This window comes from Lepus europaeus, chromosome 1 (assembly GCF_033115175.1).
Source record: "Lepus europaeus isolate LE1 chromosome 1, mLepTim1.pri, whole genome shotgun sequence".
Taxonomy (NCBI): Eukaryota; Metazoa; Chordata; class Mammalia; order Lagomorpha; family Leporidae; genus Lepus; species Lepus europaeus.
The window spans coordinates 162,366,577-162,644,419 of record NC_084827.1 but is presented as its reverse complement, the minus strand read 5'-3'; the positions used below and the strand labels follow the sequence as shown (position 1 = coordinate 162,644,419).

General features: G+C 57.6%; 3 protein-coding genes across 11 annotated transcripts; 1 reads left to right on the top strand and 2 right to left on the bottom strand.

The window, feature by feature from the left end:
• Nucleotides 1-21,874: 21,874 nt before the first annotated feature.
• Nucleotides 21,875-22,951, bottom strand: LOC133767468 (C-X-C chemokine receptor type 2). Its single transcript, XM_062201875.1, has one exon. It carries the CDS (start codon nucleotides 22,949-22,951, stop codon nucleotides 21,875-21,877), a length of 1,077 nt encoding a protein of 358 aa, XP_062057859.1.
• An 18,815-nt stretch (nucleotides 22,952-41,766) lies between these two features.
• RUFY4 (RUN and FYVE domain containing 4) lies at nucleotides 41,767-58,914 on the bottom strand. The gene is made up of 11 exons (XM_062201865.1): nucleotides 58,869-58,914; nucleotides 58,322-58,428; nucleotides 56,858-56,983; nucleotides 56,488-56,594; nucleotides 56,039-56,182; nucleotides 55,541-55,610; nucleotides 54,024-54,542; nucleotides 53,286-53,392; nucleotides 47,136-47,282; nucleotides 42,253-42,363; nucleotides 41,767-42,033 (listed from the first exon to the last, which is right to left on the bottom strand). Exons 1-11 carry the CDS (start codon nucleotides 58,912-58,914, stop codon nucleotides 41,931-41,933), a joined length of 1,587 nt encoding a protein of 528 aa, XP_062057849.1. The 3' UTR covers nucleotides 41,767-41,930.
• A 24,187-nt stretch (nucleotides 58,915-83,101) lies between these two features.
• Nucleotides 83,102-274,354, top strand: TNS1 (tensin 1). 9 transcript variants are annotated; one of them, XM_062191480.1, is made up of 33 exons: nucleotides 83,102-83,177; nucleotides 101,088-101,202; nucleotides 111,033-111,070; nucleotides 165,432-165,473; nucleotides 178,247-178,288; nucleotides 179,052-179,099; nucleotides 183,983-184,032; nucleotides 185,904-186,075; nucleotides 188,138-188,188; nucleotides 189,079-189,201; nucleotides 190,152-190,216; nucleotides 191,534-191,617; nucleotides 194,076-194,188; nucleotides 194,635-194,695; nucleotides 194,896-194,971; nucleotides 195,434-195,563; nucleotides 198,637-198,702; nucleotides 199,716-199,832; nucleotides 230,307-231,863; nucleotides 241,861-242,057; nucleotides 243,009-243,084; nucleotides 248,327-248,419; nucleotides 256,217-256,415; nucleotides 258,184-259,175; nucleotides 260,948-261,034; nucleotides 261,893-262,024; nucleotides 262,341-262,433; nucleotides 263,149-263,226; nucleotides 265,368-265,439; nucleotides 265,682-265,850; nucleotides 266,955-267,023; nucleotides 267,383-267,415; nucleotides 270,286-274,354. In XM_062191480.1, exons 8-33 carry the CDS (start codon nucleotides 185,908-185,910, stop codon nucleotides 270,428-270,430), a joined length of 5,046 nt encoding a protein of 1,681 aa, XP_062047464.1. In that variant the 5' UTR covers nucleotides 83,102-83,177; nucleotides 101,088-101,202; nucleotides 111,033-111,070; nucleotides 165,432-165,473; nucleotides 178,247-178,288; nucleotides 179,052-179,099; nucleotides 183,983-184,032; nucleotides 185,904-185,907; the 3' UTR covers nucleotides 270,431-274,354. The 9 variants fall into 9 exon arrangements, with proteins under 9 accessions (XP_062047464.1, XP_062047483.1, XP_062047501.1 ...); XM_062191489.1 differs by lacking the exon at nucleotides 83,102-83,177 and adding an exon at nucleotides 88,962-89,005; XM_062191509.1 differs by lacking the exon at nucleotides 83,102-83,177 and adding an exon at nucleotides 89,953-90,054.
• The last annotated feature ends 3,489 nt before the right edge of the window (nucleotides 274,355-277,843 follow it).

Genomic DNA, 277,843 nt, shown 5'->3' with positions numbered 1-277,843 from the left:
GGGCTGGGCCAGGCTGAAGTTAGGAGCCAGGAACTCCATCTGGGTCTCTCACATGGGTGGCAGGGCCCAAGCGCTTGGGCCATCCTCCACTGCTTTCCCAGGTGCATTAGCAGGGAGCTGAATCTGAAGTGGTGCAGCCGGGGACGCACACCATGCCCACGATGCCCAAACACCAGCCCCCTGACTCCTGGGATGCTGAGCAAGTAACTTAACTTCTCTCAACCTCTGTCTCCTTCGAGGGATGGTGGTATAGCGTCAAGGTTCGAGGACACGTGTTCCAGGCTCTTGGGCGAGACTCGAGCCTTCCTGAATGGCAGACTCTGATTACTGCAGCAGAGAAGTTTTGGAAAGGTGAGTCAGTCAAGGGGTGGAGGCAAACCTTCTTGCAAAGGCAATGCTGGCTCATGACATCACTGGGCCGGGGAGCCAACTTGTGTTGGGACACGCTCATATGTCCAAAGGCACTGGGCTGCTTTGAGATAAAGAGACAGAAGCGGAAGGGGATTAGGGGTCTTCCCTCATGTTCCTGCTCCATCCGTTTTTCCCTCTCCTCCTGGGTCACTCCCATGTGCACGGAAGCCTGGTCTAACAGCTCCCACCTCACAATCCCTGCCCTTGACCCCGTGCGGCATCAGGTGTGGTCCCGTTTCACGCAGCCGCTAAGGTCTGAGTCCCACTGCTCAGAGGTGCTTCAAGCCCCGGAATGGAGGTGAGTGACATCTAGCAGAGACGTGGAAGCCTGGCATTCCTGGAAGGGGTGAAAGGTCGAAGGCCCTTTGGGGATGAGCTCATCCCTAGCCCATCTCTAGAGTAAAGCACTCAGCCTGAAGAGCAGATGACTTGGGGCTGGGGTGGGGCAGGGGAAGTGTGGTGCTGTCTGAGAGCAGCCCTGGCCTGGGCACTGTTGCCTGAGTGGTAGGGAGATGGGGCTGGGGTAAGAGAGGGAAAAAACTGAGTAATTAAAAGTAATTGTTTATGGGCGCGTGCTGTGGCATAGTGGGTTAAGCTGCCTCCTGGGACACCGGAATCCCATATGGGCATTGGATTGACTGCTGGCTGCTCCCACTTCCTACCCAGCTCCCTGCTAATGGCCTGGGAAAAGCAGCAGAACGTGGTCCAAGAGTTTGGGCCCCTGACACCCACGTGGGAGACCGGATGAAGCTGCTGGCTCCTGGCTTCGGTCTGGCCTAGCCGTGGCTGTTGAGGCCATCTGGGGAGTGAATCAGCAGATGTAAGATCTTCCTTTCTCTGTAACTCTGACTTTCAAATAAATAAATAACTCCTAAGATAGATAGAGCTGGGGCCGGCACTGTGGCGTGGTGGGTAAAGCTGCCGCCTGCCGTGCCAGCATCCCATATGGTGGCTGGTTTGGGTCCCAGAAGCTCCACTTCCAATCTAGCTCTCTGCTACGGCCTAGGAGAGCAGTGGAAGATGTCCCAAGTCCTTGGGCCCTGCACCTACCTGGGAGATTCGGAAGAGCCTCTGGGCTCCTGGCTTAGGATCCGCCCAGTTCTTGCCATTGTGGCCATCTAGAGAGTGAACCAGCAGATGGAAGACCCTTCTCTCTCTCTCTCTGCCTCAGCTTCTGTAACTCTGCCTTTCAAATAAATAAATAAATCTTAAAAAAACGAAAAAAAGATAGAGCTCCCATTTGCTGGTTCCCTCCCCACCTGTCCACAGTGACTGGGCTGGACCCAAAGCCCAGACCCAGGAACTCATCCAAGCCTCCCACCTGGGTGGCAGGGACCCAGTGATGTGAACCATCCCTGCTGCCTCCCAGGATCTGGGGTCAGGAGCCAGAGCTGGGGATGGAACCCAGGCCTTCTGGTGTGGGATGTGGGTGTTTAAACTGCTAGGATAAGAGGCCGCCCCCACAGCTGGGAGATTTCCATGGTGCAAGCAGCATACTCCCTCAGGGGAACCTGAGCTTGTTCCGTTGCAGGTGGCGAGGGCTGGAGGCCCAGGCGGTCCAGGGGGTGCAGCGGGGGCGGGGGCGGGGAGGGGAGAGGATGCCAGCAAGGTTCCAGGAGGTGCTGAGTCACAGACTTGCTCACCGCGTGTTGGAGTACAGACTGTAAACAAGGAACGAACCAAAGCAGAAACAAGGCGTAAAACAGCCCCGGAGGCGGTCACAGTGCTCATTTTTGTTTATTTCCTCCCAACATTAAAAAAAAAAAAAAAAAAAAAAGCTTTAATTTTTCAGAGCCGCTTTTAGCTTCCTTGAAAAATGGAGTTGGAATCTTTGAGCATTTTTCAATCACATCTATTTTTTAAGGCTACCAGGTCGCCATGTCATGGGTCGCTGTGTCTTGGCAGCGCGGGGTAGATTCTTAGCGTTTTCACTTCATAGAATGCAATTTGCATGCTATGACATGTTTCGCTTTTCCTTGCCTGTTGTCTTCTTCCTACTTTGTAATTTTCTCAGACTTCCTTCTGGTCTCTTGTGGTTTCTGTCACTTTCCTCTCTAGCTCCGGACCCGGGGACTCTAGCTCTTTCTCTCCCCTACTTATCTTGCCCCACTTAAGTGAGGCTCTGTGCGGGCGGTCGGGAACAATTTGTCGGGAACAATTTGACTTCTCGCCTACCCCTGTACGCGCTGTCCTCTCCTCGCCCTGCCCGCCCTCGGATGGCCAGGCACAGGTGGCCTTCTGTCCGCTCTGAGCAGGTGGCGTCCCTCGCCCGTGCCTGACCCAGCTGCCCCTCCTCTGCTGTGCTGAACTGTCCCTGCTTTCCTGCCTCTCTCATCCCACTGTGGCGCCCGTCTCCCTGAGTCTCCCAGCGCCTTCCCTGAAGTCTGTGCACACGCCATTTCCAGACAACACTTGCTCTTGGTAGCATTTGATACTATCCATTTCCTAAAAAAAAAAAAAAATGTTGAGCAGCTGTGTGCCTGGCCCTGTTGCATGGCTGAAGGAACGGCAGGTGCAAAATGCTCACAAACCCTTGCCTTCCAAGAGCCTACATTCACATTTCTGTTCTTATTTTTAAAATCAGAGATAATCAGAGCCATCATATGAAAGTGAGGAACTTTGTTACATAGGATATTATGTTGTATAAATATTGGAGAATTCAGATAAGCTAAAAAGGACAACAGATACCGTACCTGGGCTGGGTGTCTGGTCTAGCAGTGAAGATCCCTGTGTATCCCTTGGGCGTGCCCAAGTTTGATTCCTGGGTCCAGCTCTTGACTTCCGCTTCCTGTTAATGCAGACCCTGGGAGGCAGCAGCGATGGCTCAAGTAATTGGATCCCTGCCACCCACATGGGAGACCTGGGTGGAGTTCCCAGTTCCAGACGTCGGTCCTGGCTGTGTGGCAGCTGGGGAGTGAACCAGTGGTTGGAAGTTCTGTCTGTCTGTGTGTCTCTGCCTCATAACCCCGTCCCCCCACTCTGAGACAACTACTGTCAAAAAAACTAGTTGCACATCTTTCTGTACCTTTTTCTCTGTATATAACACTTTTTTTTAAAAAATCAAAGTGAGAATCTGGTATTTTATACCCTGATTTGTTTTTCTTCCCATACAATCTGTTTTATTATAATGCCATATGACATTCCTCAGAAAGTGTGGTGTTCAAAAATTGTCTAAAAGAGGAGAAAAAGGGTTATAAGCAAGACAGCTCAAATTCACAATGGTAGTTGTTGCCTCCAGAATGTCAGTGATGATACTTATTGAAAAAAATGAAGTCAGTGCCTATAAACCCTATTAAGACTGAGCAAATCCACAGTTGATTGTGTCTATCTTTGGCTCCTCAAAATGTCTTCCTTTTATCTTTCTTGGTTGCATACTTCTTTTTTTAAAGATTTATTTATTTATTTGAAAGTTAGCGTTACACAGAGAGAGAACAAGAGGCAGAGAGAGAGGTCTTCCATCTCTTCCATCTGCTGGTTCACTCCCCAGATGACTGCAACAGCTGGAACTTTGCCGATCTGAAGCCAGGACCCAGGAGCTTCTTTTGGATCTCCCACACAGGTGCAGGAGCCCAAGGACTTGAGCCATCTTCCACTACTTTCCCAGGCCATAGCAGAGAGCTGGATTGGAAGTGGAGCAGCCGGGACTTGAACTGGTGCCCATATGGGATGCCAGCACTGCAGGCGGGGGCTTTACCCGCTACACCACAGTGCTGCCCCAGTTGTATTCTTCTATTACCCATCGAGTTAGTCCATTTTCTGTTGCTATAACAGAACACCTGACCTTGAGTGGCTGGTAAGAAAAGAGGTTGATTTAGCTTATAGTTTTGGAGGCTTAAAGTCCAGGATCGGGTGGCTCTATCTGTGAGGTCTCTGGTGAGGGCACTCTGGCTACATCACAACACGGCAGGTGACATCATAGTGGAAATACCGGCACAAGAAGACTCATGATGAGAAGGGAGGAGAGGTTCAGGAGTCTGTCTCACTCTTCCTATAATAACTTTGGTGGGAGTGAACAGATTCCCAAGAATTGCGTGAATCCCTTCTGAAAGCGGGGCTCCCAAGGACCTCAGCACCTGCCACTGGGCCCCACCTCCTAAAGGTCCCATCACCTCAACACCGCCACATCAGGGCCCAAGTTTCCAGCACACAACCCTTTGGGGACACATCTGACCAAACCGTGGCACCATTGTGCTGAAGATGGACTGCGCTGAGGGGCAATGCTTTCCCCTAGTGACCCTCGAAGACACTGGCCCCCTGCTCTGACTCTGCCATAATTGAGAGCAATCCTTGCAACTTTATACCTTCCTTTCACTCTGCTAACGTTGGAGAAGACATACCTACTTACTTCGAATCTTTCTTTGTGCTCATGAATATTCATCTACAGTCTCGTCTACGGCAGCACAGGAGCGCATTGTCTGGATGGACCATATATCATCTCGACACTCTACTCTTATAAACAATGCTGCAGTGAACATCTTGTACCTCAAACTTGTAATAGGAACTAAAACCTCAATCATTTTATTAGAACAAATATGTAGAAGTGGAATCTAGGTGAGAGGCTACACATTCTAGGTTTTGGGCTAGGAGTAGGGGGCTAAGAGCAGGGTTTTCATCAACCCCACTGCCCTGTGGACAATGCAGGGCAAGGTGGTGGCCGAGAGACCAGCAAGGAAGTATTTCAGCCATTCTGGCAGAGAGAGGACGGTGCTGTGGACCAGGGTGATGATGGAGGAGAGGTTGACCAGCAGCAGATCTGCACACCACCAGCTGTATGTGGCTGCGGTTGCTCTTGTGTGCCTCTCTTCCTCCTTCTTCAGCATCTGTCTTCCCGGGGCCCCTGCCGGCTCCTGCATCTTCGGCTTTCTTTGGCAGAGGGTCTCTTTTTCCTCCCTCCTGCCCTTTCTGTTTCCTCCAGTGTCCCTGGGTGGCGTCATCTACTCCACTCCTGCTACCCCGAGGAGGATGAACTCCAAATGTGTGTTCATGAGCTCCTGGAGCTCGACTTCCCAGTGCATGCCTGTTGTGTCCTCACCACGTGTGCAGAGGGGAAGCCGGCCCCTCTTCCCCTGGAGCCTGCCTGCTTTAAGCCACTTGTCTAAGCACAGGTTGAAGAATCCCTTTTTTTTTTAATTCTTTTTTTTTTATTTGACAGGTAGAGTTATAAACAGTGAGAGAGAGACAGAGAGAAAGGTCTTCCTTCCATTGGTTCACTCCCCCAATGGCCACCACGGTCGGCGCTGTGCTGATCCAAAGCCAGGAGCCGGGTGCTTCCTCCTGGTCTCCCATGAGAGTGCAGGGACCCAAGCACCTGGGCCATCTTCCACTGCCCTCCTGGGCCACAGCAGAGAGCTGGACTGAAAGAGAAGCAACTAGGACTAATACCTGGCACCCTAACCAGGACTAGAACCCGGGGTGCTGGCGCCGCAGGCGGAGGATCGGCCAAGTGAACCACGGCGCCGGCCGAAGAATCCCTTTTGCGTCTCTCCCGTTTCTCATTGTCCTATCCCCTGTCCAGCTGGTTCTCCCTAAAGGTCTCTTAAGCTCATATCCTCATCTCCACGCTCACTGTCCTGGCTTTGTCCATTCTCTCACCCTTTCATCTACGGCCGCCTAACTGGAGGCTGCCTTGCACCTCGACCAGCTTTGGGACGCTCACACACCAGCTCAGGGAGGCATCTGATGGCACCACTCCGCTGCCCAAGCTCTCCCAGGGCCATGTCACCTGTGGAATAAAGGCCAAATGTCTCAGCACAGCACCCAAGGTTGAACCCAACCTGTGTGGTTTGACCTTATCTGATGCCCCAGGCTGGTATCTGATGCCTCAGGCTGGTATCTGATGCCTCAGGCTGGTGTGCTGTCTGGTGCCCCAGGCTGGTGTCTGATGCCCCAGGCTGCTGTCTGATGCCCCAGGCTGGTGTTCTGTCCATCTCATCCCTGTGTGTAGCATGGACTTTGCTTTGGTCACTTGGGTTCCTTCAATTTCCCCTACTACATCATGCTGCCTGCTTTAGCCTGGATTTCTTCTTCTCCTTTTTAATGCAAGTCATTCTTTTCAGTATAAAAAAAAGATTTAATTTATTTGAGAGGCAGAGTGACAGAGAAGGGAAGCAGAGTGAGAGATCTTCCCCCTGCTGGTACACTTCCCAAATGTCCAAGCTGAAGCCAGGGGCCAGGAGTTCCATCCTGGTCTTCCACGTTGGTGGCAGGGACGTAAGGACTCTGGCCATCACCTGCTGCCCTCCAGGCACATTAGCAGGTAGCTGGATGGCCAGTGAAGGAGCTGGGGCTGCAAGTAGCTCTCCAACATGGGACAGGGGCATCCCAAGGGGCTGCTTAGCTCCCTGCACCACAGCACGCTCCCCAGTCTGGATTTCTTTGGTTGTAAGTGACCAAAACCTTCTTTGAAGAAGCTGAGGACAAAAGGGAGGTTTAGCAGAAGGATCCAAAGGGGTCTGGTGGATTCCAGGGGTCACGAGATTCCAAGAGAGACCAGAACCAGGGGCAGGCTGCTGGCTCCCTTCCCAGGTTCTCACTCCCTGGGGCCACTGATTCTACATCTCTTTCTTTTTTTGGACAGGCAGAGTGGACAGTGAGAGAGAGAGACAGAGAGAAAGGTCTTCCTTTGCCGTTGGTTCACCCCAAGGCAGGAGCCAGGTGCTTCTCCTGGTCTCCCATGCGGGTGCAGGGCCCAAGCCCTTGGGCCATCCTCCACTGCACTCCCTGGCCACAGCAGAGAGCTGGCCTGGAAGAGGGGCAACCGGGACAGAATCCAGCGCCCCAACTGGGACTAGAACCCGGTGTGCCAGCACCGCTAGGTGGAGGATTAGCCTGTTGAGCCACGGCGCTAGCCTCTACATCTCTTTCATTTAGCATGCCCTTTATGCTCCCCTTTCTAGGCACGACAGCTTCCTCTGCTTTTTTTTTTTTTTTCTTTCTTCTTTCACTTACTGAGTTTACAATTTTTAAAAAAGATTTATTTATTTATTTGAAAAGCAGGGTTACAGAGAGAGAGAGAGAGAGAAAGGAAGAGACAGAGAGAGAGAGAGAGAGAGAGAGAGAGAGAGAGAGGTCTTCCATCCACTGGTTCATTCCCCAAATGGCTGCAACAGCCAGAGCAGGGTTGATCCGAAGCCAGGAGCCAGGAACTTCTTCTAGGTATCCCATGCGGGTGCAGGGGCCCAAACACTTGGGCCATCTTCCACTGCTTTCCCAGGTGCATCAACAGGGAGCTGGATTGGAAGGGGAGCAGCCAGGACTTGAACTGGTGCCCATATGGGATACTGGTGCTGCAGGCAGCTGCTTAACCTGCTACGTCACAGCACTGGCCCCTGTGTTCACAACTGAAAAGCACAGGTAGCAGCTCAGTGTCCAATTTCTGGGAAAGCATCTCTGTTTGGGCCAGCTATGGCTGGGGAGGGAACACCAGGCAGGACAAACACAGCTTGGAGAAGGGAGGTTTGGCTGAAAGCCCCCAAACAATCTCTAAACTTGCTGTGCTGAGACTTTGCACACACTGTTCCCTGTCCCTGGATGCCCTTCCATGCATCTTCATCTGGCTGAATCTAGCCATCCCTCAAGAGGCTCTCCGCAGAGCCTCCCCACATGCTCCCATAAAGCTCTGGCGTGCCTTCTTCCAGCACATCACAGCTGTGTCGTGCGGGGAGATATCCTGTCTGTCTGTCCATCAGATACAAGATCCTGAGAGGCAGACGCAGAACCTGTTCCCCTGCTCTGTGTGGGAGTCAGGGAAGAGCCAGGCCCAGAATGGGGTAGATTCAACGATTTGTTTTGCCTTGGATCGAAAGTGCCACAGCGGGGACTCAAACCAGCACCCATGTGGGATGTGGGCGCTGCAGGGCGGCTTCACCTACTACAACACAGTGCCGGCTCCAGACCCAACTTGTGAGTGAAGGACCTGAAGAGGACGTTGGCGTGCCCCTACCGCATGTCGGGGATTTTCCGGGCAAGATTGAGGCACATGATGGGGAAAGAAAAAAATACCCCGGCTGGCTAATTCCACTGGCCATGTGTTGCTGGCTCTTTATCAGAGTCCCTGGAATATCTACCCTCTTTAAGGGCTGTGCAATTGAAGAGTAGCTTTCTGCAGGTTTACGGGGCTATCCATTGCTTCCTGGGTGAAAACCGGCTAATCTAGCTTATGAGGTATGCAAATAAATGAACAGCTCAAAGTGGAGGAGATGAGATTTTAGAGCAGGTTTTTTTTTTTTTTTTTGACAGGCAGAGTGGACAGTGAGAGAGAGACAGAGAGAAAGGTCTTCCTTTTTGCCGTTGGTTCACCCTCCAATGGCCACCGCGGTAGGCGCGCTGCGGCCGGCGCACCGCGCTGATCCAATGGCAGGAGCCAGGTGCTTCTCCTGGTCTCCCATGGGGTGCAGGGCCCAAGCACTTGGGCCATCCTCCACTGCACTCCCTGGCCACAGCAGAGAGCTGGCCTGGAAGAGGGGCAACCGGGATAGAATCTGGCGCCCTGACCGGGACTAGAACCCGGTGTGCCGGCTCTGCAAGGTGGAGGATTAGCCTAGTGAGCTGCGGCGCCAGCCTAGAGCAGGTTTTAAAATGTCACTGCTTTATATGACAGGCAAGTTGATGATGCCCATTGGGTTTGTATTAACACTACAGCTAGCTGGGCATTTGAACTTTAGGTCAACATTTCTACACATAAAGCTTAACTCCGCTTACTGTATCTGTGAAGCCGGGACAAAGTTAAAGATTTGGGAGTGGGGTTTTGTCCAGATGTTAAGGTGCTGCTTGGAATGTCGCATCCCATATAGGACTGTCTGAGTTCGCGTCTCGGCTCTGCTTTTGCTTCCAGCTTCTTTCAATACTCATTCTGGGAGGCAGCAGGTGATGACTGAAGTACCTGGGTCACTGTGGCCCATGTGACAGTCTGAGATTGAGCTCCAGACTCTTGCCTTCGGCCTGGCCCAGCCCCAGCTGTTGCAGGCATTTCAAGAGTGAAGCAGTAGGGGCCGCAGCGGGTTAAAGTGCCGGCATCCCATATGGGTGCCGGTTCTAGTCCCGGCTGCTCCTCTTCCAACCCAGCTCTCTTCTATGGCCTGGGAAAGTACTGGAGGATGGCCCAAGTTCTTGGGCCCCTGCACCCGTGTGGGAGACCCTGATGAAGCTCCTGGCTCCTGGGTTCGGATTGGCACAGCTCTGGCCGTTGCGGCCATCTGGGGAGTGGACCAGTGGATGGTAGATCTCTTTCTCTCTGTCTCTACCTCTCTCTGTAACTCTGTCTTTCAAATAAATAAAATAATCTTAAAAAATAAAAGAGTGAAGCAGTAGATGAGAGGGCGCTCTCTCTCTGTCTCTGCCTTTCAAATAAATATTTATGGAATCTCATTTCTTTTTTTTTAAATTTTTTTTTTTTTTTTTTACAGGCAGAGTGGATAGTGAGAGAGAGAGAGAGAGAGAGAGAGAGAAAGGTCTTCCTTTTTGCCGTTGGTTCACCCTCAAATGGCCGCTGCGGTTGGTGCATCGTGCTGATCCGAAGCCAGGAGCCAGGTGCTTCTCCTGGTCTCCCATGCGGGTGCAGGGCCCAAGCACTTGGGCCATCCTCCACTGCCTTCCTGGGCCATAGCAGAGAGCTGGCCTGGAAGAGGGGCAACCGGGATAGAATCTGGCGCCCTGACCGGGACTAGAACCCTGTGTGCTGGCGCCGCAAGGTGGAGGATTAGCCTGTTAAGCCACGGCGCCCTCCGGAATCTCATTTCTTTTAAAAATATTAAGGATTTAGAGAAATATTCACAGCTAACACTCATTTTGATTTACCTTGCTCTAAGTGTTGGTCTAAGTATGTTAATTAATTAGCTCATTAGAACTTTTTTTTATAAAGATTTATTTTATTTATATGAAAGAAAGACTTAGAGAGAGAGATAGAGACAGAGACACAGAGAGAGGTCTTCCATCTGCTGGTTCACTCCCCAGATAACTACAACTGCCGGAGCTGAACTGATCCGAAGCCAGGAGCTGGGAGCTTCTTCCAGGCTTCCCACATGGGTGCAGGGGCCCAAGGACCTGGGCCGTTCTCTGCTCCTTTCCCAGATGAATTAGCAGGGAGCTGGATTGGAAGTGGAGCAGCCAGGATTTGAACCGGTGATCATACAGGATGCCGGCACTGCAGGTTGGAGCTTTAACCCCGGCCCCTTAGCTCATTCAATCCAGCATCTGATGATGCTGGTTCTGTAGTCACTCTATTTTCTACAGCAGGAAACTGAGGCAGCGCCAGGGCCCAGGGCCAGCACCCTTGACTTCTCTGCTAGACCACTTCAAGGTACATTTTGGTGTTTTTTTTTCATCCAAATTCTATTTCTTAATTGTTGGTATTTCAACTATGCTTTCCCCATCATGCTTTAGTAGAATTTTTTTCTTTTAACACATCCTTTATGTTTATGTTTTTAGGTAAACAAAAGAAACTTCTCTTGGTGTGTGTAACGCATCTTGCACTGAGCACTGTTGCAAGAAGCTCTCATTCTGCCAATGTTTACCACCAAACCAGCTCCAAATGCCTACCAGCCTGGGGCTGGTGCTATGGCAGAGTGGGTAAAGCTGTGATGCTGGCATCCTGTATGGGCTCCAGTTCAATCCTAGCTGCTCCACTTCTGATCCAACTTCCTGCTAATGGGCTGGGAAAAACAGTGGAAGATGGCTGAAGGACTTGGGCCCCTGCCACTCATGTGGAAGACCCGGAAGAAGCTCCTCCTGGCTTCAGCTTGGCCCAGCCCTGGCTGTGGCAGCCATATGGGGAGTGAACCAGCAGATGGGAGACCTCTATCACTCTGCCTTTCAAATAAATAAATAAATATTTATAAAAACAGAACACAAAAACCCAAACAACAACAACAACAACAAATGTCTATAGAGGGGAGTGAGGGAAGTGTGGTTGTCTTTTTGGAACTGTACCTATGTAATGCATAAAACATGTTCTCTTTATATTAATACAAAATTTTAAAAATCCCAAAGACCTCTTCAGAAATTGCCAAAAAAAAAAAAAAAAAAAAAAAAGTCTACAGGCCTTGCAAGGTGGATAGGAATCCATGAACCAATGAAGGGTTAGGACTGCCCTCGGGTCTCTATTCCTGGGTGGTCTTTCCCACTGAGTTGTTCTCTAGAGGGTTTGCAAGAAAAAGTTCATGGGGGCAATTGTATGAATTGGACTCCCCAGAGAGCTGAAAGGAGGCCTCTTGGCATAGGGAAGAGACGATGAGTGGGGAACCAGGAGCCCAGGATCCAGTACCTTTGGTAGGTGCCCACCTGCCTTGGGCTTCAAGTTGCTCACCTGTGAGAAGGGGAAGTCAGAAGTCACCCGAGAAGCTGATCTTCAAGCTCCCTTCCACTCGGCCATTCTAGATTCAGGGCAAGCAGCTCAGGGCCAGCACTCACACTAGTGGAAAGTGCAGAGTACCACGTTACACACTTAGATCCAGATCTCTTGAATGGCACCTAGTAGCAGGATCTCCCAGGAGTCAGAGGGATGCTCCACAGCCGTGACTCTGCTCCCTGGGAGCTATGATGGCATTGGGACCCCTGGAGCTTTGCAGAAGCTGCCTGGCAGCCGTGTTTCCACATTGTTGGAATTGGGTTAAATCCTTGCATAGAAGCGGAGTTAGCTGTAGGGGTGGGTTTTGGGGGGCAGTGGAGGCATCCGAGTACCTTGGTCAGCAGTGCAGTCTAATGCAGTGCTGGGCATTCAGCAAAGGCCCCTGGGAGTGCTAGCCTGAAATCTAGAGCCCTCGTGGGAACCGAGCTGTTAGCCCTGCCTCTGACTCTGCTTGGCACAGGGCCGGGTTGACGGGAAGCTGGCCCCTCTGGTCATGAGCAGGGGAACACCTCTGACCTCAGACTTCGCAAGTGTCTGTTGAGAAATCGGCGGTGTGGTCGTCTTCTCCGGGAAGGTGTCTCCGAAGTGGCTGGGGGAGGGGCCTGAGTGGGGGCCGAGATCTCTGCCCCGCCTCCCACCCCCACTGCTGCTCTGTCCTGGGCAGATGGAATGATCATGGAAGGCCCCAAGGCAAGGCCACCTTCCTTTTGGCTAGGGTCAGCAAGAGCTAAGGGGCTTGGGACCGGAAGTGGACATGGAGTGGGCTACAGACCCATAGGGCAAGGATCAGTCTCACAGGAAATTCTAGACCCCAGAGAGCCTCCTCCATCTCTGGTTAGGGCAACTCTGCTTCCTCTGTTTCTGGATCTGTGGGTTTTAAACTTGAATGGTGATCAGAGTCATCTGGGTTCCTGGTTCCCAGGATGCACCCTCAGCTCTACAGATTTAGTAGAATGGGGGCCGTTGAGCTGGGTGGTGAGTTGGATATCTCCCATTCATTCCTCTACATCCACTCTCTGCCTTTCTCTCCTGTGCTGGGTGAGGTTGGCCAATATGGACTGCCTCCGTGTTAACAGTTACTACGTGGGGCTGGTGCTGTGGTGCAGTAGGTAATTCTCCATCTGCGGTGCCAGCATCCCATATGGGCACCGGTTCAAGTCCTGGCAGCTCCTCTTTCGATCCAGCTCTCGGCTATGACCTGGAAAAGCAGCAGAAGATGGCCCAAGTCCTTGGGCCCCTGAACCAGTGTGGGAGACCCTGATGAAGCTCCTGGCTCCTGGCTTTGGATCGGTCCAGCTCCTGTTGTGGCCATTTGGGGAGTGAACCAGTGGACAGAAGACCTCTCTCTGTCTCTCTCTCTCTCATTGTCTGTAATTCTATAAATAAATAAAATCTTGAAAGAAAAATTAGCGCACACAGTTTTGTATTGTTTCTGTGTATGTGATCAAGGTAGGATCTTCCCCAAACTGAAGGAGCCCGGGCCTGCCTGTGGGTGGGGCTGCCAGGCCAGCCTGAGAGTCGGCTCCCTGCAGGCAAGGACCCTGTGCTTCGAGGACCGCCTAGATCTGAGACTCTTCCACTCAACAGTGTCGGTCTTCTTTTTTAAACTCCATTTCCTGGTAATGTTGCTCTCTGAAAAATGGCATCTTATCTAATCTGAGTTAAGCAGTAAGCGGGTTTGTTAACAGTAGACCAGAAACCAGCCAGGCAATGTTGGAGGCCTCTGGACAGTGCTTCTACGTGTGCCCTGTGTTTGAAATGGGTCGTTTGCTTAACAGGTAGATTTACGGGCCAGGGTCCTGACAGGAACCAGGGGGCACAGTCCGGCGGGGCAAGGGGCTTGATCAAACTCGGTAGGAGCAGAATAAAGGGACCCTTAACAATGTGGGGGGAGGTCTGGGGACAATGCCCCAGGGCCACTAAGAGCTGGGAACTGTTACCATCCCCAGCAGGCGCAGGGCAGGGTAAGGGAGCCCTTATAGGATCTCAGAGAGAAGGCGACAGGATGGGAGCTGCCACCCTAGCAACCAGCAGGGACAGAGGTGAGGGGCAAGTGCCCTGGTTTGCTGATTTTTCTGCTGGTGTTCTTTCTACATACATTTTTATTGCTTTACTTTCATTTTGTTTGAAAGGCAGAGAGGCAGATGGAGAGAGATCTTCCATCTACTTTTTTTTTTTTTTTTAAGATTTTAATTTATCTCAGAGGTAAAGTTATAGACAGAGAGGAAGTTCTTTCCCAAATGGCTGCAATGGCTGGAGCTGGGCTGATCCAAAGCCAGGATCCAGGAGCTTCTTCTGGGTCTCCCACGTGGGTGCCAGGGCCCTAGGATTTGGCCATCTTCTACTGCTGTCCCAGACCATTAGACCAGAAGTGGAGCAGCAGGGACGTGAACTGATGCCCATATGGGATGCCGGTGCTGCAGGCAGAGGCTTAGCCTACCACCACGACGCCGGCCTCCTACTGTCTTCTTAAAGGCTGCACCTGGTCACTCTTCTTCCCACAGTGGATGATGACATCTTCCTACTTGGCAATTTCTGATCCCCTAACCACAGGACGTAAAATCCTGCACTGGACAGACACCCGGCAGTGCCTCCTCAAAGCGACCCAACTTTGCCCTTTGTCCTCCTGATCACTTTCTCCTGATTTTTTTTCCTTTTATTTCAATGATTAAAACATGTTTATGGTGTGAAGTCATATTGCGGGTTACAGGGAGCGTATTCCAGTTTAGAGGATGCTAAGGTGGTGGTCGCAGGGTGCACCCTCTGGGGTAGGGAGGAGAACCTTGTCAGTGCCTGCAGAAGCCCTCATGCTCCTGGGTGGAGCCCCTCCCTCCCTCTGGCTGCCAGTCAACATTGTTTTCCTTAGCGTTCGCACCCATCTGTGTGGAGGCTTGGTGTTGAGTCAGCTTAGCTAGGCTGGACTCGTGTTTTCCCCAGTGCTCTCCTTTTCATACTTCTGGTCCAGCAGAGCCCTTTTACATGAGAGCCAAATGGTGGAAGGGGAGCAGCAGCTGTGTGTGTGTTCAGTGCCAGCAGGTGAAGCAGCTGCAAGGCGCCAGCCACTACTGCACACTGTTGCTTTGTTGCTGGCTCTTCTTGTTGGTCCAGGCCAATGGCTGGGCCTGCAGGCTCTCCAGTGTGTATCTACCTTAGTGATGGAGGGCACCAGCATCTCCGGCAGGTCATTGCGTACTGAACTTGGCCTAATGCGGGTGTTAGCCTGTCCTCGTAGGTTCCTGCTTGGCCTTGCTATTCCCCACTTATGTCCATCTTTCCTTCCAGGCAGTCTGTCCTGCCAGCTTCAGGTCTCGGCACCGAAAGCAAAGCTAGTAGCCCGGTGCAGTCTGTTGCACCAGCTCACACAGTTGCATAGGGAAAAAACCCTGCCCCAAATCCCTGCTTCTCGGGGTTCTGCTCGGCTTGAACCCTGACTGTTACAGCATCTGTCCTCAACAGAGGGGTCAGTTTATTTTTGAGTTTTGCGTTGGTCTCTTTTACGGTCCCGCCTGCAGTCTGAGCTTGCTCCCGTGGCCAAGCGCAGCTGATCCTTAACCTCTGTTGGGAGGATTGAGACCCCAAACCCTGAGTTCCAGGCACTGATGAGTCCAGGTGTAGAAAAAGTGAACCAAGGATGGGCGTGTAGCCTAGGGGCTGAGATGCCAGTTAAGGTGTCCATGTCTCACAGTGGAGCACCTGGGCTCAATACCTCACTCTCATCCTGACTCCCAGGTTCCTGCTACTGCAGACCCTGGGAGGCAGCCATGATGGCTCAAGTCATTGGGTCCCTGCCACCCACTGGGATATCTAGATTGTGTTCACACTCCTGACTTCAGCCCAGCCCAGTCCTGGCTGTTGCAGGCATTTGGGAGAATGAACCAGTGTGTGGGAGCTCTGCCTGTCTCTCAAACTGATAAAACTTTTTTTTTTTTTAAAGAGAAAATGTAGACTTGTTCTACTCTTGCAAGTGCAATGTTCTGAGCAGGTCATGCATGTCATTTCTCACCTTTCAGCCCAATGCTTTAAATGTCACCACGGGGCGGGGTGGGGTTCACGCAATGAGTCGATTGTGATCTGTCCCCTGGGGGTGCTTCTTAGTCTCCTGCAGAGACTGGGGGTCATGATGGGGAGAGAAGTCATGCACTCAGGGGGAGAGGGTGTAAGAGACAGGTGCTGTTGGTGTTAGCTGAGGAGCACACGTGGCTCAGGAAGCCAGAGGGTTCACACGGAGCAGGTGGATCTAGGCAGAGAGGTGCTGGACGTTGAGACCTTGGGACTCAGGCCTGGAACCCAGGGGGAAGAGAGAAATCGCCACTTCAAAGGCAGGCCCTGGGTTTGCCCTGTCTGGGTGGTAGCTTGCTTAGTAAATGATGTCAAGATTGTTCTTGTGAGAAGGGCAAGTCGGGGCGGGGGGTGGGGGGAGGAGGGAGGAAGGGAGAGAGAGATCGGAAGAGACAGGGATAAATATTAACAGAGTTCACCTACTGCAATTCAGTCTGGCTCATTTCTCCTGGGCTCACCGCGTGCTCTGGTTTTCCTTAGAGAACCGCTGCCCCCAGGCCCTGCTGGAGGAGCAAAGAGCAGAGTCCCGGAACAAGGGTGAGACTGCCTTGGCCTCCTCTCTCTGAGAGCCATCCCCTCGGGAGCCACTTGCTCCATCTGCCTTGCCCAGGCGAGCAGCTCCCAGCCCGCTCTTGGGCAAATACCCGTCTCCCGGGGTCCCTCCTGCTAAATCCCGAGTGTAGCTCAGCGCCTGGTGCAGAATGAGCGTGCAGCCAGGGCTCATGGTTGCTGAATCACTTCTGTTTGCTCAACCCAGAAGGAGAGGCAGGTTCATGGGTTACGGGTGGACATCGCCTGCCCCTCCAGCCCGTGTGCAGGGTTTCACCCCCGCCTCCCTGCCTCCTTGCCATCTCTTTGGCTTGGTGGTCAGATTGTTGCTACCATTAAGGGGATTATTAGGTAACCATGGACGTCCAAACACTCTTGCTTTCTTACTTCTTTTTTGTTTTTAAAAATTTGTGGTTTTGACTTGTTGAATATTAGGATTAGTGGCGATTTTTTTAAGCCTGTGAATATCGAATGGATTAAAGTTATGTCCTTGCAAAAACTAATGAAGAGAGGGGAGGGAGGAGGGGGGTTGGGGGACAGCAGGCGAGTGAGGGAGGTGTGGTTGTCTTCTTGGAACTGTACCTCTGGTGAATGCATGAGCTGTTCTCTTTATATTAATAAAATTCTTTAAAAGTGAAGTTATACTTTCTGGTGAAAAAATAGATTTATTTGAAAGGCCAGAGAGAGAGAGAAAGAGAAAGGTCTCTCTCTCTCTCTCTCTCTCTTTAAGATTTTTATTTATTTATTTGAGAGGTAGAGTTAGAGAGAGAGGTCTTCCATCTGCTGATTCACTCCCCAAATGGCCGTAATGACCAGAACTGGGCTGATCTGAAGCCAGGAGCCAGGAACTTCCTCCAGGTCTCCCATGTGGGTGCAGGGGCCCAGCACTTGGGTCATCTTCCACTGCTTTCCCAGGCCATAGCAGAGAGCTGGATCGGAAGAGGGGCAGCTGGGACACAAAACTGGTGCCGTGAGCTTAGCCTACTACGCCACAGTGCTGGCCAAGAGAAAGATCTTTTATCCCCTGGTTCATTCCCCAAATAGCCACAACAGCCAGGTCTGGGCCAAGCCAAATCCAGGAGCCAGGAACTCATCCAGGTCTCCCACATGGGTAGAAGGGGCTCGGGTCCATCTTCTGTTGCCTTCCCAGGTGCATTAGCATGGAACTGGAAAGGAAGTGGAGCTGCCAGGACTCAAACTGGCACTCTGATGTGGGAGACTCGAAGCACACGTGGCAGCTTCACCCACTGTGCCACAACACTGGCCCCTTTCTTACTTTCTTAGCTGGCTGCTCAGAGCTGGGGCCCCTTGTGAAAAAGACCCTTCAGAGACAAGCCCTACAAACATGAACTTGGTTAAGATAAGCCTCTTTTTTTTTTTTAGATTTATTTATTTGAAAGTCAGAGTTATACAGAGAGAGAGAGAGAGAGAGAGAGAGAGAGGTGTTCCATCCACTGTTTCATTCCCTAATTGGCCACAATGGCTGGAACTGCACCAATCCGAAGAAAGGAGCCAGGAGCTTCTTCCAGGTCTCCAAAGTGGGATCTTGGACCATATTCCACTGCTTTCCAGGCCGTAGCAGAAAGCTGTATTGGAAGTGGAGCTGCCAGGACTCGAACCGGCTCCCATATGGGGTGCCGCATTGCAGGTGGCAGCTCCATCCGCTATGCCACAGCGCAGGCCCCAAGCCTCTTTTTAATATTTGTTTATTTATTTGAAAGAGCTACAGGGGGAGAGAGAGAGAGAGAGAGAGAGATAAAGAGAGATAAAGAGAGAGAGAGAGAGAGAGAGAGAGAATCTTCTATCTGCTGTTTCACTCCTCAACACCAGCCAGGGACAGGTCAAAGCCAGGAGCAGTATCTGAGTGGGTACAGTGGCCCAGGTACTTGGACCATTTCTTCTGCTTTCCCAGAAGCATTATCAGGCAGCTGGATTGGAAGAGAGCAACCAGGACTCAAATTGGCACTCTTACAGGATGCTGGCATCACAGGCGATGACTTAATCCACTGTGCCACCACACAGGCTCCCAGACCTCTGTTTTAATGGTCACTATATCCTAACTCCCTGGGACCACTGGCACTCAATAAATACTGGTGAAGAAATGATCCAAACCTTTTGCTTTCTCTGCATGCCCTATTAGAAATCATGTTTCCAGGGGTGAGCATTTGGCTTAGTGGTTAACATGCCAGTGGGGACACCAGCATTCCATATTGTAGCGCCTGGATCTGAGTCTCCGCTCAGCTTCGGATTCCAGCTTCCTGCTAATGCAGACCTTGGAGGGCAGCAGGTGACGGCCCGCCCAATCACTTGGGTGGCTGCTATCCACATGGGAGACCCAGCTTGGGTTCCAGGCCCCTGGCTTTGGCCCTGCCCTGCCCTGGCCATTGCAGGCATTTGGGAGCTGATGGGAACAATTTTTCTCTCTCTCAAATAAATCATTTTCCCACTGCACTAAGCTCTCTTGTCAAGCCCCAAACAATGGGGTGTGTGCTGTAGGTGGCGAGGACAGAGTAGGGGGACTGACGGCAGGAGCTGCTGCATGAGCCAAGGAGCGCTCTTTGCCTTTGTGCTACCCAGGCCGGCTGGCTGCTGACCACATGCAGTCCTCGGTGCCTTCTCAGTCCTAGCTCTGCTCCTGTCCTGTCTCTGTGGACCCAGTAGCTAGCAAAAGGATTTGCCAGGGACTTCAAAAAGTTCGTGGGCTGATGCATTTCCAAGAGAATGCTCGTGGGAGTCAGTAGTGAGGACTGAAGTGCTTGGGTCCTTGCCACCCCGGTGGGAGATGTGGATCACATCTGGGGCTCCTGGCTTCAGCCTGGCTCAGCCGTGGTTGTTGTGGGCATTTAGGGAGTGAAAAAGGGGTTCAGAGTTGCCTGACTTGGTTCACAGAAGCAGAATCATGAAATATTTGTTTCTCATATCTGGTTTATGTCACATAACATAATGTTTTCAAGGTTCATCCATGATATAAGGCATATTTATTTTTTTCTAAGGCTGATTAAGTTACCATTGTGTATATGTACTGCATTGTGTTTATTTTATTATTATTTTTATTTTTTTTTATTTTGACAGGTAGAGTTATAGACAGTGAGAGAGAGAGAGGGAGAGAGAGAAAGGTCTTCTCCCGTTGGCTCACTCCCCAAATGGCTGCTACGGCTGGCGCTGTGCTGATCTGAAGCCAGGAGCCAGGTGCTTCTCCTGGTCTCCCATGGGGTGCAGGGCCCAAGGACTTGGGCCATCCTCCACTGCCCTGCCGGGCCACAGCAGAGAGCTGGACTGGAAGAGGAACAGCTGGGACTAGAACCCAGCGCCCACATGGGGTGCTGGCGCCGCAGGTGGAGGATTAGCCAAGTGAGCCACGGCGCCAGCCCCCTATTTTATTATTTTTTAATGATTTATTTATTTGGGTATTCATGTGGGTAACAGCCGCCCAAATGCTTGGGCCACCACCTGCTGCCTCCCAGGGTCTGCATTAGCAGGAAGCTGGATTTATTTATTTGAAAGACAGGGTTAGAGAGAGAGAGAGAGAGAGAGAGAGAGAGACAGAGAGAGAGAGAGACAGATAGAGAGATAGAGAGACAGAGAGGGAAAGAGATCTTCCACCTGCTGATTCACTCCCCAAATGGCCACAGTGGCCATGGCTGGGCCAGGTTGAAACCAGGAGCTTCATTTGAGTCTCCCAGGTAGGTGCAGGGGCCCAAGGACTTGGGCCATCTTCTGCTACATTCCTAGGTGCATTAGCAGGGAGCTGGATTGGAAGGGAGCAGCTGGGACTGGAACCTGCACCCACATGGATGCTAGCATCGCAGGCAGTGACTTAACCCGTTATACCACAGCACTGGCACCCACATTGTGCTTATCTATCCATTCACTGATGAACATCTGTCTCTCGATTAAATAAAGTCAATGAAAAGAGAAGTAATCAGAGAATGTGCATTGTCCACGAGCCTTTGGAAGGCTCCTTGTGTTTCTTGGAAAGACCTTCGTCCATGACCTCTGCTCACCCTGGCCCGGCCTCTCTGTACCAGTTTGGATGCTGTTGGCTGGAGGTAATGAAATAAATGCCCAACTAACAGTGGTTGATGCAAAAAAGACATTTAATGATCTCACCTTATAAGAAACGATAGGTAAGTGTTTCCAGCACTGGCTCAGTGATTAAAGTTTTAAAAATTACACTACAAGATTATCATCTTAACCATTTTTAAGTGCACTGCTCTGTGACATTAAGTACTGTCACATCATCGTACAGCTATCGCCGCTGTCCGCCTCCAGAGCTTTGTCACCAATCTGAAATCCTGCGCCCACCGCAGGAGACCTCCGCTCACCCCCGAGCTCTGCTGTTCCACTTCTGTCGCTGTGACTGTTCCAGGCACTGCACAGGAGCAGAATCATAAAATATTTGCTCTTCCTATCTGGTTTATGTCAGATAATAACACTTTCTTTTCTAAAAAGATTTATTTATTTATTTTGACACTCGAGTTACAGAGAGAGAAGAGACAGATACACACAAAGAGAGAGAGAGACATCTTCCATCTGCTGGTTCACTCCCCAGGTGACTGCAATGGCCGGGCTTGGGCCAGGCCAAAGCCAGGAACCTGGAGCTTCCTCTGGGTCTCCCACATGGGTGCAGGGGCCGAAGCACTTGGTCCATCTTCTGCTGTTTTTCCCAGGCCATTAGCAGGGAGCTGGACTGGAAGTGGAGCAGCCGGGACACCAACTGGTGCCATTATGGGATGCTGTTGTCGCAGGAGGTGGTTTTACCCACTTCACCACCACGCCGGCCACACATAATGATGTTTTCAAAGTTCATCTGTGATGTAACGCATGCTCACTCCTTTTTAAGGCTGTTGCGCACATGCGGCACATCGTGTGTACCTGTCTCTTCCCTGATGGACGTCTGGCTTGTTTCTACTTTTTCACTCCTGGGAATATCACTGCCGTGAACACTGCCACGCAAAAGTCTGTTCCAGCCCTTGCTTTCTGCTATTTCATGCACACACCTGCAAGTGGGATTATGGGATCATGTAGTCATTCTGCTCCACGTTTTGAGGCAAATTGCCATGCTCTTGTCCAGAGTGGCCGCACCATCTCACACTTCTACCACCAACACTGTAAGGGTCCCAGTTCCTCCACGTCCTGCTGGCCCTGGCTCGCTCCCTCGCTCGCTCCCTCAGTCCGTTCTCGCTCTCTGCTAACAGCCATCCCCTGGACATGAAGTGGTAGCGCACTGTGGGTTTGATTTGTTCTTCTCAGCAGGGGGTTTTGGGGCCAGTGGTAGAATGAGAAGAGTCCCGTGATTGGCAGAGTAATCATGGGAAGTGGCAGGAGCCGGGTCAGGCTTTCTAAACTGTGCACTGGGCGCCTGCTGAGGAAGTGGGCTCCGCTCCTTCCTATAGCCACAGTGAGGGCTGTGGTGACTCCAGGACCAGGACCAGCCGGTGGATATGAGGCTTGGGATGAGATGTGCAAGGGAGGAAGGAAGCCCGAGAGACTGCAGCCCACATAGGCATCTTAGAGAGTGGTAGAGGTGTTCCCTGAAGACGATGCGACAAAGGAAGGCCTGCTCTCCTTGGCCAGGAACTCTTTGCTGATCAGGCCGTGCGTGGCCAGGATCTTGAGCAGGCCGTAGCGAAACTTTTGGCCAATGAAGGCGTAGATGATGGGGTTGAGGCAGCTGTGCAGGAAGCCCAGAATCTCGGTGGCGTCCAGGGCCCGGTCAATGTCATTGCGACGGTCACACGTCTCCTGTATCACGCGGGTCCTCATGAGGGTGTCTGCGAGCAGGACCAGGTTGTAGGGCAGCCAGCAGAGCAGGAAGATGAGCACGACGGCAAAGATGACCCGCATGGCCCGGTGCTTCTGCCCCATGTGGGCCTTGAACAGCGTGCGCAGGGTGAACCCGTAGCAAAACAGCATGACCAGCAGCGGCAGGATGAAGCCGAAAGTCTGAGGCAGGATCCGCAGCACCATGCGCCATTTCGCGGTGCTGTTCCCCATGTCTTCATAGCAGGTTGGGCTGGAATTGGGTGGGAAGATAGCATTACGGAACAGTAAGATGGGCAGAGACAGGATCAGAGACACTCCCCACATGCTTAAGCATATGAACTTGACCAAGTGGCGCTTCTGGATCATTGTGCGAGTGGCATGGACAATGGCCAGGTAGCGGTCAATACTGATGCAGGCCAGGAGCAGGATTCCGCTGTAGAAGTTGACTTCCTTCACGAGTGAGACCACCTTGCACAGGGGCGTGCCGAAAGTCCAGCCGTGCACCTTGGAGGCGGCCCAGATGGGCAAGGTGGTGGCAAAGAGCAGGTCGGCGATGGCCAGGTTCAGCAGGTAGACATCGGTGACCGAGCAGGTGCTCCGGCTGTACAGGATGACCAGCATCACCAGGGAGTTGCCCAGCAGGCTCAGCAGGAAGACCAGGGCATAGATGATGACCAGAACATAACTGTTGGTTTCCAGAGATTCTGGCTTGCACGGAGCAGAGTCCAGCAGGGTAGGGGGTAGGTCAGTGCTGTAACTGTAATTGCTAAAATCGCCGAAGAAATCTTCATAGCTGTAATTCTCCCAGCTAAACACTTGCATTTCTGAGGTAGTCTTAAATCCTGGAGCAGAGAAGAGAGGTGAGGGTTACTACACAAGAAGAGCTCCCTCAACTCTTGCCCACATACCTGAGAAATGGGGCAGGAGGGAAGTGTCTTTGTGTTGCCTGCGTATTACACGGGAGCGATTTTCACTTCTAACATTTAAGTAGTGGGGTCTCTAAGGTTAAGTGACACATTTAGTGATCCATTGCACATTTTATGAAAAGGCTATATCATTCCCTTCAATGTCAGAGAGAGAGAGCTTCTGAACAATTTCTATGACATTGTCGCAACTTCTCTTTGGATAATCCCTAGAGAACCCTGAATGGTGAGCATCTTTGGATACTGAGGCTGGATTTCGTGTTTAGATACAGACATGCTGTTCAGTTCCTAATCTGGGGTCCAAGCAGGCCATCCAATTGGGTTGTACTTCAAGAAAAAGATCCAGATTTGACTGTAAACCTGAGGGGTGAATCCTTGTCTCCTGCTTTCTGGAAGATAGTTTAAAAGAAGTACCCTGGGGGGAAAAACCAGTTTGTGCTGCGGCAGCAGGAAGTTGCAGTGGGCCCAAGCCAGAAGAAACATCAGCCAGCTGACAGGGACAGAAGGCGGCCTGATGCGGGCCTGTTTGTGTGGTCTGATAAGCAGGTGGCTGGCTGATTCGCCTAGTGTGTGTAAATGGATTACTTTGGGAAACTGGGGCCACTACATTCTGCTGCAGGGGGGTGAGCAGAGAAAGCCAGTGTGCGCCCAGGCTAAGGGGTGGGGCAGCAGGAAGTGTGGTGGCTTTTCCGTCCTGGTGGGGACCTTTCCTGCCCTGCCTACGTGTGCCTTCCTCTCTCCCTGCAGGCTTAGTCCACCCCTGTGGGTTCTGCCCTTGCTACTCCCGTAGCTGAGATTCTGCTTCTGGGTACAGGGGCGGCGACAGCCACTCTGAACTGTTACCCCAGTTTTCCAAAGAATGAAAGCAAGGCAACCCAGCCACCGGATCAGCTTCTTCTTGAAGCACAAACCAGGACCCCACCGTGTCATTTCTTGATATTTCAGTCCTCCCAGGCTCTACCCCACCCTGCGTGGAACCCAGTATGAGAGAAGAGACAGGCGGCGTGGGAGGGAGGAGCCAGTGCTATGGTGCAGTGGGTAAAGCAGCTGCCTGTAACGCCGGCATCCCTTGTGGGCGCCGGTTTGAGTCCCGGCTGCTCTATTTCTGATCCAGCTCCCTGCTAATGTGCCTGGGAAAGCATGCAGAAGATGGCCCAAGTACTTAGGTCCCTGCCACCCAAGTGGGAGCCCAGATGAAGCTCCTGGCTCCTGGCTTCAGCCTGGCTCAGCTCTGGGCCTTCCAGCCACTTGGGAAGTGAATCAGAGGATGGAATCTCCCTCTCTCTCTCTCTAACTTTCAAATAAATAAATAAATAGTAAATCTTATAAAAAAGAGGATGGGCAGTGACACTGTTAATGAAGACGCAGAGAAATCAGAATCTTCCGCGTGTGTGCTGGTTGGAATGTGAAATGGCTCAGCTGCTTCAGAGAATGGCCTAGCAGTTGCCTGAAAGGTAAAAGGTGGGGTCACCATGGGACTCAGCAGTTCTCATCCCAGGGATACAACCGAGAGAACTGAAACTGTATGGCCACAGGGCTGGCATCGTGCTGCAGTGGGTTAAGCCACTGCCTGCGACACTGGCAGCCCATGTGGGAGCATAGGTTTGAGCCCCGGCTGCTCCACTTCCTATCCAGCAGCAGAAGATGGCTTAAGTGCTTGGGCCCTTGACTCACATGGGAGACCCAGATGGAGTTCCTGGCTTCGACCTGGCACAGCCCTGGCCTCTGTGGCCTTCTGGGGAGTGAATCAGTGGATGGAGGATCTCCTTCCCTCTCTCTCTCTATCTCTCTCTTTCTCTCTCTCTGTCACTCTGCCTTTCAAATAAATAAAATAAATCTTAAGAAAAGACTGTGTGGCCGGCGCTGCGACTCACTAGGCTAATCCTCTGCCTGCGGCGCTGGCACACCGGGTTCTAGTCCTGGTCAGGGCGCCGGATTCTGTCCCGGTTGCCTCTCTTCCAGGCCAGCTCTCTGCTGTGGCCCAGGAGTGCAGTGGAGGATGGCCCAAGTATTTGGGCCCTGCACTCCACAGGAGACCAGGAAAAGCACCTGGCTCCTGCCTTCGGATCAGCGCGGTGCGCCGGCCACAGTGTGCAGGCCGTGGCGGCCACTGGAGGGTGAACCAACGGCAAAGGAAGACCTTTCTCTCTGTTTCTCTCTCTCGCTGTCCACTCTGCCTGTCCAAAAAAAAAAAGACTGTGTCTTTACAAAGTTTTTTTTTTTTTTTTAAAGAAAATGTACGTCTGCATAGAAACTTGTATGTGAATGGACAACAACATTCTTCATGACAGTCCCTAAGCAGGAAGAACCCAAATACCCATCCGCCGACGCGTGGATGACCACAGTCAGGTTCGCAGATACCCCGGAATATTACTCAGCCCTAAGAAGGAAGTACTGATACGTGATGCACACAGATGAACCTTGAAACCGACATTCCAAAAGAAAGAAAAGGCTCCATCCTGTGTGATGCCACGCCTGTGAAACAATCAGAACAGGCCAACTGGTAGAGACAGACGGTAGATGAATGGTTGCCAGGGACTGGGGGTGGGGGTGGGAAGAGGAATGTTAACAAGTACAGAGTTTCTTTTTCTGGGTGATGAAAGCATTCTGGAATTAGCGGCAGTGACTATACAACTACTAAAAATCACAGGATTATATACTTTAAATGAGTGGAGTGTAAATTATATCTCAATCAAAAAAAAGATTAACCAAAGAGTGCACAACCTTGCAAAGCAAACATTAAGTATTCCAACAACAACCCAAGGAGCCCTAGGAAGGCTTTCTCTTTAGCAGAGGGTAATCTCAGTTACTGTCAATCATACAGAGCAAAGAAAAAGGTTGAATGGGATTAAGAGAACCTAGAAGCACAATGCCCTTTCCTGTGAGTGATGGACTCGTTAGCATTCCCCTTCCTGGGAAGGGTTTCCTTTCCTACCCTACGTGGCGGTGGCCAGCCAGACTGCCTCCCAGCACCCTGCTGTCACAGATGGAGAAGATTCCATCCGTTGGTGAACCTAGGAAGATGTGATGACCAGGGCGAGGCCCCATCTGGCCAGGAAGATGAGGAGGGAATGGGAGAGGCAGGTGGTACAGCTGGCTTGGCCAGTGTGGTTGGCAGGGCCCGAAAAAAGTCTCCGGCTCTGCAGTCCCATGGCCAAGAGCACTTTGCTCGGAGGCCCAGGGTTCCGTCCAATCGAGTGACGTCACCTCTGACAGCAATTGACCAGAGCTGCTCTTATTTTTTTTTTTTTTTTTTTACAGGTAGAGTGGACAGTGAGAGATAGAGACAGACAGAAAGGTCTTCACCCTCCAATGGCCGCCGTGGCCGGCGCGCTGCGGCCGGCGCACCGCGCTGATCCAAAGCCAGGAGCCAGGTGCTTCTCCTGGTCTCCCATGCGGGTGCAGGGCCCAAGCACTTGGGCCATCCTCCACTGCACTCCCGGGCCACAACAGAGAGCTGGCCTGGAAGAGGGGCAACCGGGACAGAATCCGGCACCCCGACCGGGACTAGAACCCGGTGTGCCAGCGCCGCAGGCAGAGGATTAGCCTGTTGAGCCGTGGCGCTGGCCTTCAGAGCTGCTCTTAAGGGAACAGATGACCTGTGGGGAGCTCCGCCTTTGAGAGTGGGTACAGAACATGGCAGGTGCAGGGAGCAGACAGAACCATGAGTCCCTGAGTGACAGCAGGGAGAAGGCCTGGCTGGGGTAGCTGCAGAAATGGCCCCATCAGAAAAGCCCACAGCAGCAGAGTGGGAGCCACAGGAAGTCCTAATTCTGGATAATCCCGTGTGCAGCTGTGCTGCGAGGGGTGGGGTGGGGTGGAGGCTACAGGTGCATGGGCAAGCATCAAGGAGCAGCTTGATGTGCTACAGGGAGACTGCGAGTTAGGACACAAGGTAATGCACTCAGAAAAGAGAGCCGGGCTGGGGGCAGAGATTTCTGTGGCTGGTGTTTGCTTTTTAATTTGCCAACCCCTAGACAGCTTGGGTTGGTGATTCAAGGGACAAACGAAGGGAAGGGACGGTGACACAGGTGAGGGCTGTGCAGTACCCTGCCTCGCAGGTAACATGACCTCCCTCGTCACTACACACAGGTGCGGATTAGTCCCATTTGCTCATGAGAACGCTGAGACCAATACGGGCTCAGCCAGCAGCCCGTGAGCACAAAAGCCTGGGAGTGGGTCAGCCAGGATTCCAGCGAGATGTCCACGGCTCGACTTGCATTATTTTCTGTGCACAGCCCTCTTTCTCAAAAAAAATAAAGACACCTTGCATAGTGAATACATTTATTCGTAAGCTAAGTGCCCTAGCTATCAGTAAGTCAGCCCACGTGCAGAGTCTGCACCTGCTCTGGTCGCTTCTCCAGAAGTAAAGAAACAAACCTCGCAGGGATGATAAACCAAACGCCCTTGACCCGGATGGCACCTGTGCCCCCTGCCCCCGGTCCCCTTCTCAGTTGCCTGAGTGGGAGCATCCCTGGTTGAGCAGAAATGCTGGCCTTTTTACAACTCAGGGCAGTTAACAGGCTCCACAAGTGGGTGGAATTCTAACAGCTTACCCCAAACTGCTAGGCGCCGGCACAGGGCTTGTTTACCAGGTCCCAAGCGTTTTAGGCAATCTTGTAACAACAACAAATGCAAAACATTTTGATGCAATCCTGGTATTTATAATCGACAGACATTTGCATTTAGGGTGCGTAGGGAGGGAAGAGCCTGCTGTGGCTGGCCCATCCCCAGAGCTGACTCCAGCCAAAGCAAGGGGGCTGGCAGGGCCCAGGGGAGCCCTAGGCCCCAGCTACCCTGAGTGGCTGCTGGAGAGGATTGTGGGAAGGAGACAAAGTCTCCCTTTGGGGTTAAGGAGGCCTAAGGTGAGAGAATGGAGGGACCCAGGAGTGTGGGTGCAGGCCCACAGAAGGGCAAGAGGACTCAGGAGTTCATGCTGGGAAGGGACCAGAGGGGTTTTCCTCCCATTTCACAGATGCAGAAACTGATAGCCAGACAAAGAAAGTGGTTTGCCCAGGACCACATGGCATTCTCTTATCTTTGCCCTGTTTCCCCAGCCCTCCTCCGGCCGCCCCACCCCAGCCCCGCGGCATTGCTGCTTGCTGTTCTGCAGGTCCAGGGGGGTGGGGGTGGGGGGGGTACATGGAGACCGAGTCCGGCAGCATTCCTGCCCGCACTGTGAGCCTATCGTTTCCCTCCTCGGAAATCCTTAAAGCCTTGTGACTGTCCCCTCTGTCCCTTCATACTGTGCCCTCTGGGACCCCCAGCCCCGGGGAGGCCCCCGCCTCCCCACTCCACCATCTGCTCTGACCATGCCCCCTCTTCGGGCATTTTTCCCAGCTTACTTGCCTGGCATTGGATCTGAGGAGCCTAACACTGTAGCAGCCCCCACTGTTGGAGCCAAGATCCCTTGGAGCCAAGACCCCTTCATCTGGAAAGAAAGTCTTTTGTTCAAAGTAAAAATCCCCTGCCCCTGCCCCACCAAGTTCAAATATACTTTTGACAACAGAGTCAAATGACACCAAGAATGTTTTTTGTGACCTTGGCTAGCAGTTACAAATGAAAAGTGAACAGAGGTGGAGCCATGAACACTGATGTCCTGCTCCCTCCTGACCCCTTACCCAGTGGACAGTGCCTCAGTCCCCTCTGCTAGCCCTTGTCAGGCCTCTTGCTCCATGCGTCCCAAGGCCTAGAAAGTTCTCAAAGCCCACAGCAAACTCACTCAGCAGATGACCCCAAGGAAAGAGTCTTTGACGGCAACCGTTTGTCATGTGTTTGTCACCTCTCTCCTCCCCACATTGGGGAAGAAAGCAATGACACCTGGCCAAATGAAAGTTGGCACTTTTTGGGTGAGGAAATGAAGCTTGCAAGAGGTTAAGCAACTTACCTAGGGTGACACAGCTGGACTGGGGTTTTAGAAGTTTTCAGAAACAGTTTGCAGTCTGCTCTCCAACCCTCTGTTCTGCCCACCAGAAACAGAAGCAGGAGCCGAGCCTCAGGTTTCTGCACTGGGCAAGGCAGGGGTGAGGTGGGGGTGCCCCCCCCCCCGCCAGATCCCAAGGCTGTCGAGAGGGGAGCCAGATTTGGCATTGCCCAACCCACCCACTTCTCAGTGTCTGTCAAGGTAAATTCGTTTCGGCAGAGCCCAGGTACGTGGTGGAGTGAAGGAAAAACTGGCGGCTCCACCTGGATCTGCTGTTGATGGCCAGGTGAGCTCGGACAAGTCACGTCCCCCAGGGTGTCCGCACCCTTCTTTGGTGACCGTCCCACCCAGCATGGGAGCTACTAGCCATAAGCAGCCATTTAAATGGCAATTAATGAAAAGAAAGCAAAAAGCCAGGTGCTCAGTCATACCAGCTCCGTATCAGGTGCTCAGTAGCCACAGGTGTCCAGAGGTGCCGCACTGGGTGTGCGGACATAGAAGCTGTCCATGGTGGCCGGAAGGTCCCGAGGCACCACGGTCTAGGTGGTTATCTCTAGCTCTAAGCTTCTGCAGTCCCTCACCCAAGTCGGCTATGGCTGCTGGGTCCCTTCCAGCACACATCTCCCCGGCTGCTGTAAGAATGAGGCTCACTTACCTGCTGTTGCTGCGACAGCCACTGCCTGTGAGCGGGCTGGCCACCGACACCTCCCTGTGACTCAAGGCTCGGTAGCTGTCTGGGCTGTTGGACAGGAAAAAAGTGAAGCAGTCTGGATGGGGAAACTGCTGAGCCAGGCGGCCCTGGGGGAGGTGTTCCCACCCCTCCAGGAACCATGAGGTCTGTCCTGGGACTCTGCACACCGGCCCCCGGGCCTGTGGAGGTTAGCCCTGGGGATGCTCACGCCTTCCTCCCTAACGGCTTCTGGAGGAGCCTGCCAGTCTGATGGAGGAGGTTTTCCGAGTCCACCTTGTGCATCCTGAACCTGCAGTACCTTTTGTAACAAGGAAGAGGCACCCAGCCCCTCCCACACCTCACTGCCCATAGTCTTGTCTGAACTTGGAGACACAGTTCCTTCCTCCCTGCCTTCCTCCCTCCCTCCCTCTCTCTCTCCCTCCCTCCCTTCCAGGACCAGCACAAGGGCTGGCCTTGCTTCTGTCCCTGGGGACCCTTTGTGTATGGAGCGGGGGCTCACTGCCTCGGTCGCCCTTGAGGAGCCTTGCGGCTGTCCCCTCTGTCCCTCAGCTACCTTCCCCTTCCGTCCCTGAACTTGCCAATGTCTTCCTCTGTCCCAGGACGCCCTCAGCTCCCCACTCTGCCAGCTTCTCCTTTTCACAGGCAGGCTAATTTAAAACGTGGTTAACAGTCACTCTCTGCTTTTCTCCCCTCCTGTTCCCTAGTCCACAAATACTGCAACCGGCTTCCTTCCTACAGCGCGGCGGACAGCTGTTGCCAAGTTCACCAGTGACCTCCGGGTTGCTAAACCCAGGATGCAGTCCTCCCAAATAAAACGACTTTAACGTTATAAAAATGGACGTGCACATTGCAAAGGATATAAGCAGCGCAAAAACATAGAAAGTAAAACTGGAAGCTTGCCTTCCTTCTTCTGCACGCTCGTATCTCTCTCTAGCAAAGGGGTCACTGGGGGCAGGCACTGTGGCATAGTAGGTTAAGCCTCTGCCTGCAGTGCTGGCATCCCCCCATATGGGCACCGTTTCAAGTTCCGGCTGCTCTATTTCTGATCCAGCTCCCTGCTAATGGTCTGGGAAAGCAGTAGAAGATGGCCCAAATGCTTGGGTCCCTGTACCCACATGGGAGACTTGGAAGAAACTCCTGGCTTTGGATCACTCCAGCTCTGGCCATTGTGGCCATTTGGGGAGTGAACCAGTGGATGGAAGATCTCTCTCTCTCTCTACCTGTCTATAACTATGCCTCTCAAATTAAAAAAATAAATAAATTAAAAAAAAGAAGAAGAAAAGAGTTCACTGCTGCCGACAGCCTAGTGTGTACGTCTTTCCATGCTTTTCCCCATGCAAACCCAAGCCTACATTTTCCTTCCATTTTTTTTCCTTAGTAAAAAAAGACATTTTGGAAATTTATATTCATTAAATAAAAGTTTAATAATAATAAAAAAAGACATTTTACTGATTACACCGTCCTGCGCTTTGGCAGTGTGTTGTGGCCCTGTTCTTGGTCACTACCCCTGGCTCAATGTTGTTATTTTCAGTGACTCCGTGTGGCCGTATGGTAATTTCTTTGATGGTTATCTCATGCATAAACATGAAGTGCTTATCTGCAGTGTTCTTGGAGTCAGTGTCGGGGAACTCGGACCAGTGCTTCTGTGCCCTCAGGGTTATCTCGCTGGGTGGTGTCTATGGACAGTTCAGTTTTGCTAAGTCGCTCTGCAAAAAGACTGCCAGGCTCCTCTACCGTCATCTGTTCATTGAAGGGCCTGGCATCCTCTGGATGCACCACAAACATCGTAAGTGACCAATTTCCGCCCCATCAGGTAGCAGGAAACAATATCCATTGTCTGCTTTGTTATTTCTTTAACTGTTGGTGAGAATGAGTATCTTTCCCCATAGCTTCCCTGGGGCGCTGGATTTCTGTGTTGTTGATTTGCAGTCACTCTGTCCACAATTTGGGAGTATTGCATTTTTTATTAGTCTCTTTGAATTGTTATTTTATTTTGGTTCAAGTGACATATCATAATTTCTCCAATAGTCTTATACTTAATTTCCAGCTTCCTTAACTCAATTTTATAAATCCAATTCCTTATGGTCAACTGACTTACTGTTACTTTTAATAAATAGGCTATTTTCTTCTTAAAAAGCATTGACATCTTTTAGAATGTAACTTACAAAATTGAAACCTCTTAAAGCATTTTTACTCTTCAAACATTTAACTACATGCATTTTATAATTTTGTTAGAAATTTTGGTAAGATTTACAAATAACTTTTACAGTATATCATCAGTACTACCCAACCCATTGAGGTCCAAATACTTTCCATTATTCATTGGAGCAACTCTGGTATCTTCAGATATATTTCTTTATGTACAGTGATAGAAATAATTCAATGATAATAAATTGGTCATTCTCCCTAGAGTGTGTTATAAAACAAAGCAAAATGTTTTCCATGCACCTATGATAGGATGCTTGTTAATCAATGATCATAAAACATTCAATACAATAACCTCTGTTTATATTACTAATATTATCACTTGTAGCACATTTAAAAATTTATTTTTATCTAAAAGGCATGAAGTAGACAGGCATACAGGTTAAAATTGATTAGGTTTGTGAGCTGGAAGACCACACTTTTGCCATGCCCCTGTGTGACCTCATGCCCTACCTGTTACCCTCACCACGCCCCTGCTATCCCAGGCCACAGCAGAGAGCTGGACTGGAAGAGGAGCAACTGGAACTAGAACCTGGAGTCCATATGGGATGCCGGTGCCACAGGCGGAGGATTAACCAAGTGAGCCACGGCACTGGTCCCGAGTATTACATTTTGAATATTGGTCGATTATATTTTGCTAGCCTGCAATATGTTTTTTTTAAGATGTATTTATTTATTTGAAAGGCAGAGTTACAGAGAAGGAAAGGCAGAGGGAGAGAGTGAGAAAGAGAGAGAGAGAGAGCGAAAGAGAGAGAGAGAGAGAGAGAGATTTTCCATCTGCTGGTTCACTCCCCACATGGTCGCAATGGCCAGGGCTGGGCCAGGCCAAAGCAAGCAGACAGGAGCTTTAACCAGGTCTCCCATGTGGGTGCAGGGGCCCAAGGACTAAAGTGGAGCAGCTGAGATTCAAACTGGCACCCCTATGGGATGCCAGCACTGTAGGAGGTGGAATTACCTGCTATGCTACAGTGCCATCCCCCTTTTTTGTTTTTTAAAGATTTTTTGAAAGGTGGGGGGAGGGATTTCCCATCTGTCGGTTCGCTCCTTAAATGGCTGCAATAGCTAGGTGGAAATAAAGCAGCCAGAAGCTTTTTCCAGGTCTCCCATGCGGGTACAGGGGCCCAAGCACTTGGGACGTTCCCTACTGTTTTCCTGGGCACTTTAGTAGGGAGTTGGATGGGAAGTGGAGCAGCCAGGACTCAAACCAACACCCAATGGAAAGCCAGCGGCTTTATCCACTATGCCACAGCACTGGTTCCCTGCTGTATGCTTTTTAACTTTATGGGGAAAAGGTGATTATTCAAGTCTTTTTAAACCAAGATTTTCTTTAAAAGGATTTATTTATTTACTTGAGAGGCATAGTTACACACAGAGAGAGGGAGAGACAGAGAGAGAGAAAGGTCTTCCAACTGCTGGTTCACTCCCCAAATGGCCACAACGGTTGGAGCTGGGTTGATCCAAAGCCAGGAGCCAGGAGCTTCTTTTGGGTCTCCCATGGGGGTGTAGGGGCCCAAGTACTTGGGCCATCTTCCAGAGGCACATTAGCAGAGAGTTTGATCAGAAATGGAGCAACTGGGACTTGGACTGGTGTCATGGGATGCCAGCGACGCAGAGATTCTTAACCTACTATGCCACAGCACTGGCCCCAAAACAAGATTTTTAAATAAAAAATTTTTAATGGGCATACAAAAATTTTGCAAGTTTATGGAGTGCAATATAATGTTTCAGCATTTGGCAATGTATAGTCAGCAACTGTATTTGTATCTTCAAATATTTAATGATTGTTATGGTGAGAAATCCCAAAATCCCATCTTGTCATTGTTTTTTAAGAGAGAAATAAGGGAGCCGGCGTCGTGGCCTAGTAGTTTAAGCCACCACCTATGACACCAGCATCCCACATGGGAGTTTGTTCGACTCCCAGCTGCTCTGCTTCTAATCCAGCTCCCTGCTAAAGTGCCTGGGAAAGCAGTGGAGGATGGTCCAAGTGCTTGGGCCCCTGCACCCACATGGGAGACACAGATGAAATTCCAGGCTCCTGGCTTCAATCCCACCTGCTTCAATCTTTAAAAAATGACAAATCCTACATAACTTGACAAAAAAAGAAATATGCAGTACATTAGTGTTCTCTATAAGAACTTGCCAGTGCAATAGAAACCCAGAACATATTCCTTTTTTTTAAAAATGTATTTATTTATTTGAAAAGCAGAGTTGGAGACAGGAAGAGAGAGAGAGAGAGAGAGAGAGAGAGAGAGAGAGAGAGAGATCCATCTTCCATCTGCTTGTTCACTCCCCAAATGATGGCAACAGCTGGGCCTGGGCCAGGCTGAAGTCAGGAGCTTCAATCTCCACCCAGGTTTCCCACGTGCACTTGGGCATCTTCCACTGCCTTCCCAGGGGCATTAGCAAGGAGCTGGATGGGACGTGGAACAGCTGGGACTAGGACTTGCACAGGCAGAGGCTTAACCTGCTGCACTACAACGCCCGCCCCGGAACCCCAGAACTTGTTAGTTCTCTGTAGCTGTAATCTGGTTCCTGGTAATCAACCGTTCCCCATCTCTCCCTTGGGGAGAGAGCCTCTGGTAGCCACTGATAGACCTTTAAGCTCTACCTTATCTTGCTTGATCGCTCGATCGAATCCCACAGCTCCATTCTCTCCTACTTCCTCGTTCTTGCTCCATTGCTCAATCCATTCCTGGAGAATAGCTCTTCTCCAGGGCTCTCCCTTGGTCCTCTTCTCGTCTCACTCCTGCTCTCTGCGAGGTGAGACCCTGTCTCCATGGCTTCAGTTCCCACCCAGTGTGTGCAGTGTCTCCCCTATCTGTTGTTCCCAATCAGGTCCTCCCTTAAGCTCCAAATTCTGACACGCAAAGATCACCCAGCCCAGGCCCTGCAGATACTGCAGACCCAGTGTACAGAAAACCCACCGTGGGCCTGGCGTTGTGGTGCGGGGTGTAACTGCTGCCTGTGCTGCCGGCATCCCATACTGGCAAGGGTTTGAGTCCCGGCTGCAGCAGTTCCAATACAGCTCCCCACTAGCGTGTCTGGGAAAGCAGTGGAAGCCAGCCCCAGCAACCGGACCTATCCCATCCACGCGGGAGACCAGGAACCAGGCTCATGGCTCCCTCCTGGCCCAGCCCGGATCACTGCAGTCATTTGAGGAGTGAACCTGAAGATGGAAGATCTCGCGCTCTCTCTCTGTAACTCTGTCTTTCAAATAAATGAAAATAAATCTGAAAAAAAGAAAAAATAATCCAGCCCCCCGTCCTCCCAGGAGTGGGTCCCTGTGCTCTGTCTGAGCCAGACCATGCCTCACGCCGCCTTGCTCTTCCTCCCTGAGCCTCATCCTTGGCGATCTGTGTCTTCCCCGCCATTTGCCCAGGAGTGTTAGGTGACACTTCATCCTCTCTCGCCCAAACGGCGGCGGTGCCTGTGCTGCGGCAGGTGTGGGTTTCGGAGCCGGGCTGTCTGGATGAGGACATTAACATTAACTATAAGCAGCCTGCCGGGTCCCACTCACTAGCTGTGGGGCTGGGGCTGGTGATGCAGTCTCGCTGGGTCTCAGTTCCATTACCTGGAAGATGGGAATCATGGGAAGACCTCCTGCACGGGGCTGTGTGTGGATGGAAAAGTCTGTGTCTACGCAGCCCTTGGGACACTGCTGCTCACCGTTAGCTCCTCCTCCTCGGCCCCGTCAAGCCAACCCCCACTCTGCTTCCAGAATGATCTTCCTAAGCTGAATCTGATCCCCATCTTCTCCTCTTAAAACCCTCCAAAGACCCTTGTTGCCCTCAGATAAAGAAAGTCCTCAACTGTCCTTAGGGGCACCTGTGCTCCTCCACCTGGCTGACCCCGGGCACCACTTCAGGCCATGCCCCAGCCCTGTGACTCCACCCCCTGGCAGCCATTTTCAGGGCCCAGCAGAAGAACTGGTGCCCTCTGAGGATCTTGGTGTGCATCTCCCTTTGTCTTGTGCTGTGGCTTCTTCCTTCCTTCCTTCCTTCCTTCCTTTAAAAGATTTATTTATTTATTTGAAAGTCAGAGTTACACAGAGAGAGAGGAGAGAGAGAGAGAGAGAGAGAGAGAGAGAGAGAGAGAAAGTCTCTGGTTTACTCCCCAACTGGCCGTAATGGCTGGAGCTGAGCCAATCCAAAGTCAGGTGCCAGGAGCCTCCTCTAGGTCTCCCATGCTGGGGTAGGGGCCCAGGGACTTAGGCCATCTTCTATTGCTTTTCCAGGCTATAGCAGGGAGCTGGATCGGAAGTGGAGCAGCCAAGTCTCAAACTGGCACCCATATGGGATGCTGGCACTGCAGGCAGCGGCTTAACCCACTATGCCACAGTGCCGGCCCCTGTGCTGTGATTTCAACATGAGTTAGCTCCTGAACCAGCACAGGCCTTTAACTCCCAAAGTCCTAAGTTACAGGTGCTAAGAGGGTGCAGACTTAACGCAATCCCTGTGTTGGTGGGTGGGGCCTCTTGAGGAGGGTGATTGAGTTGAGTTGTTAGGGTGGAGCCCCCACGATGAAATCCTGGCGGCCTTAGAGACGATGCAGATGTGGCCAGATGTGCAGGCACTCTCACCACATGGGGCTCTGTGTGCCCTGGGAGCTCTGCTTCTTCATCGACATGCCGTCTGCCATGGCCATCTGCAGCCCTTGCCAGAGACCAGCCCATTGGGGCTGCCTGAACTTGGACTTGGACCTCCGAGAGTGAGTGCCTGATAAACCTCTCTTTCCTCCATAAGTAGCTTGTCTGGGGCTTTTCATTGTAGTGCTAAAGCTGACCCCTCCCCCCGGCTCTGGCCAGTTCGTCCTTTCCAGGCAGGAGTAGCCCACGGTGTGTCACCAGCTCCGTGTTTGGCTGCTTCCTGCCCCCACTGTAAGGCTCCCGAGAGCAGGGCTCTTTCTCTCTGCCCGCCCTGCCGAACTGCAGTGTATGGTGTATCACAAGCACTTCACACACCTTTCTGAACACTGAAGAACTGAAAAAGTTGGGGGAAAGTGATGTATCCCACTGACATCTAATTCAAAGAAATTCATAAAGTTTTTTTAAAAAGATTTTTATTTATTTATTTGACAGGTAGAGTTAGAGAGAGAGAGAGAGAGAGACAGAGAGAGACAGAGAGACAGAGAGAAAGGTCTTCCTTCCGTTGGTTCAATCCCCAAATGGCCGCTATGGCAAGCGCTGTGCTGATCTGAAGCCAGGAGCCAGGTGCTTTGTCCTGGTCTCCCATGCGAGTGCAGGGCCCAAGCACTTGGGCCATCCTCCACTACCTTCCCGGGCCACAGCAGAGAGCTGGACTGGAAGAGGAGCAAAGGAGCAAATGGGACTAGAACCCGTTGCCCATACGGGATGCCGGCACTGCAGGCAGAGGATTAACCAAGTAAGCCATGGCGCTGGGCCTGAAATACATGAAGTTTTAAAAAAGATTTATTTATTTATGTGAGAGGTAGAGTGAGAGAGAGAGAGAGAGAGAGAGAGAGAGAGAGAGAGAGAGAGAGGTTTTTCATTTACTGGTTCACTCTCCAAATAGCCACAATAGCTGGAGCTCAGCCAGTCTGAAGCCAACAGCCAGGAGCTTCTTCCAGGTCTCCCAGTTTGATGCAGGGGCCCAAGCATTTGGGCCATACTTTACTGCTTTCGCAGGCCATAAGCAGAGAGTTGGGTTGGAAGAGAAGCCAGGACATGAACCAGTGCCCCTATGGGATGCCGGCACTGCAGGTGGAGGTTTAGCCTGCTACACCACAGCACCGGCCCTGAAATATGTAGCTTTTTTGCCCAAACATCCCAGGACACCTGCAGCCTATGGATGCAAGTGAAAGTCACATGGGTGGCAACAAGCACCCAGCACAGATTCAGGCTCCATGTGCTCCTCTGGGCTTTGAGCCCTGCAAGGTGCTCCCCAGGGAGCTGGGAGTCCCCCAGCGGCATCCCCTCCCTGCTCCTCCGGATGTGTGCCCTAGACTCTCGGCTGAAGGGTGGGAGCCCTGGCAGCACCAGGTTCTGAGGTGCGACTCCCCATTAGAGGGTCCTCAAAGACCACTGAACTTTTTGCGGGTTCCTTGTAGAGCTTTCTGGTTCTCTGTTGGACGGGGCGGTGGGGGGGACTTCAGGGGCAGTGTTGAGCTCGAGTCTGACCCTTGCATTTGCCCTTCCTTTCTCCAAAGAGGAGAAAATGGTCAAGGTCCCTCACTCTCGGTCCCTGATTTCCTGCTAAGGAGTTCTCTTCAAGAGGCACCTGTTCCTCTTTGAAAAGAGGCTTCCAGGGGCTGGCATTGTGGTGTGACGGGTAAAGCTGTTGTCTGCAGCGCCAGCATCCTCTATGGGCACCGGTTCAAGTCCCAGCTGCTCCACTTCCCATCCAGCTCCCTGCTAATGCATCTGGGAAAGCAGCAAAAGATGGCCCAAGTCCTTGGGTCCCTGCCATCCATGTGGGAGACCTGGATGAAGCTCCTCCTGGCTCCTGGCCTCTACCTGGCCCAGCCAAATCCCAGCCATTGTGGCCATTTGGGAAGTGAACCAGCAGATGGAAAATCTTTCTCTCTCTCTTTCTCCTCTCCATCTAACGGTGCCTTTCAAATAAATAAAGATAAATCTTAAAAAATAAAAAAAAAATAAAAAAAGGAAAGAAAAGAGGCTTCGGCTAGCCACCTCCCTGCCCTAGCTCCGATCAGTGTAAGGCCAGGCAGGTCTGACCTCTGTGCCGGCACTGCCTCTGGAAAATTATTCCTTCTGTCCTGAGGAGAGAGTGTGGGCGAGTGTGACCTCCCAGGGGCTCCAGGAAACCCCGTCTCGTCTTTCCACACCTTGTTCACGTGCTGGCGAAGAAGAAGTTCTCCATTCTCCAGGGCAGAACTGCTGTTGTGAAACTCTTGCTCCATGCAAAGGCAATGGGCAGCAACTCTGGGCAGCCTTGACCCTAGAGGCGGCCCCCGGCCCTGGTCGGAGCCACAAGATTGCCCAACTACTGCGGAGCGGCACGTGTAAGGCCGGGCCGGCGGCGGGGAGCAGTGCGCACGCGTGTAAGGGGTGCAGCAGGCCGGGCTTGGCCATGGCCACTCTGTCCCAGACGGGGGACCCAGGCCTTTTCTGAAACAGTGTTCTCAGAAGTGCCACAGCTAGGGGCCCAGGGAATGACCTAGAATCTGTGTCATCTTTCTGGACAGTGCAGAGGAAATGGCCTTATACCACGATCAGTTCACCCACTGTCTGTCGTGAGTGAGCACTGCAGAGAGAGTCCCGAACCTCAGCTGCTAGCTCACGGCCTGGGGGTGATGAGGCCACCAGAGCTGCTGGAGGGAGAGGAAAGAGAGGTCCAAGCCTCGGGCCTTGCCTCCTCTCCTGCCTACCCCGGCCTGAGGCCTGGGAGCCGCTGGCACTCTCCCACGCAGGCAGTGGGAGCGAACAACGCGCGGGCCTGCTTGGGAAGCACAGGGGGTCCTCCGGTTCTGTGTTCCACGTCCTAGGATTCAATCAAGGGTGGGCTGAGAATGCGCAAAAGACCTCGCATCCATTTCTCATTGTTCTCTAAGCACCACCGTGTTAACCGCTTCCGGTGTCACGCCTAACCTAGAGGCGATGCAGAGAGCGTGGGAGGACTCAGTGGGTTACATGCCAGGCAGTCCTGAGCCAGCTCCATGCGGAAATTGGAGGGGTGATCGCAGTTTGACAGTTTTTTTTTCTCTTTTCAAGATTTATTTATTTATTTGAAAGGCAGAGTTACAGAGAGAAGGAGAGACAGAGAGGCAGAGAGAAAGAGAGAGAGAGAAAGAGAGAGAGAGAGAGAGAAAGGTCTTCCATCTGCTGGTTCACTCCCCAATTGGCTGCAATGGCCGGAGCTGTGCGGATCCGAAACCAGGAGCCAGGAGCTTCTTCCAGGTCTCCCATGCAGGTGCAGGGACTCTGGGACTCAGGCCATCTTCTACTGCTTCCCCAGGCCATGGTAGAGAGCTAGATCGGAAGTAGAGCATCTGGGACTCGAACCGGTGCCCATTTAGGATGTCAGCACTGCAGGCAGTGGCATTACCAGCTACACCACAATGCCGGCCCTTGGCAGTTTCTTTACTTAGAAGAAAGTTTTATTCCACATGTAGGACTCCTGTCCTTAATGTGTTGTACTATGAGAATTAACGCTAAAACTAGTCTTCAAACAGTACTTTATACTTTGTGTGTCTGTGTGGGTGCAAACTGTTGAAATCTTTACTTAGTATAGAACTGATCTTCTGTATAAAAAGATAATTAAAAATGAATCTTAATGAAGAATGGGATGGGAGAGGGAGTAGGAGATGGGATGGTTTTTGGGTAGGAGGGTGGTTATGGGGGAAGAACCACTATAATCCAAAAGTTGGACTTTCGAAAATTTTATTTAGTAAATAAAAGTTTTCTATTAGAAAAATTAAAAAAATAAGAGAAAGAAAAAAAGTTTTATTTATTTATATTTACTTGAAAGGTGGGGCCGGGGCAATCTTTCACCTGCTGGTTCACTCCCTACATGCCCACAACAGTCAAGATTGGGCCAGGCCAAAGCCAGAAGCCAGGAACTCCATCTGGGTTTCCCACCTGGGTGACAGAGACCCAAGAAATTGAACCATCACCTGCTACCTCCCAAGGTGCACATCAGCAGGAAGCTGGATGGAGGTGGAGGCGGAGTTTAATCCCAGGCACTCTGATATGGGGTGTTGGGGTCCCAAGCAGCAGCTTAATCCATTGTACCCCAATACCTGCCCCATTGGTTTCCTAAAAGTGAAGTGTGTTGGGGCCAGTGTTGTGGCATAACAGGTTGCAAGCTGTGGCTTGCAACACTGGCCATATGGGCACCGATTTGAGTCCTGGCTGCTCCACTTCTGATCCAGCTCCCTGCCAATGCACCTGTGAAAGCAGCGGAAGACGTCCAAAGTCTTTGGGCCTTTGCATCCCTATGGGAGACCTGGAAGAGGCTCCTGGTTCCTGGCTTCAGTCACTGCAACCATTTGGGAAGTGAAGCAGCAGATGGAAGATCTCTGTCTCTGTCTCTGTCTCTCTCTCTTTGTAACTTTGACTTTCAAAATAAACAAATCTTCAAAAAGAGAAATGAAGCGTGCACCTACACATGACCCATTTTATCCCAGGTATTTCCTCAAGAGAAGTGAAAGTGTGTCTCTAGACAGAGAATTGTGTGCTGATGCTCCTGGGAGCCGTATTTGCAGTACGCCCAAATTAGACACCGCCCAAATGTCCAGCAACAGGTGAGTATATAAACCCATCGTGGAATACTACTTGGCACGGAAAAGGAACTACTGATGGATGAATCTCAGAATCACCATGCTGCTGGAAGACAGCAGAGTGGAGGCTGGATGACTTCACGGAGAGGAGACGCTGGAGAAGGCGCCGCCGCTCCTGGTGACACAAAGCAGATCACTGGTCGCCTGGGTACGGCGGGAGGAACCCCAGGTGGGGTGGTTACCAGGGGGCACAGGGTAGCTCTGGGGCCAAGGGATGTGTTTGTTACTCTGAATGTGGCGATGGCAACATGGCTCATTGCAAAGTTAAAGCTCAGCCAACCGAAAGATTGAAGTGAGGTTTATTGTATGTCAGCCAAACTGCAATAAAGCCGTTGAAAACACAATGCAACACAATGCAACACAAGACAACACAGCACAGACCCTGCAGCGGATTCCAGACAGGAAGCTACCGAAGAGCCCAGGGTTGTGCAGACTTGGGGCTTTCCTGAGCGCTGATGAATGGGCCCCATGGTGGGGGGAAGGAGGGTGAGTTGCTGGGTGATGTCAGGGCTGCCCCGGGTCCTACTCGCACTCATGGGTTTGCTGAGCCCAAAGGGACCTTAGGGATGGAGCCCTGAGGACTGAGGGCCCTGCCCTGCCCAGGTGCCCGGCTCACCGTCTCCGAGCAGCCGGCCTGGCTTCCCCTGCTGCCCCATCGCGGTCTGTCCGTGGAAGGGCTGCCTGAGCATGACAGCTTCCAGAAGGTAGGGCTGGCCAGGTCAGAGGGCTGGGAAGAGCCGCGCAGGGAGCGGCCAGGTGGGGTGGGCAGTGGGGTTGAGGGCCAGCCCTGGCTGGCCTGGGTCAGAGGACTTGGGCTTCCGCTCCCTGGGCGCAGAGTGGGCAGCGGCGCTCTCTCCTCCTGTAATCCGCGGAGCAGGCATGGCAAACCAGGCCTCCACAGAGCCTGCGGGCAGAGGCGGGGGCACCCAGGCGTGTACTGGGGCTCTGTCCACATGAGAAGCCCACCCGCCCATCTCATTCATCCCATCCTCCAGGACCCCATTCCTAGCTGGCCCCTTCCCACAGCTCTCGCTCCTGGCGCTGCTGAGTGCTGGATGCCAGGTCGGGTGAGAGTACTCCCGGCTCCACATGTCCCTCCCTCCCTCCCTCCCTTCCCAGGTACCTGCATGGGTACCGCCGAGACAGGCGGCCAAAGATCTTGCTGCAGCCCACACAGCATCCTGGGGCCACCGCTGACAGGTGCTGGAGCTTCTGCCATAGGTGGTCCTTTTCCCTGATGGGTGGAGGTGGTGGGAGATTCACGCACCACAGAGACAGAAGGTAGCAGGATGCAAAGACCCCAGAGGGAGGGACAGAAAGAGACACAGGGAGACAAAGGGAGGAGAGACAGAGGGTGACAGTCACACAGTGATCCTCACACAGAGATGAAAAGAGAAACAAGGACAGTGAGACAGAAGGCAGAGATACAGAGACAGAGAGAGAAGAGAGAGGAAGTTGGAGAATGGGAGAGGGAGGCAGAGAGACACATAGACAGGTAGATAGAAAAATGTAGAGTGAGAGGGCACAGAGAAAAAGATGCAGCAGGGAGAGAGAGAGAGAGAGAAGAGAGAGAGGGAGAGGGAGAGAGGGAGAGAGAGAGAGAGAAGAGAGAGAGAGAGAGAGAGGGAGAGGGAGAGAGAAGAGGGAGAGGGAGAGGGAGAGGGAGAGAGAGAGAGAGGAGGGAGAGGGAGAGGGGGAGAGAGAGGGAGAGGTAGAGAGGGAGAGGGAGAGGGAGAGAGGCAGTGAGGGCCAGCATTGTGGCACAGTGGATTAAGGCACCCCCTGTGGCACCAGCATCCCACAGGAGCACCCATTCAAGTCCCAGCAGCTCCACTTTGGATCCAGCTTCTTCCCTGCTGAGGTGCTTAGGGAAGTAGCAGAAAATGGCCTGGGTGCCCGGGACCACGTGGGAGACCCAGATGAGTTCCTGGCTCCTGGCTTCTGCCTGGCCTGGCCCCAGCCGTTGCAGCCATTTGGAGAGTGAACCAATGGATGGAAGATCTCTCTTTCACTCTCTCTGTCACTCTGCCTTTCAAATAAATTAATAAATCTTAAAAAAAAAAAGAGGCAGTGAGAGACACACACACAAGATGGGTCATTCTCTCGTCTTTGGGGAAGCTGGGTGGCACCACACACCACGCCCCTGCCCAGCAGAACTGTGCACTGGGTCCAGGACACTGCTCGATCCCACCTGCTCTGAGGAGGGCTCCCCGGTCACAGAAGCCCCTGGGCAGTTCTCGTGCAGGACCCCCTTCTCGCACATGATGCCTTAGCGTCTTGATCAGCTGTTTGTGCCGATTTAGGATCACGCCCTTGCAAATCTGTTCTCATTGTTTTCTAAAGGAGTGTAGGAGTATGTGTTTGAAATTTTCATTGAAGTCATGCATGTACCTGATTTAAAAATCAAATAGTACAGGAAGGTTCTGTCAAGAGGCAAGATCCTCCCAACGTCTTCCTATTTTCAGGGGCAAAGTGTTTCTTGCATCTTTTTGCAAGGCCTCCTTGCTATTGCTTCCATATTTAAGTAATAAGCTCTTGATTATTCAACAGGAAGTTAGTTGAGGATGTGCTTATTCAACAGAGAATATTTCCAGAGAGCACATTCCTTTGCTATCAGAGGACACGGCTTATTCATTGTCATTCTCACGATGCCTCCTTTGTCCTTACGGTATAGTTATAGTGTAGTTAATTGTTTTAGGTCCTTTGTTGATCATCATTATATTTTTACAGAATATACTCACACATTTATTTCTAGTTCTATTAATTATGCGCAGGATCTTACAACTCCCATTTTATATCAGGATGCTGGACCCCTTCCCTTCAGCTGTGGTCATATATTCCCGCAGCATCCCTCATAGCAGCCCTAGCTACACCTGCACGTGACCAGTGCCTACTGTAATGTTTAGTGCACATATAGAACATCTCTGCCTTCACAGAACATTCCACTGGGTTCTCTTCTATACATAATGTGCTAAGCTGGTAACATTCAGTTCAGTTTCTATAATTACAATTGTCTTCCATGCTTTGTCTTTAGCCACCCATGAACAGTATTTACGTATGTGTGTACATGTATATACACACAACCACTGCTTCCCGAAGAGCTAACATGTGCTCTGTAACATTTCTTAGAAGGCTCATGTTTTTCTAGATGTTTCTAATTGCCTTTCTTTGTGCCCTGCATTGACTTTCACACATTATCACCACCCCTGCCCCCCCATTCATCACATCAGGTGTTCTCTTAGACCCTCTCCCTGGAGCCCTTCCCCCAGAGCCCCTCCGACTTCCCCTGCCGTCTAGACTGCGGGATGCCTCTACTTACTGCCCTCTTCTCATCCCGGGGATTCCCTTTCTTCTTTCCTTGGTTAGAATGATGTTTTCCTGAATTCCACATCTTCTCCTTTTTTGGCTTACTTCCTTGTTTCTCTGGAGCACATCCTCAACTAACTTCCTGACAAAGTCTGTGTGGGAGGTGCCTGTTTGGAAACCTGTATTTCCTCCACCACCTTCCCCATTTAATTCTTAGTCTGGAAGGACAGAGATTCCTAGGGCAAAAGCCAGCTTCTAGGCCGGCGCCGTGGCTCAACAGGCTAATCCTCCGCCTTGCGGCACCGGCACACCGGGTTCTAGTCCCGGTCGGGGCACCGATCCTGTCCCGGTTGCCCCTCTTCCAGGCCAGCTCTCTGCTGTGGCCAGGGAGTGCAGTGGAGGATGGCCCAAGTGTTTGGGCTCTGCACCCCATGGGAGACCAGGAGAAGCACCTGGCTCCTGCCATCGGAACAGCGCGGTGCGCCGGCCGCAGCGCGCTACCGCGGCGGCCATTAGAGGGTGAACCAACGGCAAAGGAAGACCTTTCTCTCTGTCTCTCTCTCTCACTGTCCACTCTGCCTGTCAAAAATAAAAAAAAAAAAAAAAAAAAAAAAAAGCCAGCTTCTCTCAGCACTTGAAAAGCCTAACGCCACAGACTCCTAACATGCACTGGGTTCTCCCTCTTTAGTGGGTGGCCTGTCTTGTATATGAGATACGTTAGGGTAATCTCCTTATCTTTGTTTTACTCACATTTCACAATGGTGGAGCTAAGCGTGGGTTTTATTTGTTGTGTTTTGCTTTTCATTTATTGCGCTGCACAGTCAGTGAAACCTTTAAATCTGAACATCTGTGTCCTGCAGAGCTGGGAATTCTCTCATCCTTGTGTGTTGTATTTTATTTGATAATCTCCATTTTATTTTCTGCTCTCTGGGGAGAACGTTTGTCCATTGGAGAGATTACTGGAACTCCCAGACACAACCTTTCTGTCTCTGTTCTTTCAAGTCTCCCATTCTCTGTGCTTTTTAGCTCTACGTTCTGAGAATTTGTCTCATCTTTCCCTCCCAGTCCTTTTTAGTGATCTCTAAAATAATTCAACAATTGTATTTTTCACTTCCAAGTTTTAGATCATTGCTTTTCTCAGCATCTTGTGTCCTGGGATGGATCTTTTAAAATTTGTTTGCCTTTGTCTCTCTCCTTTACTTCTAAACTCTCTCCAAAGGTCAGGGGATCTTAGGTTGCCATTTCAGGCTTAAGAGAGAAGCAGTAAAAGCTGGCTGGAATTCCAACTATCCGTCTGGGATGGCTGACCTGTGGCTTCTGTTTAAGGGGACTGAGCAGGGAGCTGCTGGCCATACCAGATCCCCAAACGCCAGGACAAATTGGTCTTCTCTCTGGGACATCTAAATGTCTCTGCAGAAGGACCTTCGATTGCTTGCTTGGGAGACTGGCCGCTGCCTGCGGCTGCTGTACAGGTGCGGAGGCCGGCGGGAGGCAGGGGGTGTCCACTTTCTCCCTCCTCTGCCTCCTGCCACTGTGCCCTGGGCTCTCTGCTTCCCCAAGCTCTAACCTGAGCTTCATGCAGTGTCTACCGCATCTGTTTTTCAGCTTCCAGAAGTTACCTGACAGCTCTCACCTGTGGTTGGCTCCTCTCCTTTTCTCTAGGTTGTAAGTTTTATTCTTTTATAATCATTTTAATGAGGTCTCAGGAAGAATAGATGAGGTGTGGTCAGAAGTCAACCTTAGCAGCTTCTTCCTTCTCCCTCCCTCCTTCTCTCTCTTTCTTTCCCTCTCCCCTCCCCCTCCCCTTCTCCTCTCCTCTCCCCTCCCCCTCCCCTTCTACTCTGCTTTCCCCTCCCCTCCCCTTCCTTTTCCCCTCCCCTCTCCCTCCCCTCCCCTCTCTCTCCTTCCCTTATCCTCTTCCCTCCCCTCTTCCTTCCTTCCTCTCCCTCCCCCCCATCTCTTCTCTCTCCCTTTAACAGCCACACGCGTGTTTTGTGTTATTTTATCGTTAGCTACGTGGATTCGTGAGTGAATCGTGCTCCTCCCTTCTCGAGAGCTCGGGGCTCCTGGGTGGGGGCAGAGGGGGGGGGGGCTGCAGCCCTCGAGCTCTCCTTTTTCTCACTTTTTTAGCATGTGGGTTTTGTGTAAGAGATTTAGTTCTAGGTGATCGCTCAGCAAACTTCCGATTGTCACATATTCTGGGGACCCCAGTCCCCTGGGCCACAGGAAGGGAGGCCATCTCCCCGGCAGACTACAGGCAGCAGCTCCGGGAGCACAGGGGTGGGCAGCTGACCCAGGCGGGGCCCGCAGGCCCGGGGCTCTGAGGAAGTCCTGTGGGCAGGCAGCTGTAGCCCACGCAATGACCTCTCGGCTAACCCTGGTGTCTTTTTTCTCCTTTCCCAATTCTTTCTCCACCCATGGCTTCCTTTCTGTTCACTTAACCGTAGGAGGTACGTGAGCAGTGGCAGTGAGTTGGGGTGGGGCTGCGCATTACCGTCACAGAGCCCCAGGTAATGTATGCGCTGTGTGTCCTTGGTGACCAGGTCAGCGCCTCTGGCCCTCAGTTTCCTCATTGCAAAGTGGGACTCCAGCAGGAGGTAATAGCTGTTCAGTAGTTGCTAGCGGAGTAGAATTTTCATGCTGTGGCCTGGGCATCCCTTCCCCTCCCTGCTGGCCCCTGGCCCCCGTGCCTGTCCTTACTGAATCAGCTCCAACACCCGCTTCTTCATGGCCCGGACCAGGTCCCGCTGCCCGCCGAGCTCCTCTTCATACAGCGCAGCCCTCCGCCCGGCCTCCTGCGCCTGCTGCTCCAGCTCCGCCTGCAGCCGGCGTCTCTCTTCCTGACTCCTGGGCGCAGAGCGAGACGGTTCTCAGGGAGGAGCCCGGCACTTGGCACGGATGCAGGCTGGGCCTCTGCCTGACCAGGAGCCCCTGCAGATGGACACACACACTCACGTCACACACTCACACTCACACACTGACACATACACACTCACACATACACTCACACACACATCACACACACACACACTCACACATTCACACATACTCACAGATACTCACATCACACACTCACACACTCACACACACTCGCACACTCTCACAATGCTCTCACACCCGCACCTCACATTCACACACACACATCCCACATTCTCACACACACGTACACACTCACATAACTCGCACATGCTCTCACACTCACCCCTTACATTCATACACACATACCCCACATTCTCTCTCACACACACACAACACACACACAACTCAATGCTTTCACACTCACACCTCACATTCACACACACACTCACACAACACACAGTGCTCTCACACCTCACATTCACATACACACACTCACAACTCATACATGCTGTCACACTCACACACATCCCACATTCTCACACACACTCACACACTCACACACATTCACACATACACACTCTCTGCACACACACCCCACATTCACATAACACAACATAACACACACACATAAACCACACACAGATATACAATGAGTAGCACAGTACACACACAACACACAACACACCCAATGCACGTATCACACACCGAACTGTGCATGTGTGTCATCCGACACCTGTGGAAACATTCAGAGAATGTCTCGTTAGAGGAGGCAAGCCGAGATCTCCAGTTTTCCACTTTTCTTTCATTTAAAATGTGTTTAATCCAGCGAGAGCGAGAAATGCGACACACCGTTCACGGGCTCACTCTCCAAATACCTACAACTGCCTGAGCGAAGCCCGAAGCTGGGAGCTGGGAACTCAGTGCAGGTCCCCCAGGTGGGCAGCAGGAACCCGGGACGGGAGCTGTCACAAGTACCTTTCAGGGTCTGCCTTGGCAGGAAGCTGGTGCAGGGAGCAGAGCCAGGAACAGAACCCGGCGCTCCGGCATGGGACACGGCCATCCTCTCCCCCTCCCTGCCCCTCCTTTCCTTCCTCCTTTCCTCCCTCCATCCCTCCTCCCCTCCCTTCTTTCTTTCATATTTCCATTTTGAAATGCACTTTTCCAGAAAGGACTGCTCACCATCACTGCAGCTCCCTAGAGAGGAGGTGGACGCCTGGGAACCGAGGCGACAGGGGCTCTGCCCAGCTGGAAGCAACTGCACGTGGAGGAGGAGCAGTGCAGGATTTGGGCTGATTTCTTGCTTTAAAATATTTTAAAAATTGTGCTTCATTGTCTTTTCAATTAAAAAAAAAAGTAATATTACAAATACGGCTTTCCTCAGTTTGTTTCAGTTCTGGGCTTGGAACCGCCTCGGCTCCATTGTTGCCTATTCTTTTTGTCTTTTGTGGTTTTTCTAGAAGATTCCAAGAAAAGTCCTAGACTGGAACTCAAAAGGCCACAGCCCCAGGTCCCAGCCTGTCATTCAGAGGCTCGGTCAGGAGGGCGCCATGATGGTGGGCAGTGCTGGGGAGGGCCCAGGCTCTCAGCGGGTGCGCGTGCCTGTGTGTGTGTGACACAGACTTGAGCATGTTGGTGGGGAGAGGCTGGGGGGGGGGGGGACTAGACGGTGTGTGGAGAGCCTCATTTCTCAAACAATGCCATTTAGTGTGTGGCAGGAAGACAGCTGGGTGGGCCACGAAATGCAACCAACCACAGCCAGCCACTGACATTCCACGACGGCCAGGCCCTGCGGCCTTAAGAAAGCGTTGGGGTGGTCGGGTGGGGATCTGGGTCGTGTTTTGACTCTTAATGAACCCTTTCGATTAGGGTCTTCCACTTTCTTAGTTTGAAGCCCCACGAGCCAGCCTACTTGCCCAGTGATCCTGAGTCTTTATGTGACCTCTGCAGGGTGTGTGTGTCTGTGTGTGTGTGTGTGTGTGTCTTTGGGCCAGAAGGGAGCACTTATTAAGCACCTACTATGTGCCAGTGGCCGTTTCAGATGCCAGGAAGAGAGCAGCGGCCACAGCCCCCATGTCGCTGGTGGTGTGCTGGGGCACTGGTCAGAGCCAGCGCCAGACCGTTAGGCTCATGGAACTCAGGGTCCTGCTGGGTCAGCGAGGAGCGGAGACAGTTGGGAGAGGGGCTCGGGGGAGGTGCTCAGGCGAAGCAGACCGCAAAGGGACGAGTGCATGCTAGGGGCTGCTGGGTAGAAAGAGCCTGGCTTGTCTGAGGAACTGAAAGATGGCTAGAGACTGTGGGAGGGGCAGAGCAGGAGAGGAGGTGGGGTGGGGTGGGGGTGGGGGTGGGCCGGGCCTGATCTGTCCCCCAGTGGTCCCAGGAGGGGTGTCATGGAAAGCCACTGAAGTGTTTTAATCAGGGAGGGGCAACAGATACTGCTGGTGTAGGAGGGAATGTAGATGGAATGAACATTTATTTAGCACCTACTGTGTGCCAGGCATTGAACCTAGTTCTCTAGCCTTGTTTCACTTAAATTCCACAATATAATGAGGCAGGTCGTATGAGCCTCATTGTGTGATAGACAAATAGAGGCTCAGAGAGGGAGGGACCCTGGCCCTGGGTCACATTGCTTGTTACGTGGCGGGATGAGGAATCTGGACACAGGCCTGTCCAGCTGTAAGCTCTGTTTGACATCCCACACTTTCTTCCACGCAGGACCGTGGTCCCCCGTGACCCCTGGCACAGGTTCCTGGTGGGAGGGGTGAATCCTGGCAGCTCCTGGCGGGCCCAGAGGAGCTCAGTGCTGCTGTGCAGGGGGTGGGGGAGACGCAACGTTTGCCCAGTTCCCAAGCTTAGGCCCGGCCTCATCGCCTTTGCCTGAGCTCTTAGCAGAGGCAGCAGAAGTGCACCTGCTTGGGGAGCGGCCCGCACAGAGCTCCTGAGCTGGAAAGAAGGCCCTTAGGGGCCCCTTGTCTGCTTAGGCAAATCAGGAACCCGCAGTCTAGAGGAGAGGCCACTGCCCCCACCCCCGGGAGGGGGTTGGCACAGTCAGAAAGCTGTGGAGTGGGTATCAGGATCTCAATGCCAAGGCCACTTTCACAGTCCCTGCAGGCCTGGCCTGGGGCCTGCTGTGGTTCACCTCTGGGTCTGGCTTGGGCTCGGTGCATGGTGGCTTCCCCCCACCCCCACCCCCACCCCCACTACGTTCTCCACGCTATGGCCAGAGTGAGCCCCTAAGAACCAAGGTCCGACCAGGAGACTCCAGGTCCAAATTCTGCTCCAGACCCTTGCTCTGGCTGCTCCCTCTGCCTAGAATACCCTTCTGCCCTCTATCCAAGTGGCTGGCTGCTCCCTTCCTCCGGGTCTCCACCTCAGAGAGGCCCTCCCTGACTTATTGCAAACCTGGCTGGTACAGTAGTTTAAGCCCCACCTGTGATGCCTGCATCCCATATGGGCCCCTGTTCAAGTCCCGGCTGCTCCACTTCTGTTCCAGCTCCCTGCTAATGTACCCGGGGGAGCAGTGGAAGATGGCCCAAGTGCTTGGGCCCCTGCACCCATGTGGAAGACCCAGAAGAAGCTCCTGGCTCCTGGCTTTGGATCAGCCCAGCTCCAGCCATCTCTCTTCCTCTGCCTCTCTGTAACTTTGCCTTTCAAATAAATGAGTCCATTTTAGAAAAAAAACACATCACACCCAACAGGAGCCATTCCCTATCCCAGCTTTCTCCTCTCCCCTTCCAGTTTGCTGCGGGCTGGCCATCCGCGTGTTTCACATGCTTGTCAAATCTGCCGACCGCCTGCCTCCCTAGAACGGAAGCTGCACAGGGCAGGCGTTCTGTCTGCAAAACTATTTCCCGTCCACCCAGCAGGCCTGGCTCCGAGTAACTGAATGACAGACACCAGGGCCCCCAGTCACAGGGAGCAGCCTGGCCAGGAAGTCTCCACGGAGCCTCCCTGCTTCTCCCCCCAGCCTGCCTGGATCCCACAGAAGGCTCTTGGGTGGACAGGGCCCCGCGCTCCCTGAGGGCTACATCACTGGAATCTTTGATGACCCAAGTGGCAGGCGCAGCTGAGTGTTCAGTGGGAAGAGCCCCGCAGAGCGTTCCGGGTTGGCTGCAGGGCCCCTGGGCCTCTCTCGTGCAGCTAAGCCATCAGCAGAGTCCCCGGTGATTCAGCCTGACTCACAGCCCCCACCCTGGGCTTCACTGGGGGCCGCACGGAGGACCTCCAGGCTCCACGGCAGGGGCCAGTCATGTGGGAGAGGATCAGAGGCAGGTGGGCCGACTGGGGCACAGACTCTGAGTCAGACCAAGGAGGATCTGTGCACAGCGGGGCCCCTGAGAAAAGCAAATTAGGAGGCAGAGCCTGAGGCATCGAGAAACTAAAGGGGAAAGACAGACAGACAGACAGACAGACAGCAAGCCTGGGGCCCAGGTGATAACGAGAACATGAAGGTGCCGGGTGGTGATTCACTGAGCGAGAGACACAGAGACAGTGGAATCTAGTCAGCCCTCACGTCTCCGCGTTCTGCACGCACGGATTCAACCAACTGCAATCGAAAATGTTCGGAAAAAAATAGTAGCTTGCATACTACACAAGTGCTGATTTCCCCCCTAAGCAATATAGAGGAGCAGCTACGTACATGGCATTTACTTTGTTTTAGATATTATATACGTAACCCCAAGGTGATTTAAAGCATGCCGGGGCGGGCGCTCGGCTTGGCGGGTGTGACGCCGGTTTGGACACCTGCATTCCCTGCTGGAGTCCCAGCTCTGCTCCTGCTTCCAGCTTCCTGCCACTGCACACCCTGGGAGCCAGCGGGTGATGACTCAGGTACCAGGTCCCTGCTGCCCACGTGGGAGACCTGGCCCAAGCTCAGCCACTGGGGGAGTGAATCAGCAGATGTGAGATCTCTGCCCGCCTGCCTATTTGTCTCCCTGCTTCTCAAAATAACTAATAATTAAAAAATGATGTGCATGGGAGGGTGTGCCCAGGGGATAGCAAATACTATGGTGATTTCTTTTTTTTTTTTAATTTTTTTTTTTTTAATTTTTGACAGGCAGAGTGGACAGTGAGAGAGAGAGATAGAGAGAAAGGTCTTCCTTTGCCGTTGGTTCACCCTCCAATGGCCGCTGTGGCCAGCGCACTGCGCTGATCCGAAGCCAGGAGCCAGGTACTTATCCTGGTCTCCCATGAGGTGCAGGGCCCAAGCACTTGGGCCATCCTCCACTGCACTCCCGGGCCACAGCAGAGAGCTGGCCCGGGACAGAATCCGGCACCCTGACCGGGACTAGAACCCGGTATGCCGGTGCCGCTAGGTGGAGGATTAGCCTGTTGAGCCACGGCGCCGGCCATATGGTGATTTCTATAAGAAATGTGAACATCTGCACGGGGCCTGGAACGAGAGAAGCCTGTGCAGGCACTCCTGGTGCTGGCTGAGGGGTAGGAGCTAAGCCATTGGCTCTGCAGCCCCCTGCAGGGTGCAACTCTGCTGCCAGCTGACACTGGTGACCTGCCTCGGGTTCCTCATTTGTAAAATGCGGTTCTCATAGAGCCCATCTCATACGGTGGTTACAAGGAAGCACCCACAGCAGTATCCGGGACACAGTGGCCGCTCAGGAAGCCAGGGCCACGGTCGCGACTGTCGGGAGGGTGGGGGACAGACTGTGCCACAGGAAGCAAGGGGACGGAGACAGAGTAAACGAGGGAGAGAGAACGAGATGGTGCGGGGCCTGGCGGGTAGGGGAGTAACGGGTGGAAAGGACAGAGGAGCAGGGCGGAGAGAAGAAACAGGGGGTAGAAAGGGGAGGTGGGGTGCAGGGGGGAGGGAAGGTGAGAGGGAGGCTGGCGCGGGACCCCTCCTGCGGCTGCTGGGAGCCCCTTGTGATCAAGATCAATGCCCCTCAGGGCTCAGCATCCACAGCTGTGCCCAGCTCGGGGCCTCCAAAGGCCTTGCCGGCGGCCCGGGGAGCATCAGGCAGGCGTTGCCAAGGTTACCTGCAGAGCTGCTCCCGAAGTGCCCGCAGCTCCCCCTCCCGCTCCTTTAGCAGCTGCTCCTGGCACCGGGCCTGCTCCTGGGCTTGTTGGAGTCCGTGTCTGAGGCTCTGGGGGGCGGGAGGAAGACCAGGGGAAACTGAGGGGGGAGCCAGAGACCCCAGGTCCGGGGCTGACTGGCCAGACCTCCCTTGCGGGGAGGGCAGGACTGGTGCAGCGCTGGGAGCTGGGATGCCTGGTTCTGTCCCAGGCCTGGCCTCGGATAAGCCTGAGGCCACCCCTTCTTCCTTCACTGAAGGATGGGGAGTCCGAAGCTCACAGAGCTTGGAGACGCTGCTGGGGAGGGCTTGGTAAGCTCTTGGGCTGCCTTTGGGAGAAGCATCCACAACCAGAACGACTCAGAGGGGTTTGTAACAGTAGGACTTAGACACTGGGAAGATACCTGCAGGGACCATGAATATGGACCTGAGAACAAGTGATTACCCTGAACAACTGTCGGGAAAGGATCTCAAACTCAAGCGCCTACAGGGGCTCAGCAGGGGGTACTGACAGAGTGTGAGGCAATAGGGAGAGGTGGGGACTGCGGTGAACTGAAGAATGCCGGGCTTTGAAAAGGCACCCCCAAATAGTAAGCATGTGCAGGACGACAGAAATTGACCTGTGGGTCCCCAGGCCACCGCTGCAGACTCCCCACTTGTGGGCCACGTGACAGAGGGGAAGGCAGACAGGTACGGAGCTCACCTTGCCCACAGCTTGCAGGGACACCTCTGCTCGCTCCTCCCTCCGGGCCACACTGGTCACTCCTGTTTGCTCTGGCTGCTTCTCCGTGGTGGGGTCTTCCTCTGTTCCCAGGGTCTCCCCGACAACACCAGGCCCTCCCCACTTCTGTCTGCTCTCTGATGTTGCTTCCCGAGTCTCCTGGGTGGCTCTCTGACCCTCCACACCAGGCAGAACCCCTCTATCCTCAGCCTGCCCCCGGCTGCTGGCTGCTGACGTCTCCAGGGAGACCCCTGTCCTTGGGGCTCCCTCCCCCTGCTCCGGCAGAAGTTCCTCTCCCTCTGGCTCCCACGTGCTGTGGGGGCAGCCGAGGCTGCTGGCATCTTCTCTCTTTTCCAAAAAGGGGGAAAGATGCCCATGTTGTTGGGGTCTCAAGGGTCCAGCCAATGGGGCATCCCTGGTGGCATCTCTCAGACAGCTGGTGTGACTGGAGTGTGGCTCCTCCCGTGGGACTCCTTTGGGGTCTCCAGGCGTGTCTGGGATCTGCAGAGAAGCCCCCACGCCTGTCACCCCTCTCAGCACCCACACTCCTGCCTCCTGTGCCCTCCCACTGAGAGCTTTGGCTTCTCATTAGCCCAGGAGCCTGAGTTTCAGCACCCTGGGGATGTAAGCTCCCAGTTGTGACCTTTCCACACCCTCTCCCCCTTGCTTGCAGCCCACCGCCATCTGCCTCCTCCACCTGCGTCTTCCACATTGGCCTGATTCTCCCCGTTCATTCTCAGCCCTGAACTTGACTTCATGTTTCCGTTTTCTCACCTGCAAAGTGGGGATGACACAGCTCGGTTTATAGGGCTGTGGTGAGGGTGCAGACGGATCAACCATCCCCTGCTCCCTGCTCTTGGGTCTTTCTGTTCGTTTCTCTATCATTGCTCTTTGCATGTGTTGCAGGGAGCAGTCTCCCCACACAGACCTTGAACTCCTGCAGGCCAGAGCCTCAGTCTCAGTAGTATCTGTGCCTGGAAGCTGGCGGGGTACAGCGTGGAGCTCGTGGGGGTGGTGATAACTACAGGCAGCCAGGCAAGAGTACGTGGCTGGGGCCTCGCTCTGTGCTGCTCATGAGTTGGCTCAGTTCACACCCATGACCACTCTATGAGGCAGGCCAAGGAACCTGCCCAAAGGCCTGCTTAGAGAGGGGTGGAGCTGGATTTGATCCAGAAAATCTGGTTCTTTAGTCACTCCCCAAACAGAGCCAGACAGACGGCAACCATCCAGCAAGGGGGGGGGGGGCTCAGCAGGGACTGCTTGCAGTCCCCCTCCCCGGTCCCTCCCCCTCCCCGGGGCCCCAGTGCCCCCACAGAAGCTCCCCTACCCCCAACCCCCAGGAACGTGAGCTCTCGGCTCCCCAGTGGCTCCCAGGCCCCTGGTGCACACGGGGGCGTTCCTCTGTCTGTCCTATTGGGCCAGTGCTCCCTGTACACTCAGCCTGGGTCCCAAGCAGTCAGGGGAAGGAGCCACTCAGAGAGAAGACAGAGCAGAGGCACCTCTTTGTGGGAATTCTTGGCCTTCCTGGGTCTTCTTCCCTGGGTCCGATGGGAATTGGAGCAGCGTGATCTGAAAGTGGCAGAGGCAGGAGGACCCTGGGCCCCTCGCCAGTGGTGGGCTAGGTCCGCAGATGGGGTGCACCCCGTCTTTCTAACTGCCCACTCAGCCCACCACCCTCTGGCCCCTCATGCATCCTGTTCTCCATCCTTCCACCTGTCAATCCCTCATCCATGCGTTCCACCCGGCTCCCCACCCTCCATTCATCCTTGCAACTCTCGCTCCAATCGTCCAGCAAATCCCCAGTGACTGTTTGCTGCAGCATCGCGGATGGCAGCAGGTCACATGGTGGAAGCAGAGGACCCGAGCTCCAGAAGCAGAAGGGAGAGAGAGAGACGCAGGTGGGGCTGGAGGCTGGGCGCTTGGGGCTTGCCTGGGCTGCAGGACAGCAGCGGGAGCAGGCAGTGGAAAGAGGCTTCTCCCCATGCTGCACTACTCACTCTGAGAACATGGGCCAGGCCCCATCCAGGTCCGGCCGCTGCAGGTCCAAGTCGAAGGTCACCCCGTTGAGAGCATAGAGAGAGTCCAGGATGTCTTCCTGGAGTTCAGGGCACAGCAGAGGGCTCCGAGGGCCATACCATTCCCTGTGTTAGTGAGGACCGGCACCCTTGACCTTCGACCCGCTGCTACTGCCATCTCCCATCCCCCTCCCCCAGAGTCAGCCTCACTGCACACCATGATGGACTTGCTCCCCGGCAGGGCTGGGGCCCGTATGGAGCAGGAGGCAGCACCGTGATGCTTCCAGGGCTCCCCCTGCCCTGTCTATCCTGATTTCTCTTCCAGATTCCTTCCCATCATCCTCAGCGTTAAGCCACCCGGTCTGGGGTGGAAGAGGACTCTTTCATGAAGGAGGGCACAGGGGCACAGGAAGATGTCCCTGCCCCCCGACCTGGTGAGTTCTGGGCTCAGGAGGCAGAGCTGCAGGGACTCGGCCAGCTGTCCGTGGGCCAGGCAGAAGCGGATGAAGGCACGGCCTTTCCCCAGCGAGCTCTTCAACTGCAGGTGCACGGGGCAAAGGAGGGAGAGGGAGAGGATGAGGGGGCTCTGCCTTTGCGGAGGGAGAAGACGGGAGCAGGGCTTGCAGGCGACGGGAGGAAGGCGAGGCTGTAGGGGCACTGAGAACAGGGCCACAGGAGCTGAGGCCAGCTGGGGCCTCGGGCAGGCCTGTATCCCCCCACCCAGCCATGCCCAGCAGGAGCTGGGTGGTGGTGCCCTGTCATGCTCCTGAAGCCGGCCTTCCTGCCCCTGCCCCTGGATACCTTGTCCTGAGAGCCGACGAAGCAAACAGCCTCCGTGTCACCTCGCTGTCGCCGCAGGGCAGGGCAGAGGAAGTCCCAGTAGTCCTTGCGGGGCCCCAGGAAGCTCTTCTGCTCTTTCTGGTCAAACTGGGACCAAGAAGAGGGGAAAGGGAGTGTGAGGGAGCTTCCCTCTAGAAGCCACCTTGCGTTCCAGCATGCGGAGCTCGCCTGAGCTAGGGGAAGGGGCGAGTGCACACAGGCCCAGCTTCCCGCCCTGCCCTCACTGGGTAACCAGGAGCAAGCTCTCGGCCTGGCTGAGCCTCAGGGTTTTCACCCATTCATCCACGCAGAAACACTTGTTGAGCACTTACTAGGTGTCAAGGCCTGTTCTAAGTTTGGAGAGGGGGAGGTTACAGCAGTGACAAAACTGACCCCCAGGAGTCCAAGGGACAAACTGACCTTATCCCCACCTTGATAGCAGAGACAGAAGGAGCAGACCAAGTGAGTAACACACCAGTGTGTTAGGTAGTGTTGACTGCAGTGGAGAAAACAAAATGGGGAAAAAGCAGAACACGCGGGTGCATATGTGTGTGTACACAGTGTGTTGAAAATGTAGAGTAAGGGCCGGCACTATGGCTCAATGGGTTAAGCTACCACCTGTGGTGCTGGCATCCCATATGGGCATCAGTTCAATTCCTGGCTGCTCTGCTTCCAATCCAGCTCCCTGCTAATGCATGTGGGAAAGCAGCAGAAGACGACTCAAGTGTTTGAGCCCCTGCTAGCCAGGAGACCTGGCTCCTGGCTTCAGCTTGCTCCAGCCCTGACCCTCCTGGACATCTGGAGAGTGAACTAGCAGAGGGAAGGTCTCTCTCTGTCTCTCCTTTTCTCTCTGTAACTCTACTTTTCAAATAAATATTTTTTTAAAAAAAGAAAAATTTAGATTATGGTAGCCAGAGAAAGCCTCTAGACCTGAAGAGTGAGAAAGTGGGTCATGCAAATTTGGGGGGGGGCAACAGGTGCAAAGGCCCTGCGGCAGGCACATGCCTGGTGTATTTGAGGAAGACCCAGGAGGCCAGGGGAGCTGCAGTGCAATAGATGAGGGGCAGTGTGGCAAGGGGTGAAGTTAGAGAAGTAGGAGGGTGTCCATGTGTTGGGGGAAGGTCACCAAGCACCTCCAAGTCTTAGAATGAGGCTTAAATAAGGTGGGTCACAGAAACAGCAAAGACTGTCATATAGTAAGTGTTCAATAAAAGCTACCGCTAGTTATGATTCGGGCTCCACTCTGCAGCATGAAGGCCACCCCACTTCCAGCTGCAAGGACAGCCTGCGGGAGTGAGCTTAGGTGTCAGGAAGGCCTTGTTGCCACGGAGGGAGGTGAGGCGTGCAGTCATGGAGGGAACCAGTGGCCCTTCCCTCTGCACCCGGGACCGCTCTCCTGTTATCTGGGCCTGGGGACGGGGCTGGGGAGGGAGCAGAGGGCCCCACCTGTAGCAGCAGCTCCAGGCAGCCGCAGAGTCTGTGCAGCTCAGCACTGGCATCGGTCACGGGCCCCTGGCCGTCCCCGTAGGCCTGGAGGATGGCAGAGACGGCAGCTGTGGGGAGGAAGACACATGTCAGCCATCAGGCAGCGAGGCCTGTGAGGGAGAAGCTCCCAGAAAACCTCTCAGCACACACTCACCTTAAAAAAAAGATGTATTTACTTATTTGAAAAGCAGATTGAAAGGCAGCGAGAGAGAGAGAGAGAGAGAGAGAGAGAGAGAGGATCTTTCATCCACTGGTTCACTCCCCAAATGGCCACAATAGTCAGAGCTGGGCCAAGCTGAAGCCAGGAACCAGGAGCTTCTTCCAAGTCTCCCATACGGGTGCAGGAGCCCAAGCACTTGGGCTATCTTCCACTACTTTCCCAGGCCACTAGCAGGAGCTGGATCAGAAGTGGAGGGGCCGGGACTCGAACCGGCACTCATAGGGGATGCTGGCACTGCAGGCGGAGGCTTAGCCTACCACACCACAGCGCCAACCTCTACACACTCACCTTTCAGGTCCCTGGTCACCTTGAGGACGCTCCCGTCTTCTGCCATGGGTACCTGGAAACATTAGGATTCCCGCGTCTGCCCAGGAAGGACCCTCTGGGCTCTGTCTCCTTATACAAGGAGGCATCAGGGCCCAGAGGAGGAACGCGACTTATCTAGGGTCACACAGTGAGCTTGCTGGTGGGGTGAAAACCCCAGCTCTTTCTTGGGGCCACCGTGTAAAGAGGATAGTGTGGCCTTCACGGGTGGAGCTGTTGCTGGGAGCCTGGTTTCCTTGGCTCATCCGATGCCCACAGTAACCCTATGAGATTATTAACCTCATTCTACACAGGAGAAACGGGCAAGGCAAGGGTGGCCTTGTAGCTGACGTCACAAGGCTGTAAGGGGCGGAGTCAGAATTGGCAGTCAGGTGTGCGTACCTACAGGGCTGCGATGTCGGCTCTGGGTTGGGGGGTGGGGCTCAGGAGGGTGCTGGACCACCAAGTGCCCTCAGCCTTGGCGCAGCAGGCACCATCTGGAGACACACACTCATTCTTCCCTGGTTCCCAGCTGAGTGGAAAATGTGTGCTCTTTGAACGAGGGAAGCAGAAGTAAAGTGAGGCTCCGTGGCCTGGACGGGGCCCTGGGCTGGGCGCGGAGTGGGGCAGGGGCCTGGCATTAAGCCTGCCCTCCTCCCAGGGGAACCTCAGCTTCGTCCCCTCCTGGGCCTCAGTGGCTGGTGGGCTTCTCCCAAGATCCTGGAGACAGGGAATGAGGTAGGGAGTGGGAAGCCCAGAGTCTGACCCCTAGGCGGCAGCTGCTGGAATTTGGGGTGAGGGGAAGGCGGAGGACATGGGGTGGTGTTGGAGTGCAGGGAGCAGGGGGTGGGAGTCAAGACACCTGGGTCTGTGTCCTGGCCTGGGCACCCGCTCACTGTGTGTCCTTGGCAAGTCTCACTTTTCTTGGGCCTCAGTCTATCTGTAGACCAAGGGGTTGGACCCAGAGTCTGCAGCCCCCTCTAACTCAGAATCCTCAGCTGCAGGGACCCTCTCCTGCCCCCACTCCCTCTCTTCCCTCTCCGGTGCCCCCTCTGCATCTGCTCCTGGCGTCTGCGCCCTTCCCCAGCCATCCCTGAGACCAGCGCTGTCCTTCCACTCACCTGGCAAGCGTGGCAAGCGTGTGAGGCCGGAGCTGGAGCCGTCCTAGTGACTGGCATGTCCCCGCATTTGCTGCCCAGGAGGTGACTCAACTCTGCCCAGAGAGGGCGGGGCAGAGGCTCCTGGGAGGGGACCCAGGCACCAGGGCAGATCTGCGTGAGCGTGTGTGTGTGTGTGTGTGTGTGTGTGTGTGAGAGAGAGAGAGAGGGGGGGGGGGAGGGAGAGAGAGAGAGAGATGTTCCCCAAAGGCAGATCGCCAGGGTCTGTGTAGGCGGCACCGGCACCGGCTCCTCCTCCAAGGTGGCAGCCATGCCTGCAGCTCTGACAGGTTCCTTCCCTTTTTTTTTGACAGGCAGAGTGGATAGTGATCCCTTTTTCATCACTTGCTCTTGAGTTTCTTCCCGCTCACCACCAGGTGGCACAAAGAGGCTGGGGAGCTGCCCCCCTGATGCCTGGGCTGTTCTCCACTGTCACTAGGTGCCAGCGAGTGCAGCTGGGACAGGGAGGACGAGGGTCCCGCCGTGTGCCACCCCCCACCCCCCCATCCACTGCAGCTTGCAGAGGGGTCCCCGGGAACGTAGGTCACCAGTTTCCTTCCTGCGGGCCCGGGGCCCACTCGTGCAGGATCCGCAGTGAACCCCCTAGTGAGCTGCTGCAAGGGGCCAGGGAACAAGGGCGGGTGAGCCGTGGTGCCCCCACTCTGGCTCTGCTCTGTCCTCTTGAGGCTGGGGTGTTTCCCAGCCGGCTCCCCGTTTTCCTAGGATGGGCTACTCCTGGAGCTAGGGCTGAGGACAGAGAGGCGCTGAGCAGGCACCTGCAAGACCCGCACACACGACCTGCGCGTCGACGCCCAAGCCTGGCCCTCCCTGCCTCTGTCCCTGCCTGTCGCCCCTCGCAGAGGCTCCGGCCCAGCTCTGCCGCCCGTGTCCCCGTCTGCCCGTCTCCGACTCTCTCGTTCTCCCCTTATCTGTTCCCCGCCGCTCCCGTCGCACCGTCAGTCTCCTTCTCGCCCCGCTAACCCTGCCCGCGCGCAGCCCGGACCCCGGGGCCCTGCCGCCGCCCCTCCCCGCGGCCCCGGTCTCCCTCCGTCACTGGCTGAGTCCCCGCGCCGGTGTCACCGCCCCTCGCCAGGCCCCCGCACTCCCCAGCTTCCTGGGAGCGCCCGGACTCTGGCAGGGGCCAGGCCGGGGGCGTCGCCGCTCCGCTCCGGGCGTCGCGGGTGCGCTGGGCCGAGTTGTCGCCAAGGCTGGGGGCGGGCCGGCTCCCGGGGCACCCACGTCCCCGCCCCCGGCCCGCCGGACGCCTGGCCCGATGGGCTGCACCGTGAGCTTGGTGTGCTGCGAGGCGCTGGAGCCCGGGCCCCCCGGTGGCCCCCAGTCCTCTGGGAGCCCCGCGGCCCCTGTGCGGGCAGAGCGCGGGGGACCCGGGGCGTCTGTCCGCGCCGAGAGGAGCCGGCCGCAGCTTCAGGTAGAGCGCAGCGGGAGCGGGTGGGGGGAGGACGCCCAGAGTAGAGGAGCCAGGAGCTGGCAGAGCCCTGCTCACCTGAGACAGGTAAGGAGCTGAGCCAGGAAAGTGCGGGTCAGGCTTGGGAAGCAAGCAGCGAGCCCGGGTTGGAGCAGGACCAGGCGAGGGCGCAGCGTTGGTCCTGTGCCCTTGGGAGGAGGGTGGTGTGGGACCTGACCCCTAGACAGGCACTGGCCAGGGGCCGCTGAGGAACCAGCTAGAGTGGGCAGGGCTGGAGTGCGGGGGCCAGGTCTGGAAACCTGTTTCCGGTGAGCTGGTTGGTGGGTGGGGGCGCTGGGGCTGTCCTCCTTGACCTGGTCCTATGGCCAGGAGGGAAGGGGCCTTGGGAACCACGGAGGACCCTCACCCCTGCATTCTGTCTCCTGGGATGCTTGAGTGTGAGCTGGGAGGCAGGTTTTTGTTCTGGAGGAGGGGCCCCGGGGGGCCTGGAATGGGTCTGGACATGGGAATTCCTGGGGGAGAGGAAGGAGCGAGAAGTACCTGGGGGCCACAGGACTGGATAACTGTACTGGGGGCTCCCTGCCCACCTCCCTGTTGGGGGCTGGGAAGGTCGCAGCCTCCACAGGCTTGTTGTCCATGCTGTGGCTGGATCATGCTGGAGGCTTACCTTCGTCCACCTGAGGCTCACAGAGGAGGGCTGGCTCCACCTGCACCGTGTGGCTGCTTCCCAACTCCCTCCTTGGCCCGCTGGGCCACAAGGGTCTGGGTACCAGCACACTTCACACAGCTCGCAGGGAAGTAGAAGTAAAAAGAGTTTATTTGCAGCATTTTCTGAAATCCACACAGAGTGTGTGTGTGTATGTGGGGGGGCGGGCTCTTCAGAAAGTTCATGGGAAAGGCATATCATGAAAAAAGCTACATAGATGTCAATCTTTGTCACCAAAACAAACTTATCTTTTAATTGCACTTTCCCATGAAGTCTGTGTGTGTGTGTGTTTGTGTGCCCAGGCCCGAATGACCTCTCTGCCCTGCGTGACTGGCTGTCTCCCCAGGGCACAGACTGTGGCATGTTTGAGGTTCTATTCCGCAGTGCCAGGTGGGGGAGGGGCACTTGTAACCTGCACGCCCGTCCTTGGCCAGCTCTGGCACCAGCCAGCACCCAGAGGGACAGGGTGAGGGGGGTAGTTGTAGCTTGAGCCCTCTTGGTGGCTGGTGTCCTAGGTGCGATTCTGATGGGGCCGTGGGTATATGGTTTGGGCATCCCAGACTACTGCCACTTAGTCTAGATAATGGGGGTGACCTGGTGGCCCCTCAGAGTCATTGGGATGCCTCCCACTCCTCAGAGCCCCATGAACTGCCCTCTGTCCTGGCAGGTTTGCAGGGCACAGTGGTGGGGGGGGCTGGGGAGAGGCTGCAGCGTCTTTCCCTTATCTGTTCTATCTCAGGTCCTTCTAAGCCACAACATTTGTTCAATCTCAGTTTTCCCTCCGGGAGCTTGAGGTCGTTTCCTGGTACCTGGGGGTTGGTGCAGAGAACCCTGGGAGGGGCGTCAGACCTCCAGGCACCGAGATTTGGTTGCCTGGCTCCTGCCCACTGGCTTGGCAGCACTTCTGCTGGCTCAGGCCATCTAGTTCCTTGTTTGCTCTCCTGCTTCTCCGACCTGCCTGAGCCTTCTTTGCTGTCCAGTGTGAGACCTCAGGACTGTCTCTGTTGACCCCTCTGTGTCCCTGACCCCAGGCCCCTGCAGCCAGCTTCGACATGGCTGAGTGGCTGTTGGGCACGTGGAGGTGTGCAGGACAGGGTGGGCAGTCAGGGCCAAGGTGGAGGCAGGAACCAGGAGCACTGGAAGTGGGTGATCCAGCAGAGGGGAGCAGGAGGGGGAGGGGTGTGTGTGACAGTGGCAGGGACAGGGATGGGGACGGGTGTCTGTCTGCATTTGGATGAGCTGGTTCTGAGTGGCTCTTTGAGAGAGCCTGGCGCTTGCCTGTGACTCACTCCTTCCTTTATCGGCGCAGATAAGCCTCCAGCCCAGTCCACGTGGCCTGGCTCCGGCTCCCGGGGGACGCTGCTGCTGGCAGCAGCGCTCTGGCCTCCCCAGACCCCCATTCACTGTGGTGGGGTGGCTGGGGTCAGAGCAGGGGCAGTGGCCTCTCACCTGGCCCTCACTGCAGGGGCTGATATCAGTCCTTGGAGGGGTGGGGTGGGGTGGGAGATAAACATCTCTTGGGCTCTCATCCCCCTCTGGGAGCCAGGGCTTAGCAGCGCCCCAGGCGTCTGGGCCAGCAGCCAGGGCACTGTCCCCCACCAGTCATGCTGCAGACACCGCCACTCCTGCCACGGCCCCTCGGGCTGCCTCCTGCCTCATTGGCCTGTTGCCCTCTGCCCCGGTCCTGCTGCCCACCTCCCCCTCCCCGAACCCCTGCTGCCCAGACCACACCCCTGGGCTACCTGTCTACCCCGTGCCACTCTCTTCCCTGGCGTGAGTCGGCAGCTCCCTCCTCTCTGCTTGGAGGAGGGCTGGCTGCTGCAATGGATTCTCAGAGTGGAGCTGTGGCCCCTGTGCCTTTAAGGCGGCCTTCTCTGGGTCCCCTGCTTGCCCCGTGCTCTGAGCACTCTTCTGGCCCCATGTGCCAGGCTCAGGAGGAAGGAGGGTGGGGCTTGGCATCCCTCTGGTACATTCCCGCCAAGCCTTCTCTGACCTGGGCGCCAAGGACCTGGAGGGCACCTCTGGGTGCCAGCTTTGCCTCTGCGCTCTGCTGTATCCCAGAACAAGTAGCTGCTTGTCAGGTGGTGGCGGGAGCAGAGGGGAGGACATTCCGGGCTGCTTCTGTCCTGCCCTGTGCCCCTGACGGAAGTTCTGGGTCTGACCTAACTCCGCCTGTGGGTAGAGTTACTGCTGCTTCCTCTCTGGTTGTGTGGAATCGTAGAGCTCTGAGCTGAAAATGTTCTACTTAGTGCTTCTGACCCTTTTGAGATCACAGTGCCTACGGGAATCTGACGAGAGCCACGGATGCTCTTGCTGGGCTATGTGCATGTACACGTGTGCGCACACACACACCATGCGAACATGTCATGCACCCCGTCAAGTCTACCTCCTGCATCTCACAGATGAGCCCACTGAGGCCCAGAGAGGTGGAGTGACTTGCCTAAAGTCGCACAGCAAGTGAGTGGCAGAGTCAGGACCACATCCCAGATGTCCTGTCCTCAGACAAGTGGGGTTCTCGTCCTAGATGCAACTTTCACTTTTCCCAGAAGCTGCTACCGAGTCATCTGTTGAACACTGGCTCAAGCCTTTCTGAGCACTCACTACTATAAGTTAGGCACTGAGCTAGGAGGTGGGCCAGGGCACAAAGCTGAGAGCCCGTTCTTGTTCTCTCAGGGGCAGGGTGGGGGTCAATGGACATCTACCCGGAGAGAGAGGCACCAGGTGGCAAATGGGTCATTGTCTTACTGAGAACTGTACAAGGGAGGAAAAGCAAAGGCTGCCCTGGGGGACGATCCCAGAGGGACTTAGATGAGAAGGTAGGGGCAGTGGCATTCTTGAGAGGAGCAGAGGTGGCAGCTCCCATCTGGAAGGTGGGAACGGCATACAGGGAACAGGTGGAGAAGAGTTGGGAGCCCTCACAGAACTGATAAACGCCTTCCTCTGGCTGCTCGTGGCTCTGCATGAGTCCTCCATGTGTGCTATGTGTGTCTGGGTTGGAAGTGGAGCAAGGCAAAGCCAGGAGAGCTGGGGGAGGTGGCCGCGGTCCTCTGGGTGAAAGGCGATGGTGTTTGGGGGAAGAGGTGGCTGGCAGAGTTTGGGCAGAGAGAGGCCAGGACTGATTCAGGCAGAGGCTTGGGGGTGGGGAGTAGCTCTGTTCATCTACAAATATGGTGGCAAAGAAGAGGACCCCAGGAATGCCTCCACTTCCGCCCAGGGAGGCATTTCACAACAAGAGAGAAGTGTGCACACTATTGTAGCAGCTGAACACACCTGGGACCCATGGACCCAGCGTTCAGGGTCAAGGTAGGAAGACTTCCCCGGCTTCGTCTCCTCCTTTCCAGCATCCCTTCTGCCGACGGTGTTGACCACCCCGCCGTGCACACCGCCCGGCTCTGCCTGTTGGAGGGCGTCTCTGTACACCACACGGCCGCGGCTGGTACTTCTCATACCTGGAGCGCCCTGCGGCCCTCTGCCCTGCCTGCCTTCTGCGCCGCACCTGCCGTGGTGGTGGGTGTCCCTGTGTTGGTGTGTAGTTGTAGATGCTCCCTCTCGTGCCTGTGCGCGGGCTGTGCGTCCTTTCTGGGTGGGGCTGCTGTCACTAGCACCGCTGTGAGCGTTTTCGCCCAGGTCTTTGGTTCGATCGTCTGTTCCAGCGGCCGTTGGGTGTCTGCTTCCCTCCGTTTTGCTGGCTGAGTTGCCCGAGCCTCTGCAGACTGGGAGGACTCGACCTGGGAAGGGAGCACCTTTAGGCCTCTTCATGGAGGGGACGAGAAATCCTCTGGGGAAGGCCAGAAGGTTCTGCCCCTTTGCAGCCATCTTTCTCTTCCTGCCTGCTCTCCTCTGCCGCAGCGAGGGACTTGGGAGAGGAAGAGGCTCTGGGGGCTGCCCTGGAGGGGGGTGGGGGCCAGCTGAGGGCAGGTCTGGCTCCCTGGTAGGGGCAGGCAGGTGTGAGGCTGGGGTTAGGGCCGCTCCCTCTATTTTCTTCCTCTTTCCAGAAGGGCGTGGAGCCAGCCACTGTCTCCTTACTTGATGTATGAACATGTCAAGGGCCGATGCCAAGGGCAGGCATGCTAAGGCAGCCCCCAGAGTGGGAAGTAGAGGCTGCCATGAGCAGAGAGGCCAAGCGGTGGGGCGGCAAGGGGACCCAGGTGGAGCCAAGGGTCTGATCCTCTTGCTGACTGCACCAGCTCTGAGCCTTAAAGTTACTGACATCTGCTCCAGTGCTCATGGCCAGCTCGCCCCACTCACTAGGGAAAGATTAGAGGAACTGGGTGGAGCTCTTCTGGCTTGGAAACAGTGGTCTCCCCTCCTCCTGGGGGCTCCCCCAGGCCTGAGCACTTGTGGTCACGCGGCAGGAGGGCAGGTGTGAGGATGGGAGCTAGCCTGAGACCCATGGGGTCAAGCTCAGGCTCAGTTGGAGGTCACAGGGAGGGTATTCAGGGTTGGACAGTCAACCGATGATGGGTGCTTCAAGGTTTGAAGGGAGGGAGAAGGGGTGGGGGTGCAGTCACTGGAGCCTGCAGCAGGTGGCCTCGGGCCTCTGCCGGGTGCTCTGGGCATTCCTGCTGGGGCCCCCTCAATCCTATTTTGCCCCATTCCTCCTGCCACAGAAGGGAGTCGAGGATGGCACAGCAGGTCCACAGATGCAGTCCCAAGTCTCTGATCCACTCTGCAGTCTGTTCTTCCTCGGGCCCTGGTGCCGAGTTGCCTCTGCTGTCCGTGGAGCTCCTCCACCCCCTTGGGTCTGCTCTCCTGCCGGCTCCTCTGCCTCCCCTTCCCCGCCCCGTCCAGTCCTCCCCTTATCTGCCCTCTTCTACTCTGGGGCCACTCACCTTTCCTCTCTCCCACCTGTCCGCCCTGCTGCCCAGCCACCTTCCCCAGGTGCCTCGGACCACGCTCCTTTTCTCTGTTGTGCCTCAGTCTGTCTTGTGCTGCTGTAGCTGGACGGCGAGGCTGGAGAATCTGTAATGAACAGAAATTTCTATCTCATGGTTCTGGAGGTTGGGAAGTGCAAGATGGAGGGGCTGGCATCTGGGGAGAGAGCAAGAAAGAGAGAGAGGGAGAGAGAGGAGAAGGGGGGCTGAATATTTGATAATGAATTTATTCCCAAGATGCGACATTGACCCATTGATAGGACCCATGCTCCCTCGACCTGCCACCGCTCATGAGGCCCCACACTGGTGATCATGAACTTGGGGGAGCAGCCCCATAGAGGAGGCAGAGTCAAGTGCATCGTCCTGAGACGGGGTACCAAGTGCTCAGACCCTGTGGGAGCTGCCACCTGGCTCTGGGGCAGCCTGGGCTGTACTCACAGAAGTGACATTTTGAAAAGGGTCCTTGAAGATGAGTAGGCGTTCGCACCAGGGCCCTTGACATGTTCGGCACTGAGGAGGCTGGGTTGTCTGAGTCAGGCCCAGAAGCGCACAACACAGCAGGTGCAGTGGTTACACGTGGGGGCTGTGTGGGGCGGGGGGGGGGGGCGGGGGGAGAGGAGGGATCTGGAGCTGGGAAAGGGCCTTGCCCTTGCACTGGACACGAGACTGACTGTGCGTGGGCCCTGGGGAGCCGCTGGCAGGCTCCACCTGGTGAGGGGGTGCTACGTTTTACACCACCTGGCAGGGGGTAGGGAAAGGATGGAGGGTGGGCGTGGATGACTGGAGCCAGCCGATGGGACCTTCTCACATGGCTGGGCCATGTGGGGGTGAGCGTGTGTGTGGTGCCAGCCATAAAGCCCCCCCTTGCCTCTGCCCCCTGGAGCTGGTTCCCCTTCCTTGTCCCTGACTTTCCCTCTCCCGTGCCCCTTGCCCCTCAACACTGTGGCTCCTTCCACCTGCTGCCCAGCCCAGGCGGCCTTCCCGTGGGCCTTGTTGGGACCCTGAGACACAGGCTAGGCCTGTGAGTTGAGGAATGAAGGGGTGAGTGGGGATGGGCTTTGGGGAACAGAGAGGGCTGGGTGCTGCGAGGAGCCTGGTGCAGAGTTCCTGGCTGAGCACCCCGGTTGTCAGGGTAGGTGAGGGTGAGCCAGGGGTGTCTGGCCAAGGTCTACGAGAGTGGGTGGGTGGGAAAGTGCTCTGTGGCCATCTTTTCCTTTCTCTTATGCTTTCTTTGGCCCAACACCCCCAGTGGCTCTTGCCCTGGGGGGTGGCACTGTTTCTTCTTGTACAATCAGGATTCTTTGGGCTCTCTTTTCTGTCTTCTTTCTCTCTGCCAGGAGGGCTGTGTCTCTGACTCTTGTCTCTGTCTCTTTCTGTGTGTCTGTCTTGCCCTGGCCTCAGGAGCCTCGAGTCCTCTTTTCCACCCTCTTGCGGGAGGCAGCGAGGGAGGCACCTGTAGTCTAGGCGAGGCAGGCTGGGCCTTGGGAGTTACACTGAGTTAACTTCTGGGCTTTGCCACCTGAGGGCTGTGCATTGATGAGCTTATTGTGTAACCTCTCTGTGCCTTGGTTTCCTCCACTGCCCCAGGTGCGTTCTGTTCTGTGCGGAGCATACTGATAGCACTTAAGAGAGGATGGCTCTGTTATTGGTATTGAGTGATTGCATTAGTCCAAGTCCACTGAGAAATAGCATGAGAGCAAATGTGCAAAGATTTCATTAGGAGAAATCCTGCATTGAAAGAGAGGAGCCAGGGGCAGGTGTTTGGTGTGGTGGTTAAGTTGCCACTTGGGATGCTGGTATCCCACATACGAGTGCCTGGGTTCAGGTCCTGGCTACTCGGTTTCCAATCCAGCTTACTAGGAATGTGCAACCTGCAAGGCAGCAGGTGATGGCTCAAGTATTTAGGTACCTGCCACCCACAAGGGATACCCGGAAGGAGTTCCAGGCTCCTGGCTTTGGCCTGGCCCAGCCCTGACTGTTGTGGGCATTTGGGGAATGAATCAGTGGATGGAAGATCTCTCTGTCTCTCTCTCTGCCTCTCTCTGTACCTTTCAAAACAAAATTAAAATGATTATTTTTTTTTAAAAAGAAAGAATGGATCTGGGGTGGGCTTTGGAACCCCAGACTGCAAGGAGAGAGGGAGGGAGGGTTGGGGGAAGCACCCTGGGAAGCCCCCGCCCCTGCCCCAGGAGAGTTCAGTAAAGGTGCAGTTGCTGACCAGGAAGTCCTGGGTCTCCCAGGACTTTGGATGGCACTGAACTTGGCCAGCGGTGGAGAGCGGCTGCAGGCAGCCTGGCCTCAACTAACACAGTGGTGGATTCCACAGCTCACAGCTGGGGCCTTTGTCGCTCCTGCTGCCTTGTTCTTGTAGCTGCTTCAGGGCCCTGAGACCTGGGGAGGGCGGGGCCTTAGGCTCAGGTGTTGAGAGGAGTTGGGAGTGACCCAGGCCCAGGCTGCCCTGCTCCCTTTGGGGCCTGGGGCTCCTGGCTGCAGGCTGGCTCCAGCTGTTGAGTGAGTACCCTTGATGGAGAGCCTCTCACCCCAAAGTTCACGCTGCGGGAGGAGGGGCAACCTGGCACCATCCCGACTCTAACCTTGGGTGTCCTCTGGACTGGCTCGGGTTGGCTGGAGCCTGGTGCAGGGAGCTGCCAAGCTGCAGCGCCATTAGGGGAATGAAGTTGGAGCAGGCGCGAATATTTCTGGGCGCTGGGCTGAGGTCATCCGTGGGAGGCCAGAGCAGGCTCAGCCTAGCCAGGCTGTCCCCTGCCGCCACTACCCCCGTTGCTGCAGCAGCCAGCCCATTGCATGAGATGTGTGAAGGGGCACCCAGACGGCCTCTTGAACCCTGGCCACTCAATATGCTAAGCAGGGCTAATTTATTCCCTTGCCTTTTAATGGAACTGCTGCAAAGCCGGCAGGGGGCGGGGCGGGCGACAGGGGACAGTTTCTCTGTGTTTTTCCTGCCTTCTTCTGTGGGACCCCTTGGCTCCCAGGCTGACTTCATGCCTTCTCCGCAGGATTTTGGCTCAGCAGGGAAGCCGTGTGGCCCAAGAGATAGAAAATAGAAACGCGATGAATCCCTCCTCCTTGCTGTCTCGCTGGGGGTCCTGGGCAGACTGCTCAGTGTGTCCTGTCCGAGTGTCAGCGTCCTTCCCTGACTCAGGGAGGCTGGAGCCCACCTCCCCAGGCTGTTGTGAGAGCCAGCTTCCGGTGTGTGCCACACGGCCCTGGTTCCCATCTCCTTTCTGCCATTTGCCACACTCTGCTGGAGTCCTGAGGTCGGCTGGGGATGGAGGAGGGAGGAGGCTGTTCTCGGAGCGCCTCCCTGGGGTCCAGGTTTTGGGGGGTGAGGGATGGGGACAGAGGAGCTCACTGCCTCGTGGCAACAGAACGAGTGAGGGTTTGGGGTGGAAAAGCCCAGAACCAGGGGTCAGGCTGATCTGGTTTCAGATCTGGGCTCTACCACTGACGGAGCTTGGGAGCCTTATCTGCGAAGTGGGAACGCTCAGCACCGGCCTTGCAGGGTTAGGTGTTAAGTAAGATGGCAAAGGTGTACCTTGTTCCTGGCACATAGTAGGTGCTCAGTAGACATCAATTTCCTTCTCTCCATGGCTGGCACTTTTGAGGTCATCTGGTTGACCCCCCCACTTCACTTGGCAAGTGGGGCTGGGAACAGAGGAGAGCCCTGGGCAGGGGGTCTCTGCCTGGGCAGGCAGGTCAGAGGTCAGCTGTGGTAACACATGCCTCATAGGGCGCTTGCAGCAGCCCCACAAGAGCGAGTGACAGGCCTTGCTGCCCTGGGGCACGGATGAGAGGTGGGGCCCAGGCCACGGCTGCTCAGAGTCTCCCTGCTGTCAGGGCGGAGTTGGGATGAGAGCCAGGGCTGGGAGTCCCGGACCTCTGCACCTCACCCATCCTCTTGCTCAGCAGGGCAGGCCCCTCAGCCTGGATCTCTCGGTGGATGAGGGGTCCCTGGGGAGTGAGAGGTCATTGTCCTTCCTTTGGGACCACCACTGCAGCCAGGCCTGGGTCTCCCCTCCCAGCTAGGCCTGAGGCCGGGGGAAGAACAGGGTGGTGGGTGACAATCACCTTCTCTGTGGGCTGGAGGGTGTAAGCCAGTGGCCCCCTCACTTTCCTTGGCTTCAATTGTGTCTGGCAGGTTGGCCCTCTGCCCACCTCCCCCAGGAAGCAACTGCTGGCCCCAGATTTCTCCCCTATTCCTCTGAGAGCCTGAGTCTCGTCCCCCAGCCCCTGCCGCCCCCGCCCCCTGCACTCTCTGGCTGCCTGGGGCTGTGAGAACCGCCCTGACCCTGCATCCCAGACCCACTGCCTGGGCGCCTCTGGCTCCGGGGTCTCCCCTTTCTCCCTCCCCCATTTCTCTCCCCTCTGGGGGCCACCAGCCCTTTGTGAGGCTCTTTGTGTGGATCTGAGCTCCCAAGGCCAGACAAGCGGACAAAGGGACACCCCTCTCCCCTTGCATTGTCCTCTCTCCTCCCAGGAGGCTGTGTGTGTATGTGTGCATGTGTGTGTGTTTTACAGGAAACCTAGGGGCAGGGAGGAGACTTGATGGTACTCAGGGATGCCGGGAGTGGGTGGGGCAGGGGCCGGCCCCCGACTGCAGCCCCACTGGATGCCAGTTGTTGTCACTTCACCACCACCACCACCTCTCCCTGGTTCTGCCCTTCCCTGTCTGTCCTCTCCCTCCCTGACCACCCCCTACACACACGGGCCTGTCCCTCCTGGCATCTGCCCTCCTTGGCACCCAGGAGAGAGCAGGCATGTCCCCATCTCCGCCCCTCAGGGCCAGCTCCAGGGTGGCCCCTGCGTCCTCTGCCCTTCAGTGTTCCAGCCCTACCTGCCTTCTGCCTCTTGGCCCTGGGCCCCCCGTCCTGCCCCTCTGCCCCTACTCTTCAGACCCCCTCCCCCTGTCATGATGTCTCCCAGAGCCTCAACCTCAGTAGTGCTCCCCGTCCCCGGCCAGCCCAATGACCCTACAGTCCAGAATAACCCGAGTTGCTGGCTGCCCGCTGGGCCTGGCTAAAAATAGCCGCAGGCGGGGTGTGCTTTCGGGGCAGGCAGGGGCAGAGGCAGGGTCCAGCCCACAAGGGCCCTCATGGTTCCCCCAGGCAACATGTTCTGCTGGGGCCTTGCTGCCACCCCTCTGTGGGTGCAAGCCTGGAAGGAGGGCTGTGAGCTGCAGCGACTCCTGGGAGGGGACAGGCGGGTGACTCTTGGGCAGCCAGTGAGTGCTGGGGTCAACCCAGGACCCTGCCGGTAAGTGCAAGCCCACCCCAGGTGACTGCAGGCACGGACGCACCAGGCCTCAGCGGCCTCTCTGCTTGCAGGCTGGGTGAAGGTGCAGCTATGCCTGCTCTAGGCTTTGGGCAACGGTTCAATGTCTGGGAGCCCCGACTGTCCGCCTCCTGGGGCTACTCTTTGGCCATCTCTGCTGGGTCTGTGGGCAGCAGGAGTCCAGAGGGACCTTCTAGAGGCTGGCAGAGCCCCGCCCCCTTCAGGCTCAGCCCCTGGCGCCTCTGCCTCCCCATGTCTGGTTGTCCACATGGCAGCTAAGCCCTCCATCAGAGCTTCTGCAGGGGCGGGCCTGGTGACTGCCGGGGCTGCGAGGAGCGGGTGAAGGGGCGGGGATGAGCTGGTGCCATGCATGTGTTCAGTCAGGGCTCCACTGGGGACTTGTGGCTCCCCTGCTTCTGAGCCATGTGCTGTTTCTCTGCGTGTTCTTTTCCTTTAGTAGTCTCTGTTCCTACTTCATGCATGCACGTTCTCCTCTTTGGGGATACGAATGAGTCTTTACCTTGCACCTTCTCACTGCGTTGCACCTGCTGTCCCTTGTCTCATGCACTTTCCTCAAAGGCCTGGGAGGCTGAGTGTCTGCTCATGTAGACGGTGAAGGGCAGAGTCCTGGCCCCTGGGCGCTGGTCGGGCTGCTGTGTGCGGGGAACTGCTGTTGGCATCTCTGGGTCTCTCCTCCTGGGCTTGTGGCTCCCCAGAGAGGTCTGTTGTCTTCTCTGCTCTGGGCAGGATCGGGCCTGGCTGCCAGCCACACTCGCTTCCCTTTCAGTCCCCACTCCCAGCTGTGCCTGGTGTCCCCGAGTCTCCAGCCACATGTGACTCACCTTCTGCGGGGTCAGGGAGGAGACCTGGGCCTGTGAGCACCCCTTTACATCCACCTGTCTTCCTGTCTGGGGTTCACTTTCACCCTCACGCCCAAAGGTCTGAGCCATGGCAGGGGCGGGGGCATCTCTGCTGCGGACCTGCTGCCTCTTGGTCTCCCCCGAACCCCAGCTCAGGGTTTGGCTTTCCCAGACTTGCAGTTACCACGCTGCCATGGCTCCCTGGCTCCCAGCATCTGACTGTTGTCAGGGTCAGCAATCAAAACAGCCAGCAAGCGAGTGGGCAGGCTGGAGGCCCCTTTCCTGGCTGATCGAGGGGGCCGGTGGAGCTCCCGGGGAGGGGCTGGAGGGTTGGGATGGCAGGGAGGGGGGTGCCACGGCTGCTTACACTTTGACAACTGCCCCCTGAACATCTGCTCCTACGGTGATCCTCCCCCCTTTTCCTTCCAGGATTTGTGCTTTAATTAAAAACAAACAAACCCAAACAGCCACTACTGTGAGTAGGGTTTCAAGAGGGCGCCCAGGTACACACATGTGGGCGCCTGGGCTCAGGGCCCCTCACCTGTGAAACAGCTGGGTGGTGTAGAGACTGAGGCTGGGGGACCCAAGCGGAGGCCCCTCCCATTCTCTTCTTCATACACCTGCTGTCTTAGCTGTGGCCTTGAGGATGATAGTGAGGTGTGAAGCCAGCTTGCAAACAGCAGGAGGGCAGGGGGTAGGGTCAGGTGTTAGGAAGCACTTCCCAGTCTGCCAGGCCAGCAGGAACCCTCACTGGTCTGGTCTGGAGATCTGCGGGGAGGCAGAGGGCTGGCTGGGATGACCCCGTGGGCCCTGACTTGACCCCATGATTGCTGATGAACTCTTTTCCCTTTGCCCAGTTCCTGCCTCTTCACATCAACAGAAAGCTGCTGTGTTCTGTGGGGCTTAAGGATCAAGACCTCTGCAGAAGGGAAGAAGTTTGGGGTGGGTGGAGCAAAAGCATGAGGGGATGTAGAGGCCCAGGAAGAGAGCGGTGTGGGGAGAGGTCCCAGGAGGCCTCCAGGGAGCTGGGGGTCCGTGCAGGGGGCCAATTGACAAGGGACTCCCTGCAAGGTTTCCCTGCAGGCACAGGCACTGGGGGCCAGAAAACGGCCAGGAAACTCCTTCAGCAGCTGCTTGCCCTGTCCTGAGGACACCAGCTCTCCTGCTGCCGTTCTTCCCCGGCACTGGTGCCGCCCCAGGCTGCAGAGGCACGTGTTGTCTCAGAGGCACGTGTGTGTGTGCGTGTGTGTGTGGCCTCTTTTGTCCCTAAATACAAAGTGGCCATCCCCTTTCTATCCAAGTTGCAATTAGAGGAACTATAGTGGGGTTCTGTCAGCTCCAGGTGGGCTTCACCCTGTCTCCAGTCTGGCCCCACCTCGCACCCACAGCCTGTTCACCCACAGACGGGCACTGGAGGAAGGGCACAGCCCGGTGCTGGGCACAGCCAGGTCCAGGTGGCAGCAGATGTCTGGATGAGAAGTAGCCTCATCGTCCAGATAAAGCTAAGAGGGCTCTGGGTAGTAGGGAACCGTTCTGGGGCTGGGCTGAGTGAGGTTGGAGATCTGGGGATCGGGGAAGCAGGGGCAACCTGCTTTTCAGCAAAGGTGAGTGAGGACTTCTGATACTGAGATTTTTACACCAAACGATGGGGAACTGAAGACCCCAGTGCCACGTGGGGTTTGGAAGAGGAGTGCGGGGAGCGGTATGGTGAAAACAGAAGCCTCTCTGGCAGTCTGACGCCTCATTGGAAGTTCTGCCTATTGCATAACTTAAGTATTTCTGGCTTTCGTCCTGGCCCATGTGTCTTCAGTGTGCATCCTCCTGCCTGTACCCCTGTTCCACCTCCCCTCTGGCCTGCTCCCAGCACCTCCTAACAAAGCTATTTTGGTTTCGTCTTGCTGGGACACCTGGCTCTTCTTCCTCAGTGTGCACGCCCTGGACAGCGGCGTGAACTGTGTGTTCCAGACAGGGAGCTCTGGCCGCAGGCTCTGGCAGGGAGCGTCTGTCTGGTGGGTGTGGGGTGGGCAGCGTGCAGTGGCAGAGGCACACAGGGCTGTGGGTGAGCTTGCCCAGGATGCCCCTGCAGGCCCCAGGATCTTGAGGCTCCTGGAGGCGTCTGATGAGATGAGTCAGATCTGGGGCCAGGCACGTGCACATCCAGTTTAATCCTTCCAGCCGCCCTGGGAGCGGGAGCCTTGTCTCCCCTTCACACCAAGGCGGCAGAGGCTCCACATAGTAAAGTCACCTTGCTGAGGTCACAGAGCTCACAGGTGTCTGGCCAGGACTGGGGGTCTGTCTCTTTGGGAGGTGAGGATGGGACATGGAAGTGATGCATCTCATACATTTTCTCCTGGCGTGCTTGTAACTGTTCCGAGGGGTAAGAGAGCCAAACACAGCAGAGCCCATTTCCCAGATGCAGACACTGAGGCTCCCAGAGGGGCTCTGCCCCACTTGCCCATCCACAGGGCCTCGCAGGGATGGGGCCGTGTCACAGACCTCCTCTCGGCTCTGCCTGAGGAGGGGATGTGACGGAAGCCAGGCTCAGGGGCATCACAGACAGGGTCTGGGACCTGTGTGGTGGGGAGAAGAGGAAGCCAAATTGTGCCATTGAGGTGGGGGGAGTGGGCGGGAGCCTGGTGGTCCCAGGATGGCCTCCAGCCCTGATTTGAGGAGAGGTGGGGATTTCATTCCCAGCGGATGCAGGGGCTGGCCAGGGTGACTGAGGAGTCGCGTCTCCTGGCTTCTGTGGACTGCGAAGGACTCTGGGTAGACTGGAGGCCCCACAGGAGCTTGTCCCAGATGTGTCCCCCCTGACCCAGCTGGGGCTGGCTCCTAGCAGGGGGTCAAGTGCAGGGAGGCCCTTGGTCCGGGGCACACAGCTCCCTGCCCACAGAGGCTGCAGCTGGGCCCTTGGGTGTAAAGGCTCAGACTCCCTTCTGGGTTGGTCCCACTGGCGGCCTGGATTTGGAGAGGCAGGGCGTCCCGGAGGGCCCTGGCCCTGCTTGCTTCCGGGGTGAGGGGATGAGGCCATGTCTATTTGTTCTGTGCCTCAGTTTCCTGATGGCTGTGTCCTGTGCTTTCTGTCTTCTTTCCTCTCTGGAGGCTGCTCCTGCTCTGCCTCCATGGGCTGCCGCTCTTGACACAGCGGTCAGGACCTGCCACCTTCCTCCCGGTCCCCTCCTCCCTATGCCTCCTGCCTTTGATGTTGCTGCTCTCCTTCCTTCCACCCACAGCCCCGCCCACCTGGGATGGTTCCTGTCGGAGCGGAGCGCCGTTTCCTTCTCTCGTCCTCATGTCAGTCTCTGGTTGCACACAGCACCTGTCTCAGTGACCTGCGCTGGAGAGTCCTGGGGTCCGGCTTGTGGGAGCCCCTCCTCTCCCTGTAGAAGCGACAAACCCGGAAGTGAGCTCTGGGAGGGAGCTCAATGGGATGGCCGTGCTGGAGGCCAGGAGGGGATGAAGGGAGGTGGCCAGGTGGAGAACAGGACAAGCGGATGGATCAGGAGTTGGGTGTGTGTGTGGGAGTGTTGGCGGGAACTGATCAGCTGCCCACGCCGTCTCTGCCTCCAGGTCTCTGGCTGTCTGGCTGTCACTGTCACTCTCTGTGCCCTTCTGTGTCTTCTTGGGTCCTGAGACGAGGAGCTCTGGCCGGCTCTCCTCCTGGGTGCCTCTCACACCCACCACCCGCTGCCCAGCCAGGGGCAGCCGGCCACTGGCTGCTTCCCAAGGAGGCGATGGTAATTGTGTTAACCAGGGCTAATGCACTGGGCTTCCTAGGCCCGCCCTCCCCTGCCCCTCAGCCTCCTTCCTCCCCCCAGCCCTCCCTCTCCATTCATTTGCCTCCCACTCTTAGTTCCATCAGAGTCAATTAGACAGTCCCCGCTCTAATCTCATTGCGGGAGCCTGGGCTTGGACCCAGCCGCCCAGCTCCACATATGCGGAGGCCCTGCAGAGTGCACAGCCTGGGGCCGGGGGTTGACCTGGATGACCTTGGGGCCCCCAGTTCTCCAGCAGAGAGTCCAGTCCTGGGGCTCCCCAGAGGATCAATCGCCACTGTCACCGCAGGCTGGAGGCCCACCCCGCCCCCGCCGTCTATGGTGTCAGCTGCTGGGTGGTGATGGCAGCCACTTGGATAGAGGCCCGGAGGACCACAGCCTGGAGAGCAGCGTGGGTGGGGTGGGGGTGGGGGGCCTGCATAATGAGCTGGTGGGGTCTGAAGGCATTTATTGTGCAGGGGAGAGTGACCAGGAGAGGCAGAGTAAGAGGAAATGGCCTGGAATCTGAGAGGAGAGAAGGGAGGTTAGGTATCAAGAGGGACTTCCTGCCTGTCAGGAATCAGAGACCTGGGTTAGTGGTGGTGGAGGGGAGAGAGACTGTAGGGCTGGCCTCCTCAGGATACCGCTGGGAGGAGGAATATCCCTCCCCTCCCTCCTTCCTCCCCCCACATCCCCCATCCCCACCCCCCTGCTCTTCTGGCTGCAGTGCTATGCTATGGAGCAGCATTGAGCCAGGAACCGAAGGCCTCCTGGCAGCTCCGGCACGGTGGCTGTGCGACCCCTGGCTTCACGCTGGGCCTCAGTGTCCAGTGTAAAACAGGCAGGGGAAGGGGTTGGGCCTCTTGCAGGTTTCCCTGGCATCACTGGTGGATGTTGGGAAGCTGTTTTGGGGCAAAGGAGAGGGGGTCCCGTGTCGGGGGTGGGTAGAGTGGAGGTGCATAAAGACCTCACTGTTGGCCGGCGCCGTGGCTTAACAGGCTAATCCTCCGCCTTGTGGCGCCGGCACACCGGGTTCTAGTCCCGGTTGGGGCGCCGGATTCTATCCCGGTTGCCCCTCTTCCAGGCCAGCTCTCTGTTGTGGCCCGGGAGTGCAGTGGAGGATGGCCCAAGTGCTTGGGCCCTGCACCTGCATGGGAGACCAGGAGAAGCACCTGGCTCCTGGCTTCGGATCAGCGCGGTACGCCGGCTGCAGCTGCCATTGGAGGGTGAACCAACGGCAAAAGGAAGACCTTTCTCTCGGTCTCTCTCTCTCTCACTATCCACTCTGCCTGTTTAAAAAAAAAAAAAAAAAAAAAAGAAAGAAAAAGACCCCACTGTCCTGGCTGCAGCAGCTCGGAGAGCCCCTACTGGCCTGAAATCCAGGCGGTGGGAGAAACCCAGTGGATTGGGAAACAGGAATGGCCCCATCCCCCTTCCTTCCTCTTTTTAAAAATAAGTTTATTTACTCATTTTTATTTATTTGAAAGGGAGAGAGAGAGGTGGGGAGGGGGAGGAAGAGAGAGAGAGAGATAGATTTTCCGTTCCCTGGTTCTCTTCCCAAATGCCCACAGCTAGGGCTGGGCCAGATCAAAGCCAGGAGCCTAGAACTCCACCTGGGTCTCCAGTTGGAGGCTGGAATCTAGCAGAGCCAGGGCTGGAACCCAGGCACTGTGATACGGGATGTAGGCTTCCCAAGTGGGTTTTTTTCTTTTCCCACTGTGCCAAATGCCCATCCCTCTTCCTTCTATTATTCTTGCCACCAGCCAACCTGCCCACCCAGTAACTCACATTCCTGGCCCACACGCCAGGCACCATGCTTGCTGCTGGAGATGCAGCCATGAACGCCTGGCACACCTTCTAGAGCTGGCACTGTGGGAGGGAAGGGGATGGGGCAGTGAAGAGGTGAGCACCTTTACCAACAAGAGACACTGCTAAGTGCTATGAAGAAATGAATATGCCAGTGGCGCTCAGAGACAAAGGGGGCTGGCGGGAGCCGAAGGGCCTGAATGAGTGGTCAGAGGAGGCCTCCTCCCAGGAGCCACTGCCACAGGCGCCCAGATGAGACCGGGGTGGGGGTGGAGGGGGCTGAGCCTTGGCTCTGCAGGAACTCCTGCTCGGTTTGCATGGAGAGAGGGCTCAGGGCTTGGGTGCAAATTCTGTACCTGGTCTATGGCTGGGCAGTTCACCTGTGAGTGAAATCTATTCCTGGTACATGGAGAGGGTGGAGGGAGGTGATTGGCAAAGGGGGACCCTTGGGAAAGCCCCCTAGGGGGCCACAGGAGGGACCACAGTGGCTGGGAGGGCGGGGAAAGTCAGCCTCTCTTGTGAGAAAGGGCAGGTGGGGGTGGGGTGGGGACCTGCTGAGCTGCCCCCTTCTGAGGGAGGAGAAAGGCTGGGAGGGTCCCAGGGGAGCGGCAAGCGGTCTCTGTGCCCCTCTCCCCAGGTGTGAAAGCGAGATCTGGAGCCTCTGATCAGATGCCCGAGTGATGCTTCCCCAACAGGAGCCGCCTTTGTCCCCCTGCAGACGAAGCCAGCCAGGGGCACTGTGGCTCTAAGGGCCTGGGACAGACAGAGGAGGCTCTGTGCCAGCGCTGAGCCAGTCGGGCCCCTCCATGGGCTGTCCCAGCGGGCCCGTGGGCCGCCACCTGCTCTCTTGCTTCCCTACACCTGTGCTGCGGCGTCTGGGAAGTTTCACGTTTTGTTCCCTCCGCTTCTCCGGAGGGGAGCCTCCTGGCCCTGGCTCAGGGAAGAACTAGGGACGAGGGCCCAGAGCAGCCCGCTGTCTGCAGATGTAGCCTCCATCGCTCTGGAACCCGCTCCCTGGCCTGCACTCAGAATCGAAGTGCCTGGGACATTCTTTCTCTTTCTACCCCTGCCAGTCTGGCGGCACGGCCTGCTTGCCCGTGTGGACTCGTAGTAGGGGAGGGGAGGAGGAGCAGGAGGTGGCAGGGCTGGGAGACAGGCCTGTGGGCTATGGCAGGGACAAGCAGGCCCCAGAGGATCAGATAACCCTGCTGGTCACCCAGATGGTGACCAGTGCTTCAGAAGCTCCACTGGGGATGGGTGGGGGTGGTGGCAGGCATTGCGACTCAATGTGTTAAGCCACCACTTGGAAGGCCTGCATTCCAGCTTCCTGCTAATTCGATCCTGGTTGGCTCAAGTGGTTGAGTACCTGCCACCCATGTGGAAGCTCCCGATGGAGCTCAGCCTTCAGGCTTTGGCCTGGCCCAGCTCTTCATGTTGTGGGCATTTGGGGAGCAGATGGAAGATCCGTTGGGCACCCACACAGGGGGCTGTAGAGAGATCTCTACACGGGGTCTGACCCTGCCCAGGTGCACCCAGTCCTCCCCCACTCTGTGCTGTAGCCTCTAACAGGGTGCTGCCATTATCTGAGCATCTGTGTCTGGTCCACTCCCAGCGGCCCTGTGTCCTGTCCCTGATATTCACGGAGGAGATGGGAGGCAGGAGAGGGGTCTGGTCCTGGCCATGGCTGGATGTAGTTTCTGGTGCTTTGAGGGGCTTCAGGCTAAGAGCAGATCTTTGAGGTTTGGTACTTCTCCCCACTTTCTCATACGCTCACATGAGTTTTTGGTAAAACAGGAAGCAAGGAGGGCCCTTGCTAGAATCTTCTAGGGGATTCTGGAGTGGCTTCAGGATCCTGTACTGTTATCCCTAGGATTCTGACCTCTCCCGGAGGGCAGGATTACCTTGACCTTCAGGAGCTGGCACGAAGCTACCTGGGCTGTGGGGGGTAAGGGGTGGGGGAAGCTGGGACACACTCCAGGACATCAGCCTCAGAGGCTTCCCTCCCTGGTCACAGGGTCACAGGTTTTAGACACCTGCTGGGCAGTGGCTGGAAATGAAGGACTCTGCCTCTGAGCCCCTTCCTGGGGATCTCCACATAGGGACAGGTGGGCTCCAGTCTTCACTCACTCGCCCTGCCTCCCCTCTGTGCTGCCCCAGGTGCCGAGAAGACTTCAGATCCTCTTAAGGGCGAGCTGTGGTGCCGTGCCCTCCTGGTCTAGGCAGGGGCACACTTGGGCCGAGCCTATCTGGAGGGCTTCTTCTTTTTTTTATTTTTTATTTTTATTTTGACAGGTAGAGTTATAGACAGTGAGAGAGAGAGACAGAGAGAAAAGCCTTCCGTTGGTTCACCCAAATGGCTTCTACGGCCGGAGCTACGCCGATCTGAAGCCAGGAGCCAGGTGCTTCCTCCTGGTCTCCCATGCAGGTACAGGTGCCCAAGCACTTGGGCCATCCTCCACTGCCTTCCCGGGCCACAGCAGAGAACTGGACTGGAAGAGGAGCAAACAGGATTAGAACCCGGCGCCCATATGGGATGCCAGCGCCGAAGGTGGAGAATTAACCAAGTGAGCCACGGCGCCGGCCCCAGGAGGGCTTCTTCTACTTTCCAAATGCAATTGGTGCTTCTTTCCATTAAATTTGTTCCACGGGCCCCATTTCCTGCTGTCTCAGCTTCACCATTCCCTCTGGGATCAGGATGGGGAGGCTGTGGAGGGTGAAGCCCCTAGCCAAAGGAGGACGGCCCCCTTTGTGGGCCTGGGCGGGGGGCTCAGCAGGGCCCAGCCGTGGATGGGTGGGCTCACTGCAGTGGGGACCTCAAGCTTTCTCTCCACCTGGTTCCCTGGTGCCCCCTCCAGCTTCCCCCTGCAGCTCTGGAGGTGGTAGGGGTGGGGGTGATTGGGGTCTTTCTTGCTGGCAGAGCTCCAATGTCTGTCCGTCCCCATCTCTATCTACACCCCAGTGGGAACCTCTTCTTGCTGCCTGCCCGGTCTCCCCAAAGTGCTGGGCCCCACTGTCTCTTCTGGAGCTGCTGGGGGCTTGGGGCTGGGCTAGAGGCCAGCGTGGGGCAGCTCTCAGGTCCTCAGCTTCTGGGAAGAAGACCCTGGTTGAGGCAGGGAAGGAGGCGCACGAGGAGACAGCGGCACCAGGTCCTGACTTGGTGGTGCCCAGGGCAGGCAGGCCCAGGAGTGCAGGCAGTGGGGATGGTGGAGGAGACACCCCGGCCTGTTGCTGCTGGGAGGCCCAGCTGCAGCTTCTCTCTCTCTCTCTCTCTCTCTCTCTCTCTCTCTCTCTCTCTCTCGGCTCTGCTGGCTGTCCTCCCAGCTGCTCTGCAGCGCTGAACAGGGGCGAGCCTGTTGCTGCTGCCCCTGCGGTTCTCAGTCTCCCTGTGGTCTCCTCCCTCCGCCCCCTCCCCCTTGTCTCTGTCTCTGTCCCACTGTCTCCACAGTCCGGTGCCTTGGCCTCTTCGCTCTTCTCTTCCCTTCTCCTAGTTCTGGGGCCCCCATAGGATGACCCCAAACAGTATTCCTGAGGGAATTCCCATCTTCTGTCCAGTGGAGCAGCGCAGAGGCAGGCACCGGCCATGGCCCGGCGGCTACGAGGGGACAAGGCAGCAGGCGAAAGGCGAGAGGGAAGCGTCGGGATCCCTGAGCGCGAGGGCCCTTCCAACCTGTTGGGGCATCCTTGCTCCCCAAACTGGCTGGAGAGAGCCCAGGGCCCAGGGTGTGGCTAGGTGCGAGGTTGGCGGGGACAGCCGGGGCAGTCGGCGTCCAGTGTCCCCGCGGGCGGCCTCCGTGAGTTAATGCCATTATGTCCTGGGGAGCGCTGTGGGGCTGGGCGTGCGTTCTGGAGGGGCTCGGCGCACACGCACACTGGCACATTGACTGCAGCGCGGAGCACAACGCTGCCTCCACCCGCGCCCCGCCGCTGCTCCGGCTTAGCAGGTGGACGCCGCGCGCCTGGCACCGCCCCCGCGGGACCCGACCCGCCCCTCCGGCGCGGCTCCCCGGGCCTGCGGAGTTGCCGGGGAGCCGCGCCTGCCCCTCTCCAGCTCGCCACTCTAGGGAGGGCGTCCCCTGGCTGAGCGCGCCCGACCGCCGCCCGCCCCCGCGGGGGGATTCCCGGGACCTGGACCGCTGCCCGCGCCGCGCCGCACCGCCGGCCCCCAGCCCCGCTCCGCCCGCGAGAGGGGGCGGGGCCCGCGGCCCGGAGACCCAGCGGGCAGGGTGTTCGCCTTCTTCCTTGCCCGCCTCAAGCCCGCGCCCGGGAGCCGCGGACCCCGGCGTTGCCAGCTTCGCGCCCCGGGAGCGGCTCTCGGGGTCGCCATGACTCGGCTGAGCTGGTGCTTCTCTTGCTTGGTGCGATGGGGCAAGTACCTCTTCTCGTGCCTCCTGCCCCTGCGCTTCTGCTTCCGCCGCCAGGTAACCTTCCCGCGCGTCTGGGCCACCCCGCCCTCCGTCTCTCGGTTCCCAGCCCTAATTAGGGACTCCTCGCCTCTGGGCGGCTGTGAGCCCGGCTCTTAGCAGGGTCTGGGAACTCCTAGGGAGGCCCCCTGCATCGGGGCGGGGGAGGGGAAGACTTAGCCGCCCCTCCCCCAGCGCGCACCCTTGGGCGTCGCGGGCTGGGGTCGGGACCCACGCGGAGCGCGCCGGAGTCTGTGGGAGGGCACTGGAGGGAGCATTTCTGGGAGTTTGACGCGTCTCTCAGATTTCTGTGGGAAGACAATGTGGGTTCCTGGAAATGTCCCCCCCTCCCCGCCCCCATCCCCAGAAGTCCCAGACTGAAGATGGGGAGGTGACAAAATGAGATGGAGCGGGAGCGCCGAGCGGCGAGAGACGGGAGGAAGCGTTTCCCACCTGTCTGGAGAATGCGGGCAGGACCCCCAGGAGGGAGAGGCAGCTGGGTCTGTGGGGGAGGAGGGGCCTGGCGGGTCCCGCAGTGCTGTGATGGGCGTGTCCTGCGTGCGCATCTTTCTCCCTGGGGTCCTCCCAGAGCGAGTCCGGGGTGGGAGTGGGGGTGGGAGCGGGACTCTGGGACGAGAGGGTGGGGGAGGGGGCACTGCCACGGAGAAGGGAACTGGAAACCCTGCCAGTACCTTCAAGTCCTCCCCTGGAGGGGCAGGGAGCACCCTAAGGGCAGGTCCTAGAGCCTACAGGAGCTCCCCCAAGGGAAGGATCCCAGGGAAGGGGCTCCTGGTTCCCCCTCTCCCCCGGGGAAAGAACGTGGCCGTGGGGGGTGCGGCCAGCCTGGTGGGGGGAGGAAGGCCGGCCATGGAGCCAGCCTGCCCAGCTTGCAGCTGTGGCTCTACCACTTGCTGCCTGTGGACCTTGGCAAGTTGCTTAGTTTTCCAACCTGTAAAATGGGGGTGATGGACATGCCTACTTCCCTGAACTGCAGCAAGGGCTAACTGAAGTAATGCACTGAACGGGTTTGACAAGGTACCTGCCCCGTGGACCATCAGGGCTGTTGTCGTTAGTGTCCCTCTCCAGCTGGGATCTGCCTTGGTGCAGAGCTTCAGGTGGGTCAGGGACGGAGAGATTGCTCCTATATCCATGCTTCCCATCCCAGTGCCTGGGAAGAACCCTCCCACTCCGTCCAGAGCTTGAATTTCCAGCTCTTTCTGCCAGGGGCTGCTTCTGAGCCTCAGTTTCCCCCTCTGCCATTCCGCAGTGGGGAAAGGTGCCAGCAAGCTTGGGCTCCCATCACCCGGGGTAGGCTTTGCAGTCTTCCAGCAAAATGCATCGTGCCCAGGGATTGGCTGGGAGGCAGGTACCGCAGCTGCGGGTCGTGCAGGGCTGGCGCCCGGCCGCATTCCAGTGGGCTCTGAGTTCAGATGCTGTGGAGTCCGGAGTTTCCGATTTGGGAAAAGGCAGCCTGCCGTGGGAAATGGCCAGCGACGACCAGGTCAGTTGGACCCCAGGCCACTTAGCAATTCCCACTCCCCCTTTGCTGAGAGGAGGTTGGTGGAACTGGCTCACCGCACTGTCCACCTCCTCCTGGGCCACGGTTTGAGCTGGGGCTGGGGGTGCAGGGTTGGAGGAGCAGCTGCAGCTGCCTCCCTCCAGCCTTTGAGGGCTCTGAGTCAGGCAGGAAATTAGAGTGGGGACGAGATCAAGATCATGGAGTTGAGCTCCGGGAAGGCTCTTAATAAAAATTGTTGGGATCGGGCCCAGACACAGTCCCCACCTAGGGCGCTTGATGGAGGGGAGGGTGGGGTGGGGTGGTCTCTCCTGTGTCAGCAGGGAAAACTGAGGTTCCCTCTCAGGGAGCACTCAGAATTCTGGAATGCAAGGGGTGACCCCAGTCTTGTACTGGAGAGGTGGTGTGCGTGGAGCTGGGCTTCCCCTTGGCCGTGTGGTGCCTGGGTGGGCGTTAGGATGAAGTGCCCCATGCCCTGGCTGGTGTGGCTCATGCCAGGGCTCGGAGAGTGGGGCATGGATGGGACTTGAGCCCCCGCTCACCCACGCTTTCCCTGTACCCCTGTGGACATCCTGCATGGTGACACACAGAGGCTCTGCTAAGGGTCTGAGCAGCCCACAACTCGAAGGCTGAGGATGTCCGTGGATCAGGGCAGAGGGAGGTGGCATAGCTTACCAAAAGCGAGGCCCAAGGGGCAGCAGGGGCCAGACCCTGTCGCGCCCAGATCTCTTCTTGCTGGCCTGTGGAGCTCATCTTGACCCACGTGGCAGCACTGTCCGTGGCTTCCCTCTCTGTGTGTTCCCACTGCCCTCCACAAGCCAGATCTGCCCAGGACAGCTGACCTGCTTCCTAGAGCCGCAGCACAAGTCCTTGGCCAAGGAGCGAGAGGACAGTTAACATGCCTGCACAACTGGGACGTGTGACCCCCTCATGCCTGGGGCTGACTGTGTGGCTACAGGAGCAGCAAGAATGTTCTCGACCCTGGGAGACAAGAGGAGTCTCATGCCCTGGGTTCCGTTCTCTGCCACATTAGCTGTGTGAGTCTAGGGGGAGCTGCTTACCCTCTCTGTGCCTGTGTTTCTGCATCTGTAAGATAAGGAGTGGTAGGAGGCTTAAAGGTGACACCACAAAGTTCAGGGCTGGCTTAGTACCGATCTGTCCTGGGTTAGGGGTACCAGGTTCCTGTGTCTCATGCGTTGGGATCTGTGGTTGGGTGTTGGGGAGGGATCCAAGAGGCTCTGTATCCTCCTTACACTGGGAGGTGCAGCCCCAGGGTAGCAGAACGTGCAGGGGAAAACTGACAGCCCGACCCTGGCCTTTCTGTGACGGCTTAGCAGGGTGCATAGGAAAAAGATCTGGGGCCTGGGAGCCACACAACTGGAGCAGTGCACCTGCCTGGCTCTCTGCCTCCAGCAGGCCCCACTGACTCCGCTGACAAGGGGCTGGTGGAGGGGACAGACGTCCTAAGGACCAACCCCTCCTGGGGAGATGTTTAACGTGGTTTCATTGAAAAAGCCACCTCTTTATGAAGCTTTTCACATTTTGTGAAAATATGTTGTATGTTCTGTAAAAATGTAGATTTGGGGCTTGTCACGCCAGCTCAGAAGAGTTGGCACTGTGGGCTGCTGTTGCAGCCACGGGGGCTGGAGCCGAGCTCCGTGCATCCCTGCAGCTGGGGCCTGCCCTGTCCAGGTCCCTGTGGCTCTGCTGCCTGCTGCTCCCCCACCCCCACCCTCAATGCCTGTCTGGCCCCTGGAGGTGCTTGCTGTGAGTCCTGGCCTAGCTGAACTCCAAGGTCTTCCCAGCTGTGACAGCCTGTGACCTTAGATGCTGTGACCAGTAGTCCAGTAGTGACACAGGCAAGGCTCAGTGCCATCGTAGGAGATGGGCTAGACCACAAGAAGAACATTTTGATAGACAAGAGTCAAAGGATAAAAAGAACAAATGATGGGGCCGGTGCCGTGTTGCACTAGGTTAATCCTCCGCCTGCAGAGCCGGCATCCCATATGGGTGCCGGTTCTAGTCCCGGCTGCTCCTCTTCCAGTCCTGCTCTCTGCTGTGGTCTGGGAAAGCAGTAGAAGATGGCCCAAGTGCTTGGGCCTCTGCACCCGCATGGGAGACCAGGAAGAAGCACCTGGCTCCTGGCTTTGGATTGGCGCAGGTCCAGCCATTGTGGCCACTTGGGGAGTGAACCAACGGAAGGAAGACCTTTCTCTCTTACTGTCTATAACTCTACCTGTCAAATAAATTAAAAAGAAAAAAAGAACAAATGAAGCGGGGCCTGGGGAACTTGTGGCATCCCAGCAGGTTGAGCTGGAAGGGCCGTGGGAGGCCATCACCCTGGCCATTCTGCAGGTGGGGAAACTGGGGCCCACAAAGGGACAGGCTGGGGCCCCAGAGGCTCTTGGCCCTCACTCACCCTTTTACTTAGCTCAGCCAGCCTCCAGCCCGGGGTCTGCACCAAAGGCTGCAGACCTGCCTCTGTTTCTTCAGCTGGCTGCTGAGCAGGGGGCTGGAGGAGGAGCCAGGGAGGTGGCTGCCAGCAGGGGGCAGGGCAGGATGAAACACAAACTCTGCAGGGCTGGCTGGAGAGTGGGGCGGCATGGCACAGGGACTGGTGGCTGGGTCCCAAGGCTTCCGGCATGGGGCATGGCATTGTAGAGCACCCAGCCAGTGTATCCCTGATCTGCTGTGCGTGAGACCCGGGACTGGGCACAGGACCCATCGATGGGTGGATGCTTTCATTCATCCTTTAACCATGTCTGGCACCTGCTGTGTTCCACACTCTGGTGGAAGAGGAGAGATCAGGCTGTGATGGAGGAGCAATGGGTCCTGAAACAGGGTCATTACTTGCAATTAGAGACACTGCAGGTGGCAGGGCTTAACATTCACAAGCGAGGATGGTGGTTAGGGAGCAGGAAGGACAGGAGAGATTAGGATACCCAGAGATCCCTGCAGACTTGGCAGAGAGAGCTGGGGACATCCTCCAAGGGGACCCTCAGCACCAGAGTTCTTGGCTTATGTTTTGAGTTCCAGCTGAAGGGACTGGGGAGGCAGCAGGCCTGGGGGCCGTGTGGGAGGCCAGACAAGTTGGTGTCCCTGGGACTTGGTCTTTGGCCTGGTTTTCCAGCCTTTCTGAGATGCTCCAAGGTGATTTCCCAGAATTCTCGAGCCAGCTGGCAGGAGGCACATCCAGGGTGATGCCAGCAGCATGGGGCTGGGGGTAGGGGGTGGGCTGTGGGTGGGAGAGGGTGCTGGGATGTCTAGGGCATAGCCAGCCAAACTCTCAGGGCCGTTGGGGGCTGGGTGGGCCCAGCAGGACTGGTGACTGCCCAGGAGGGTGGGCTCAGGCACTCTCCGAGGGGGCTGCTTGGAAACCCTTCCCCCAGCTTGCCCTGCATTCCAGCCGGCAGAGACAACATCCTCAGGGGTGGCTGTAGGGCCAGCTCTGTGTGGGACACCAGTCTGTTTTGGTGTTGGCTGGGCTGTCAAGTGACCGTAGCAGGTGCAGATGGGGTGGCTGGTGGCAGCAGGACTTTGGCAGGAGATGCGGGCTGGGAGCAGCCCCTTTCCTAGCTCTGTAGCCTGCAGGGGACTTGGAGGAGTACAGAGGGGTGGCCCTGATTGCGGCTCTAACTCCTTTGCTGGAACAGAGACTCTAAACCTAGGCTCCTGCTGGAGGGAGGACCTGAATTAGACACCTCACTTTAGTGTCCCTCCCTCAGCTACTCAGAACCACCCAATGTAATAGGAGGTCAATGCCTTGTGCAGTGCGCAACCTGCATGTCTGAATGTGGTGGGCTTTTCTCAGCTGAAGAGTGAGTGGTTCCCTCTCTTTCCAAAGGTTCCCAGGAGGATGCCTTTTGGGAGGCTGGTTGTGTTGGTTGCTCTGTATGTGGTGCTAACAGTAGTGCATCAAGGGCACGGCCTCGGGTGGGTGTGGGGAAGAAGGCAGGGGACGTGCACAGCACACTTGTGTCTGTGTGCACAGGACCTGAGTTCCTCAGTGCCGGAGAATGGGCTGCAAGTGGCTACTCTGGGCAGAGCTCAGTCCTCAGCATCGTGTGTGTTTGTGGGAGCTGGACTCTGTGTGTGTGTGTGTGTGTGTCTGTCCACAAAAGGGTGTGGGGCTGTGCCTGCTCTAGTCCCTGGACATCTCCCTAGAGCAGTGGTGATTCACCGCCTCCACCCACCGTCGCTTAGTCCAGCCACGGCCAGAGCTCAGAGGAGAGGTTTATTCGGGGGGTTGTGGGGGTGGGGGTGGATCCAGACCATGAGGACTGGGGACAGATTTTGCTGGGTCCCTCTGCAGTGTTCCCCGGGAGTCCATGTGAGTTCTGCTCCCCTTCTCTGTCCCACTCTGGATGTCTAGCTGGCAAAGGTGGGGAGAGGGGCGGGCAGGGCTGGGGGCAGGGGCCACTGTGGGGAAGAAGAAGGCCAGTGGAACGGTGGGCGGTGGGCGGTGAGAACTGGGCCAGGGAGGGTGGGGGGAGGAGGAGGAGGAGGAGGAGGAGGAGGAGGAGGAGGAGGAAGTGGGGAAATGCAAACCAAATGTTGGCTCAGGGTACAGTCAAGAAAAACAGACTCTCGCGGGAGCCTGGAGCAGGCTCCCTTTCAGAAGGGCAGGAAGGGCTGGGACAGATGTTTGGAGGAGAGAAAGAAAGAAGGGGGAAAAAAAAGAAAAAAACTGGAAAGAAACACGCAGCCTGGGGGCAGGGCTGTTCCTGCACAGTCCCAGGCCTGGTTTCCCAGTGTTAAGGCCTGTCCTGGGCTCGGAGCTTGGCTGTGGGATCCAGGATCTGTCCCGGCTGCATGTGCGCAAATGAGTGTGTGTTCCAAGGCCAGGAGCTGGGATCCCGGGTCGGTCAGTCTGTCTGTCCATCAGGCATTGCAGGGTTCTGGATGGGGTCTGCTGGGGGTGGGGTCTGCAGTGAGGAGAGCAGAGCCCAGGCCTGCCAGCCCTAGCGCGGGAGAAGCTGGGCAGCCTGGGTGGGTTGTCAGGAGCGGGCAGTGGGGGGGAGGAGGGAGGAGGGACTGCCTCGGGGAGTCCCTCTGCCCTGTCGCCTTCATACCTCCTGCAAAGCTGGGTTTCTGACCCCCAGCGCCACCAGTGGAGCCTGGGAGGAGGGAGGAGAGAGAGAGAGGAGGCTGGGACTAGGGGGTGGAGTGGGGGGAGGAGGAGGCGAAGGCGGGAGGGAGGGTGAGCGGAGGCCCGCAGATGCTGGCTGAGCACAGCAGCGGCGGGGCGGCGACTCGGCGCTCCCTTCTGCTTGCTTGGTGGGCGCTGGGAGCTCGGGGGGCCTTCGGCAGGCCCTGGGCGTGGCCGAGGGACGGCGCCCATCGAAGATGACGTGGATCTGTCTGTCCTGCATGCTCTGGGTAGGTCCGGCTGCTTTAGGGTGGGAGTTGCATCCCCCCCCAACATCCTTTGCTGAGAGCCAGGGGTGGGGGGAGTGTGGTGGTGAAGCTACGGACCCTGTGGCCTCTGCCCTGCAGAAGGACTGACTGCCCGAGGGCCTTCTCTGTCCAGGGGCCCGGCCCTGGCCCTGTGGGTCAGCCGCCCCATCCCCCAGCAACTGCGTCCAGGAGCCATCAAGTAGAAGGAAGTCCCTGGGAAGCTTGGTTTTTTCAGAGCCTCTCCTGCTACCTCTCCCTGCCGAAATGGGGTGAAAATCCTGCAGCCCCCAAATGGCTCAGCCCAGGAGTTTGAGAAGAAAGGGCAGTGGTAGGGCCAGGGCACAGGAAGCTGAAACCCAGAGCATGAATTCTGCAAAAGCTGGGAGGGGACAGAATTCTCAGATCCCACCACTGTTGCCCCTTCTAGACCCCACGTCGGCCTCTCCCCACGGCCATCGCCCCCTCCACAGCCCTCCTGCCCTGACCAGGACCTTCCCCCGACCCTCAAGAGGTAGTCATGGCCAGCTCTGTCCCCTACCCCCCACCCCCCACCCCAGGTCCCAGAAGGTGTGTTTTGGGGCGAGAGGGCCTGGGCGACAGGCAGGCAGGGTCTAGGGGCCGCATGGTAAGGCTCCTGGGAACGGGGGGATGGGAGAGCACTGAGTGGCACAGGAGGGGTGGGGGCAGGGCCAGGAGGAGACCCCTGCTCAAGGGGCTCCTGCGGGGTCTGGGCTGGGCAAAGGCATGCACAGAGGTCAGGAGGGCGAGGAAGTCATCCTGGCTGAGGGTGACGTCGGGCTCCGAGAGTGATGGCTGGTCGGGGGGAGGGGGCTGTGGGCCCAGGAGCCAGATGTGGCCTTTCCTGCCCCTTACCCCATCTGGCCAGTCCTCGGGAGGTCCCTCTCGGTCCAGGCAAGCCCAGGCTGGGAACAGTTGGGGGAAATCAGAGGGGGACAGCCAGGTGTAGTTTGGGAGTTGGGGGTGGGTGGATGGAGTATCTGGATGGGGACACGGATAGGTATGAATAATAGCGTGGAGGGGCCTCAGCAATGGCTGGGCTCGTGTGGATGTGTGTGAAGCAGGAGCCCTGGCCAAGTTCTCTGTGCCGAGGGTGGAGGGGCTAGCAAGGGAGGCCTGCAGCAGCAAGGGCGACAGTTAGACCTCCAGGGGGACCGGCTCTGCTGTGCACAGAGGCCGTTCAGTGGAGGCCCCTTCAGCTGAACTTGCATGAGCTGTGGTTTCCCCAGGGTTGCAATGAGGAAGGAAAGGGGATCACAGAGGAGTAGACATGAGATTCTGTGTCCAGTGCCAGTGGCCATGGCTGGCACGTAGAAGGCGCCCTTCTGGAGTCAGAGAGGTGCCAGCAGGTGTGGGCACTGCCTCCCTGGGTCTCCTCAAGACCAGAAGGGGCTGTGCCCTCCACCCTCACTCCTTTCCTTCTGCAAGCCGGCCTGGCTGGCTGTCCCCAGGCCGGGCCGGAGCCCGAGGAGTAAGGGCTGCACAGTCCTGGCCATGCTGGTCCTTGTTCCCCACCCCAGTTGCTTGAGGCTATTGGGCTGCCAGCTCCCTTCCTCCTCCTGGGTGGGCCTTGGCTGGGCCGGGGTGTATGCGTATTTGTGGCAGGGGGCAATGGGGGTGGGTGGTGCCAATCACAGAGGCCAGGCGGAGTTGCTGGAGTCCTTGTCATAGAGCGTCTGGTGCCGGGAAGTGTATGGCAGGTACCAACGTTGACCACACAGTTCCCTTCTTAAGCCTCAGTGGCCTGATTGTACAGTGGGGAGAAGAGCACACACTTGCACGGCTGGGATGAGGCTAGAGGCAGTGTGTGTCAGCGGATTGGGCTCCTAGGCATACAGTAGGTGCCCAGTAAGTGCTGGCTTTTCCTCCACTCCACAATCTCCTGCTTGGTGTATGGGATCCCCTGTATCCTGGGCTTGAGGGTAGGAGGGTCTCTCTGGGAAGGGAGTCCCAGGACAGGGTGCCCCTCTCTGGCTGTGTCCATCCTGACTGCCCAGGGACTCTGCCTGGCTTTTCTGGGACCAAGAACTGGCTGGGTCTGTGGCCCCAGGGAGGTAAACTGAGGCACGGCCAGGAAGAGCTGGCTCTTGTGCTCCTGGAGAGAGGGTATTTGCGTTCACTGCTCCCTCTGTGGGGAGAGTGGCAGAGGCTTGGAAGAAGTGATGCATCAGTGTGGTGCATTAAAGTTCCTGTATTAATTAGCTCAGGGGTGGAGCTGTACTCTAGGCAGAGCTTGCTTTTCTCTCAGCTGATCCTACTTGCTGTTCCATATTCAAGTGTGCTTTATTGAGAGAAGAATTACACGCCTATTAGAAGCTTTTTGGTAGTGCCCGGTGGAATTAAGCTGCAGGCTCTCCTCTGGAGACGCTTGCCCGGTTCTCAGGAACTGGGACAAGGCTCCGTAGGGTGCAGCTGGTGGAGCCCCGGGCCAGGCAAAGCCGCCGGCTGGTCACTTGGCTTTTCTGGGCCCTGCACAGCCTTGGACACTGGGCAGTGAAGCCACTTCCAGCTGCAGACAGTGATGCGTGCGTTCTGTTTCCTGGAACTGGTGTCCTGCCCAGCTCTCAGCACACACTTCTGTCAGAAGTGTGAGCCTTACGTGCAGTTCCTGCCACGTGGACCCTGATCTGACCCCAGCGTTCCCAGCTCCCTCTCTCTGCAGCCTCCTGCCTGGGGGGTTGGAGCTAGGTTGGGCTGCCTGAGATGGAACAGGGTGTGAAAGAAAACCTTCCTTTTGCAAAATGTTGCAAAATGCCACGGGAGACGCAAAGTTGCAGAGAAAGGTGGCACCACGTGTCTGCAGGGTGGAGAGGAAGTGCTCCATGCTTTCATTCTGGCCCCGCCCCTTGGAGGCTGTGTGATGGGCAGCCAGCAGCTTTACCTCTCTGTGCCTTGGTTTCCTTGCCTATGCAAAGGGTTGTTAGGGTTTACAAGAGCTAACACACACAGGCATTTAGGAAGTGTCTTGCACACAGTAAGGGTTCAATCAGTGTTAGCCATTCTACAAGATAGGGTGGCACATTTGCAAGGCAACCCAGCCAGTCAGAGGCGGGACTGGAGCCCCATCCCATCTAAGGCTCTCTGATCTGCCAGTGCTCCATGGTGGGGCAGACAGCATCAATGACAGTAAGAATGGTGGGAAGAGGGCCCATGCTGTGGCACGGTGGGTTAAGCTGCTGCTTGCGATGCCGGCATCCCCTATCGGGACATGGGGTTCGAGTCCCGGCTGCTTCACTTCCGATTCAGCTCCCTGCTAATGTGCCTGGGAATGCAGTGGAGGATGGCCCAAGTGCTTGGTGCCCTGCTGTCCATGTGGGAGACCCGGATGGAGTTCCAGGCTCCTGGCTTCGACCTGGCCCAGCCCCAGCCATTGTGGTCATTTGGGGCGTGAACCAGGGGATGGAAGATCTGTCTCTCTGTTTCTCCCTCTGTGGTTCCAAGACCCCCGGAATGGGCAGGTCTTCTCCTGCAGGGTCAGTGTGGCCTCGGGTGCGTCCTGGCTCTGCACTGGCTAGCTCTGTGAGCCCAGAGGTTACCTGGCTCTCTGGGCATCGCCTGTGTTCATTTCTGCGACTCACACGGTTTCACGTGAACCTTGCTGTGATTCTGTGATATTAGGAAGGGCTTAGGAGTCTCGGATCACAGAGCAGGAGAAGGGGTTCCACGGAGGGAAGTGGCCCTCCTGAGGCCGCCTGACCACTGGGCTCAATGTTCCCAAGGCAGGGAAGGGGATGGGGGCAGAGCAAGAGGGCTCTGGGTTGAAGCAGCCCAGGGACAGGAGGTACTGTGACCCTGGGGACCCCAGCCACCCACCTGTCCCTCTACTTCACAATTATGCAGGGCCTGCCTTCTCCAGGGAGCTTGCAGATCTGAGACCAAGCAATTACAGGGAGGCTTGATGCCACCCAGAGAGAACTGGGGGGGCACTAAAAGGGGGACCCCACCTGGCTTGGTAGGGAGAGGAGGTGTCAGGATAGACCCCTCCCAGGGCAGGGGTAGTTTTAAGATAGAGCTAAAGTGGAGCTGAGAACTCAGAAATCCAAGTGAGGATACCTGAGGGTGATGAGATGCGGGTCACCGGCCCGGAGAGGACCCTTTGGACAGATGGGCTGGCCAGGCTGCTGGGACTGCCAAGGCCTCCTGAGCTGATGGGTACCCTCCCCCAAGCCCTGGGCATAGGGGCGGTGGTGTGGGCCTTGGAGCCCTGGGTGTGGAGCTCGGCTCCATCCTGCCGCGCCTGCACAGCCCTGGGCTGGTCTCTTAGCCTCATCCTGGTACACATGGCATTGTGAGGATTACCGAGGGCTCCGTGTCAGTCTTGCCTCCTGGCACTCAGCATCTATGTCTTAGAGCCCTCCCAGCCCAGGACCATTGGGCTTGATGCTGCCTTAGGAGGATGGGGAGAGAGAGAACGAGAAGGGGGCGGGGGAGAGACAGATGCTGATGGGCAAAAGTCGTCCAGATCAGAAAACCGAGGGCTGCTGGGTTGAACTTGGCCCTCGCTGATCTGAAGCCAGGAGCCAGGAGCTTCTTCCAGATCTTCCACTGGGGTTGCAGCAAGCATGCTGCAGTTGTAAGTGGTGGTCATCTGGTACACCTGCACAAGAGCATCCCGGCATGAGGGTTGGCAGGCCCATCACAGAGGTATCTGGCTGTCCCACAGGGAGGCGGTCACCAGGAGGCAGTGGTGTGAGGCTGACATCTAGGTGGACTGCATTGAGGAGCTCGGAGATAGGGCATGTAGAACTGGCACCTGTGTCCAGGTGACCGAGCCCTGGCTTCTGGCATGAGAAAGTTCAACTTGGATTTAAAATAGGTGCAAGGCACCTGTCATGGGAATTCACTCCAGGAGCCCAAAGAAAGAGCAAGGGAAGGGAAGCACAGGAAACTGAGGCTCTATCCCCCTCCCTGAGGTTAGCCCGAGTAGAATCACAAGGAAAGGACTGGACCAAACCAAACGGAAGGGCACTCTGCAAAGCACCTCCCTGGGCACCTGGGAGAGCACCAATGTCGGGAGACAGGCAGGAAGGCAGGTAGTGAGTGTGGACTGAGACAGCCCTCGGCTGAGTGTCGCGTGGGCTCCCACGGCTTCCCGGATCTGACAGGACAACACACCGATCCGGATCCCGCGATGCTGAGTGTCACGGGCGGGAGGGGAGGCGAGCGTGTGAGTGCAGGGCAGGTGACACGGTGCCCTGGTGTGAGTTCCCGGAGGGCGATGCTTGTGCTGTGCTGGTGGCGAGGACAGAGAGCGGGCGTTTGGCTGCTGCTGCAGATGCTGCTTGACATGCCTGGTTTGAATCCCGGCTCTGACTTCTGACTCCAGTGTCCTGCTGCTGGAGACCCTAGGAGGCAGCAGTAAAGGCTCAAGTGATTAGGGTCTTTTTTTTTTTTTTAAACTTTTTATTTATTTATTTTGAAGATTTATTTATTTATTTGAAAGTCAGAGTTACACAGTGAGAGGAGAGGCAGAGAGAGAGGTCTTCCATCCGCTGGTTCACTCCCCAATTGGCTGCAATGGACAGCGCTGTTCTGATCTGAAGCCAGGAGCTTCTTCTGGGTCTCCCACAGGGGTGCAGGGGCCCAAGGACTTGGACCATCTTCTATTGCTTGCCCAGGCCATAGCAGGGAGCTGGATAGGAAATGGAGCAGCCGGGTCTTGAACGGGTGCCCATATGGGATGTGGGCACTGCAGGCCAAGGCATTAACTCGCTGCACCACAGTGCCGGCCCTGGTCCTGCCACTCTTGCATGCAGAAGACCTGGACTGAGTTCCCAGCGCCAGCTTCAGCCCAGTGCTTGTGAACACTGGGGAGTGCACCAGCGGATAGAAGCTCTGTCTCTGTCTCAAGTGAATAAATAGAGAGGGCGCAAAAGTGGCAGAGTGTGAACAAATGGTGTGTCCAGGTAAGGGACAGAGGCCTGTTGGTCTTTCCTGAAGCTTTAAACTTTTCGGAATATAACACGAAGACAGATGGGGAGATGCAGCTTGGCCGTGGTCAGGGGGCATCTGGGAAGAGCCCCGAGGAGACCAGGATTGAATGCAACCATCAAGGAGGCCCAGAAACTGGACAAGCCGTGAGGCAGGAGAGCTGTGGGGCAGGGAGGGGCTGAGACTGGCAGGTGCACGGGTGCCGAGCCAGGCTGCTTCCCCGCTGGCTTGAGGGAAGCAGCTTTATCCTGCACACTCGGGGAGCCATGGGTGCCCTTTGGGGTGCGGGCGTGTCCTGGACCCCACAGAGCTGTGGCTGGGTCTCCAGGAGGCTGTTGCAACAGCCCCAGTAGAGCAGAAGCCATGGGACTGACATGCAGGGGGGGATGATTCACCGGAGAGAGTGAGGAGGCAGCATGCACAGGACCTGGAAGTGCCGGGGGCGGTGGGGGCGTGGCTTGAGTTTTCCACTCTGGGCGACCAAGAACACAGGAAGGCTGTAGACTGTGGGCTGGCGGGAGAGGAGCCTGTGGTACGTGATGGTGAGGTGGGGTGGGGGCAGCTTGGCTCTGAAGGGCCTGTGGGGACCCCAGAAACCAGCCTGCAGCTCCACTGGGGATCCACGGCTTCCCTGAAGAAGTGACGTCCAGCACCTGCTGGCCTCCCAGCCGGAGGTGACGGATGTTGAGGAGTGGGTGGCCGGGAGGCGGGGGGGAGGGTGGCTCTGGCCGGCCCGGGCTGTCCTAGGCCCTTTCCCGGCCGTGTCGCTCCCTGGCTGTTGGACTTCTGGCCTCTCCCCTCTTCACCCAGGGCCAGGTCTGGTTGACCACAGGGAGCCTTGTGAGGGGTGGGAAGGGAGGGGGGGCAGAGCTGGGGAGGAGTTTGGCAGCTAGGGGGTCCTCGGGGCTGTCGCCTCCTCTCCTCTCCGCTGCCACATTGCTGCTCTGCCCCCGCGGGGCAGGGAGGGGCCAGCAAGCAGCCTTTCCCACCCCACGGCCAAGTCCTCTTGCCAAGGCTGTCCCGAGCCAGATGTGCCGCACCCTCTGGCTGGGCCGCCTTGGCAGGAGGCGCAGCTGCACAGAGCCAGGGGAGGGCCCGGAGTGCCCCTGCTGCTGGGTGGGCTTGTCACAGGGCTAGGACCCTGGCGTCGGGGGAAGAATGACCTCTGGGCAGGGATCCCTTCCCTTATTCTGGGGGCTGCAGACACCAGGCAGCTCCTGGCTGTGGCCAGGCCGCCTCTGTCCCTGTGTCCTGCCAGCAAGGGAAAGGCAGAGCCTGGGGCTGCCTGCTGCTTGTCAGGGAAGCCGTTAACCTTCAGGGGCCCTTGGCAGGTCCTGGGGCTCACTTCCCTCCCCCACGTGCACCTGCGGAGCAGCCCCCGGGAGTGGGGCTGACATCTTGCTTTGTTATTTTTTTCCCCTTGGCTCAGATTTTAGATTGTTGAGAGGTCTTGCCCACTGGGGCTGGTTCCGCCACCTGGTGGCGTCTGTCCACTGGTTTTTGTTTTTTTGCTGAAGTACCTTCCCACGTGGCGTCTCTGGTCTGTTATAGTGGTGGCCCCTGCAGACACTTGAAAATAGGAGCCCAATGCACCCTGCGCCCTGGACTTCCTCTGTCGTCCTTGGGGACAGTCAAACCTACGGGGTGACACACGCTTCGCAGCAGGCCAAGCCTGGCCAGCAGTGCTGGTGTCCTGCCTCCCTGCAGCTGGCGGGGGGTAGGGGGTGGGGGGGGGGGTGGGGGGGAAGGAGAGGGGAGGTGGTGGGGAGAGGCAGGCGGCAGGCTGGTGGAGGGCGCTGGGGTAGGATGAGGATAGTTCACTTTAAGGTTTCCTGGCTGTGTCCCCAGGGCAGCCCTGAGCTGAACTCCAAGCTCCCTCCTCTCTCCTCCTCAGCCTGAGCTGCTGGGCTGGGCCCTGCCCTGATATGCCCAAGCCAGAGGTGGGTGGGAAGGCTGCCAGCCAGGGCCAGAGGTGAGGACAAGAGGGCAGGTGTGACCGCAGAACGGAGGGGACTTATCAGCCCTTCCAATGGGATTGGGGCCCAGCGCTGGGCAGTCTCCCAATGCCTTCTATCCACCCCCAGCTGATTGCCCAGAACTCTGCTCTCAGGGACATCAGGAGCCCGGGGCTGGACTACTGGGTTTTCCCATAAGAGCCACCAGGGGGCGCTGCTGTGCTCCTGACCGTCTCCTGGCCTTGTGCAGGTTCTCTGCTCTCTGCCTCGCTCCCTCTCCTCTGGGCTTTTCTATCTGCCCCACCCCACCTTCTCTGTTTTGTGGACTTTGAAATGACGTCTGACTTCAGAAAGGTTGAAAGCACAACCAAAGGGCTTCTCATTTTCTCCCAATGGTTTGAGCGTAAGTTGTTGCCCCGACACCCCCGCTAACTTCACAAGGGCTTCCGCTACCTCAGCCGGCACAGCCATCAAACCTGCTGCTGCCCACTGAGCCTCACAGGCATCCCAAAGGCTCAGAGACAGCCGCTGCGTCCGCCAGCCTAGCTTTTAGTCTTGGTCGTGCTGGCGGGCTCTGGTTTATCCTGACCTTCATGAGGTGTCTGGGGCCAGGGCCCCCGCTCCCAGCACAGCCGCCACTCACTCCAGTACCCGTGGCCATGTGACCCTTGATAGGAGTGAGTCTGCCAGGAACAGTGACTTTGGGTTCTGTGAGTATGACACGGGGAGGTGCTTTGAGGCGGTGTGAGTATCTCATTCCTCATCAAACTTTTGATGGATTAGGTTACTTTTTTTTTTTTTTTTAGATTTGTTTATTTTATTTGAAAGGCAGAATTACAGAGAGGCAGAGGCAGAGAGAGAGAGAGAGAGAGAGATCTTCCATCTACTGATTCGCTCCCCAAATGGTCACAACTGCTGGAATTGAGTCAATTCGAAGTCTCCCATGCAGGTGCAGGGGTCCAAGCAGCTGGGCCATCTTCTGCTGCTTTCTCAGGCCATAGCAGAGAGTGGGATCAGAGAGCTGGAGCAGCCAGCACTTGAACCAGTGCCCATACGGGATGCCAGCGGCTTTACCTGATACATCAGAGTGTCGGGCCCTTTCTGCACTTTCTTTCCCCCAACCCCCCAGTCCCCCTCTGCCTCTCTGGTATTTCTCTGCCTTTCTCTCTCTGTCCTCCTCTGCCCTCCTGTCTCTGCCTCTGTTCCACGCATCTGTTTTCCCTCTCTGTTTCTGTCTGGGGGGACTGTGGCCCCTGCCACTCTGCTCCCAGTCAGCCCCCCCTCGGAGCCAGGAGGCCCTGGAGCAGGTGCACAGAGGGAGACTTGGGAGGGTGGAGTCCCCTTTCCCAGCCCTGCGGCATCTGTGATGTGCCCATGTGTGTATGTAAGAGGAGAGTCAGGACCACCTGTGCCTGGGAGGTGGGGAAGAGGGGGCCACTGGTTCTGGATCCTGCAGGTTCTGGGCCCTCAGCCAGGGTGGGAGCTGAATCCGGGCAGACAGCAGGGTGAGTGCCCGGGCAGGGAGTTGTAGCTTCCCCAGGGGAGAGTCCTCTGTACAGGGGAGCCGCCCCAGCAGGTGCCCCACTGTGCCAACAGTGTCTGCACAGGTCTTTGTGTGACTTAGTGTGTGTGTTGTGTGTGGTTATGGAGGACGGACCATCGGAGCTGGAAGGGGGTGGTGCTGTCTGGATGGGAAACTGTGGTAGGGGTGGGGTGGTGCCTGGCGCAGAGACTCCTACCAGCCAGACGCAGAGGTCAGCGTGGCTGGCAGCCTGCCCAGCTTCTCAGGACACTGATTTCTGTTGAGCACCTGGTTTAAGTCCTGGCTGCTCTGTTTCCAGGCCAGCTTCCTGCGCATGTGCACCCTGGGAGGCAGCAGGTGACGGCTCAAGTCCTTGGGTCCCTGCCACCCATGTGGGAGACCTGGATGGATTTCCGGGCTCCTGGGTTTGTTCTGACCCAGCTCTGGCTGTTGCAGGCATTTGGAGGAGTGACCCAGCAGATAGAATCCCTCTCTTCTTTCTCTTTCTCTCGCTCAAGTAAAAATGAAAACAGGGCCAGTGTTATGGTGCAGTGAGCTAAGCTGCCACCTGTGATGCTGGTATCCCATATTGGAGTGCTGGTTCAAGACCTACTTCCTCCACTTCTGATCTAGCTCCCTGCTATGCACCTGAGAAGGCAGTAGAGGATGGCCAAGTCCTTGGGCTCCTACCACCCATGTGGGAAACCCAAATAAAGATCCAGGCTTCTGGCCTTGGCCTGAACCAGTCCTGGGCATTGTGGTCAGTTGAGGAATGGACCAGTGGATGGAAGATCCGCCCCCCCCCCCCCCCGCTCTACCTTACAAACAAATAGATAAAATCATTAAAAAAATAAAAGCCGGGGCCGGCGCCGTGGCTCACTTGGCTAATCCTCCATCTGCGGTGCCAGCATCCCATATGGGTGCTGAGTTCTAGTCCCAGTTGCTCCTCTTCCAGTCCAGCTGTCTGCTGTGGCCCAGGAATGCAGTGGAGGATGGCTCAAGTGCTTGGGCCCCTGCACCTGCATGGGAGACCAGGAAGAAACATGTGGCTCCTGGCTTTGGATTGGCGCAGCGCCTGCTGTAGTGGCAATTTGGGGAGTGAACCAGTGGAAGGAAGACCTTTCTCTCTGTCTCTCTGTCTCTGTCTCTCTCTCTCATTGTCTATAACTCTGTCAAATAATAAAAAAAAAATGAAAGCCAACAAAGCATTTTTAATAGGACACTAACATTTTTATAATGCAAAGGAGAGAAAGTAAAAATATAGTATTGAGCAACAGCTTTGAAATGAGTGCACTTCGTGGTATGCAGCTCCAGTAGTAATAATAAGATGCGGTTGGGAGCCACAGAGGGGTGTTAGTTCCCCACACTCTGGGGTCTTCACTGTCCTCTTGACCCTGCCCGCTGACCCCAGCAAAGGCTGGGAGTCTGGGCTGAGCCCCTGTCGCCCTCACACCTTCCTCTCTCCCAGAGCCCCTGTTCCTTCCTTGGGTGCGAGAAGGAGCCCCGGTTCTGCTCCACCACCCCAACTGCTGCCCCGGGACACCGGTGGCCTTCGCCCGGGTCTGACCCCTGTGCCTCTCCCCACACAGCCAGAGGACCTGGAGACCCCCAAGACACACCACTTCAAGGTGAAGACCTTCAAGAAGGTGAAGCCCTGTGGCATCTGCCGGCAGGCCATCACGCGGGAGGGCTGCACCTGCAAAGGTGAGCAGTGGGCTGTGGGGGAGGGCGGCTGGCCCAGGCAGGGGTGGTTGGTATAGGGAAGGCGTGGGAAGGCGGGGGGGGGGTGTGGTTTGTGTGTGGCTGGCACGTGGAAGCTGTGTGAAGGGTTTGTGGAGGGTGTGTGGAGGCCACATGGTTGACAGGAGGAGATCATGGGTTGTGGGTAGTGTTGGTGTGTGGAAGGTATGTGTGTGGCATCTGAAAGGGGTGTGTGTGTGGTATGTAGAAGATGTGTAGGATGTAGAAGGCATGTGGGTGGCGTGAGGAAGGCATTCATTGGGTAGTGTGTAGAAGGTGTGTGGAAGTGTGTAGGAGGCATGTGGGTAGCATGTACAGAGTGTGTGGAAAGTGTGTGGGTGGCATGGGGAAGGTGTGTTGGTGATGTGTGGAAAGCGTATGGGTGCTGTGAGTGGCATGTAAAAGCATGTGGAAGGTATGTGGGTGGTGTGTGGAAGGTTCGTGAGTAGCATGTACAAAGTGTAGTAGAAGGGGTGTGGGTGGCGTGTGGAAGGCGTGTGCCTGGCACCTCCAGGGGTGGCAGATCAGGGTGACTTTCGGAGTTCCCGGGTCAGAGTTCAAGGGGACCTGCTGGCTGCTGCGCTCCTGCCTCCTCTTCCTGACTGTTCTGGGTGTGGCCTGGAGCTTGGCTGTCACCATTGTCAGGGAGTCAGGGTCTTGTCCCAGGGCACGCAGTGGAATTGGCAGGAGGCCCTGCCCCCAGTCTGTGCCCATGCCACCCCCCAGCAGGCTGCATCAGCAGACCCCTCCCCCCTTCACTCCTCTTCCCCACCCATTGCAGGGCCGAGGACACCTGCGCCACTGGGCTTCTCAACCACTGCCCCTCCCTCTCCGTTCAGCCTCTGGGGGACTCAGGAGTGCACGTCTGGTTGTGTCCCTTCCCCGTGGAAGCCTTTGGGGACCACACTCCAGCCAAGACAATGCACCCTTCTCTCCCAAGTGGCTGCCAGGCCCAGTGGGGGCCGTCTCTGCCCCTTGTCCCCCACTCTACACTCAAACCAGTCATGCCCTGCAGTCCCAGACCAGGCCAGTGTGCAGGGGCGTGCCTGGTGGGCGGAACTCACTCTCTGGTTCTGTCCACCTGCTGCGCTGTGGGCGGGGCAGGGCATCGGCGCCTGGCTGAGTACCAAGCGCTGCCATGCACCCTCTCATCCAGTGCTCACGGCATCCAGAAGGGTCTGGTGTTGTCCCAGTTCTGCACCCGGGGAAACTGAGGCAGAGAGCGCTCAGTGTCTTGCCAAGGCACACAGCTGGCTGTGGTGGGGTGGGGTTTTCAGGGAGTGTGCTCCAGGCAGTGGGCAAGGCCTTTCTGCTGGGTGCTGGTGGTTTGCAAGTGAGTGAGAGAATGTGTGTATGGAGGGTAGTCCAGGCTAGGCCTGCAGTGGACGGAAGGCAAACATCTGGCCAATTTAGGCCAATGGGAACTTTTGCAGTGCCCAAACCAACCACATGGTGTCACCCTCGTCCCAAGAGGTCCCACTGAGACTTGCTGTTGGCTTAGGGTGGGAGCCTTAGGGTGGCAGAAGAGGAAGTGCTGAGGGTGGGGTTAGGCATTTGTTTGTATAGCAACTCCCTACCCCAGCCTGAGCCCTGAGGCTGCAAGAGTTAGCCTCTGGCTCCCTGCCCCCAGTTCCTGCCCCTCACCCCAGGGACCCCCAGTGCTGCTGTGATAGGAGGCAGCCTGAGGATGGACCCTCACTGGGTGACCTGGGTGCCTCTGGCTGTAGTCTCCCTTGGCTCCCGTATTCTGTGGCCTGAGGGCTCAGGTGGATCAGGGGGCCCTATGTGAGTGGCAGGCTCCTAGGAGAGCCTAGATGGCCCCAGTTTCACCCGGATCCCAACCTGGCCCAGCCAGTGAGAACCAGAGGGGAGAGTGGGTGGCCAGGCTGGTTTGGCAGCTCTGGCTGCACGCACAAGTGGAGGGCGGGGAGTTGGTTGGAGAGGTAAGAAAAGTCAGGGCTATACTCCAAAGATACCACCAGGTGTCAGGATTGGGCCATGGAAGGCTCAGAGGCGAGGCCCAATGAGGGAGAAGGGAAGATTCTGACGCACCCTAAGCAGAAGGCTTAGGGCAGGGCTGGGGGCCACTGGGTTCACTTGTGGGAGATGCAGGAGTGGACTAACTTTCTGTGCTTTGGGACAAGGAGGCCATGAAGTGACTAGACCTCCTCATCCATCTGTCCATCCGTCCATCCATCCATGCAGTCCTTCCATCCCATCGATCCATCTCTCCACCACCCATACATGCAAGCCATCCCATCGATCCATCTGTCCATACATCCACCCACCCATAGATGCAATCCATCCCATCCCCTCCCACTCATGCAATATTCACCCAACAGCCATCATCCCTCCCTCCATCTCTCCATGCAATACATACCTACTGTCATCCCATTCAATCCATTCATTCATTCACTCACCCCATCCTTCCTTCTTCCCTCCCTCCATATAACCATCACGTCCATTCATCCCATCCAGTCCCTTCCTCCCATACCCATCCATTCCACCCATCCACCCATCTGTCCCAACCGTAGTCAACAGACATGGTTGGATAGCTTGTTTTCTGCTGAGGGGCAAGGGTGGATGAAACTGCAGCCTGTGTTCTACTCACTGGCTCCTCTTCATCTCTGGGTCTTGGTCCCCACATAGCAGGCCTGCACGCTGGAGGGTGCAGTGGGCAGCCTGCAGTACCAAGGCCCTGGGTCACAGTCTCCGCAGGACTTGCAACATGGAGGGAGCTTGTGCAGTGGGCGGGGCGGGGAGGACACTTGGAGAGCCTGGGACGCGTGGCAGCCCAGCCCTGTCGTCGCATCTTTCTTCTGTCCCCTCCCGCCCATCCTGCATTTCACCTCTAGTGTCACAGGGCTGCAGTGGGAGGGGAGGGAGATCGGGAACCCAGGCCTAGTCCTGGCCTCGCAAAGAGGAAAGGAGGCAGACCTGGAGCTAAGGAGGCACGATATGTGCAGGTGCAGCAGGAGTGCAGGTGAGGGCTTCCGGCAGGCCCTGGTGAGTCGTTGGCTCCTCTCAGCCTGCTGCCTGTCAGGTAGGATGGGTTAACGTGAGGCTGAGGCTCCGCATGTGACTGTAAGGTGGGTGCTGAGGTTAGGACCAGGGCTCCCTTTGAAGTTCAGAGATGGGTGTGACAGCCGAAGGAGAAGGGGCACCGGACCTTGGTCAGTGGCCCGGGGTCTCTTTGTGGCCACTCCTATTTTGTGTGACCCTGGGCGGTCACTCACGGCTTGGGTTTCAGTTTCCCTATTGGTAGGTGGGGGTGGGGCACAAGTGCTCCCCGAGGTGCAGGCAGTGCGAGGACCTGGTGGCTGTGAAGCCTGGGCCCCTCCGCCGGTGGGGGCTGCCACTTCACCTCTTCCATGCACCCGTGCACCCACCTGACACTTGTGAGCCGAGCTGTTGTCTGCGCCGGATGCTGTGCCGAGTCCTGGTGCCCAGAGCCAGCCCCAGACCTGGACAGACACACAGTCAGTCAATTGTGGGACATGGTGGCAAGGCTGACACAGAGGGGTTTGGGAAAGGCTCTCTCTGACTCTGCAGAGATTGCCTTGTTCATGTTAGCAAGGAGGGCGTGTGCAGACCGGGTCTTGAAGGATGTGTAAGAGCTCCTCAGGCCGGGGGAGTCCCATGAGCACTTGGGGCCCTAGAGGGAGGCCTGGTGGACTCTGAGCTTTGCCCAAGGGCCCTGGCCTCCCAGTAGGATGAAATCCCAGAGAAGAATCCAGAATGCCAGCTCAGGAGCCGCGGGCTGCCATCTGGGCCTGGCCTGAGCTCCAGACTTGGGCCACTTCCTTGTCCATTGCCTCTGGCCCTCCTACAATGGGGGGAGTGGTCACTTGCGGTTTCTGTAGGGCAGGATGCCTCTGGGAAGACAATGCAGCCTGCAACGGGACGAGCCTTCCCAGAAACCCTCACTGCCTGGGTTTGGGGGACACTTGTTCCAGAGACCTCTTTCCCCCATCACCTCCCGGGGCCCCTAGCTTCTGCTCTGTTGTCTAAGTTCCTCCTCGGGCCATCGGAGGCAGTGCGTAGGATGGAAGACTCTGGGTTCCTGGCCCTGGCTTGCCACTGTCTGACTGTGTGGCCAGGGTGAGACCCTCTGGGCCTGACTGTGCCATTCCTCTAGATGATCAGGCGCTCTGAGCCATACCTGAAGGAGCAGGAAGATTCTTGGGTGTGTCCTAGGGGCCAAGAGGGCAGGACAGAGGTGAAATCCGAGGGAAGGCTCAGGGATCACAGGTCTGCAACTCCTGCCCATTTGCACAGGAACAAGCCTGGGTTTTGGAGTTAATGTCAGGGTAGCCTTGCACCTGGCTGAGGTGGCCTGGGCTCACGCCTCAGCTCTGCTGCTTACGAGCGAGAACTTGGGTGGATTGGTCACCTCTCCTGTGTGTGTGTGTGTGTGTTTAAAGATTTGATTTGTTCTTTTGAAAGGCAGAGCTGCAGAAAGAGAGAGAGAGGCGGAGAGAGCTTCCATCCACTGGCTCAGCTGAGCCAGGCTGAAGCCAGGAGCCAGGAGCTTCGTGTTTGGCAGGGGCCTAAATACCTGGGCCATCCTCCGCTGCTTTCCCAGGTGCATCAGCGGGGAGCTGGATCAGAAGTGGAGCAGCAGCCGGGACATGAAGTGGCGCCCATGTGGGATGTCAGCATGACAAGGAGCAACTTTACCCACTATACCACAGTGCCGGCCCCTGCTTTACCGAAGCCTAAATTTTCTCACCTTTAAATGAGACAAACATAGGGGCGACGTTTTGGCGTAGAAGGTTGAGCCTCTGCCTGCAATGCCAGCATCCCATATGCGTGCAAGTTTGAGTCTTGGCTGCTTCACTTCTGATCCTGCTTCCTGCTAGTGCCTGGGAAAGCAATAGAAAATGGCTCAAGTGCTTGGGCCCCCGCACCTATGTGGGAGATCCAGATGAAACTCCTGGCTCCAGGCTTCAGCCTGGCCATGGTGATGAGCAGGGCAGGGTGAGGGCTGAGGGACCCAGGGAGCAGGTGGGCAGCTGGGGCTGTCACTTCTTCCCTGGCCAGGGTAGGAGCTGAGGCCAGGCCAGGCGTGCCAGTGGTTATCGCTGGGGTCAGGTGCACGCTGAGGCTATGTGCTCATTTTCCGACCCAAGTCCAGGAGGAAAAGGCCATTTAGATCCCAACAATGTCGGCTTCCTGTGTTCCCGAGAGGCAGGAAGCCCCCCCAGGCCAGAGCACCGGCAGCCCAGCTGAGGCGGGAGCCAGGGCCAAGGACTGGGCTTGCAGTGCAGTGCGTTGCTGGCCCCCTGGCAGGTAAACTAAGGCCCCTCCTCACTTTGGGGTGGCACTGTGGTGGAGACAGGCCCCAGCACGCAGGTTCCCTGGGAGCTGGGAGGCCCCCGCCCGCTCAGCTGATCCTGAGATGTGTCAATCAGGAGGACTCAGGGTCTGAGAGATGTCAACGGCAGGGAGGCTGGGGCTGCCCAGCGCAGGGAGAAATGATGCCCAGGCCGGGCTGCCAACCACAGGCCGCGCTCTGCCCTGGTAGCATCTGGCGCACTCAGGTTAGAGCCCAGCGTCCCCCGCCCTGTCTCGGGGAGGGGGGAGGCAGGAAGAGGTGGGCGGCGACTCTGATGGGCAGTGTCTTGGTCTGTAGGGGCTGCTGTAAGAAAATAGCAAGGCCTGGGCAGTTTAGACAACAGGATCTTCCTGCTCACGGCTCCAGAGGCTGGAGGTCCAAGGGCCGGGTGCCAGCAGATCTGGAGGCTGCTGGAACCCCGGTCCCTGCTCCCGTGGTGGCGCCTTGCTGCCGTGGTCCCTGATGGAGAGGGACTCTGAGTTTGTACCTGGGGCACTCCCTCTTCCATCCGTGAGGGTGGAGCCCCCCCCCCCCCCCCCCCCCGCCCCGAGCCCCTGCTGAAGCCCCACCTCAAACTCACACCATCGTCCTGGGTCTTGGGGTTTGGGCAGGACGTGGGTAGGCAAAGCGCGGCAGCGGGCTGGCTGGGGTCATGCCCGGGCTCTCTTGGCTGCAGGAGGACCTAGAGGCCTGGTGTTCCAGGGGTCGCAGATGCAAGGGGTGAGGGGGGCAGATGAGTTTGGTGGGGACCCCAGCACCGGAGCCATCTGGAGAGAGCATCTCTGTCCAATGCCCTTCCACGAGGAAAAGAGGATGTGAATGAAGGCAATGGTGTGGGCCCGGCTCAGCTCTCAGAGCAGGGGCCAGGGCCCCAGAGAGACAGGTGGTGGCTAGCTTCAGGCCACACAGCTGTGTGACAGTGGTCGGGACTCGAACCCAGCTCTCCTGCCCAGGAGACACCATGACAACAAAGGCAATGGGGATCCTGCTGATAGCAGCCAACCCTTAAAAAGAGCCAAGTAACAAAACACTTACTTCTCCTGACACCCCTGTGAGACCCATTACCACCCCATTATACAGATGAGGAAATAGAGGCTCGGAGGAGTTAAACAGCTGGCCCAGATCGCACAGCGAGTGCACGAGCTCTCTTGGAACTGCAAGCCAGGCCACACGCAGCCAGGTGGTGAGTGGGGAGGTGAATGGCCAAACCAGTGGTGCACGAGTGGAGGCTCAATCAACTCCCTTCCCCCCGCACCCCTGCCCGTACCAGGCCCGATCACTGCTGGGGTTGGCATCGCAGCAGGGGCTGGAGCTGAAGAGCGGGCCTCACCCCTCCTTACCTGCGTCTGTTCCGTGACCCTCAGTCTTGGGCACTGAGAGGCGGGAGAGTCCTTCCAAGTTGAAGTTTATTCTGCATTTACTGAGCCCCATCTGTCCGTCTGGTCCCCTCATGTTAGGGGGAGGGACAGGGTGGGACAGGGTGGGAGGCTGCGGCATTGAACTTGAGAATCTTCATTTCTGCTGTTGAGGAGCAGCTGGGAGTCGGGATGGTGGGGGGGGGGGGGAAAGGGGGAAGTACACAACACAGGACAGGGAGCGTGCAGGTTTCTCTCTGGGTGTCTAAAGCCCTAGGGATGCCATCCTGTTGGCTCCACGTGGCCTACTGACCAAGTCCAACATAGCCACTTCCACAAAGGCCCCTCCTCTAAACCCTGACTGCGGGTTGCCTCTCCCGCTTCTTAGTAGCATTTGTTTATGACCCTGGGGTCTAAGCTCCTGCCTGAATTCAGGAGCCAAGTAGCATTCAAACCACAGCAGGAGTGCCTCGAGTTAGACAGGAAGCGCTGTCCCATGGACGGAAGAAGACCTGAGACAGGTGATTTCCAGTGACTAGGGGGCTCCTGGCGAGGCCTCGGCCAGAGGGCTTCCTGGGGGCAGGTGCTCCTGAGGTGTGAAACTGGCCACAGCTGTCCCTCTACTTGTGTTTGGTGTGCCGCCCAGCTTTTGGCTCTCGGGCTGGGGGTGGGGTGGGGGGCTCTTCCCCTGCCTCCAGCTGTACGGCTGCCAGGACACGCACTCTGCTTTTGGCGTGCAGGGAGCCCTCCGCACGCTGCAGCACGCTTGCCCAGTGATCGCTGCACCCGCCTTGCACTTGAGGGCATCTGCGAGTGTGCCCACGGGACAACATGCGGGGCTGTGCCCTGTGTGGTCATGCGGGCCGTGCTCTCCGCCAAGGGAGCTGCCCTGCCAGAGAACTGCCATCAGCCAGTGTTTGGCTTCCCTGAGCCCAGGGCTGCTGTGCCTGGACAAAGGGCACCCTCTGGGCATTCCCCCAAAGACACTGCGCTGGCCCTGCTGTGTATGCGTGAGGCTGGTCTGTCCAGAAGGTGCACTGCCCGCTAATTTGCTCAAAGATGCTGTATTGGTCCATGAGCCTGAAGCCGATCCTGCCGTCGCTGCTGGGATACGGAGAGAATGAGACAGGCCTGTGCCCTCCCATGTGACACAGTGTTCACAGGAAGTGAACTGCGCCAGCATGGAAATAAGAGGGAGGAGGACCTGGTGTAATTTGGGTGGGTCAGGGACAGCCTCTTTCAGTAGTTGCTTTCAGTAAATTCCAGAAGGATAAGAGGAATTCCACCTGGGGGACAATGGAATGTTCCAGGCAGTGGAAGCAGCAAGTGCAAAGGACCTGGGGTAGGAAAGTACCTCCTGGGTACTGCCAGGGTGTGGTGTGCGCTGGGAGAAGATGGAGTCATGGCTGCCCCTGTGCCCCTGGTGTCCAGATGGGGAGGGAAGGCCCAGCATGGACATTTAGGGATGCCTTTGAATATGTAGTGTGTGCTGGTGGGGTCGGGGGGTTAAGGCTGAGAGTAGGGTGGGGATAATAAATGGGGCACAGATAAACTCCAGGGGAGATCTGCAGTCAGGTTCAAGTTGGCAAATGTTTATTAAACCTCTGCTGTATATCAGGCACTGAGAGGAGTCAGGGGGAGAGAGGATAAGCTATCTCCCGCAAGGGAAGGCCCCTCAAATCGGAGACAGTGGCCCAGGAAGGCCTTCCAAGCTCAGGCCACATGCACATTCCACGGCCGGGCCCGGGAGGCCGCTGGGGCCAGGGCAGGAACACCTGCTGGAAGGGGAGTGGGAGGAGCAGAGGACTGGATGGACAGCTAAGACTTGGGTTTGTCCTGGTGTGGCCAGGGCTGGAGAAGGCTCAGGGCTGGGCTGGGCGGCTGCTGGGGTCAGCAGAGCCTTGCTCAGCACCGGCTGAACCACGGGACTGAGTCCTGAAGGAAGAAGGTCCCAGGCTGAGGTCAGAGGTCACTGCCCCAGGTTGCCTCCCAGCCCCGGCCCCTCCCCTCTCCTGACCTGCAGAACCCCAGGCAAACCAGAAGCCTGGTTGTGGGGAACCCTGGAGCCTCCCCGGCTTCTCTGTGCTTGGTCTGTGTCTCAGCCTCCCCCGTGGGATGTGCAGGGTCAGGCTGGGGTGGGTGGGGTACACAGAGAAGAGAGAAGGAAGCAGCTGGCCATGGCCCTGGGCTGTGGCTGCTAAGAACTTGGGGAGAGCGTGGCTGCGCTGCCTTCCCCAGCCCACGTCTCTAACCCTGCACTGGAGGGTCAGCCAGAAGTTCCTGAATGGCTAGCAAGAAGCAAGGTAGTGCAGAAACCAGCTCAGGAAGAGCTCCCTGACCCCACCCGTGGGACAGATTCCTCCGTGGAGTCCTGGGCCCCCTGGGGGGTGGGGCGGCAGGGCCAGGGACATTCCAGGCTTTGGGAACCTGATAGGAAATTTGATTCCAGCTTCTAGTAGTGGGAGGAGGGAGCGAGTCTGTGTGTGTGTGTGCATGCGTGATTCTGTGTGCATGTGTGTGCACGTGTTTCGACTGAGGCACATGAAGTTTGTGTGCAGATCTGAGCTGGGCTGGACGGTGAGGGTAGGTGTCCCCAGCCGTGTGCGTGAGGCTCTGCAAAGCATGCACGAGTGGGAGTGGCTCCGGGCCAGTGTGCACGGGTGTGTGTGTGTGTGTGTGTGAGTGCAAGCTCGCGCATGGGCTCGCTCCTGCACCCTGATTGGGTCTGTGTGTCTGACCGGGTTCGCGGGTGTCTGCCTGCCTGGTGTGTAAGGGGAGAGGCCCCCGGTGCTTGGGCGGGGCTGGCATGGGGCCTGGGTCCCGGCTACTTCTGCCCCTGGCAGGGGTCCAACCGAGGAGCCCGCGCCCTCTCGTCCCCTGCCCCTCCCGCTTTCTCGCGCCCGCAGGGGCTCTGGCTTCGGGGGCCGGGCGCCTCGCAGCCCGCAGGCCCGCAGGCCCAGTCGGCCGCTCCCCGCCCCTCCCTCCGCGTCCCTCCTTCCCTCGGAGCGCGGGTTGCGGGCGCGGTGGGAGGAGATTTCGCCGGAGTTTCCATTTCATAGCTCGCGGCTAAAACTTTCTTTCTGTGTCTCGCCCTCCTGCAGTCTGCAGCTTCTCCTGTCATCGGAAATGCCAGGCCAAGGTAGGGGCGGCGGGCCGGCGGGTGGGCCGGCGCGGGGTCCGGCGGGGCGGCGGGCGCGGGGCGCCGGCGGGGTGGGGGCGGCGCCCGGGTCGTCCCTCCTCCTCCTCTCTTTGTTTATGCAAAGCGCCGGGGCCTGGGAGCGGGCGCGGGTCAAGGTGAAGGCTGGGGCGGGGGTGGGGGGTGGGGGGAGCGGCGGAGGCGGCTGGCGGGATCGGGCTCCAGGGAGGGGTCTTTTGCGTGTCGCCTGCAGTTCTCTAGTGTGTGAGGTGGGGTGCATTTCAGTTACCTCACAGCGGCGGCACAGCCAGCCCTAGCTGACACGGTGGGGCGCCCCTAATAAGGCCCAGGGCCCCCGTAGCTGGAGCAGGGCCGCTGGGGGGGGGGTGGGCTTGGGGACGAGATGGGCTCAGTGTCTGGAACCCTCTGAACCACCTCACATCCCACAGCATTGCCCCGCCCCTCCCTGAGCCTCGGTTTCCCCGTCTGCACTTCCTGGCTGCTCTTGGAGGAAGAGGGGGAAACTGAGGCAAGCAGCCTGGAGCCATGGCTGGGGCCTGGACGCAGGGGAACCAATCAGCTTCTTGGAGTCTGGGGAAGGGCGGGGAGACCCTGGAGGGTGCTGAGTTTGGGAAGGAAATTTTGTGCAGAGACGTGGACTCCGCTCTGCCCGCGGACCTGGCCCTGTGTGTGCGCCACCGTCTCCCACCACTGCCTCTGCACCCTGCTTTTGCCTTTCAGCCTTGAACGTGGAGGAAGGAGGCCAGTGAATGGGAGGAGGGGGAGGGAGGCTGCTTCAGCGTGGAGCAGCCAGGGAGGGCCCTGTACCCCGTGCACCTTGCGCTCTGCTGCTTGTGTGCTGATGGGTGGCCTTGGGAATGCATGCACCCTGTCTCGTCCTCCTGGTTATGGAGAGGAGAAGCCTGCCTCATGAGGTTGATAGGAGATTCAGTGAGATACGGGAATGATGTGCCCATTGCAGGGCCTGGCACACAGTAGGTGCTCAGGAACCCACTGAGCTATCAGCTGGTGGCTCCAGGGCCAGCACTGCTTTGGAGAATGGGTGCTGATGGAGTGGGCAGGTCTGGGCAGGCATCTTGCTTAAGTCACACACACACCTGGCTGGAAGGGCATCTCCCCACCCGTAACTGCTCACCTAGCAGAGGTGCAGGGGGCCCGGCCTGCAGCAGGTGCATCCGTGGGGGAGTTTTTGGCCCTCCTCTTGTCTTGTCCAAGCCTTTCCTTCTGATGGGGAGCCAATTGCTGGTCCTCCCTCCCCGCTCGCTTCATTCAGAGCACAGTTCCCACCTCCAGCCCCAGAGCCTTCCCATTTTCTTGTTCCTCCGCCTCCCTGGGCCAGAGTCTCATTAGTGACAGGGGAACATTGGTGCTGCAGGCCATTTCACGTGCTTGGTCAGATTTTATTCTTTTAGTTCCATGAGAGGGTAAGACAGGCGCCAAAAGGGCACATTGTTTTATAGCCGGGGAGACCGAGGCTCCGGAGGTCCAGAGACTTCCCCAGGAACTCACAGCGGAGTTCCTCACCTACTCGCTGCCCCTGGGCCTTTGCACTTCTCCTGGCTCCACATTGCCTGTTGGCAGACATTTCTCCATCTTCACCTGCCCCTCCTCCTTTTGGCATTCCGTCTCTCAAACTTACTGGCAGCGAAGAGTGTGAGCAGGGGGAATGAGTGGCTCAGAGGGATGTGACGGAAGATGGTGGTGGTGACAGGAGGGTGGGGCGGTGGGAGGTCCCACTCACCTGTGTTGTGGCTCTGAATGCAGCAGGCTGAGCAGTCCCTGCTCTGCCCAGCCAGGGAGCCCACCGGCGTCGGGAGAGGGTGCGCTGGCTGAGCAGTGGCTAGGTAGACAGAAGGGGCTGTGTATAGAGTTTTCCTCTGTAGGAAACGTGACCCACCGGTGGCGTGCGCTCCACCCAGCGGCAAGTCTCTCCCTGCAGCCACAGCTCTTACCACAGCCCTGCCCTTTCCGCCTGCCGGGAACAGCAGCAGGAGCCCCAGGGCACACAGCAGGGCCCTGTACTCGGAGTTTATAACCAGTTCAACTTGGAGGTCATCTCGTCCAGTCTCCGTTTATTCATCAAACAAGTGTTCTTTGAGCCGTTCCAATGTGCCAGCCACTGTTCTAAGGGAATAAGACAGAGAAGGCCTTTGGCCTCATGGGACTCACATGCTAACAGGGGAGAGAGACAATGAACAGGCAGACGGTTCTGCAAGAAATGAGCTGGAGCACCGTGTTAGAGAGCACCCGGCTAGGGTAGCCCGGAACACTGCCTGGGGAAGTGTGGTGGGACCCAAGGGCTGTCACATGGTGATGTGAGCCATGGGAAGTGCAAAGGCCCTGGGGTGGGATGAACTTGTCATGCTTGGAGAGTAGTTAGCACTGGAAAGTTTTTCTTTTCTAAAGATTCATTTATTAATTTGAAAGACAGAGAGAGAGAGAGAGAGAGAGAGAGAGATCTTCCATCGGTTGGTTTACTGCCCAAATGGCTGCAATGATTGGGCCTGGGCCAGGCAGAAGCCAGGAGCTTCTTCTGAGTCTCCCATATGTGGGCGAGGGCCCAAGCACTTGGGCTATCTTCTACCGCTTTCCCAAGTGCATTAGCAGGGAGCTGGATCGGAAGTGGAGCAGCTGGGATGTGAACCAGCACTCATGGGATGCCAGTGTCCCAGGCTGTGACTTAACCTGCTGCTCCACAGTGCTGGCCCCGGCACTGGGAAGTTTTGAGCACTGGACACAAGCTGTGATTTCCACTCTGTCATTCAGCAGGCACAAGAGTGGGAGCAGGCCCTGGGCCGGAGAGGCTGTGAGAGACAGGCTGGTGCCCATGGAAAAGGCAGCGGGAAGGGGCCAGATACGGGATGCACCCGGAGGCAGAGGCGGAGTCTTGCTGATGCATCGATGCTGGGTGTGACAGACAGGCCAGAGGAGCCGGGTGCACGTGGTTCCATTTCCTGAGATGCATGAAGTGTGCGAGAAACTTCAAAGGCTGGGCTTTGCCTGGTCTCCTTTCACAGTTCTCCCACACACGGGGGACTTCTTGCTAATGTCGTCTTCTCCAGTTCAGCCCACTCTGGCCATCTCTCTGCTGGGGACCCTTTTCTCTGCCAAGGGTCATTGGGATTTTTGTAAATCATTCGCAGGCCATACGAAGTTATCAACCTACAAATTAGCCTGCTATATAGATTGAATTTCAACTCTGCCTGCGATTGCCTTGGCAGGGTCAGACCCAATGATTTCATGGCCTGTGGGCTGGACATTCCCCACCCCTGCCTGCGTGGGCAGCTGCTTCTTCATGTCTGGCCATACCACCCTCCAGAGTGTTCTCTCAGCATCCGCTCCCGGCCCTGAGAGGGGGCTGTACTATTTATAGTAGTCATGTGATGTAGCAAATCTCTCTCCCCATCCCGCTGTAGTAGCTTAAAGCGGCGACACACAGTATCTCCTACAGTTTCCGGGGGTCAGGGCCTTGAGTGTGGCTGAGCTGGCTGGTTCCGGCCAGGGTTCAAACACAGGACGCAGTCAAGATGTTGCCAAGGTCTGTGGTCCTTGGAAGGCCTCCCTTGGACTGGAGGATCCTCATCCAAAGTGCCTGGCATTTCGTGCGCCTGGCCCGAGGGGCTGGCTGTTGGCCGCAGTGTGGACCGGGACATTGAGTCTCCTGCCAGCATGGCGGCTGGTTCCCCTGGACGAGTGACTCATCAGAGTGCCAGGGGGCGTTTCTATCCTAGCCTCCTAAGATACACTCTGGGAGTCTCGCCACACCCTACTGGCTACACAGTTGTGCCTGTTCAGTGTCAAGGGAGCCCACGGAGACGAGATGCAGCCATCTTGCTGGCCATTTTGAAGGCCGGCTGCCACAGATGCTGAGACAGAGGGTGGAGTGGACCTGGCTCCTGCGAGGCCAGGGGCGTGGCAGGCAGGGTGGTGATGTTGCCTGCAGATGTGCCTGGGTTTGGGCATCGCTCTGCTGCCTTCCAGCTGTGCGAGCTGGGCTGTAGAGCATGAGTACACGTGGGCACAGGGGAGGCACCTTTCTCCTTTCTTGGAACGACAGGCGACTGTTGGAAAGGAGCCCAGAGAGTCTGCACCCAGCTCTTTGTCACTTGGATCTGCTTGAGAGAAAATGCTGTGTGTGAGGGAGGGGGAGGGGGAGGGGGAGGAGGAGGAGGGGCCTGCATATGGGTCGGTGGCACAGAGAAGGGGCCATCAGGGGATGTGTGACACCCGGGCTCCTAGAACAGTGCGGGGCCCGTGGTAGGGGTGCTGATAAAGGAATAAAGGGTGGGGTGCAGAGTGCTGAGAAATGAATGGCGGGAGGGAGGGCAGCGAGTGGGAAAGCAGCAGCCCAACCACTTGTTAGTTCCCCTCCAACCCCCTCCTGCCCCTGACGTGGACGGCGCTCCGAAGAATAATTCCCCGGATGTTCATTTTCCTAAGTGGGGCATAACTCTCCTGCCATTTCATACAGTAACTCACACGTACCGCTTGATAGATGTGTGTGCATCTGGGGGCTGCCTCACGATCTAGAATGCTCCCAGCATCCCAGAGGCAGTACCCCCAGAGGTCACTGCTCTCCTCCTTGCATCAGCAGAGATGACTTCTTCCCGCCCTTGACCTTCATGCAAATTAAAGCACATCCTATTGTTTGCCTTTGCGTCCGGCTCAGCGTCAAGTCTGGGAAGGCTGTTCCATGTCTTGAGGGTTGCAGTGGTCCTTACTTTTTTTTTTTTTTATTGCTATGTTGTATTCCATTATAGGAATAAGCCATAATTTATTTATCTATCCCACTGTTGAGTGCCATTTGGCTTTCCTGTGTGATTCTGGTACTACCCTGGGGTACATGGGTGGGGAGAAGAGATCAGGAGGAGAGAGAGAGAGGGAGAGAGGCAGATCCGGGCACTGGGACCTCAGTGTGGGTGATGGAAACTCCACTCTCCAGATCTTGCCCAGGAACCTCCTCTGGGAGCCAGTTGAAGCCTCCCTGAGTCCCCACCCCTGTTCCCTTGGGTCCTTATCTGTCCCCGCTCGATTCTCTCCTGCTGAGGGCTGAAAAGGAAGGTCCCGGGATTTCCCTTCCACTTTCCTTTCGCCCGGGCCCAGTGTGTGCGTGCACGTCCCCTGCGTGTGACCCCACAGCCTCCGGATGGCCTGCGTTGTCTGCACCATTTGAAATAAACTTGTGATTGCAGAGTGGGCCTCCATCCCGCCCCGTGGCACACATGGGCAGTGCAGTGAGCACTGAATCCCAGGTCTTTTTTTTTTTTAAGATTTTATTTATTTATTTGAGATAAAGTTACAGAGGCGTAGACAGAGAGAAAGGTCTTCCATCTGCTGGTTCACTCTCCAAATGGCCACAACGGCTGGAGCTTGGTCAGTCCGAAGCCAGGAGCCAGGAGCTTCTTCCGGGTCTCCCATGCAGGTGCAGGGGCCCAAGCACTTGGGCCATCCTCCACTGCTTTCCCAGGCCACAGCAAAGAGCTGGATCGAAGTGAAACTGCCGGCACTTGAATTGATGCCCTTAGGGGACCGGAGCCGCAGGCAGAGGCTTAGCCTACTAAGCCACAGCGCCAGTCCTATTCCAGGTCTGTTTGAGACCCCTTTTCTCCAGGGGTGCCTGGTTCTCACCTGGCTTTAGGTGAACTGTCCCAGCTGACACCGGCAGCTCCTTCCAGTAAAATGCCTTCCTCTGTGAAGAGTTATGGGAAGGGACCCGGCTGCGCCCTGGAGGGCTGCTCCTTCTCGATGCCAGGCCTCCTCCTCTGGCTCGCTCTGACCCTCTTTCTGGGCACATCCCTGCCCTGGCACCAGCTGGGTTGGGAGGAGGAAGCTGCAGCCACTACTTGGTCTCCTTTCCTGTACCAAAGAGGCTTACATGGTGTCCTTTAAGCTTGAATGGAGAGGAAATCCCATGATGAAGCCCCACCTTTCAGTTGTGTTACGCATCACCCCTCCTGCTAGGTGCATAAACACACCTGCAACCTGCCTTTACAGTGGGCCTTGAGGCTTGTACTCTCCTGCTACTAGGAGTGACCAAGTTGGGTCAGGGTCACGGCCCCAGGTCCGTCATGGGACTGAGCCTGGTGAAACATGTTAGCCCTTTGGCCTCGGACAGACTGTTGAGTTTAAATCCCTAGCTGTGTCAATAACCCACTGTGTGACCTTGGGCAAGTTACTAAACCTCTCTGAGCCCTGGTGTCCTTGTCTGTAACGTTGTGAGTGTAAAAGTAGGACCTATCCGGTTGGGCATTTGTGAGTCGTAACCCTGCTAAAAGGCCATGCTCAAAATTGAACGGCTGGGTCCAGCACTGTGGCATAGTGGGTAAAGCCACCGCCTGCAGTGCTAGCATCCCGTATGGGCACCAGTTCAAGTCCCAGCTGCCTTCGTTCTGATCCAGCTCCCTGCTAGTGGCCTGGGAAAGCAGCAGATGATGGACCAAGGACCTGGATTCCCTGTCACCCACATGGGAGACCTGGAAGAAGCTGCTGGCTTTGGCCTGGCCCAGCACTTGCCATTGTGGCCATCTAGGGAGTAAACCAGCAGATGGAAGATCTCTCTCTCTCTCCCTCCTTCTCTCTGTAACTCTGACCTTAAGAATAAATTAATAAATCTTGGCCGGCGCCATGGCTCAATAGGCTAATCCTCCGCCTGCAGTGCTGGCACCCCGAGTTCTAGTCTCGGTCGGGGTGCCGGATTCTGTCCCGGTTGCCCCTCTTCCAGGCCAGCTCTCTGCTGTGGCCCCGGAGTGCAGTGGAGGACGGCCCAAGTCCTTGGGCCCTGCACCCCATGGGAGACCAGGAGAAGCACCTGGCTCCTGGCTTCTGATCAGCGAGATGCGCCGGCCGCAGCGGCCATTGGAGGGTGAACCAACGGCAAAAGGAAGACCTTTCTCCCTCTCTCTCTCACTGTCCACTCTGCCTGTAAAAAAAAAAAAAAAGAATAAATTAATAAATCTTTAAAAACATTAATAAGTAAAAAAATTGGTAATATTGCTTTACTGTTCTTGATTCCACCTGCTTTCTCCTGCCTTTTTTTTTTTTTTTTGACAGGCAGAGTGGACAGTGAGAGAGACAGAGAGAAAGGTCTTCCTTTACTGTTGGTTCACCCTCCAATGGCCGCTATGGCCGGCGTGCTGCAGCTGGCGTACCACGCTGATCCGAAGGCAGGAACCAGGTGCTTCTCCTGGTCTCTCATGCAGGTGCAGGGCCCAAGGACTTGGGCTATCCTCCACTGCACTCCCGGGCCACAGCAGAGAGCTGAACTGGAAGAGGAGCAACCGGGACAGAATCTGGCTCCCAGACTGGGACTAGAACCCGGTGTGCTGGCGCCGCAAGGCGGAGGATTAGCCTATTGAGCTGCGGCGCTGGCCTCTCCTGCCTCTTAAAAGTGGTGTGTTTGGGGGGGGGGGGCGGTGACAGAGGCTGTCAGAGCTTGCTGGGACGATAGTGTCAGGACTAGCTGCTCGTATCTGTTGCCTGCTCCCCTCTATCTCCATCATCAAGGAATGTGGGATGGGTTCTGTTCTGTGCCTGCCTCTTGACACCTGAGAGCCAGCCCAGTGGGTTCAGCTCTTGTCTGTACATTGCAGTCACCTGGGAGCTTTAACAAACTCCCACCGATGCCTGGGTCCTGCTCCTCTGAGATTCTGATTTAATTGGTGTGGGGCGTCAGGTCACCCGCATGAAGAACGGGTGGGGAGTTTTGAAATCGGTCACCGATGGCAGGGCCGTCAAAGGGCCCATCGGCTCGGGAGATGACCAAGTTCAACGTGCACTTGCCGTGTGAGCCAGGAATTCCACTCTGAGATATTTACTCAAGAGAACTAGGAACATGGCTACAAAACGCCCGTACACAGATAGGCGCAGACGCTTCACTCCCAAGAGCCCTGGACTGCAAGGAACCCGGCTGTTCAGCCACAGGTGAGTGGACACACAGTGATAGAACAGTGCAGTGAATCTCAGAACTGCTGTGCCGAGTGACAGCAGCACGGCCCCCAAGAGGGTGCATCCTGCATGATTCCTTTTTTTTGTGGAATTCTAGAAAAGGCGAAACTCTAGTGACGAGGAGTGGATCCGTTGTTCCCAGAAGCTGGGGGTGGGTAGCCTGGCTGCAGAGGGCTTGAGGGAGCTTGTGGGGGATGGCAATATTCTGTGTCTGATGGCTGATGATGGATGGCCCAGGTGTGTCCACCTGTCAGAACCCATTGAACTACATTCTCAGATGTGACCCTTTTGATGGTGTGAGCATTCTAGCTGGATCTTAAGGAAGTTTCTTTAAATCAAAGTTTCCCGAGTGAGTCTTCTTTGTGGCAAGTTTGCAGACCCCTGGTCTGTAGCTTTTGCAGGTTCACCTCTGCCCTTATCTTGGTCATCAGTGAGTGCAGCACTATGTCCTCAGTACCCCATGTCTGGCCTTGAGGGCCTCTCCTTATCCCTTCTTTTAACAAATTTATTGATGCATAACTCATATGCCATCTAATTCACCATTTAAAAATTAATTTTATTTATTTGAAAGGTGGGGGTGAGAGGGAAGGGAGATTGAGCGAGACAGAGGAGTGGACACTCCCATCAGCTGGCTCACTCCCCAAATACCTGCAACAACCAGGGCTGGGCCAGGTCAGGAGCCAGGAACTCAGCATGGGCTCCCAGCCACTTGAGCCATCACCTGCTGTCTCCCAAGGTGTGCATTAGCAGGAAGCTGGCCTCGGGAGTGGGGCTGGCACTCCAATGCAGCCACTCCAATATGGGATGCAAGCGTCCCAAGCAGAGTCTTAATGGCTGCCACTAATCCATTCATTTAAAGCATGCAATTCAGTGTTTTTTTTCCTTTTTTTGTATATTCACAGAGTTGTGCAACCTAAACCCTGTGCGCTTCAGCCGTCACCCCTCAATTCCTCCGTCCCCCTCCCTGCCCCACCTCCAGCCCTAAACAACCGCTCATCTGCTTTCTGTCCCTGTGTATTTGCCTATTTTGAGAATTTCTTACAAATGGAGTCGTGAGTGGATTCTTTCACTAGCAGAATGTTTTCAGGGTACAGCTATGTCGCAGCTCCATTCCTTCCTAGGACCACGACTGCGTCGTCGGAGCCCACCATATGCTATCTGCCCCTCATTCAATTTCCGCTTAGGAATCATGCGGCCATTAGCAGTCCCGCGCAGTCCTTGTGGGGCCATAGACTCTCATTTCTCTTGGGTGTAGACCTAAGAGTAGAGTTGTAGGTGTGATGGCCAGTGTGGGGTCAGCATTTTGTGGAGCTTCTGGACTGTTCTCTAGAGCAGCTCGCGGGGTCTTCCAGGGCTTCTGTAACAAGGTTCCACGAGCTGGGTGGCTGACAAGAGCAGGAACCGATGGTCCCAGGTTGGAGGCCAGATCAAGGTGTTGGCAGGCTCACGCCTCCTCGGAAACTCTGGGGGAGTCGCACCCCGCCCTTCCGGAGGCTGGGGGCTTGCTGGCAGTCTCTGGTGTTTCTTGGCTTGCGCCTGCCTCACCACAAGCCTCCGTGGTCACGCGGCCTTCTCCCAGGCCTTCCTATCTTCCTCTCTGTCTGTGTCCACATTCTTATCAGGATACGTCATACTGGATCAGGGCCCATCCTGATGACCTCATTTTGACTTGATTACCCCTGGGACCCTATTTCCAAATAAGGTCATGGCCCGAGGTTCTGGGGGTGAAGACGCCAACGCATCATGTTTGAGGGGCGCAATTGCCCTGTGCTATTGTGGGGTCTCCCCGGGCGTGTGGGCAGGGGTCTGGTTGGCCCCATCCTTGGAAGCACACGCCTCCCATCTGACGTTCGGCTGCCAGTGGCCACTCTGGGGATGTGGAGCGCTATCCGGGGCTTTGTTTCCACCTGGTTTCCCCGCTGACCACTGAAGACGGGCGTCGGTCACGTACGCTGTGGTTGTTTGCGTGTCTGCTTCGGAGAAGTATCTGTTCAAACTGTCCATTTTAAAAAGTGGAGTTGTCTTTTTATGATAACTTGTAGGCGTTCTTATATATACAGGCTACAAGTCCCCTATTAAAGATAGGATTTGAGAAATTTTTTTTCGATCTGTGTTTTTTTTTTTTTCACTTTGAAGCCCCAAAGTTTTAAATTTTGTTGAAGTCTAATCTCCCTATTTTTTCTTTGGTGGCTTTTGCTTTTGGTGTCAAATTTAAGAATTCATCGCCAAGGCCAAGGTTACCAAGATTTCCCCCTATGTTTTCTACTGAAAGTTTTCTAGTTTTGGCTCTTATATTTAGGTCTTTCATTCATTTTGAGTTTATTTATCTATAAAGTGTATTTTCTTGAAGGAAGGGGAAGAGGGAGGGAGGGAGGGAGACTGAACTCCCATCCTTTGGTTCACTCCTCAAATGCCTGCGGCAGCCAGGGCTGACCTGGTCTAGGAGCTCAGTCTGGGTCTCCCACTTAGGTAGCCGAGATCCAACTGCTTCAGCTAAAACCCCTGTTTCCCTTGGTGTGCATAGCGGGAAGCTGGGCTCGGCAGCAAGGCTGGGACTGCCACATGGCACGTGGATGTCCCCAGCAGTGTCTTAGCAGCTGTGGCAAACGGCTGCCCCTGGAGTTTATTTTCATGTGTGGTGTGCGGTCAGATAAATGCTCCGTTTTGCATGGGGCTTTACGGTGGTTTCAGCACCATTTTTGGGGGAGACTGTTCTTTCCCCACTGAATGGTCTTTGTCCCCTGCGTGAGAAATTGAGTGACCACAAATGTGTAGATTTGTTTCTGCCTCTAAGTTCTGTCCCATCGATCTGTGACTACCTAATGCTAGTACTGCACTGTTCTTAATATTGCTGTTTTCTGTTTTGTAATAAGTTGCAAAATTGGCCATTCTGGACCCCTGGAGGGAATTTTACCACCCAGCTGTCCATTTTTACGGCTCTGAGGGGACCTGGGCTGAATCTGTAGATCATTTGGGGAGTGTTGCCAAATTAACATTTTTCAAAAAAAGATTATTTTTTTATTTATTGGAAAAGCAGAGAGACAGAGAGAGAGGGAGAGACATACAGAGTAAGATGTCTTCCATCAAATGGCTGCAATAACCTGAGCTGGGCCAGGCCAAAACCAGGAACCTAGGGGCCAGCGCTGTGGTGTGGTGGGTAAAGCTGCCGCCTGCAGTGCCAGCATCCCATATGGGCATCAGTTTGAGTCTTGGCTGTTCCACTTCTGATCCAGCTCTCTGCTATGGACTAGGACAGCAGTGGAAGATGGCCTAAGTCCTTGGGCCCCTGCACCCATGTGGGAGACCGGAAGAAGCTCCTGGCTCCTGGCTTCAGATCAGCACGGCTCCAGCTGTTATAGCCAGTTGGAGAGTGAGCCAGCGGATGGAAGACCTCTCTCTCTGCCTCTCCTTCTCTCTCTGTATGGATCTTACTTTCAAATAAATCTTAAAAAAAAAAAAAAAAGATAGGAACCTAGAACTTCATCCAGGTCTCCCACATAGGGGTCCAAGGACTTTGGCCATCTTCCACTGCCTTCCCAGGTACATTAGCAGGGAGCTGGATGGGAAGTGGAGCAGCCAGGACTCTAACTGGCACTCATATCAGCTTAACCTGCTGCACCACAATGCTGGCTCCATTTAACTTATTACTAAGTATTTTATTCTATTTGGTATTAGTTTAAATGGAGTTTTAGGATAATTTCATTTTTAAATTATTCATTGCCCTTATGTAGAAATAGTTGATTTTTGTGTATTGATTTTTTTTTTAAAGATTATTTGAGAGGTAGAGTTACACACACAGAGAAGGACAGACAGAGAGAAAGGTCTTCCATCTGCTGGTTCACTCCCCAAATGGCTGCAATGGCTAGAGCTGAATCAATCTGAAGCCAGGAGCCTGGAGCTTCTTCCAGGTCACCATGTGAGTGTAGGAGCCCAAGCACTTGGGCCATCTATTACTGCTTTCCCAGGCCATAGCAGGAAGCTGTATGGGAAGTGGAGCAGCTGGGACTCGAACTGGTTTCCATATGGGATGCTGGTGCGATAGGCGGAGGCTTAACCTATTATGCTACAGTGCTGGTCCCAATGATTTATCTTGAAAACTTGATGAACTCATTTGTTAGGGCTAATATATATATATATATATATATGTATATATATATATATTTTAGTTTAAAAATGTATTTATTTGAGAGGCAGAGAAGAGAGAGAGAGAAAGAGAGAGAAAGAGAGATCTTCCATCCACTAGTTCACTCACCAAATGGCTGTAACGGCCAGGGCTGGGCTGGGCCAGGCTGAAACCAGGAGCCAAGAGCTTCTTCTCCTACAAGGTTGCAGGGTCCCAAGGACTTGGGCCATCCTCTGTTGCTTTCTCAGGCGTGTTATTGGGGACCTGGCTCAGAAGTAGAGCAGCTGGGACTGGAACCGGCACCCAAATGGGATGCTAGTGCTGCGGGCGGCAGCTTAACCCGCTGCACCATAGCGCCGGCCCCTAGCTAATGTTTTTCAGGATTCTGTGAGATTTCCGCATGCTGTCTGTGAGTGTAGCTTGCTGCTTCTTCCCAGCCAGGATGCTGTTCCTTTCATTTTTTGCCTGATTGTCCTGACTGGGGGCCTCCAGTGCAATATCCCCTGGAAGAGACAAGAACAGAACAGAATTTCTTGTCTTGTTCCTGATCTCAGGGAAAAGCATGCAGTCTTACACCACAGGACATGATGTCAGCTAGGCATTTCTTTGCTTTTTTTTTTTTTTTTTTGTTAAAGATATATTTAGTGACTTCAAAGGCAGAGTTAACAGAGAGAGAGATAGAAAGATAGAGATCTTCCCTCTGCTGGTTCATTCTCCAAATGATTGCAATGGCTGGGGGTGGACCAGGCTGAAACCAGGAGCCCGAAACTCCATCCCAGTCTCCCACATGGGTGGCAGAGGCCCAAGTGCATGGACCGTCTTCCACTGCTTTCTCAGACTCGGTAGCAGGAAGGTGGATCAGGGCAGAGCATCCAGGACTCACTTTGGTGCTCCGGTTAGGGGATGCCCACGTATTGAGCAGTGACCTGATCTGCTGCACCACATTGCCGGCCCCACGTTGAATATATTTTTTTAAGTCAGAGTTACAGAGAGAGAGGGCAAGACACACACAGAGGGAAAGATCTTCCATCCACTGGTGCACTTCTCAGATGGCCGTGATGGCCAGTGCTGAGCCAGGAGCTTTGTCCAGTTCTCCCGAGCACTTGGGCCGTCTGCTGCTGCTTTCCCAGGCATATTACCAAGGAGCTGCATTAGAAGTGGAGCAGCCGGGACACAAACCAGCGCCCATATGAGATGCCAGTACCACAGGTAGTGTCTTTACCAGCTATGCCACAGCACCAGCCCTATGTTGAGTGTTTTTAAAAATCATGAAGTACTGTTTGTCAAATGTTTTTAAAATGATCGTGTGATTTAAAAAAAATTCTGTGGATATGGTATATGGCATTGGCTGCTTTTCAGTTGTTCAAACCACCTTGCCTTCCTGGGATAAAGTCCCATGTGGTCATGGTGTGTAATTATTATTATTATGATTATTTTATTTGGCAGAGTTATAGACAGTGAAAGAGAGAGACAGAGAGAAAGGTCTTCCTTCCGTTGGTTCTCTCCCCAAATGGCTGCTATGGCTGGCGCTGCGCCGATCCAAAGCCAGGAGCCAGGTGCTTCCTCCTGGTCTCCCATGTGGCTGCAGGGGCCCAAGCACTTGGGCCATCCTCCACTGCCCTCCCAGGCCACAGCAGAGAGCTGGACTGGAAGAGGAGCAACCGGGACTAGAACCCAGCACCCATATGGGATGCCGGCGCCGCAGGCAGTGAATTAACCAAGTGAGCCATGGCGCCAGCCCCAGTGTGTCATTCTTATTATGAAATGTTTCTGGATTCACGTTGCTAGTGTTCTGGGGTGGGGGATCCTACATCTCTGTTTGTAAGTGATGTTGGTGTGCAGCTTTCTTTCTTTGCATTGTCCGGCCCGGCTTGGCCTCACACAATGAATCGGTGCCCTGTCTCCTTTCGGGGAGAGCCTGTGAAGAAGTGATGTTGAGTCGTGAACTGGTTCAGTTTCCCCGTGAGGCCGCGTGGGCCTGGCCTTTCTCCGTGGCTGCTTCCTCCATCTTCAGTCCAGTCTCGTGGTTGATGACAGCTCTCATTCCGATGTTCTGCTGCTCCCAGCATCAGTTTTGGCCATTCGTGTCTAAGAAACGCGTCCATCTCGTTTTAGTGCCGGAATTTACTGGCAAACAGTTGTTCACGCTATTCCTGATTCCCCTGAGATCAGTAGTAATGGGCTGTGTCCGTGGGCCTGTGGTCGCCTGGTGATTCTCCTGCTTCCTCAACTTGGCTGCCTTGGGCCCAGGGATCTGCATTTTTGCCGGCCTTCCGTTGAGTCTGGTGCTGGGTTCTCTGACAGCCCCTGAGCCACATGGGTTTGCCCCTGGAGACACCCCCCCCCCCACTTCCTCTGGCCTCTGCTATGCCTGGGTAGGGGTGGGGATCCAGGGTGAGGTGGGCCTTTGGTGGGAGGCCACTCCCTCCCTGCTTTATAAAGAAGTTGCTAGAACTTGTAACTCTGCCATCTCCACCTCATTTTCCACCAGTTCTCTCTGAAGTAGTCGAGTGTAGGACAAGGGTCCTGGGGTTCCTGCCCCCCACCCTGGGCAGGGAGGAGAAAGGTGGGGGGTGGGGGAGGGAGTGACACTGAGCCGTGACTGGCTTCTCAGTTTCCCGGAATGTGGCTCCCGTGTTTTCCCGTGTTTCTGACTCTGGTGCTATGGAAGTGCGGCGTGGGGTGTCTGCTGCAGAGAGCTTGCAGGAGCCCCGCGGACGTGGGTGGGCTGGGACCCAGAGCAGATGCAGGGCCCTCGGCCACGGGGCTCTGGAGCCGATGGGGAAGGAGAGGCAACTCCTGGAGTCCTGGTGGAACAGGCTGTGCAGTGAGATGGGCCGGAAGGCAGAGAGGCCAGCCGAGGCCCAGCACGCGTGGGTGGTGCTGGTGAGGGCTGTCTGCTGTGGGTGTGGGGGGGACCCTGGTCGGGGAGGCCAATAGCGCACGTTTAGAGGCCTGAGGGGCGGGGTGGGAGGGAGGGGAAGCCTGGTCCGGGCCACTTTTGGATTTTAGCTTGGGCAGTGGTGTGTGTGTGTGTGTGTGTGTATGGGGGGTGGGAGGGTCTGCAGTGCCTGCTGGTGGTGTGGGCCTGGCAACCAGGAGGGGCAGCCCCAGACTTAGCCTTAGCTGTTCCTGGAGTAGACAGGGCGGGAGGTGGCCCGGTGGAGCTGGACCTCGTGGGTCTGGGGCTCGAGTGGCTCCCTACTCTGCCGTCTATACGAGCCTTGGCGTGTCTGGTTTTCTTGTCAGCATAGAAACAGTGGCCTGGACAGCTCGCTGGTGCCTTGCTGTCCTTGCGAGGTTGGCGTGTGGCTTGGAGAAAGTGTAGGTAGACTCTTGGAATGTGGTAGGCTCTTGCTCAATACATAACCCTGATTCTGGTACTCTGAGGTCCTAGGACAATAAAACGAAGCGCTCCACAAATCACAAGCCGTAAACACCCCAGAAATCTGCCAGGAAGCAGCTCCCCAGAGTGACCCTGGGCCATCCTCCGTCCCTCACCCCCCTGGCCACCCCCCCCCGCACTCCTCTGTCTGGAACCACTGCTGGCCCTGGGTCCTCCTCCCTCCTCCCTCCTCCCCCACCCCGCCACCCCTTCCCCCCCACTCCTCTGCCTGGAGCCACTGCCGGCCTCCTCCCTCCTCCCTCCCTTGGGTTCGGGGGAGGGGGGTGTGTGTGGTTCTGGCCCCTGGCTGATGAGTGACTTGGCCGGTTGTCTCCTGCAGTGGGCAGGTGGGGTGGGATGTTAGCGGGGGGCCATTAGGAGGAGAGCGGTGTGTGTCCCGGGGCACACGGTGAGTCACAGATTAACCCCCTGGCCTGTTTCCACTGGCGCTGGCCCGGGGCACCCAAGCGAGGGTATCCCGAGGTGTCTGGGTTCAAACCAGGTTCTGTTCTAGGAAGCGGGGAGGAAGGTCACCTCTGCTAAGCGGGCTGTCACCTGCACAGGGCCACTCCCCCTGGTGGTGGGGCAGGGGAGGGGGATGCCACCATCAGCATACACCTTCCCGAGGACCCCACCCACCCCATCTTGCACAGCTGGGACCCATTTAATCTGCTCTCCCCAACAGCATCTTTAAAAAGCTAGGTTTGAGGATGCTGGCTGAGGCACAGAGGAGGAAGTGGGTTCGGATGGCTGAGCAGTGTGGTGGGCGGCCAGTGAGGCGGTGGAACCGGGGCTGGCGTGGGAGCCAGGCTCAGTGAGGGCCCAGAGGAGAGGGTCCAAGCCAACCCCCAGCTCTTCTCTGACGCTCAGCCTCTTTGTGACTTGAGTAAAAGCCACCAGAATCGCCTGTGCCTTGTAGATTATTGCAAGAATTAAATGAACGCATACAAAGTGCTTACATAAACACCAGCAATTACTGTCATCACCACTCTGTGTGGAGTCTCAGGGCAAAGGCTGTGAGTGGAGGAAGTGAGCACGGGCTGACTGGCCACATTCTGCTTTACTGGGGCCTCCACAGCCGCCAGGGGAGACAGAACGGTCCCCACTGGACTGGACTGTCTTGTGAGGTGGTGAGCTCTCAGCAGCCATCTTGTTTCGTGAGGACTGGAGACAGTTGAGGTCTCTTCTAAGGTCTGGGGGCTAGGGAGTCAGAGCTCATTTGTTTCCTGCCTGCCCTGCATACAGCAGAGTGGCCTTGGACCCTCTTCTGGTGTGCCCGGGGGTCCTTATTCCCACTTGCATGTTTTGGGGAAGATTCGGGTAGCCGGACAGCTCAGAGAGGGCTTGTCAGCATTGGGTGCATGGCAGCCGCCGATTGTGGCAGCCATGGTTAGGGTGGTGGCGCCGTGGTTGTTAGTGCCAGGTACTGAGTCTGGCTGTCTCCAGGTGGTGACCCTGGGTCCCCCGTTCCTGGCGCAGGTCCATTTGCACACTCCCAGGGTGCTGTGTATTCTTACCCCTCTGCCCTCTGTCTGGTCATCGCAGCTCTGATTCCCTGGGGAGTCCAGGACTTTCCCGGGTTGAACCTCTGTCCCCTCGAAAGGACTCGATTCTTTCCCCTGGCTGTCATTCTGACCCTTAGCTGTGCCCTTCTCGGGAGCCCACATTTCGCTTGGTTTCATGTTTTTTATTTTGTGATGGTGTTAGACTGAGAGAATGGTACGGGGAGTTTCCACGGGTCCTTGACTGAGCTTCTGCTAATGCTGACATCTGCGTGGCCACTGCACAGGAGCCAGACACCAATCTGATGCTATCAGCTGACCCACGGGTCGTGGCAGCATCGGGCCAGTTTGCTCCCCCGCACCTGTTCTGACTTGGGATCTGGCACGTTGTCAGTGGGTCGCTCTCGTCACCTCCAGTCAGGACAGCTCCTCATCCATTGTTTCCCAGGACTCGGACTCTTGGGACAGGGCCGGTCAGTTGCTGTACAGACGGTCCCTCCATTCGGGTTGGCCTGGTTTTCTATTTTCCATCCCTCCTTCTGCCTGTATTAATTGGGGTTCTGTGGTAAAGATCTGTCCCTTATCTCTCAGGATTTTGTTCAGGTCAGCACTGACACCTAGGCGTCTATTTTATTTATAGGCTATAGTCCAATATGACCATGATATTCCTCTAATCAAATTAACTGAGCTGTGGCCAGTGGGAGCTCCTGGAGCTGGTGTGACTGTTGCTGTCTCACTTTTCTTAATTACTTGCTATGTCAGCCAGGGTTTGTCAGGGAGGCAGAACCAATGGTATGCGTGTGTGTGTGTGTGTATCTATTATTGATTGAAATGTTTACATGAGACGCGAGTGGTGGGAGTCCGGGGAGGAAGAGAGAGATCTCCTATTGTCTGATTCATTCCCCAAGTGACCACAACAGCTGAGGCTGGATCAGGCTGATGTCAGGAGCCAGAATTCAGGATCTCCCACATGGGTGACAGGGACCCAAGTACTTGGGCTGTCCCCTGCTGCCTCCTAGGTGCACCTGTGCAGGAAGCTGGGATGGGGAGCAGAGCCAGGACTTGAAGCCAGGCGCTCTGGTATGGAACATGGGCATCCCAACAGCGTGTTAACTGCTAGGCCAAGTGCTCACCCCACGAGGTTTCTCCCACTCGCATGGTCATGGGGGCTGGCAAGTGTGGGATGTGTAGGGCAGGTGGGGAACTCAGGCAGCGGCTGAGGCTGTCAGTTCTGGAAGCAGAGTTTCTTCCCATCCAGGCCTTGGACTGCTGGGGTAGGTGTACCTGCAGGCTCCCTTTACCTCAGGTCTCTGATTGTAGTTCTGAGCACCCCCCACCCCTGATACCTGGGGTTTGAATCAGCCCGGGGCTGTGACTTTGCCCGGGGACATGCTGTCCCCCGCAGTGTTGTATAGGAAGCAGGGCAGCCGTTTCACGTGGGGGCATGTGGGGAGTGGCTGAGTGCGGGGTCCCTCAGTGCTGATTCGGGTGGCAGCATGGAATTCTGGCTCAGGCCTCTTCCTTTTCCAGATCCGACCTTTGGTTCCTGGCCCCGTGAGCGTCTGGGCAGGCCTCTCCTGTCCCTGTTAAAATGGGGGGGTCAGTGTTGTTGTGGGTTGGTGGGGGCGTGGCAAGGCATGTCTGTCTGCTTGGCCTCAGGTTCTCCCAGGACTCGCAGGGGACACTCCAGCTCCTCTGGGACACACGGGGGCCCTTCCCTTCTGCCATCAGCAGCAGCAGCAATTCCTCTCTGGTCTGGTCACTTTGGGACAGGGTGATCAGAAAGGCCAGAATACATGAGTCTGAGAGTGTGTGAGTATGTGTGTATGTGTGTGAGAGCATGTGTGTGTGTATGAGCGTGTCAATACATGCATGCGTGTGAGAGTGTATGTGTGAGTGCATGCATATGTGTGTGAGTGCATGTTAGTGAGTGTGTATAAGTGCACGTTCGTGTGTGAAAGTGTATGTGAGCCTGTATGTGTGAGTATATATATGTGAATGAGTGAGTGCATGTGTGAGTGTGGGCATGAGTGTGTATGTGAGTGTGTATATGAGTGTGTATGTGTTTGAGTGAGTGCATGCATATGTGTGAGTGTGTGTGTATGCGTATGAGTATGGATATGAATATATATATATATGTGATTGCATGTGAGTGTGTGTGAGTGCACGAGTATGTATGTGTGAAAGTGTGGGTCTGAGTGTGTGTCAGTACATGCATGTGTAAGTGTGTGAGTGTGTGACTGTGAGTGAGTGAATATGTGAATGTGTGTGATTGTACGTGTGAGTGTGTGTGATTGCATGTGAGTGCATGTTAATGTGAGTGTGTGTGAGTGCACGAGTATGTATGTGTGAGAGTGTGGGTCTGAGTGTGTGTCAGTACATGCATGTGTAAGTGTGTGAGTGTGTGACTGAGTGAGTGAATATGTGAATGTGTGTGACTGTACATGTGAGTGCGTGTGATTGCATGTGAGTGCATGTTAGTGTGAGTGTGTGTGAGTGCACGAGTATGTATGTGTGAGAGTGTGGGTCTGAGTGTGTGTCAGTACATGCATGTGTGTGTGAGTGTGTGTGAATGAGTGAATATGTGAATGTGTGTGATTGTATGTGTGAGTGTGTGTGATTGCATGTGAGCGCATGTCTGTGTGAGTGCACGAGTATGTATGTGTGAGAGTGTGGGTCTGAGTGTGTGTCAGTACATGCATGTGTAAGTGTGTGAGTGTGTGACTGAGTGAGTGAATATGTGAGTGTGTGTGATTGTACTTGTGAGTGCGTGTGATTGCATGTGAGAATGTGAGCGTGTGGGTGTGTTTGTGAGTGTGTGAGTGAGGTGGCCGTGGGAAATGCCTGGGGATGGAGGGCACCTCCTGGGAGTGGAGGCAGCAAGGGGCCCATAGTGGCTGAGCAAAGCTCCCTCCCAGGGCAGAGTTCCCTGAAGCCTCTTGGGTGGCTGGGGAGGAGGGGTGGAGGGAGAAAGGCCTGGCTCACTGGGATGTGGGAGTTAAGCCGGGAACCCTAGATGTAGCCAAGGACGTCCCCTGCTGGTAGGCCCTTGGAGCCCCCCCCTCCCTCCCTGTGTGCCGGCTGTCCCCCTTCTGTCCTTGAGGGGAAAGGGAAGCCCAGGGTGGGTGGAGCTTCCGTAGGGGAGTGGGACCCAGGCAGGCAGTGGGCACTCAGGTGACTTTCTTGGCCTTTGAGGAGGAGCCAAGTTGCAGCCACAGAGGCCTGGCTTGGGGTTAAGTAGGTGCCTTGTGGTGGTGGAGGGGCCCCGAGGGCCGAGGGGGCAGCTGGGACCCCTTTCCTGGAGCTCTGTTGCCAGGAGAGGGCTGTGGCTACCCTGCCCCCTTGCCGCGTGCATCAGGTGAGGAGCGGAACCCCCAGCTGGCTGGGGGTAGGGGTGGGGCTGCAGTCCCAGCATGCCCTGCACCGCCCCTCTCCCCAACCCCTGCTGCACACCTCTTCTTGCCCTCCCTCCCCAGCTTGCACCCCAGTTGGCACTCCTGCCCCAGCTCACTAGGGAGTTCAGGAGGCGCTGATGGGGTCTCCCAGGCCCCTGTGCAGGGTGGCCCTGTGGAGAGCCCCTCCCCCGCCCTGGGCAGCTGCCACTCCTCCCCCCCTACCTCTCCCCACGCCCCCTCCTCCCCACGTGAGGATGATGATAAACACTCTGCCAGCTCTCTGAATAGGGCCTGACCTCAGCGGCGCGGCATCTCCCCTCCCCCACCCCTGCATTCCTGGCCCCTCTCACCCTCCTGCTACTCGGAGGCGTCGGGTGGCCTCCCATGTCCTGCAGGCTGCTGCCCACCACACCACTTCCACTTCTCTTGGTGGCCCAGTCTCATCACAACCTGGGAAGCCCCAGGGCCCCCAGGTGTGGATCTGGGATGGGCAAGTTCCTGATAAGGACGATAATGGGAACGATAGGGGCAGGTGTCGGTGTCGTTAGGATGGCAGTTAGACACCAGGGGGTGCTGTGACTGTGAATGAGGCTCAGAGAGGTCAGGCTGCTTGTCCTCTGTCACACAGCTGACCCTTGGGAGGAGCCGGGACCCCTGGGCTGCTGATTTCCTGGCTCCCTCTCTAGCAAGCCAGGATACTGGACCCCAGCCCTGCCAGGAGCTGCAAGAATGGGAGGCAAGATGCTTAGGGCTGGGCTCCCTGGGCATCTTGGCTGCCGCAAAGGCCAGAGACCTCCGGGGTGTAGACAGTGTGGCCGGAGGCCATGAGCTGCATCGTTCAGTCCTCATTTCCTACTGCCGGGAAGCTGGGGGCCTGGACAGCAGGCAGCGTCTCACCGGGCTCTGTCCCCAGGCCTGTCGCAGGCTGTTCATGGACCATGGATGGGTCCCGTCATTGCTGTTCCCCTGGGAGTTTCACAGCTGGAGAATTAACCTCAGTTTCCCCATTTTTATTCATCGAGTACAATTGACTCCCAGCCTGGGCTTTGAGCGGGCGTTCCTGCCTGGAGCTGGCGCGATTCCAGCCCGGAAGCTCCCATGTGTGGTGTGCCATTCTGATCAAGACTCACCTCCTGTTTCTACCTTCCAGTTCCCCTCCAGGCTAACCTCCAGCCAACCTGCTGCTGTTTTCCATTCCGTTCTGCGTGACAGCCGCCTGTCCCTCCCACAGGCCACGTCTTCCCTTCCAGCTCCCTCATTGCTTTGCTCTCCTGTTGTAATGCTGATGCGTGTCTGCTTGTGAGGCCCAGTAGGCACAGGCTTGGGTGCTAGAGAGATGCAGGTTCGGGTCCTGGCTCTGGCTCCCACTGCCCTGGAGGCCTTGGAAGATCCTTTCCTGATCACACTTTCCCCATCTGTAAAATGGGCACGGTGGTGTCTACCTTGGGCCGCCTGGGGACGGGAGATAATGGGAGTAAAGAGCCAGAGCAGAGGCGTCCTCAACAGACAGCAGTGTCGCAGGGGGTCCTCTCCCAGCGCACTGTCCGTCCCGGCCGACCAGTCCCTGCTGGCGCGGCCCAGCCCGTGCGAGCGATGCCTCAGGTGCAGCAACCCGCACGCTTCTTGGGTTCCTTAAAAAACAGGATTCTCTTTTTTAACCTTTCATGCATTCTGAGAGAATTTCTGGGCGTGGTCTACGATGGTATACTTACATTTTTTCTAAACGTATCAAAATTAAAATTGCTGAGCCACGTTGTCCCTACATCGATTTTGACGGTCACACCTGGGGACACCTGGGGCCAGGCGACCCTTTCCCCCTCGCTGTTGATTTTGCGTGTGTCAGTGCCTTGTTACGGAGACGGGAAGCCTCAGAAGCAGTGAGGGTGGCAGGAATCTTCGTCGTTTGCTGTTTTGGTTTTGTCTGTTCCCCTCACTCTCTTTTTAAATTTTTTTTTTTTTTTTTGGTTTTTACTGGAGTGTTTTTAAAGCAACTCCCAGACATGATATCATTTCACTTCAAATACCCCTGAGCCTAGCGTTACAGATAAGGACTCTTTGACATTGCCCTAGAACCGTTATCGTTATCCAGTTAGCATAATTCGCAGTAGTTTCTCAGGATTGGCCGCTGCTCTGTGTTTGGTTTTCCCTGGTGACCTCCACCGATGGAGGCCTGATCAGGCCCCTGCACTTGGAGCTCGTGCCCTGCTCGGGCCCCCTGCGTGCCTGAGAATTGCACCCTCCGACTCGGGCCTGCCTTTCTTCAGCCATGTGTGGGGCTGGGTGGCCCCTTTTTCCGGTGGGTCCTGACGTTACAGTTTCTATGCTTCTCCTCCCCCACTCCCTCCAGGCTCCCAACCAGTGATCTCAGGAGCCCAGTGGCTGGCCCCCTCTGCTTCCCCAGCCTCCCGCCGCTGGCCTTGGCCTGCTGGTTCCAGCAGAGGGACAGTGGGAGGAGAGCGGCACCTTGGGGTGAAGTCAGCAGGGAGGGGGACGCTCCCTGGGCTCTCTCCCTGGATGCCTCATCCGATAAATATGGTGTCCCTGAGATGTCCATGTAAGGCGGCCGGCTTGCTCAGAGCAGGGCCAGCGGCAGCACGGCCGGCGTGGGGTCACTCTGCTAGCCGGCAGGCTCGGGCTGCTCGGGAGGCGGTGGCGTGGGAACACACCCCCTCTTTCAGCTGTGTGCCCACCATGGCCCCCGCGCCCCGGCCCCTGTGCGCCTTGCTTTCATTGCCAGCCAAGGCCCTGCCCTCTGTGATCCTGCGTGGCTGCTCTGCCCTTCCCTGGCTCCGTGGGGCTGGGAAAGTCACGCCCCTGAGTCCCCGCGCTGGCCCCGGTTCTATCCTTTCCCCTTAGTCCTGCTGGCTGCCATGGCTGGGAAACCCAGTGCGGGGGGGTGGGGGGGTGGTCTCTGTCCCTAGCCCGGAGATCCTTTGCACCTTTGGGGAAGCCACAGCCCTTCTCTGGGTCACAGTGTCCTTGTCTGAGAAACACTCAGCACGGCTCTGGACCCCATCGACTGCGCTGCCTGCTGGGAAGGACTCGTGCACGTGTGCTTGCCTTGTGTGTGCCTGTGTGTGCACATGTGTCTGTATGCCTGCTTGTGCATTGTGTGTGTGCCTGAGTGCCTGTGCATGTATTCTCGTGGTTGCGTATGTGTCTCTGCGTGCCTATGGATGTGGGTCCGTGAGCCTGTGTGTTGTGTGTGTGTCTGTGTGTTTGAGTGTGCATGTGTGTGTGCCTATGCATTGTGTGTGTGTCTTTGTGTATGTGTCTGTGCCTATGAATTTTTTTTGTGTGTGTATGTGTGTCTTCATACCTCTGTGTGTGTGTCTGTGCCTCTGCATTGTGTGTGTGTGTCTCTGGGCCTTTGCATTGTGTATGTGCATGTACCTGTGTGTGTGTGTCTCCATGTCTGTGTGAGTGTGTGTCTCTGTGCCTGTGCGTGTGTGTACACACATGCAGACTTTGGAGCTGTGGCCTAGAACAATGCTACAGGGGGAGAAAGAGACCTAAGTGAGGGCTGCTGCCTGGATTCACCAAAACCCACGCGACATCCGGCTGCCACGTCTCCCGCCACTGCCTTCCTTCTGTTAGGTGTCACAGATGTCCTCCCTGCCTTGAGGGCTGTGTCTTTCTCTGTCCCTGCCATCACATCTCAGCATCTGTGTCCCAGCCCAAAAATCCAGAGTCCCTCCCTCCTGAGCCCATGGGTGGGGAGTGCCTCTGTCTGTCTTTATAGCTCTCACATGTCCCCCAGAGCCCTCGCCACTTCAGGACTTGGGGGCTCACCTCCTCCTCTCCAGTGGCCCAGGGGTGCCCCAGACACACCCTCCCCAACAGCTGACGCTGTGTGTTACTGAGAGTGGGAATCCTGAGCCCGTGCACCCAGGGGGCGCTGCCCTTGATCTCTGCGTGGCAGGGCGCACTCGGAGGAGGACAGGCCCAGGTCGGGGCACTAGCCCTGGCTTAGGAGTCGGAGGACCTGGGTTCAGGATCTGGGTCTCTTCCTTCCTCGCTGTGCCAGCCCAGGGAGCCTCAGCTCCCTTTGCTGTCACTGGCCATGGTAGGTGATATGAGCAGGCTGTGGTGAGGAGACCAAGCAGTAAGGGGCCAGCCCCCACCCCCATGGGAGGGGCTCCCTGGCCTCCTCGCCAGCCCTGGCTCTGCCCTGGCAATGAACACTGGGGGCTGGAGGTGGATGTGGGGAAGGACTGCTTGTAATTCAGCCACTCTCAGGGCAGATACAACAGCCTCCTCTCTCCTTCCCTGTGTGGGGTATCTCTGAGGGGAAACTGAGGCCTGCAGGGGGCTCCAGGGGCCCTGGAGAGGGAGGAGTCAAGCTGATTAGCAGGGAGAGTGGCCGGGCCTTGGCCAAGGCGTCTGTGTTGGCGGCGCCGGCCCCTGCGGCTCCTCCAGGCTGGCGCTGCGGGTGGGTGGAATCCACAGGGCTGAGACCCCGAGGCTGAAACGTGCCGAGGATGCTTGGGGCCGCTTATCTGGGGCCAGGAATGCGCCGTGGTATTATTAGCTGCAGCATTCTCGCCTTGGAGTAACCCTTAAGGGCCGTGGCCGACACCTGTCCAGCTCTGCCTGCCTGCACAGCCCATGGGTGCCTGCACGCAGCTGCCCATGGGTGCTGCTTCCAATGTGTCTGTGCCTGGTGCACATGCAGGGGAGTGAGTTTGTGCATGGATCTGTGTGTGTGAAGGTATACACGCGTGTGTGGGCCAAGCGTCAGCAGAGTGTGGCCATCCGGGGCCTGTGTGCATGCATAGGCGTGTGTGTGCATGTGTGTGTGTATGTCTGTGCCTGTGTGTGTGAGCCTGAGTTTGAGAGTGTGGGTTGCGTGTGTGAGTGCCTGTGCGTGCCTGCAGGCCCGAGTATGTGTGTGTGAGAAGCGTGCTAGTGCATCTGTGTGTTCCCCGCAGAGGGCTTTGGGAGCAGGGCCCCAGCAGGGTGTGAAGGGGAGTTGGAGGTTGGATGACGGGAGGAGGGGACGGCAGGCACAGGGTCCTGTCAGGTGGCAGGGGCTGCCGAGTCTGGGCTACTCCCTGTGACTGCAGTGTCTTGAGAATCCTGGTAAATAGCCCTGGCTCCGAGTCCTGCCTCTGTTACTCACCCTCTGTGACTTGGGACAAATGGCTTAATCTCTCTGAGGGTCAGGGGCCTCCACGGTGATAGCAACAATGCTCACTAGAATTGTTGGGAGAAAGAAAATGCAGTGCCTGGTCTCCCAAGGATGACAGCACTGTCATCATCACTACCAGCCTCCTCTTCCTCCTCATCGCCATGAGGACCCTCTGGCTGCCCTGCACCTGGCCTTGGCATCCCTTCCTGGCAGGGATCCCTGGGTGGGACCAGGGGGCTCCAGCTCACTTCACTCACGGCACAGTGATGAGATGGAGGCCGGGAGAGGGCGTGAGGCTGGCCCAGGGTCACCAGCTCCTGGCAGCTCTGGCGTCACCTTGCACTCTCTTCCTGGGGTGGTGGGGCCTTGCTAGGCTGGAGAGGCAGGGAGAGTGTGGCAGGTGTCCTTGTCCAGGTCCGCTGCTGCAGGCAGCCCGGCATCTTCCTGTCTTAGAGCTGTGTTATCCCCTCCCACCCCTCCCCATTCTAGCTGCAGTCTCGTGCGTCTCCAGCCTTGGAGCTGAAGCCCAGGAAAAGAATTCAAGGTGGGACAGGACCCACTGGCCTGGCTCCCTCACCCAGCCCAAGCCACTGGAGCCGACCACCTGGCCCTTGGCTTTGCTGCTCGCACCATGTTGGGCTGTGCCAGCTCCCGCCGTCTGCTCTGGCTCTGGCCCGACAGCCATGGAGCGAATTCCCACGGAGCCCTGGCCCTGCTGGGAGCTGAACGGCCCCTGCCAGCACATCCCACATCCTCTGCCCCGGGGGGCAGCAGATCGAGGGTGTCGCCAGGAGTGTGGAGGTGGAAGCGGGCGCAGCGGCGCCGGGCGCAGTGAGAGGGAAAGAGGGCGGGCCCAGGCAGGTGGAATGTGCCAGGATGCCGGGGCAGGCTGTGGTCGCCCTGGGTGCCAGCCAGGCAAGACTTGTTTTTCACAACCAGCACCACCAATTACCCGGAAGGAAAAGAAAAAAAAAAAACAACAACAAAAACAACCACTGACTTTTATTATTATTTTTTTTAAATCTGCAGTTAATGGACGATTGGCTGTACATTATTAAACAGGCAGCTGGAGTTGCGCCAGGGAGAGTTGCCCGAGCCAGGCGACTCCTAGCCTGAACACCATGTTCTAAGAAAACAATCACCCAAGGGGCCCTGCTGAGCAGGCCCCCCGGAGAGGGGCTCCAGCTGTTGCCCCTGACTCTGCCCACCTGTTAGCCCCTGCCTTTGCTCTGGTCACTGTGTGGAAGACAGGACTGTGACTGTGTCCTTCTCACAGGCCCTATGGGACCCTCCCCACCCAGGGCCCCTCTGTCCCTCCTCCCGGACGTGAGGAAGGCAGGCGACACTCCTGCTACCATCTCCAGATGGGCCAGGCCAGTGCCTCCTCTCCTGGGCGCTGCTGTGGTGCAGGGGCTTGAGCACTGGAGACCTGCTTCCAGGCCTGATGCCCTGGACTTCTTCCCTCTGGTGACACTGGGACCCCATGCTTGGCCTCCGGGGGCCCCTTTTCTACCTCCCTACGGGGAGAGGGTTGGGTGGATCACCTCTGCTTTCTCTTCTGCATTTTGTGAGCCCCAGTTGGGTGACTTTGGGAAAGAGGCCGGTGTTGCCCCCAGGCACCGTGTGGAGGGGTGGCCACCAACCCCACTACTGTCTTTCCGGACAGCACCGCCCCCTCCACTTTGAAGTCCACCAGTGCCAAGGTCAAGTGGCTGAAGAGGAGCTCCGGTCATCCAAGGGGGAGAGCTTGCCAGTGGGTCTGGAGACTGGAGACCACGGTGTTGGTGCATCCTGGGGTCCAGGGCACGCCCAAGGTGGGCTGCTTCCTTCTGTGCAGGGCAGGCTGCTGCGGCGTGTGGATGTGTGTGCATCCTTTTGTTTTCTTTTTTTTAAATAATGTATTAATTTGAAAGGCAGAGTTAAAGAGAGAGAGAGGGAGAGACAGAGAGAAATCTTCCATCTGTTGGTCGCTCCCCAAGTGGCCACAATGGCTGAGACTGGGCCAGGCCAAAGCCAGGAGCCAGGAGCTTCCTCGACGTCTTTGACGTGGGTGGCAGGGGCCCAAGCACATGGGCCGTCTGCTGCTTTCCCCAGGCCATTAGCAGGGAGCAGAAGTGGAGCAGCTGGGGCAGGAACCGGTACCCGTATGGAATGCTGGTTTCAGGTGGCGGCTTTACCTGATATGCCACCACACCAGCCCCTGTGTGTGCGTCTTAATGAGCCCTCCCTGAAGCTCTGAGGGATGGTACAGCCCAGTGGTTAAGAGAGCAAATTCGAGGGACCAGTCCAGCCACCACGGCCTAGTGGCTGCCGTGCTGTTGACTTGGGGCAGGGGACTCTGACTTCACTTCCGGTGTCGGACTTCACTTCCCTCAACTGTACGAGGTGGGGGTGCCAGAGCACCAACTCCCAGGGTTGGGGACGGGGTCAAGGGGTTGTGCACAGACCAGCGCGTACGGGTGCGGCTCATGTGTGTTAGCTACTGGGAGGGAAGCGGCTCGTTTCGCGGGCCCTCTGCTCTGTGCCTTCAGCGCGCTCCATGCTGTTTGTGTTTTCATTTCTTCAGTGCTCCCGTCTTCTAGACCAAGTGCTGCTTGAGGGCAGAGGCCCCGTAGGGCCTGTCCCGCCGTGGGCACTAAGAAAGCACCTGTGCAATGAAGGGGTGAATGAGTGAGTGAATGAATGCAGGCCAGTTGGAAAACAAACCGATCCAGAGCAACAACAGCGGAGTACCTGGCGTGTGGAAGGATCCGGAAACTGAGAGCCGGGGTGCTGGCCTTTGAAGTCCCCTGTGCTGCAGTTAGATGCAGAGCTGGGGTCACAGTGAACGTCCTTGAACTTCTGGAGAATGGAGTTGGTAGTGTTCCATACCCTAGGGTCGCTGGGAGGCGTGTCATCAGCTGACACCCGCTCAGCTCTGAGGATGAGGCCTGGTGCCTGGACAGGTCCAGTGCGTTTGCAGGTTTGTTAAGCAGCATCAGAGAGCTACGAGGGAGGGAGGGGGCCGTTGTGAGTCTGGGGTGGGGTGGTGTCGGCATCTAGGACTGTGGAGGAGTGGGGGTGGGGAGCTAACCTTTAGGGAGGTCTGCTCAGAGCAGGTAAGTGACCTGCCTAAGGTCACTCAGCCAGGACGGGGCTGGCCAGGCACTGGGGGGAGGGTGGTCCTTGCAGCTCCCAGTCCTGGGGGTCTCCTGTCTGCTCCTGGGTCTCCTAGGGTGGTGCCAGGTCTCTGGCTTCTCGTTCCCCTAGGAGGGAGGGAGGGTGCCCAGTTTCAAGGTGGAGCAGAGGGACTCTGGTTGTCCCTGGGGTGGGACAGTTCCTTCCAGCCCTGAGAGCACCCGTAGAGCGCAGGACGAGGAGCAGGTCCTGAGTGGGACAGCAGAGGATTGAGGCTAGAGGTCAAGGGGAGGGGTCGGGAGTGGGGAGGGAGCAAGGGACGTAGATGGGCTGCAGAATGAGGAGGAGGAGGAAGATGAAGTCAGTGCAGTGATGGGGGAGGGGGCACGGGCTTGAGGCTGGGCCAATGGGCAGCTCTGGACTTTGGAGAAGGGCTCCTGAGTAGAGTGTTGGGGGAAGGCCTGGGAGTGGGAGACCAGTTGGCCGGCCAGCAGGAGGGCTTTCCCTGGACAGCATGTGCGAGCCGGATGCCAGCCAACCTCCCCCTTTGCCCCAGCCTGCCAGTGGCCTGGCTAAAGGTCCACTGTTGCGGTGTGGCCAGCACGCTCTCCCAGGTCAGCACCCACAGGCCTGGCCGTCAGGATCTGTCACTTCCCTAGCAGCTGCACCTGCTGCTCCTCCTCTGGGTCATTCAGGGAGGAATGGGCATGGCTTCCACGTGTGCGTAGCTGAAGGCACAGAGGACACAGGGTGGGTGTGGGCAGTGGTTTTCCCTGCTGATTTGCCCAACACAACTTTTCGTCTTTGATGGTATCTGTTGTGCACTTTGTCATCTGAAATAACAATGGGCCCCAATTTCTTTTTTTTGGTAAGATTTATTTATTTACATAATAATAATAAACAATAATTTTGACAGAGTTACACAGAGAGAGGAGGAGAAGCAGAGAGAGAGAGAGAGAGAGAGAGGTCTTCCATCCAATGGTTCACTCCCAAATTGGCTGCAACGGCTGGAGCTGCGCTGATCTGAAGCCAGGAGCTAGGCGCTTCCTCTGGATCTCCCATGTGGATACAGGAGCCCAAGGACTTGGGCCATCTTCCCAGGCCATAGCAGAGAGCTGAATTGGAAGTGGAGCAGCCAAGACTCGAATTGGCGCCTATATGGGATGCCGGCACTGCGGGCGGCGGCTTTACCCACTATGCCACAGCGCCGGCCCTGGGCCCAATTTCTTTAACTGTTCCTTATGCTTTTATTCAGCAAATGTTTATTGGTGTCTACTGCCCTCTTCCTCTGGATACTCAACACCTCTGGTGTCTGAGAAGCACGGAGTAGGGTAGGACGCTCATCTCCTTTGGTTTAGACTTAATACCTTTATTGATGCAACCCAAAGTACCCGTGCTTTTGGGGACAGCCATTTGACTGTCAGGTAAACTGAGTTTCTGTTGTCATTAAGTCTTAGACCCTTTCCAGGATGTTTGTGACTTTTGAACCATCGGACGTTAACCGAAGACAAATGCTCTCTTGCTAATTCTGTTTTGGAAGTCCATTTTGAGTTTCAGCTCAGTTTAACATCTTTGCTCTTCCCACCTGTGCTTAGTAAGCCCCTCCCCCCCGTATGCCTTAGTCTGTTCCTGGTGAGTATGTTGAAGAAGCCTCGGCAGAGGGCAGAGCCTGTAGCAGGCAGGGTGGTTGTCACGGCTCCACACCCCTTAGCTTGCTGGCTGGAACACTCAGCCCCCGTCTTGTCTCCAGGGATTTCATCCCAGGCCCTGTCAGCTCCTTCCTGAGGTCCAGCTCATCTGGGTGTGGGGGACCCTTTGAGTCATGGGTTCAGGAGGCCCGTCCTTGTTCCGGGGAGGGGACGTTGTGGGCTCCCTGGGAGGGTCCAGGCTGCAGCTGGGGGTCTCTGCGGGGGCACACTCCCTTCTCCGCATGCCCTGGGGGTGGCCCAGTATGGCCGTGCCTGTCAGGGGGATGAGGGGCCTGTCGGGGCACGAGGGACCCTTGCGTCATGAACCAGCACCAGCAGCCGCCTTCTGCCCAGGACCAGTGTCTGCCTAGAAACGTGTTTGCAGGGGACCCTAGAGGCCAGCAGATGAGGGGACTGAAGCCAAGAGGGACTGAGACTGGCCTCCGGTGTTGCCCGGCATTGGTGGCTGCGTAGGGTGGAACCGGGGCCCTGACTCCCAGTCTCTGAAGGTCTTGGTGCTGGAGGAGGGGGGGGGCAGGATCAGAGGAGGGAGGGGTGCCGGTGTGTGGCTTGGGGCTGGGCTCTTGGCAGTTTGCCCCATGCTTCCTCTGCGCTCCTACTGTGGTGCAAATGTGAGTAGGAAGCCGGAATGTGGCCGGCCCAGCACTTCTGCCTCCCCGGGGGCGTGTGCAGCAAAGCCCTGGATGCCTGCCCATCTCTGTCAAGTGGGAGACGATGTGGATGCACGTGGATGAGTCGCAGCTAGAGGGTGCACAGGTGCCGAGCGGGGAGGGCTCTGCTCCTGGCCTGCATTTCAAGGTTGATGGCAATGGGAGGGAGTCCTCCCAAGTGGGGTTCTAGGAGCATCGTTGGGAGAGGGCTGTGGACAGAGGCGGCCGGTGCGGCTCCAATGCACAGACGCTGCCCCTGCCTAGGGAGACTCCAGGGCCTGGCTCCCTGGCTATGTGGGGCCTGGCAGCACTCAGAGCCCCTTCCCTGGGGGCTTCGTGGGAGGGGACAAGAGCTGTGCCCAAGTGGCCCTTACCCTGGAGCCCGAGAGTGTGGGAAATGACTCTCGGGAGGGGTGACTCCAGCAACTTCCTTAGTTACTGTCCCTGTGCCCCGGTTCCCACATCAGAGGAAGATCTGGCAAGCTCCCTTCCCGCCCCCACTCCCACCGGAGTTTCCTTCTGGCCCCTGGACATGGGGGCCTGTGCCATGGTGCCCTGCCACGGGAGCACTGGGGCCCAGAGTGCCTCGTCGTGGGGCGTGTGACACGGGTAGAAGCCCTGAATTCAAATTCTGTCTCATCAGCTGCTCTGCGATTTTGCTTCGCTGCTCTGAGCCCATCTCTGAGGCTGGGGTGAGAAAGCTGATCAAAATGAAACAGAACAAACGCAGGCCTCTCTGGGCTCATGCCCACCCCTTCCTCTCCCTGGCCACTGAAGGGTGAGGGGAGCGTTGATTCTGCACCTTCAGCCTTGACCCCAGCTTTCTCTTGCCATCATCCTGACCCTTTCTTCTCGGGTTCTCTGTGCCCCTTGTCCCGCTCCTGCCACGCCCCTCCTGTGCCAGGGGAAGTGCCTACCTCAGCACCTGGCCTCTGCACACACGATTCATCCCCCGCTCCCCTCAATGGCCTCTCTGTCGCTGTGCACTGCTGCCTGCCACCCCCAGCTCCGTCTCTTTCCTCCTTCAGGATCCCTTTCTGACCCTCGCTTTGTCCTGTTCTCTCGCTGCCGCTTTCCCTACTGTCTGTCTCTGCAGCTCACAATGGCCACTGAGTGCCTGCTGGATGCCAGGCACTGCTTGGCTCCTTTGTTGGGTCATTGTAAAACAATTCATTGAGAGGAGAAAGGGAGGGAGAAAAAGAGAGAGTGAAGGAGAGAGAGATAGAGATAGAGAGATGAGAGAGAGAGAGAGAGAGAGAGAATGTCCTATGCACACAGATCTGGGGAACCAGGAATTCCATCCAGGTCTCCCATGAGGGTGGGGTGTCAGGGACCCAGCTACCTGAGCCATCCCCACGGCCCCCAGGGTGCACATCAGTAGGAAACTGGATCAGAAGCTGGAACTTGAACCAGGCACTCGGTCATGGGATATGGGCATCCACTCCTGCTTTCTGGGGTCCGTGTCTGGCTCCTGCTGTCATCCTCTCTCCCTCCTCCCCCAACTTTCAGCAGCCTGCCCTCCCCCTCACCCCACTCCACCAGGCTCCAAGGCTGGTCTCACTCAGTTTTATGAGAAAGCCCCAGGTCTACCCCTGGATGGACCAACCACAACTGGAACCAGATGTGCAGGCCTGTCCTTGGGTGTGTGAGGGAAGGGGGAGGGGAAGGGGTCTGAGCTGGCTGAAGTAGGGGGGGAGGCGGGGATGGGTGATGGGAAACCCTGGGAATCCTGAGTCCGTGTGTGTGTGTGTGTGTGTGTGAGAGAGAGAGAGAGAGAGAGAGAGAGAGAGATTGAGAGAGAGAGAGAGAGAGAGAGAGAGACCGACCCTGGGCCAGGGTCTTGGAAATGAACAGGGGGCTGCTCTTTTTCTCTGAAGTCCTTTGGCTTCTTGGCCTCCTGTTGCTGTGGTTTCTGGGATGTGCTGAGTTCGTGGTGGTGCTGGAGCAGGCAGGCTGGGGAGGAGGACGCGAGTGCAACCTCCCAAGGCTTCTTCAGGGCCCCCGGTTGTGCCACAGACCTTGGGGAGGTTCTGATGCATCTGAGTGGCATGATTCCCGGGTCCTAGCAGAGGCGGTTCCTCTGCCTGCGATTAACTGGCTTCCAAGATAAAAATCCGTCTGTAATTATCTTGGTACAGCCTTGTGCAGTATTACGCATTTAAAATGCCCTCTGTTCAATTATTAATCACCCGTCCATCTCTCTGTGATGCGTTTCTTCAGGCCACATTTATTGAGAATCTACTATGTGTTAAGTTTGTGTTGGGCACTGCACAGAGCAGTAGGGGCCAGAGAAAGAAGGATAGAATCTTTCACTGCTCAACAAGTGGGAGCTACGGAAGCATCCGTGCTGGCCTGGCCTTGGGGATGGACATGAGCCATGGGTGTTCAGAGGAGGAGACTACTGTACCAAGAGTGGCTGCCGGAGAAGGAGCCACAGACATTGGCTGTTGGGTTGCTCCCTGACTGCCGATGGGGGGGACGGGGTCATGATGGGGTAAAAAGGGGGAAGGCAAAGTTGAGGCTAGAGGGAGAGAAAGATCAAGTCACTCTGATGCCCTGAAGTCCCCTTCTCCAGCTGTCATGAGCAGGGTGATCTGACGACTGAGAGAGAATATTCTGGAAGCAGCTGGCATTAGGAGCTGTGCAGCAAATGACTTTTCCCTCTACTTTCAAAAATAACCCTGTCTGCTTCTTTGCCTTTGTCATTTATGTTGTGCTCTACACCTTCTTCATCACTTTTCCCCCCATTGTTTTTCATTATAAAAAAGTTCATACCTATAGAGTTGTTGAAGTAATTTTATGTGGCAAACTGCTTAGATTCTATAGTGAACACTTTTACATATTTGCTTTGTCACATTTCCAAACCCAGTGCCTCTTCATCCATCCATCCATTATGCATCTATCCATCTATCCATCATCCATCCATCTACCAATCCCTCCATCATCCATCCATCCATCTATCCATTCATCCATCCATCCATTCATCCATCCATCCATCCATCCATCACCCGTCTGTCCATCATTCATTCATTGTTTTTTGTATTTCACAGAGGGGTGACACATGCATTTCATGAACTAGAGTTCACTTCCAGTCACTTTTGAATACAGAGTCAGGAATGCCCTAACTTAGCCCAGAGAAGAGAGCAGGGATGGCTAGCCCACATTCGACAGATAAACACAAACAGGTTCAGAAGCTGCACTCCTGGTTTCCACTCATAGTATGTACTAGAAATAGCAAAATGCAGAATCCCCTCCCAAAGTTGTGGGCTGCTGTCCGATGCTAATATGATTGATATCGCCATCGTCACCCTACACATCGGTGCTGGCCAGCAGCCCTTTGGCCATTTCTCTGCAGCCAGGTTTCCTCTGCCGGTCCTGGACCTTGTGGCATCCTGTCTCCTTTGTGCCTGCTTCCCCTGCTAGGGCCTCTCCCCTCGGGTCTCCAGGGAGGTGGCTGGGCCAGTGGCTGAAGGAGGGGCAGGCCAGACTTCCCAGGCTGCTGCCGCCCTAGGTGCCTGCGTCCTGCCCTAGTCTGGTGGGAGGCTGTCGGAGCGGGCGCTGCAGGGGTTAAGGAGGCGGCGGCCGGCGGGGTGGGGGGGCAGCGGCTGCTGGCTGACTCCGGGAAGGAGGCGGTGCGCCTGCCTGCCTGCCCGCCCCACTGGCTGGCCAGGAGGGAGCCGGGCCAGCAGCGTCCTCCGCTGTTCAGTTGCTCCCAGCAGTGGCCCTGGGACCAGCTCTGCTTCCCCCCTTGCTCCCTGCCTGGGCACGAGACTCACCCACTGCTTTCGTCTGGACCACCAGCTTCTTACCAGCCATAGCTGCTGCCCCTGCCACTGCCCACTGCTCCTGTCCTTTGAACCCCTTGGTCCAGACACACACCCCAGCCAGTGACTCCTGTGCCGGAAAGGTGAGTGAGTGAGTGAGTGAGTGAGTGTGTGTGTGTGTAGGTGCGGTTGGGCCACTATACCCATGCTGTTAAGACTACCGATCAGGGTGTCAGTGAGGGCAGGTGCACTCAGCCCCGCCTCGTCACATGTCTCTGGGTTAGGCAAGCTCCTGAGGACCGACCTGTCAGTCCCCAGTCCTCGCTGTTCTGTGGTTCTGGCAGGGATGCCTGGGGTGCGGCTGTCCCTGTGCTGACACACAGCGACCAGTCACAAGCTGTGTTTGCTGGGGAGGTTGCTGGTGTCAGTGGCTGCTTGGGACTGAGGCCAGCCCGCCGGACGAGGGAGGGGGAAGCTTAGGGGGCCTCTTCCACTCCCTGCCTGCTGTGGCCTGGGAGAGAGGACCACATTGAGAACACTCCCCGTTTCCTCCCCTGCCCCTCTCTGGAGCTGCTCTTGGGCAGCTTCCTCCTCCTTTGGGGCTCTCTCTGCTCCCCAAAGACTGACTAGTGCTGCAGGGGTGGGTCTAGTGGGCCTGGGAGGGCCAGAGTTAAAGGTGCTTTCCCACTCTGCTCCCCTGGGGTCCATGTTCCTTTGCCCATGGGCACAGCCTGGCACAAGTGCCCCCTGCCGCCCTCCCCCAACCAGCAGCTCTGGCTCCTTCCTCGCCCCTCTGGGCAGAAATGGCTAATCCAGGTGGTTAATGAACAGACAGGGGCAGCTGCTACCCCCTCCTTCTCCTTCCTCTCTCCCCTGCCTCTGATGCCCGCCTGCTACCCTGTCCCAAGTTGGAGAGTCATTCGGAGCTCACCCCAGTGCCTGCCCCCCCAGCCCATGCCCCCATTCAGGCCCCAGGCCAGGACTGCCTGCCCAGATGTCTTTGGGCTGGCCACTGTCCTGGAAGAGGAAACTGGGAGGGGGTGGCTGAGGGGGCATGGAGGAAAGGCTGCTGTGCTCTTGGGCTGGGCTATGGGGTGAGGGCAGGGGACAGGGTGGGTGCTGCTGCTGCGGTGGGGACTGGGGGCTGGGGAGCCAGGAGGGAGGGAACAGGAGGGGGAGCTGGGGGCAGCTAACCCTTCCGTGTGGCAGAGCAGAGGGTGTGTGTTGGGGGGCACTCTTTCCCCTTCCTGAAGCTGCCTGGGGTGGGGAGGGGGGAACCATCGTGCCAACTACTTGGCCTTCGGTGGCTCCTGCCCCGGCCAGCTGGCAGCTACTCCTGTTATCTCCCACCTCAGTCCTCCCCCAGGACCTCAAGGCTTGCTACAGCTGAGAGACCCTGGGCCCCCACGCCTCTGACCAGGGACGGAGGAGGGGTGGGGAGTCGGGTGGGAGAGCTGCAGCTGGAATCGATATCAGGACCCAAGCTTGGGGTTTGCATAGACTCTGCTGCTCATGGAGAGGAGGGGCTGGGGAGCCAGGACTTTGATCTGCAGCTGAGAATTCTTGGGTGGTAGACCAGGCAACCTGGGACCCTCTGCTTGCAAACCTCTGGCCTTGAACTCTTCTGGCTCTCCCTGCCAATCCCCTCTCATCCTGTACTTCTACATACTTCACTTCCCTCAAAGCCCTGCTGTTAGAATCTCCCACGGGGGTGGTCGGGTCCAGCACTGGCTGGGGTGGGGCTAGGCTAAGGGCAGAGGAGCTCGAGATTCCTGTTTGGGGGCCGTCTTCAGGACACTGATGGACGGTGGCTTCGACTCTGGAGCCCTTCTGTGGTGTCTTACTTCCCCTGACATGAGAGCAGGGAGTGAGGAGGGCAGAACGGGCTTTTGTTGGGTTGAAGGAAGGGGACGCCCAGAGGTGGGAGCTCAGCTCAGCCTGCCTTGTAAGGTGGTGAGTTTGCCGTCTTGAGGGGGAGTTCAGACGGGCTGGACAGCAGCGTGGAAGAATTCCTGTGCTGGGCTGTGGTTCCAGGGCTGACCCTTAAGGTCTCTGGGGATGCTGAGGGCCTGGGATTCTTGGAGTCGGGGAATTCTCTGACACCGGAATGGGGGAGCAGGAAGCTGTGGCCTCTGGCCCCGGGGCGTGGGCATGGGCGGGACTCACAGGGGTCCCCGACACTTGCCCTTGCATGTGTTCCTACGCCACCATGCACTGCACTGTCTCTGGTGCCTCCCATAGAGTCTGAGAGTCTTCCAATGCCTCAATGGCCCACTCAGCCCTTGCTTGCTGGTTGCCCTGACAGGGCTGCATGGCACCCTGCGAAACGGTGTGTGTGGGGGGTACCACGAGCACGCAGACCTCAGCCTGTGTGGGGCACACAGGGCCGGTGTGTAAGCCTGGGGGTGGGGGAAGAGTGCTGCGGCGCTGGACAGTGTGAGCCCCTGCCACATCTGGACTCCTGAGAAGGAGGTGGTGGGCAGGGGGCTGTGCCACGCCCCCAGGTGCAGAGAACCAAGCATGGCTCTTGTTTGTCAGTAAGGTGGGGTTGTTGGGGTGTCACTAACATGGGGTGTGCACAAGCCCAGGGTGGTATTCTTGGGGCCTCTCAGGGGGTGGGGAGGGACGAGCAGGGCCCTTCCCTTCTGGCCTCTCCAACCTGTCCGGCTCCAGAGGGGCAGACAGAGGTGAGGCAGGGTGGGGGTGGGGTTACAGATTTCCCAGATCCACCTGCAGAAAAGGCCTGGGGTTCCCGAGATGGAGAGGTCCAGGTGGGCTTCCAGAGTGGGCTGGGGGCTCTGTCCTTCTTCTCCCAGCCAGTCTCCCCCTGCAGATGTCCTGTGACTCCTTTCCTCCTGGGCACAGCTAGGAGCCTGGGGTCATTCCTGTCTGGTCAGGGCAGCCCCTCCCGCAGTCCTGGCTTTGATGGATGGAAAGTCCTTTCCAGTGTCTGCAGCCTGGGACTACACGAGGCTGCTGAATCAGGCCCCTCTGCTCTCTGGTTTGAAGGAGACCAGTGATGGTCGGGGGCTGCGTGGGGAAGGAAAGAGAGACACAGGGTGTGCGCCGAGCTCAGAGAAGTGGGCCAGAAGCTGGGGTGGCCAGCAAAGGCCCTTGCTGCAGGCCATCATGGCTTCTTGGCTTATTTCTGGGTCTGTGAGTCTCTTTGACCCCAGAAGGGGAAACTGAGGCTCAGCTGTGGGGTGTGCGGGGGGGAAGGGAGTGGAGGAGACAGGCAGGAAAGCTTTCCTGGACCCTGCGAAAAGCAAATCAGAAGCAGGTGTGGCAGTGGGTCTCCACTTTGTCCCCACCTTGGCCTCTGGCTCCGTGGCTTCCTGGCTGGCTCTTAGCTTTCCAGAGCTATTAAGCACGCAGAGGTATGGGTGCAAGCCAGCTGGAACGAGGGTGTGGGGGGTGGCAGGGTTGCCAGCCCTGCAGCCGTGCCCACCTCCCCAGGCATCCCTGCATTATGCAAGGTCACACCCTCCCCACCCTTCCCTCTCTGAGACCATCTGAAGCCCTTTCCCACCCCAAGGAGACTTGAGACTCCCCAGTGCAGCTGTGCCCCAGGCCCGACTTGCCCAGCTTCGTGACCTTGACCCTCTTCTTACTCTTTTCCACCTGGTTTTCCTCCCCGAGGTGGCCGCTGGAGCCAGGGTGGGGCGGGGTGGAGGTGGGCCTGAGCCAGGCCCTGGCGCTGCCTCCTTCAGGGTTTGTCTGGGCTCTGTAATCTGCCTTTTTAGGGCTGCAAGCTTGGAGCTCAGGCCTGGGCGTGGGAGGCAAGAGGGACTGGCCCAGGAGGGTGAGATCCCAGGAGCTGGTTGGCGATGAGAGGGTCCCATGAGTTCCTGGGTGGAGTCCTTGCCTTCTGCCGCTGTGGGGGTCCCAGTCATGGGTCCAGTTCTCTGAGGGACCTCTCTGGGCCTTCTCCAGCAGAGAGCGTGGGACCCTTCAGCTTTCTCCAGTCTCACGTGTTTTCTGCTTGCTCAGAGGCCTGCGAGCTGGAGTGCAAGTTCCCTGAGGGCAGGCCTGCGCTCTACCTCCTGTCGCTCCTTGCTGTGCCAGGCTGAGCGCTGCTGGCCATGAGTGGACTGATGGATGGGTGAAGGGTTCTCCACAGGGCCTGGGAGAGGGCTTGGGAGGCGGAGAATGTGTCTGCAGCCAGACACCTGGAGTCCGGCTCACTTACTAGCTGTGTGGCCTTGGCAAGGGATGCAACCCCTCTGAGCCTCTGTTTCCTCCCTGTCAGTTGGGATAAGAGTAAGCCCTGCTTCCTAGCAAGGTCAAATGAGTGCATTTCGTCAGAGCACTTTGCACAGTGCCTGGTACTCCTAAGAGCTCACTAAATGCTCATGGTTGTTACTGCTGCTGTTCCTGGTGTTCTTCCAGGAGCGCAGAGTAGAGGAGGTGGTGGTTGGGGGCCCCGTTTGCCCTTAAGGGGTCCTAGCATCAGAGCCCAGTGGAGTCTCTTCCTCTCCTCTCTCCCCTCTCCCCTCTCTCCTCTCTCCTCTCTCCTCTCCCCTCTCTCCTCTATCTCTCTCCCCTCTCTCCTCTCTCCTCTCCCCTCTCTCCTCTCTTCTCTCTCCCCTCTCTCTCTCCTCTCTTCTCTTTCTCTCTCCTCTCCCCTCTCTCTCTCCCCTCTCTCCTCTCTCTTTCCCCTCTCTCTCTCCCCTCTCTCCTCTCTTCTCTCTCTCCTCTCTTTCCCTCTCCTCTCTCTCTCCCCTCTCTACTCTCTTTCTCTCTCTCCCCTCTCCCCTCTCTCTCTTCTCTCTTCTCTCTCTCTCTCTCTCTCTCTCTCTCTCTCTGCAGTCAGCTAGGGGCAGGCAGGGAGCAGGGGGGACCTCTGGAGTCCCTGCCTGCCCAGGGCGCCCGTGCAGCTCTCTGTTTATGAAGGACTCTGAGAAAGTGGCCATCACTGTAAACAACATGCATTATTATAAACCAGCCCGAGCCGTTCTTCCTGGATCCCGTCCCATCCCCCAGTGAGAGTCCCTGAGTCGGAGACTCCCAGGCCTGGCCCAAACCTCCAGCAGGCTGCTCTTGACCAGGGGCTGCACCCACAGGGTGGCAGAGCAGGGCCCCCAAACAACCACTGCAAATTGTTCCGCCCTCTGCATCTCCCTGGAATTCAGCCCACAGCCCCCCTGCTGCAGCTCCGTCCAGTCGCTCGTTGGTAGCGGTGTGGGGAACCATGTCCAGCCCTTCTTGTGTGCCGTGGAAGCTGGGAGCTTTGAACCCATGGCGGAGGGGGGAGGGAGAGGGCCCCTGGCTCTGCTCCCTCTGCATCCAGGCCTCTTCCCCGCTCTGGGGTCCTCTGCTTTCCGGTGCCCCTGACATTCCTCATTAGCAGGGGTCAGCCCTCAAGGCCTGCCAAGCTGCACTCCCCACCCTGCCTGGTTCCCACCCAGAGAGGCTGGGGTTGCTCTGGGTCGGGGGTGAGCGCCATTTCCGGACCCCTGGCCCGCCCAGTTGCAGCTGCAAAAGGCATTAGCTTTTTTTGGAGAAAGAATGGGTTTCGGATTGATGATGATGACAGCTGGGGAGGGTTCCTGAGCCGGGCCCCGCCCCTTCTCGCTTCCCCTCTTCAGCCCCTGCTCACCTCTGCCCCATTGCCAGGCCGTTGCTTACCTAGGCATGGGTCTCACCTTTGACCAGCGACCTTGACCAGAGCTAGGCAATCAGCTGCCCATTGTGGGAGCAGTCTGTGGGCTCAGGACTGGGCTTGGGACTGGGGTAGAGGTGGGGGCACGGGGCAGGGGGCTTCAAGGGAAGCATGAGGGGGGTCTCTATGCTGGGGTCCTGCTCGCCCAGGACTGTGGGAGAGCCGTGCTCTTCCAGTGATGAGCAGATCCGTGTCTGGCCCTGGCTGAGTCCCTGCCCTGCCCCCAGCCTTGGGGTCCTCACCTGGAAAGGATGGGCGGCCATCCTCTCACCGGGGCCTCCCCTGGTCCCCAGCTGCGCAACTTCACCTTGGATTGACCTTGCTTCCCGCCCTGCCCCGCCCCCACCTCTGGCAGTCTCTGGCAGGAAGTCCTGCTGATTAGGGCCCTAATCACCGGCTGAGACTCCCAGAAACAGCAGGTCTGGTGGGGCCGGCCAGGCTGGGAAGGGGGGCTGGCATGGGGAGAGAAGCCGCCACTCAGGGACGTGAGCAGGGAGGGGGCACTTGATGCCCCTCTGTCGTTGGGGAGGGAGGGTGCACTGACCTCCAGGGCTATGTCTGTGTGCCCACGGTGTGCCCACTGTGGAGGCTGCGTGGAGGCAGCTGAGTCTGGCTGGGCACACGGGACCTCCTGATTCTTCACTTTAAAAGCCTTTTAGGGCATCCACCTTCTGCCAGGCAGGGTGCCAGGTATGGGGCTGGAAGGGTGCGAGACCGGGACCGGGTTTGTGCAAAGTGCAGTGGCAATGTCAGGCGGGAAGCAGCTCAGGGCCACCGGCCGAGTGGGAGAAGCTGAGGAGAAGCGGTGGCCCTGCGGCTGGGTCTTGCATGTTGAAAAGGAGTTTCGCGAGGGGAACAAGGCTAAGGCTTCCTGTGAGATGGGGGAAGCCATGCACAGGGGCACAGGGGCTTGCATGCCGGGATGCATAAAATAAGGGGTCCAGCTCAGACCACCCGGAGTGTCCCTCCCAGCCTTGCTGTTCACTCCCTGAGTGACACTGGCTTGAGCCTCGGTGGCTGCATCTGTAAGCCAGGTGATAGTCCAACCCCCAGTGCTACGATGGGGCTGAAACAAGATGCTTTGCACATGGCGCTCAGCTCCGCGTCTGGCCAGCTGACAGTGGTGCCTTAAACATGGCTTGCGTGGGAGGGTGGCTCTGCAGAGATCCCGGAGGTGTGCACAGCTCAGGTGGAGGATTTTCTGGGCCAGGTTAAAGAGGGAGCAGCAGAGGGTTTTAGCATAAGAGGGACATGATGAGCTGGTGATTACAGCTGTCCTGGGCAGGGGAGGGCCTGGGGACAGGCCACCAGCCAGGACCCAGGTAGGGCATAGGTGGTGGGTATTTCTAAGACACTGAAGCTTCTTCTGGGGGCGTCTTGGACCATCTGGCCTGAGACACAGTGAGCCTCACTGTTTGTTGAATGAATGAATGAATGTGGAATAGGCACGTTCCCCTAGTCAGGGTGGAGGAGCCTGGCCTGACTCTAAGTGGCCTGGTGAATGTGGGGACAAGGGCCACCTGTCCAGAGCCAGGAGGAATGTTGAGTGTCTCCAAGGCCAGGTGCCTGGCGCGTCGCAGGTGCTTAGGGACTGTGTGTTGACAAAAGAGTGGGCATTTCAGCAGCTGTACTTCCTGGAGCCAGGACCTACCTTGAGGTGGTTGAGGTGGGGGTCGAGATCTGCTTTGTCTGGGTTTGAATCCCACGTCCACCTGGTGCAGTCGGTGTAGCTGCGGACAGCTTCTTTAACCGGAGCTGGGTCTGGCACACAGGTCGCGCTGTGCGTCCTGCGGTTAGTGTTGTCGTCGTCACTATTACTGGTGCAGGGGCAGAGAGCAGGGCTGGGAGCCGGGGTTTCTTGGCTGAGATGAATGCTGCTGGCCAGGAGGGGATGGGAGAGCCCAAGGGCTAGAGGAGGAGGGAAAGAATCTGCCCGTGGCGCCCCAGCTGCCTCCGCCACCACACATGTGGCTCCTCTGCTGGGCTGCGCTGAGCTGAGCGTGGGAGCCGAGGCAGGAGCCAGGCCTGGATTCCAGGCTGGAGCCCTGGGAGAGCAGGGGTGAGCCGGGGAGGAGTGGGGGCTGGGGAGGAGAGGTGCTCCAAGAGGAGGCCAGGACTCTCCCAAGTCCCCAGCTGGGACCCAGGCATCCCACCCATCAGCTCCTGCCAGAGGGCCTGGCCTGTTGGCTCCAAAGTTTCTGGACATCCTGGGGTCCCTACCTGAGTCAGCAGCCAGCGGCCTGATGCCCCTCCGATGTTAAACCCTGGTTCCTCCCCAGAAGCACCTTGCTCGTGTCTACACCGTCACGCCTTCAGAGCTCCCATCTGTAGCATGGAGGGCGCGAGAGTGGGCGTTAAGGGCAGGCAGGGGCAGGGGTCTGTGCGGTGCAGGGGAGTCGGGCGGCCTGCTAGTCCCCTTTGGTGCTGTGTGACTTGGGGCACATCAGTCGCCCTCTCTGGGCTTTGGTTTTGTCATTTGGGAAGTGAGAGGTTGGACTGCTGAAATTTTGCCAAGTCCCTGGATCTTTTTAAACAGAGTGGCTCCTGCTTGGGGCGGGGTGGGGGTGGGGGTCTTTGGTGAGCTGTCCAGCATGAAAGTGGGGGACTGAGGATCTAAAGGCATCTCCTGGGAGGCCCGCTGAGATGCCATCAGCTCCGTCCCAGCCCGGGATGGGAAGCTTCTTTGCCCATGACCCCTTCTCCAGGCAGCTCGGTTTCTTGGAATGAGCAGAGGGCAACAGCTGTCAGGGCCGAGCGGGCCAGAATGTCCCGTCTCTGTCCCAGTGACTCAGGTGGGGATCCGCTGGCAGGAAGGGAGGGGGAGGGGCCTGGGCAGATCTGCTGGCCACCCCTCAGCCCGCCCTGGGGAACAGAGTGGGAGGAAGGGCTGTGCTAGGGGCGGAGGCGCAGAGGCGAGTGACTAAGAGTTGTGAGTAACGGCTCGGTCTCTGCTGGGCAGGTGGCTCCGAGACTATGCAGAAATGCTCCCGGAGGCCCCGCCACTGAGTCACTGCACAGCCTGAGCTCCCCAGTCCTTGGCCTTCTTAGGAGCTGGGGCTGCAGGCCAGCAGGGGCGCTTGGCTGTGCGCCCCGCCCCAAGTTTGCCTCTGTTCCCCCTGCATCAGCCCCTCCCACCATCCATGAACTTCAAGTCCCGTAGGCCCCACAGCTGCTTGTCTTGTTTATTGGGCGTCGAGGGGAGTGGCTGCAGTGTAGATTTTGCAGTCTGACCGTCCCTGCTCAGTCACTCTTAGGTGTGTGACCCTGGCCAATTCACTTGTGCTTGCTACTTCTCGGAGCCTCGCATGGGCAAAGAAGGGCTGTCGTTGCACCTGTCGTTGAAAAGTTGAGCTGGGACAATGTGTCTGGTGTGCATTCCCACTGGAGGGGTTCAAATAGTGTGCTGGACCCACAACCCGGAAGTCCCTTCTCCACACCTCACCCCTGGCATTCCTGCTCCCCCTGCTTCCACCCCATTAAATATTCGGGTCATTTGTCCTCTCAGCTCCACCCTGCATGTACACCTACCCCTCTGTTTCTGCCCCCTCCTCCCAGCTTCCATGGTGGCTCCTTATCTCTACCTGAGCTTCCTGAAGGATGGCTAGGAAGGGCCCAGGTGGGACAGGCCAGTCCCAGGGGAATTTGTCACAGCTTCTGTGGGTACTCTGAAAGGAACTTGGAGCTTTGAATGTGTGCTTCCGGGACCCAGGACAGTTCTTGTGCCCCCACCCCCGCCCGCTGGCTTGAGTCCTCCCCTCTCCCCATCTGTACACATGGCAGGCTCCCCACTTCCCGGCCCTGCTGCTCCTCCGCCCTCCCCTCATCCTGGAGCTTCCTGAATTCAGCTGTGCCCAGAGCCAGGCTGACCGCCCCTGCCTGCGGGTGTGTTGGCAGGGCTGGTGTGTTCCTGTCTGGGCGGCTCTGCCTGGGGTGGGGCCTGACTTTGCATGTGGGTCTTGTGGGGGACCGGGTGTATGCCTTGGGGTGTTGTGTGCTGTGTGCACATGGTTGTAGCGTCTCTCCCAGCCTGAGGGAGCCGGGTTTTCCACTGTGCCCTGGCCCGCTTCCCCGCACCCCCCAAAGGGTGGTTTCAGATGCTTGCATCTCCGAGGTCCTCCCTAGGAACAAGGAAACGTCGCAGGGGGGTGGATATGCGTCAGATGGGCCCGAACAATGCTGGTGACAGCCAGGCCTCCTTGGGCCTATCCTGCTGGCCTCGCTTCAAGTCTGTGCTGCCGGCTACTTGGGACTGAGAGGGGCTTCCTGCGACTTGGCCACAGATGGGTTTAAAGGAGCAACTCAGAGCTGCTTCCGGGGGCTCCTGGTGTAGCCTTGTCCATCAGAGCAGATGGGGTTCCAGAACTAATTGTGCGCAACAGTTAGGCCAGCCCCCTCCTGTGGCCAGTTTTCTACTTGGGTGCATTTTCAGATAAGCGTAGCGTATGCCAGGTAAGCGTGGAAAGCTCAGAGAAAAAGGCAGGTGCTTTCTCACCACAAGTTATTTGAGAGACAGACAGACAGACAGACAGAGATCTTCATCTGCTGGTTCACTCCCTGGACGTACACAGTGGCTGGGGCTGGGCCAGGCTGGCACTGGGAGCCGAGAACTTGAAGAGTGCTGGAGCCATCACGACTCCTCCCAGGGTCTGCACGAGCAGGAGGCTGGAGTCAGGAGCAGAGAGAGACTTGAACCCGAGCGCTCTGGTTCAGGCTGTGGCCTCTGAACCGCCAGGCCAAACACCCGCCTGGTGCTTCTGGATGGGGGTCTCTCGCGTGGTGTGGCGTTTGCAGCTCTCCATGACTCACGGGAGGTGGGATCTCACCTGCTTCCTCTCGTTCTGTTATTGTGCCTCAGTTGCTTCTTCTGTGAAATGGGGATGAGCAGAGAACTCACTTCACGGGGTTGAGGTGAGGATAATATGAGCCGAGATGCATAAGATACCCAGAGCTGAGCCCGGTGCATGGTACGCACCTGGGGGTTGCCCGGGAGGTGCAGCAGTTGCTGGAATAGAAGGGAACAGGCATTTGCCATGCATGCTGTGTGTTCCAGATGTTTCCATCCGTGTCATCTGTCAACTTGGCTTGGCCCTCCCGACCTCTCTGCAGAGTGGGCCTCCCTACCTCCGGTTTACTGATGGGGGAACAGACTCAGGGAAGTTAAATGAAATTGGCAGCTGGGCTGTGGCAAGACCCGAGCCCACGCCCGAGGCTCGGCTCAGTGCCTCCCATCGCCCTGTCGATGGAGCCCCCCTGGCCTCTTGGTGTGTTCAGGAATCTGAAAATGGGGATGTGTGAGCAGAAGGTGTCAGGGGCTTAGGGGACCGGCTCTGCTGCCTGCTGCTGGGTGCGGGTTCATTGTGAAGCCACCTGGAGTCAGGTGAGGAGACGTGGGACCTTTCGGGGGGCTCAGGGGACAGCAAGGCCGTGGAGAGGCTTTGAGGGTCTGGCGTGTCCTTCTGGGTTGGTGCATCTGGTACTGGATGTGCCCAGTTTGGGCGGCCTTGTCCCCTCCAAAGCTGTTATCCCACTGGTGATGCCCCAGCCTGCCATGGCATCCTTGAGGTTGGGAGCCAGGACAGCGAATGCCTCTGGTTTGTACGGAGCTGAACCGGGTTTGAGGGTGGCTCCAGCCCCAGGGTGCTGGGTTTCAGGCCTAGCTCAGGCCCCCCTTTTGCTCTACCAGCCTTACACATCCCAGCGGCGGTTCCCGGGACTGTAGCCTCTGTGGGCTTTCCCACTGCTCTTTGAGGTTTTTTTTTTTTTCCCCCCATGCATCCTTCCTGCCTTACTGTCCTGACACACCTCAGGGTCAAAGACTTTGGTCCCTTCACATTCTCGTGTAGGGACAGACGCCCTCTGTGGGGGAGTGAGGGCACTATGGGTGAGGGCAGCCTCCCCCTGGGTATGATTTCTGGAAAACCAGATGGGTTGGAACCCCAGGGAGATAATAGGCTCCGCAGATCCCATCACCATCCGGGCAGTTACGGGCCTGGCGGTACTCCCTGTTTCCAGGGCTGGCTCCTGCACCGAGGCACAAGCCTCCCTTCCGGGTGGGGCCGTCCTTGCTCCTCTCCGGCACCCAGCGGGCTTGGTCTGCACATGGACTGACTGCGAGGGGCCTGTCACCTCCTCGTGGCCCCGGTTCCTGCAGGACCTTGCCCACAGCCCACAGACCTTTCCTTGAGCAGCTTCTTCTAGGAACTTCCTAGAAGCTGTGTTCCCGTGCTGTAGTCTGTGCTCCCGTCCCCTGCTGCTCCCAGCCTGGCCAGGGCCGGGGGGGAAGGGTGGGGCTTTCCTGCTCTCTGGACGTCAGGAGAAGTCTGCAGCCTACATTCCAAGCTGTGTGTTCATCACCACCACTCATCCCACAGAGGCTGGCTCCCTGGAGTGCTCCAGGCCAACCCGGTGCCTTCAGAGGGTCCTACTTCCCACTTCCCCTGCTCCTCCATCTCCTTCGATCCCCTGGAAGTGCTCCCTTAACCTTTGTCCTCTGTTCACAGCCTCTTTTCATGTTTGCAGCAGCCGCCTGGCTTCCAGCCACTGGCCCCAGCTCTGGAGGCATTCCCCTCCGAACATTCGCCCCTCCAGGCCGTGCACAGCGGGAGACAAGTTGTCCCTCTACCTTGAGTTCCCCAGCCAACTGCTTTCCATGAAACCCTTCCTGTGGCCCCGCAGCGGACAAGGACATGTGGTCCTAGGCAGAGCTGAGGCTTTGGGCAGCGCCAGAGCGGAGCTCTGGTTTCGGTTCCATTATTTACTGATTGAGTGCCCTTAGGCTGTGGATGTGACCTCTCGGGGCCTCATTTCCTCATCTGTAAAATGGGCTGATAACCCCTACCTCTGAGTGCACAGTGTGGACCAGAAGTGGGGCTGAGAGTGGTTTTCTTTGGCCAGAGCCCGGCTATGAGGTGGGCCCTAAGGCTGGGGTGGCCGTATTAGGGCATTTGGACTTTGTCCCATGGAGCTGGGGGCCGGGTGCCGACGCTGTGCAGAGGAGTGCCTTGGTGAGATGTGCATTTTAGAAGCAGCCCCTGGGGGCCAAGCAGGGAAGGGAGTGGAGGGGCAGGGTCAAGGACAAGGGGACCCTGCCACCTAGGGGCTTCTGGGAGCCTGGGAGACATGTTCAGGAGGAGGAGGTGCCAGGCTTGGTAGGAGAGCGGGGAGTGCAGAGGGGAGTGGAGTGGCTGTCAGTGCCCAGCTGGGACCCTCCAGGTGGCCAAGGGTGGGCCAGACCATGGTGTGGGTGCTGCCCAGGGCCCTGCTGCCCTGCTGTAGCCTTCTGGTTCATCACCGCCACCCAGCCACTCTCATGCTCCTGGCTGGCTCTTCTGTCCTCTGGAGGCCTGGCACACAGTGGGTTCTCAGTCCAGCTTTGCCGAGCCCACCTCCCCTGCTCCCTCCTTTGCCTACAGCCAGTCTGGCCCTACACGCAACCTCACCCCTAAGCAGCTTCATGGGGGTGGGCTGTGCACTGAGCGTGGTCTCTGAGCCGGGCCCCTGGGTCTCAGCAAGGATTCCCTGGGCACAGATCTTCAGAGAAGATGCTCTGAAGTGGGAGGGGCTCCTAGGTGGGCTGCGTCCCAGGCAGGCTCTGAATGGGACTGGCTTTCGTGGTGGGAGGCACCCATCTCACAGCGTGCTCTGTGAGCTCCCTTGCCAACCAATCAGGGCTGCTGTGACCTCCGCACTCCATGGACACACCGTCAAGCCCTTCCTCACCCAGCTGCATGGCTCTTGTGTGTGTGTGTGGGGGAGGCTGGGCCTGCAGAACTGCATGGAGTGGCTGCTGGTGAGTGACACCCAAGATTGTAGGAGGAGGGAGGGCGGCTGAACACTGGGGGCTTCTGGTCTGGCTCTGGGGTCCCAAGTGACACAGTCCAGGACGACTTAGGGGAGGGAGCTGGCGCTGGGGCTTTGGGGACGGGGCCCTGGGTTGGTGCACTGGGACTTCCTGTCTCCTGTGTGTTCCAGGTCCTGAGTCCCACCTGTGATGGGTTTAGGGAAAGGGCCTGGTCCTCTCCCTAGGCCTGCTGCCCCCGGCTCTGGAGGGGGCCTCAGAGCTGGGACACGCTACTCCTGGCTCCAAGTGTCCCTGGGAACAGGCCCCTTCTTGCCTGCAGGAACTTGATGCACTTCCTTTCGGGGCCTGGCAGAACTCTATATAAGGGAAGGAAACAGCCGAGCGGGCCGGGAGCTGGGGGAGCAGGAGCAGCCCTGCTGTGAGTGAGTGCGCGGCGGGGAGGGCACAGGCCTGGGGTGGAAGTGGAGCCAGGGCAGCGGCCACTCCTCCCCGGGAGCCCTCCTGCCCAGGGCCCGAGGCTGTGCCCTGGAGGCCGGTGTCTTGGCGCCTTGCTGGGGCCCTCTCTGGCACGCCTGGACTTTGTGCCCCCACTGTCCCCTTGGCATTTTGGAAACTTCTGATCTGTTATACATCCTCTGGTCTGACCAGACACCTGCCTCCTGCCTTGCTTCCGGGCTCACAGCTGGTCCACACGGCTGGACCTCCTTGTCTGGTTCATAGGGGCTGGTCAGGGCCCTCTTGATAGAACCGTGAACTTGAGATGTGAGCTCCCAGGTGCTGGGCTGTCCACAGGTGAGGGCTTACCTGGCTGTAGGCTTGGAGGCGTGGATCTTCATCTGGATTGCTCCTGACCTTTTTGGTGTTGTCCGCATGAGTGAGGCTTGGCAGCTGCCTGCCTCCTGGCTGCAGGTTCCTTGGGCAGAGCCCCAAGGGTGAATAGCAGGCAGGGTGCGGGCCTAAGGGGTCCGCTCGGAGAGCGAGAGGATCTTTCCACGTCCCGGGTCGGGGAAGAGAACTGGAGGCTGAGGCTGGGGCTGGGCGTCTGTGTCAGTGAGAGTTTCACTGTTGGGGCAGAGGGGGAGAGTAGGGCCCTGGGTCTCGGGGGGCCTGGTGGCCTTTTGTCCTTCTGCTCCCTCCTGTTGCTGGTAGTGTTGTTCCTGCTCCCCCAGCCCCGGCACCACTGCCTTGTCCAGCAGTGGAGGCCGTGTTACAGGAGGGAAAGGCAGGTGTGTGAGTCGGGCAGCCCTGGGTGGCGGTCCTGCCACTGTCACTTGGTAGCCATGCCAGTGGGGTGCTCGTGGAGAGTGAGGGGTTCACGTGGAAGTTTTCACGCTGCCGTGGCATCTGCTCACTGTTCTACTTCCTGCAAGTTGTTTAGCTTCTCAGAATCCATTTACCCCAGCACCTTGTCAGGGAAAGAGAGAAGGTGGACACACGGGAGCCGCCACATGGTGTATCCCTGCAGTGGAACTGTATTTTGGGAGGAAACTCTGGTACAATCTGGGTGATGCCCGGTGCACCTGTCAGCTGGCGCTGGTGCATACACACATACATATATGCGTGCAGCATACATAGACACACATGTACACATGCATACACAAACACATGTGTGCATACACACATACGTAATACAGCACACACACATGCACACACATAATATGCACATACATACACACACATAAATATACACATACATGTATGGATGCAGCACACATAGACACACATGCACACACACACATATATATACACACATATACATACACACATGTACACACAAACACATGCGCACATATATGCACACACATAAAACAGCATATACATGCATGCACACATAACATGCACATACACATGCACACACATACACATACACACACAAACACATGCACACATATATGCACACATAGTACAGCACACACACATGTTCATACATAACAGGCACATACACATATACACACATACACATGCACATATATACAGACATGCACTATACACATACATATACATACACACATACACATATGGATGCAGCATACACAACAGATAAACACATGTACACAAATACATGCATACACACATGCACAGAGCATGCATAACACATATACACATATTCATACAAGTGCACTAGACATGTACACACATACACATCACACACATGCACATACACACATACACATACCCCACATACACATACATATAGACACACATATACAGATACACATGTACACAAACGCACACACACGCACACACAGGTGTCTTCTCACAGTGCTGGAGGCTGCTAGTCTGAGGTCAGGGTGTCTGCAGAGCTGGTGTCTGCCTGCCCTCCTCCTTGTGTCCCTCCTGTGTGTGTCTGTGTGGACACTACCCATGTGAGGCCAGGGCCCACCCAGTGACCGCGTTTCACCTTCATCCCCTCTTCAAAGAGCCTGTCTCCAAGCGCAGTGCCATTCTGGGGTGATAGGGGTTAAGACGTTAACACAGGACTTTGGGGAGACCTACTTCAGCCCTTTAATTAAAGTGACGTGAACCAGACGCAACGGGCGGATAGTACGTGAGTCCTTTTATGTGAGGCATGTGTAGCAGGCAAGTCCGTGGAGACAGGGAACGAGGGGCTGACAGGGTTGTGGGGGGAGGTGGGTGGGGGATCATTGCTTGGCAGGTGTGGGGCTCCTTTGGAAGGCTGTGGAAGTTCTGGGATGGATAATGGCCGTGGTGGGCCAACACTGCAGGTGCACTCAAGACCACTGAGTCGTGCATTCAGAAATGGTGGATTCTATGTTATGGACATTTTACCAAAGGGTCTGTCCTGCAAGAGATAGGGAAAAAGACCGTTGTCCACACAGCCTCACAGGGTTCTGGTGTGGGCTGGGGTCCCGGCTGCCCTGGCCAGCCTCATGGGCCAGGCGGGTGTGGGTGTGGAGAGCCCCTCTGGTGGGGGGCCAGACAAGTTCAGGGATCTGAGATTTTACGTGACCCAGGCCAAGCCCTTAGGTCTTACTCGGGGCCCTGGTGACGAGAGTGGCACCCAGGTCCTGTCGCTTGCAGGGCAGTGTGCCGACAGGCGCCCGCATTTTTCCCTTGCTCTGTGAAGAAGGGGGGTTGGAGAGCACAGACTGAGACTTCCGCCCGAGGCGCTCGGCTCCGGCAAGGTCACGGCCTGCGGGAACCTCCACTTCTTCACCTGTAATAAGGGAGCAGTGCTGCTGGCTCTGCGGGATTGCAGGGTCCCGGAGAGATGGGGCCTCAGACCCCAGTGCCTGCCACGCAGTCGGTCCTTAACGGCCAGCCCTGGGTGGCCGCAGACGCCTCTCTTGAGCCCAGAGTCACTTTCATTCTTTGAACAGATACGTAGTATACACCTACTGTGTGCTGCGGAGGGAGGGCCCAGCCTGGGGCTAGGCACACAGTAGGCGTGCTTCCTACTGTCGTGGGGCTTGTTTTCTGGTGGGGGAGACAGATTATAGACAAGCACACGTACCTGTAATTACAAATTGTAATTAGGTCTCCGTACCTGTAATTACAAATTGTAATTAGGTCTCCGAGGGGAGAGCCATGGGAGCAGGAGAGAGACTGTGGGGTGTGTGTGTGTGTGTGTGTGTGTGTGAAATGAAGTAGATTCTCGTCCAGGAGGGCCTCTCTGGGGTGACAGCATTTACACCCAAGCCAGAAAGATGGGGAGGACACAGCTTTGCAGACACCTGGAGCAAGGGCATTCTGGGCAGTGGGGACACAGCACCTGCAAAGGCCCCGGGGAAGAACAGAACTAGATGTTTGGACTAAGTGGAGCCCAGCCCTGTGTGTGGCTTTGGGTCCCGGACGAGGGGACAGGCACAGAATGAAGGCTGTGAGGAGAGCAGAGGCCGGGTGGTGCAGGGGGCTCCCCACCTGAGCTGGCCGCTGCCTTGTGGTTTCAGACCTTCCTGTGCTGGGGGAGTCTCCTGGCTGTGCTTTCTTGTTTTGTGTCCAGGGTCCTTGGAAGCTGGGTGGAGGTGGGGGTTAAGGGGCTGATGAGTGCCAGATAGGGGTCCCCGGGGTGGTCCGCCAACACCCTCACATCCCAGCTTCCACCTTGGAGCCAGACCGCTTCACTGCAGAGCTGGGCCTCAGTGTCTTCATCTGTGAAATGGGCAGAATCACATGACCTGGGTCTGAGCAGAGGCTGAGGAGAGACACAGTGCAGGGCACGAGTGGGCTGTGGCCCTGGTTGTGGCTGGCTGTGTGACAGTGAAGTATTCACGGTGAGTCAGCGTTGCACGGTGCTGGGTTTGCACCTTGGCCCCGGCTTCCTCACCTCTGGTGCCTTGGCCACGGCGTCTGCAGGATGGTTGTTGTGGGAATTATGGAGCCGGGCCACGCAGGGCGCTGAGAGCAGTGTTTGCTGTAGGGCAGGTGCGAAGGGAGCCTGCTCCACTCTGCTACTGGGACCTTCTTGCTGTGCTGTCATTTGGAACGGGGACCGGGGCATCAGCCCTGGCAGTGCCCGACATCTTCCCGGGCTGTTCTCGGCACGCCGGGGCTGGCGGGGTTGCCGTAAGCAGGCTTCCCGGGCTGCCTGCCTGGGGCCAAGCCCTGGAACCCTGTGCCACCACCACTGCTGACCCCCAGGGCGCGGGGCCAGTGGGTACGGGCTGTGGAGTAGCAGGAAGCCCTGGTGTCCCCTGGCGCGCTCCAGGCTCCTGAGCTGGTGGCCGAGGGCCAGGGTGCCTGAGGGAAGGAGACAGCCTTTTAAGGAAGCGTTTCTCTGCTTTAAAAAAAAAAAAAAAAAAAAAAAAGGAGGGAGACAAGAAACACTGAAATGCACGGCAGAGCCCGCGGGCTGCGGCCTGGAGCTGGAACGCACAGCTGTGACCGAGGCGAGGAGGCCTCTGGGGGGCAACAGGTCCCCAGGGGGCCCCTGCAGACCTGGCTCTTTCAGGGTTGCTGCTTTCTCAAGAGAAGGGACCTGGACTCAGGATACCTGGGCCTCACTGTGCGCATTGGCTTTGGGGGGTCTGGGATGGAGTCAGGGGCCGCCTGTCCATTGCAGTGCACCTGCGACCCCACCCTCACCTCCCCATGCCTGTCCCCGTATGGAGTAAAGGGCGAGGATGTCAGGACTCCTCCAGGCCTCTTTGCTGGAGGGGCTCTGTCGTGGCAGATGGCTCAGGGAGGCTGACGTGCAGGCCGCCACCCCTTCAGAGCTGGCTCTTGTCCTCCCCTGAGCCTGGCCTGTGAAATCCCCCAGAGCTCAGGGTCAGCAGGGGTGGAGGGAGGGTCCAGTCCCGGGGGCTGCACAGGCCTGTGGGCAGGGTGGTCTTGCCCACTGCCTGGGGAGGCTGCTGCCCTCTGTTTGGCCATCCACAGCTTGTGCCCAGACTCCCTCATGCCCAAGAGAGAGTCCCCCCTCCCGCTCTGTCCCCTCTGTGGGCCCCTTGTCTGGTGTTCGGGTCGGGAACTGCAGCCAAGGTTGAGGACTGAGCTCCAAGAAAAACCTGTCCCGGCTGCAGAAGGCTTGTGCCGAGGCCATGGTCAATGCCCCTGCTGATTGCCAGGGCCGTGGTCTGGCCGCCCTGCCTGCCAGGGAGGTGTTATCTCAGGGAAGGGAGCCGCTGAACCCACCCTGCCCTGCTCTGTGTGGAGACTCGAGCTGCCATCTCCTGCTCCCCATCCGAATGAGATGTGAGGATGATGAACTTGAACTTGAGGAAGGTACTAATTCACCCGTAGGCGGTGCATTTGCCCCTTGGGCCTGAGCGCTGGAAAATGCCCAAGCCTGTGGCCCCCTCCGCTGTGGGACGTTCCTGGGCACTGGGGAGCACGCGGCAGGCGCCGACCTCTCCTTTCCTAGTGGGTCTTTGTCACCGCTTTCCAACAGTTTAAGCCACTTCTATCATGTTGCAGCACACAGGGCAGAGTAGAAACGCTCCCGATTTTAGCACCGTGCTGTTAGGCTGGCCGTGTGCTGACCTGCAGCTGGTCAGCGGCCGCGTGGCTTTATGTTTAGCTGCCTCCTGCACCCCTGCCCCAGGCCCAAGTGTTTTCCCCTCGCCACATCTCTTCTGCCCTCACTGCAGGTCTCAGTGTGCCCTAGGGGCTAGGGTGTCTCACAAGGGCGTGGGGGCACGGGCAGCTCCCAGAAGGCCGCAAGGGGTGCTAACCTGCCCTTTCTCTTCCTCTCCCACAGGTGGCTGCCCCCTGCATTCCTCCATCCAGCCATGAACTGGTGGTGAGTACCAGCCCCCTCTCCCGTGTTGGCCCTGTCCGCAGCCGCGGCAGCTCACTTTAGGCCCAAGTGTGTTAGGAGGGGGAGGGTGGACATCCCTGGGCTCAAGCTGGCCCCGAAGGCAGGGAACGAGTCTCAGGGTCCCCCCTGAGGAGCTGCAGGGCCTGCTCATTCCCGTCTTGAGCCTTCAAGACACCCATACAAGGGCATCTCGTGTGTCTCCAGGCCTGGCCAGGTGCCTGTGGTTCCAGAGCGTTGAGACCAGGGATGCTGTGACAGCTCCCTAACCTGGCTGAGGCTGGGTCAGGGGCCCTTGAGCAGGAGGCAGGGGGATGGACCACATGGCCCCCAGAGCTGCTCACCTGGGCTGTCTTACATGCAGGTGACCCCTGTCCTGCCTCTAAATTCCTGGGCTTACCTCTGCCCTCTTGTTCTCTATCTACTCCCCCCACCCCCGCTCCTCTGCCCCTCCCTCCTCCTCCCGGGGCTGCCAGAGTGGCCTGGACAGGGGCAGGACCCCTGTGAGTTGTGGATTGTGGAGAGGGCCCTATTCCAGACGGATCCCAGCTGGGCTGCCTGCGAGTGCGGGAGCTTTCTTCCCTGCCTCCCTCCCACCTCCGCACTCTCCAGAGGCCTGACGTGCCGCTATGGTGGGGAAGGGGCTACCCACCTGCATGCGTGTGTACGTGCCTGTGCATGTGTGCATACACACATGAGTGTGTGCACAAATATGTGCGTGTGTATGTTCATGTATGTTACATGCTGAGTGTGTGTGAATGTGTGCATGTGCGTGTGCGCAGGTTGTGACAGGGAGGAAGCACACTTTAGGCCTTATAGACGTGCCTGTGGGGGTCTTGATGTTAGGGGCAGTCTGTGGCCGGGGCAAAGGTATCATAGGGGCCCAGGCGGTCCTAGGTCCCTTACTTGTCAGCCCAGACTTTGGGTGCTCCCCCAGGTCACCCAGTCTCCTTTTGGTCTGACACACATGGTCCTGCCCTGGTTCTTTCTGGACCTCAGTTTCCCTCCAAAGTGCCTGGCCCTCCCTCCCTGACCAGGGTGGTGATGGGAGGGCACAGGAGCGCTCGGGGCTCGCAGACTCCCTCCTGGTATGGGGAGGCCCTTGATGCCTAGGTTCTGCCGGGCCGCTGGCCCTCTCTGCAGGGGTGCCCTCGCCCGGCCGCGCTGCTCCAGATGTGCAGTGTCACTCGCACGGAGCCCAGGCGAGGGTCATCCGACCACAGCAGGAGCTGGGCGCAGACTGCAGCCTGGCTGGGAGCTGCCAGTGAGGAATCTGTGGGGCTGCCGAGGACACTGGGGGCGGGAGGGGGGGCGTGGAGGGCAGTGGGGAGGGCTGAGCGCCCTCTCTCCTCATTCCAGCGGCACCACCACCCTGTGCTGGGAACACAGAGTCCTTGGCCGCGGCTTGAGGCCGAGGGTCCAGCGTGGAGGGATCACCAGCAGAAGCCAGGTGTCTGGCCTCTGTCATGAGCGCTGTTTCCGGGCTGCAGAGTCAGGGGCTAGGACACAAGGGATTGGGTTGGCATTCCAGCAGGAGGCTTGGGGTCAGGCTCCAGGAGGGACTCCGGCCTGCCCCAGGCTGTGGGATCTTCATGTCTGTGATGCCCCTGCTTTGCGGACAGGGGCTGCGATCTTCCAGCAGGCTGTCAGTCACCTGGTGATGGGGCAACGACCTCTTCTGATCTGAGCTTCCCATACATGCGCCGGAGCCCACCTCCACCTTGGATGCCGGCTGTCCGACCCCCCGGGCCTGTGACCCTGAGTACATTGTCTGACCTTGCTGGTCTTGGCTTTCCCTTCTTCAGCATGGGAGTTAGCAACAGCACCTACCCCATGCGGTTGTCAGAGAGCAAGGTGACAGGTGTATCTAATTAACCTGTGCTTACAACTCCAGCAACTGCTCACTTCACGGTGAGCAAAGGCCAAGGTGTACCCACTGGTCTGCACGGCCCTACCTGGGTTGCTGTCTCCCTCCCTCACTGTCGCAGCCACGCGACCTTCTTGCTGGGCCTTGCACACACGAGGCTGCCTCTGGGCCTTTGCACTTGCTGTTCCCACCGCTTGGTGTGCTCTTCCAACAGATGCCAGCAAGGCTCTTTCTCTGGCCCAGGTCTCTACTCAGGTGTTGGCTCTCCCCCTTCCTCTGCTTGCCTGCCCTCACCACCCTCTGCTGCACTGTATTGCAGTTAGGAACCTTGTTCAGGGAGCCCCGCCTGCACCAGCTTGTCAGCTCCCCCAGCACAAGGGGTTTGTATCCGTCTGTTGCTGTGTGCTCACAGCCTTGTATGCAGTTGGCACTCTATATATGCTGCTTTGGCCGGGAGACAGGCATGCAGCCCATGCCTGGCACACATCAGGTGCTCAATAAAGACTGCTTCTGCTCCCGTTCCGTGGCTGGCCCAGGAGAGCAGCTGCCGATTCTGCGGTGACACAGGGCTCCAGCAGGCAGCTCCATTGCTGTCCCCAGGGAGTGGGAAAGTGGCCCAGGGGAAAGTGAGAAAGTCTGGTCCCCCACCCCCTACCCCTGGGAGCAGTCAGCACCTGTTTCCTCACCAGGCGGGGCGGGAGAGGCCGGTGCTTTGAACAGGTTCACAAGAGGCAGGAAAGGGCGGGTCTGTGTTTTTCCTTCCTTGTCCATCCGCTGCCTGCCCTTCAGCCTCTGCAGGGCCGGTCTCGGCCTCCCTGCCCCCTCCCTGTCCGCACACGGTGGGTGTCTGTCCATCTGTTTGCCTGTCGTGTTTGCTCCCTCTCAGTCTGGCTCCAGCTCTGGCCTCCTCATTGATTGTGCTCAAACCTACCGGACCCAGGATTAGACTGCCCCCCCCCCCCATCTCTGGACACAGTTTCTGCCCAGCCCCAGGCCCTGCCAGGCAAACATTTTCCAGCCTGTGCCCGGGCAGCTGGGGCAAGGCAGCTTAATCTTCAACCCATGTTTTCGTCTTACTCCAGAGACATTGCCCAAGGCCTTGGGTGGAAGGTTCCTGGGGTCACCGCTCTCCCATGGGGGTCCCCTGAGGGGGTGACGTGGACAGGGGAGAGGACGATTTTGCCGCAGACACTCTGGGTCCTTGGAAAGAGCTGAAGTGGCTTTTCTCAACTGAAAAGTCAGAGTCAAAGGCATTTCCTAAGGGTCCTGCCCAGTGGAGGCCCACTGAAGTCAGCCGGTTGCCAGCCCCTTGGAAGCTTGTGCAGCCCGGCACCCAGCAGACCTGGGCTGGGGGAGGAATGGCCCACGTGGCTTCTCCTGTGGGGGCTCAGGGTGTCCTTGTGGAATGGACCCGGCTTGGGGCAGGGAGTCTGGGGAGTGGGGAGGGGAATGGGGACATGGAGCCGTCAGGCTGATGGCACCTGTCATGGTGCTGTGAAGGTAATATGGTGGTCCCTCCTTTTTCTAAGGTCTCATTCTCTGAGATTTCAGCTACCACTTGAAAATATTAAACGGAAAATTCCAGAAATAAATAATAATTTGTGCATTTTAAGTTGCGCTCGGTCCTCAGGAGCCTGATGGAATGGCTTGTTCTCCAGCCCCAGATGTGTGCACGCTGTATGCAGTCTGGGCCTGAACGTCATCTGGTTGCCATGGCAACGATCAGAGCTTCTGTTCTTACTTACTGATGGTCCAGACTGCAAGAGTAGTGATGCTGGCTGTTGGGATGTGTTCATGGAGAAGCCGCCAAGGGCTTCCGTGAGATGGGGAGGTGCAAGCTCTTGACCTGTGGATAGGGCTTGGTACCTGCCATGCTCACTGTTATGGTCTGACTGTTCCCCATGGATAAGGGGCTCCACTGTGCCAGCTGCAGGGAGGGTTCACCCTTCTCTGGAGCTCTCTACCTACCGTGCTTTGTTCTCAAAGCTTTGCAAACATAACCTCTGCAGCAAGCAGTGTGCGCCTGTGTCACAGATGAGGAACTGAGGCCAGGCTGGGTTTTGCCCTGGTAGTCTGGCACCAGGGTCCACCCTCCTCATCACCAGCAGTGGCAAATGCCACTGTCACCGGCATAGCATTTGCAGTTTCCAAAGCCCTCCCATGAGCCTGGGTGGCTGGAAATCCCCCCAGTCCTGGGTGGGTAAAGGGAGCACTCAGTGCAGTGGAGCAGGTGGGCTCAGAAGAAGACCCTGGCCACATGGTCTGGCTCTTGCAGCTGGCAGGCCTGGGTCAGGAGGGTCCCTGGTCTGCTTCCTCCCCAGGCACCCTTGCTGGCTGGTTCTGATGCTGCCAGGTGCCAGGCTGCTTCTGGGATCCTCTTTCTAAATAGCCTTCCTGTTGGCTGGGGGCCTGGGATTTGCGGGAAGGTCTGTCCATCCATGCACACCCATCCATCCTCCCAACAAATATCCCCTGCGCACCTGCTGCATGCTGGCCACTGCTCCATGTACCTCAGCTGCAGGGGTCTCTTTGGCCAGAGTTGTCAGCATTTCCTGAGTGTGCATGGGCAACAGGTGGGCTGAGAGAAGTTTAGACTCCATCTGTCCCTACCCCCTGCCCTGTGCCTGTTTAAGGACAAGGAAACAGGCCCTGAGGATCTTAAGTGACTCTCTAGGCCCTGCAAAGGCACTGGGCAGCCTCATGAGAGATGAGAAGGGTGGTTGCTTGGCCCTGGCTCTGCCTTCTCGCTCGCTGTCCGTTATGGGGGCTGACAGGCACCGAACCAGTGCATTTTGTCTTGGGCACTGAGAGGGCCATGAGTACCCATCTTTGGGAAATCCTGGGAAATGGAGCTTTGCCAGGAGGCATGCCTCTCAGAGGCTGAGGCGAGAGGCAGACGCTGGGTGTTGAGATCCCCAGAGGGTCCCCAGCATTGAGGAGGGGTGCGCATCCCAATTTGTGCATCCCTTCAGGGGCTGCTAGGCCTGGAGAAGGACCATAGGGGGCAGTTGGAGAGGGGCAGTGAGGAGGGGTTGGAAGGCGATTGGACTTCTTTCCAGGGTAGAACCTGGCGCACAGAGGCTGTCACACAGAGAAGGTGACTGAGTGACCAGGAGAGCTTGCTAGCACCTGAGTCACCCACCCGGGCTGTCTGAGGCTTCGTGTCCTGTCCGGGGGGACAAGTGCCCCCAATACCTGTTAGGTGCCAAGGCCCAGAGCTGCAGAGAGAGTCCCTGCCAGGGAGTAGCCTGGGGACTCAGGGCCACCGAGGTCCTGCCCTCTAGCTGGGCTGGGAAGGAACATGGTCCCCAAAGGTCAAGGCCTTCCCAGATGTGCTGGGCACTCCCGTGTGTGGCCACCTGCAGTGGGAGAGGACAACGAGGGGGAAGGGCCCTGTCCCGGGGCACCTCGTGCTCAGTAAGAATGAGAGCAAGCCACAGGGGGGGACTTAATGAGGGCCCCGCTCTGGGCTCCTGATCTGAAGTCCTCCTTTTGGGGTTTAGGGGCTCAAGCCATCCCCTTGTGCATGATGGCTGCGGACATGTGCCTCCCATCCCCAGTCCAGTGTGGCATTGGAGCGAGCCGAAGAGAAGAGGGGAGGAAGAGGAAGGGCGTCTGGCAGGCGACAGGGCCGCAGCAGTGGCTGGGTAGGGCCTTGGACGAATTGCTGAGTCTGACAGAGGACAGGCAAATCCAGGAAATGCTCTTGGCCACGCTGATCTTGCTGGGGGCAGGAGGGCATTGGGCAACCTTGTATTCCCCGGGCCTGAACACACCCTTGGTGGCCCAGGCTGGGGCTGCTGGGCGAGCAGGCATGGGGGCAGCCGCTGCTGTCAGCAGAGCTGAGTGCTGGAGGAGAGGGGGCAAGGTGTTGGAGCCGCCTCCAGCCAGAAGGGCAAGGGCCAGACAATGTAGGCGTCCACGGGCAGGTTGGGGAACTTGAACCTGAAGTGGGGCTAAGCACCAAGAGGCATCATGGGCCCCTGAGTGGAGAAGTGACCTGAAGCAGGGTTTCAGAGCTGGGCTTCTGCTGCGGGCAGCTTGGTGGTGGTGGGGTGGATGATCAGAGAAGGGCAGAGCAGACTGGCTGAGGCTGGTATAGACGCTCAGCGTGGGTTGCTGACCCTGTAGGCAAGGGTGGCCGTGGGGGGTAGGAGGAGGACCATGTCCTGGGGCTGGGCATGACAAGAGGGGGTGTGAGCCATTCCAGCCAGGCCCACTGCCAGGGCTGGTGAGTGTGTGCAAGCTGGCTGCAGTGGGGGTGTTCACGGCCGCCCGGCCTCAGCCAGCATTTGGGTGCTGGCCTCACCCGGGAGGGGGGTGCTGGGGGAAGGGACTGAGGACAGGCGTGGGCCTGCCCAGCCCCTCCCTGGGGGTGCAGGGAGACTCAGGGTAACTTTCCACTGCGTCACGTGGAGCTGGTTCCTTCACTCTGGTGACCTCGGCCTGGAGCCACTTAACACTTGCACTTTGGGGTCCCAGGCTCCGGCTGCCGGCTCCCCCTGCCACCCTGGCCTGCCCTGGCCTGCGTCCTCACTGCTCTCCCTCCAGTGCCTGCCCCACTTGCTCTGAGCTCCCACAGGGTGGCCATCCTGCCTGGAAACACCCTTTCCTCGTTTACCCAAAGGGCTCAAAGCTCTCCTTCCAGGGTTCTTGTGGCCACTGAGGGAGGCGATACCCAGGCCCCAGGTCCTCTCTGTGCTGGGCTGCTCCCTGCCGGGTTCCTGTTTTTCCTGCTGGTAGCCAGCCTGCCCCGGGGGCGCCTGCACCTGCCGTCCTCTGCGTGCCCTGGGAGTGCCCCTCCCTGCCCTGCCCTCCTGCCTGTAGCCCTCTCTTCATCTGTGCGTGCTCCTATTTTTGGAACAAGTAAGCTGGGAACAACTTTCTCTGGGTCCCGGGTCTGACGCCTTTCCCAGCCCCTGCCCGGTCCTACCCACCCGCCCCCAGCTCCTTCCCCTCCTGATAGGCAGCCCTCCTGCCGTGACCTCACAGTTCATTGCCATGGAGGTTCATGTGATGTCACGGGTGTTTGGGCCCCCAAAACTGCCCGGATTCCAGGCCTCCCAGGGGGCAAGAGGAGGGAGCGCCGGCGGGTGGACGGGGGAGGGAGGGTGTGAGGAATTTCTGGACGGAATGTTCCTCGAGGCTGAGTATGCACTCTGCACCTCCCCCCTCCCCCAGCCCCGCACCCCTGCCTTTTCCTTCCTCCCAAACAGCAGCTAGCAGATATTCCCCCCCCCCCCCCAGTCTACCCTCCCTGCAGGCCACCTATGAGTGGTCCTCCTGATACCCAGGGTCCACCCCGTGGGGGAGGGTCCATTTTTCGGTGGTGGGGGGGGTCTGGAAATCGAAAGGATGTGCAGCTTCCCTTACCCACCCTGTGATTCATAGCCCCTCTGCTTCAGGAAGTTCCCTCTGTTATCTGACCCCAGTCTCTCCCATTGCAGCCATTTCTAGTCTTCCCACGGAAGGGTAGTGAAAGCCCTACCCACCCCACTGAGGACCGGGCCCCGGGGACTGCTGCAGCGAGTCTTGACGCCTCAGGAAGCTTGTTCCCTGCGGGCGGTCAGTTGATGAAGAGGAAGAGGGACTGGCCGAGGAAGAGCACCACCAGGGAGTGGAGGGAGGGTGAATGTGTGAGGGATGTGGTACAAGCAGCAGGTTCAGGTGCCCGGGGTTGTGTGACCTTGGACAAGTTACTTGACCACTTAGAGCCTCAGTTTACTCACCTCGGAAGTGGGGTGAGGCCCTCATGGTCGGGAAAGCTAAGAGCTGCCTTGGAAAGCCTGGGGGGTCTTAAGCACAAAAGGAAGAGGTGTTCTTGTGTTCATGCCCACGCCATGAGAAGTCAGCTCCAGGGGGGCCATGAGTCAGGGAGGCAAGGAAGGCCCTTAGTGGGGTGGGATCTGTAAGGCTGAGCTCCCACGGATTCTGCAGGTGCACTCTAGGACCTATGAGCAGCGCCTCGTTGGATCTGTGCCCCCAGCGCCTCACCCGGTCTCCGTCTCACCATAGATGCCCAGGTTTGGGACGGTGGAGCACAGGGGTCCACAAAGGGCAGGGCTTGGCCTTCGAGCAGGGTACAGAGCTTGCTGCCTGCCTGAAGTAGTGGGGCCTGGGCGAGCCCTGCTGGGGCTGGGAGTCGCTGCCCCGCTGGGGAAAGCCTGCAGGTGGGGCCTTGGGCTGGGCAGGGGCGGGTGTGGCCGGGGAGGCTCTGCTTGGTCCTTCACAGCCGAGCTGCCTGCAGGCTGGCTGCGAGATGAGCCTGACAGTGAGCTGCTCGACCCTGGGAGCCAGCCCCAGCCCTGCCACAGACCTCACCCTGAGGTCGGCCCTCTCCGCACCTCGGCTTCCCTGGCTGTGAGACGGGGGATGGAGGACAGGACGTGTCAGGTCTCACTCGGAGCTCATGTTCTGAGGGGTGGCGTGCAAGGATGTGTGTGAGTCTGTGTGTGTTTGTGTCTCTATGTCTGTGTCTCTGTGTCTGTATGTGTGTCTCTTTGTATGTGTGTATGTCTGTGTGTGTGTATTTGTGCGTATGTCTCTGCCTGTCTGTGTCTCTCTGTGTGTGTTTGTGTTGCTGTGTGTGTCTGTGTCTCTGTGTCTATGTTTGTGCCTATGTGTGTGTGTGTTGCTGTGTGTGTCTCTATGTGTGTGTGTTTGTGTCTCTGTGTATTTGTGTCTGTGTGTGTCTCTGTGCCTGTGTGTGTTTGTATGTGTGTCTGTCTTTGTGCTTGTGCGTGTATATGTGTATGTCTGTATATGTGTGTATCTGTGTGTATGTGTGTCTATGTATATGCATGTATCTGTGTATATATGTGTGCATGTTTGTATATGTGTGTGTCTATATATGTGCGTGTATCTGTGTGTCTGTGTGTCTATGTCTGTGCATGTATCTGTGTGTCTGTGTCTATGTCTATGTGCGTGTATCTGTGTCTGTGTGTCTGTGTATATGCATGTATTTGTGTATATGTGTATGTCTGTATATGTGTGTGTATATGTGTATGTATCTGTGTGTATGTGTGTCTATGTATTTGTGTGTGTCTATGTCTATGTGCGTGTATCTGTGTGTCTGTGTCTATGTATATGCATGTATCTGTGTATATGTGTATGTCTGTATATGTGTGTGTATATGTGTGTGTATATGTTTGTGTATGTGTGTCTATGTATCTGTGTCTATGTCTATGTGCGTGTATCTGTGTATATGTGTGTGTGTGCTGTGTATATGTGTGTGTCTGTTTGTCTCTGTGTGTGTGTGGTAGAAAAGCCCTGATAGAAAACTACGCAAAGGTGGAGGTCGAGGGCTTGGACTCTGAGGCCCTGAGGCTGTTGGCTGTGGTGTCCTGGGGAGCGTGGGCGGGTGCCGGGGTGGGTGGCGAGGGGCCCCTCTCAGTGTCTTTACCCCACAGAGTGCCTGAGGGCCTGCGGTGCGCCAGGCTCTGTTCTTGGCTCTGAACTTTCAGGGCAGAGGCAGACACTAAATGAGCCAAGTAAGTAAAATAGAGAGAGTTGGAGAACCGTGGGTGCAAGGAGACACAATTAAAAATAGGTAAATATTAAAACAACCCTGGGGAAGGGGTGAACTGTGTGTGCATGAGTGTGTATGTGTGTGCATGTGTGGGCATGCAGGAGGTTGGAGCCGAAGGCCGGGTGAGGAAGGCCACAGCCCCAGGTGATCGGGAGCTGCTGCTGGCCCCGCCTCCCTGCAGGGCCTGGGGCCCGGGAGACCCCGCCCTCCTGCTTCCAAACTTTTTCCTTCCGCATAGTCCCTGGACTGACTGTGGTTGAGAAACAAACAGGACTCAGTTCCAGGAGTAGTGGGCTGGGGGCAGCACGCACGCGAGGCTGTGTGTCCCAACTGCGTGGGGGGTTCTGGTCTGGACGGGCTCGGGGGAATATTTGGCTCCTCAGAAAGCATCTGGGCAGTAAGCGGAGGGCATCTGACCGCTGGCCAGTGTCACTGCGGCGGGACTCCAGCTGGCATGGGGAAGGGGCACAGAGGGCACGCTGCTGGAGGGTGCTGGCAGGGAGAGTGAGTGGCTGTTGCGCTGCTGAGGCCTGGGGCCCCCGGGGGCGGGGCATGCGGAGTGCTAGAGGGTAACTCACACTGCCCACACTGCCCCTGCTGATCCAGGTGCCCTGGTGCTTTTTTTTTTTTTTTTTTTGCTTGGGCTCCCTGCAGTCCTGTGGTGGTGCAGTGAGGACGTGGTGACCTGCTTGAGGTTGCACGGCCGTGCCAGCAGCAGAGAGAGTGGGTTCGCTGCCCAGGCCTGCAGCCCAGAGGCAGGGGGGCCCCTGTTAGAAACGCATGTTCTCAGCCCCTGCCACAGGTCTGAGGGACTTAGAAGCTCAAGGGTGGACTCAGCAGCATGTGGTCTCCAGGCTGAGATACTCCGCTGACCACTGGGCTTGTTGGAGGCCTGATCCAGAGGAGGAGGGGGGGGAGGAGGAGGAGGAAGAGGGCAGCTCTTGGGGGCGCCTGTGCAGCCTCGTGGCCAAGGGTGGGGTTGGGCCTGGAGCTCTGGCCTTGGCTCCTTCACCAGGTGGACTCTGCACGTGGAAGGGACCTGTGAGCACCGCCCGGAACTCAGAGAGGAGGCAGGTGCACTGCCCCACCCTAGGTGTCCCTGTGGGATTAGCAGGCAGCTGTGGAGCAGGTGCACTGGGCATGCTCCTTGCCTGGGACAGGGACCCCCGGCACCCCTCAGTGGGCTCATGGGTGTGCTACCCAGGGAGCACAGCTCGGAAGCAGGGACTCTGTGGGGTGAGTGGGGTTGGAGGTGAGGGTCAGGGCTGAGCTGGGAAGGGCAGAATGCGACATCAGTGTGTCTGGGGCTGCTGTGCCTCCCCCACCACCTGTGCCCGGACCCTGTCCTCCTGCCTAGGCCCTGAGCGGCTCAGGAAGTCCTCGAGCTGGCTTCCAGGCAGTAGGGGAAGGCATCCGGACCATTTCCAGAGACAACACTGCTGTCTTCCATCCAGCCAGCTTCCTTGCTCCAGCCCCATCTCAGCCCCCTGGTCCTTTGGACTTGGGCAGCTGCCCCTCTGTTGGGGCTGCGGTTTGCTCCTGTGAGACCTCCTCCGACCCAGTCCGCATGTGGCTTTGCTACGGTGGCTTTCTCAGCCCTCCAGTCATGCTCAGGTCCTTCTGTGTCCATCAAGGGCCCCACGGTCACTCTGCTGAGTGGCAGGTGCAACCCTGGAGGCTGTGGCTGGAGATGGACCGGGAGAGGAGGTTTTTCTTCCTGTCCCGGGGACCTAGGGATCCCCACTTCTCAGGATGCCTGGTGGTGTGGGCAGAGTGAGGGGCGGGGTCAGGCCACGGGGACTTGTTGATGGCCTGCTGTGCGTAAGTCCTAGCCCTGGCTGTAAGGGAACTTTCCATTGACTTTGTAATAATGTGGCTTTGAGTCTTGCTCTGGATGCAGGAGGGATGAATGTTTTCAATATGATGGGACCTCAACAAGTTCATGGACAGCGGGATTAAGATGTTGTGGGGATGAGTGTTTAGCCGAGTGGTTAAGATTCCAGGGAAGGAGGTAAGATGTCCCCATGCCCCGCATTGGAGCGTCTGAGTTTGCTACCTGGCTCTCGCTCCTGGCTCCGGCTTCGTGCCAGTGGGGACCCAGGGAGGCAGTGGTGATGGCTTCAGTAATGTGGTTCCTGTCGCCCATGTCGGAGACCTGGATTGAGTTCTTAGCTCCTAGTGTTGGCCTGGCCACTGCAGGCATTTAGGGAGTAAACCAAAGGATGGGAGCTAGCTTCTCTCTTTCTTCTCCCAAATAACCAAAACAAAATTTTAAAAATATTTATCTATTTATTCGAAAGGCAGAGTTAACAAAGAGAGAGAGGGAGAGACAAAGAGAGGTCTTCCATCTGCTGGTTCGCTTCCCAGAGAGCTGCTGGGCCAGGCTGAAGCCAGGAGCCAGGAGCTTCCTCCAGGTCTCTCACGCGGGTGCAGGGGCCCAAGCGCTTGGACCATCTTCCGCTGCTTTCCTAGGTGCACTAGCAGGGAGCCTATCTGGGATGCTGGCATTGCAGGCGACAGCTTAACCAGCTGTGCCACAACGCTGCCCCACCCCACCAACAGCTTTTTTATTTTTAAGATAACATGCATTTTCCCTGAACTTGTTGAAGATCTCTGTCAAAACAGCAGTTGGGAAGACGAGACATACACTCCCATGATGAGGTTATTCACCCGCAAATTAGATGAGTGGCACAGACAGGGATACTGGCTGGCATTCAGAAGTGGGAGAGGGATCTCCATCTGCCAAGGTGATCAGGGAGGGCTTCATGGAGGAGGATAGTCGTCCAGGGAGGAAGAGAGGGAAAGACCAGGATGTGGGAATACGTGGGGGTGTCCAGGGGCCATGGGTGCCGGGACGGAGCTTGTGTGCATGGAAATGAGCTGTGTAGGACCAGGGGTGCCTTGCAGGAAGGGGCACCTGGAAGGCTCCCTCTCCCCTGCCGCAGGGCTGTTACACAAGGGGTGTGAAAGGTAGAGCCCAACGCGGGGGTCCCATCCTGCTGTCCCTATGACAGCGTGGGATTGTTCCCTTAACTGCTCACACCTAGAAAACTACAAAGCAGTGCCGGGACCTGCAGCCTGGATGCTCGGTGGAGTGAGTGAGGTGAGGCTGTGGAGGTGCAAATGTGCGGCTCACCGGGCGCAGCGCTGGGCGCGAGGCCCGGGTCCTGGGGGCAGGTGGCCCAGGACCTGGAGGCGGGCTCCGTTCCCAGTGGGATTCTGTTTCCTTCTGCAAAGCCAAGTTGGGACCGAGTCCTGGGTTGGCGTCGCTGTTCCTGTCTCGGAATTCTGGGTCCTTTGCGGCCCCCCCTGCCCCCGGGGGGCCACTGTCCTGAGGCCTTTGCCTGTTTTCTCTCTCCACAGCCCCTCACCACTGACAGTGCTCCGAAGAATGTAGTGGACACGGTGAGTGACAGCCTGGGCCGGGGGGAGGATCTGGACACGGAGGGCGGGGATGTGGAGGATGTGAGATGTGGTTGGGGACAAACTTCTGGAGTTGATTTGGGGCACTGGGGGGAAGTCGTGGGGGGTGCTGGTGGCTCTGGGAGCTGGGCATCCATCTGTGCCCATGTGCTCTGCAGTGGGCTGCTGAGGCACCAGGCAGGTGCAGAGAGAGTGAGCCAGTGAGTGAGCTCAGGGTTGAATGTGGGCCTCTTTATTAAATATGTAGAACATGAGAGCAGGCATAGCCTTCCAAAGGAGTCTTTCTGACTTAGTAGAGAGACAGTTTTCTCAAGGCTGTGTGGAAGAGAAGGGAGGAATGCTGGGGGCGGGGAGAGATTTGGGGCTTCTGCAGGGGGGAAACTGAGGCCACCCTCCGAGAAACACATCCTGGCCAGCAGGAAATTGTGAGCTTGGAGGCAGAGGTCTTGGGTTCGGATCCAGATTCTGCCAGGTTTCTAATTGTCTGGCTACAGGCGAGGTGTAGCCCTGCCTGTGCCTCAGTTTTATTACCTGCAAAATGGGAATAATAGTGTCTGCCAGAGGAGTGATCGTGGAATGCAAATCAAGGGGTTTGGCTGGCTCTGGGGAGGCCCTTAGTAGACAAACGTTAAACACTGGAGCCCCCTCCCAGGTCTTTCCACCTGCCATCCCCTCGCTCTGCAGCCCTGGGTGGAAGCCCTGGTGCATTGTGGGTGTTTGTCTGACTGTCTGTCTCTGTCTACAGGGGGAAGGAGCCTCCTGGGGTGGAAACGTGCAGAAAAGTCTTGAGGACGTAAGCACGCGTGGCAGCGGGGAGAGGGCCGGGGCCTGGGGGAAGGTGGACACCGTCTCAGACCTGCGTGGTAGTGGAGCTGGGCCTCTGGGCAGCCTGGGAAAGGGCAGAATCCTCTCTGTGGCCTCAAGTCCATGGGCTCTGGAGGAAGCTGGTGCCCCAGGCTCCTTGGGTTTGCGGTGGTGGTGGGCCGGGGGCTGCCAAGGGACAGACTCCTTGGCCGGAAGGACCAGACTGGAGTGCCGGTGCCGCTCTGAGCCGTGTGTGTGTGCACGGCTGGGCTGACTTCACCCCAGCAAGGTGGGCTTTACTCATGGCCCCCAGCCCCCTGTGACTGTGCCCCTGAGCTGGCCCCTCCAGCCTCACCCTGGGGCCTGCGGAGGAGCAGGGAGTGGTTTTGGCGGTTGGCACAGGGGGAGCTGTGGGTGGCACGAGGCCCTATCATCTGACAGCTGCCTGACCCATGGCGGTGGGAGGGCCCTGGAGGGAGGTGCAGGGGGGGCACACCCCCTGCCCCGCGGCTGCGCCGCCCTGGGGCCCCGGCACAGCCAGCCCTGCAGAGCGGAGGTGGCCTGCAGGCCCGCAAGGAGCATGCCCCTCAGACTGGGGAGGAAGGGCCTCTTCAAGGTAGGTGTGGGTTCCCATGGGCACCGAGTCCATGCACTGGGCAGGGGGCCGTGTGCAGGCCTGTGATGTGCCTGGGGCTGACGTGCAGGGAGAAACTTAATTTTGCACGTGTACTTGCTCCAGCAGGGTGAACCAGCTCTGGGCACATGAAGCATATACTATTTGTTCAGTGAAGTTTAGCTCCTCTTGGTCCTGTTCCGGGGGCTAGGCTGGGTGTTTTTAGATTCTCATGACACCCCCGATGGCAGATGCTGTGACCCCACTTCATAGACAAGGAGCCTTGGAGTTTTTCAACGATCAAAGTCCCTTGTGGGACTGCTGCTCAGGTCTGGGGTCATCCAGGACCACCAGCCCTTGGCACCGGGGACAGGTGGTGGCCCGTGAGCCAAGCCTTTTAGCCCACAGTCTGGGCATGCTCAGAAGCCACATGCTGGAGCAGCTGCATCCCCCCCGCCTCCCCAGCCTGGGCCAGATGGATCCTGTGAGTTAGAGCTGCAGCAGGAGAGAGGGAAGTTAGACATCATGGAGAACTGTCAGCTGTGAGAGTGTGCACGATCTTGCTCCTGGGGAGAAAGTGGAGGCATTTGGTTGTGATCGGTGTGTGTGTGTGTGTGTGTGTGTGTGGTCTGCATCTGGGAGGCAGGACAAGGTGAGTTTGGGTCCATTTCTGGTTGGAGGAGCCCATAAAGTGAGCAGATTCCTCCAGTTCCCCTGTACTGCAGGGGAGGAGGGAAGACCTGGCGGGGAGGCTCAGACAGCCCCGGGGAGGGGGAGAGGAACCTGCTTTGGAAGCCCTGCGCTTCTCCCCGGCCGGCTGCTGTGCTCTGCGCTTGTTTGTGGAGCTGTTTTCCCGGCTCTGGCCCGAGGCCCGGGACTCACAGGGCAGGAGTGGCTGTTTCCCTCCGGCCGACTTGGTGTGTAGACGGGTTTGTGGACGGTGTGCTGGGGCGCGCTTTGTTTTGGAAAAATCCAGGCTGGTGGGCAGGAAGGGGAGAGGAAGGGGTGTGGTTGCAGAGGGTTGGGGAGGGTGGCCACAGCCCCCAGAGGAGATGAAGGAATGGGGACGGGCCCCTAACGTGGGTCGGTGGCCAGCGCCTGGCTGCCTGGCGTTTCCTTCTACACCCCACTCCCAGCTCTGTTCCCTGGGGACTTGGGCTCAGGAAATGGCTTTTCTTTTGGTCAGCACAGTTGTGTTTGGTCTGTGGACCTCAAAGCAACCAGGACTCTTCCTGCAGAGGCGTTGCTGGGTTCAGATCCCACCCAAGGCCCAGGGTTCCCGCTGAAGCTGCAAGGGTGGCCCAGGAGGTGGCAAACAGGAGAGAGTCTGAGTGATGATCAGCTCCCACCTGCAGGGGGAACCTGGGCCAAAGCAGTTGGCTGAAACTGCAGCAGGAAGGATGAGGGTTAGATAGCAGGAGGCACTTCCTGGCGGTGAGCAAAGTGAAGATGTTTGTTTGTTGGAAGCTATGGACTTTCCTTTCGTGCCGTCCTGTCAGTGTGTGCTGGTGATGAGGACCGGGGAGGGTCCTGTTTGGTGCCTGGGGAGTTGTATCAAAAGTTCTATTCTTGGCCCATGTTTTGGGAGGAGCTAGGAGAAGTTCAGAGTCACAGGGTGAAAGGGCTCTGACATATCCCCAGAGAGTGAAAGAATGGGTTTAAAGGCAGGCAGAGAGCTTATTTTTCTCTTAAAAGTAGTTTGTAAAGTCCTCTGGCCATTTTTTCCCAGGAGCTCCAAGTGGCGTAGGCAGGAAGTGTTGTGAGTATGGTGCTGTACCCATTTCACAGACGGGAACAGGAGGCTGAGACGCCACTTCTCCCACTAGGTCTATCGATGAGAGTCTGTACAGTAAAAGCCATCTGAGGTCAGGGACTTCCCCTGCTAGGCTCCCCTGTGCCTCGAACGTGGAGGAGTGACAGTGGGGGCGGCTGTGGGCTGGGGATGCCAGGATCCCTCGACTCGCTCCCAGCACTTCCCTGCGAAGCCTCCTGAGGCGTGGGGTGGGGTGGGGGAGGCCCCCTGTGTTTTATGGGTGGGTGTGTCGACTCCCCCCCCCCCCCCCCCCCGCCCCGACTCTGGGTCCTCACCCTGTGCTCCTGTGTGTCCTGTCATCTGCACTCTGCCAGCACGGTCACACGCCCCTGCGCTGGACGGAAAACAGGAAGCCCTTCAGGGCCAGGACAGCCGCGCAGTGATTCACGGGGGTGGGGGGTAGGGGTGGGGTGTGGGGATGACACTCCAGCTGCCGGCTGGTCCTCCGCAGAGGGGTTACTGTCCAGGGCAGCTTCCCCTTCCTGGCCAGCAGGGGGCACCTGAGCGGGCTTGGACTTTGCCTTCTCCCCACTGGGGGCAGCATTGGGCAGCCTGTATTGGGGCCAAGTTTCTTATTTATCTTCCCTGGCTTTTTTTTGGGGTGGGGAGGCTGAGGAATGCAGAATGTTGTAACGTTTGCAAGGGGGCGGTGGTGGAGAGAAGGCAGCCAGGTCTCCTGCTCTGCCTGCTGCACCTACCAGCAGCCCTGGGCTCCCCAGATCCCCTGCTGAGCCGGGTCCCCCGCTGCCCGCTCCCTCCCAGGGCCTGGGACCCCGTTGTGCATGGCTGCATCTCAGGCTTGGCTGGCTACGCGGCGGCTTCCAGTTGTTCGAAGCAGCTGTGGTGGCTTCCTCCAAAAGTGGCTGTGGATCAGCAGATGAAGCCCCAGGGGCTATTTATAGCAGGGTGGCCCCGGGGCTTGGAGCAGGGCCCACAGCCTGGGGAGAGTCAGTGCCTCCTCATCAGAGAGCAGCCCAGGGAGATGGATGGGGTGCGTCTGCGTGCCTCTGGGCGGGTGGTGTTGGCACAGGCGCTCCTGACCCCCTCCCTACCCCGCCTGACTCATGCAAACCCCAGCCTGTGGGGGCCCCCTGAGGAGCTGGGAGGCTCTTCCGCCCGGCAGCCCCACTTGGCTCCTTCCTCCTCTCGCTGCTGAACTGCTCAGAGTGCAGAAGCAGCCCGGGCAGAGGGGCCGCCGGCCACTGCCACCTTCTCCTTCCCGGGACGGCTACATGAGGAGCCCCCCCACCTCCCCCGGCAAGGGGCTCTGACCGCAGCTGCAGGTGGGAGCAGGGCTCAGAGCCCACCTGCACGCCTCTGGAGCCAGGAGGGGACTGATGGGGGTTCTTCTTGGGGGCCTGGGGATCAAGCGCCAAGTCAGAGTGCGAATCCTGCTTGGTTGTCAGCTCTCCAGGGGGACTTGGGGGTGAGTCACCTTGAGCCTCAGTTTCTCCCCTCCTTGGCAGACTGTGGTCTGGTCCTCTCCAGAGGTGGCCGAGACCTGGTGGTTGGGACGGGTTGGTTTCTGGGGCGCACGTGGGTGTTTGGAAGGTGTCGGTGGGCGCAGAGGGCCCGGGCTGGACTGGGTGTCGATTTTGCACCCTGTGAGGTGCTGCAGAGGTGGCTGGTAGAAGTGCTGCAGGCTTCTGCTGTTCTATGGGGTGAGCATTTGGCTGTGAGCACAACTACAGCTGTCGTTACTGAGTGCCGGGCAGAGTGCTCTCTACACACAGTTGATCTGCATCCTGCCCGCAAGCCGCTGAGGGTCGCCCCAGTGGACACTGGTGGGACAAGTGGCTCCGAGGGGCCGAGTCACTTGTGAGGCAGTGCAGAGGGACCCTGGAACCCAGTCCCTGGGGAGCAAGGGACTCGGACCCTGTGCATTCTCCCTACTCCATCCCACTGCGCTGGGGTGTTTGGTCCCTTGGCCTAATGTTGCACGAGTTGACCACCCAGGGACAGGAGCAGGTGAGACAGGTGACAGACACTCTGGAAGTGGGCTCCCTGCCTAGTCCTTGTCTTTGTACGTGATATCCCTGGAGGTTCTTGTCTTGAGCCTTTTGACTAAGAGCTGCCGGGGAGGGAGCCAGGCTCACACCGTCCTGCTGGTCTCCCCGGCTTCTCTCCCCTGCTTGTCCACGGGGGGTGGTGTCCCCATGGCGGGTCCTCAGTGTAGGTGTCACCAGCAGGTGGGGCGCCTTGCTGGCTCCTGGCTTTCTTCCTTCTGTCCCTCTGGGGCTGCCTGCAGGCGGGCAGGCTCACGTGGAATTGGCGGTGGTTGTTTTTGGCTTCAGGCAGCTGAGGTGCTAGGGTGGTGGGGCTGGAATGTTGGCAGAGAAAACAGCAGACAATCTGTGTTTGGCCATGGCCCTGGGTGCTCCCGTGGACAGCTCTCTGCTGCTCTGCTGGCCCTCCCAGTAACACTGCCTCTCTCTCCCTCTCCCAGGGCTCCAGCAGAGTCACTCCAAGTGTCCAGCCCCATCCCCGGCCCAGCAGGTATGTCTGGCACATGGGGCAAAAGGTGAGGGTGCAGGCTGTGGGGTGATATGGGTGTTCCTGTCAAGTCTTGCCTCTGGGTCCCCAAGAGTGAAGCCACAAAGCCACAGAAAGAGAGACAGATGCCACTTGGTAGCAGTTGTGTTTGGAGTTTGAACTCCGAGCCAGACCGGCGTTTGATGGTGGACAGAGCACTGCATTGTGGAGAAGATGACTTGTGAGAGGTACACAAGCAGCCACCAAGACTTGGGCTGGAATTCAGGACCGGCCGGCACCAGCTGCCCACAGGCGGGAGGTGGCCCTTGGGATGACCCTGCCTTCCCCTAAAGCAGAGAACAGTTTGGTGGGGTGGAAGGGTGCGGAGTGTAACGCCGAAATTGTCCAGCTGGCGGTGCTGGTCTGGCTGTTTGGGATCAGCCCCAGGAGGGCAGGTGGGTGCCTGGGATGGGCTCCTCCTGGCTCATGCCTGTCATTGCCTTGTCCTGTGCACTCCCATGGAACTGTGCGAGTGCTGCTTGCCTGCCTTTGCTGTCTTGGTGCGAGGACCAGAGGGTGTTGGAGGGTGGGGCTGGGGGATGGGCCACATTAGCTGAGGCTCCCTGCCCCAAACCCATTTTCTGTGAGGGTTGTCTTTGGTTTCTTGTCCCAGGCTGCCTGCCACCTACAGAGCTGTCCCTGGGTAGGCTGTTGCCGCCTGAGTGGCCGGCGCTGGGCACTGGTTCTCCGCCCCCGCACCCCAAGCCGTAAAAGCCACACTGCGTCCTTGGCTGCTGCATCTTCATGCTGCATCCAGCTAGACAGATAGGCTCAGAGTAGGCCTGCTGGAGATCTGGATTCTTCTAGCTGCCCAATGACGGGGGGCTCGGTCTCCCCGGTGCCAGGGAGGCCTCCCCGCCTTTACATACCCTGGGCGTGGGTGTTCCTCCCACTGCCTCTGCAGTCTCGGTTTACCCTGCTGCGGGGAAGGGTAAGCGAAACGAGGCAACGGTCGTGCCCCCGTGGATAGTGGGGAAGCGAGGTGTGGGTAGGGACACGCGGGGCTTGGAGGGGTAGAGATGCTCCTGACAGACGGGCTGCCCAGGGACTCCTGGGCCCTGCTCCTGCAAGTAAAGCTGGGAGAGGTACAGAGATGTGAGCTCCTCTCTGTCCTTCCCCCAGCCCAGGGGGCTCCCATCTCTGCAGGCAACACATGGCTCCGGGGGCCACCCCACCATGGTGGCGGCCAAGACCCTGTGCTGTCTTCTTTTCTGGGTTGTTAGACCTCAGCAAGAAGTAGCCCTGGCAGTGGTGGGAGCTGCTGGAGGCAGGGAGAGAGCCAGGGCACAAAGCAGCCGCTCTGCCTGCCTCCTGGGAGGGCAGGAATGTGCCTCGTGGTCTGCTTACCTGGAGCCCAGGTGAGCGGGTCACCTGAGCCGCCCCCTTCCTCCCCCCAAGAGGCCTCTCGCTCAGTGCACAGCTCTGGTGTTGGGGAAGCAGCAGAAGGCTCAGCTCCTGGATGCTGGAGAGCACCCGGCCAGGCTCTCCTTCCTCTTCCCGAGAGAGTCCTGGGATCCTCCCGGACACCTGCCACTCTCCCTCTGACCAGGCAGGGCGAGCACCTAGGCTCCTGGACTGTCTGGCCCTGGCTCTGACTTCTGGAATCACAGGGCAATGCCAGGACTGCTGGGAACCTACAGTTGCTGGGAACATTAGAGTTGGCATCCTTGAGGCTGTCCAAGGTCCTCACCAGCCTCTGCCCCAGCTGGCTGCCCCGGCCTTGACCCGGGCTGGCTGCGGGGTCAGGCAGGTTGTGTTGGCAGGTGCAGCTATCTGGGGACTTGCCCTGGGGGGCAGGTTCTGATCCGGACACCCCCTGCCCACTGTCTCCTTAGAAACATGAGCGTGAGCCGGACCATGGAGGACGACTGTGAGCTGGACCTGGTGTACGTCACGGAGAGGATCATTGCCGTGTCCTTCCCCAGCACGGCCAACGAGGAGAACTTCCGGAGCAACCTCCGGGAAGTGGCTCAGATGCTCAAGTCCAAGCATGGCGGCAACTATCTGGTGAGGACGGGGCCCCGGCCGCTCTGGCCTTCCTGCGGGTGGCCGTGCACTAGCTCCTGCCCCTTGCAACTGCTTGCTTTGCTCAGCCCTGGGGCCCCCTTCCTTCACTTTCTCTCCAGCCCAGCTCAGTTCTAAGGATCCGGAAGAGAGAGAGAGAGAGAGAGAGAGAGAGAGAGAGAGAGAGAGAGAAACCAGGAGAAGAGATTAACACAAGCTTGTGTTATTGAGAGTTTTCTGTGAGCCCAGCTCTGTTAAATTGCCAAGCGCATAGTTCAGCCCTCGCGACAGCTGTGGGAAGCAGGCACTTGTTAGGGCAAGGAGGTGGGGGTGGGGAGGTAGGTTAACAGCCAGAAGTCACAGGTCGGAAAGGGCTGGAGCTGACCTCTGGGAGGTCTCAGGGTGGAGTCATGGCCACGTGTGTCTTTGGGGCCCTGTGTTGCTGGCACGGAGGGCTTGTCCAACATGTAGGTGAGGTGCCAGGCGATAGTGGTTTTCTCCAGTGGAGGAGGGCTGACCTGTCCCTAACCCAGAGGAAGGCTCCGGTCCATCGTACAGGGAGGCCATGTGGGCTGGCTCCAGCTGCAGTGGCTTCCTGGGTATGCTCTAATGACCACACACTTGGCGGCCTCAAGCGACAGGAGTGGGTCTCTCATAGTTCTGGCTCCTGGGAGAGAGAATCCTACCTTGCTCTTCCCACTGCTGCTGTCTCCCAGCAACCCTTGGCATCCCGTGGCTTGCAGCTTCATCCCTCCCACCCTGCCTCTGTCATCACACAGCCTTGCCCCTGCCCGGTTCTCTGTGCCCCTCCTCTTGTTAGGGGACTCAGGCCCGTCCTCCGTCTGGGGGTCCTCAAACCAAGATCCTTAACTGCTCGCATCAGCGTCTTCATTTGCTTTTCGTTGCTGAATGAGGATAGCTGAGAACAGGTTAATGGCATCTCAGAGTCTGGAGGTCACAGGTCAGGATGGGGTGGCTCTGCAGTTGAGGTCTGCTGGGACTGGTCACCGTGGGTGTGCAGGGGCAGTCATGTGATATCTGCTAGGGGCTGGTCACCGTGGGTGTACAGGGGCGGTCACGTGATATCTGCTGAGGGCTGGTCACCGTGGGTGTGCAGGGGCGGTCACGTGACATCTGCTGGGGGCTGGTCACCGTGGGTGTGCAGGGGCGGTCATGTGACATCTGCTGGGGGCTGGTCACCATGGGTGTGCAGGGGCGGTCTGGTGTTGGGACCCAGGACTCTGTGGCTCTCTCTGCTCTGCCACCGCTCTCTCCACCCTGTCCCTGCAAGACTGTGCTGTCCTCTTCTCCCCAGGAGACCATGCAGTGGTCTTTGAGTGTCTACCCAGGCAGTGGGGTGCAGTGGGAGTCACAGACACAGGGTGGGGGGGTACCTATGGGATCAAGGGTCGGAAGGGCCCTGCCCAGAACAGTTGGCCCGCTCTGGTTGAGGTGGGGAGTCTAACAGTAGAGATGCTACATGTTCATGGGCAAAGGTCTCAAGTCAGCCTGCGACCTGGTGGCCAGGGATGGCCAAGTGCCACCACGCACCACCCCTGGACTCCCTCCCTCCCACCCTGCCTGGCTGGGCCACGGATTTTTTTTTTTTTAAAGTTTTGTTTATTTATTTGAGTGGTAGAGTTACAGATGGAGAGAAGGAGAGACATAAAGAGAGGGATCTTCCATTTGCTGGTTCACTCCTCAAATGGCCATAAAATCTGAAGCTGGGTCGATCCGAAGCCAGGAACCAGGAGCTTCTTCCGGGTCTCTCATGCAGTTGCAAGGGCCCAAGCACTTGGGCCATTTTCTGCTGCTTTCCCAGGCCATAGCAGAGAGCTGGGTTGGAAGAGGAGCAGCCGGGACACGAACAGGCACTCCTATGGGATGCCAGCACTGCAGGTGGAGGGTTGGCCTACTACGCCACAGCGCCAGCCCTGGGGCCGTGGATCTTTAGAGGGGACTAGAGAAGGCACCACTGTCCATCGTGTCCCCAGTGTGACCGGTGGCTTCCTCGCCGGGCTTCTCTGTGCCTCTGCTCATGGTCTCATCCTGCCTCTCCTTCCAGCTGTTCAACCTCTCCGAGCGGAGACCGGACATCACCAAGCTCCACGCCAAGGTGAGCCGATAGTTGTTTTGGGGTGGGGCGGGGTGGTTGTCTCCCGCATGGATGATATGGGGACCCGCCCTGAGGTCCCCAATTCTGTCTCAGGCACGCACCATGGCCATCTGTACGGCCCTTGCAAGTTGGAGGGTCTTCTTATAGCAGGCGGAGAGCCATGTGTGTGACGCATGTCGGGGAGGCGGGTCACAGAAGCTGAGTTCCTCCCCGAGGCTGCCCTGGGGAGCACGGGGCACCCAGGGGGACGCCGTTGTGCCCGAGTTGTGCTATCTGGATTTCAAATGCTGCTTTGGGCATCCCTGCCACCAGTTTTACTTTGTTTGCTTGTGGGTTTGTGTCAGGGACTGTGCTGTGGATGTTGGCTCCCAGCTCTTGGATTCTGGTCCCTGGGCAGGCCACAGACCTCTGTGGGCCTCCGTGTGTGCCTGTGAGTGATGTGGCTGGATTAGGTGGTTCTCTCTTACTCCAAAGCTTAGCAGGCTTCTCTGAGCCAGCTTCGTTTTTGCACTTCCAGGGTCTGGGAATGAGCTGGGAACCACGGGGGAACCTGAGGGAGTCCTTGGTTCCAGAGCTCGAGGGCTGTTGCTTAGGCTTTCTTGGGACATTTTAAGGTCCGAGTCCTGTGCACCTTGGGGTGATTGTCTCCATGCCTTTGTTTTACATGCATAGAGAGAAGCAGGCTGGAGAGGGGTGTGGCTTGCCCGAGGGCCTGCAGAGAGTCAGTGCAGAGCTGAGCCCCAGGCCCAGGCTCTGCAGACCTGGCTGGTGGCCTTACCTCCCAGCGCGCTGCCGGGGGCCTGCTGCTGGTACTGCTTTCCCAGTGCTGGTAGCCGCGGGCCCGCTTAGCTCCCAGGGCTTGCTCTGCTCATTCATGGCTTGGGCCACAGGTACTGGAATTCGGCTGGCCTGACCTGCACACCCCAGCCCTGGAGAAGATCTGCAGTGTGTGCAAGGCCATGGACACCTGGCTCACCGCAGACCCCCACAACGTCGTCGTGCTGCACAACAAGGTCTGGGCAGTGTGTGGTGTGCGTGCGCGTGTGTGCACATGTGTGCATATGTGTGCACACACTGCAGGCTTGTGTGTGCCTGCATGTGCCTGCATGCGTGTGCAGGTGCCGTGTGTGCACGTGTGTGTTCATGTGTATACACATGTGTGCATGCACTGCAGGCTTGTGTGTGCCTGCATGTGCCTGCATGCGTGTGCAGGTGCCACGTGTGCCTGTGTGTGCACGTGTGTGTTCATGTGTATACATATGTGTGCATGCACTGCAGGCTTGTGTGTGCCTGCATGTGTGTAGGTGCCATGTGTGCCTGTGTGTGCACGTGTGTGTTCATGTGTATACATATGTGTGCACACATTGCAGGCTTGTGTGTGCCTGCATGTGCCTGCATGCGTGTGTAGGTGCCATGTGTGCCTGTGTGTGCACGTGTGTGTTCATGTGTATACATATGTGTGCACGCACTGCAGGCTTGTGTGTGCCTGCATGTGTGTGTAGGTGCCATGTGTGCCTGTGTGTGCACGTGTGTTCATGTGTATACATATGTGTGCACACATTGCAGGCTTGTGTGTGCCTGCATGTGTGTGTAGGTGCCATGTGTGCCTGTGTGTGGACACATGTGTGTGTGCATGTGTGTTGTGTGTTCATGCACACATGCCTAAGTGCATCCTCGGAGAAGTGTGTCTAGCCACAATCTTTGGATTGTGTCAGTGCCCAAGTCTGTGTGTGTTCTTTGCAGGGGGTAATAGCTTCTGATCCTGCAGGCACCCCAGAGCGCTGGTTCTGGGGATGTGTCCCCAGCAGCCCCGGGTCAGCTGTTTTCTCTGGGAAACTCCACCCCTGCCCTGTGCTCCCGCCCAGCCTCACGCCCCTCTGCAGCCCCTGCCCTCTCCGCCGAGGCTCTGGGGCCGTAGATGCGACCTCAGCATTAAAGGCTTCTGTGTCTGGGGTTCTTGCAGGGGAACCGGGGCAGGATAGGCGTTGTCATCGCCGCTTACATGCACTACAGCAACATCTCTGCCAGGTAAGAGGGCCCGAGCCGCCGAGCCTCTGAGCACCGCCCCACCCATGGGGCCGGCAGGGTGAGGACAGAGTGCAGCAGGGGTGAGAAGGACGGTGAGGTGCTGGATTCCCCGGAAGAGGAGGGGCCTGCACGTGGCTCTGAGGGGGACAGAGGGCAGCAGAGAGCAGAGTCCACCCTCCTGCCCGCAGGGGGCGCCTTCAGTGGGCCACTCGCCCTTGCCCAACTGCCTTCTGTCTCCCTGGGTAAACAGGGAAGGAGTTGGAAAGAAGTGTTGGGTCAGTCCAGGCCCACCAAGCCCATCTGGAAGTTCTGTCCTCCGTCCGCTGTCTCTGGCCAGCAGGACCCTCTTCCTGCCCAGGGCTTGTGGAGCAAGGACAGGAAGGAAGCAGCAGGTGAATCAGTTCTGCAGGGGCGGGGCAAGTGCCCATTCATCCATTTGTTCAGTGGTGGTCGCTGAGCTGCCCCTGTGCCGGGCAGGGGTCTAGGAGCTGGGAGACACAGAGACAAGTGCCAGCCCCTGCCCCTGTGCACACGAAGGGAGGAAACGCGCTGATGCTCATGGCTGAGGACATGGGGACTGAGGGAGGACAGCGGGCGGTGAGGCTCTGGGACCTCGAGGAGCCGTTGTGAGGAGTCCGGGGGTGGGGCTTGTAGCTGAGGAAGGAGAAAGGCCCCAGGAGGGGTGTGAGGAGCTGGGTGAGGGAGGGCAGGGGAGGAGGGAGGGCAGGGGAGGAGGGAGGGCAAGCTCTGGGGCCCGGTGGAGTGGAGTTCATTCTAAGAGTGATGGAAGCTATTGCCAGGGGAGGGCCACGACCTGACTTGTTTCAAGGTGATCACTCAGTGGGTGGGGCATCTTGCAGAGGGCTCACGGGGGAGGGGGTAGTTTTACTGCTTGAAGAAAGTCAGCCCAGCCGCATCCTTGCCCAACCTTGAGCCCTTCTGTGCACCTACTCTGTGCAAGTGGGGCTCAGCCCTCTATGGCTGCTCCATCCCCTGACAACCTTTGAGGAGGAAGAACGTGGTTATCGCCCCCATGTGACAGGTGAGGGGAATGAGGTCCAGATCCGTGGGGTGGAGTCCCACGCCCCAGGATGCAGGGCTAAGTGCTAGGCTTGGGATGGGCTGGCTGCAGAGCCTCCAGGGGAGTACAGTCCGGCACAGGCCATGCAGGTGTGCCGGATCGCTCTCTTCCTGCCAGCCCGGCCAGCCCTGCCAGCCCGGGGTGGTTTAGGTGCAACGCTGACTGCAGGGCTAGGGGAGCAGGACATGTTCTCGCACGTGGAATTGGCTTCTCACACCTCCTGTCTCTCCCCACAGCGCTGACCAGGCCCTGGACCGGTTTGCAATGAAGCGGTTCTATGAGGACAAGATCGTACCCATCGGCCAGCCGTCCCAGAGAAGGTGGGTGTCTGGGGCTTGCCGCCCAGGCGCTCACTGTGCATGGGGACTGGGCCGTGGACTCACAGTGGGTGGGATGGCTGTGCTGAGGTGCAACCAAGCACCTGTGTTCAGATGCCAGCTGGGAGGAGCGAGGGTTCGGGGGTGCATCTGAGAGGCCAGTGTCCCTGCTGCCTGCCCTGGGAAGTCACAGACACAGGGCAAAGAGGCCCCAGCTGTTGGGAGAGTTGAAATCATCTTAATCACGTGGTCTGCACACAGTCACAGGGTAGCCCAGGCAGGTGGCAAGGTTGAGGCACTCTGGCTGTGAGCACTGAGCCCTGTAGAACAGGCCACAGGCCCCTGCTTAGGGAGCTGATGGGCCATTGAGGGAGACGGACATGACACAGGTAACCATGCAGAGAAGGCGGCGACAGAGAGCACTTAGTGCTGGGGCAGAGACAGCGGAGTGGTGCGGAGAGGGGGAGGGGAGCACGGATGTGCAGGGTGCAGCGCGCCAGGAGGTGACTCTGAGCCCAAGCTGGGGTGATGATGAGCTCCCAGTGACCGTGGAGGGCGTCCCCATTTTCCAGACGAGGAGCCTGAGCACGAGGAGGGGATGTGGCCAGGGCCCTCGGTGAGCAGTGGTGGAGCTGGAGTGGACGGGAAGGCCTAGTAGTGACCCCTGGGCCAGGGCAGTGCCCCCTCCGCACCGACTTGGGGATGGTACACAATCAAGGACACCTCTGGCAATGGGGCTCTGGGGAGTGGACAACTGGGTGGGCCTGAGGCTGGTTCACACTGATGGGAGGGGTGTGGGAGGGAGGCCTGAGTGGACAGAAAGAAGCATCCCTGGGCTGAGGGCAGGGCAGAGGGAAGAAGAGGGTAAGTGCAAAGGCCCGGAGGTCAGGACTCTTGGCTTTTCTGGCCTCGGGGTCAGGAGCTGCTGTTGTGCACTGAGGGTCTTTCCTGGGACCTCGGTCCCTGGCTTCCCATGGACGGCTGCTGGTCTCGGTCACCCTGAAGGGTAAGGGACACCAGCAGGGGGTGTGTGTGACAATGGCACCCTGTGGTTTGGAGAAGGTGGGACAGTGGTCTGAAGCTGGTAGCTCTCAGTAGTAGAACTCAGGGATTCCACGGTGCTCAGTGCGTGCGTAGAGCGTGCAGTGGGCGTGTGTCTGTGAGCACGTGTGCATTATCTGTGTCTGCCAGGCGGCGCCTATCTGTCCCTGCATGTGCTTGTGGGTGGGCCGTTCCTCCGTGTCTGGATATGAACGTGCAACTGGTTTCCTATGCTCTGGTTGCCGCTCTCCTTCCTTCTTGTCAGTGTCGCTTGCAGGGAATGGAGCAGGCCCAGCAGTGGAGGCTGGGAGGGTGGCAGGGAGGGGCTTTGCCTGCAGCTCCCGCATTCATTGTTTCCTGCCCCCGCACTCATTGTCCCCAGCACACAGATACATCCTGGCTTGGGTCGTTGGAGGTAGCCCCATCCAGGCTCAGTGACAGTGGCTCTCAGGCCTGGAGAGGGTCCCGGAAGCCCAGGGACAGGAGGAGAGTGTGGTTGTGATCAGTGGTCCTGGTCCCACCCTCCCGAGAGAGAGAGAGAGAGAGAGAGAGAGAGAGAGCTCCTATTGGCTCCTGTGTAGTCTCAGGATGCCTTCTGATTGGCTACTGAGCCTGGCGTCTCCAGCTGGAAGTGCTGCCCCATCAAGGGCAAAAGGCCTGCCTAAGCCCAGCCTTCAGCCCCTCCCTGCCCTCTTGCTCCCAGCTTTGTGTGTTCTTGCTGTGTGGCTTTGGAAAGCCTGCATGGTCCTTTCTGGCTCTCGTTTTCCCTCGGGGACAGGAGGTGTTGCTCTTTCTTCCTATCAGATCTTAAAAAGAACTGTGTGCTCTTGACCCTAGAGATGGGGACCCTTACTGGGAATTAGGTATCTCAAGTGCCCAGCGAAGTCACTGCCATACAGGGATGTTATACACTGTAGCACACCGTAAAGAGAATAAAGAACTGTAGTTAGTAAACTCTTTTTGCTGGACTGTTACATGGTTGGTGGGTCTGGCGGGTGTAGAAGGTGGGCTGTGGATGTAGGTGTTGGCGTGCTTTGGGCTCGGTGTTGAGGGTGTGAGCAGCCTCGTGGTTGGGCAGTTTGCCTCTTGCAGCGGGGAGCAGCTAACTGAAGCCTGTCTGGGATGTGGGGAGGAATTTTGGTCCAGCAGGCGATTCTGGGCTGAGTGATGCCGAGAGAGGTGCCCATGTTCTCCACCAGGGGGCGCTGGAGATTGCCAAGTGGGACGTGTGCCTTGCCCCAGCTGCAGGGCCGGCCAATACCATGGGCTCCCAGCAGCCAGGGTGGCATGCCTGTGCTGGGGCAGGGACCAGGAGGCCTGGAGGTGGGGTGGCCTAGGGCAGCGTTCCTGGAGGAAAGAGAGCAGGCTGGTTGTGCAGCAGCCCTGGCCTCTGCCTGAAGCCGCCCTCTCCCGGCTGCAGGTATGTGCACTATTTCAGCGGTCTGCTCTCCGGCGCCATCAAAATGAACAACAAGCCCTTGTTTCTGCACCACGTGATCATGCATGGCATCCCCAACTTTGAGTCTAAAGGAGGTACCTGCTCCTGGCCCTCTGCCTTCCTGCCCCTCCCCCTCCCTCCCCCCTTCCATCTCCTTCTCTTAAATAAAAAATGTTAATTAATTAAAAAAAAAAACAACAACAAAAGAGGCAGCCTTGGGTGGTAAAACAGCATAGGAGCTGCAGAGCCCTCAGGCAGGCACTGGGGCCTGAACTTCGGTGTCTCCTGAACTCTGTCCGTTTGCAAAACGGGTGCCTGCTTGCAAGGCATGCTGGCACGTGGTGTTGGCGTGGCAAGTTCTGGTCAGCGCAAAAGGCCTTACAAGTGAAAGTTAGTATTTCTTCCCTGCTCTTCCCCTTTCCCCTTCCTGCCTCTCCTCCCTTCCTCTCTCTCTGTCTGCCTCTCCTCCATCCCCCTCCCCTCTCTCCCTCCTCTTGCCACCATTCCTGCTGTCTCTGCTCACTCCACCCCTCCCCGACAGGATGTCGGCCGTTTCTCCGCATCTACCAGGCCATGCAACCCGTTTATACGTCTGGCATCTAGTAAGTGTGTGTGGGACGGAGGGCCCAGGGTGGCCAAGGGCCAGGGCCAAGAACTGGGACAGGGGTGAGGGGCAGAAGGTGGTGAGGTTTCCCAGTGGCCCTGCAGCAGGGGGCAGCAGGGGGGGGGGAGGGCAGTGGGCCCTCCGATGCCCCGGCCTGCCCCCAGCAGCCCTCTCTTCTCTGCCCACTCTCTCCCTTAGCAACATCCCAGGAGACAGCCAGAACAGCATCTGCATCACCATCGAGCCAGGGCTGCTGTTGAAGGGAGACATCTTGGTGAGTGTGGCCCTCTGTCTCCAGCCCTGCTGCTGCCCCTCTCCTCCTGCTCCCCTCCTGCCCCTAGGCCAGCACAGCTGCTCCCGGCAGGCGGCCAGACCTGCAAGGCCTTGCAGCTCAAACAGTGCTTGTCTACTCCCCTGCGCTGCAGTTGGACGTCCCCTCCCCTGGGCCTCTCTCCTGTTCTGGAAATGCTCCCTCTGGGAAACGCTGCCCCCTCCTGGCTCCTGCTGGCTGCTCAGGACTCCTGTGGTCCTAGCCTCAGCCATGCCTGTTGCATGAGATCCCTGCTTCCCACCTGGGTGGGGAAACCCCCTGGGAGGACAGTTTTGTCCCCACAGCTGGCCTCCAGCTCGCTGCTCTTCTAGAAGTTTCCCCAGAGATCCCTGGGTGTTGGTGACTTCTCCCCAGCTGGGTCTGGGGCAAGTCTCAGGCCCCTGACTGCCTCCCCCACCCCCCCAGCTCAAGTGCTACCACAAGAAGTTCCGCAGCCCAGCCCGGGACGTCATCTTCCGGGTGCAGTTCCACACCTGCGCAATCCACGACCTGGGCGTTGTCTTTGGCAAGGAGGACCTCGACGATGCCTTCAAAGGTGGGACTGGCAGGGCAGAGCCCAGCTGAAGGGGCTGTGGTGGCTGTGGGGCCCGCCCTTCCCGAGCTGTGTGGTCTGCCAGGGCTCAGGTGTACTCTAGGTGACAGTGGCGGAGCATGGGGAGAGAGTTCCGAGGGCTGTGGTCTGGAATGCAAGTTGTCAAGTCAAGTGGAGATAAATGGCTGCCCAGTGCCTGGGCCATCACCCTCTCCTGCTGCTTTCTCTGTGTCTCCTCCTGGTTTTCCCCGTCTGTCCCGCGGGTCCTGCTGACTCGCAGGTGTTTTGTCCAATAGTCCCTGGGCGTTCATTTTGTGTAAGGCTCGGTATTGAGTGCTGGGGAACAATAGAAAGCACGGCACGGTGTCTGCCTTGGTGAGCACAGCAATGTTGTGGAGTAGGGAGGCAGAGCTGGTAGGGACGAGTCTCTCCCAGGGTGGAGAGCAGGAGATGGGCTACGACAGCAGGGAAGGAGGCAAGGTGGTCAGGGAGGGGCTTTTGCTTCCTTTATCTAGTTGAGGTTTTATCTATATCACATTGAAGCTTGGGTCATGCAAATATACACATCCATCCATTTACCCACATACCTACCCTACCCATCCACCCACCCATCTCTCTATCCATCCATTCATGCACACGCACAACCATCCTTCCATATATCCATCCATCCACACAGTCAACCATCAATCCATCCATCCAATCATCCTTACATCCATCCATCCATGTGCACCATCATCCACCCATTCATCTCTCCTTCCACTCATCCACCCACCCATCTATCTACTGATCCATCTACCCATCAGTTTGTCTGTCCACTTATCCCAACTCATCCATCCATCCATGCTCCCATTCATCCATCCATACAGCTATCCACCCTTCCAGTCATCTGTCCATCCTCCCATTCATCCATCCACCCATCCATCCATACAGCTACCCACCTTCCAGTCATCTGTCCATCCATCCATTCATCCATCCACCCATCCATCCATACAGCTACCCACCTTCCAGTCATCTGTCCATCCATCCATCCATCCATCCATCCATCCATACAGCTACCCACCCTTCCAGTCATCTGTCCATCCATCCATCCATCCATCCATACAGCTACCCACCTTCCAGTCATCTGTCCATCCATCCATCCATTCATCCATCCACCCATCCATCCATCCTCCCATTCATCCATCCACCCATCCATCCATACAGCTACCCACCCTTCCAGTCATCTGTCCATCCATCCATCCATCCATCCATCCATCCACCCATCCATCCATACAGCTACCCACCCTTCCAGTCATCTGTCCATCCATCCATCCATTCATCCATCCACCCATCCATCCATACAGCTACCCACCCTTCCAGTCATCTGTCCATCCATCCATCCATCCATCCACCCATCCATCCATACAGCTACCCACCCTTCCAGTCATCTGTCCATCCATCCATCCATCCACCCATCCATCCATACAGCTACCCACCCTTCCAGTCATCTGTCCATCCATCCATCCATCCATCCATCCATCCAGCTACCCACCCTTCCAGTCATCTGTCCATCCATCCATCCATCCACCCATCCATCCATCACTCATCCATCCATCCTTCCACTCATCCACACACCCATTTATCCATCTACCCATCTACCTACCCATCAATTCATCTATCCACCTATCCCTTCCACTCATCTACCCATTCATCCATCCACCCATCCCTTAACCCACTCGCTCCCTCCACCACTCATCACTGTGTGTCCGTATGTACCAGGCATGTGCTAGGCCCTGGATACAAGGATAGAAAGTCATGTCCCAGCTGCAGGGAGCTCAGCGTCAAGGAGACACACAGATGTGATTCTATGAAGTGACGGACATGTGCACAGCCGTGATGAGTGTCCCACAGAGCAGACACTGTCCTGCTGTAACTCCTCTTCCCACAGGCAGTGATAGTGATCTGTACCCAGACTGAGCTCAGACAGAGAGGCATAGAGTAGGGCCAGGCCTCGGAGGAGGGGCTGGATCCCCTCCGTGGGGTCTGGCAGGACTCTGTGCAGGACAAGGATGGTTCTGTGATGAGTCCTGCTAGCATTGGAGCTAGGAGAGCAAACGGAAGACGCCGCTGTAAATGCAGAACAGTCTGTGAATGTTATCGGTTTTAAGAGAAAGATAAGAGTAGAGCCAACAAAACAAATGACGGGACTGGGAGAGGCGGAGGGAGGGAGGGTCGCAGATTTCCGCTTTGTATGTGGCGGGAGCCAGGAGACACCATCGAAAATGGAAAGATTGGTAAATAGAGGCTTACCAGTAGTACGTACAATTTCAAAGATAGTCAGCAGAAGAAATAGAAATAGCAACCCCACCAGATTTAAGAAAGAAGGTGGAAATAGTGTAAGTGAGGCAAATTACGTGTCTTCGTGGTGGTGAACCAAGGGAGACTGACATCTAGAAAAGACACTTTGAGGCTACCTGAAGAGACTGGGCGCTAAGTGGCCAGTGGGACAAAGCGAAGAGATGGTTTGAAGTGGTTACTGCAGGCAGGGCCAGGTTTAATTTCATTGTACACCTGTGATTTCGTGCCTGTGTGTATTAATGTAGCTGTAAATTAACTATTATATTATTAAACAGGTCTGCACATACTTACTGTTGTCTAAAAACTGTATGGGGGCCGGCATCGTGGCTCACTAGGCTAATCCTCCACCAGTGGCGCTGGCATCCCGTGTTCTAGTCCTGGTTGGGGTGCCGGATTCTGTCCCGGTTGCTCCTCTTCCAGTCCAGCTCTCTGCTGTGGCCCGAGAGTGCAGTGGATAATGGCCCAAGTGCTTGGGCCCTGCACCCGCATGGGAGACCAAGAGGAAGCACCTGGCTCCTGGCTTTGGATCGGCACAGCACGCTGGCTGCAATGCGCTGGCCATAGCGGCCACTTTGGGGGGTGAACCAACGGAAAAGGGAAGACCTTTCTCTCTGTCTCTCTCTCTCTCACTGTCTAACTCTGCCTGTCAAAAACAAAACAAAACAAAACAAAACAAAAACTGTATGGGGTGTTTTTGGGGAATTCATTGCCCATTTTTATTTCCCTTGTGTTTTTTCAGATGATCGGTTTCCAGATTACGGCAAAGTGGAGTTTGTATTTTCTTATGGGCCAGAGAAGATTCAAGGTACACACTGAATTAGGATCTGTTCTCACACTGTTTCCATCCATCCTCCCGGGAGGCTGGTCCATTCTGCAAGGGGAGAGCTGCCCATGTTGGGGAGGCAGGCCAGCACTAAAGGATCTGGGTGTCAGAGTGGACCCCCAGCTAAACGTGAACCAGTGACTTATTCTTTGGATAAGAGAAGCAGACAGGGAGGCTGTGGGTTGGATAAACAGTTCTGGTTGCCTTAGGTCATCATCCTGTTCTATTCTGAGACCAAGAGGGTCATGGTGGGTGGAGGAAGGGGCTGGGGGCCACTCACAGGCGCTGTAGGGACCTGGATGAGTATTTTTGAGAACTGAGGTGTTGCAACCCAAAGGCCATTTAATAATAGCTTGCAGGCAGCCTGTGTGTGGAGACCAGTTGTTCGTGCGCGCAGGCTGTGGGGAGATGGAGTGGGCTCCCTGTGCAGGGAGTCTGGGCAGACCAGGAAGGTGGCACACTCTGCCTGCCTGGCATTCCTGGGGTGCCCACCTTGCGTGGAGAGCGTCTTGGGGTGCAAGACAGGGGCATGCCTGGGATGACCTTACCATTGAGCTTCTGCTGTCCCAGATATCCTGACCCCTTGCAGCCATTAGGAGCCTGCCCCACCCCCCAACCCTCCTTATCCTGGCTCGGGCACAGATTCTGTCTCCTGGCACCATCCCAGGGGCTCCAGGGATGCCGAGGAGAGGACAGACCCCAGTCAGGGAGCCCTCCCAGTGTCCTCCAGGGTGGACTGTGCATTGCCACCCCTCAGCATGTGTCCCGACTGACCCCCATGACCTTGTATGAGCCCCATCAAGAATGCAGGAAGCCACACTCCTGGGTTCTCCATCCAGCTTCAGCCCCTGGTCCCACCTGCCCAACACAGGAGAAGGAGACTTCCTGGGGGAGCATCCCTGGGCATGGGGCGGGGCTGTGGGCTTGCTCCGAGTTCCAGCTGGTGACTCCTTGCCCCTCTCCTGCCCACCCTGCACCCCTCCCCTCCCCCCCAGGCATGGAGCATCTGGAGAATGGGCCCAGCGTGTCCGTGGACTACAACACCTCCGACCCTCTCATCCGCTGGGATTCCTACGACAACTTCAACGCACAGCGAGAGGATGGCATGGAGGGTAGGTGGGGACCAGGGCCTTCCAGCCCCTCCCTCCCCCATCGGCACAGCCCTGGCGCCTGTGGGCTGGGTACACTTGAATCACTGGGTCCAGAGGGGATGCAAAGTAGTGAGAGTGTGTAGGTTGGCAGAGGAAGGCGAAGCAGACAAACATGTGGATTTGTGACATGGTGAGGGCAGAGCTGCAGACCGCAGCACAGTGGCCACACGGGGTGGGTGGCACAAGAATGCTCTGTCGTTGCCAGATAGCTATCTTGGGTGACAAGTGCTCTGAGACTGGCGGGAGAGGGGTCCTTAGGGGCTGGAGTGGTCTGGGAGGGCTCCCTGGAGGAGAGTGCAGATAAAGGGGCAGCCCCAGCCCCTGCCTCGTTGCACATGTTCGCCGTAGGGTATCTGCAGACTAGCGCTCGGCTCTGTGAGGTCACAGCACTGGGAACGTGGGTGCAGTCCTCCGGCCAACCAGCTTTCATCAAGGGCCAATGAAAATGTTTGACAGCTGGAAGCAAACTGATCGCCTCTGAAATGTGCAAAGAAAGCTGCAGAACTGAAATTAATCTGCGTTTCATTTCGCTCCCAAACCCAGCATCACGGCCAGCGGTGGGCTGCGCCTCAGGCGGCTCCTGCGAGTTTCGTGCGAACTGTGGTGTTATTTATGTAGTTCCCTGGAGTGAGTGTGATGGGGTGAGGGCGGGGGACTCTGTCTGTGAGTGTGCCCGGCGCCCAGGGCTCTCAAGGCGCCAACTTTTCCTGATTTGGTTATAGGACCACAGTGCTTTGGAGCTGGGAGTATGCTGAGGGTTGTCCCGTCCGTCCCCCATTCATTTTCAGTGGGGGTAACGGAGGACCCCTGCAAGACAAAACCTCCTGATTTACCCCCATGACCCAAGACGTGTCCTTTCGGGTTCACCAGCTTAGCCTGTAACCTCCTTTCAGCTCTGTGCAGCCCGGGGTCCCTGGGCCCTGCGGCAGAGTGGAGCGAGGGAGACCAGACCTGTGGCCCCCTCCGTGCCCCCTGGGCACCACTCCGTCTCCCGCCTCCTGCACCAAGCACTTGGACTTGGTGACTGCACCCTGACAGTCCTTTAAGCCTTCTCTGGGATGAAAATTCTCCCTGTGACCTTGGAGGTAGCAGAATGAGCCGTGGCATTCAGTGAGGTGGGGCACTGGAGAGTGATGGGTGTCGAACTTGGGGGCTTGGTGATGGCAAGTTCTTTATGCACCACATGGCAAAGTTGGTAGCTTGTCCCTAGGCTTGCTGTAGCCCTGCTGCCCCCTGGCTGTGGGGCTGTCAGATTTTCCAATAGGTCTCCTTAGGGCCTATCCCACCCCCATAGGGACAGCTCCTCTCTCTCAGCTGGTTGATGTTGCTATGACGAAATGCCTGAGAGGTTCGGGAGCATAGCACTGGTCTTCTGGTGAGGGCCTCGTGGCTGTTAGCAGGAGGCAGGGGAGAGGCAGGGGAGAGAGAGAAGCGAGAGGGTGAGCCAGGGAAATCCTAGCCGCTACCAAGCTGCTAATCCCGTCCTGTGAGACCGAACCCCCTCCTAAGAGATGGGCATGGACCCCTTTTGAGACTGATGCTCCCAATAATCTCATCACCTCCCACTGTGCCCCACTTCTTAAAGGTACCACCCCTGGGTGCTGGTGCACCGGGGACTGAGCTCCCAGCATGGGAACCTTTGGGGGAGAAGCCGTAGCATCCCTCAATGCTCTCGCTTTCCCCCTGCAGCCCCCTTGCCCCGCCCAGTGCCTGAGGAGAACTGGGACGATGCAGTGGTGGATTAGCTGGGAGGCATGGAGGCTGGGGCCCCCTCGCTCCTCGCTCCTCCCCGTTCTGGGGATGTGTGCATTTTTACCAAGAGCACTTGGCGACTGGGAGGAATTCCTAATGTCTTCCCGGCTCTCCCTGGGGCAGATTCCACGTGCTGATAAATGTAAAAACGTTTAGTAAACCAGAAAGCGCCAGGCAAATAGAAGGCAGACAAACGAAGGGCAGGAAGGAGTAGAGGCGGGGGAGGATGGGGCTGCGGGCAGGAAGGAGCAGGACGAGGCCAGGAGACGAGAGGAGGGGCTGGTGCCGGAAGCCCTGGACCGTCCTCCTGCCCCCAGGTCCTTCCTCCTCTCCCTTCCGACCCATTCCCCAGGGCAAGGGGGATGGAGCCGGCGAGACCTTTGGGCCAGTTAAAGGTCACCAGGGACAGAGGGGCTCCTGTCTGCGGGCTGAGAAGCTGGCCGTGTGCCTGGAGGGGAGCAGCTCCAGGTTCTCCTCTCCTCTTCCCTGACCTGGCCTGGCCATGGGCTGGGAGCTGTGCAGTTGGGGTGAGCCTGCTGCCACCCCTGGGCTGCATCCCCTACAGGGACCAGAGAGAGAGAGAGTGTTGCAGTCTTGCCGCCTGCTGGTGGCACTCCTGGAAGGCTCTAGGTGAAAGCATTTCCCTCTGACAGTGATGAGAGGGAAGCGGGAGGCCCGTGTCTGTCTCGCTGGTTGTGGGCAAGTCCCTGTGCCTCAGTTTCCCCACATGCTTGCTGAGACAAGGCACCTAACCCCCAGGACTGCAGGGGTTTGGGAGTCGGCCTGAGCTCTTGGCCGTCTGTAGGAGGGATCATGGAGGGGGTGGACGGCCTCATGGGGTGCTGTATGCCCCTGGCAGGCTGACCCAAGGCACCGTGGGCCGCGGGTGAGGGGGGGCGCTCCAGAGCGGGCTACCTGAGTCCAGATCCCGGATCTCCCTTGCTTGGTGCAGGAAGTGAGCAGTTCTGTTGTCTCAGTTTGTCACCTGTGAAGTTGGGACGATGCGGTCACTCACCTAACCCGACTGCCGGTTGTTGTGGGAGTTCAGCACAGAGGCTAAGCATTCCGCCTTTGACAAGACGCCGTCCCTTAGGGCCTCAGTTTGCTGGGCTGTGTAATGGGGATCCATTTGAGCACTCAGACAGAGCCGAGGAGGGGCTGCCCGTGGTGTCTCTCCTGAGTCTCCAGCCCATCCGTGGGGATCCTGGCCAGCCTCTCAGGGTTCTGCCGACATGGCTGAGGAAGGTCCTGGAGTCGCCATGCCCCGGCTGTGGTGCCAAGGCCTTGATGGGCACCATCTCTTCTGAGGCTCACAGGACGCTGCGAGAGGGCAGTGTGGGGAGACGGGGGCGTGGAGGGGCTGAGATCCTGCCCACAGCTGCAGGCTCACTGAGGGCCAGCGCTAACCATTGTGCCATCTGGAGATGGTGATGTCGCCAAGGGCCTGTTCTGGGCACCTGCCTGGGTGCCCCTTTTGGGGAGGGGGTTGCTGTATGCCTCTCTTTGACCCTCGCCCCCAGTCCCGGCAGAGCACTGTGAGGGTGAGGAAGGGGCTGGAGGCAGTAGATGGTGTGGGGAATGGAGCACCCTGGTGACATGGGCTCCCCTGTGACAGGCAGGTGCACAGTGGGACTTCAGGGCAGGCAGCAGCTGAACCCCACAGAGGCAGAGTCTCAGGGAGCCAGCCTCTCCCAGCAGGTAGGGGGATACAGTGTCCAAGGTGAGACGGGGCCATTTCTGGAAGGGGCCCACCTCTTGCCTCTTCTTTTTGAGGCCCACTCCAAGGAGCCAGTGGGAGAGGCCAGGCAAGGCCCTGCAGAGCCCACTGGGGGACTCAGCGGGGGAGGGCAAATGTCCCTGAGCCGGGCAACGGGGCAGATACCCTCTGTGGCCTGCGTGGTCCTCAGGAACCTGTGTCCCATGTCCGCACCTCTGCCCTTGCCCAGCAGTGAGGAGAGACCAGCTCTGGCCCTGGAACTCCTGGGCCGCATGACCGTAACTTAACCATGGCTCCACGGTGGCTCTGTGTTTAGCCCTACCCTGCCATCTACCATGCACCCCACCCCAATGGTGAGGTTTACTGTGTGGATGCTGGGGCCCAAGAGGGAAGGGACTTGTTAGAGGGACAGGAAAGCCCCCTCCTCACTGTGTATGGAATACGTATAGGCACCGGCATAGCTCTGGCCACCCCAGCCCCAGCGTGCGGTAGTCGGTGGAGTTGGTGTTGGAATCCAGGTGCGTCTGACTCCTGGCCCCTTTGCATCCGCCGGAGCCCAGCCTACCCCCTCCCCCCAAAACACACACACTGCAGGCGGCTCCTTGGGGATGCTCATCCGACTCCTCACAGCTTCGCGGCCCCAGGTCCAGGAGATAGACTGAGGGGAAGAGGGAAAAGGGATAGTTGCAAACCAGAGTCCCAGGGTGGTGATGGCTGCATAGGGACCGTTTGGCTCATTTGTCCTAGGCCAGAAGGCAGGGGAGTGGCATCAGGCACCTGTGACCAGACGGGGCTCCAGCTGTGGGTCGGTGGCCCACAGGGAGCCGAGGTGCACCTGCCACCAGGGGGACTCCCTTCTTTCAGAGCACCCCACGGCCTGGGGGGGTGTGTCAGCTCCAGCAGCCTCAGCGCAGCCCACGGATGGGGCAGCGTAAACAACAGCACCGCACTTTCGCACAGCTCTGGGGGCTGCAGCTCTGGGATGACAGTGTCAGCAGGTTGATCCCTCCCGAGGCCTCTCCCTGCGGCTGGTCCGCGCCACCTTTGCCTTCTCCCCTGTCCTCCCACGGTCTTCCCCCATGCCTGTCTGTGCCCTGGTCTCTTCTTAGGAAGACATCGTGGGTCATGCTGGATGACAGCCTGCCCTAGTGACCTCGTGTCGCCTTGTCACCTCTGTAAGGCTCTGTGTACCAATACTGTCATGTACCAAGGCTGTGCGTGCAGGCCGCACATTCAGATTTGGGGTGCTGTGGTGGCTGGGGGGCTGGTTTTACTCCTCCCATCCTGGCTTACATGTCCTGACCCCAGAGGAGGCGAGCATCCCTTGTGGGTGGTAGGGAGAGGTCTGCACCCCCAGCAGCCTCCTGGGCGCTGCGCCTGCCTCTCCAGCTTGGTGTGCAGCCCGGCGGCTCTGCATTCCGGCTGACTGCGTGGTTTGCGGCTCCAGGAGCCCCATTAGCTCTCTGGCGGGAGTTCTGAAGCCCCAAGCCCAGCTCGCAGCTCCCCAGGGGTGGGAGTGGGGCTGTGCTGTGGCCTGTGCTGCCCAGAGCAGGTTCCAGATTCCTCCAGAGTGTTTATTCCAGGGCTCGGCTTCTCAGAAGTCAGCACCGGGACCAGGGCACACAGGCTCCTCTGCCCCTGAGAAAACCAGAGGCCGGCCGGGCCCGAGTCACTCACTGCCCGCCTATTTGCACCTTCCCGATGCCGAGTGGTGTAGGGTTCCATGTGACTAAGAGAGCAGGGCTGTGCTGGGCAGGTGAGGGGCAGGCAAGGAGGTTGCCTGGGGCCAAAAGACAGGGCGATGGGAGAATAGCACAGGGCCCACGCGGGGTCCTGCTTGGTCTCCAGGGGCTGCCGACAAGGTGGCTTGGTGTTGGGCCCGAGCCTCAGCCCTTGCCTTCCTCATGGGGCATGCAGCTCCGTAGGGTGCCTGTCCTGTCCTCACAATCCCAGCCTGCACCGGGGATCTCAGGTCTGGGCTTGTGCAAGCACTCTCTGGACTTTATTTATTTTTTATTTTTTTGAAGATGGGAGGAGGAGAGGAAAAGAGCTTGGTGAGGAGGAGAGAGAAGTAGGTGAGTGTCATGGGCACACCACGGCCCCCAAGGCAGGAGACTTGAGAGATTTATGTATTTGAATGACAGAAGGAGAGAGAGAGAGAGAGAGAGATCATTTCTCAAATGCTTGCAACAGTCAAGGCTGGGCCAAGCTGAAGGCAGGAAGCAGGTTCTCCATCTGGGCCTCCCAGATGCTTGAGTCGCCCTCCAGTGCCTTCCCGGGGGCTGTGGCAGGCAGCTGGGTGGGAAGTGGAGCAGCCGGGGCTAGGAGCACCGTCTGATACAGGATGCGGGTATCCCAGGCGATGGCTCCACCCGCTGTGCCTTGACCCTGCTCCGAGATCTGAGTTCTAGTGTCCCGCCAGCTCCTTCCCCCGGTGTGTGGGGGGGTCGTCTTTCCTTATTCCCTGCTGAATGGGCCGTGGGAGGACACAGTGTTGCTTTCCACTGCTTCCAGCCCCGGTCACCATTTCTTTGGGGGCCTCTTGAGGAACCAGAATGGGCCTGGGAGCCCCCCAAGAGGTCCCCGCTGCCTGTGATAACAAGCCCTGTGCCCTCGGTGCCCGTGGCAGATGCGGGGGACTGGGGGTCGGCATAGTGTGGTTCCTGGTGGTTACTCCAGGCTCAGGGTGGCTTCAGCTCATAGCGGCTTCCGTCCTTGCTGCAGCCGTGGGGAGAGGACCTTGCACCTGCATAGAAGGCACCCACTTTCCTTCTACTCCCATTTCAGCATCCACGCATGGAGGCTGGGAAGCTGGCCATGGGCACTGAGACTCGGGGATGTAGACTCAGAAGACCTGGCTCCACGCTCCATTGTTTATAGCCGTGTTGCCTCTCTGCGTCCCAATGCCTCATCTGTAAAATGGGTACAAGAACAGGATGTTCCTCATAAGATCAACATTTGAGATTCAATGTGGTGATATATGTGATGTGATAAGTAAAATGTTTGCTATGTGCTATGCTGGCAGCAATTCATACCCCCTTTTGTTAGTGGTGTGTTGGAGGAGCGATGATACAGGTGTGGTTTTGAATGTACACAAGGCTTCACGTCTCTCCTCTCTGGGGAGTGCTCTACAGCTGGCTCTGTTCTGGGAGCCCCATGCCTGAGAGTCAGGAGATCTGTCTCTGACACCAGATTACTGTGTGACCTGGGAGAAGTTACTTCGCCTCTCTGGCTCTCGGTTTCCTTGGCAGTGACTTGAAGAAGAAACCCTAACAATGATGGTGACACTGGTGATGGCGTGTGTGCCTAGCAGGTGCTGGGCTACCGCTGTGTACACTCTCTTGGCTAATCCTCTCCAAACACCTCCAGTGGGTACTATTTTGTGAGACTCTTGGTTTGGACAAATGGATGTGTAGGATCTGATTCTGCCACTTTGCTTGCTTTACCACAGCCCTTTCCTTCTACCCTGTGCTTTAGGGGTGTGACCCCAGGGCAAGGCCTACCCTCTTCTGGTCATTCTCAGACTAGAGAGGTCTGAGACTGAAGGTCCTTTGGCCAGAAATAAATGTGCCCAGTGCCAGTGAACTTGGTATTTCATTCAGAGTTAGCTCTTCTCTCGTTGGCTTCTACCTGTGTGCGTGCGTGTGTGTGCATGTGTGTTTCCCAGACTTGATGCATTTAGGCTTAGGGAGACAGGAAAGGAGGAACATCCCAGAACATTCTTGCTTGCCTGGCATCATTGAGAGGCTGCGTGGGCATGTTCTGTGTGGAGACGGAAGCAGACAACGAGACTCGAGTTCTTTGCCAGTGGAAAATTCTGGAAAATTCTGGAGGTGTGGCATGCTGCCTGGGTCTCCCATAGTTCTTTGGGGGGGTACTCTGGAGACACCCCCTCCCCCCACTGCTCCCTGCAAGTCACGGCTCCCTCTGGCTGCAGCTCTGTTTATGCACACAGCTCTCCCTGCAGCCCAGGCTGCCCTCACTCCCTGCAGCGTCCTGCTGCATGCAGCCTTATACCTTGCTGGTCTCGTGGATGGGATGTGAGGCTGCCCAGGCCTGCTGTCCTGCACCTGTTCCACAGGAGACCTTTAGCACTCTGGGTCCTAGCAAAGCTGGCACGGAGGTGACCCTTGTGGCCCATGCAGCTCCCTTCTCATAGCCAGTGTTCTCTGTGGCTGGCAGAGCCCTGTGGAGTGCTCCAAGCAGACCTGCAGCCTAACAGCATGCTCTCCTGCATGCCTCCTATCATCTCTCCCTTCTTGAACTTTCTACAACCTTGGTGTGGACACCTGCACAGGTTAGAGCCACAGAACAGTCCCCAGCCACCCCCTCCCCCCACCCCCTGCCACCTCAAAACATTTAACAGCCAAGTTGATATAGACTGATGTTGTAGCTTCACTCGTTGAAAGTATTCAATTCATTGGGTTGTAGTATCTTTAGGCTTATACACTTACTACCATGATATTAATTGTGTTTATTTTATTATGATCTTTTTAAAGATTTATTTATTTGTTTGAAAGCAGAGAGAGAGAGAGAGAGAGAGAGAGAGATTCCATCTGCTGGTTTACTCACTAAATGGCCACAAAGGCCAGGGCTGGGCCAGGCTGAAGCCAGTAGCTTGGAGCTTCATCTGGATCTCCCCTGTGGGTGGCAGAGGCCCAAGCACTTGGACCCTCTTCTGCTGCTTCCCCAGTCTCCTTAGCAGGGAGCTGGATCAGAAGTGGAGCAGCCAGGACTCCGATATGGGATGCAGATTCCCAAGCAGTGGCTTAACCTGCTGTGCCACGATGCCCACCCCTGTATAATTCTAGAGCATTTTTATCACTGTTAAAGAAAACTTCTTACCCACTAACAGTGGCTTCTGATTTCCGCCCCCACCCCCAGTCCTGCTCTGCTTTCTGGATTGACCCATCCTAGACACTGCCTGTGCATGGAGCCATCTGATCTGTGGCCTTTTGTGTCTGGATTCTTTCCCTGAGCTTGGTGTTTTCAGGGTTCATGTGTGTGGTAGCACGTGTCGGTCCTTACTTCATTTTTGTTGCTGGATGATATTCTGTCGTGTGGTTGTACCACATCTGGTTATCCATCCGTCAGTCGATTGATGAACATTTGTACTGTTTCTGCTTTTTGGCTCTTGAGAGAACTGCCGCTGTGAACATCCACGCGCAGGTCTCTGTGTGGACCTGTGTTTTCCTCTCTCTTGGATGCATAGCTAGGAGTGGAGCCTTGGGTCACGTGGTAGCTCCGTGTCTAGTCAATGAGGATTCTCCAAAGTGGCTGCTCCATTTGCACTTCCCCCTGCAATGTGGGAGGTTCCAGTGTGTCTCCATCCTTGTCAGCGCTTGCTATTTTCTGTCCGTGGGATTCCAGACATCCCAGCGGCATGAAGCAGTAACTCATTGTGGTTTCGATTTCTGTTTCCCTGACCATGATGCTGAAGATCTTTTCATTGATAATTGGCCAATATGTATGGTCTTTAGAAGAGTGTCTATGTCAATCCTCTGTCTGTTTAAAAAAAATTTTTTTTAGTCTTTTTATTATGGAGTTGTAAGTGCTGTTTATATGATCTGGCAACAAGTCCCTGATTGGCTGATATTTTGTCCTATTCTGTGGGTGGTCTTCTCACTTTTCTTTTTCTTTTTTTTTTTTTTTAACTGGGAAGGCAGAGAAAGAGGAAGAGCTCCCATTCACTGGTCCACTCCCCAAATGGCTGCTCTGGCCTTCGGCTAGGACTGAAGTCAGCAGCCAGGGACCCAGTCCAGATCTCCCCTGTGGTAGCAGGAGCCCAGTGACTTGAACCGTCACCTGTGGCCCCCCAGAGTCTGCACCAGAGGGGAATTGGGGTCAGGAGTGGAGCTGTGTCTTGAACCCAGGTTCTCTGATGTGGGCATGGCAGCTGCTGGACTAACAGCCTGACTCACAGCAAGACTTGTCCAGGGAAGGATCCTGAATGAGTGATGAAGTGGGGTGCTGGGCCAGGCTCCCTGGCCTTCCGTGATCTTGAACTAGAAGGCCACGTGTTTTAGTCTCCAATGCTTTAGGCTTTTGAGTCTGATCTCTTTCCAGCCTTAGTCCCGGTGCCTGCGCTGGTTGGGGAGCCTGACCCTGTGCACAGCAAAAGAAAAATCCCCAAGTTCTGCCTCCCAGTCGGCACAGCTGTTGGCGTGGCCCTCTCGCCCACCTCCCCCATCCGGGCGGGATGGATACGGGGCTGCAGGAAGGAGGCCCTGGGCTCATGAGTGAGGCAGCTGGGCAGCCGGGAACGTGCTGTGGGTGCCCCCTGTGGGTGAGGCAGTGGGAGAGAATGTGCCGTGTGGAATGTGACATATTTTCTCAGGGTTTGACATTTTTGGATTCTGGACTGTGGCATGAGATATGGGAGGTCTTCCTAGCAGGAGAGGGCAGTATAACATTGCAGGTGGTCCCAAATAATTCGGGGCAAGGGTCCGAGGGTCTTGGATATCTGAGCAGAGACTTTAGGGGTAAGTTGCTAAGCATGAGTGCTGAGAGCCTCACGTGTCCTGGGAAGTCCTGACCTGGATGTTGGTCTTGACAGTGGTCTCTGACTTCCAGGTGGAGAGGGGAAGGGTGGGGAGGGGAGAAATTCCAGATTGCTGCTGAACTCCATCTATCAGATCATAAAGGAGGAAGGGCTTAGAGAGCAGCAGGAGGGGTGAGGGTTAGCCACATGCTGGAACTGCCCCGCTGAGAGGGTGGGTCAGCTGTGGAGACCCGGGCGATGGATCTCAGTGTGGCGTGGCCACCTGGACGTGGCCACAGAGATGTGGATGTGGCTGGCTTCTTGAGGAGGATCCCAAGTTCTTTCTCCTCCCCTGGGAGGAGCGTCCGCTCCTGACTCTCCGGAACAATTAGAGTGCTGGGAATTCAAGTACAAGGTCACTCCGACCTCGTGAGTGAGGAAGATGCCCCCCCCCCCCATACATACTTGTATTTGCTGGCCACATGCCTAGCGCTGCACTCTCTCCATCAGGCATGGCTGTGTTTGTCCTGAGGCCTGGGACCCTGAGCTGGCAGGCAGGGGGCGTGGGCCCTGCCCTGGAACTCGCCAATACCCTGCTGTGTGACGGCGCCTTTGGCCTCTGTAATCTGCCATGGAGTGCTTGGAGAGGGGCTGCACAGAAACCAGGAGAGATGGCATTGAGAACAGAAGGAATTTTCAAAAGAAGTTTTTGAAATTTATGTATCTGAAAGTCAGTTAGATAGATAGATAGATAGAGAGAGAGAGAGAGAGAGATCTTCCATCTGCTGGTTCACTCCCCAGATGACTGCAATGACCTGAGCTGGGCCAGGCCGAAGTCAGGAGCCAGGAGCTTCTTCTGGGTCTCCCATGCAGGTGCAGGGGCCCAAGCACTTGAGTCATCTTCTACTGCTTTCCCAGGCACATTAGCAGGGAACTGGATTGGAAGTAGAGCAGCCAGGACTCGAATCAGTGCCCATATGGGGTGCCAACGCCACAGGCAGTGGCTTTACCCACTGCGCTGCAATGCTGGTCCTGGGATTTTCAAACATGAGAGTGGCATAGGGACGTTGCTCGTGTCTGGAAAGTGGAGGAAGAGCAGGGCCGTTACGTGCGCCCAGCTTTCCTCTGGTAACTGTGGGCGCTGCTCCAGGTTCCAGTGGAGGCAGAGGAGGTGCGGGTGTGCCGCGGGGCAGTGCGGGGCTGAGGGAGGGGCTGTCCCCTCGCTGCTGTTGAGGGGGCAAGGGCCTCTGCCCTGCTGGTTTGATTTTCAGCTGTTTGGAGACCCCTTTGCCAGGAGCTTCTGAGAAAAGACAGCCACAAAACCCTGCAGCAGACGGGGCCCGGACCCGTGGCTTCTGCCCTGGTAGACTTGGCCTCTGGCGGCCGTCCTGCATGGCCGCTCAGCCTGGCCACTGTTCCTCTCCTCGGCCGATACCAGCAGAAGCTCCAGCTGGCACTCAGACGCTGCCTGGGCAGGGGACAGGAGGGTGCATGGCTCCAGGGCCTGCCCAGCTCTCCGGCCTCCCCATTCACCCCATGCCGGCATCCAGCCCTTAGAGGGAAAGGATCTCTTTCTGCATTGTTCCGGGTCATTCCTTGCTGCACCTGTTCAGGCCCTGAACAGGCCCCTCGTGCCTTGGAAGGCTGGGCCATCGCCCTCCGTCTCCCCCTGCACCTGGGGCTGCTGCCCACAGGCGTGGGCCGAGCCTGTGTGGCTCTTTGGCAATCCTCAGCTCCTTCGCTGATGGTCTGGGTCTGGCTTTGGGGTCGGGCTCTCCCAGCAGCCTTTGAGAGGCCACGTCCTCCCTGGAGCCAGTCCACCTCTGCCTGCTCCCCGTCCTGCCTGCTGCTCCCTGCCGCCCTCTCCCCCGGCACTGGAGCCCCTGCTTTCTGTCCGATGGACAGTGCCGTTTGCGGGAAGAGAGTTCAATGGCTCTGGGGTCTGGCAAGTGATCAGTCCTTCTTCCCTTTTATGATCTCCCTCCCTCTCCTTCCCCAGCCGCTCAAGGATGATTCATCCCCTATAAATCTCTTTCTTTCTGCCCTATGGCCCTCTCCCTGGCAAGAGACCGTCTAGCGTCCTGCCAAAGTCACTGAGCTCACACAGCTTCAGCCGGAGGCCGCTTGTGCCAAGGACTGAGCACAGGGTCTTAGGCTCAAAAGGGCCTGACCCATATCCCTTGGGAGGCACCGCAGGGGGAGAGAACATGGACTCCGGACTCAGGCTGCCTGGCGTCGGGCCCCAGCCCTGCCTCTTGCCTTCTGTTCACCTTGGACGCATCCCTTAGCCTTTCTGAACCTCAGTGTTGTTATCTGTAAAATGGGGAGAAGGATAAGGCTTGTCTTATGGGGTTGAGAATTACATGAGTTAATCCACGGTGCTTAGCTCAGTGCCTGCTAAGTAGGAAGTTCTAGCTTACGTAGTCAGCGTTAGCGCTTACTGATACCACTGCCTCGCCTTGGGCGCAACTTCCCCGAGCGTGAGTCGCTGCGCCTTTCATCCCAGCTCTCCAGCGAGAGAACCCGGTGTGTGTGTCCCTGCCACCATCCAGAGGCCCGGCTCCGTCCCCTGCTGTGTGACTCACGCCTCCTGCTCGGGGCAGGGCCATTAACCTCCATGGCTCCTGCGTCCACACACGTGGCATCGGGATGGCCAGCCTGGGGCTTCTGGCCACCTGCATTTGAGCGAACGGAATGCAGGAGCACGTGGACAGCGTGCTGACCGGCACAGCCTTGAATGCTCTCCGTTGGAGAGGAAGAGAGAAAGCCCACACCCTCTGCGCTCTGTGGCGCCTGGACTGTCCTCGGCCCTTGCCTTCATTGGGCGGGCAGATGGCTGTTGAGTGCCTACTGTGTGCCGGCCACTCACTGTTCAGCACACTGAGGCCGTGACGGTGAATGGAACAAAGGTCCTTACCTTTGGGGTGACGCTGTTCTAGCAGAGGAAGACAGAGGAGAAGAAACGCGAAGACATTGTAACAAAGTGAATGAGGATGTTACAAGGTGACAGATCCCTGGGGACTAGCAGAGCAAGGAAGGGGGAGTGGGAAGAGGGGTTGAAAATTTAAAACAGGGCAGTTAGACTAGACCCTATTGAGAGGGGCACAGACGCGAAGGAGGTGGGGACGTTCAGCCCAGCAAATGGGTGGTAGTGGGGGAGCATTCCAGGCTACAGGAATAGCATGTGCAAAGGTCCTGAGGCAGGAGCCTGCCTGAGACATTTGGGAAGCAGCAACCCAAGGGCCAGAGTGCCTGAAATGGAGGTTGTTTCAGGAGATGAGGTCACAGGTAATGGGGACCAGATCTCGTGGGGCCTGGGGCCACATCCATTGTGAGGATGTGGTCTTTACTTGGAGCTTTTTCACTGGATGGTATTGTCTAACACTGCCTAGCGGCTCTTTCCAATTTGTCGTGTATCATATCCCACTGTCGTATATGCTGGATTTTATTAAGTGGTATTTTTGGAAACTCTAAGTCACATAGACGCTTAGGTCTGTTCTGACCTTTTTGCTGTTTCCAAAAGCCACATCTTCATCTGTGCAAATGTGTCTAAGACCGATTTCCAGGAGTGGAGTTGCTGGGAGGGAGAAGGTGTGCATATCCGGTGTGGGTAGATGGTGCCAGACTGGGCTCTGTGAGGGCTGCGTCAACTGTCAGTCCCCGCCAGCCACCTGGCAGCAGCCAGGGGGAACCCACGTGCCGCCACCTTCTATCAACACTGCTGTGCGAGGGCTGTCGGGTGCTCAGGACTCCCTTTCGTTCCTGTGGCTCTCCTGTGAGTGAAGGGTCTCGCTCCTATTTCTCAGGTGACGCGGCAGGCTGGGAGAGGGTAGGTAGCGTGCCGCATGCTTACACAGCGTGGGTAAGCGTGGATGATGTCTTCACAGGCGGGAGGCCTGAGCAAGCCTGCCTCCTGCCCCGGTGGCCTGGCCTTTGACAGCCACCGCTGGTTCAGCCCTGCCTAACGCTGGGCCTCGAGGACGGTGGCAGGGTGGAGAGAGCCCCACCTGCGGCACCTGGAGCCTGCCAAGCCTGGCTTTCCCTCGTGTCGCCTCCCCTCGCCAGCCTGGGGGCTGTGGGTGGGGAGCCTCGCGCCAGCGTCTGCTAGGCAGCTAGCTGCGGGGATTGGGTTTCAGCAGCTTCAGGGATGAAAATAAAGCAGCCTCTTTATTGCCCCGCGTGGCCCTGGGGACCACTGCAGGCTGGCGTGTATTTACAGACTTCCTGTAAGTCCTCGCTCCTGTCCCCACCCTGCGGGCTCCCGGGGCTGCTGCAGAAATAGCCCTGGATGCATTTGGAACCTGGAGCCAGGCAAACAGGAGAGGGGAAAGGGGCACACCGAGTCCAAGGGCTCTGGGACCCCAACAGGGCCAGGCTGAGCTTCTTCTCTGAGTTGGATCCTTGAGCACTGAGAGCTGGGCTGGTGACTGTACTCTCCCATTGCACAGCAGGGCAGACTGAGGCCCCTCCAAGCTCAGCCCTCAACTCTTCAGTCTGTTGCTGCCATACCACACTGCCTCTAGGTCTGTTGGGTGCATGGTGGCTAGAGAAACGAGGCCAGGGCCGGAGAGGGGGTTCTGGCGGCAGCTGGAGAGGTGGGGTCCCCAGGGGAAGGCACTCACCTTCCACAAAATGAGAACAGGAGCAGGTGACAGCATCAGGCCTTCCTGGAGTGAGATCCCTTCCTCCCCAGGTACCTGTCCAGTGGGATGGGTGTTCACAGGTCGTGGATGTGGGAGAACAGGCAACTTCTAGAGGGTTCTGACAAGGCCCTGACACATTCTCTGTGCAAAGGGGACTCGGAGGCCTTGCCCCAGACTCCCTTTTTTCTCGCCACCCCTGTTGTCAGCTCCAGCCCCGTTTGTACCCACTACGCTTTCTTGCGTGGATGTGGGGATCTTGCCCAGATTGCAGACCCGTGGACCGCTCCCGAGTCAGTGGGCTCCACGCTCGTTCAAGCCCTCGGCCGCCGAGCTCTCTGTGGTCTGGGGAGTGGAGCTGTCGTCCGTTGGGCCTGGAGCTTCTGATGAGCCGGTGTTTCTGTCTTACAGCAGTCAGTGCCTGTGTTGCTTTGATTGCTTTTTAAAATTGTCCACAGCACAGTGTTCTCCGGGGGAGGGCAGTGAGATCAGATTTGGATATGAATGCTCATAGCTTCCCATTTCCCCTCCTCCCTCCCTTCCTCCCTCCCCTGTCTGTGCATTGCTTCAGAACGTTCGAGAACCCGTTGGTGCACCTCATGCAGTACAGGGAGGAAAAGGCCCGGGACTGGCACCCTCCTCCTGCCTCCCATGCAGGCCTAGGCTCCGTGTGTTGCCAGCTCTGTGGGGCAGTGACGGCCACTCCAGCCTGTCCCTGGATGGACCTGTTTGAGAAACGAAACAGAGATACTCCCCTCCTCCCAAGACCTCTGCCCTGTCTGTGATGGGAGCTGTGTTACAAAACTCTTGGCCCATTTGGGGGCGATTAGGTGTGGCTGCTAAGGGAATGGGCCCGTTCTGGCTCAAGTGCAGAGATGGGCTCGCTCACGTGAATTGTGCACCTGCTCTGAGTCAGTGCCCTGAGTGTTTGCAGAAGTGCTTTGGGTCCTGGAGGCGTCATCAGCCTGAATGCATATGACCCCAGGGGGCTGCATACAATCCAAGGGGGCTGCACGGGTGGGGCGGCCCTCACTGGCTCACGGGCAGGTGGTTCTGTGTCAGCCTTGTGATTTTCTTGCTTCTCTTCATTCCTCTCTGCTGTTGAGTCCTCCAGTCCCTAACCTTTTGCCTCCTCTGTGTCCTTTCTTGTTCCTCCTTCCTCTCTGACAGCATCAGACTGGCGTTGTGATCATGAGCAAGCCATAACCCCCAACCCTCAGCTTCTTTCTAAAAAAGATTTATTTATTTGAAAGGCAGAGTGACAGAGAGAGGGAGAGACAGAGAAAGACATCTTCCATCTAGTGGTTCACTCCCTAGATGGCTTCTAGGGCTGGGGCTGTCCCAGGCCAAGGGCCAGGAGCTTAGAACTCTGTCTGGGTCTCTCATGTGGGTGGCAGGGGTCCCAGTACTTGGGTCATCATCTACTGCTTTCCCAGGTGCATTAGCAGGGAGCTGGAGCAGAAGCAGAGCAGCTGGGACTTGAATCCAGCACTCCCATGTGAGATACTGTTGATGCAGGTGGCGGCTTAACTTGCTGCACCACGCCAGCCTGAGCCTCGGTTTCTTAATCAGGAAGATGGGTATAATGATTTCACCTTGAAAGGCAATTGTTGCAGCCAATGAGAAAACATCTGTATGGGTCGGTGCCAAAGCCAGTGGCTCCAGTCTCCACTCCCTGTCCATCCTCTCCAAGTGAGAACGGCTACTGAGACGGTTCCCAGGCCCTGGGCACGAGGGTAGGCAGAGGCGGGAGGGCAGTGAATGGATCTACCCGACTCTTGCCTCTGCCTTGGAGGGGCAGTTCCCTCCCTGAGTCATTCTGCTGGCACCAGGCTCCTGTCCTGCTCAGGAATCATGCCCCGAGCCTAGCCCCGTCTGCTGCTTCCTGGGATGGGGTGTGGAGAGCTGGAGTGCTGGGCCTTGCAGGGGTGCCCGAGGCCAGCCTTGCCCCTCCAGCCCTGAGTTCCGGTCAGCTCTGCGTCTCCTTAGAGCCAGACGTTTTAGAGTTCAAAGCTCTCCTCCTCCTCCTCGCTCATTTTGCCTCTCTGGAAGCTGAGACCCAGGAGGAGGGAATGGCTTGCCCAGGTCTGGCAGGGAGTGGGTGGCCCCGTGGGATCGGGATCCAGGGCTCTGGAGTCCGAGTTGCAGCTCTGTCTGTGCCCCAGGCCCCTCCTCCCTCCGTGGAGCTCAGGACTGCCCGGCTCTGCGGGCCGTGCAGGGGGGCTAAGCACTTGCCATCGGCTGCTTAATGTGTGCTGGATCTTCCCAGTGTCTCCGCCTGCACCCACGAGACACTGGTTGCATGGCTTCCAGATGGGATGACACACATGTCTGCAGACATCGCCACGTATCTCAGGGCCGTCACCCTGGGTGAGGACGTGCAAGCGCTCCTCGCCACCCCCATCCCTGCCTCCTTACCTCCCCCACCCCCCAGCCCGCCAGTGCCTTGCAGGGCATTGAGTGGCCCTTCCCCGGGGACACGCAGGGAAAGCCAGGCTGGGAAAGATGCTTCCACCCTTGCCAGTGGAAAAAAGGAGCTTGACAGGTATGGCTGAGCCTTGGCCTTGGCACAGTTGGGAGCCGAGGGAGGCTGAGCTCTCCATGGCAGTGGGGTGCCCCAGGGCTGCCATGCACCCACTATAGATTGGCTTGCCTGCAGCGCGAGCTGGTAGGGACGGGAGTGTGTGCGAGCCGCGCTTGGAAGCGTGCCTTCACCATGCACTTGCCTGCCCATGGTCCACCTTTGCACAGCTCAGCCTGGAGGTGTCTTTGGCTCTTCAGGGCTGGGGGTTCAGCTTGCCCCCGGCGACCACACCCTCCAGGTGTCTGACCCAGATCTGGCTGAGGGGTGAAGGAGGAGAGCACCTCCCGTGGGGGCCAGGGGCCGTGGGTGGCGGTCTCAGCTGCAGCACTGACCGTCTGCTACCGTGGGAAGCCAGCTTCTCCTCCCAGAGTGGGATGGATGGAATCAGGTGGGTGGCAGGCTTGGGCCGGATGAACTCAGGACATCCTCTGGGTTGAACAGATTGCAATTCTAGGAAGTGGCCTGGGCTGGCTGCCCACGGCAGGAGCGGCTCTGGGGTCTGGAAGAATCCTGGGCTCCAGCTGTGTTTCTCGAGCTCTGTATCTGGGGTTTCATGACCCCGCTGCTTGTGGTCGTCTGAGGGCGTAGGAGACACCCCGCCGCCTCCCAAGACAGAACGACACTTCAGCTCTTGAGCTGAGCTTGTCCCAGCCCCGAGTAGGAAAGATTTTCACTCCAGTTGTCTTCTGCAGTTTGTTTAAGGGGATAAAAAGCATCTGTCTGTATTGTTTTCTTTTTGAAGTAGAAAATAAGGGGAAACTGAGCACATCCTTTTTCCGACTGGCTCTGCCAACTTGCCCGTGCCTGGTCCTCAGGGAGTCCTCTGCTGTGCACGGAGAGGCACGAAGGTCTTCCCCGCCCTGCTGTCCCCTCCCGGTCCTCCATGTTGATGCCATCTTTGCAGGTGGGGGAGGCAGGGGCATTTCCAGGCATGCTGTTGCCAGCAGCAGGTGCTGGGACAGCCCCAGACTTTCTTCCTTGAATGACGCTTGGCTGGACATTTGGTATCATAATTCTTTATAAAAATGAATTAATTGGAAAGAGGGAGACACCCCCACACATGCACACACACACACATACATACATCTTTCCATACACTGGTTCACTCCCCAAATGCCCACAAACAGCCAGGGCTGGGCCAGGCTGAAGCCTGGAGTCAGAAACTCCATCTGGGTCTCCCACGTGGGTGGCAGGGACCCAAGTACTGGAGCCATCATCTGCTGCTTCCCAGGGTGTGCGTTGGCCGAAAGCTGGAATTGGAAGTGGAGCTGGGACTTGAACCCAGGTCCTCTGATTGATGCGGGATGCAGATGGCCCACGGGGTGTCTCAACTGTTGCACCAAACACCTGCCATGGTGCTGTGATTTCTGAGCAGTGAAAGGGCAGGCCCAGTGGTGTGTTCTGAAGCTTAGCCTTGGGTACGACACAGATGAGTATGACATAGTGGGGTGGGGCAGGGCTAGGGAGGGAGAATGGGAGGCTGCTAGCACAGCGGGGTGTGTATTATCCACGTGGGCCGCCTCCCTGGCACACCCTGGCACTGCCCAGTGTGCTCAGTGTTAGCCGGGCTCCATCCATCTTCATACTGCCGGCCCTGCCTGAGACCGGAAGTGTTTCGAGTTTTGGATTTCTCGGGTTCTGGAATAGTTACAGGGATGGTTGGATTTCTCGGGGTTCTGGAATAGTTACAGGGATGGTTGGATTTCTCGGGGTTCTGGAATAGTTACAGGGATGGTTGGATTTCTCGGGGTTCTGGAATAGTTACAGGGATGGTTTGAGGTGTCTTGGGGGTGAGACCCAAGTCTAAATGTGAAATTCACTCTTGTTTTGTATACACATATACACACAGCCTGCCGGTAACCTGATACAGTGTTGTGAGTGTGCCTGTGTTTTGACTGCAGCCCATCACTTGAGGTCAAGCATGGACTCTTCCCCTGTGGCATCATGTTGGCACTCAAAAAACTTAAAAACTTTGGATTTGAGAGCATTTGGAGTTCAGCCTGTATCAATGTACCCATTTTATAGATGAGAAAATTGAAGTTCAGAAAAATTAAGTAATTGATTTGGGGTTATGCTAAGCCGGGAGTGGTTGTGTCTGATTCAGACTGGTGTCTCCTTAACCCCTAGGCCTGTGTTCCTCACCAGCGTGTTCCTGGCAGATGCTGTAGTGGCATGAGTCGTCAGGGCTGGGTACCAAGGTCCATCTCTGGCTGTGTTGTCAGAAGTGTGGTTTCCAGAAAGTGGAAGGTGGTTGGTTGGCTTGTTGTGCTTCTCACGGGTCAGAGCGCCCCCCAGGCTGCTTCTGGGACCCTGGGTCCTGAGCGACACAGCAGTACTGGCAGCAGGTGCTCAGTGGGTGAAGGGAAGCGAGGGCAGGGCTGACAGGCTCAGGGACCTGGGGAGACAGGGAAGACCCGCTGCCCACAGCCGTTCCTGGCCACCCCAATGGGCTCCGTAAAGCTAGCTAATGGAAAAGAACTTACATAGGGCTAAAATCCGCCTGTTGGGGTAGGGAACCTTTTTTTCTGCCAAGGGCCATTTGGGTATTTACAGCATCATTCACAGGCCATACAAAATCACCAACTTAGAAATGAGCCTGCTACCGATGTGTCGGGTTTCGAGTTCTGCCTGCGGTTGCCTTGGCAGGAGCAGGCCAGGTGATTTCGTGGGCCTTGGATGACCCACGGCCTGGCTGGACATTCCCCCGTCCTGTGCAGGCACAGAAAGATGAAACAGGCTTTTGGGAGGAAATAGAGCAAGGTCCTCGCGACTGGACTGGAAATGTTTGGGTACAGCTGGGACCAGCTTTGGCCCTCTTGCACTCTCAGCTGGGGAGCGTTTAGAATTCAGATTCCCAGGCTCCCCACCTCCCACCCCCCACTCCCCAGGACAATTTTTGCTTCTGGCCCTGTAGGTCTGGGGTAGGACCAGGGGAGTCTTATACAGCTCATGCAGTCCCTGGATGGTGGCAGAGTGACATTGGATTGGAGCCGCTGTGTACTGTTTCTTAGGAGAATCCAAAGGGCATACTTTGCACACCAAGTCTTTGATATCACGAATATTGGTGTGCGCCATGGCTTCCCCAGCTGGGAGCCTGAGGCATGGAAGTCCCCCTCTCTTTCCCATTTTTGGTGATTTCTCTGAAGACTGTAGCCCTATTAGCGTGGGGCAGCCGTCAGCGTCCGGGGCCGTGGGCACCCCTTTTGTTCTTCCTCTTGTTTTCCTCCTTTGCTCTCAAAAGGAAGCAGCCAGCAAGTGGTGCTGGCCGTGGGGCGGGGCTGAAGAATGAGATGTCTGGTTTCCAGGGGCTCAGGTGCAGAAGCTGAGAAACAGGCGGCCTGCACCTCTGTCTCCCCAGCCTGTACTACTGGGCCGGCTGCCAAGGCCTGGGCAGGGGGCTGAGCGTGGGCGTGCTGCAGCCTGGGCAAGCTATTTCCGTAGAAGCACCTTGGGGTCACCTACTGGGCCCCTCTGCAAGGAGATACAAGGTCACTGGGGTTTGTCACCAGGCCACCTCCTGTCAACTCTAAGATTTGGGTTGGGAGATGCAATTGAAGTGCAATTAAGTCACAAACCGCATGCCGGTGAGTGGGGACATGGTGTCTTTCTGTCCATTGGGGCACACTGGGAGCAGCCTGGGAACGTGAGGGCAGCTGCCTGGTTGGGGCGGCGTGGTCTGCCTCAGACCTGGGTGGCCGGTGGAGGCCGTCCGGAGCCTCGGAAAAGTCATTCTCTTGGCCATTCATGATTTCCACAGATGAGAGCAAGTCGGATGCCAGGAGCAGTCAACTGGAGGCCTCTCAGGTGGCCTGGGCCAGACCCCCACTGGCTTTCTTGAAGCCAGGCCTCAAAAAGTGCCGAGGCTGGTGGGCCGGAAGCCAAAGCTTTGCCCTGAGAACTCCTCTTGCCTCTCCCCTTCCTGCAAGAGGCCTGCCCCAGTGGCATCCCAGCCTCTCTCTCCGGGTCCTGTGCCGGCCCCTGGACGTCCATGGGCTCATGGGTTTTGCTTTGTTTTCCTTTTCCCTTTTCCCAGCCAAGGAAGTGTCCTGGCTGCCAGACTCTGCCCCGTGTGTGTGTGTGTGTGTGTGTGAAATGGGGAAAGGGAAGAAAAGTTTTCCACCTTCGTGTTCAGCAGCTGGAAAATTGTTGTCATCTGCTCTGCCTTCCATTTGCTGAGAATGGAAAAAAAATGTGGAAAAATTGCGGAACTAAAGCGCAACACCCTCACAGGAGCCCCCTCCTGGCCCACGCCGGCCCCCGTGTCGCTGCTTGGCGGGGCTCAGTCCCATTTGGCTCCCCGCTGGTCCTCTGGCCATTGGGCTGCCATGAGTTTGGGACTGGGGCTGTGCCGGGTGGTGCCGGGCCACCCTGGGGCTGGACGGGGCTGGGCTGGGCTGGGCTGGGTTGTCCCTGAGCGAGGCAGCTGACCTGGGGCTGGGGCTGGGCCCGGTGCTTCTCCCCACTGCTGGCTGGAGGGCTCGGAAAGCCGCTGTGATGTCATCCGAGCAGCGCATAGCTGCAGGATGATAAGTGAAGCCCTCGGGACCCAGCTGGCTGAAATTACAGACAGACTTTTATCCCAGTGGCTTCCTACAAGCCAGGGGGAGGCAGTGCGAGCCGGAGAGAGGGAGAGAACAGGAGCGGAGGGAGGAGAGAGAGAGAGAGAGAGAGAGAGAGAGAGAGAGAGAGAGAGAGAGAAAGAGTGTGTGTGCACGCCGGCGCGCACAGGGTGGGCAGGCAGGCAGCACTGGCTCCTCCCACCCCTGACAGTCCGAGGGAGTCTGAGCGGGACACAGCCAGTGCTCGGAGCTGCAGCCATGGAGGAATTATTTGAAACTTGAAGCACACGGAGCAAATCAGAGCCGTTTCCCCCTCCTCGTCCTCCCTCTCCGTCCGGAGCGTAAGTGTCTGTAAGCTGTCTCACCTGCGTGTGTCCTTGCCGTGGCTCTGTGCTGGGTGGGGGTGAGGCAGGGGCGCCTGTGCGCCCTGGCAGCCGAGAAGGGCGTGTGCCGAGCGGGGTGGGACGGCTGTGTTGCCGTTGGATGTGAGTGTGGCAGAGCTCGCCCGTCCCCTCCTGGAGCACTCCCTGGGACGTGTGTGAACTGCAGATTGCTGCCTTGGTAGGGGGCCGTGGTTCGTGGGCTCTTGTGTGCGTGGGCTGGGAGTGGGGCGGGCAGCAGCGTGGGCAGCCTCAGGGAGGCCCATTTCTGCAGCTGGAGCTTTGGGGGCCCCAGCGCTGACAGCTCCCTGTCAGCCTCATTCACCGCTGGCTCCCGACCTACATTGGCAATGTTCTTGGCAGCCCTCTCCGGGTGCCCAGGCAGGCGCCCTGGCCTGGCAGAGAAGGACTTGGGCTTGTTGTGGCTTGGGAGCTATTTTTACTGTCCAAGTGTGCCCGGGATATCTGGTGCCCGGATAGGCGCGGGCGGGGAGTGGGAGTGCCAGGCTCGGGGGCAGAGCACCGTGCTGGGGAGCCGCAGGCCAGGCTGGGGTCAGCCCTGAGAGTCCGCATTTGTCCTGCAGGCGTGGGCTGGTGAGTGCCGGGCAGGTCACTCACCCTCAGGCCCCGGTCCCTCGGGTCTGAAATACAGACCACAGTCAGGTTCTCAGCCCTGCTCCCTTTCTTTGGAGGGCATGGCATGAATTCAAGGAGGACGGTGTCTGGGAAAAACACCGCGGGTGCCTGCTAAGGAGGCCCTGGGGACATATCCATCATCGTCACTTGACCGGAGCCCCCACATCATCTCTCCTGAAGTTCTTGGTGTGCAGCCGTAGCTGGGGACACTGTCTTTTCCGGCCGCTGCAGCCATCTTCACCTTGAAGCTCTGCACTTGGGGCCAGGAGGCCGTTTTGCTCGTCCTTGTGGGTAACCTTGGGTGGTCCCCTGAGCCTGCCGAGCTTCCCTGTGAGCCTGTAAAATGAGGGGTAGGGAGGGGATCCCCTAAGACCCTCAGCTCTAAAAGCCCCCAGCCTTTTCAAAAGTCCTCTTGGCTCAGTGCACCTGCTGGTTCCTGGAAAATGTCAGACTGCTGCCCTGGGAAGCCAGGGGCAGGGGTGGCCAGTATGAGGGGTTCCATCTGGGGTCTCCAAACCATTTATGGAAAATGCTATCCTGAGAAAATTGGGTGTAGATTTCAAAATTTCTTGCATCAGAATAAGCTTGTGTTTTCATTTCACTTTTCCACAAACTTTTCGAAGACCCACTGCATTTTGCATTTCACCTTGAGGCTGACTTTGTCCATCTGAAACTCAGAAGCGGGGCCTCATGCCTTGTTCTCTCCTTCCTGGCATGAGTGGAAGGGGGGAGGTGGCAGGGATAAGTCTCCTGGGTCCACAGAGGCAGGTTTATGGGCACCATGGGCTAGGTCATTTGTGTAGCAGATAGAGCCACCTGGGAGATGCCCGACGGAAGCCCTGAGGAGGGTCTTGCTCTCTTCTTGGAAGCACAGAGTCTCTGCTGATGCATGCTATTTGGAGGGGAGGGGGAGGACAGGTGTCCGCTTTGCCACACCTGTACTCGTTTGCCCCTGCACACAGGGTCCTGAGTTCCTGTGCTTGTCCCTGCCGCCTCCGTGGGCACACCCCACGTGCACTCAGTCCCCAGGCTGCACCTGGCTGCAGCCTGCCTGGCTGCTCAGAGGCCGGGTCTCCTCTGTGGGGACTTCCATTGCAGGCTCGGGAGCTTCTCTTCATCCCCTGGCTTTGCTGATCTTCAGAGACCCCCAAGGAAGCAGTTCCCTTCTAGAAAGTTCCAGAGCTCTCAGCAGGCTGTGGGATGGAGGTCGGCACGGGTAGGGACCAGGACTGCCCCTGGAGGTCTGTGCCACCAGTGCCAGGAGACACCAGGTCTGAGGGGCTGTGGGCTGGGGTTCTCTGTGCCCCTCGTGGGCCTCCTCCCCTTGTCACAGTCACCTTGGCAGGTGGTGGGGTGCTCTGGGCAGGGCTGTGTCTCAGCTCCTCCAGCTGGGAAGCTTCCATTCTTCAGCCCCTCCTCTTTCTCCAGGCTCCGGCCGGCATTCCTCATAGAAGTCCTGGGTGATGGAAAGGGGCCCCCCTAACTTGTTGATGAGTGTGTCTTAGCTGGGGATCCTCTCATGGTTTATGGCTGCAAGGTCTGTCTTTTCCCTTTCCTTTGGGAGAAGCTTGGGGTCCACCGAGAACCCCTGATTTTGACTGACAGCACCATATAAAGCTTTCTGGGCTACTGAAGCTAATGCAGGCAGTGTCTATGGAGCACCTAAGCTGTTCCAGGCACTGTACTGTAACGGGCCATCCTGTACAGCTGTTCAGGTTGCACACTGAGACTCCAAGAGGCATGATTTTCAACAGCCCACATTGCGAATGGCACCAAGCCCTTTCCTCCACGGACACTCAGCGGGGAAGACTGACACGGACACGAGTCGTGGCGGTCAGCGTCACCGTGAGTCGTGACCACGGGGCAGCAGGAACACGGTAGGGGGTTCCCAAGTCTGAAGCATGGCAGGGAAGGGGGTGGGTTAGGAAAGGCTTCCAGAGAAGCTCCAACTAAGTCTCAGGGAGGAGGACAAGCTTGCCATGGCAGGTTGGGGGTTCAGGTGCAGAGTGAGGAAGGGCATTTCAGGAGAGGGAGCAGCAGGTGCTGGGGCACAGGAGAACAGAGGAGAGGGTGTCGGGGTATCCAGGACACAGCAGTTCCGGCTTCAAAGGCTAGCAGGGGCCGGGTGACAAAAGCTCTGGCCTGGCCAGCACCGGGGTTGGGCTTTGCTTGTGGTTGATGAGAGCCGTGGGAAAACAGAAAGCAGGGAACGGAAAGGGGATGGGTGTGGAGAGCTCTGATGGGCCAGGCTAGCGCAGGTCCTTAGCTCCCGAAACGTGGGACTTAGCAAACCTGCACGCCAGCACTCAGCTCTGCACCAGGCAGGCTCGGAGGCTGAGCTCTGAGTGCTAAAGTGGTTGATGCAAGCTGACCTGGCCATTAAGACGGGGACCATCCTTCTGAGTGATAGGTGTGTCTGGCCATGGGGGTGGGTTATCAAGGTGCATTTCCCCCATGTCTCCCCTCCTGTAGCTTCCCTGGGGCTGAGCCTCATCCATGGCTCCCGCGTGTTTACCCTTAACCACCCAGCCCCAGCCTCTCTCCCTGTGAAACCCCACGCAGCCTGTGGCTACAGGGGTAACAGCTCCAGAACCCGCCCTCCTGGCTGTCTCTCGGCTCGCCTACTTCCTGCAGGCTATGACCTTGGGTTCCTCACTCTGACTTCTATGGGGTTCAGATTCCCTCCCGCTTGGTCCACAGTTGCTTTAAATCGCCTGTGTCCAGAGTGGGTGCAGTGGCTCTTCTTCTTGGCACTGCCTTGGTTGTCCTCTGGGTCGGCTGGTCCCCGCGGCTCCTGGGAGCGTGTTTCAGTGAGATGTTATTCCGTTACACGTGGACACGGAGGATGTCTTATTGTGGAGGGCCCATCCCGCAGACCTTCACGGCTCACTCACTGTCCAGACATCTGCTGGCTGGACTGGGAGGGGTCCCTGCTCCTTGACTCATGTCAGCCAAGGAGACGCCTTTTGTGCCATCCACCAGCCTGGCACCTTCCATCCTTTGCGGTGGGACCGTCCGTCCTGGCATCCATGTAATCTCAGTGTCCAGAGTGCTGGCGGCCAGGGTCTGGGGTTCTTGCCATGTTGTTTTTTTCTTTTCTTTCAAGATTTAGTCAGTTGAAAGAGCTACAGAGAGAATGAGAGATCCTCCATCCACTGGTTCACTCCCTAAATGACCACAATGGCCAGGGCTGAGCCAGACCAAAGCCAGGAGTCAGAAGCTTCCTCTGGGTCTTCCACATGGGTGCAGGAGCCCAAGGACTCGGGCCATCTTCTATGCTTTCCCAGGCACATTAGCATCAGAAGTAGATCAGAAGTAGAGCAGCTGAGACTCGAACCGGCGCCCATGTGGGATGCCGGCACTGCAGACAGCAGCTTAACCCGCTGAGCCGCAGTGCCAGCCCCTCTTGCCATGCCCTGTACCTGCTGGTAAAATGCTGATTCTTGGCCCCACCCTGGGCCTAGGGTGAAAATCTTTGGGGGCAGGGCCCTGGAATCTGCATTCCTAGTCCCCAGGGATGTGGATTTTTAATGAACATCAAGATTAGCAAACAACTGCCCTAAAACCACGTAACTGCAGCATCTCCTGGTTATTTCTTTTCCTTTTTGTTTTTTAAATATTTATTCATGTATTTGAAAGTCAGAGTTACAGAGAAAGAGGGAGGCCACAATGGCCAGGACTGGCCCAGGCTGGAGCCAGGAGCCACGAGCTTCATCAGGGTCTCCCATGTGGGTGCAAGGGCCCAAATACCTGGGCCACCTTCTGCTGCTTTCCCCAGGCCGTTGGCAGAGAGCTGGATTGGAAGTAGAGTAGCTGAGACACGAACCGGTGGCACGTATGGGATGCTGGCATCGCAGGCAGCGGCATTACACCACAGCACCAGCCTCCTGTTGTTCTTTTTCAAGGGTAGCCACTGGGTGTGTGTTGGCTTCCCTGCATCCTGCCTTTGGGGCACCAGAGGGAGCCTTGGGGAGTGGGTCCACATCCCAGGCGGTTGGGGGTGTTCCTGAGATCCCCCCAACAAAGCATGACTCGCTTACGGCGGGTACAGGCGCTGTGCAGTCATGGGGTGTGCAGCCAAGCTCGGCGTGGAGGTGGGGGCCAGGCCACCCCGCTGCTGTGGGAAGAGTGGGGAGACGTACCTGGGTGGCACCCTGCAGAGACTGCACTTTTTGGCTTCCCTGGAGAAATGGGCAGGACGTGACCCGTGACGTGGGCCTGGACAGGGGCCTGGGGCTGTCCACCTGGGCCTGAAACCAAGGTTTCACGGCAGTCTCTTCTTCTCCTCATTGTCCCCAGGACCCCCTCCAGGCAGCCCCCTCCCATTGGGTGGCCCAACTCCTTCTCATGTCTGGTGGCTTTACCTGACCTGGCCACTGTCTTGGCAGCTGCTGGTGGCCCCTTGGTTAGGTGTCTTAAGATGGGCTCCTCCCCCAGCCCCTCCAACCCTCTCCACCCTCCCCCACCTGCTCTCCTTCCTGCCCTTGCTCCGCCTGCCTCTCTCTTTCGCCCTTCCTGCCTTGATAGATTGAAACCCACATTATGTTCCGGGCTCTTGTGGTCCACGGAAATGGCTTATAATGTGGCTGTGGAGTTGGAGTGGGGGGAGGGTGGGGCAGGGGTGCCCGCCCTGCAGGCCGTGCCCGGTTGCTGGGCTCAGTGAGGCCCTCAGGGGGCCTGGCCAGGCCTGGGTGGGTGGCCTCTGGTTCTCCCAGTGAAGAAGAGCAGGGCCACTGTGAGGGTGCTGGATGGCCCCATGGCACGGGGTCAGGAGCAGGGGCCCCTCGGGTGGTAGCAAGAGCCACTGCCGTTTGGCTTAGGGAACCCAACAGTTTCTACCCCCTCCGTTTTCCCCCTAAGCCGCAGAGGCTTTGGCTGTCGTCACCTCTGGGATGGCTGACAGGCACAGGGAGCTTGCTACCAGAATGGATGAAGACTGAGGCCTGGCTGTCAGGTGCAGTCCTGAGTGGGAGTCCTGCCTCCTGCCTGGGGCCGCCTCCTGAGCTCTCCCTGAGTCCCCTTCTCGTGGAACTCCGGTGAGATACTGGAGTGAACCTGCGTGCTTCCCAGTGGGGTGGCGCCTGGTGGCTCTCCTGTCTGCATCTCAATGTGAGTGGGGCAGCAGGTGGACATGGCAGGGCAATCTTCCCACCCCACGTGGGTGTGGACTAGAAGATGCGGGGGATCAAGGGGCCCTCTGGTCCAGGAGAGACCTTGCAGACTGCACAGTGGGCCTGGGTCTGGCCTGTAGCTTCGCGGACCCGGAGGGGAGGGGAGCCAGCTTTTCAGTTCCTGTCCTCTGGTTTGTGGGCCTGGGTCCTTCAGAGACCCAGCCCCAGAGGTGTCTCAGCGGATGATGACAAGTGCTGTCTTTGGTACCTTCCCCTCCCGAAGCAGCCAGCGTAGCCTGTGGCCCAGGTCTTTGGAAAGCCATGGTATGAAGGACATAGCCCCATCCTGTGGCTTGGACCCCTATGGAGATGATGAAAGGTGGCCGGGCCTGGGCCTGCATCTCAGCAGCCGTGAGGGGCCCAGGCACGGGGGCAGGTGGGTTCAGAATGTGTCTCAGCCAGAGGCCTGTCCAGTCCTGACCAGCCCATGGCCTGTGACCCACTGCAGCCCTCCGGCCCCGGGCACTGAGGGCAGCTGCTGGCTGAGGTTCTGAAACCTGGGGCAGAGAATGGTTCTGGGGAATTCAGAGCATCGGCCCCTGGGGGTGCAGGGGACGCCGCTGTGCCCGCTCGAGGGTGACATCGCTTGGGCAGCCTGTGGGGTGTGTGTGTGGATCAGGATGTTCCTGTGTTGTGGTCATCTGATGGCTTGCTGTAGGCCACGGGCTTCTGTTGGAGTGTTTATTTTTAGAGGCTGCCACTTCTGGCCTAAGGGCTCAGCCTTGGGCATGGTTGCCCATTTATATTTTCTGAAATGTCTGTGGCTTTCAATCTCAGTATTTATTTTGAGGTATTCCTGTCTTTGATGTGCTTATTCTAGTCTCTGTGTGTGTGTGTGTGTGTGTGATGAGTTACATAAGAACAACTGCGTGGTCTTTGAAGGGAATTAGTTCTGATCTCAAATCCTGACCGCACCAGGGGCATGTGTTTGTAGATGGCACTTGCTGGCCTCTCAGCTTCAGTTTATCCACCTGTATAACAGGCACAGAACCGCCTGGCTCCCAGGCGTAGGCCTCCTGTGTGGCTGCCGCTGTGGAGGTCCCCATGCCTGCATTGCACTCCCGTTCTGGGTGTCGTATGGCACCTTGCGAGGGCATGTGTCTGGGCGTTTCTGATGTGGGGAACTTCCGATTGGCGTGTGAGCCTCGGCCGTCTTTGTGTCTGGCTGTGTGTGGCTGCTGGGGTCTGGGCTGGAGCTGCAGCAGCCTCGGGAGGGGATTTCTCCCCTTGCCAACCAGAGGCCTGGACTGGAGCGCGGGGCGGGGCGGGGCTTTTGGGTGTGCGTGCGTGCATGCGTGCGTGTGCGCGTGTGGTACTGGGGCTGGAGGCTGGGCTGCTGACTGTATGGGATGTGGAGTCACGGCGCTTCGCCAGGCGGGGCAAGTTCTTCATTCCTGAGTCAGCCCTTTGGCCCCCAGCCACCCAGTGCTCACTTTTTCCTCTCAGAGAAAGCCGAGCCCCCCGGGGGTCCCTGGAGGGCCTGCAGACAAACAACCCCCTCCTTGATGAGAACCTCTGCTCTTGTGCTGGCCCCACCTCCCGGGTCCTGAGCTCTGTCCCAGCGCCCCACCTGGTCTCCCTCATGCAGAGGGAAAGAGAGCCCCTCTGGCACAGGAGACTGCACTTGGGGTGCTGAGGGGATCTGGCCGCTCATCTGGAGGTCCTGCTCCCCTCTGGGGGTGTGGTATGGTGGGGCTCCCTGGTGCTGGGTAGGGGTCTATGAGGAGTGGGCAGTGCTAGGGGAGGAACTAGGAGAGACCTCTGGAAATGCGCTAGTGGGTGGGATGAATGGCATTGTTTGGATGTTTCTAGAAAATTCATGACGCTGAGCCAGAATGCAGCTGTAGAGGCTCAAGTCCTAGACCTGTCTTAAGTCTCCTTATCTGCACCCCTCACCTTGGCCGGAGGGGGGTCCCTTCCTGTGCTCCTGCTTCCCTATGCTCCGGGAAGCTCCGGGTCTCCACACTCACGCCTCCGTGGGCACTCAAGGCGACACCTACCTCTCCCGCCTCTCACCCGGGAGGGAAGTCCGGTAATGCCGTGGGTACCGTCACTTAAGAATGAATGTCACCGAGGAGGTCAGGGTTAGGGCTCCCAGCTGTTGACCTCTCCCTTGGTAGTGATCTCGGCACATGACGGTCATCAGCTCATCTCAACTTGAAGTTTGTGTTCCTTGAGTCCTGAGGGCTCAGCCTGATTCCATTATTAGCCCCATTGCACAGGTGAAAAAACTGAGACCCTGAGAGGAATGCACTCCTCTGTGGCCAGCACCCTAGGACACTGCTGGTCTTGGAACTGAGGCAGTTTGTCCCTAGGACCCTGTCCTTGCTCAGTCTCAGGCCCTGAAGCCTGGTGCTGGTGAGGGCTCTACCCCTGGGCCTGGGGGAGAGGTCCCACCCTAGGAGCAGGAAAAGAGGTGGTCATCAGTGGGGAGTGGGGGCCCCTCACTGAGTCTTGGCCTTGTGCTGACCTCTGCTGTCTGTGTCTCCCCCCCACCCCCGCCGTCTCCCTGCAGAGGTGGTGGGACACACGCAGGGGCCGCTGGATGGGAGCCTGTACGCCAAGGTGAAGAAAAAGGACTCCCTGCACGGCAGCACCGGGGCCATCAACGCCACACGTCCCGTCCTGTCGGCCACCCCCAACCACGTGGAGCACACGCTGTCCGTGAGCAGCGACTCCGGCAACTCCACAGCCTCCACCAAGACCGACAAGACCGATGAGCCCGGGCCCGCGCCCGGGGCCCCTGGCGCGCCCGCGACCCTGAGTCCCGAGGAGAAACGGGAGCTCGATCGTCTGCTCAGTGGCTTCGGCTTGGAGCGAGAGAAGCCAGGTGTCATGTACCACATCCAGCAGCTCCGGTCCCGCCCGGCTGGGGGTCCGGCCGCCCCCGCCGCTGGCCGCCACGTGGTCCCGGCCCAGGTCCATGTCAACGGTGGGGCGCTGGCCTCTGAGCGGGAGACGGACATCCTGGACGATGAGCTGCCCAACCAGGACGGGCACAGCGTGGGCAGCATGGGCACGCTCTCCTCCCTGGATGGGGTCACCAACACCAGTGAGGGGGGCTACCCGGAGGCCCTGACGCCCCTGACCAACGGCCTGGACAAGCCCTACCCTGGGGAACCCGTGGTCAATGGCGGAGGCTACCCCTATGAGTCTACCAGTCGGGTGGCGCCTGCCCCTGCTGGTCATGTGGCCCCCGTGCGGCCCTCCTACTCCGCACAGGAGGGGTTCGCCGGCTTCCAGCGGGACGGCCCCCACCCGGCCTGGTCACAGCCGGTGACCACGTCCCACTACGGCCACGACCCCAGCAGTGTGTTCCGCTCTCAGTCCTTTCCGGAAAACGAGCCCCAGCTTCCCCCAGCTCCAGCCCGTGGGGGCAGCAGCCGGGAGGCCGTGCAGAGGGGTCTGAATTCATGGCAGCAGCAGCAGCAGCAGCAGCAGCAGCAGCAGCCTCGCCCACCTCCTCGCCAGCAGGACGGCCTCGTGGCCAGCAGGCCCAGCCCCCAGCCGCCAGCGGAGACCTCCGCCCCCAGCATCCCTGAGTTCCCGAGGGCGGCTTCCCAGCGGGAGATCGAGCAGTCCATCGAAGCACTCAACATGCTCATGCTGGACCTCGAGCCGGCCTCTGCCGCCGCCCCCCTGCACAAGTCCCAGAGCGTCCCGGGGGCCTGGCCAGGGGCGTCTCCACTCTCCTCCCGCCAGTCCCACCCGCTCACCCAGTCCAGGTCTGGCTACATCCCGAGTGGGCGTTCCCTCGGAAGCCCCGAGCCTCTCGCCCAGGCCTCGCTGGAGCCTCTGCCCCCTGGAAGGTCTCACTCCCCTTATGATTATCAGCCGTATGTGGCCGGACCTGGCCAGGGTTTCCGTCCAAAGAGTCCAGCCTCCTCCTCCTCCTCCTCTGCCTTCCTTCCAAACGCCGGTGGCGTCTCCAGGCCTCAGCAGCCCCCGGTCTCTCTCCCTGGCCTCACTGGTCAGGCTCAGCTCCCGCCAAAGGAAGCCCCTGCAGACCCCTCGCGAACGCCAGAGGAGGAGCCGCTGAACCTGGGCGGGCTGGTGGCCCACCGGGTGGCAGGTAAGAGTCTCGGGCCAGCAGTCCCGGTCGCCCCTCCTGAGCCCCCTCCTCCCCTCCCTTCTTGGTCTTGGTTGGTCTTTCTGGGGAGAAACACAAACTCAGCAGGGACCCCCACGGCAGGCGCTGCCTTGGCTTGGGGAAGGGGCTCTCCGAAGCATGCACCCTGGCCACCCCTTCCTGCTTTCACTGTGTGGTGGGCATCAAGGCCGGCACTGAGATTCTGATACTGGTGTCTGTCAGGCCCTGCCTTAAGGCGTGTACTGTCTAGTGCTGGGGACAGGTCCACAGACAGATAAGTCTAACAGGTTGTGGGAAAGCATAGCATACCACCTAGGGCAGTCAGGGTAGGCTTCCTGGAGGTGGTGAAGCGCTCAGCCCAGCAGAGTGTGGGCCCATCTTTCTGCTGCGAGGAGAGGCAGTGGACCCATCAGGGGAGCGGAGGCGGCCTGACCAGGTCCGAGCTGGGGCCGACAGCTGTGGCGCTCCCTCCCTTCCTGCCCTGTGCCTCAGTCATGCCGGGTGTGCAAGGCTGTGTGTGCAGTTTGTTGTGGAGAAGCCAGGGCGGGGTGGCAGGGGAAAGACTGTGCAACCAGGAGGGCCCTGTGCCCAGCCCCTCTGCTGACGGGGTGCTGAGAGCTCCACGGGGGAACAGAGGGAGCCTGGACAGCTGGCTGTGCCCTCCGCCCTTTTCCTAAATATAAGAGAAGCTGAGTCACCGTGCCAGCTGCAGGCAGGGAGGGGCCGTGGGCTTGGGGAAGCAGCTCGGGGCAGGCCAGCTGGGTGTGGGGCATGGGTGCCCTGCTGCTGGACTCCAGAGCGGGCCCAGCCTGCCCTTCCACCATTGCTGGCTTGCAGGTGGCAGTAGGAATGTTTGCACCAGGGCAATCGGCAGTCACTGCTGTGCTTCCTCCAACACTGACCACGGCAGGGGGGAGAGGGAAGCAGACTGGGGGGTGGAGAGTGGAGGTGGGGGCCGAGCTGAGGACACTCACTGGTTGCTGCAGCAGCACAGCCCATCTCCCTCTAGGTTTTGTCCAGGGGAGGGGCTGCAGCTACCTGAATTCCTGGGAATCTAACTCTCCTCCCAGTGTTTTACCAAGTGGGGACAGAGGACCAGAGGACAATGATGCTGTAGCCTGGCAAGGGGCAGGGTTCAGGGAATCCTCTTGTCTGCAAGGAGCAGAGGAAATCCCTCGCCCCATGGGACCCCTTCCATGTAGCTCTGTGGAGCTGGTGCAGGAGGAAGCCACAGCCCCATGGTCCCGGGGGGCTGCCCGCTTTGTAGTGGATCTCCCCTCAGTCTTTTCTTAGCTACCAGCCGCTGAGGTCTTGATCATCAGCGTCCATCTCCTGTAGCTTCCCAGGAAGGGGCGGGTATTGTGGGCGTAGTATCCCCGTTCCCTTACTCTGTTAACATCTCATCCTGCAGTCAGGAGAAGGAGATCTTGCGCGCGGGGTTGGGGTGGGCAGTACGATTTGGTTCCCACTGCTGTGAGCTCGCCCTCAGAGTCCACGCACGTTGTGAGCAGACTGTGATATTAGCAGGTCTTGCTTGCACAGCGCCCTCTAGGTCCTTGTATAGACACACACGGGCGGGAGCAGTAGGTAGATCAGCTTGGGAGCCAGGAAGGCTGACTTCTAGCTCCACCTCTTTCTGCTCCTCCTACTTTCTGCCTCGGGAAGCTGCTGGAAGACGAGCTGTTGAGATGAGTAACTCGGGAGGCCCAGATCTGCAGGGCCGTCTCCTGACGTTCCTCCTTTGTGTGTGCCTTTTGCTCCTTGTCTAATCTCTGTCCCTCAGTCCCATGTCCCTGGTTCATTCCACTTGCACGCAACCACCCTTCATGTCTCATTTGATTAAACTTCAGAGAAGGTAGGGAGGGGCAGTTTTCTTAACTTGATGAAGGGTAGGCACCAGAAACCTCTAGCAGATGTCACCCTTTCTTGTGCAGGGACAAAATAAGGACGCCTGTTATCACCACTATCACGTAGCATTGAGTTGGAAGTCCTCGCCAGTGTAATAAGACAAGAAAAGGAAATAGGAGTCAGCCGCACAGTCCAAACGAGTTATCTCATGTTCCTGATTCTGTGGCTGCGCTGATCTTGGCTGACTTCAGAGCTAGAGACCTCAGTGCGTGTTGGAAATCAGATATGGATCTTATCCTTAAGGAGTCTAAAGTTCAGTAGGGGGGAAAGAATGAGAACTTTACAGTGAAGTCATTTGTAATCTGACAGGCTTGGAGAGAGTTCTGGGTGAGAAGTGGGTTGGTTGCCATCAGCTGGAGAGGCGGGGCAGGCTGGAGTGTGCTTGGAAGCCCAGCCTTGGAGGTTGGTTGGGTGAAGAGCAGTGAGTGGATTAAGGATGTCATGGAGACGTGAGAGGGAGACTCAGAAAAGGCAGCATGGGATCAGTCTCTGCACCGTCTTAGATACCGAGGACAGAGCCCGAGTTCTAGCCTGGGAGCTGTGTGTTTTGGTCAGGGCAATGTGCCCTGCCCAGAGCTGCAGCTTAGGTGGGTCTGAGCTGGAAGGTTGCAAGACAGGAGAAGCATTGGGCTGGGAGATGCTAGGAGCTTGATGGGTAGCCTTGCTGAGGGGGACCAAATTCAGGGGCTGTCCGTGGGAGTGAAGAAGAAGAAATGGGAGTAGAACCAATGCACTGAGAAATTACAGGGCTGTAGTAGGTGAAGGAGAGGGAGACCTTGAATGTGCTCTGGGGCTGGTTCCACGGATAGGAGCAAGGCAGTGGTTTCTCGGGAGCGCCCCGTGTGGTGGAAGACGGAGCGCAGTGTTGGCTAAGTTGCACCTGACATTGCAGCGCAGCTCCAGCTGGAGAGAGGTGTGCAAGGCAGGCGAACCCCTGGACTGGAACTGAAGGAGTGAGACACACTGCAGTGGGCGGTCATTGGCAGAGGTGAAGGTGAAAGCTGTGGGCATGGAGGAGATGAGAACATAGGATGGAGTGACCACGAGTGGAAGTGGAGCCTGAGAGTGAGGGCACTGGGAGTGAGTGGTCAGGGTGGTGACTGTGCCATCACAGAGGCCAGCACAGTCCAGGGTCCTGGGAGGTGAGCAGTGTCAGGGTGGTGACCATGCCATCACAGAGGCCAGCACAGTCCAGGATCCAGGGAGGTGAGCAGTGTCAGGGTGGTGACCGTGCCATCCATCACAGAGGCCAGCACAGTCCAGGATCCAGGGAGGTGAGCAGTGTCAGGGTGGTGACCATACCATCCATCACAGAGGCCAGCACAGTCCAGGATCCAGGGAGGTGAGCAGTGTCAGGGTGGTGACCGTGCCATCCATCACAGAGGCCAGCACAGTCCAGGATCCAGGGAGGTGAGCAGTGTCAGGGTGGTGACCATACCATCCATCACAGAGGCCAGCACAGTCCAGGATCCAGGGAGGTGAGCAGTGTCAGGGTGGTGACCATACCATCCATCACAGAGGCCAGCACAGTCCAGGATCCAGGGAGGTGAGCAGTATCAGGGTGGTGACCATACCATCCATCACAGAGGCCAGCACAGTCCAGGATCCTGGGAGGTGAGCAATGTCAGGGTGGTGACCATACCATCCATCACAGAGGCCAGCACAGTCTGGGGTCCTTGGAGGTGTCCAGGGTCCTGGCAGTGAGTGGGGTCGGGGGGGAGAGATAGTGAGTTGGGGACTGAGAGGGTCACTGGGCTGGCTGGCAAGGTGGCCCCGTGGTCTTCAGAGGCGCGATTTCAGTAGTGTGCTGGTGACACGAACTGGATGGGGAGGGGCTGAGGGCAGGTGAGAAGCAGTGAGGAGTCTGGTGGCTCTGGCCAGTGCTTCTGTGATAAAAGGACGGGCAGCTGAAGAGGGCAGGAAGAGGTCGGGAACTTTCTGTAAGGATCCGAGTCACCAGGGTGCTTTTAGGTACAGGAGAGGGAGAGGGAGAAGATTAATGGAAAGGGAGGAAGGAGAGAGAGAGAGAGAGAGAGAGATTGAAAGGACAGGGTCCCCCAGGAGGTTAGAGATCGACTTAGGGCCCAGGGGCACCAAGGAGGTGAGCTTCCTCTTCCTGAAGTAAGAATGAAGGATGATGGGTAAAGATGTGGGGAAATACTGGTGTCAAGCTTTGAGACTTTTTTTTTTTTTTTTTTTTTGCATTTCATTATAGAAATAGGAGGTGAGTTCAAGGCGAGTTCACTCATTCATTCAACACGCACTTCCTATCTGGGCTACTCGCTAGTGTGAGCTCTGGGAGAATGGTGGTAAAACCGGTGAAAATTCTTGCCCTCCTGGCAGAGATGGACACTACATCAGTAAGCACGTGCCTGTGCAGTGTGTCAGGTGGGCAATGAGGGCCGAAGAGGACAGGCTGTGAAGTGTGGGGGGAGGGGATGGCTTCACTGAGTGGAGAGGGAATGCATCATCGGAAGCAGCCAATGCAAGGGTCCTGGGGCAGGGGTGTGTCTGGTCTGGCTAGAGCAGAGTGTGTGAGGGGAGTATAGTGGGGCACGGAGTCAGCAATGGGTGCCAGCTTGCAGTAGGTTCTGTAGGTGGTCCTAAGAACTTTGGCTGTTTTTTTGTGTGGTGCGAGGAGCCTTAAGAAAGATTTAGGGTGATGAGTGACATCATCTGATTTGTTTTAAAAGGATCCGAGCAGCCAGGGTGGGAGGAGGGAGACCGGGGAGGAGGCCACTGTTAGCGGTCAGGTGGCAGCCACGGAGATGGGAGCAGTGCTCAGAGTGCGCTTAGAAATTTGGGAGGTGGAACCAACCAGACATGAAGGTGAGAGCAGGAGAGAAGCCCATGATGCCTTTCGGGTTTCCAGCCACCTTGGGATGCTTAAGGATCTGGGAAGAGGAGGCTTCAAGGGAGCCATGAAGTGTGATTGTGGACGGGTTGGGTTTGAGATGGCCATGCAACAGTGGAGATAGCTGGATACGTGCACTGGGGGTCTCAGGAGAGAGGCTGGAGCTCAGACATGAGGGAGCTGTCAGCCCATGGAAGCCACATAAAGCTTGGCCCTGGGTGATGGCAGGTAGAGAGCAGGGCCGGTGAGGAGTCAGGACAGGGTGAGTGTTGGCCACGCCTGTGGCCCTTGGGGGTGAAGGCGGCGGGGGGAGGGGCATCAGTGAGAGTGAGGGGAAGGACGGCATGGCAGGTGCACCGAGTGCATCCACGCAGCTCCATTCTAAGGACTTTTCTGGTGGTGTCCAGTAGCTCTGGGCAGGGCAGCGAAGGGGAAGGGGAGCCCCAGTGAGAGGGTGGCCCAGGTGGCTGTGACCAAACAGCATAGGCCTGAGAGACGCTTGAGGGTCGGGGTGTGACTTTTGGGTTTGGACTGGCAGGGCCCCCACCGGATCAGATGAGGCAAGTGCCCTAGTGGAGGAGCAGGTGTGGGGTTCACAGGACTGCGGCCCCTGGGTCCCAGATCAGCACCATATTCCTCTTCTTGGTGCTTAGAGAAGAGGTGGCAGTGGACCCCTGCTCCCTGTCTGCCTGCCACTTGGAGAAGTGAGACCCTGGACCCACTCTCTCTTCCTGTCAGAGATCCTCCCATCTCCCTCCTGTGTGCGACCAGACCCCAGATCCGGAGCACCGACTAACCGTGATTTTTTTTCTTTGTTTTTGTTTTGTTTTGTCCTGTTGAATGCCTTGTGCCATGTGTCCTCCGTGTGTTCTGTGTCTGCCTATCCCCTGTGCCATTGGTGGGGTGCCGCCCCTCCCGCCTGCTGTCTCCTCCCTGCCGGCTCCCCTGGGGTGGGGGTGGGGGTGGGCAGCATACAATGCCAGGCTGCAGGGCATGGGGCAGAGTGGCAGCTTCCGGCCCCCTCCTCTCCACCGGCTCCGATCTGCCTCCCTCACTGGTGGGTTCCTCCCCCCTGACCCATCCTTCCTTGGGCCTCTCCGTAGCTCCCAGTTTCTCTTTCCTGCCACCCCCTTGCCTGCCCTGCCCGTCTCCTCTCTCCCCTTTTCTCCTTGCTGTTTCTTTCCCACCCTCCCTTCCCCTGCTTTTCTGACCGTCCCCTCCTCTCTCTGCACTCACACTGGCTGTCTCACTGCCTCCCCCTCCTCTTGCTCTCCTTTCTGCATGGACACAGGCCTGATGCTTCTAGCCTTGGCCTTGCCTGCTGGGAACAGGGTCTGGCACAACTTCCAGGGCCCCCCACGGAGAGGCAGGCCATAGCTATGAGGGTCTCAGTGAGGGCTCTGGGGAGTCCAGCCCTCTGGCCACTGACCAGGCCACCCAGCTGCAGAGCCAGGTCTCAACAGGAGCCTGGGCATGAGACAGACAGCGGCTCCCCCATCACCTGCTGCTGGTCTGGTTCCTGGGCGCACCCTGGGGACAGAGTGCCGCCTCCGGCCCTGTCCACATCTCATCTGAGCACCTGCGGCCGAGAGGCAGAAGCTCTGGTTTTGGTCCTGGCCCTGCCTGTAACTGCTTCCGTAACTCGAGCTAGTCTTAGCTCCTCGGAGCTCGATTTCCCAGTTTGTGGAATGAGAGGTGGCGGCCCTGCCTTGTGTGTCTGCCCGGTGCATTGGCCATCCCCAGACATGCTGGGCCCTTTAACTATGGTCATGTACTTGAGCCATGGATGGAGCAGTCCTCTGTTATCCATCCCTAGCCTCGTGGACATGTGAGCCTGTGGACTTTTTCGCCCTGGGGAAAGAATCACCCGTATCCTCCCCCTGCTTTTCTGAGCCTGGCGGCCAGGGGCAGGGTGAAGATGGTGCCATGGTCATGAGCGGCACTGGGAAAAAGGCTCAGGAGTGGTGGGAACTGTGGATTCCCGAAGGCGACTCCTAGAACCCAGGGACCACCTTCTCCCAGTCCATGGCTGGTGGGGAGATGGCTCTAGCAGACTGCCCCTCTCCTCCTCCTCTCTTGCCTCCTGCCCTGTCCTCGGCCCAGTGGTGGGGAGTGCAGTGGCCAGCCGGCCCTGGGGATTTGGGCAGGTTCTGGGGTAGTGGGCCTGCCCCGAGGGAGCTGGCATGGCTTGCCCTAGGGCTGCTGGTGTGGTTGCCGCCGTGTGGCTTTCTGGTGCCCTGGCCCAGCAGGTGGCCTTCCACCCGGATGCCCTCGCTGCCGGAGCCCCAGGCGTGCAGTTGGACACCCAGCCTGGCCACCTGGAGCTGAGGAACCCAGGCTTTTGGAAATCGGAAGGCTGGAAAGAAGAGCTGGGTCTGTGGGGGTGGAGGTGGCCAGTCTGGGGGTTTTGGGGAGGCCTGTGCTGCAGCCTGACCCCAGGAGCTTTGTTCATGTGACCTGGGGGTGGAGAGCAGCAGGGCTGTGCCAAAGAGTTTTGTGTGTTAGGGCTACAGCTCCCTGAATGGCAGGTGTGCATGTGTGCATGCATGTGTGTATGCGCACGCATGTGTACACGTGTGTGTGCGCCCTGAAAGGCCTCTTTCTTGCCATGGTCCCCCATTCCTTTTCAGTCTCCTCGCTCTGCCTGGATGGGAGGGCGGCCCAGAGCACCCTTGCCCACTTCCTGTCTGTCTCCATTGGCTTCCTCTGGCCACATGTGTCCTGCTGGGGAAGGCAGGGGCTCACTGTGGCCCCACTGAATACCCCAGCACTCGTCCCAGGGCCTGCTGCTGTTCCTGTGGGGTCCAGGCTGTGTATGTGTGTGTGTGTGTGTGTGTGAGAGGAGAGAGTATGCACCTGCCTCTGCCCGTGTGTGTGTGTGTGTGTGTGTGTAGGAGACACAGAGAGGAGACCTAGTCCGGGGTGGGAGGCAGGCCTGGTTCTATCATGGCTGGCATCTGGGACGAGAGAGAGGCTGTTCTCTGTCTGGCACTGGCTGGCTGCTTGTGTCCAGACATCCCCACTTGGCAGCGGAACAATGGGGCTCTCTTCTCTGCCCTCCGCTGTGCCCCTCTTCCCGCCTATGGAGAGACACAGAGAGCAGGAACATGGCTATCCAGGCACTTGGGGGCTGCTCTGGGCCTGCCAAGGGCGACAACAGTGGGACACTGTGTTAGAAGAATGTGAGTGGCCCTGACTGACCGCTGGTGCTGTGGGGTGTTCCACAGGGGAGGGGCTGGCCATGTGGGAGTGGAATGTGGGGGTCTTTCCTCTTTGGCAGAGGGAGGCTGTACCCTGCAGCCCCCTAGCTCTGTGGCAGTCACTCCCCTGCTTCTGGTCAGCACGCCACTGTGCACCTGTGTGCTGGGGATCGGGAGGCAGGCAGGTGACTGCTGTGGGCCCAGTCTCGTGTCCTCTACTGTGAGCGAGCCGTGCCTGTGGGCAGCCCTGACTCCTGGGCTGCTGTAGCTGCCTGGGGCCTCCTTGACACAGAGGCTGCTCTGAGCAGGTTGCAGGGGCCGACTCCAGGCTCCCAGGGAAGCAAACCCAGGTCTCCAGTGCAAATGGCAGACCCCCAACAGGGAGCATGCCAGCCCTTGAAAAGGCAACAGGATCTGCCAGCCAGAAGCTGCCGGGCTGGGCGAGCCCGGATCCGAGACCCGCCCTGCTGCATTTCTTTAACCTTGGGGCTAAACTCAATGCCAGACCTTGACAGCCTCTCCCCTGTGGACCTCCTTTGTCATGATATTCTTAGAAAATCAGTGGCTACGTCTGTTTCTTTCTGAGATTTTTGCAAAGAACAAAACCACAGTGGCTCTGCTCCAAGCTGCCCAGGAGGCCTGAGTGGTGCAGGGGAGCCAGGGGCTGCTGTGGGGTAGCAGGGGGTTGCCTTTCAAAGCCACAGCCTCCCTCCTCCCCTCTGCTATGGTGGCAAGCAGGGCCCTTGGTGGCTGAGGGCCTGGTGGCTGAAAGCAGAGCGGTTTGTGGGTGGCAATAAGGTGTGTGCCCACTTCACTTGGTTGTGCAGCGCTGTGCCAGGTGGGCCGCCGGGCATGTATAAGGCCGTGTCTCTGAGAGCCTGTGTGTGTGTCCACCCCTAGACTGGGCTGCGGGCAGCCTGTTGCTTGTGACAGGCACAGAGCCTTCGTGACGGGCACCATTTGTGGCAGCTGTGGACGGTGGAGGATGAGTCACTGGGCTGAGGGTGAATTTTACTTGGCTGCACTGGCACAAGTGGGGGACTGATGGTGTGTGTGTGTGGGTGTGTGCGTGCACACGCTCACGCGTGGGCAATGGGGTATGTGTTCAGGGGCACAGCCCCTTGTGGCCTGAGACCTTCGGTAAGTCCTGGTGGGAGTGAAGGCAGGAAAGTTGAAAGTCTTTCCCCTAGGAGATTGTTGGGGCTAGGAGACCAGCCTTGGGCTGGGTCTTGGCCCTGGGGACCCAGGAAATGTGTGCTTTCTGGAATTCTGGAAGGCAGCTCAGTGAGGCAATGGATTCCGTGCCCAGCCCAGCTGTGGGAAGAGGGAGTGGGCAGGAAGCAGGGTGAGGTTCACACCCCTGGCCTGTGGGAGGGGAAGTGGAGAAAAGCAGATGGAGCTCTTGACTCCTCTCTGCCTGCCCTTCAGTCGGGGTGGGGGGGTGGGGGGGCAGGGCAGGGCAGGACCCTTGGCCATCTTTGGTGGTAGTGGTGATGCAACAGGAGGGGTGGCAAAGGGTCCTGGGATGAGGCAGGCTGGCAAGAGGTCTCAGAAGTGCTCTGGGGGAAAGGCCCGGGAACCCTAGGGGAAGCCAGAGACCCCAGGGACCCCCACGACAAGGCTGAGTCATTTCTTTGTTTCTCCTTGGACACACCATTTGCAAGATGATGCAATTCAGCTCTTTCCAAAAGTTCTTCCCCGGGGCTTGGTGTTGCTGTTGGTTGATGCAGTTGCCTTGGAGACGCTCTCTCCCCTCCAGCTTCCCTCCCTTGTCTGGAAGCTCGGGCCTCTGCCTCTAAGGGCTGGAAGGAGCTGACATCTGTTTCTTGTGTCAGGCCTTTGTGCTCTGGGTCCCAGCCCTGCGTGCAGTAGGGATTCTTGTCCGGTCTGAGCAGAGGGAGCCCCGAGTGTGAGCAGAGTTGGGCCCAGGAGGGCAGGGGAGGAGGCGTTGAGAGCTGCTGCCTTCTCTGGGGGGCTCATGCTGATGGTTTCCCGCACGATCTGCCATTCCTCCCAGGCGTGCAGGCTCGGGAGAAGCAGCCTGCAGAACCCATTGCCCCGCTCCGGAGGCGGGCAGCCAGCGATGGACAGTACGAGAACCAGTCTCCGGAAGCCACATCCCCCCGGAGCCCTGGGGTGCGCTCCCCCGTCCAGTGTGTCTCCCCCGAGCTGGCTCTTACTATTGCTCTCAATCCTGGAGGGCGGCCCAAGGAGGTGAGTCCTGGAGCTGCAGCCTGGAGCCCCGGAGGGCAGTGGAGCCCTTCTTCTGTCTCCAGGAACTTGACCTTCAACTTGGCACTATCAATAACTACAGGAGTTCTTCCCTCCCTGCATCCCCACCCATGGTCTCTTTCCTGGGTGTGGAATTTGGACCCCTTCTCTTCCTTAAATAACTTTTATGACCCCTCCCCCGTTTCTTACATTAATACTGAAGTTGAAATTCCTTTCTTGATTCCTCAAGAGACTCCCTTAGTAGGATGGTGAGGATCCTAGGGATGCCGTAGATGGGCACGATCTCTAGACCCCAAACCAGGTCCTATGGACCAACAAAAGGGTTTTGAGCCCTTTCTGGATAAAGGGGATTTCTTAGGAGTTTTACTTTTCCTTCCAGAGTGCATTTCTGAGACATTTCAGTAATTGGAGGCAGAGGGTCCCTAACTTTGGCCTGCATGACAACCCCTGGGGAGTTTGTCAGACTTGTAGATTCCCACACCCAGTGCCTGTGACTCAGGAATCCTTGGGGTGACCCCCCAGGAATCTGCATTTATATGCTCACCCTCGGAGATTCTGCCACAGGTGGCCCAGAGGCCACCTGGAAGGAGGTATTGCATTGTCTTAAAGTCCAGGAATCTGGCCGCTGTGGCCAACTTTTCTCTCCTACCTTCTGGCAAGACCCAGTCTCTTCTCTTTGGCTCTGGTCTGAAATATTTACAAGGCAGGTGCTCCCAACCTCTGCCTGGACTTGACCACGGCCCTGCCACTAGCCACTCCTAACTCTCTGAGCTACAGGGAGTTGTTGGGGCTCTTCCTGTGGTCACTGCCCTGTGAGAGCAGCAGTGAGCTGTCGGCCAGGGGGAGGTTATCTCACTGTCCTCAGGCCCTGGGCATGGGAAGCAGAGACCCCTGCATCTCAGGCTCCCCCTGCTGCCCCCTGTTCTCCTGCAGCCCCACCTGCACAGCTACAAGGAGGCCTTCGAGGAGCTGGAGGCATCGTCCCCGACCAGCACACCGCCCAGCGGGGGTAAGAGCACCTGCTAAGCTTGGTTTCCCCCATCCTCTCTTGCCTCTCATCTCCACCCTGGCCCGTGTGAGTGCCCTAGATTTGGGGGTGGGCTGGAGAGGTTGGGAGCTTTCTCCTCTTCATGGGTCACTGACCTCCCCTTCCACCCCACTTCTCTTGCACTGCTCCTGGGTCAGGCTCACACATCTATGGGTCTTAGGATGCAGGCCAGCTGACAAGGGTTCCCATGGAGTTTTCCTGCTTGTTCAGACTGTTGATTTCTAACCCCAAAGATGCCCCATCTCTTGACCTTGACTTTGTTTAGGAGCCCCTTTCTTGTCTGCATCCAGGTACTCTCTTCCATTTCAGGTGTCCCATTTAGCTCCCACCAAGGAAAGAAAGGCCTGGGACCCTTAGGCTGGCAGAACCCCCCTGTCTTGCATCCTTGGCCTCCCAGGCAGAGCTTTTAATCTGCAGCCCCCCCCATACACTCACCCGAGAGACCAGTCCCCAATGGGTAGGAGACATGTCCACTCAAAAAAATACCCCAATGTCCCGGAGTGGAGGCCGTGTCCCTTTTTATAGCAGAAAAGCCAGGAGCAGGTAGTTGTGGGGGAATGCGGTGATGAAGACACACCAAGCCACGAGGGACACAGGGTCCCAGGGAGGGGCCTGGGCAGCGGAGCAAGAGGAGACTGGGGATGTTCTGGGCTGGGGTTGGCTGGGCGGGGCCTGAGCTGTCCATTTGCCCCAGTGATGATGGAGCTGGCTGTACATCCTGGGGGGCACAGGAGGAATCAGACAGCGGAGCCTGGCCCGGGGACCAGCAGGGCTTGTAGCAGCGGCCATCGTGGGTACGTGGGGGGCTACAGTTGTGACCGATCGGTGGTCCCGGGATACCATGGACAGTCCGTAGAGTGGCAGTGCCCGGTGGAAAGGGACAGGAGCAGCGCTGTCATTTCAACTTCAAAAGTAGCCGTGCTAAAAAGCACGACAGGACATGGGAGACGTTTATTTAAGTAATTAAGTAATGTATTTTTAAAAAAGATTTATTTATTTATTTGAAAGTTAGAGTTACAGAGAGAGAGAGGCAAAAAGAGAGAGATCTTCCATTTGCTGGTTCGGCCCCCAAATGGCCGCAGGCCATTGGGCCAGGCCAAAGCCACGAACCAGGAGCTTCTTCTGGGTCTCCCACGTGGGTGCAGGGGCCCAAGGACTTGGGCCATCTTCCATTGCTTTCCCAGGCCATAGCGGAGAGCTGGATCAGAAGTAGAGCAGCGGGGACTCAAATTGGTGCCCAAATGGGATGCCAGCACTGCAGGTGGAGGCTTAGCCTACCAAGCCATAGCACTGGCCCAATCTATTTTACAACTTTTTAAAAAATGTAAAAAATTTTTAAAATTTAAAATTTAAATTAACTTTAATTAAATTTAAATTAAGTTAATTGAATTAAATTTATTGGGATTAGATTGATTTAAATTAGATTTAAGAAATGTGCTCAGTAGGCTAATCCTCCGCCTGTGGCGCCAGCACCCCGGGTTCTAGTCTCGGTTGGGGCACTGGATTCTGTCCTGGTTGCTCCTCTTCCAGGCCAGCTCTCTGCTGTGGCTCGGGAAGGCAGTGGAGGATGGCCCAAGTGCTTGGGCCCTGCACCCGCATGGGAGAGCAGGAGGAAGCACCTGGCTCCTGGCTTTGGATCGGCGCAGCACACTGGCCGCAGCACGCCAGCCGTGGTGGCCATTTGGGGGGTGAACCAACAGAAAAGGAAGACCTTTTTCTCTGTCTCTCTCTCTCTCTCACTGTCTAACTCTGCCCGTCAAAAACAAAACAAAACAAAATGTGAAAAGGGACTGATGAAATTGATCTCTTTTCCTAGAAAGTATTATTTCAACATGTAATCAATATAAAAATGAGGTATTTTGTGGGTTTTTTGGTCATGAAATGTGTGTACTTTGCTCATATCAGTTCAGGTTGGCTACACTACATGCTTGGGACCCACATGAGGCTCACAGCTGCTCTGCTGGGCGGTGCGAGCCGGGAGGAATCCACTCGAGAGCCAACTCGGTGGCCTTTGATTACTTGATGGACTCTCTCCTAGGTGTTAACCTTGACCTTCACGCCTGCTCCCATTCGCCATGGGGTCCAGATGGCCAGGGGTTGGACATGAGCCTCTTTGCAATGGAAGGCATCCAGCCCATGCTGGAGTTGGGTTCTGCTGCCTTCTCTCCCCGCTGCTGGCCGAACACGAGTGCCTCAGGGAGAAGGAGAAGCCGAGGTTTCATCAGTGCACAGGGCTGGGGTCAAGGATAGAAGGCGGAGAAATGCCAGGAATTTTCCCCGAGCAAGCAGCAGGCTGCCCGGCTTCAGTGCCACCCCCTCATCCGTCTCAGCAGACGGGCCATGCTGCCTGGTACCAGGCAGCTGGAGGCAGGGCAGGGGGGAACTGAGAGAGGCCACCGCCACTGCTTATCCTCTGGCCCCCTTCTGTCTCCTTGCCCAGGCCCCCTGTCTCTCTGCTGTGCCTGTTGGGCATGCACGTGTGGACTCGAGGGCTGCAGCAGCACAGTGGTTATGCCAGGGCCAGCAGTCTCTAGGCTGGGCTCATGCTTTCGTAATTAACGATGCCCAACTGTCCATTCATTTGATGAGTGCTGAGAAGTATCTGTGAGCAAGGCCCATAATGGGTCGTGGGCAGAGTGGAGGCGGTGGAAATGGAAGCTTGGTGTGTGTGTGTGTGTGTGTGCCCAAAGAGAGAAGGGGTGAGAGATGATAGCAGGAAGGCCTAGCTTTATTCTTCTGCATGTGACTGTAGTTTTTTATAACAAAGGTTTATTTTATTTGAAAGGCTGAGTTACAGAGAGAGAGAGAGAGATCCTTTTTTTTTTGACAGGCAGAGTGGAGAGTGAGAGAGAGAGAGAGACAGAGAGAAAGGTCTTCCTTTTGCCGTTGGTTCACCCTCCAATGGCCGCCGCGGCCGGCGCACTGCGGCCGGCGCACCACGCTGATCCGATGGCAGGAGCCAGGTGCTTCTCCTGGTCTCCCATGGGGTGCAGGGCCCAAGCATTTGGGCCATCCTCCACTGCACTCCCGGGCCACAGCAGAGAGCTGGCCTGGAAGAGGGGCAACCGGGACAGAATCCGGTGCCCCAACCGGGACTAGAACCCGGTGTGCTGGCGCCGCAAGGTGGAGGATTAGCCTGTTGAGCCGCAGCGCCGGCTGAGAGAGAGAGAGAGAGAGAGAGATCTTAAATCCACTGATTCAACTGTCTGAATGGCCACAATGGTTGGGGCTGGGCCAGGCTGAAGCCAAGAACCTAGATAGAATTCCATCTGGGTCTCCCACGTGGATGTCAGGGGCTCAAGCACTTGGGCCACGTGCTGCTGCTTTTCCCAGGCCATTAGCAGCGCTCTGGATCGGAAGTGGAGCAGCCAGGACTTGCACAAGTGCCTGTATGGGATGCTGGTGTCACAGGTGGCGGCTTAACTTGCCACAGCACAACTGGCTCTAGTTTTCCCAGCACCGTTTATGGTAAAGGCTGTCCTTTCTCCAATATGTGTTCTTGGCGTTTATGCCAGGAGTCAGTTGGCTGTAAACGCACCGTTCATTTCCGTGTTCTTAACTCTCCCACTGATCCGTGCATCTGTTTTCATGCCAGCATCACGCTGCTGTGGTGGTGAGAGCTTTGTGGTGTGTTTTAGAGTCAGGCCATGTGATGCCTAGTTCTGCTACATTTGTTCACAGTTGCTTTGTGGCCTTTTGTGGATCCTTGTGAAGTTCGGCACTGTTTCGTTGTCGTTGGTATTCCATGCCATTGGTGTGCTGAGAGGGAATGCGTTGAGTGTGTGATTGCTTTGGGCTGTGTGGTGTTTACACAGGAGGAAGCCCTGGTCAGTTGCATAGCAGGGGACTATGGCTACAAGAAGGTAGTGTGTGTTTCAAAACAGAAGAGAAGCTTCTGACTGTTCTTGCCCCAGGAAATGTTAATTGCTCTGATTTGATCATTATACCTGTATGTAAACATCGCACTATACCCCAGACACATGTATCGTTATGGGTGCCAACCAAAGTTAAAATCAAACGTTAGAGAGAGAGGGAGGGAGGCAAGGCAGAGACACACAGGCCTGGGCCTGCCCAGACCTGAGCTGTGTGTTTGTGAGAACGTGTCTCCTGTGTTGTGTTTGTCCACGAGGGTAAGGCTGGAGTGCAGGGCCTGCCCCCCATCTGCACCTGTGTGATGTCCCACTCTTCCCATGGGCCCATGTGCACACACCTGCACATGCACGGTTAGCAGTGTTGCCTGCATTGCAAGATTGCATTTTGTTGTTCACTTCCTGTGGGTCTTAGTGTCTTTTGGGGGTGTGAAGCAGGGTGGCCCAGAGAGGGCCACGGAGCAGCTATGTGGCTCGTGGGGGCCAGGGGTCAGTGCGGGATGGTGGAGGCTGCTGTGCAGGCAAAGAGTGTCCCTGAGTTCCCTGGCAGGAGGCACAGGGCTCGTTTCTGTACTTCTCTGAGGCGTGTTAGGAGACGTGGCAGCTGCCACCGAGACAGCTCGTGACTGGGCATTAAACCATGTCCTTGGCTGATGGGCAAAAGCAGAGGGACAGCCCTCTGTGACCTTGCGTGTTACATGACACTGGTAACCCAGATGGGCGGCCTGGGAGGAGCCCGAGGCATGCACAGGGAGAGGGTGCCCTTGGCAGGGCATGGCGACTGCTTCTTCCACAGCCCTGACGTGGGGGTGCAGAGCCGCACCCCGAGAGGGTCTTTCCTCCTGGGATTCGCATACACATGGGTCAGGGTGGGCGTGGTCCAGTCTGTGGCTCTTTTCCCTCTGTCCTTTGTGTGGGTTGTGGCTGCAGAGGAGTTCGCTTCCAAGTTCACCCAGGTGCATGGTTTTACAGTGTGTGTGTGTGTGTGTGCAGGGGATGGGGCATGGGAGAAGAGGAGGAAGACGGGATAGTAAGGGGAAGTCGAGGACAGCCCAGGAGCTGCCTGTGTCTTGTGCACCTTGGTGATGGACAGGAGCTGGAGTGGGACACAGAGAGCCCAGGGGTAGAGATGATTCTCTCAAGGTTGGGGACAGGGCCAGGACAAGGGTGTCACTCCCGACCCTTCCCCTGGGTCCTCTCAACTGCTGCACCATGGGCAGAACAGAGGCAGGAGAGGGCAGCGGGAGCTCCAGGGCTGGTCCCTCGTGGGGGTGTGTGCCGGCCACTGCCCCCATCCGTCTAACGCTCGCATCCTCATCTTCTTCCCGGCACAGTGCGCTCCCCTCCAGGTCTGGCCAAGACGCCCCTGTCTGCTCTGGGCCTGAAACCCCACAACCCTGCGGACATCCTCTTGCATCCCACAGGTGGTGAGTGACTGGTGGGGCTGCAGGAGGTGGGGTGTGGTGGGGGAAGGAGGTCTCTGTGCTCAGAGTCTCACAGCAAAGCACCCAGTGTGGGAGAAGAGGTGGCATGGGCTCAGAGTCCGCACTGTGCTTGGGCCTGGGTGGGACCCTGCTACAGGACTTGGAGTGACCGGTCCCTTTGCTACCTTCCTGCCTGTTGACTTGTGAGGTCAGTGACACTCCCAGGCTCCTGTGACTCAGAGACTGGGGGCCTGGCTTCAGTGTCCTTGGGGTTGCTTATTCTTTGCTAGCAGCACACATGTGCACACAGCCATGCACACAGTGCATACACACATGAACACACATACACACCTGCACACATTTATACATGCACACACGTGAACACACATGAATGTGCACCTACACACATGCACTCAGTTGCACACGTGAGCACACACATGCACACAGCCATGCACACACGTGCACACACATGCCCTTTGCCAGGGTCCCACTTGTAGCCTAGCTAGTCCTGCTCTGAGCATCCCTGAGATGTCGCGGCCAGCCATGGTCAAGCCGGGGGCCCTCCTGGCCTCACTGGGCACTCTGACTCTGGCCTGAGGAACTCTTGGCTCGGCAGCAGCCACCGCTGCCTGCTGCCCCCTTGACCCTCTCACCCTCTACCCGGGGTCTCCCCGCCTGTTGAAGGTCCCTGGCACCCCAGGCTCCTGACCTGCCCCCTGGCTCTGCTTGTCCCCTCATCTACCCTGTGGCACTGGCAGCACTGGACTCTGCTGCTGGGCCCGCGGGCTGTCCCCAGCCTCCCCGCAGTAACACAGCCTTCTGGGGAGAGGATCGTCCTCCACCATGGGCAGCCACCCGGGGTCATACCCTCCAGCATCTCCTCTGCAGGCCCCAACTCCCATCGTGCCTGTGCAAGGAGGGTGTGAGGGCCCCGGGGCCCTCAATGGTGATTTGGAGCCAACTGGGCCTGGAGTGCTGATCCCTGGAGTCCGGGGCTGGGCTGGGGCTCTTGGGGTCACCTGTTCCTCTTTCCCTTAGTCCCCAGGAGGCTGATACGGCCAGGTAGGAGGGCACTGCATGCACGTGTGACCATGCAACCACACGCCGGGCACAGCCTCCCGCTCAGGAGGGGTCGGCATGGCCGGGGCACCGAGTCACCAGCGAGTGGCGGGGGCTGGGGGCTGCCTCTCACCAGCCAGCACACTCCTGCTTGAGGCTGGGCCTACAGGAGCCCCCACGCCAGGGCTGCGAAAGGTCCAGGCTCCCGAGCACCAGTCCCACGTGTGTCACAGCCCCAGGGTCCCATAGAGAGGGACCTCAGCCCTCCCCGTGGGCTCTTCCCAAGCCTCCCTCCAGCTCCCACTTCCCCCTTTCTCAGCAAAGTCTCTTTCCTATGAAGCAATCCTTGTTAATCTCTCTCTTTCTCTCTCTCCTCGGCTCTCCTCCCATGTCCATCTCCCGCCCCTCTGTCCTGCCTCTCCTTCCTCCCACCTCTCTTTTCATCTTCCCTCGGAGGAAGATGAAGGCAAAGTGGTGGCCAAGCTCCCGGAAGGTAAGTGCAGGCTGGCGGCGGCTGCTCCGCCCCTTGGGTCTGGCGATGGCTGGCCCCTGGCAAGGCTGGTTCAGGACAGCTCTCCTTTCTGACCGGGTCTCAAGTGACCAGACGCATAGCCTTCCTGTCCCCGTGCCCTGGCGATGAGATATCACCCTGGGCAGCACCTGAGTCCTGCCTGGGGAGCTTGCAGCCGCTGGGCACTGGATCAGGCGTGGCCGGAGTCCAGGCGCCGCTGCCACCTTGTTGACAAAAATGGCGACATCAGCGCCAATTCTGCCGGGTGTGCAGCCATGCACAGAGGGGACAGAAAGGGGCGCTTGTTCTCCATCTCCCCTGCGTCTCTGCACAGGGGTCTCAGCCTTTGAACTTGACACTTCCGTGGGGGCGGGAGAGGGAGCTGCCCTGTGCACTGTAGAGTGCACAGCACTGGAAATGGCCCCAGTCCCTCACCCTATCCCGCCCTGCTCTGGTCACAGATTGGTGCCAGCCAGGGTGGCCTGGGTGTTGGTGCTGGGCACAAGCATCCCCTTCTCCCCTGGGAGGGATTGTCCCCTCCAGAGCTGACTGGCCGGGTGCCCTGACTTCCCACCTGGGCCCTGTCTTATGTGGCCTCTTCTGCCTTGGCTCTATGCTCAGCACCTTGATTTCTGCCCCCAGAATGGGCATGGCCTGTGTCTGGCTGCAGCCACCACCGTCACCCAGGCGAGATGGTTGGAGCACCCGAGGCCTTGCCTGAGTCTGAGCTCCATCAGGCTGCCTGGGGTTGCTGAACAAGGCAACCCAGTGGGCCACAGCATGTTCCGTCTGCCAACCACACCCCTCCCTGCTCCTTCCCAGGCTGGAGGCCAGACTGCTGGCTCCCCCAGTAGGGCAGTGAAGCTGGGAGGGGTGTGTAGAGCAAGCTGAGCCAGGCTTCCTGGCCTTCAGGTGCCGACCACGCAGTGGGCTCCCAGCTCTCCTTGTGCCTGGTCGATGCTCTCCAGAGCAAGGGGCACAGGGTATCCCGTGGGTGGACAGGCTCGGCCTTACTTGTGGCTCTGGGCTCCCCAGGCCTCCACCTGTCCCAGAGCTGCAGAGTCTGGTGGGGAAGGGTTGCAGGGAGTGACCCTGCACACAGATCCTCATCACAGGTCCCTGGGTGGCTGGGGAGAGGGATCTGCCCACAGGTGCAGTCTGGAGTCCATAGAACCACACTGGAGTGCCCTGTCTCCTTGTCCAGGGGCCACTGCCCTTCCCTCCTCCTCCAGGCAGCCTGCCCTGGGATTCCAGCGTGGGCGTCGGCATTGCTGCCTGGGCAGGAGGCCAGCCAGGGCCAGGGAGCATGGCTGTGGGCAGCCAGTCCCAGATTTCCCGACTCACACCACCTCCTGGGTCAGGCGAAAGCACATTTTCTTTTGCTGACATTCAGAAGCTGTGCTTGATTTTCCTGCTACTTTGATGGGAAAGTCAGAAAAAAAAATTCATTTTTTTCTTGTGAGGGAAAATGATAGAATTATTCAGTGGGAGAAAAGAAGAATTTGGGAGGTGCTGGGTGTGTTCAAGGCCTTGTGCTAAATGCCTTATGCACAGTCATTCTTTTCGTCATTGATTTGTTTACTCAATAAGTATTTTGTATACCTACTGTGTGCCGTGCACTGTGGCAGGCTGTGAGATATAAGGATAAGCAGTATGTATGAGATGTCTCACAGGTCATACACGGGGACAGGGGCTTCACATGGTCACTCAGAATTAGGCACTGAGTTAAGTACTTTGGAGGGAAGTGACACAGTTGTATGGAAGGATACAGCAAAGAATGGACTTGGGCTGAAGATGAAAGAGGTATGGGGGGAGTGACATTAACTTGTTGAAACTGAGATGGAAGGAGAGCATTCCATGTGAGGGGAGGGTATGTGCAAAGGCCCTGGGTGGAAAGGCCCTGTATTTTTGATGGCATGTGCAAAGGCCCTGCAGTGAGAGAGAACAGTGTGCCTTTTCCAGGAAATGCAGTCAGTGAGAGTGTGTGCGGTTTGTAGTGATGTTAAATGGGCAGGGACCATGTGAGGTCCTTGTCATATCACCTCGTTTAGTCATCACAGGTACATCAAGAGGAAGGCAATAGAGATCCGTTTTTATTTAAAGATTTTTTAAAATTTATTTGACAGAGTTACAGAGAGAAGGGTGAAGCAGAGAGAAGGATCTGCCATCTCCTGGTTCACTCCTCAGATGACTGTAAAGAAGCCAGGAGCCTGGGACTCTATCTGGGTCTCTCAAGTGGGTGGCAGGGACCCAAGAGCTTGGCCCATCTTCCGCTGCCTTCCCAGGTGCATTAGCGGGGAGCTGGATCAGAAATGGAGCAGCTGGACTCAAGCTGGTGCTCATATGGGATGCCGGTGTCACAGGCTGTGGCTAAATGCGCCACAATGCTGGCCCCAGGAACCCAGTTTTGCCAACAAGGAAACGATGTTTGGGGAAGTTCGGTGACTTGTCCAGGCAGGAGCATGGCCCCATGTGGGCTGCCCCTTTCCCTGTGACTGCCCTGGGTACCAGGGCGGGTCCACAGTGACCTGACTGGATGTGGGGAGCCACAAAGGAACGAGAGGACGAAGCCTGCGGCAGCGAGGGCGTGAGGCCCATGTCGGGCCTGTCTCCCCACCGCAGGGAGCATTCAGGGCAGGTAGAGTGTGGCCCAGGCGGTCAGGACCACACAGAGCTGGGGTAAAGGAAGCCGCTGCACTAGCTGTGGCCTCTCTGGGGGTCCTCTTCCTCCGAGACGCGCAGCGGGAGGTTTCTGAGGCTTCTGGAGTTTCGTGCAATGCAGGTTCATTGAGCATCCGTACGTGTCAGACCCTGTGGGGAGCACTGAGGGCAGAGAGGTGAGTGGGGCAGCCTGCGGAGGGGAGATGCCCATAGGTATTTCAGTGTCAGGCAGAAGTGCTGAGTCGGGGCATACGGGTACTGAGAGGAATGGGGTGGCCCTGTCTGAGAGGTTTGAAATGACAACCTTTCATCTCCTGGTTCCTGGACTTGGGGTGACTTGGGGTTTCCATATTTCTGCCCTTCTGCCTCTCCCATGTGCCTTCTTCTTACTCAGGGTGGGCACCCTTCTCCCTGGACCAAGAGTCTTTTCTAGCCCCACCTCCCTCTGCCTCTGGGTGCACCTGCCCCAGGATTGGAGGAGGCGAGGGAAACTGCAGCAGGGAGGGTGAGGGGAAAAGAGGTGGAGTCAGGAGCAGGTGCCACTAGAGACATAGGATGGCCATGGCGGAGGGGAGGGGGAGAGGCCTGGTTCTGAACCCTGGGACTGGAACTGACAGGAAGGAGCTAGAGGCCTTTGTTATCAGGCCATCCTAGCTGGGCAGGTGGGTACGCCTACTCCAGTTTCACGGGTGAGCACAGTGAGTCCCAGAAAGGCTGTGGTAAAGGAAAGAAGGGGAGCCCGTGCTGTGAACATGCCCTGGGGTGGTGCGGGGACAGCACGCCCAGGGACAGGCAGACAAAGCAAGCAGCCCAGTGAGAAATCTGCACCTGACAAGTTGGGAATACTGGCCCAGGCCCCACAGGCTGGGTTGGGTTTCTAACAGATCTGGAGACAAACTCAGGAAATGGGCAGCTTCCCAAAGGCCGCTGCTGCTCAGGCTGCGGGCGGTGGAGACTGCCCGGAAGGGCTGCACTCAGCTCCACCCCCTGACTTGGGACTGGCAGGGCAGGGAGGGTGCACCTGCTGCCTGCGGGAGGGCGTGGCATGCGAGAGGAGAAGGGAGGTGCGTGATGAGCTGAGGGCAGGCAGGCAGCCTTCAGCTCCAGGTGTTATGTTTAGACCAGAAGAGTTGTAGGGACTCAAGCCTTGTCTGATGGCAAACAGACCAGATGGGGGTCAGTACCCATGAGCCCTTGGCTCAGCCCAGTCTGCCTATGGGATGGGGTGGTGTGGGCCCTATACCTCAGTTCCCTGTTGGCAGAAGGGGTGCAATGCTTTTTAAAGGGTGCGAGCTGCCTGCCCAGAGTGTGGGTCAGGCTCCTGGTGGTAAACCAGAGGCTCATATCTGGGGGGCCATCGAGAATGTGATGGACTTTATTTTTTTTAAGATTTCATTTAAGCCGGCGCTGCGGCTCACTAGGCTAATCCTCCGCCTTGCGGCGCCGGCACACCGGGTTCTAGTCCCGGTCGGGGCACCGATCCTGTCTTGGTTGCCCCTCTTCCAGGCCAGCTCTCTGCTGTGGCCAGGGAGTTCAGTAGAGGATGGCCCAAGTGCTTGGGCCCTGCACTCCATGGGAGACCAGGAGAAGCACCTGGCTCCTGCCATCGGATCAGCGCGGTGCGCCGGCAGCAGCGCGCTACCACGGCGGCCATTGGAGGGTGAACCAACGGCAAAAAGGAAGACCTTTCTCTCTGTCTCTCTCTCACTGTCCACTCTGCCTGTCAAAAAAAAAAAAAAAAAAAGATTTCATTTATTTGTTTGAGACGTGGAGTTACAGGCAGAGAGGGAGAGACAGACAGAAAGGTCTTCATCTGCTGGTTTTACTCCCTAAATGGCCATAGTAGCCAGAGCTGGGCCGATCTGAAGCCAGGAGCCAGGAGCTTACTCTGGGTCTCCCAAGTGGGTGCTCAGGCCCAAGCACTCAGGCCATCTTCCACTGCTTTCCCAGGCCATAGCAGGGAGCTGCATGGGAAGTAGAGCAGCTGGGACTTGAACTGGTGCCCCTATGGGATGCTGGTGCCTCAGGCCTACTGCACCACAGTGCCAGTCAGCCTCATGAGTGGACTTTTAAAAGGCCTGGCAGATGGAGGAATGGTGGAGGCCACCATGTGCTCCCTAGCAGGGGCAGAGAACCACCCACCCAGGGCTGAAGGAAGCAGGAGAGAGCAGGTGGGGCCACTGGCCAGAGCTGTGGCCTTGGGGAGAGGGATGCAGCCATCGGTCATTCCCCGCCAGTGGCCAAAGGCCAAAGCCATCTGGAACCACAGGGCCAAGGGGTCTAGGTGACCCAGCAGGCACCTGTAGGCCTCCAGGGTTTCAGGTCAGGGGAGAAAGTGGTCCAGCGGGACCTCCACTGAGGGAAGCCAGCATGGGCCTGCAGGGTGTCATCTGTGCCGGTTTTAACTTGAAAGAAACAAACGTATGCTTCCTAGGGCTCCTGCTGTGCCCTGGGTGGGGCTGTAGGTGAGGGTCGTGTGGCTGGTAACTTGCAGGACAGACATGCTGGAGGCCTGGTGTGTGCTAGGCCCAGGAACGCAGCTCAGCCAGGCGGGCTCTGGGCACCGTGGGAGGCCCCATTGCTGTCCCTGGGTGGGGGTAGGTAGAAGGGATGGTGAGCATTGCAAGGACCTGGTGAGGCCGAGTCTGGATCCTGGAAGAGCCCAGGGGGAGCTATCGGAGAGAGTGACCCTGGACAAAGTGTGTGGTGTGTGTGTGTGGGGGGGCTCTGGCCTTGTGTCAGTCTTATGTGAGTTTCTGTGGGTCAGTGTTCCTCTGAGAGTGCTACTGGGTGTCCCCCCAGGGCAAGGAGCCAGCTCTTCAAGACTGAAGCCATCAGCTCCCTGATGGCTGTCTGTGTGGTGGGCACTGGAGCTCTGGGCTAGATCACCTGGTTCCTGACTACTTGGTGCTTGCCTTCCTGGCATCTTGCTTTGCTCCCGGATCTTTGTCATTGCTATCACTACAAAGAGCCCGGAGGAGCTGGCTCATGGGCTCTGGGTGCCCCCATAGGCTGGGGTTCCACTCTGGGCCGCCCAGAGCCAGCCTTGTGTACCTGGACGCTGGTGTCCACTGCAATAGAGTGTCCAGCTCTGCGTGGGCATGGGCAGTCCCCAGGGAAGCCAAGGGTGTCAGGTGGAAGGGGTGGGCCTGGAGCCCACTGAGCAAGCCTGGATTCTGGGTGTGGGGAGGAGCCCCATTGAACCCTGGCACTCTCCTGAGATTAGAGTGAGGCTGGGTTGGAGGGCGAGGGGGCAGGGCGGGCAGAGAAGGGGATCCTTGAGGGCACAGGGGCTGGGTGGGAGGGGTGTGGAAGAAAGAAGCAGCTGGAGAGGTGCCTGCAGGGGAGGGTCCCTGGCGGCCTGTTTCTGGAATGCATGTCTGAGCGTGGGCCTGCTTAATTAAAGCTGCAGAGGGGCAGGGCAGGTATGGGGGGCTGGCGCTGGGACAGGTTCCCCTTGCATCCTTTGGGGACATTTCTGAGCTCTGTGTTCCCTGCGGGAGTGGGTGGGGCCCATGCTGCACCCTTTGGGGAATGTGCTCAGGGTCTCTACTCTTTGCCCCCCGCAGAGCCCCGGAGCTACGTGGAGTCTGTGGCCCGGACAGCGGTGGCCGGGCCCCGAGCCCAGGACCCTGAGCCCAGGAGCTTTAGCACTCCGTCTGCTCAGGCCTATGGCTCCGAGGCAGCCCTGAGGAACGGGACCCCGGGCGGCTCCTTTGCCTCCCCCAGCCCTCTGTCCACCAGCAGCCCCATCCTCACTGCTGACAGGTGAGCGGGGGTGGGCAGCGCGAGGGGCTGAGGGTCCAGGTCTGGGGCAGCCCAGTGCTGGGGGAGGAGTGGGCCCGTTAGATGCATCTGGGGTGTCGACAGCAGAAATCAGCCGGATGGTGCACCTAGGGAACCCCGCATCAAGGCACGTTGCGGGGGCACCTCTGAGGGCTGACTCTCACGGGGAGCCCCCAGGGTGAGCGAGCTGGGGCTCCCAGGCTGCACTCAGGCCCACCTGCCCACAGCTGTGCTGGAAAGAGTACAAGGTGAGCAATACGTAGTAAATGCTCCCCGGGCGCCAGACACTCCCCTAGGTGCAGTGACCCTGTGGCCCACGCTCTCGTTATTCCCGCCCTTGAGTGAGGCAGCTGGAGCGCAGAGGTGAAGGGCTTGCTCCAGGCGCTGCAGCTAAGCAGCCTTCGGAGCCGGATTCACACCCAAGGCGTGCGGTTGGCAGAGCCCCCTGTGTCTTATCTTCTCCCCGGACCTGCGTCCCAGGGCCTGCCCTTCATAGGGTGAGCGCCAACTGGGCCCAAAGCTGACAGATGAGGAACATGCTTGGAGCACAGAGCAGGGCCGCTAGTTCTGGCCAGGGATGTGGCCAGGGTTTCTGAGGACAGGCAGGATGCTGGAAGATGAGGAAAGACAGGGGACACTCCCGAAGGCCAGCACGGCCAGGATCGGGGACTGGGGGTGTGGATGGGCCAGGTGCCAGGTGCTGGGAGCCTGAGGCCTGCCAGCGAGAATGTCTGGGCAGCTGCACGGCTGGCATCTGTCTGTCTGGGTGCATCTGGGTGCCCAGGGTCAGGCAGCGGAGGGTGGGCAGCCCCTGCTGACAGGCCCCAGGCTCTGCTGGGGTGGTGGGGAAGACTTTAGGACTCAGAGAAGAAAGGTGACATAGGGAAGGGAGGTTAAGGTCAGCTCCAGCCAGGTGGGAAAGAGGACTGGAGCATCCTGCACTGACCAGAACTCCCGTCAGAAAGGGAAACTGAGTCCCGGCCATCCCTTCCTTCTCAAGCCCATCCCTGTGTGCAGCCTGGGACACCACAGGCCAGGCCTGCACGCCCTATTGCGGCTCAGGCCCTGAAGCCAAACTTGCACCCTCTCCTACCCCCAGTGCCCCGTGCCATCCGGGCCTCACTGCATTGGACATCTGACTGTCCCCTGTTTTCAAGGAAGAGACTTTCCCTGCCTCGCCCCCACCAGCCACTGCTGATGTTCCATGAACCCTGGCCTTGCTGTTTCTTATCTCATTGCCATGCAAGGCAGCTAGCTCTGTGAGTGGCCAAAGCCAGTGCTTGGCAGGCTGCCCTCACAAAGATCCCAACTCCCCTGATTTGAAACTTCCCCTGTGAGCTGTTTCTTGGCTTGCCTGGGGCCACTCAGGAGTGAAACCCAGCGTTGGCATTCACAGGGCTGAAGGCTGACAGTGCCCCGGGACACCTGAGTCAAGGCAGGAGCAGGATCTGGGTGGTGTGATTCCTTTCGCAGCACTGGCCGATTCCAGGGCACTTGGCTTTGCTTCGTGTGACATAGGAGACTGTTGGTGCAGTGGACAAAATGTGGCTTTGGAGTCAGACGCAGCTGAGTTGGAACCTGGTCCCTCTTGAGCTGTGTGGTCCCGAGTCTACTGCTTCACCTCTTGGTGCCGTGGTTTCTTCTGGTGGTCCCATAACGTGATGCGTTAAGGTGCAGGTGCGGTCCTCGCTGGGAGGCCGCCTTCACTGTGCATCACCCCCTGACCGCTCCACCTGCCGTCTCTCACCAGCACTTCCGTAGGGAGCGTGCCATCAGGGGAGAACGGTGACCAGGGCCGCCGGACACCCACGCAGCCTTCGATGGATCCTGGCTTCCGCTCCGGCAGCCTGGTGCAGCACGGCGGGTCGGGCCGGAGAAGTTACCAGAGCTCGTCTCCTCTCCCCGCTGTGGGCAGCAGCTGCAGCCCTGACTACTCACTTCAGCAACTGAGTTCCTCTCCAGAAAGCCAGGCCCGGCCTCAGTTCAGTGTGGCTGGCGTCCACACAGTGCCAGGCAGCCCACAGGCACGCCACAGGACAGTGGGCACCAACACTCCCCCTAGCCCCGGCTTTGGTCGGCGGGCCATCAACCCCGGTGTGGCTGCCCCTGGCAGCCCCAGTTTAAGCCACCGCCAGGTGATGGGTCCATCGGGTCCTGGTTTCCATGGTAACGTAGTCTCCAGCCCCCAGAGCAGTGCAGCAACCACTCCAGGGAGCCCCAGCCTGGGCCGGCACCCTGGGGCCCACCAAGGCCACCTGGCCTCTGGTCTCCATGGCAACACAGTGGGCAGCCCTGGAAGCCCCAGCCTGGGCCGGCACCTGGGAGGGTCTGGATCTGTGGTTCCTGGCAGCCCCAGCTTGGACCGGCACGTAGCCTACGGGGGCTACTGTACCCCTGAAGATGGGAGACCCACGCTGTCCCGGCAGAGCAGTGCCTCTGGCTACCAGGCTCCTGCCACGCCCTCCTTCCCCGTCTCCCCCGCCTACTACCCAGGCCTGAGCAGCCCTGCCACCTCCCCGTCGCCAGACTCTGCAGCCTTCAGGCAAGGGAGCCCAACCCCTGCCCTGCCAGAGAAGCGGAGGATGTCCATGGGCGACCGGGCCGGCAGCCTCCCCAACTATGCCACCATCAATGGGAAGGTGTCGTCCTCGCCTGTGGCCAGTGGCATGTCCAGCCCCAGCGGCAGCAGCACTGTCTCCTTCTCCCACACTCTGCCCGACTTCTCCAAGTACTCCATGCCAGGTGGGTCTGCCTCTCCTGCTGGGCGACTGGGTCCCCACCTCTGTTCTGACACTCGCCTGGCACCCGGCCTTGGGTGCACCACTGACTTCCGGGCCTCAGTTGCTTCATCTGTATCACGGGAGTGGGAGGCGTGCTCTGGTTGTGGGTGATGAGGGTGAGAATCACGGTGGGGACTGGCGTTCCTCTTAGGATCACCACCGCCATCACAGCCACTCCTGCTTGTGGAGCACAAGCAGTGTGCCAGGCTCTTTGGGCATGGCTAAGTACTGTCTCATGTAACCCCCACGGCCACCTGGCAAGTAGGTACGCCTGCCCCATTTTACACACAAGCAAACTGAGGCTTAGAAGCTCTGCTGTCTATGTGGTGTCACACTCTTAATATCCGGCAGAGCTAGGCTTCCAATCCAGGCCCCAAACCCAAGCCTTGCTGGAGTTGTCTATCATTCCGAGGGTGATTTTAGCATAACCTTGAAAACATGGCTTCCAAACCCTGGGTGTATGCACCTTGCTAGTCGCTGGTGAACACAGCCAGGTGCCATATGGGCCAAGGCTGAGGGTTGGAGGCTGTTTTTATGCACCCGGCCTCATGGGAGCCCACGCAGGTTTGTATGATGAATTCTCCCCCCCAAAAACCAGAGCTCGGCATCTTGGCCTCCACCAGAGAGAGCTCGTTATCTGCACACAAGGGTCACGGCCTGAGCTGGCCCCCATCTCTTCGCCACACTTCTAACCTGACTGTGTGCAGAGGGGTCCTGCAGCCCTGGGCACGTGAGGTGTTTGTTTCAGACAGCCAGACACGGGTCCTAGGCGCCCAGATTCTGCCTGGGTCACTGCCAGGCCCGGACACCTAGAGTGACCCTGCACCACCCCCTCCCTGCTTCCTGCCGCCCACCGGGGACATCTGGTTCCCAGCCCCTCTTCTTGAAGGATGCGAGACTTCTAGGAGTTGGGACACTTCCTGTTTCCCACCATCTTCCTTGCTTAAAATAGCCTGTGGAGTCAACACAGGAAGGCACATGGGACTGCAGCCGCCTCTGACAGCTCATGAAACAGGCACAGCTGCGGCGGCAGGGGCCTGGGGCTTCAGCTTGCAGCACTTGCATGGCCCAGCTGCCTGGCCCCAGGCCCTCTTCTGCACACAGCTGCCGGGAAAGGGAAAGGGAGCTGACCTCCCTGGTCACCGACTCCCAGAGACAGACCCCAGGAGCCTCAGGGGGTGTCATCCACAAGCTGAAACTGAGGAGGAGGCCGTGAGGGCCCAGCCTGCCCCCTGGTCCTGCCGCTCGGCTTTCCAGCACCTGCGGCACTGGCTGCCCCGCTTGGGAGGGGGACTGATGGCTGGGGAGGCTGCTTTGGGCTCCTGCCATTGTGCACGGGGAAGTCTGAGGACCCCAGCTTTCTGGGTGTTTCCTGGGGTTGGCTGCCTACACTGAGTCCCCCGCCAGTGTGTTCTGCAGGCTGGACATCTGAAGGCAAGGGCCCAGCAGGAGGGCACGTGTCCCAGCCCTTGTCCACGCTTCTCTGGTTGCTGGCCATGCTCGGTGTCCTCACGGACACAGTCCCCCCAGCCCTCCCTCCCCCAGGCCTCTCTCTCTCCCCTTCTTCTTCTGAAGACACCAGTGAGCCTGGGTTAGCCCTGCTCTGATTTCCGTCCTCACCTCACTTTGATCCCATCTGCAGCGACCCTGTTTCCAAATAAGGCTACGTTCACAGGTACTAGGAGTTAGGACTGCAGCACAGTTCAACCCAGAACACCTTGTCTTCTCCTTTAGACAATAGCCCCGAGACACGGGCCAAGGTGAAGTTTGTTCAGGACACTTCCAAGTACTGGTACAAGCCTGAGATCTCCAGAGAGCAGGGTGAGTGCTGGGGCCTTGGGGACACACGGGGTCTTCCCGGGACACAGAGCAGGGACACACCCATGTTGCTTTGCTGTAGCAGACGGCCACACTGGGGGAGAGGGGCTGAGATCAAAGTCAGACAACAAGAGGCACTTCCTGCAGCCAAGTGTGGGAGGGCAGAAGCAAGGGCTGGAAGCATCCTTGGAAGTGGCAAAGCCACGGGCAGCCCCAGTTTAAGCCACCGCCAGGTGATGGGTCCATCAGGTCCTGGTTTCCATGGTAACACAGTCTCCAGCCCCCAGAGCAGTGCAGCAACCACTCCAGGGAGCCCCAGCCTGGGCCGGCACCCTGGGGCCCACCAAGGCCACCTGGCCTCTGGTCTCCATGGCAACACAGTGGGCAGCCCTGGAAGCCCCAGCCTGGGCCGGCACCTGGGGGCGGTCTGGATCCATGGTTCCTGGCAGCCTTCACTCTCTGTGCTATGGGGAGTTTTGCATTTTAACAAAATTTAAATAAGGAACCCAAAGCTGGGAATGGGGACATGGAGATGAGGTCTGCCCCAGGGTGGCGAGAAGAGCCGTGTAGGGGTGAGGCAGGGGTCTGCACCACAGCCCGGCTTGAGCCTGCTGCTGCCTGTGGCTGTGGAGAGTACTTTGCTGCGACACACGGACACCTGTCGGGGGCCTGCCTCTTGAACGCTCTCGAGCTGCAGCGGCCGGGCTGAGTGGTGGCCGCAGGGACTGTGTGGCCTGCACAGCCCGAGATATCTACTCCCCAGGCAATTACAGAGCTCGCTGGCTTCAGTGAAGGGACTTCGGCGAAGCCAGGCCCACCAACGTCTTGTCTCTTCTTCTCTCCCTGCCCCTCCCAATCCAGCCATCGCCCTTCTCAAGGATCAGGAGCCAGGGGCCTTCATCATCCGCGACAGCCACTCCTTCCGGGGGGCCTACGGGCTGGCCATGAAGGTGTCTTCCCCGCCTCCAGGCATCATGCAACAGAATAAGAAAGGTGAGCTCGGGACTCGGTGGCACTCACTGGCTCTGTAAGCCGTGGCGAGCTGATGTTGTGGCTATGCAGGAGGGCGAGCCTCGGCCTCCGTGCAGGCTGGGTCTGGGAAGCAATGTTACTGGGACCCCGAGTTGTGTTTCCTTGAGGGGTGGGGGAGAAGGCGGTGGTGGGCTCTCTCTCCCATGTGGTTCTTGCCGCTTTATCTCCTCGACCCCTTCTGCTCTCCTGGCCAGGCGCTCTTGGGAGGAGGTGGGGGCGGGGTGGGGAGGCATGCCACGAGAAGTGACCGGCCTTTGTCCCTTGCTTTTCTTCCCAGGGGACATGACCCAAGAGCTGGTGAGGCATTTCCTGATAGAGACCGGCCCCAGAGGAGTGAAGCTCAAGGGATGTCCCAACGAGCCCAACTTTGGTGAGCTGCCCCTGCCTGTGTCCTCGTGGGCTGGCCGCAGAGAATCTCTCTTGGCCCTGTCCTGGGCTCCTCCAGGGGTCCGACCCCAAGTTCTTGCCAGCACAGCCTCTGCCAGCCCCTCCTGCCAAAGACAGCAGAGAAAACGAGGATCCATGCTTCCCTCCCTCTGTGCTGTGGCTCCTTAACTGCCACACTCCTGTCTGTGTGTGTCCCACCCAACCCAGACCGGTTACGGTTGTAATTGTGGTGACAACTCGGGCAGCTGCCTTGGTGACCTCCTCTATGGGAAAGCCTCTGTTTGGGTTCCTTACGTTGTTTCTGGGTGGTCGGGGTCACGTGAGGAAAGCAGGCTCTGAGGACTTAGACTCACCCAGGAGCACAGTCACAATAAGTGACTGAGCTGGGACTTGCTCTCACAGTGCCCTGACCCGTCTACAGCAGTGTCCCAATATCCGGGGGTGGGTGGGAGGGGGGAGCTCAGGACAGGGATCAGGAAGAACTTTCTGTGAAGGGAACCGTTAGGTTGCCTTATGACTGCTAAGCAAGCCTTTGGAATCTTTTCCTTTGGGTCCTGTTGAGAAAGAGAGGGGGTGAGCTTGGTTGGTGGGATCCAGAAGCTTCAGGTTATGTGTGTGTGTGTGGGGGGGGGGTGGTGCAGTGGGGCGTGGCTCCCAGGATCCCTGCTCCTGATGCACTCCTGCCCCACTTCCTGCAGGATCTCTGTCTGCCCTGGTCTACCAGCACTCCATCATCCCACTGGCTCTGCCCTGCAAGCTGGTCATTCCAAACCGAGGTAGGCACTCGAGGCTCCGACCGGCCAAGCACATCCCTGAGCTGGCCTCTTCAGGTCTCGGCCGTGCCAGCCGCTCCAGAACACCTGCCAGGGTTGGCATCCTCGGGTCATTCTTCCATTTTGGGGAACCTCAGAACCAGCCTCCTCCCCAATCCCCTATTAAAAAAGAAGGAAGAGTTCATTAAAAAGCTTAACTCCGGGAACATTCATAATTGACTTGCCAGATTGTTCTAGAAAGTTCTCTAGGGGCTCCGAGAATTTCACATTGAATCTTCAGAGTAAGCCTCATCCCAGGGGGGCACGACAAGTGGAGGCAGCCCCAGGGGCCTTGTCCTGGGTGAGGGGGCCATCAGTGGGAGGGCCTGGGGAGGCAGGTTGAAGGTGTGGGCTTCCAGGCTCTGGGTTGGCTGAATGGGGGGGAGGAAGGCACGTGCTCCACAGGGAGGGGTGGGAGGGGCAGGGCCCACCTGTGCCTGGGGTTTCTGGTCTGTGTAGTTGGGGGCTGGGGCATGCTAAGCTGGCCAAGAAGATGTGAGCTTCTCCAGGGAGATGTCCCAGCTCTGGAGAATGGCGATGGGCCCATAATGCCTTAGTGCAGGCTTCTACCACCCACCCCCAAGTACACGGGCACAGTGCAGGGGGAGGCTCGTAGTGCTGATGCTGAACATGAGGTCTGAGAACTGGGTGCCTCCTCTCCACCCTCCCTGTTGGGTGATAGGAACCTCGGTGTGCCCCTAGACTCATGGCCAGGGACTCCATTCTGGTCTTCCTTGGAGCTGCAGAAGTCACAATTTAATAGTGCTTACCAATATCCATTTCACCAAAGTGAGTCATGGAAGTATTAATAATTGACCAAAAGTCAACTACATCTTTTTTTTTAATTTAAATTATGCTCCTGTTTTAAAAAGATTTATTTTATTTATTTGAAAGACAGCATTACAGGGGGAGGTAGAGACAGAGAGAGAGAGGTCTTCCATCTGCTGGTTCACTCCCCAATTGGCTACAATGGCTGGAGCTGAGCTGATCCAAAGCCAGGAGCCAGGAGTTTCTTCCGGGTCTCCCACGTGGGTGCAGGGGCCCAAGGACTTGGGCCATCTTCTGCTGCTTTCCCAGGCCAGAGCAGGGAGCTGGATCGGAAGAGGAGCAGCTGGCAGTCGAACTGGCACCCATGTGGGATGTGGGCAATAAAGACTGGGGCTTTAACCCGCTGTGCCCACAGCAATGGCCCCGGTCATCCACATTGTACAGAGCATCGTTCATGGCATACTCTAGCTGCCTAATCAACTTCTGTTTCTATGGAATTTAGTGAAATAGTTCACCAGAAACTGCTTGTTATTTAAATTGTATCAACCATGGCTCTCCATGTGTGGTCCCAGGACCAGCCGCATTAGCCCCTCCCAAGAACTTGTTAAAAAATGCAAGTGTTCTCCAGACCCACAGAAGCTCAGGGCTGGGCCCAGAAAGCTGTGTTTTTATGAGCCTGCATACCAAAGGGCGAGAAACCCTGCTATAACAGATACTAAATCCCCTCCTGATTTTTCAAAGGTTTAGCTATAGTTGTCAAATAAAAATTGAATTCTGTGCAGTGTGCAACGTGATGTCTTGATGTCTGCATACCTCGTGAAATGGTCAGACCAAAGCTAATTAACAAATGCATGGCCCAGCTCTGAATTCTTCCTATTGAAGTTCTAGTTGTGCTGTCTTAGAGGCGTAAAGAATTAGACACTTGTTGATCTACACAAAGACTCATCAGTGCAAAACACCACCACCACCATCACCGCCACCCAGTCACTGCTTGAAGGTTTGCTTTGCCAGACACTGGGCTAAACGGAGTGCATGGAAGATCTCGAGCACTCAGGGATGAGTCGGCCGTCATCATCTCCCTTTTGTAGGGACTTAGCAGGTGCTGGGGGGAGGCTGTGAGCCCGGCTCTGCCTGCCGAAGAGCTCTCGCCCCGTGTGCCAGGTACTTAGAGTCATGCACATTCATACGGAACATGACCCGGCGCTGACTGCCAGGGCCTGTTATGCAAAGCCGAGTCCATTGCACAGAAGTATTTGTGGAGCTCACCTTAGGCCCAGCCAAGCGTGCGCTGCTTTCCAGCTCCAGGGTTTTAATTACCAGCTGAATTTTTGTCTCAGACCCCACAGATGAATCAAAAGATAGCTCTGGCCCTGCTAACTCAACCTCCGACCTGCTAAAGCAAGGAGCTGGTGAGTGGTCCCCTGACGCTGCACCCCTGCCCAGGCCTTCCTGGCCTGTCCCCTCCTGCAGGTGCAGGCTGGAAGCCTCTCCCAGACCCAGATGTCTCTGGGCAGATTGCATGGCTGGGTGCAGGTGCTTTGGCCCAAGGCTGCTTGAACTTGCCTCTGCTCCCTACCCCCTGAGAGCGGGCCTGCCGTGTGGCCCCACCTGCTCCAGCCCAATGACTCCTCCTTGGGTCGCTTTCTTCCAGCCTGCAATGTGCTCTTCGTCAACTCTGTGGACATGGAGTCACTCACGGGGCCGCAGGCCATCTCCAAAGCCACATCTGAGACGTTGGCTGCTGACCCCACGCCAGCTGCCACCATTGTTCACTTCAAGGTGTCTGCCCAGGGAATCACACTGACCGATAACCAGAGAAAGTAAGATTCTTCCACCTGCTTATGTTTGGGTCTCCTTCCTGTGATCCAACTTCCCATCCACTGCTCACCCACTTACCATCTGACCTGTTTACTCACACATGTCCATTCTACCTCCATTTACCCTCTCCCATTCACTTGTCCCCCTACCCATCCATCTATCCATCCATGTACCCATCCATCCATGCATCTATCTCTGTCCTTCTACCCTTCCATCCATCCATCCACCCATCCATCTTTCATTCCTTCCTTCCATCTATCCATCCATCCACCTGTCACTCATCCATCCATCATCCATCCTTTCACCCTTCCTTCCATCCATCCATCTATCCATCTACCCATCCATCCAGTCACCCACCCATCTATCCATCCATCCACCCACCCGTCCACCCATCCACCCATCCATCCATCCATCCATCCATCCCTCCTTCCACCCTTTCAATCACCCCCTCTACCCATCCATCCATCCATCCTTCATTCCTTCCTTCCATCCATCCATCCACCCATCTACCCATCCATCCAGTCACCCACCTATCTATCCATCATCCATCCACCCATCCATCCCTCCTTCCACCCTTTCAATCACCCCCTCTATCCATCTATCCATCTATATCTATTCATCCATCCTTCATTCCTTCCTTCCATCCATCCACCCATTCATCCATCCAGTCACTCATCCATCCATCATCCATCCACCCCTCCCTCCTTCCACCCTTTCAATCATCCCCCATCTGTCCATCCATCCTTCCACAAGGATTTGCCTGCACTGGCTCTGCAGCTGTACATACAACTGGTAAGAGTACCTGTGTCCTGGAGCAGAGCCCTTTCTCTTGGGCTGCCTCCCGACAGTGTGCCCAGCTGCTTTCCTCTCCCTCCAGGCTCCTTTCTTTCCTCATTCCTCGGTACCAATTTCTCCCCTCCTTCCCCAGCCCCTGCACTTGGGACATGTTTCTAGGGCACACCTGTGTGTTGCTCAGGTGCCCGTGGGAGCACATCAGGCCATTTGCTCATCAGCGAAGGGCTGAGCAGCCCTGTGGGAAGGCAGCCTTGGCTGCAGGTGGAAGGAGGGAAAAAGCGCTCATTGTGTCTCTCTGATGTGTGCCACAGGCTCTTCTTCCGACGACACTACCCCCTCAACACCGTCACCTTCTGTGACCTGGATCCACAAGAAAGGAAGTAAGTCCTGGAGCTGCCTGGCCGCCTGCCCAGCTCTATGGTGCTGGGTCTGTGTGTTCCTGGCTCTGCGGGACCATCGGCCTGAGTCTCCCAACGCAGACATGAGACCCCTCAGGGATTAACTGGCCACTCCCACCCACTCTTCCATGTCGCTGACCCAAGTCTGCTGCTCCCCACACTGGGGAAGGTGCCTGGGAGGCAGCCACAGTGCTGTCCCCGCCTCGCGTGCCCCCTGTGCCTGATCTGCACGGGCGTCTGTCTGCTGGGGACCAGGGCTTCCTCTGCCCTCCGCCCAGCCCAGGTCTGGCCCCCTGGGGAGAAGGTGTGTCACTTACACTGAGCCCTCTTTCTTTCCACAGGTGGATGAAAACGGAGGGAGGCGCCCCTGCTAAGTGAGTCTGGCTTCTTTTTTTTGCTGCCCAGCTAGCTGGGAGGGGGGCTCCTTGGTGAGGGGAGCAGGGGGCAAGTCTGGAACCCGGGCCCAGGCGAGGGAAGGGGGAAGTGAGGACCTTTGGGCCAAAGTCACTCAGTTTGGGAGGCAGAGCTTGACCCCTATCGCAGGGCCAGGGACCCAGGCCCTAGTCTGCTCGCCTCCCTCCCCTCTCTCAGTCTCGGAACCAGCAGGGGTCCAAGGCAATGGACAGAGAACAGAACTGTGTTAGAGACTGGGGCCACGGTTGTTCAGATGATTCTTTCTGGCCAGCTCCTGGCTGCTTTTATCCGCGTTCTTGCCATATGGTGGGCTTCGTGTGTTGAGAATTCAGAAGGTCTGAATTCTGGACTTCGGTCAAGTCCTCCATCAGTTCAGCACATCCTAAGTGCTTCTGAGGGACTCAGAGACCTCAGGGGGGGCGCTGACTCCACCCTCAGGGAGCCCATTGGCCCAGCACACAGGACAAGTGTATGAGTGGCACTAAGGTGGCTCGGGTTTGCAGGCTGGGGGCTTCCGGTTGCACCTGTGCTGTTGGGAAGGGAGAATTGCCTGGCAACCTATGGCAGTTGTTTGTCAGTATGAGCCAGGGTTTTCCCAAGCTCACAGAACCAATGCCACACACAGGAATGCCCTGGGAGCTAAAGGTGACATGTGGCATCCCCACGGCCACACCTAGCTGTGTGTGCTCGCCCCAGTCGCTCCATGTCTTCACTGGTTGGCTGTGTTATGATTTACACCCCTAGAATGCTGCTTTGACCTCTGTAGCTTTCGACTTCATACCAGATAGTTCTAGAAAAAGAGTGCATTTTCTGCTAAAATGAAAACTGGAAGACATGGTGGTGCAAGGAGGGCTGGGGGAGTGCGCCCCACGGCTGTGCGTGGTGTTGAAGGGAGCATGTGTCCAGACAGTGGACACTCGGGGTAGTCTTGGGAAAGGAGGGTTATTTTTATTTTTTATAGATTTATTTATCCATTCATTTGAAAGAGTAACTAAGAGGGAGAGGGCGAGACAGAGAAAAGGAGAAAAAGATTTTCCATCCATGGTTTACTCCCCAGATGGCCGCGACGGCCAAGGAGCCAGGAGCTTCTTCCAGGTCTCCCACGTGGGTGAGGGGCCCAAGCACTTGGGCCATCTTGCACTGCTGCTTTCCCAGGCCATAGCAGGCAGCTAGATGGGAAGAGGAGCAGCCAGGACTCAAACCAGCACCCATATGGGATGCCTGGTATCACACAAGGCAGATCCCAGGAAGGTTATTTTTAAATGACTCTTAAAACACAAGTGCAGTTGGGTGGCGGGGGGTGGGGGTGTGGTGGGGGACACGACACTGTCGGGGCAGGGGCAGCACAGCACCAGACTGTAGAGCCCTGCGGCAGGGCCCTGGGAGTCCCTTGGGCAAGCTGATGAATATTTGTTGAATGAAGAAGTGAGAGAACTGAGGAGGCGAGTCAGGAGAAGGCTGTGGTGAGACCCCTCAGTGAACCCCTGAAGTCTGTGGCGTCACCAGCGGTGGGGGCCCCCCCAGTGGTGGGGGGACGAGGGGGGCCACGGCCTTCTTGGGCCTCTTGGGGTCATCAGGGTCTGCAAGGCCCTGCTTCTCTTTGTGCTGCTCCATCTCCAGGCCAGTGCTCGCAGATGGGGCAGGAGGCAGTGCTTGGTTGCCCCGTGCTGGGAGCCTGGTGACATGCCCTCACTCAGCCCAGAGCACTCATGCCATGGGCCCAGCCAGGCTGGAAGGGGAGGTGCAGGGGCTGCCCCACGGATCCTGGCTTCCCCAGCACTAGGGCACTACCCCAGATCCTGGGCCCTGTCATTCCCTGCCCCTGAAACAAAGCATGGAGAACAAAGTTAGAGGAAATGAGGGTTGTGTGCACACACACGTGTGTGTATCTGTACATCGGTGCGTGCACGTTGTGTGTGCTACATATGTGTATAGGTGTGAGAAGTGTGTGGTGTGTATGTGCATGGAGGTAAAAGGTATGTGTGGCTGTGTGTTGTAGGTGCGGGGTGTGTGATTGTGTCTTTGTGTGTTGTATGGTGGTGTGAGTGTGTGTGTGGAGTGTGGGGTGTGTGTGTGCTGTGTGGCGGTGCGGGGGTGGATGGGCACTTGCTCACACAGAGGCAGGCAGGACCCAGCTCTGCTAATTTTGGCCGTGGTGGTGCAGCCCCGGCGACCGAGGGGTTTCCATGGGTGGCATCTCCAGCTGTCCCGATGACCAAGTCCCTGTCCTGCTCTAATTAGCAACAGGCCGGCTGGGAGGGGACCTGGGCGCACATTCTGTTCTCTTCCCCCGTATTTTTAACTCTGTTTTGCAAGGAGAGGGTGCTTGGTCACTGGATCTTGGCAGGGATTGGACAGGCATAGGGATCCCCTGATCCCCTCCCCCCTCTATTCCCAGGGCTCACGGGCCTTGGAGCCCAGCAGGACTCTGTGTGTGTGTGTGTGTGTGTGTGTGTCTGTGCGCGGCGGGGGGCTGCCCGTGCCTTTGCCAGGCAGGCGCCATTTTGTTCCCTTGCTTATTTCTGTGTAAGAACATTCGGGTGGGGTGGAGCTGGGAGGGACCAGAGATGCTTGTCTAGGAATGTCCCCGCTTTATTTCTGGTCTCATCCCCACCCCTTACTGTGCACAGCTTGTCTCTGGCCCTCACAGGGTGGAGGTTCTGTGGGGCGCCTCCCCAACCCCTGACACACCGGGGAAGACTGGGGGTGGGGCGAGAGGTTGGCCTGGCCAGCCGTGCACCTGCACTGCCTCCAGGCCCCTCCCTCCCCTCCCCCCGCAGCGGTCACTCTCCTTGCCTCCTCATACCTGTCGCTCTCCCTGCTTCCACAGGCTCTTCGGCTTCGTGGCCCGGAAGCAGGGGAGCAGCACAGACAACGCCTGCCACCTCTTCGCTGAGCTCGACCCCAACCAGCCGGCCTCCGCCATCGTCAACTTCGTCTCCAAGGTCATGCTGAGTGCGGGCCAGAAGAGATGAGCCCCGCCCCTTGCCCAGGGCCAGGGCAGTGGGGCTGGGGCGTGGCGGGAGGGGACCGTGAATCCTGACCACCCTTGAATCCAGAAGGAGAACTTTGGGCTGATTTTGGAGAAGGAGAGAAGAAAGTGCATCATGGGGAGAGGGAAGTGAATTACAGCGGGAGCGGGAAAGAGAGAGAGAGAGAGAGGAAGAGACGGAGGAGGAGATTCCCCTAGGGAGATGGAAGCCGCCTCCCAGAAGAACCAGGGCCCCCATCTCCCCCCGCCCTGCTTCCCAAGAATGGAGCTTCCCGAGGAGACTGCCGGCCTCCCAGAGAACCCGTTGGGGAGAGGAAAGGCTCCGTCTCCCTCACTCAACTGCTCTGCAAGGAGCAATCCAGAGAGCATCATCTTACTTTTCCTGGCCGCCTGTAGGGGGCAGAACTTTCTCACTGGCCCCTACGCTTCCTCTGGTGGGCCTTGGACGTATCACGTGGGCGTCTGCCCTGCACCCTCACCTGTTGGCCTAGAGCTGCCTCGAGCGGCTGCAATCAGAACCAGCCCTCCGGGTCTGCGTCCCGTGCGTCTGCACACGAATGTGCGTGCTGTCCAAAGAGTAGGGCTGGGGTGACCGGGCAGCGGGGAGGGGACAGAGGTGCCTTTGGCAGGAGCACCCAAGGTGCTCTCTCACCCTGGTCCCCGCGCCTGCACCCTGGTGGCCCTGGGCACCTCCAGTCCCTTCTCCCCTATAGAGGTCCCCCTTGCAGCGTCACCCCTGCCTCCCCCAGGAGCTGGAGCGACACGGAGCCGTGGCCTAGGGGAAGAGACTCGGGAAGAGCCCAGTTGAGCTCCGCGCCGGCTCTTGCTCTGGCCGCGAGGTGCCCGCCTGTGCCTGGCACTCTGCCTTAGCGCCCACCGTCGGCCCCATCCCTGGGTTTCTTGCCCAGAACAAGCCTTATCTCTGACTTGCTTCTCTGCATGATGCCTTGTAGGGGCTGGGGGTCGAGCCCATGTGCTCTGCCCAGCCCTGTTGTGGCCCCAGTGTGGGGCTTCATTTTGGACCACCCTCTGCCCAAGGCTCTGCTTGGCCGGGCCCGGGTGGGGAGGCCTGCACACTCTGTCCTCCCGTTGGGTATCGTTTTGGGATCTGCCTGCCACAGGCAACCTTCCAGCCAGGCTGCCCAGTGCCCAGCGCCCATCAGTGGACCTGCCTACAACGCCAAAGCCTCGCTGCTCCCCCTCTGCCTTGGTTTCCCCAGCAGAGCCATGCTGCCCCAGGAGCAGAAGGCAGAAGGAGTACATTTAGACCCAAGGCCCTAGGGTCCACGTGGGCAGTTGGGCAACCCCCGCCCACCACCCAAGGACTTGGAAGCTGGAGTGCAAGTTCACCAGGACTCCGTTAGTAAGCCTGTGGAGTCCCTGAGAGCGAGGCATTGACTGATATATAAATATATATAATATATATGTGAGACATACTGACAGATCTGTAAGCTAATAAAATATAAGAAAAGATTAAAAAAAAAAGAATAGGTAAATTGCCCAGAAGTATTTATTGTTCCCCTCCACTGCTTTTTTTTTTTTGCCTCCCTGGCCATGAATTGATTCCCATCCCTTTTAATCTGTTAAAGTCATGAGATATAGGAGGCCTTTCTCCTTGGGGCCGCCAGGGTTCTCCTTGCCCTGGCCTTGGCCTGTCCTGGGCTCTGTCCAGGGCCTGGCAGTCAGCTCCCAGGGTGCGTGGGGAAGCTGCAGCCTGAGCGAGCCACAGAGTGGCGGAGGCGTGGGTGCACGTGGTGGAAGTGGGTGACGCGGGTGTGTGTGTGTCCTTGTATCTCTTCTCCTCCAGGGAGCTGTATCTGTGTGGACAACTGTGTTTCAGGGAGCTGAGAGTGTCTGAAGTCGGGGGGTGGGTGGAGTGGGGCCTCCCACTTCCCCAAGAGCGAGGTCCCTCCAAAGTGCTCTTTCCTCGGAGATGAAGTGCGTGGCTTGGCCAGTCCCCTCATTGCATGGTGAACCCCGTTCTCTGCCAAGGCCAGGGCTATTGTAAATATCTTCATCAGCCCCCAGCCAGAGGTCACTCTACACTTGAGGCTGCCCGGCCTCCACACCTGGCCCTCATCCCTGCCTCCCACCTCCCCACCCCACACCAACAGCCCCTCCACCTTAGGCCTGAGCTGTGCGGGATGGAGCCAGGCCCATGCTGGGAAGCCCAGGGCCTGGCTTTGCCGGGAGAAGCAAGGGGAAGGGGACCCCAGCCCGCAGCAGCCCTGTCCCCCACCTTGGGCCTGACACCATAGTCCCCACGTCACACTCACAGGTGGGCCCGTGGACACACGTGCACGCACATATGGGTACACACGCACCACACAGCACTGCAGTCTCTTGCCAAAGACTTCTTGAAAAAGAAAGCACTTTGTACTCACTGTTGTTACTTTGTGAACGTGTATCCGCTTTTTCCTTCCCCTCCCTCCACCTGTTCGCTGTGTGTTGTTGGGTCTGTTTGTCAGGACAGCGCTTGCTGGTCTGGAAGATGGGTTCACAGGGACCCCAGGCAGGCCGAGGCCCCGCCCCAGGCCCCCTCTCCAGCTGTCCAGCAGGCTTCTGAAGCGGGCCCAGGGCCTCTCTGATCTGATGATCTGGAGGCGGTTGGGGGAGGTGGACCCAGAGGCCAGCAGCAAGGAGCTGAGCTGTGAATGGTGCCTGGCTCCCTCCGCTAGACAGTGTGTGAGGACGGAGACCTCAGGTCCTCACCTGGGGCTTCTGACCCGTCTCTCCCCCAGCAGCTGCGAAAGCTGGGAAAGCTGGGACCCTGTCGGGACTTGGGCCCGAGCACTTCCTGGGGTGGTGCCCCAGTGGCCAGAAGGGGCTCTTGGGACGTGGAAGGGCAGGGCGTCCTTCGGCCCTGTTCTGCTGGGCCTGAGCAGCGGGTGGGGGCTCCCAGGCCACCCAGGGGCACAGAGCATGAGCAGCGTCTTTCCACCTGCTGGGCTGCTGCCCTCTGCCCTGTGCCCCCGTCATCTGCCCCTTGTTTGTTTTTTCCCAGCCCCATCCGTAGGAGGCAGCTGGCCCCCCACCCCACACTTGGGGTCATTGAAGAGGCTGGGGGCAGAATCCCAGGCCCATCTCCTGCCCCGAGTCCAGGCCCTGCAGTACTGAGACCCATGTGTCCTTGACCAGTGGTAACACAGGACGTCTGTGTGTGTGTGTGCATTTGAATGGGTGTATGTTTTGCTTACATCCCTTTAAGATACTTGGCAGTGGGTGGGTGGGGTCAGAGATGATGAGCAATGGGATGTCAAGTTCAACATCACTCAGTGGAGAGAGGGAGCAGGAAACGGGGCCTGTGGGGCGGCTGCTGGGTGGAGGCTCAGTGTAGGGCTGGCGAGGACCAGCCACGTGGCTTGGGGCTCGGGCACATGTGTTCCTCCCTGGCCGCTCCATCCTCAGGAGTCCTCAAAGCTGGAGGACCTGTGGATTTCCCGGCCTCTTCCCTGTAGCGAGGTGTTATGGAAGGAGGTCCCACGCTTGTTTTCTAGCCAGCATTAGATGGTTTTGCAGTCTCCTGTGTGTCCACGCTGGGTTCATGTGCGTGGTGCAGGTGTGGGTGTGCGTGTGTATGTGTGTAAGAGAGCACGTGACTGTGCTTGTGTCTCCCCATTCTCCCGCCTCCCTTCTGACACGCCATTCAAAACAAATGTTAAGATTCCTCACCAACCCCGCCCCCTGCAGGAAGAACCTGGCTGTATTTATATAGATGGAAATATACTTTATATTTTGTATCATTGTGCCTATTGCCTCTACCACCTTGTATAAACCGCAGCCTGTGCTACCTGTCCCGGGTATGAATGTACGTTCACTGAGGCTGTCCCCACTCCTGTACAGCGGCTCGGTTTCTTTGCGATCCATTGTATGGCTTTATAAAATGATAAAGTTAAAGAAAATCCTGTGCTCGCATCCAGCAGTGTTGTTGCGACTGGGGTCTGCCAGGGGTCTCCAGTGGGCAAAGGGGCCTCTCTCCGAGGCGTCAGATCTGTGGTGGGTGACTCACCCCAAACTCTCCAGGGGCTTCCCCACCACCCAAGTCTTGGTCCCCACGACTCATTCATCCCGATTCATTCAGTTGGAAAGAAAACTCAGATTCTTCTATGATAACAACAAAGTAATGTGTTTGGCCCAAGTGCCCGGAAGGTCTTGGCAGGGTGGAATCAGGGATTTTTCCCCATCACTTGGTTCAATGCTGGCTTAATCCTCAGGCCAGTTCTACCCACGTGATGGGTACACTCGCTGCTCCAGGCTTTCGTCCACCCACAGGGCAGCCCCAGTAGATTGAGGGCTCTTTCGTCTCCATGTGCACCCGGAGCATGAGCTCAAGGGCCCAGCGTCAACCAGGCTGGCTTGTCTAACACAGAAACAATCACTCCATCCGGGTCTGGACCGCACACCTGCCTCTGGAGCCTTCTGAAGCCGTGGGGACTGACAGTGGGGGAGTGAGGAAGGGGAAGCGGAGGCTGTAGTATAGCCCACCCGGATACCAGGCCCAGGGGTCCTGGGTGAAGTCCTTGGAATTCAGAAGGTTTGGGTGTGATGCCTAGGGAGTCATACCCAGCATGGCACAGGTGGGCCGGGGCTGGAGGACTCGGGAGGGCTCAATGTGGCTGGGAGGGGTCAGCTGATCTGAACACATGTGCGTGGGGACCCTCTGCAGCCGGCACAGCGGGTGCCCTGTGGGACAGCCTTCCCAGACATCTTGGTCGGGACCCCTGTGCTTACATTACACACCCAACAGTTACGGAGGACCCCTTTCCCCCCGAAGGGCTTCTGTGCAGGTGGGCTCTTTGTTGTTGTTGAAGATTTATTTATTTATTTTTTTTGAAAGAGTGGCAGAGAGAGGCAGAGACAGAGAGAGATCTTCTATCCACTGGGTCACTCCCCAAATTGCCAGGACAGTCAGGGCTGGGCCAAGCTGAGGCCAGGAGCCAGGAACTCCATCTGGGTCTCCCATGTGGGTGCAGGGGTCCAAGCACTTGGGCCATCATCTGCTGCTTTTCCAGGTGCATTAGCAGGGAGCTGGATCAGGAGTGGAGCAGCCTGGACTCAAATTAGCACTTTGATATGGGATGCCTGTGTCGCAGGCCACAGATCAACCCACTAAGCCAACGCTGCTCCTCCTTGTGTTTCTAGAAGATTCTATGGCTTCTGCATTCAACCTGTTGTGACGTCACACATGAGCATCTGGGAAACACCACACTTGTGGGAAAATGAGTGAGAAAGAAAATAATGCCTTAGGATCATTAGGAAAAGAATTCAGGCTTCCTAGAAACCCCCCGACAATAACCTGAAATACTGTGTAGGAGACCTGGGACACACAGACCCTGCCTGCAGTGGAGATGTAGGGTGTGGGATCTCCCATAAGCCCACGAGGTAGAGGGAGACGTTGCTGGGGCCAGGGGACAAGTAAGGAGACACGGGATCCGGCAAACACTTGCTAAGCTAAGCGCCAGGGTCTGGGCTGAGCACTCGGGCGCATTTTCTCAAGCACCTACCTATGAGCCAGGGTCCGGTCCTCACTTGCCAGGTGGAGAAATCGATGTTCAACGAGGTTCAGACCTTTGAGCTGGGGTCTGTGGTGGAGCCAGGAGCCCAGGGGCGTTGGGCTTCCCTCTGTGCCCCTCCCAGCTCCTGTCTCTCTCTGCTCGGCATGCGGGCCAGCCAGACTCACACCGTGGGTCAGAGCCGGGGGCAGGGGCTGAGCACACAGCCCCGCCTCCCAGGTGGTGTGGCCCAAGGCTGCAGGAGAAGTGAGGGGGAGGCTGGGCCTGGTGCAGGGGATCAGCAGAGCAGCAGGCTTGCACCCCGGAGCTGAGCTGGTCCAGCCTGTCTGTGAGGGACTCAGTGGGGAGGTGGGGTGCCCAGCTGTGCCCTGCACACCCCAAGGAGGAGCAAATGGACTGGGGCTGCAGTGGGGGATGGGTGGGTGAGGGAGATGAGCCCTCCTGATGCACCTTGCTATGTGGAAGACCCAGGGGCCCTGGCAGGCTGGGCGTCACCTGCAGCCTTAGGAAGGGGGAGGGGCCCGTGAGTGGAGGCCAGGGTTTCTCTCCATGCCTGGCTGGGCGGGCAGAGCTTTCTCAGAGTGGACTCTTCTGCCATACGGGTGTGCAGGGACACGGACACGCCACATGCAGGGGCCAGCATGGGAGCCAGGGAGGAGGGCCCAGGGCGAAGAAGCCCACCGGACTGGCTCAGGTCCCCACTGCCAGCTACCTTCCCATGCTCTCCTGGGAGTGGGAGAATGCTGCTCCCGGCCCTTGGTGAGTGGAGCCCAAAGCCCAGCCTGGAAGAGACCTTGAAGGCCCTTGCTCCTGCCGTGAGACCCCAAGCGGTGGCCATTTCTCCCTCCAGGGGAACTCACTCCACAGGGGGAAGGCACTGGGGGGGAGGGGCAGGCCCTGAGGATTTGGCCAGGTGTGTTTCCTTGCTAGCTATGGGAATCCAATTGTGCATTCCCCTTAGGAAGACCTGGCTTTTCTTCATCAGCTGGGAGAGCTGACCGTCTACAGCTCTGACCGCAGGTGCACTAATGCCGGTCGGTGTGTGCGCGCGCACTGCCTCTCCCTGCAGGTGCACACGACCCAGTCCTGGGGCCTGTGCTGTGTCTGCATGTAGGATCCCTTCCCTGCTCCGTGCAGCCACTGAGGAGCCAGTCGCAGGCCGTGGGGCCGGGGCAGGGGCCGGGAAGGGGATGTGGCCGAGTGACCAGACCACAGCAGGGGAGGGAGTGTCCTGTGAGCTCTGCGGGTCAGAGGCAGTGAGGGGCCTGGTGGCCCCTGGCTAAGGGGTGGCCTGGGGAGGTGGGGCTTGGAGAAGTGGGGTGTGGGAGGATGGGGCGCTTGGGAGGGCGGGGCGTTCTCAGGGTGGGCCGGAAGTGACGGGAATGGAAAGGCCTCAGTTCCCCTTCCCGGAAGTGTCTGACGCCCAGCGTGGGGCTGCAGAAGGCCCTGCGCAGGCTCCACAGGCTCCGTGCGGCCTGGGCGTGGCTGCAGGTGCGCTTAGGCAGCATGCCGGTGCGGGCCTGCGAGCTGGGACCTGGCAGCCCGGCTGGGGTTGGTGCTGACTTTGCCGGGAACGTTCCCTGGGAAGTTTTCCCCTCTTCAGGCCCCACTTCGGTCATCTGTGAAATGGGCTCACGGCACCCCCCGCCCCCACCCGTGTAAGGACAGAGGCCACAGAGCACTCGCCTGGCGCTGTGGGCCCTTCAGAAACTCCTGCTTCCTTTTTCTTTCTGATGCCGCTGGCCGCTTCCTAGGGCCTCCGTGGAGACTTGGCAGCCGAGGGAGTCAAACCTCCCCAGCGGTATCGATCAGCTCGGCTCCACGTGCCAGACCACAGCCCTTGGGGACGGTGCGCAGCCGCCTCCGTGGCTCCAGCCTCTCTG

Bases quoted from the DNA above. Each gene is read 5' to 3' on its own strand.
- RUFY4 (XM_062201865.1), bottom strand. From the start codon at position 58,914: ATGGCAGAAGACGGGAGCGTCCTCAAGGTGACCAGGGACCTGAAAG. The intron at 42,364-47,135 runs GTAAGGACAGGC...TCCACCCATCAG, and splicing joins CGGGTGTTGGAGCTGATTCA to GGAAAAGGACCACCTATGGC. The intron at 42,034-42,252 runs GTACCTGGGAAG...CTCTGCCCGCAG, and splicing joins TCTCGGCGGTACCCATGCAG to GCTCTGTGGAGGCCTGGTTT.
- LOC133767468 (XM_062201875.1), bottom strand. From the start codon at position 22,951: ATGCAAGTGTTTAGCTGGGAGAATTACAGCTATGAAGATTTCTTCGGC.
- TNS1 (XM_062191509.1), top strand. From the start codon at position 90,022: ATGACGTGGATCTGTCTGTCCTGCATGCTCTGG. The intron at 111,071-165,431 runs GTAGGGGCGGCG...CCTCTCCCACAG, and splicing joins ATCGGAAATGCCAGGCCAAG to GTGGCTGCCCCCTGCATTCC. The intron at 191,618-194,075 runs GTGGGTGTCTGG...TCCCGGCTGCAG, and splicing joins GGCCAGCCGTCCCAGAGAAG to GTATGTGCACTATTTCAGCG.